Source organism: Pongo abelii, chromosome 2 (genome assembly GCF_028885655.2).
Source record: "Pongo abelii isolate AG06213 chromosome 2, NHGRI_mPonAbe1-v2.0_pri, whole genome shotgun sequence".
NCBI lineage: Eukaryota > Metazoa > Chordata > Mammalia > Primates > Hominidae > Pongo > Pongo abelii.
This window is the reverse complement of record NC_085928.1, coordinates 12055570-12343927: the sequence shown is the minus strand read 5'-3', so window position 1 is coordinate 12343927 and position 288358 is coordinate 12055570. Positions and strand designations below refer to the sequence as shown.

At 47.1% G+C, this 288358-nt stretch overlaps 4 protein-coding genes, 2 long non-coding RNA genes and 2 pseudogenes across 12 annotated transcripts; 6 read left to right on the top strand and 2 right to left on the bottom strand.

Annotated features, from left to right (window-relative positions):
* The first annotated feature begins 22101 nt into the window (after positions 1-22101).
* Positions 22102-75408, top strand: LOC129058280 (myosin light chain kinase, smooth muscle-like). The gene is given in 10 exon segments (XM_063721669.1): positions 22102-22160; positions 22347-22501; positions 22696-22848; positions 62139-62271; positions 63968-64170; positions 64866-65115; positions 71858-71929; positions 72376-73001; positions 73004-73372; positions 74505-75408. Coding segments are annotated over 10 exon segments (2034 nt in total). The 3' UTR covers positions 74519-75408.
* On the top strand, positions 38059-53357 carry LOC129058452 (olfactory receptor 7E24-like). The gene is made up of 3 exons (XM_063721723.1): positions 38059-38130; positions 38706-38855; positions 52464-53357. Exons 2-3 carry the CDS (start codon positions 38840-38842, stop codon positions 52781-52783), a joined length of 336 nt encoding a protein of 111 aa, XP_063577793.1. The 5' UTR covers positions 38059-38130; positions 38706-38839; the 3' UTR covers positions 52784-53357.
* On the top strand, positions 41885-44635 carry LOC100938031 (olfactory receptor 7E24-like; annotated as a pseudogene).
* Positions 75409-126457: 51049 nt separating the features above from the next.
* On the top strand, positions 126458-128391 carry LOC134760981 (uncharacterized; annotated as a pseudogene).
* A 3429-nt stretch (positions 128392-131820) lies between these two features.
* On the bottom strand, positions 131821-137134 carry LOC134760982 (uncharacterized). Its single transcript, XR_010139130.1, has 3 exons — positions 136885-137134; positions 136748-136803; positions 131821-132141 (listed from the first exon to the last, which is right to left on the bottom strand). It is a non-coding gene; the product is annotated as an uncharacterized LOC134760982 (long non-coding RNA).
* On the top strand, positions 137025-151408 carry LOC100935953 (ropporin-1B). Of its 5 annotated transcripts, XM_063721719.1 has the most exons (8): positions 137025-137314; positions 137436-137506; positions 138968-138998; positions 139875-140002; positions 143409-143526; positions 144853-145014; positions 150220-150395; positions 151202-151408. In XM_063721719.1, the coding sequence occupies exons 4-8, from the start codon at positions 139887-139889 to the stop codon at positions 151266-151268; spliced, it is 639 nt and encodes a 212-aa protein (XP_063577789.1). In that variant the 5' UTR covers positions 137025-137314; positions 137436-137506; positions 138968-138998; positions 139875-139886; the 3' UTR covers positions 151269-151408. The 5 variants fall into 5 exon arrangements, with proteins under 5 accessions (XP_063577789.1, XP_024100593.3, XP_063577791.1 ...); XM_063721720.1 differs by lacking the exon at positions 137436-137506 and having other exon boundaries at positions 137112-137314; XM_024244825.3 differs by lacking the exons at positions 137436-137506; positions 138968-138998 and having other exon boundaries at positions 137028-137314.
* Positions 151409-158388: 6980 nt separating this feature from the next.
* Positions 158389-192383, top strand: LOC129058451 (uncharacterized). Its single transcript, XR_010139129.1, has 5 exons — positions 158389-158636; positions 183157-183249; positions 183495-183593; positions 188685-188856; positions 190780-192383. It is a non-coding gene; the product is annotated as an uncharacterized LOC129058451 (long non-coding RNA).
* LOC129047313 (solute carrier family 41 member 3-like) lies at positions 176003-259910 on the bottom strand. Of its 3 annotated transcripts, XM_063721717.1 has the most exons (12): positions 259713-259831; positions 237566-237865; positions 226046-226201; positions 220680-220787; positions 203866-203937; positions 196604-196748; positions 193053-193199; positions 187009-187153; positions 185775-185854; positions 182876-183010; positions 178996-179144; positions 176003-176859 (listed from the first exon to the last, which is right to left on the bottom strand). In XM_063721717.1, the coding sequence occupies exons 2-12, from the start codon at positions 237836-237838 to the stop codon at positions 176650-176652; spliced, it is 1620 nt and encodes a 539-aa protein (XP_063577787.1). In that variant the 5' UTR covers positions 237839-237865; positions 259713-259831; the 3' UTR covers positions 176003-176649. The 3 variants fall into 3 exon arrangements, with proteins under 3 accessions (XP_063577787.1, XP_024100066.3, XP_063577788.1); XM_024244298.3 differs by lacking the exon at positions 226046-226201 and having other exon boundaries at positions 259713-259910; XM_063721718.1 differs by lacking the exons at positions 220680-220787; positions 226046-226201; positions 237566-237865; positions 259713-259831 and adding exons at positions 216355-216680; positions 219091-220058.
* Positions 259911-288358: the final 28448 nt, after the last annotated feature.

Genomic DNA, 288358 nt, shown 5'->3' with positions numbered 1-288358 from the left:
AATCAAAACACAGGTTCCATTCTGCAATAGGAAACAGCACATCAGGAAGCGTTTTCACTGATAGCTTGTTTCTACTTTTTAGGACTGGATGTTTGTTTTTTCTTAATAGGCCTCAATGGGCTCAGAAATGTCACTCTATCAATTCTACAATAAGAGTGTTTGGAATCTGGTGAATAAAAACACAGGTTCCATTCTGTGATACTAAGGAGCACATCAGAAAGTGGTTTCATAAATAGCTTGTTTCTTGTTTTTAGGGCTGGATATTAGTTGTTTCCTAATAGGCCCCAATTGGCTCAGTAATAGCACTTCATAGACTCTGCAAAAAGAGTGTTTGGAACCTGGTGAATTTAAACACAGGTTTCAATCTTAGATGTGGAACAGCACATCACAAAACATATTCACAGAGAGCTTGTTTCTAGTTATTAGGGCTGGATATTCATTTTTCCTAATAGGACTCAATGGACTCAGAAATGTCACTTTGTAGATTCTATAAAAGAGTGTTTGGAACCTGGTGAATCAAAACACAGCTTCCATTCTGTGATATGAGACAGCGCCTCACAAATCATTTTCTCTGCTAGCTTGTTTTTAGTTGTTAGGGCTAGATATTAATTTTTTCTTAATATGCCTCACTGGGCTCAGAAATGTCACTTCATAAATTCTACAAAAAGAGTGTTTGGAACCTGGTGAATCAAAACACAAGTTCCATTCTGTGATATGAAACAGCTGATAAAAGCATTTTCGCTTATAGCTTGTTTATAGCTTTTAGGGCTCAATAATCCTATGTTCCTGGATGGCCTCAATGAGCTTAAGAATGTCACTTCATAGATTTATCAAAAAGAGTGCACAAACCTGGTAAATCAAAACATAAATTCCATTCTTTGATATTAAACAGCACATCACAAAGTGTTTTGACCGGTAGATTGGTTCTAGTTTTCAGGGCTGGTTATTTCATTGTTCCTATAGAACCTCAACATGCTCAGAAATGTCACTTTATAGGTTCTACATAAAGAGTGTTTGGAACTCGATGAATTGAAAAACAGGTTCCATCTGTGATATGAAACAACACATCACAGCTGATTTTCTTGCCAGCTCTGGAATGAAAAACAAGCTAGGTGAGAAAACAATCAGAGCTGGATATTCATTTCTTTTTAATAGGCCTTAAAGAGGTCAGAAATATTACTTTGTAGATACTACAGAAAAAGTGTTTGGAACCTGGTGAATCAAAACACATGTTCCCTTCAGTGATACAAAATAGCACATCACAAAGTGTTTTTACAGATAGCTTTTTTCTAATTTTTAGGGCGGGATATTAATATGTTCTTTTAAGGTCTCAATGTGCTTAGAAATGTCACTTCAGAGATTCTTCAAACAGAGTGCTTCAAATCTGGTGAATCAAAACACAGTTTCCATTCTGTAATATAAAACAGCACATCACAAAAGATTTTCACAGTTAGCTTGTTTCTAGTTTTTAGGACTGGATATTCAATTTTTTCTTTACAGGCCTCAATGGGCTCTGAAATATCACTTAGTATATTCTACAAAAAGTGAGTTTGGAACCTGGTGAATCAAAACACAGGTTCAACTTTGTGATATAAAACAGCACATTGCAAAGCATTTTCACAGATAGTTTGTTTCTACTTTTTAGGGCTGAGTATTCACTTTTTCCTATCTAACCTCAATAAGCTCAGTAATGTTACTTTAGAGATTCTACAAAAAGCATGTTTTGAACCTGATGAGTCCAAACACGGGTTCCATTCTTTGATATAAATAAGCACATCACAAAGCTTTTTCACAGGTAGCTTGTTTCTAGTTCTTAGGGTTGTATATTCATTATTTTATTTTATTTTTTTATTATACTTTAAGTTCTAGGGTACATGTGCACAACGTGCGGGTTTGTTACAGGCCTTAATGAGATGAAAAATGTCACTTTGTAAATTCTACAAAAAGAGTGTTTGGAACTTGGTGAACCAAAACACAGGTTCTATTCTGCAATATGAAACAGCAAATCACAAAGCGTTTACACTGATAGCTTTTTTCTAGTTTTTAGGACTGGATATATATATTTTTTAATAGGCCTCAATGGGTTCAGAATATCACTTTGTATATTCTACAAGAAGAGTGTTTGTAACCAGGTGTAGTGAATCAAAACACAGGTTACATTCTGTAATATTGAAAAGCACATCACAAAGCATTTTCACAGATAGCTTATTTCTACCTTTTCAGGGCTGGATATTCATTTGTTCTTAATAGGCCTCAATTGGTTCAGAAATGTCACTTTGTACATCCTACAAAAAGAGTGTTTGGGACCTGGTGAATCAAAACACAGGTTCTATTCTGTTACAATAGAAAGCACATCACAAAGGATTTTCTTTTCTTTTTCTTTTTTTTTTTTTTTTGAGATGGAATTTCACTCATCACCCAGGCTGGAGTGCAATGGTGCGATCTCGGCTCACTGCAACCTCCACCTCTCTGGTTCAGGCGATTCTTCTGCCTTAGCCTCCCAAGTAACTGGAATTACAAGCACGCACCACCACACCTGGCTAATTTTTAAATATATTTTTTAGTAAAGACAGGTTTCACCAAGTTGGCCAGGGTGGTCTTGAACTCCTGACTTCAGGTGATCCACCTGCCTCAGCCTCCCAAAGTGCTGCAATTACAGGCATGAGCCACTGTGCCCAGCCTTGCAAAGGATTTTCAAAGACAGTTTGTTTCTAGTTTTAGGGTTTTATATATATATATGTTTATTTATTTATTTTTATTTGAGACTGAGTCTTGCTATGTCACCCAGGTTGGAGTACAGTGGCGCAATCTTGGCTCACTGCAACCTCTCACTCCTGGGTTCAAGCAATTCTCTTGCCTCAGCCTCCTGAGGAGCTGGGGTTACAGTTGCCTGCCACCATGCTTGGCTAATTGTATTTTTAATAGAAACAAGGTTTCACCATGATGGTCAGGCTGGTCTGAAACTCCTGACCTCAAGTGATCCGCCCACCTCAGCCTCCCAAAGTGCTGGGATTACAGGCATGAGCCACTGTGCCCGGCCACATATTTTCTTAATAGGCCTCAATGAGATAAGAAATGTCACTTCGTAGATTCTACAGAAAGAGTTTTTGGAATCTGGGGACTCACAACACAGGTTCCATTCTGTGACATGAAACAGCACATAAAAAAGTTTTTTCACTGATACCTTGTTTTTAGTTTTTAAGACTGGATATTTGTTATTTCCTAATAGTCCTCAATGGGCTCAGAAATGTCAGTTCGTAGATTCTACATAAAGAATGTTTGGAACTCAGTGAATTGAAACACAGCTTCCATTCTGTGATATGAAACAACACATCACAAATTGTTTTCCTTGATAACTTATTTTTAGTTTTCAGGGTTGGATATTCATTTCTTTTTAATAGGCCTCAATGGGCCCAGAAATGTCACTTCATAGATTCTACAAAAATTAGCTGGGCATGGTGGCACGCACCTGTGATCCCTGCTACTCAGGGGCTCAATAAGCTCAAAAAGAATCTAAGTTGCTTCTTAGAATCTACAAATTAGTGTTTTGAACGTGTTGAATCAAAACACAGGTTCTATTCTGTGATATAATCAGCACGTCACTAAGTCTTTACACAGATGGCTTCTTTCTAGTTTTTAGGGATGATTATTCATATGCTCCTCTAATGGCTCAATAATATCAGAAATGTCACGTCTTAATCTAAAAAATAATTGTTTTGAACCTCTTGAATCAAAACCTAGGTTCCATTCTGTGACATAAAACAGCACATCACAAATCATTTTCACAGATAGCTTGTTTCTAGTTTTTAGGGCTGGATATTTGCATGTTTTTCTAATTAGTCAATAGGCCAAGAAATGTCACCTCATGAATTCTAAAAAATGTGTACTTGGAGCCTGTCTAATCAAATTATAGGTTCCATACTATGATATGGAACAGCATATCACAAAGTGTTTTCACAGATAGCTTGTTTGTAAATTTTAGGGCTGGATATTCGTATGTTCCCATAAAGGCGCAATAGGTTCAGAAATGTCACTTCTTATATTCTAAAAAAAAATTGTTTGGAACCTGTTTAATCAAAACCAAAGATCAATCTTGTATTATGAAACTGCACATTCCAAAGCACTTTCTCAAATAGCTTGTTTCTAGTTTTTAGGGCTGTATATTTGAATGTTCTTATAAGGGCTCAATAGGCTAAGAAATGTCACTTATTAGACTCTGCAAAAAGAGTGATTGGAACTTGTTTAATGAAAACCCAGGTCCAGTCCCAAAATATAAAACAGCAATCACAAAGCTCTTTCACAAATAACTTCTTTTTACTTGTTAGGGTTGGATACTTGTATGTTCCTCTAAAAGCTCAATGGGCTCTGAAATGTCATTTCTCAGATTCTACAGAACACGTGTTTAGAATCTGTTCCATCAAAACACTGATTCCACTTAGTTATAGAACACAGCACGTCACAAACCATATTCACACACAGCCTGTTTATAATTTTTAAAACTGCCTATTCATATTTCCATACAGGCCTCAAAACCTCTGAAATGTTATTTTCTGGATTCTACAAAACATGTATCTGGATCATTTGTAATGACAACACAAATTCCATTCAGTAATATAAAGTGGCACATCACAAAAGTTTTTCACAGATAGCTTGATTTTAGTTTTGAGAGCTGAATATGCATATGTTCCTATAAGGGCTCAATGTCCTCAGAAATGTCCCTTCTTAGATTCTACAAAACATGTGTTTGGAACTGGTTGAATCAAAACAAGACTCCATTCAGTGATATAAAACAGCACATCACAGTGCTCTTTCAAGGATAGCTTCTTTTTACTTTTTAGGGCTGGATATTCCTATCTTAATATAAGGGCTCAATGGGCTCAGAAATTTCATTTCTTGGATTCTACAGAACGTGTGTTTAGAACCTGTTGAATGATAATGCAGGTTCCACTCAGTGATAGGATACCACACATCACAAAGCATATTCACAAAGAGCTTGTTTGTAGTTTTTAGGCCTGGATATTTGTATTTTCAAAATAGGTCTAAGGACCTCTGAAATGTCATTTTTTTGTTTCTACAAAACATGAGTTTGGATTTTTTGTAATGAAAACACAATATCCATTCAGTGATATAATGCAGCATATTGTAAAGTCTTTTCACAGATTGCTGGTTTTTAGTTTTGAGGGATGAATGTTTGTATGTTCCTATGAAAGTTCATTTGGTTCTGCAATGTCGCTTCTTAGATTGTACTGAGACTGCGTTTTTTTTTTTAGGAGTCTCACTCTGTTGCCCAGGCTGGAGTGCAGTGGCACAATCTTGGCTCACTGCAAACTCCACCTCCCAGGTTCAAGTGATTATTCTGCCTTAGCCTCTGGAGTAGCCGGGACTACAGGCATACCCCATCGTGCCTGGTTAACTTTATTTTTATTTTTAGTAGAGATGGGGTTTCACCATGGTGGCCAGGCTGGTCTCAAACTCCTGACCTCAGGTGATCCACATGCCTTGGCCTCCCAAATTGCTGGGATTACAGGTGTAAGCCATCGTGCCTGGCCGGAACCTGTTGAATCAAAACACAGGTTCCATTCAGTGATATACAACAGCACATCACAAAGCTCTTTAACAGATAGCTTCTTTTACTTTTTAGGGCTGGATATTTGTATGTTCCTTTAAGTGCTCAATGGGCTGAGTATGCCATTTCTTTTCTTTTCTTTTCTTTTTTTTTTTTTTTTTTTGAGATGGAGTTTCACTCTTGTTGCCCAGGCTAGAGTGCAATGGGGCAGTCTTGGCTCACTGCAACCTCTGCCTGCGAGTTCAAGCATTTCTGCCACCTCAGCCTTCCAAGTAGCTGGAATTACAGGCACTCACCACCTCGCCTGGCTAATTTTTTTGTAATTTTAGTAGAGACGGGGTTTACCATGTTGGCCAGGCTGGTCTCGAACTCCTAGCTTAGGTGGTCCGCCTATTTCGGCCTCCCAAAGTGCTGGGATTACTGGTGTGAGCCACCACACCCGGCCAGTAATGTCATTTCTTAGATTCCACAGAACCTGTGTTTAGAACCTGTTCAATCAAAACACAGGTTCCACAAAGTGATAGGGAACAAAACATAACAAACTATATTTGCACAGAGCTTGTTTGTAGTTCTTAGGGCTGGATATTTTTATTTTTTTATATCTGCCTAAAAACTTCTGAAATGTTATTTTTGGATTCTACAAAACATGACTTTGGATCCTTTGTAATGAAAATCACAAAAAGTGTGTTTGGAACCTATTGAATCAAAACACAGTTTCCACTGAGTGATATAAAACAGCACATCCAAAAACTCTTTCACAGATAGCTTCTTTTTACTCTGTAGGGCTTGATATTGGTATGTTCCTGTAAGTGCTGAATGGTCTCAGAAATGTCTCTCTTTCAATTTCACAAAAAGTGTGTTTGGAAACTGTTGAATCAAAACACTGGTTTCACTAAGTGGTAGAAAATGGCACGTCACTAAGCATATTCGCACAGAGCCTGTTTGTAGTACTTAGGGCTGGATATTTGTATTTTCTTGAATAGGCCTAAAAACTTCTAAAATGTCATTTTTTGGATTATACAAAACTTCAGTTTGGATCTTTTGTAATGAAAACACAAGTTTTATTCAGTGATATAAAACAGCAAATTAGGTGGGGCACAGTGGCTCATGCCTGTAATCCCCATACTTTGGGAGACTAAGGCAGGCAGGGAGATCACTTGAAGTCAGGAGTTCCAGACCCGCCTGGCCAACATGGTGAAACCTTGTCTCTACTAAAAATACAAAAATTAGCTAGGTGTGGTGGCATGTACCTGTAATCCCAGCTACTCGGGAGGCTGAGACAGGAGAATTGCTTGAACCTGGGAAACAGAGGTTGCAGTGAGCTGAGATCAAGCCACTGCACTCCAGCCTGGATGACACAGCGAGACTCTGTCTCAAATAAATAAATAAATAAAATAAAAAATAAAAAAAAGTTAAATAACAAAGGACTTCACAGATTGCTTGTTTTTATTTTTGAGGGCTGGATATTTGTATGTTCCTATAAGGGTTCAATGGGCTCACAAATATTCTTTCTTAGATCTACAAGAGGTGTGTTTGGAACATTTTGAATCAAAACAAAGATTCCTTTCAGTGATATAAAACAGCACATCACAAAGCTCTTTTATAGATAGCTGCTTCTTTTTTTTTTTTTTTTTTTTTGAGATGAAGTTTCGCTCTTTTTGCTAAAAAAGTGCTAGGATTACAGGCGTGAGCCACCACACCCAGCCCATATTTTCTTATATAGGCCTAAAAACCTGTGAAAGGTCATTGCTTGGATTCTACAAAACATGAGTTTTGATCCTTTGTAATGAAAACACAAGTTCCATTCCATGATATAAAACAGCATATCACAAAGTTTTTACACAGGTCACTTGATTTTAGTTTTGAAGGCTGGATAAAGGGCTCATTGGGCTCAGAAATGTCCCTTATTCGATTCTACAAAAAGTGTGTTTGGAAACTGTTGAATCAAAACACATGTTCTATTTACTGATATAAAAGAGGACATCACAAAACTTCTTCATAAATATCTTCCTTTTATATTTTAGGGCTGGATATTCATATATTTCTGTAAGGACTCAATGGTCCCAGAAATATCAATTCTTAGATTCTCCACAATGTGTGTTTAGAACATGTTGAATCAAAACCCAGGTTCCAATCAGTGATAGAAAACAGCACATCACAAAGCATATTCACACAGACCTTGCTTGTAGTTCTTTGGGTTGGATTTCATATTTTCTTACATAGGCCTCAAAACCTCTGAAATGTCATTGCTTGGATTCTGCGAAACATGAGTTTGGATCCTTTGTAATGAAAACACAAGTTCCGTTCCATAATATAAAACAGCACATCACAAAAGTTTTTCACAAATTGCCTGTTTTTTTTGTTGGTTTGTTTCTTGTTTTTAATTTTTGGAGGGCAGGATCTTCATATGTTCCTACTGGAGCTCAATAGGCTCAAAGAATGTCACTTCTTAGATTCTATACAGTAAGTATTTAGAATCTGTTGAATCAAAACATAGGTTCCATTCAGTGACATAAAATAGCATGTCACAAAGTTTTTTTTTTACAGATTGCTTGTTTTTCATTTTGAGGGCTGGACATTCTTATGTTCCTATAAGGGCTCAAAAAACTCAGAAGTGTTTCTTCTTAGATTCTACAAAAAGTGTGTTTGAAACCTGTTGAATAAAAACACAAGTTTCATCCAGTGATATAAAACAGCACATCACAAGCTCTTTCACAGATAACTTATTTTTGCTTTTTAGGGCTTGATGTTGGTACATTCCAATAAGGGCTCAATGGGCTCAGAAATGTCTCTTCTTAGATTTTAGAAAAAGTGTGTTTGGAACCTGTTGAATCAAAACACAGGTTCCACTAATGATAGTAAACAGCACATCACAGAGCATGTACTCAAAGAGTAGTTTGTAGTTTTGATTTTTGGATATTCACATTTTCTAATATAATGGAATCCATTTCAGGGGATTCCAAAAATCCTCTGAAATGTCATTTATAGGATTCTAAAAAAAATGAGTCTGGATCCTTTGTAATGGAATCACAAGTTCCATTCATTGATATAAAACAGAACATCACAAGGGGTTTTCACAGATAGCTTGTTTTTAGTTTTTAGGGCTGGACATTCTAATGTTCGTATAAGGGCTCAATGGGCTCAGAATTGTCCCTTCTTAGATTCTACAAATCTGTGTTTGGACCCTGTTCAATCAAAATATAGGTTCTATTCAGTAATATAAAACATCATATCACAAAACTCTTAAACAGATAACTTCTACTTTTTAGGGATGGATATTCATATATTCCCATAAGGGCTCAAAGGGCTCAGAAATGGCATTTCTTAGATTCTACAGAATGTGGGTTTAGAACCTGTTGAATCTAAACACAGGTTCCACTCAGCAGTAAGAAACAGCGCATCACAAAGGATATTCACACAGAACTTGCTTGTAGTTCTTACAGCTTGATATTCATATTTTCCTAATAACCTCTGAAATGTCATTACTTGCATTCTACAAAACAGAAATTTGGATCTTTTGTAATGAAAACACATGTTCCATTCAGTGATATAAAGCAGCACATCACAAAGGCTTTTCACAGATTGCTTGTTTTTGGTTTTGAGGGCTAAATATGTGTATGTTCCAATGAGGGCTCAATGGGCTCAGAAATGTCACTTCTTAGATTCCACAGAATGTGTGTTAAAAAGCTGTTGAATCAAAACAGAGGTTCCAATCAGTGATAGGAAACAGCACATTGCAAAGCATGTCCGCACAGAGCTTGTTTGTAATTTTTAAGGCTGGATATTCGTATTTTCTATACAGGCCTAAAAACCTCTGAAATGTCATTTTCTGGATTCTAGAAAACATGTGTTTGGATCCTTTGTAATGAAAACACAGGCTGCATCCAGTGATATACAACAGCACATCACAAAGTTCTTTCACAGAGAAATTCTTTTTGCTTTTTAGGGCTGGATATTTGTAAGCTTCTACAAGGGCTCAATAGGCTCAAGAATGTCCCTTCTCAGATTCTACAAAAAGTGTTCCTGGAACCTGCTGAATGAAACACATGTTCTATTCAGTGATATAAAACATAACATCACAAAGCTCTTTCACAGATAACTTCTTTTTAATATTTAGTGCTGGATATTTGTATGTTCCTATAAGGGCTCAGAAATGCCATTTCATATATTCTACAGAACGTGTGTTTAGAACGTGTTGAATCAAAATATAGGCTCCACTCAGTGATAGAAAACAGCACATCACAAACCATATTCGCACAGAGCTTGTTTGGAGTACTTAGGACTGCATAAGCATATATTCACATATAGGTCTAAAACGCTCTGAAATGTCATTTCTTGGATTCTACAAAACAAGCCTTTGGATCCTTTGTAACAAAAACACAAGATCCATTTGGTGATATAAAAAAGCACATCACAAGGGTTTTCACAGATGGCTTGTTTTTAGTTTTTAGGGCTGGACATTTGTATATTCCTTTAAGAGCTCAATGGGCTCAGGAATGTCTCTTCGCAGATAACACAAAAACTGTGTTTCAAACGTTCATCAAAACACCCTTTCAATTCAGTGATATAAAACAGCATATCACAAAGCTCTTTCACAGATAGCTTCCTTTTAATTTTTAGAACTTGATATTCTATGTTCTTATAAGTGCTCTATGGGCTCAGAAATGTCACTTCTTAGATTTCAGAAAAAGCATTTTTGGAACCTGTTCAATCAAAACACATGTTCCATTCAGTGATATAAAACACAGCATCACAAAGCTTTTTCAGAGATAGCTTCTTTTTACTTTTTAGGGCTGGATATTTGTATGCCCCTATAATGGTGCAATGAGCTCAGAAATGTCATTTCTTAGATTCTATAGAACGTGTGTTTAGAACCTGTTGAAACAAAACCCTGCTTCCACTCAGTGATAGGAAAGAGCACATCACAAAGCATATACTCACAGAGCTTGTTTATAGTTCTTAGGCCTGGATATTAGTATTTTCTTTTTTTTTTTTGAGGCGGAGTCTTGCTCTGTCACCCAGGCTGGAGTGCAATGTCGCTATCTCGGCTCACTGCAAGCTCCGCCTCCTGGGTTCATGCCATTCTCCTGATCAGCCTCCGAGTAGCTGGGACTACAGGCACCTGCCACCACGCCCAGCTAATTTTTTGTATTTTTAGTAGAGATGGGGTTTTACCATATTAGCCACGATGGTCTCGATCTCCTGACCTTGTGATCCGCCCTCCTCGGCCTCCCAAAGGGCTGGGATTACAGGCGTGAGCCACTGCGCCCGGCCCTAGCCTGGATATTAGTATTTTCTTAAATAGGCCTAGAATTATCTGAAATGTCATTTTTCAGTTTCTACAAAACATGAGTTTGGATTCTTTGTAATGAAAACACAAGTTCCATTCAGTGATATGAAACACCACATCACAAAGTTTTCTTAAAGATTTCCTGTTTTTAATTTTGATGACTAGATATTTGTATGTTCCTATATTGGCTCAATGGGCTCAGAAATGTCCTTTCTTAGATTCTATGAAAAGTGTGTTTGGAACCTTTTGAATCAAAATACAGGTGCTATTTAGTGATATAAAACAGCATATTTCATAGCTGTTTCACAGAAACAGGGAAATAGGGAAAGGATTCCCCATTCAATAAATTGGGAAAGGACCCCCTATTCAATAAAGTTTGCCAGGATAATGGCTTACGATACACAGAAGATTGAAATTGGACCCCTTCCTTACACCATGCACAAAAATCAACTCAAGATGGATTAAAGACCTACATGTAAAACTTAACACTAAAAAAACACTGGTAGATAACCCAGGAAATACCATTTTGGACATAGAAACTTGCAAAGATCTCATCATGAAAATGCCAAAAGCAATTGAAACAAAGGCAAAAATTGACAAATGGGACCTAATTAAACTAAAGAGCTTCTGCACAGCAAAAGAAACTATAATTTTTCAATGGTCTAATACCCAGAATTTACAAGGAACTTAAACAAATGGACAAGAAGAAAACAAAAAAAATACAAATGTTTCTAAATACAAAAATAAAGACAATAAAGACAATTAAACAAAACAATCTATAGACTCAGTGAAGATTTTGAAATGTTTTGTTTATTACATGGTGAGGTTTTTCAGATCTTTTAGCCAAATCACATGCCCTCATGTCTCCTACTCTTTTTGTTTCTGGCATAAAACTTTTTGATTTGAGCCAGAACAGTGAAGATGACAACACACATCAATCTGATGATAATTGGAGGTGAGGGAAGTTCACAGTCCATCATGAAAAACTCTTTTAGATGAGAAGGGAAGACCATATACATAGTTATGTAAAAAAAATCATGAGGACTCATATACGCAAAAGGGTAAGGGGAAGGCTTTACTTTGTACAAATGTAGATAGATTAAGTAACAATACACTAATACTTTGTAAAAGTGTGCTATTTACAAACAATGTTAGTGAACACAGTGTGCTAAGGTTTTATTCTCATATATTGTTATGCACAGCTAAATCCTTCAACTATGTGAATGTTAGGGCTTTTCACAAAAGCCTGCCTAATTCAAAGGAGCCTTTTCAAGTCCATTTACAACGAATTTAAAATCATATTTTCCCTGAACAAGTGCTTACCTGATATGACTCTGTTTTCCTTGCTTGTTTTTTTTTAAATGAAGAAATATCCTATTTTGCAAATTGGACCCCAGGCTGAAAATTGGCACCTGAAATGACTGCATTTGGGCTTTGGGGAAAGTGCCACTCAGATAGGTAACTGAGGACATGAGCGACCAGTGTGAGGGAGGGTGAGATTTGTCAGATGCCAAAATCAGTGGATGAGTGGTGGTGTCTGTCAGACACAAACATGTTGCCAGAATCTTATCACCATCAATCACGTGATTTCACACATTTATGCGGGAACCACGCCTGTTTTTTTTTGAGAGGAAGTCTCATTCTGTCACCCAGGCTGGAGTGCAGTGGCGCAGTCGCGGCTCACTGCAGCCTCTGCCTCCCGGGTTCAAGTGATTCTCCTGCCTCAGCCTCCTGAGTAGCTGAGACTACAGGCATGCACCACTACATCTGGTTAATTTTTGTATTTTTAGTAGAGATGGGGTTTCACCATGTTGGCCAGGATGGTCTCGCTCTCCTGACCTCATGATCCGTCTGCCTTGGCCTCTCAAAGTGCTGGTGAGAGGTGACGGTGTGCTGGCAGCCCTCGCTTGCTCACGGTGCCTCCTCGGCCTCGCTTGCTCACGGCGCCTCCTCGGCCTCGCTGGCGCCCACTCTGGCCACGCTGGAGGAGCCCTTTGGCCCGCCACTGCACTGTGGGCACCCCTTTCTGGGCTGGCCGAGGCCGGAGCCGGCTCCCTCTGCTTGCGGGTAGGTGTGGAGAGAGAGGCGCAGGTGGGAACCGGGGCTGAGCAGTGGCGCTTGGGGGCCAGCGTGAGTTCCAGGTGGGTGTGGGCTCGGTGGGCCCGCACTTGGAGCAGCTGGCCAGCACCCCCGGCCCCAGGCAGTGAGGGGCTTAGCACCTGGGCCAACAGCTGCAGAGGGTGCGCGGGGTCCCGCAGCAGTGCTGGCCCACTGGTTCTGCACTGGAATTCTTGCCGGACTCAGCTGCCTCCCCGCGGCGCAGGGCTTGGGACCTGCAGCCTGCCATGCCCAAGCCTCCCCACCGCCCTGGGCTCCTGCATGGCCCAAGCCTCCCAGATGGGCACCACCCCTTGCTCTGCACGCTGGGTCCCATCACTGCCTGGCTCTCCGACTGCCAGGCTGAGGAGTGCCGGCCCACAGCGCGGGACTGGCGGGCAACTCTGCCTACCACCACAGTGCAGTATCCACTAGGTGAAGCCAGCTGGGCTCCTGAGTCTAGTAGGGACTTGGAAAACCTTTATGTCTAGCTAAGGGATTGTAGAGACGCTAATCAGCACTCTCTGTCTAGCTCAAGGTTTGTGAATGCACCAATCAGCACTCTGTATCTAGCTGATCTGGTGGGGACTTGGAAAACCTTTGTGTCTAGCTAAGGGATTGTAAATACACCAATCAGCACTCTGTGTCTAGCTCAAGGTTTGTAAATACACCAATCAGCACTCTGTGTCTAGCTCAAAGTTTGTGAACACACCAATCAGCACTCTGTATCTAGCTAATCTGGTGGGGACTTAGATAACCTTTATGTCTAGCTAAAGGATTGTAGATACACCAGTCAGCACTCTGTGTCTAGCTCAAGGTTTGTAAATGCACCAATCAGTGCTCTGTGTCTAGCTAATCTAGCAGGGACTTGGAGAACTTTTGTGTCTAGCTCAGGGATTGTAAACACACCAATCAGCACCTTGTCAAAATGTACCAATCAGCTCTCTGTAAAACAGACCAATCAGCTCTCTGTAAAATGCGCCAATCAGCAGGATGTGGGTGGGGTCAGATAAGGGAATAAAAGCAGGCTGCCCCAGCAAGCAGCAGCAACCCCCTGGGGTCCCCTTCCGGAGTGTGGAAGGTTTGTTCTTTCGCTCTTTGCAATAAATCTTGTTGCTGCTTAGTCTTTGGGTCCGCACTGCCTTTATGAGCAGTAACACTCATGGAAAAGGTCTGCAGCTTCACTTCTGAGCCAGTGAGACCAGGAACCCACCGGAAGGAAGAAACTCCCAACACATCCGAACATCAGAAGGAGGAAACTCCGGACATGCCGCTTTTAAGAACTGTAACGCTTACCGCCAGGGTCCGAGGCTTCATTCTTGAAGTCAGTGAGACCAAGAACCCACCAATTCTGGACACACTGGGATTACAGATGTGAGCCTGTGCGCCCAGCCACCATGCCTTTTTTAGAGTGGCCTATTTTATATCTGTACACACTTTTTCGTTTTGACATGAGACGTTCTTGCACCCAAACAGATCCTGAAATAAAGCTTCAGGTTTTCTTAGATGATGTACGTGTTTTCAGATGTAATCAATAACTGATCATTTCTTCTTTTTTTCCTTTCCCTAATTTAAATATGACTTGTCTGCTGGGACTCTGGATACATGGTGAAAAGTTTTTGATTATTTTCACCCCCGGCAATCGGTTTTATTCTCTGTGGTTTAGTTCACAAAACAGAGTCTCTCAGAAGGGCAATGTCTGTAATTTGCCGCTGGGTGACTGTGCCTAGCACAAAACCTAGCATGTGGGAAGCCACATAAATGCCATTTAGACACATAAATAAAAACCGTTTGCGTATGACATTTTATTCTTTCTAAGTATAAAAGGCGAGAAACTCTGGTCAGTAATTTGAAATCGAAACAGTACTTTTTACTTTGAAATCTGCATGATGACCACCAACATGTTAGCATATATCCAATCAGTATTTCATTTTGAGTTTTCCATTAATGTGAGAACTCCATGGGAATTAGCATTTATTAGTAGTTCTAAATCTTCTAAAATATAAGGGGAGTGGAAATTTTAACGAGCCAATGTTGTGGCATTTACTTGGGAATAAACACTCTCTCTTCCCTCTTTGTGTCTCCTGTTTCCTGCCCCCTGCTCAATTCAGCTGCAACATAGTCCTCCTCACTATCTTCCAGACCACCAAAGCTTACACAGTCCCAGAGAAGAGACAGGTGTGGGGAGTCATAACTCACCAAGGCTCCCTTGGACTCTAGGACCACTAAGAAGGTTAGAATTTCAGGAGTAGCCGTGGAAGATGATGAGGGCTTAGAGTCTCAAGAACTACAAATAAATACCTAAAAATAAAATTGTCAGTCCAGACTTGGAGAGGTCTAGTATGTGGCTATGAGAAAGATGAAAAGCAACATAGAGATTGGGTAAAAGAGGAAAGGCCCTCCATCACACCATTTGTTGGCATCATAAAGTATACTGTGTCTCCACCCACCACAATGGAAACCAGGAGGTAACTGATGTCTGTCGTCCCTTCCTAGGAGGCAATGAAAAGTTCAGTGAATTAGTTTATCAGATGAAGACTTTTCGTATTGCCGTAAGTATTGTCATTCTAGTCTGAATAAACACATATGGGCCAATGTAACTTAAGTGCATACAGAATATGAGCTACTCAGAGGACTTTCAGATGCAGAGGTATAGCAGTGGTTCTCAGCCCTGGTTAAGATCACCCGGGAGCTTTTACTAGGCACGAGTGCTGCAGTCACCCTATATATTCCAACATAATTGTTCTGGGATAGAGACCTGGCATTGGTCTCATGAAGATATGTATGTGTATGTATACACAATATACCTGTATATGTATTCATATATATGCAATACATATGTATATATAATTATATATATGTACAGTACATAGGTGTATGTATTCATATTTTTACAAAACATTATTTTCTCATTTCTTTCTATATATAGTTGTAGCTCTTTCTGTCTTACTAGTATATGTATACATAAATACGTGTATAGAAAGACAATGATGACTACTTATTTGGATGATGACTCCAAACCATTTGTGCTTAGATTTTTAATGAGAATTGTTGTTTTAACATTCTACATAACTTTGGTATTTAATAACTTAGCTACTAGATTGCTGAGGTTACAAGGTACAATTTACAAAGACTTTCTTCATCTCAGTTTCCATATGGTAAACAGCAATTTTAAAACTCTCTCAGAAGTATAGCTATTTTGTCTATAATCTAATGGTATGTGTGTTTGCTATGCTCTCCAGATTATTAGCTAAGTACTCTTTATTTGGACTTTTAGCATAAAGTCAGACACAAAAATATGTGAAAAATTTTAAATCCACATGATACCAGTGACTTAATTACTAACTTTAAGTAGATGAAATTGGCAAAAAAATTTACAGCTCATAACAGGAGCATCACAACCCCTTATAAGATGCTTTTTAGCATACCAACAAGTTTATATTCATAATCTCACTTATTTCTAATTAAATCGTTTGAGGTCTGCCTTATTTTGATTTCACTATTGCAGCAACTCAGGCTATGAGAAGCTGTTGGTGACCTGGAGTAACAGGCTGGCAGAGTCAGGACTGGAGTCGAGGGTCTGCTCCAAGCTCAGTACTGGCTCCTTGCATCACCTGCAGCTGCTGTCAGTGTCGGGGTCTCAATTGTGTTTCTTTCTTTTTTTTTGAGACAGAGTCTCGCTCTTTCACCCAGGCTGGAGTGCAGTGGCGCCATCTCGGCTCACTGCAAGCTCCGCCTCCCGGGTTCACGCCCTTCTCCTGCCTCAGCCTCCTGAGTAGCTGGGACTACAGGCGCCTGCCACCACGCCCGGCTAATTTTTTGTATTTTTAGTAGAGACGGGGTTTCACCGTGTTATCCAGAATGGGCTCGATATGCTGACCTCGTGATCCGCCCACCTCAGCCTCCCAAAGTGCTGGGATTACAGGCGTGAGCCACCGCTCCGGGCCTGTCATGTCTCTAACCGTAGAAGCTCAAGCAAGGCTGTGGCCTCTGCCTCCCGCTCTGCTCTAAAGAACTGTTTCTTTCCGTTTGTTGTATGCCATGAACCATGTTGTTGTGAACATAAAAACCAAATGTGGAGGCCCTTTCTCCTCTGCAAGGAAATAGTACACCTGATATTACTTAAACACGCAAGTGATAAGGCTTACCTGACACGCTGAAAAATGACATGTTGGGAATTTTACTACAAGAAACAAAATACATAATTGGCAGAAATGTGGCATTTGGTAAAAAAATGGCTTGAATTCTTTCTATCTGCTACACTGATTTTATTCACCCATCACCAAAATCATAAAGCAAATCCAGCTCTGAGCAGTTGAAATATAGAAACAAGTGTGACAAGAGAGCAGGCCTAAGGAGCTCAGTGACTCAGAGATTAGCCACTGGCATCTCACTGCTGGGACCCTGGGCATCATGGAATGTGGCATGATGACCATCCTGTGGCAGTTTCTAAGCCACCCAAAGAGGTAATGCCGCCTGTCAACATTCAGAGCATTACCTCAAGGAGGCTGCACCATGGCTGAGCCTAAAATAAAACACTGCTGTTTGCGACCCTCTGTTGTTGCTTGCTGGGAGACTTAGAGTAAATTTGCATCCAAAGCCTGGAACAAGCTTGTTTCCTTAATATAATATATACCATATGTTTTCATATCATAATTTTAGTCTTTATCATAAAATAATTTTTAAAAAATATTCTATCTTCAAAGAAAATTGTAAAGGACCTGTGGGGGAACTTAAAATTTGGGACTTTGAATGTTATTAGAACTTAGACAGATGTACCCTTTGAGCAGATTATGCAATGATAACTTATATTTAATTATTTTATGACTGCTTCTATTTGAACAAACATATATCATTTTCTGCTCATGTTTTGAATTTTTAATGCAAAGAACCTGACCTAAAGCATTGTGAGTTTTCTTTTCTTTTTTTTTTGAGACAGAGTTTCACTCTGTTGCCCAGGCTAGAGTGCAGTGGTGTGATCTCAGCTCACTGCAACCTCTGCCTCAACAGTTCAAGCGATTCTCCTGCCTCAGCCTCCTGAGTAGCTGGGATTACAGGTGTGTGCTACCATGCCTGGCTACTTTTTGTATTTTTAGTAGAGATGGGGTTTCACCATGTTGGCCAGGTTGGTCTCGAACTCCTGGCCTCAAGTGATTTGCCTGCCTTGGCCTCCTGAAGTGCTGGAATTACAGGCGTGAGCCACCACACCTGGCCGTGAGTTTTCAATTACTTGCTTAACATCTATAAATGTTGTTGGTTTACAAAATAGATCTCTGATGGGAAATGCATAACCTTATAGGAAAGTAATTTGGGGGCAGTGTTAATTATAGATGCGTTGGATAAGAAGATCTGTTAGGTAGTAAAGCCCTTTAAAAAGGATAAATTGGTTAAAAGTCCCTATCATGGGTTTTTGGGGACTCTTCAGTACTCCTCTATGGATTCACTCTGGTGCCCACTAGCATTTATAATGCCAGTAGCAGGGAATAAAGCTCAGGATATCCACTGTCTTCAAACTCTGTAGAGTCTTCAAGATTGTGTATCTATCTGTGAGTCACAAAGTGTTTGATAAGCTGAGTGTGCAGGACTGATTAGAAGAGGGACTTTTTGTATTGAGGGTGTTCACAGTATCATATTTCTTAGTAGAAATAGAATCTGAGAAGTCACTGAGTTCAGGAAAACATGTATGAATCAATAAAACCATGAGGATAAACAGGCACAATAAGAAGGTAGAAACTGTTAAATGTTTATATTTTTGTAGTCACAGAAATGAAATGAGCCAAAAACATAGAACTTAAACAAATAGAGTTGACATCTCAGTAACGGAAAAAGTGCATTCACCATTTCTGGTTGTACTGAAAATAAGATGCCTGTTTTAATGCTAATGTAATTATAATGAAAATAAAACATGCAAATGAAGGCAAGAGTACTTGGAGTAACTGGAAAGAGGAATCAGTTTGCTCTATTTGGTAGAAAGGCTAGAAAGAGAGTGAGAAGGATTTATCCACAGAAGAAAGATGAGGTTGGCCGGGCGCGGTGGCTCACGCCTGTAATCTCAGCACTTTGGAAGGCCCAGGCAGGCTGATCACAAAGTCAGGGGTTTGAGACCAGCCTGGCCAGCATGGTGGAACCCCATCTCTACTAAAAATACAAAAAATTAGCTGGGTGTGGTGGCGTATGCCTGTAATCCCAGCTAATTTCAGAATCGAAGGGCCAGGCATCCAGGCCAGGGTGGCAGGGCACCCACACACACAGGCGGCCTATGCAACGTGGCCCCTAGGGGGTGTCACCCTCTTCCCTCATCGGTTGCCTTCACCCACACCGGGGCATAGGGAATGGCGGGAGGCTGAGGCAGGAGAATTGCTTGAAGCCGGGAGGTAGAGGTTGTCTTATATCAAATGGTGTAGTATTTGATATAACCTATGCACATCATCCTGTAACTTTAAGTCATCTCTAGATTGCCAATAATACATAATACTATGTAAATGGTAAGTTACAGTTACATTGTATTGTTTAGGAAATAATAACAATAGATCTTTACATGTTTAGCACAGTTACAACCATCCTTTTTTCCCAAATAGTTTCAACCCAAGGTTAGTTGACTCTATGGATACAGAAACCATGGATGTGGAGGGCTAATTGTGTATATACATATACATACACATATACACATCCCACATTGCATGTCTGTATCAAAACATCTCATGTCCCCCATAAATATATATACCTACTGTGTACCCACAAAAATTAAAAATAAAAAATTTTAAAAATAAAAAAAGTAGAGAATTTTTTAAAAAAATGCATTTGAAACAGTTCATTGAGGTCAAGGGCTCTTTTTTTTTTTTTTTTTTTTTTTGAGCTGGAGTCTCACTGTTCTTGCCCAGGCTGGAGTGCAATGGTGCGATCTCGGCTCATTGCAACCTCCGTCTCCCAGGTTCAAGCGATTTTCCTGCCCCAGCGTCCTGAGTAGCTGGGATTACCGGTGCCCAGCTAATTTTTTTGTAATTTTAGTAAAGTAAATTTTGTAATTTTAGTAAAGACGGGGTTTTGTCATGTTCTCCAGGCTGGTCTCGAACTGCTGACCTCAGGTGATCCACCCACCCCGGCCTCCCAAAGTATGGAATTACAGGCATGTGCCACTGTACCAGGCCAAGGGCATTTTTAAAGAGCTATTAAACTCTGCATCTGATTACTTGCTTCTTCCCTCAATACCATTAATAACTTCATAATTCAACATAGCTCTAGATGACCGCCTGCAGCTCATTATAAACCCATTAAAGAAAACCCATTCCATGGCAGAGCTTTCCTTTCAATGAGAACTGGCCCTTTTGTATAAATACTCTATCTTCTGTATACTTTTTGGTAAAGTTTCAGAGGACTCTTTCTGTGAAAAGCTATCTCCACTAAATTTTTCCTAAATGTAATAATTATCGGTGAACATTGAAATAGCCACCACATCTGCTTCAATTGGTGTCATAAATGTGTTTAATATGGTTGCTGCTTTGGCTTCCATTTTCAGGCCTGGCATAAGTTGTTTGAAATCCAGTTGTGCCTCATCTCCTTTTGCCTAGTTCCAACTTTGTCCACCTCTGTGGTTGTTTGCCATATACCCTGTTTGGTGTTCATCCCACTGACCCTAAACCCGACACTCTCCACAACTGCTGACCATGATAAAACCTAATGGTCAATACCAGGGTCGTGGAAATAAGTTTATCTTCACATGTGTTTTCTGTAAACCAGCCAATCTCCAACACCTTGCAGGAAAGCCCAAGGGATAATGCCCATGGACCTTGTTAAAGGATAGTCCTGAAGGTCCTTTCTCTCTTTCCCCACCTGCTGGTGGAGCTCTCTGTTACTTCTAGACTTCCCTCCTTTTGGCTTCTCAGTAAGCAGTGGTGACAGCAGGAACAATCCCTCGGCAAGGGCCACCTGTTGTGCGCGCATGGGGAGACACTTGGGGAGAAGGTGGTGGCTCTCGGGTTGCAGTGAAGAATGTCAGCCACTAGCGTGGTTTAGAGACCTAACAAGCAGAGAAATAAAGTTTCAGTACAGAACGGTTGGATTCATCAAAAAGATGCTGTAAATGATTATTTGGAGCCACACAAGTAGCCAGACAAATCAGAGTGACAGCTCTCCATCCATCGTCAGAGCCATGCACGCCTGTCACTATGCCCCATCCTCTGAATTTCCATATTGCCCTGGTCCATGGACCACAGGTTTACACTCGGGTATCAGGTAAATATCCAGGTCCCCAGTTGACACCAGGATCCAGGTGGACACCCAGGCCCCAGGTGAACATCAGGCCCCAGGTAGATGCTGGACTCCAGTAGACTTCAGGCCCCAAGTAAACACCCATGATTCAGGGGAACACAAGGTCCCAGGTGAACACCAGACTCTGGGTGGATATCAGACCCCAGGTGGAAACCAGGCCCTAGGTGGATACCTAAGCTCCGGGTTACATCAGGCCCCAAGGAACACCAGGCCCTAGGTGGACATCAGGCTGTAGGTGGACACAAGGACCCAGGTGAACTTCAAGTCCCAGAAGAATATCAGGCCCCAGGTGGATGCCTAGGCCCCAGGTGTACATCAGGCCCTAGATGGGCCCCAGGCCCCAGGTAGATACCTAGGCACCTGGTGAACATCAGGCCCCAGGTTGATACCCAGCCCCAGAAGGAAGCCCAGGCCCCAGCTACACATCAGGTTCCACACGGACACCCAGGCCCCAAGTGACTATCAGGACTCAGGTGAACACCAAGCCCCAGGTAGACATCAGGCACCAAGTGGACATTTGGCCCCAGGTGGACATCCCAAGAGGCACCTGAAGCCCCAGGATGATGCCCAGGCCCCGGGTACACACCAGACCCAAGAGAACTCCAGTCCCCATCTGAACATCTGGTCCTAGGTAGATATCGGGCCCCAGGTCAATACTGATTCCTAAGTGGATACCTATACCCAAGTTTGACATCAGGCCCAAGGTGGATACCCTGTCGCCAGGGGCCATCAGGCTCAAGGCAGATGCCAGGACTCTGGTGGACAACAGGCCCCAGGTGGACTGCAGGCCCCAGGTGAACATCAGGCTTCAGGTGAACACACCAGCCCCAGGCTGACACCATGAACTAGGTGGTCAACATTAGACCTCAAGCGGACAACCATGCCCCAGGTATATACCCAGACTCAATTTGACATCAGGCCCAAGGAGGACACTGGACTGTAGGTGAGCATCAAGCCCTCGGTTGACACTCACGCTCCAGGTTGACACCAGGCCCCATGTTCATACCTAGTCTCCAGATGTACATTAGGCCCCAGGTGGACACCAGGCCCAAGGTGTATACCAGTCCTGAGGTGGACATAAGTTCCCAGGTAGACATCAAGCTCCAGATGGACATCTGACACAAGGTGGACATCAGGCCCCAGATGGATACCCAGTCCCCAGGTGGACGTCAGGGCCCAGGGTGATAAAAGGACATCAGACCTGAAGTGGACACCTAGGCCCCAGGTCAATACCCAGGTCCCAAGTGGACACCAGGCACTAGATGGACATCATGCCCAAGGTAGGCATCAGGCCCCAGGTGGATATCAGAGCCTAGCCTGGCTGGAGATGTGCATGACACATCGTTAGCCCTCAATGGATCTGAGCAAGCATGACAAGCCTCAGCGTCATGACAGCAGCAGCCCTGCTGAGGACAGGGCTCTGTCCCTACTGCCAGTGCTGCCTGGCCTGAGCCTTCCTGTGCTTCCTCCACAGGGCAGCCCATCCAGTACGCTCGCTCCACCTGCGAGGCCGGCGTGGCTGAGCTCCACATCCAGGATGCCCTGCCGGAGGACCATGGCACCTACACCTGCCTGGCTGAGAATGCCTTGGGGCAGGTGTCCTGCAGCTCCCGGGTCACTGTCCGTGGTAGGAGCCTCTGGGCACCCGGGTGGAAGCACCTTTCCCGCAGACACTTCTGCTTTGGAGGAAGGGCACATTTGTAGAAAATGGTATCATGAGTGACAATCCAGGGAGCAGAGGTGCACATGGCACTACTCCACACCATTGGCAGCGGCAGGTGCCGTGACAGAGGAGTGGCTGCTGCAACCTCTTAGGGGCAGAGGAGAGGGTCCTTAAAAAGTGCTGCACCTGCAGGTAGGAAGTGAGGGAGATGACCTCCAGGAGTTCACAGCGACAAGGGTCTGCCATCAGAGGTGGCCTTTTCCTCACCCCCTCACTCCACTGGGGCCATGGAAAGATATGGGGGAAAGAGATGAGGGCTCCCTTAGCTCCAGAAGCTCCAGGTCCGGTCAGAAGAAAACCTCACACACTACAAAAAGACTTGGGAGAGCACTCACATATTCCCTGAGCAGTCAGCGGCCTCACCAGCGACCCTTACATGCTGGGGGACCCCTGGGTCACAGGGTGCATATTGAGGCTTCCAGAGGGTCACAGGTTGTCCCCTTTCTGCCCCCCTTCTACTCACGGGCCCTGGCTTGTTTTTACACATTAGCAGCCTGGTCTCCAGTAATCTGATTATCACGGTCATCCATTCATCAGCCAAGCACTTAGTCCCCAGGAACTGCAGGGAGCCACAGACTCAAGACAGATCTGTCTGGGCTGTGGTATCAGCAGGCCTGGTGACAGTTCCCACGGAAGTGCTTCTTGGGTCCAGGGCTTTTAGGTAAGCCTGATCCCACCCTCACCCTGAGCCTATGCCCCCCGCTCCTGTGCATGACTGGGTCCTCTGGTGCTAGCACTGAGTGCAGCGTGACTGGTCTCCCATCAGACAAGCAGGAGAATACATCTCTCCATTCCCCAGGGCTCAGGCCTGTCAGGAACATCTCCGTATGGTTTGAGTAGCCACTGTCTGGGAGGCTGCAGGAGGAAGTTTTGCAGAAAAGGAAAGGGGAAGAAACATTTATGGCTTACTGTGTTAAATATTTTCACCTCACCCGTATTCTCTCACTGAGACCTCAATAGCCTAGGGGACAAGGATGCTGTCCTGATTTCAGACAGAAGGCTCTGGAAGTCTCAGGAAGTGAATGTAACTTGCCTAAGCACGTCACACTAGTCTGCAAAGCTGGACCCTGGAGCCCACAGCCTGTGACTTTCAAGACTGCTCTCATTCCTATGCCCTGGCCTTTTTCAGAGGGCACGTCTCCTGGCCCAAAGGGGAAGACTGGCCACTGTGGGCTGGGCGATGTCAGTCCCTTAGGGATGAAGGAACTGGCACTGATGGAGAATGTGGCCGAGGCTGGCTCTGTGAAGCCCTCTGCCAGGAGTGAGCATGCTCCCTGGGTGCTCTAACTGAAGAGATGCCTCAGCATGGAGTCGTTATTGGGAAACTGGTTCACCCCTTCCTTCCAGGAAACCCACCACACTGGGCTCTGAGCCCAGCTCTGGCCTCTGGGAATTTGCAGCCAGATTCTGGTTTACAAACTTACTCATTTATCCTCATAGCTCTAACTTCGTGACTCACTGGGAGCCAGGTGGGGAGGTCAGGAAATTGTGATAATGAGACTTCAGAGGAAACCTGAACTGCTGAGAACCTTGTCTCTGAGGGTCAGGGGGCAGGACTCACCTTCCACCTGGGGGCTCTTCTTGGAGGCTAGTGTGGCCAACCCCAGAGTCGAGTAAGGGGCAGCAAGAGTCAGAATGCTGCACGTAGAGCCACGTGGCTCAGCCCTCTGTTTTCTGAGACTCCCTCCACAGCCGCAGCCAAGGACTAATCCAATGTCTGTCGTGGCTTGCCTGTGTTTAGATTGGATTAGAGTGACCCAGCTGAGCTAAGAGTCCCTTGGAGATGGGAGTCCCAGGTGAAAGATCAAGAACTCTTTAGGGCCATCCTCCTGACTCCCGGGCCTGTGGGGGCTGGGGCCTGAAGGATCACCACCCATCCACAAAAAAAAAAAAAAGGCACAGAGAGGTCCCAGGCAAAAACTCTGCCAAGGAAGTTTGGATTTGCTCTGAGAAGAGGCCTGCATGAGAGAACCCCCTCCCAGTGTGGGGGATGCACTGGGCTATAAAGACCAGACAGGCTCAGATACCATAAATGGTGAACAAGGCTGAGGATGCAGCCGCACACTCAGGCCTGGCAGCGTTTGGGCTCTTGGCACAGGATTGGAGCAGGGTGAGCCTGGCACAGTGACACCCCCTGGCACGGTGCCCTGAGACACTCAGGAGGCTCGGGGCTGCTCCCTGCACTGTCCTCCGCTGTGGAGTTTTTCTGACTTGATTGGCAGCCCCGTTGGCTCTGGGTCCTCGGGGGACAGCACGGGCTGGGGGAGATGATCACAGTGGAGGTGTTTGTTCCCTACTGCACTGATGGCTGCTTCACCTCTCCCTTAGCTGCCTAGGTCCAGCCCTCTCTTGCCCTTAGTGTGGCACCAGGCCACGGTGGGGAGCACGGATATGGAGCCAGCGGCCTGGGTGTGAGTCCTGCTCTGCCACTTACTAGCCCTGCAACCTGGCGTTAGTTAGCATTCCAGACCTCACCTTCCTCTTGTGTGAAATGGAGATGCTGACAGTCGCGGTACTGTGAGGATTAAGTGAATGAATGCGCAAAGTATCCCCAGAGCGTAGGATAGCACATACCCTCCATAGGTATGTGCTGTGATTATGATTGTCCAGCAGAGCCCACCTTTAAACAAGATACAATCCTTACAAATGCCAAGACTGAGGAGGGGTTTTCCCAAAGGATCCACTTTGCTACAGTATTGTGTGTTTGTTTGGCCATCAGAAAGTCAGAGGAGGGAGGTGTCCAGCCAGATACAAGCCATAGACGCACGCGCCTGCTTCCAAGGGCTCTGGCCACAAGGTGGCGCCATGCAGCAATGAGTGTCCCTCCAGTTGTCTTCTCTAGGGGTGGTTGAGGGGCAGCTCTAGGGGAAGCAAGCTTATTCTGAGAGCTCAGCAGATACTGTGCCAAAGGCCAGATGCAGGGGCTCTTTCTCACCTCTCGCCTTTTGCCGATATTTTGCAATCATCGAGATTGCTGGTGCAGCCCTCAGACACGATTTCTGCAGCCAGCCCTTCATGCTTTCTCTGCCTCCCCTCCTCAGTGACTATCTTCTTCTCCAAATCCTGGAAACTCCCACAAATGTCACTTTCTCTGGGAAGCCTACCCTAATCACCCCAGAATTCGTTCCCTGAACACCGTGTGCTTCTAGTATTACACTTACTTATCAACAAGTCTTTGCTGCGCGCCTGTATTGATCAGTGCCAGGCATTGTTCTGGGGAAACTGCAGTAGACAGGACAGCTGAGGGCCCTGCCTGCAGGGTGCTTACATTCTGATGAGGATGCCGGCAGCAATCAGCACCGGCCTCATTTCAAATGCTGGCACGTGCTGTTAAGAACATGAGCAAGTCACAAAGGAATAATTATAAAGAGAAAAAGCCAGTGAGCGGGGTGTGTGAATCGAGGAGGGTGAGAGGGTGTACCTTTAGTGCTGTGAGGAAGCCTCAGAGGTGTCCATGGCCTGGGGAAAGAGAGCTCCAGGTGGGCAGCACAGCAAGTGCAAGGCCCTGAGTCAGGAGCAAGGTTGGCCCATTCGAGGAGCAGCAAGATGGCAGCCTCTGTGGCTGCAGCAAAGTAGACTGGGCAGTGTGATAGAAAGTGAGTTCAGAAGGCGGGGGCACACCATGCCAGGCCTCTGGAGGAGAGGAGAAAACAATTAACTCCGTGAAAATTCACTTTCATTTTACTCTACTTGCTTAATTATCTTCCTCTCCAGACTGTAAGCTCCCTGCAGGGAGGGACCACGTCGTACTGTGTGTAGAGGCAGGCCTGCCATAGGAGCATGCGTTCCCTGAATGGATGAGAGCACAGAGGTTGCCGAATGTCCCCTGCAGTGCAGGGAGGCATTCCCTAGAATTCCTCTCTTTTCTGGGGGCTCAGTGCCCATTAGGGTGTGCAGGAAATCTTCAAATTACCTTCAAGGGTCCCTCAACACGGCTGGGTGCAGTGGCTCATGCCTGTAATCCCAGCACTTTGGGATGCCAAGGTGGGTGGATCGCTTGAGTCCAGGAGTTCGAGACCACCCTGGGCAACATGGTGACACACTGTCTTGACAAAAAACAAAAATTAGCCGGGTGTGGTGGCCCATGCCTCTAGTCCCAGCTACTCAGGAGGCTGAGGCAGGAGGATTGCTTGAGCCTGCGAGGTCAAGACTGCAGTTGCAGTGAGCTGTGATCCCACCACTGGACTCCAGCCTGGATGACACAGCAAGACCCTGTCTAAAAAAAAAAAAAAGTACCTCAACAAATATTCCTTCTTTCCCCAACACAGGCTAGGGAAAAAAAATTCCCCGATAGTTAACCAAGCAAAGTCTTTCCTCCTGACCCAGGATGAGTCTAAAAGATGATTAATTCAAATTCCTGCAGAGCCCAGGAAGATCTGAAATACAGTATATATTTCACAGTGTTTGGACTGAGTCATTGCTGGGGGCTTCTTTGGGCTAGAATATTTTAAGTTTATTTCCCACTGGAGTATCCCTGTCAAGGCTAAAACTCTTAAGTGTCTAGATTTATTAATAGCCTGCTAGTTGTGCCCATTTTGACATAGTTTCTCAGCCTAATGGTTTGTTTATTTAACTGAAAGCCTGGTGGGCCTGTTAAAGGAATCTAAGGACATAAAATGTGGGTAAGTTAAAAAGATAAAAACATGATCTCTAGAATAGATAATAAAATATAACAAGCGTATTTATTAGAGTATTTGTTTTGAGGCAGAGCTTCTAATGAAGACAACAGGCATCAGTGAAGTCAGCGTTTGCCTGGCAATGAGTAGAGGCACAGTTTGTTTTCAGATTAATACCAGGCACTCTGCGGGGCAGCCTGGAGCCACCTTCTTTGTCTTCCCAGGTTATGCACAGGTACTTTGGACACTATACAATCAGTGCAGTTGACATAAGATATGGACCCCGACTTCCTTAAGCTTAAAAACACTGACAACTTCCTAAATACTTAAACTGGCTACAGAAAAACATATTGAAGAAGAATAAATACCAGTTTTAACTTGCCTTTTTTATATATATTAAGAAGCTTAGTTTATTCAAAACATCTGTCCACAAGCCTTTAAACTCTAAGAAGGTGTACACAAATAGTGTGTACACCTACTGTGATATTAAAATTTATATTTCCAAAGGGTATTGCAAACAACATCACAGAGGGTGTATACCCACTGTGATATTTGAAGTAATATCTCCCTAAGATATGACAAAAAATATCAAAGTGTGGACCCCGTCTGTGACATCAGAAGTAACATCTCTGTGGATATTCCGAATAATATCACAGGGTGTACACAGCCTGTGACATTAGGATAGCATCCCCATAAGATATTCTGAGTAATATCACAGGGTGTACACCCATGTGACATTAAAAGTAACATCTTATTAGGATGTTACGAACGACATCACAGGGTGTACGCCCCCTGTGACTTTTAAAGTAACATCCCCCTAGAATATTATGAATAATATCATCGGTGTACACCCCGAGTGACATTAGGAGTAACATCTTCCTAGGATATTATGAAGAATATCACTGGGTGTACACCCTCTGTCATATTGGGAGTAACATCCTTCTATGATATATGAATAATATCACAAGGTGTACACACACTGTGATATTTGGAGAGATATCTCCCTAGGATATAAGGTATCATGTCACAGAACGTACACGCATGGTGTACACCCACTGTGATATTAGAAGCAATATCTCCCTATGATAGTATGAGAAATACCAAAGGGAGTACACTCTCTGTGATATTAGATGTAATGTTTACCATGGATATTACAAATAATATCACAGGGTGTATACACATGAGGTACATGCACTGTGGTATTATTTGTATTGTCTTAGAGAGATACAACTCTCTAATATAACACAGAGAGCTATAACTCTGTAATATGTCTGAGATATTACAAATAATATCACAGTGAGTGTACACATAGTGTACACAGTGTACACCCACTGTGGATTTACAGTAATATCTCCTTATAAGACTACAAATAGTATCAAAGGGTGTATACCCCCTGTGACCTTAGCAGTAACATCCTTCTGGATATCAGGAATAATATCATAAGGCATACCCACTCTGTGACATTTTGTACACCCTTTGTGACATTAAAAGTCACATCCCCCTAGTATATTATGAATAATATCAAAGGCGGTTGACACACGGTGTACACATCCTGTTAAATTAGGCGTAATCTTTTTCTGTGATTTACGAATAATATCATAGAAGGTGTACACACATGGTGGACACTCCAGGTGACATGAGGAGCAACATCCCCCCAAGATATTAGAAATAATTTTACCAGGGTTGCACACACATGGTGTACTCTCCCTGTGACATTAGCAGCAACATTCCCCTAGAATATTACGAATAACATCAGAGGGGGAGTACACATATAGTGTACGCACCTTGTAAAATTAGGAGTAGCATCTCCCTACGATATTATGAATAATATCACAGAATGTGTACACACATGGCGTATACCCCATGTGATGTTAAGAGTTACGTCTTTCTAATATGTTAGGAATAATACCACAAAGGTGTTTGCACATGGTTAACACCATATGGAATGTCAGGATTAGCATCCCTCGAGAATATTACAAACAACATCACGGGGGCTGTGCACACATGGTGCACATGCCCTGTAGTGTTAGGAGTACATTTCCCTGACACATTACGAGTAATATCACAGAGTGTACAACTTCTGTGACATTTGGAGTAATGTCCCCTAGGAGAGTACGAATAATATCACAGGGTGTACATCCCCCGTGACCTGAGGAGTAACATCTTTCTAGGATATTGTGAATAATATCACAAGACGCACAGCCCCTGCGACACGAGGAGTCACATCCACCTAGGATGTTATGAATGATATCACAGGGGGTGCACCCCGTGTGACAGTAGGAGTAACCTCACCCGAGGATATAAGGAACGAGTACAGAGGATGCACACGTGTTGTGACATTAGCAGTAACATCCATTTAGGATATTACGAATATTATCACAGTGTGAATAACCCCTGTGATATTAGGAGTAACATCCCCCTACAATATTGGGAGCCATGTCATACGGTGTACACCCCCTGTGACATTAGAGGTAACATTTCGTTAGAATATTATGAATAATATTACAAAGTGTACAGCCTCTGCGATATTAGGAGTAACATTTCCATAAAATATTAGGAATAATATCACTGTTTGTACACCACGGGTGACATTAGGAGTAGCGGACCCCAAAACTATTACGAATAACTTCACAGGGTGTACACCCTCTGTGACATTGCGAGTAACACCTTCCTAGGATATTACGAATAAGAGCAAGGGGTGTACACACCCTATGACATGAAGATAACATCCCGTTAGGATATTCGAAATAATATCCCAGGGTGTACACCCCATGTGACATTGCGAGTAACATCTTCCTAGGATATTACGAATAAGATCCCAGAGTTGACACCCCCTGTGATTTTGAAAGTAAAATCCCCCTAGAATAGTACTAATAATAACACCGGGTGTACACCCCTGTGACGCTAGGAGTAACATCCTCCCAGGATATTACAAATAATATCAGAAGGTGTACACACACGGTGACATTAGTAGTAATATCCCGCTAGTATATTGTGAACACTATCACAGGGTATACACACCTGTGACTTTAGGAGTAACATCCCCCTGGAATATTCCGAATAATATCACAGGGTGTACACCTCCTGTGACTTTAGGAGTATCATCCCGCTAAAGTATTACGAATAATGCCCCAGGGGGTTAGCCTGTGTAATATCACAGGGTGTACACCCTCTGTGACATTAGGAGTAACATCTTTCTAGAACATCACGAGTAATATCACAATGTGTACACCCTTTGTGACATTAAAAGTAAAATCCCCCTAAGATATTCCGAATAATATCACAGGGAGTACACCCCGTGTGACATAGGAGGAATAACCCGTGAGGATATAACAAATAATATCAGAGGGTGTACATGTATTGTGATATTAGTAGTAACATCCCGCTGGGATATTATGAATAATAACACAAGGTGTACATGCTGGGTGACATTAATTTATGTCACATTCCCCTAGAATATGACCCATAACATTACAGGGTGTAGAACACCTGTGATTTATGAGTAACATTTCTATAGAATATTACAAGTAGTATCCTTCGGTGTGCACCCCGTGTGACATTAGGAGTAACATTCCATGAAACTGTGATGAATAATTTCAAAAGGTGTACACCCACTGTGGCATTAAAAGTAACATCTCGCTAGGATATTACGAATAATATCACAGGGTATATACAGCCCCTGTGACATGAGGAGTAATGTCTCTTTAGGATATCATGAATAATATATCAAGATGTACACACCCTGTGACATTAGGTGTAACATCCGTCTAGGAGACTACGAATACTATCGTAGCGAACACAACCCCTGTGACAATAGGAGTAACATCCCCGTAGGATATTATGAATAATATCACAAGGTGCACACACATTGTGACTTCAGTGCTAATATCCCTCTCATATACTGTGAATAATATCACAGAGTGTACACCCCTGTGATATTACATTAGGAGTAACATCTCCCTAGAGTATTACGAATAATATCATAGGGGGTACACACTCTTTTGGTTTAGGAATAATATTCCCATAGGATATTACTAATAATATCACAGTGTGTACACTCACTGTGATATTAGGAGTCCCATTTTCGAAGGATATTATGAATAAAATCACAGTAGGTGTTCACACATAATGTGTACACCATGTGTGTACACCCAATGTGATAGTTGAAGTAATATGTCCCTGGGATCTTACGAATAATATCACACGGTGTATACCCTATGTGACATTAAGAACAACATCCCTTTTGGAGATTCTGAATGTTATCACAGGGTGTGATATTAGGAGTGTGATATGAGGAGTAACCTCTCCCTAGGATCACCCGTGATATTAGGAGTAACCTCTTCCTAGGATATTATGAATAACATCACAGGGTGTACACCCCTGTGACTTTAAAAGTAACACCCCCCTAGAATATTACGTATAATATAACAGGGTGTACACCCCCTGTGACATTAGGAGTAACATCTCCCTAGGATATTACAAATAATGTCACTGGGGGCAAACCCTCTGTGATATCAGCAGCAACATCTTTCTAGGATATGACGAATGATATCACAGGGTGTAAACTCACTGTGATATCAGAAGGAATATCTCCCTAGGATATAAGCTATCATACCACAGAGTGTACACACATAGTGTACACCCGATGTGTTATTAGCAGCAATACCTCCCTACAATATTATGACAAATATCACAGGGTGTACCCTCTGGTAGGTTACTAAAAGTAATGTTTACCATGAATATTACAAATAATATCACAGGGTGTACACACATGGGGTACCCCCACTGTGATATTAGGAGTTATACCCCTCGAAGATATTACAAATAATATCCCGGTGGGGGTACCCCATGTGTGTACACCCACTGTGATATTTAAAGTAACATCTCCCTATAAGATTGCAAATAATATCGAAGGGTGTACCCCCCCTTGTGACATTGGGAGAAACATCCTCCTACAATATTGGGAAAAATATCACACGGTGTACACCTCTGTAACGTTAGGAGTAACAACCCCCTGAATATTACTAATAATATCACAAGGTGTACACCCATTGTGACGTTAGTAGTAATATCCTGCTAACATATTTTCAAGAATATCACAAGAGGAACACACCTGTGACATTAAGAGTAACATCTCCCTAGAATAGTAAGAATAATATCATGGGGTGTACACCCCCTGTGACATTAGGAGTATCATCTCGCTGGAATATTACAAATAATGTCACAGGGGGTTATCTGTGTGACAATAGGAGTATAGACCTCTGGGAAATTATGAATACTATCACAGGGTGTACACCCCTGTGACATTAGGAGTAACACCTTTCTAGAATATCATGAATAATATCACTATGTGTACACCTACTGTGTCATTAAAAGGAAAATTGCCCTAGGATATTACGAAATAGAACACAGGGAATACACCCCGTGTGACATTAGAAGTACTATCCCCCGAGGATATAACGAATAATATCAGAGAATGTACCTGCATTGGGACATCAGTAGTAACATCTCTTCAGGATAACACGAATAATATCAAAGGGTGTACACGCATTGTGAAATGAGTAGTGAACTCCCGCTAGGATACTACGAATTTTATGACAGGCTCTACACGCCCTGTGACATTACTAGGAACGTTTTCCGAGAATATTATGAAGAATATTAAAGGGTGTACAGGACCTGTGATTTACCAGTAACATTTCGATAGAATATTGCATGTAGTATCACTGTGTGTACACCCCGTGTGACATTAGGGGTAACATCCCACAAAACTATAACGAATAATTTCACAAGGCGTACATCCTCCTTGACATTAAAAGTAACATTTCCCTAGAATAGGACGATAATATCACAGAGTGTACACCTTCTGTGATACGAGAAGTGACATCTAATAAGGATAATGCAAGTAATTTGACAATGTGTACAAACCCCATGACATAAGGAGTGACATCCCTCTAGGATATTATGAACAATATCAAAGGGAATATACCCCGAGTGACAATAAAACTAACCTCCCCTTAGGAGATTAGGAATAACACCACAAGTTGTACACACATTGTGACATACTTATTAATGTCCCGCTAGGCTATTGGGAATAATATCACAGTGTGTAGAGTCCTGTGACATCAGGATTAACATTCCCCTGCAATATTACGAATAATATCGCAGGGTGAATACCCCTGTGACTTTAGTAGTGGCATTTTGATAGACTATGGAAAACAATGTCCCAGGGTGTTAATCAAGTGTGGCAGAAGAGAAAAGACCCAAGGAGTAATCCCCGCGATGCGGGGAGTAATATCCCCACCCCTCTTCCCCCCTGGATATTACGATCTACGGTGGTCACACAGCGTGTTTACCTTATTGTCGGTAATATCTTCTCCACCTCTGGAAATTACCATCTCTATCAGAGTCGGGGGTACATCCTCTGCACTATTTGCAGTAATAACATCCTCTTCCCCGTGGATATTAAGAACGATATTACAGGAGTGTTTCTACCCCCAGCTGCATTAGGTATAGTATCATCCTCTCCCACGTGGAAATTAGGAACAATATCACTGGGGGCGGGTCCACCCCATGCCGTATTGAAAGTAACATCATCCGCTTCTCTCCTGATTCATGGGAACCATATGACTGGGGTGGTGTACACTTTCTGTGATATTGGGAGTAATATCAACCTCTCCGCTTTTGAATATTAAGAACAATATCACAGAATGGATGTACACCCCCTGCGATATTGGGAGTAATATCAGCCTCTCCTCTCCATGGATATTAGGAATAATATCCCAGGGTGGGTGTCCACCTCCTGCTCTATGGGGAGTCATATCATCCTCTCCCTTCCTGGCTATTAGGGACAATATCACAGGGTGGCTGTACACAGCCTGCGATATTGGGAGTAATATCACCCTCTCCGCGTCCGGATATCAGGAACAATATCACAGAAGTTGCGTAAACTTCCTGCGATACTGGGAGTAATAGCATTCTCTTCTTCCGTGAATATTAGGAGCAATATCACCGGGTGGATGTACACCCACTGCGATATTGAACGTAATGTCATGCTCTCTCCCTCCCTGGACATTAGGAACAATAGCACAGGTGGGTGTACACCCACTGAGGTATTAGGTGTAGTATTAGTATTAATTATTACTCATTTATTATTGACATGAGTCTCAATTACCAATATTAATATTAAGAAATAATTGCTAATAAAATTTTTCAGATTATTAATATTAATATTAATTATTAGGAGCTAATATTACTGTTTTCTAATGATAAGATCAGTATCAGTTATTATATCAGGTGTTATTAATCATTAATATTAATCATTAATATTATCATTAGTATAACTGTTTAATATTAATTATCATTTTTGGTATTGATTTTAAAAATTATATTATCAGTTATTAATATTGATAATTATTAGTGTCAACTAATAATTGAGATTATTAATTGCGATAAGGAACATTGTGACATTCCTCACAATATCGCAGAAAATGTACACCCTGCTGTGATGTTCTTCCTGATAGCCAGGGGTAGTCGGTGACATTACTCCATCCATCACAACCCTTTCACGTGGAACCCCTTAGAGTTTTAGGCCCTTAAAGGGGCCAGGAACTGTCTTCCTTAGGGTAGCTGGGCTCTTAAGACGCTAGGCTGCCGATGCTCCTGGTGGAATAAAAAAGCCTCTCCCTTCTTTAATCCACTGTCTGAAAGATTTTCCTGCTCTATTTCTTGGTTCCCTGACCGGGAATACAAACGCAGGCAGCAGCGGTAAAAGCACTGAATCTTAACCACTAGACCACCAGGGGAACTTAGAACCTTGTGGGAAATAGATTGCCTACCATTAGAAGTGGGTTGGCCATCGGAAGGAAGCCTGGACAGGTCCCTTGTTTCTAAGGTGTGGCACAAGGTAACTGGTAAAGGATACCTAGAGCAGTTCCCGTACATAGACACTTGGTGACAGCTGGTGCTAGACCCCCCGCAGTGGCTAAGCGGGCAGGCAGCGGCAATACTAGTAGCAAAGGGACAGATAGCTAAGGAATGATCCCGCTCCACCTGCCCAGGGAAATCAACTCCTGAAGTTCTGTTCGACCCTACATCAGAAGATCCATTGCAGGAGATGGCACCAGACACCCCAGTGGTGCCCTACCCCTACCAGGGAAAGAGGCTCCCCACTCTTGAGCCCACAGTGCTTGCACCTTCGCGAGACAAGCATATCCCTAGGCCTCCCAGAGTAGACAAGAGAGGAGATGAAGACTCGGGAGAAACCCCTCCCTTGGCAGCTCGTTTACGACCCAAAACAGGGATACAAATGCCCCTGAGAGAGCAGTGGTATCCTAGGATAGATGAGGATGGTCACATGGTGGAGAGGCCTGTTTTTGTGTACCAGCCCTTCACCTCTGCCGACCTTCTCAACTGGAAAAACAACACCCCGTCCTATACCGAAAAGCCACAAGCTCTAATTGATTTGCTCCAAACTGTTATCCAGACCCACAGTGCCACCTGGGCTGATTGCCAGCAGTTGCTCATGTTCCTCTGTAGCAGAGATGAAAGGTGGAGAGTGCTCCAAGCAGCAACTAAGTGGCTAGAGGAACATGCACCAGCTGATTATCAAAACCCCCAAGAGTATGTAAGGACCCAGTTACCAGGAACCGACCCCCAGTGGGACCCACATGAAAGAGAGGATATGCAAAGGCTAAACCGAGACAGGGAAGCTCTCTTGGAAGGATTAAAGAGGGGAGCTCAGAAGGCCACAAACATTAACAAGGTCTCTGAGGTCATTCAGGGAAAAGAAGAAAGTGCAGCACAATTCTACCAGAGACAGTGTGAGGCCTATCGTATGTATACTCCCTTTGATCCCAATAGCCCTGAAAATCAGTGCACAATTAACATGGCTTTAGTCGGTAAAAGCACAGAAGACATGAGAAGAAAACTGCAGAAACAGGCTGGGCTTGCAGGGATGAAGACATCACAATTATTAGAAATAGCTAACCAGGTGTCTGTAAACAGGGATGCAGTAAGCCGTAAGGAAAACTGCAAAGAGAATGAACATCAGGCCTGGCGACATGCCGACCTGTTTGTTAGCTGCAGCAATCAGAGGGGTCCCCCCAAAGAGGCAAGGGAAGGGGAGCCCTGGGAAAGAAACTCAGCTTGACTGTCAGAGTTTGCAGCGTAACCAGTGTGCTTGTTGTAAAGAAATAGGACATTGGAAGAACCAATGCCCTCAGCTCAAAAGAAAACAAGGTGACTCAGAGCAGGAGGCCCCGGACAAGGAGGAAGGGGTCCGGCTCAACCTGGCAGAAGGGTTATTGGACTGAGGGAGACCGGGGGCTCAAGTGTCCCCAAAGAGCCTCTGGTCAGAATGACAGTTGGGGGTAGAGACACTGATTTTCTTGTAGATACCGTGCTGAACACTCGGTAGTAACTGCCCCAGTCGCTCCCTTATCCAAAAAGACTATTGACATAATCGGAGCCATGGGGGTTTCAGCCAAGCAAGCTTTCTGCTGGCCTCAGACTTGTACTGTAGGAGGATGTAAAGTGATTCATCAGTTTTTGTACATCCCTGACTGTCCCTTGCCCTTGTTGGGAAGGGACTTGCTTAGCAAGCTGAGAGCCACTATCTCTTTTACAGAGCATGGCTCTTTGCTGCTAAAGTTCCCCAGAACGGGAGTCATTATGAGCCTTACCGTCCCCCCAGAGGAGGAATGGAGACTTTCCTTAACTGAGCCGGCCCAAGAGATAAGACCAGCTCTGGCTAAGCGGTGGCCAAGAGTACGGGCGGAAGACAACCCTCCAGGGTTGGCAGTCAACCAAGCCCCCTTACTCATACAGGTTAAGCCTGGGGCCCAGCCAGTTAGGCAAAAACAGGACCCGGTCCCCAGAGAAGCTCTTCAAGGTATCCAGGTCCATCTCAAGCACCTAAGAACTTTTCGAATTAGAGTTCCTTGTCAGTCGCCACGGAACACTCCCCTCCTGCCTGTTCCCAAGCCAGGGACCAAGGACTACAGGCCGGTACAGGATTTGCGCTTGCTTAATCAAGCTACAGTGACTTTACATCCAACAGTACCTAACCCGTCCACATTGTTGGGGTTGCTGCCAGCTGAGGACAGCCGGTTCACCTGCTTGGACCTGAAAGACACTTTCTTTCATTTCAGATTAGCCTCTTAGAGCCAGAAGCTGTTTGCCTTTCAGTGGGAAGATCCAGAGTCAGGTGTCACTACTCAATACACTTGGACTGGGCTTCCCTAAGGGTTCAGGAACTCCCCCACCATCTTCGGGGAGGCGTTGGCTCGAGACCTCCAGAAGTTTCCCACCAGAGACCTAGGCTGTGTGTTGCTCCATTAGGTTGATGACTTTTTGCTGGGACACCCCACGACAGTCAGGTGCACCAAGGGAAGGGATGCCCTACACCAGCACCTGGAGGACTGTGGGTATAAGGTGTCCAAGAAAAAAGCTCAGATCTGCGGACAGCAGGTACTGTTACTTGGGATTTATCATCCCGCAGGGGGAATGCAGCCTGGGATCAGAAAGAAAGCAGGTCATTTGCAATCTACTGGAGCCTGAGAGCAGAAGGCAGGTGAGAGAATTCCTGGGAGCTGTGGAGTTTTGTAGACTGTGGATCCCAAACTTTGCAGTGTTAGCCAAGACTTTGTATGAGGTCACAAAGGGGATGGGGACCGGGAACCTTTTGAATAGGGATCCCAACAACAGCAAGCCTTTCATGAGTTAAAGGAAAAGCTTATGTCAGCCCCAGCCCTGGGGCTACCGGATCTGACAAAGCCTTTTACATTGTATGTGTCAGAGAGAGAAAAGATGGCAGTGAGAGTTTTCACCCAAACTGTGGGGCCCTGGCAGAGGCCGGTGGCCTACCTCTCTAAGCAACTAGACGGAGTTTCTAAAGGATGGCCCCCATGTTTGAGGGCCTTGGCAGGAACTGCCCCACTAGTACAAGAAGCAAATAAGCTGACTCCTGGGCAAAACCTGAACATAAAGGCCCCCCATGCTGTGGTGACTTTAATGAATACTAAAGGACATCATTGGCTAACGAATGCTAGACTCAACATGTACCAAAGTTTGCCCTGTGAAAATCCCCATATAACCATGGAAGTTTGTAACACCCTAAACTCCACCACCTTGCTCCCGGTATCACAGAGACCTGTTGAGCATGATTATGTAGAAGTGTTGGACTCAGTTGACTCTAGCAGACCTGACCTCTGGGACCGCCTTGGGCATCAGTAGACTGGGAACTATACGAGGACGGGAGACTCCAGGTAGACTTCACAGAGATGCCAAAGTGTGGAGGTAACAAGTATCTACTAGTTCTTTGGTGTACCTACTCTGGGTGGGTGGAGGCTTATCCAACACAAACTGAGAAAGCTCGTGAAGTAACCCTCATGCTTCTTTGAGATCTGATTCCTAGATTTGGACTGCCCTTACGGATCGGCTCAGGTAACGGGCTCGCATTTGTGGCTGACTTGGTGCAGAAGACTGCAAAGGTATTGGGGATCACACGGAAACTTCATGCCGCCTACCGGCCTCAGAGTTCCGGAAAGGTGGATCGGATGAATCGGACTATCAAAAATAGTATTATTGTCTTCCCCGATGGATATTAAAAACAACACCACAAGCGGTGTCAAACCACCTGCTAAATCTGACAGAATTTTATCCTCTCCCCTCACCCCCCGTGCCCCCGGATATTAGAGACAATAGCACAGGGGTAATGTACACCCACTGCTTTATTGGGAGTAATATCACCCTCTCCCTTCTTGGATATTAGGAACAATATCACACTGTGTGTGTACGCCTGTCGTGAATTCAATGGAATGTCATCCTGTGCCTCCCTGGATATGATGAACAATATCACGGGGGATGTACAACTTCTGAGATATTGGGAGTGATATCATCCTCTCCCCTCTGGAAGTTAGGGACAATAGCACAGGGGTAGTGTACACCCTCTGTGATGTTGGGACTAATATCATCCTCCCTCCCCCTGGATAGTAAAAACTATATCACAAGGAGTGTGTACACACACTTCGATATTGGTATTAATACCATCCTCTCCCTCTTTGGATATTTGGTGCAATATTTCAGGTGGGGTATACACCACCTGCAATATTGGAAGTAATATTATTTTCTCACCCTCTGGATATTAAAAACAATATCACAGGGGTTGTGAACAACCCCGGTGATATTTGGAGTAATATCATCATCTCCCCTAATGAATATTAAGAACAATATCGTAGAGGGGTGGTGTACAATCCCTTTGATATTTGATATCATCCTCTTCCCCCCTGGATATCAGGAACAATATCAGGAAGGGATGTACAGACCCTTTGACATTTGCTGTCGTATGATTGTCTCTCCCTGAGATATTAGGAAACACGTAACTGGGGATGTGAACACCCCTACGACATTGGGAGTAGTATCATCCTCTCCCCCCCTTGCATATGAGGAACAATATCACCGGTGGGGTGTACTGCCTCTGCGATATTGGGAGTACAGTTATCCTCTCTTCCCCTGGATGTTAGGGAGGGTATCAGAGGGGGAGGGTGTACATTCCCCGCGATATTCAACGTAATCTTATCCTCTCCCTCCCAGGGTATTACGATCAATATTACAGGAGGGATGTAAACCCCCTGCGATATTGAGGATCATGTCATCCTCTTTCGCTCTGGATATTAGGAACAATATAACAGGGTTGTGTACACCCCCTGTGATATTGGGAGTAATATCATCGTCTCTCCCTGTGGATGTTAGGAAGAGTATCACAGGGCTGTGTAAACCCCCTGCGGTATTGGGAGTAATATCATCCTCTCTCCCTCTGGACAGTAGGAAGAGTTTCACAGGGGTGTGTCCACCCCCTGCGATATTGGGAGTAATATCATCCTCTCCATCCAGGAAATTACTAACAAGGTCACGGGGGGGTGTACTCCCCCTGGGATATTGGGAGTAATGTCGTCCTCCCCAAACCTGGATGTTAGCAACAAGATCACAGGGGGTGTACACACCCTGCGATATTGGAAGTAGTATGATCCTCTCCCCACCTGGATACTGGGAAAAATATCACAGCGCGGGTAGACATTTCCTACGCTGTTGGGAGTAATATCATTCTTTTCCTTTCTGGATATTAGGAACAATATCACAGGGGTGGTGTACATTTATTTCGATATTAGGAGTAATATCATCCTCTCCTCGTTGGGACAATATCCCATTGGGGAGTCCACCCTCTGCGATATTGGGAGTAATATCATCCTCTATTTCCCTGGATATTGGGCACAATATCACAAAAGGTGTACAACCCCTGCGATATTGGGAGTAATATCACACTCTCCTTCCCTAGATATTAGAAAACAATATCATCAGGGCTGAACACCCCCTGCGATAATGGGAGTAATATTTTCTCTTTCACAGGCCATTAGGAACAATATCACAGGGGGTGTTTACACACCCTGCGATATTGGAGGTAATATCATCCTCTGCCCCCCAGAATATTACCAACAATATCAAACAGGGATGGTGTACACCCCCTGTGATATTGGGAGTAATATCCTTCTCTCCACCTCCGGATATTAAGAACAATATCCCGGTAGGGGGTGGTTCACCCCCAGTGATATTGGAAATAATGTCATCTTCTCCTTCCCTGGATACTAGGAACAATATCACAGGGGGGTGTACACCTTCTGTGATATTGGAAGCAGTATCATCCTCTCTCCCGCTGGATATTAGAAAAAAAAATCACACCTGGTGTACACCCACTGTGATATTAGGAAGAATATTACAGGGTGTACACCCACTCTGACTTTAGGAGAAATAGCTCCCTAAAATGCCACAAATAATATCACAAGGTATACAGTAATATCTCCCTAGGATATTACAAATACTATCACAGGGTGTACACCCGCTGTGATAACAGGAGTAATACATTCCAAGGATATTACCAATAATATCACAAGGCTGTACACCCACTATGACATAAGCAGCGATATCTCCCTAGGATATTACGAATAACATCACAGAATGTACACCCATGGTGTGCACCCACGGTGATATTAGGAGTAATATCAACCCAGGACATAACCAGTAACAGCACAGGGTGTACATACATGATGTACACCCACGGTGATGTTATGAGAACTATCTCCCTAGGATAATACCAATAACATCACAGAGTGTACACACATGGTATACACCCACTGTGGCACGAGGACTAATAACTTTCTAAGATATTATGAATAGCATCACAGAATGTAATCACATGGTGTACAGCCACGGTAACATTAGGTGTAATCTCTCCCTAGGATATTACGAGTAACATCTCAGTGTGTACACACATGGTGTACACCCACTGTGACATGAAGGGTAATATCCCCCTAGATATTACGAATAACATCACAGGGTGTTCACCCATGGTGTACATGCACTGTAATATTAGGAATAATATCTCCCTAGGATATTATGAATAATATCACAGGGTGTACAGAAACTGTGATATTAGAGGTACTATCTCTCTAGGATATTATGAATAGTATCACAGGGTGTACACCCACTGTGATACTGGGAGCAATATCTCTCTAGGATAGTATGAATAATATCACAGAGTGTACACCCACTGTGATATTAGGAGAAATATCTCTCTGGGATATTATGAATTATATCACAGAGTGTACACACATGGTGTACATCCACTTTGCTATTAGGAGTAATATCTTCCTAGGACATTACAAATAACATCACAGAGTGTACACCCACTGTAGTATTAGGAATTGTATCTCCCTAGGTGATTACAAATAATATCACATGGAGTACACCCTCTGTGATATTAGCAGTAATATCTTCCTAGGGTATAATGAATAATTTCACAGTGTGTACACACATGGTGTACACTCACTGTGATGTTAGGACTAATATCTACCTAGTGTATAACAGATAACATCATAGGGTGTACACCCACTTTGATATTAGCTATAATATTTTTCTAAGTTGGTACAAATAATATCACAGGGTGTATAAACATGGTGTACACTCACTGTGATATCAGGAGTCGTACCTCCATAATATATATCATGAATAATAACACAGGGTGTACATCCACTGTATTATTAGGAGTAATATCTCTGTAGGATATTACAATTAATATCACAGGGTGTGTAGTCACTGTGATATTAGGAGCAATATCTTTCTAGGATATTACAAATAATATCACAGGGTGTTCGCCCACTCTGATGTCAGGAGCAATATCTCCCTAGGATATCAAAAATAATATCACAGGGTGTACAATCTCTGCCTTCCAGGTTCTAAGGGATTCTCCTGCTTCAGCCTCCCGAGCAGCTAGGGTTACCCGCCACCACGCCCGGCTAATTAGTTTTATTTTCACTAGAGACCGGGTTTCACCACGTTGGCTAGGCTGGTCTGGAACTCCTGACCTCAGGTGATCCATCAGCCTCGGCCTCCCAAAGTGCTGGGATTACAGGTGTGAGCCATTGCGCTCGGCCAAGACTTATATATTCAACTAATTTGGAAACACAGCTTCCGTATTTGAGTGTGCTTGTACCTTTATGAAGAAATGATGTCAGAAAACCTAAGGATGATAATAAATATGAAAAGTAACTGGCAGGGTAAAAGGTCTTCCCATTAAGAACTATAAGGTTCGATTTCGTTTTTAGATAATGCAGTCCTAGCTCTTGTATCGTCCTTTTAAATATTCCACTTCAAAGAAATTTGTAGCACGGTGTCAGAATAAAATAGAGTGTATTCCACTGCTTCTTAATTTCTTTCAATTAGACTGAGATCTTTTTCTTAAAGAGAGAAGAACATTTTTATTGCATTTTATTTTCTCTGAAAAGAGTAGGCTGTATTTTACTGAGATCACGGATTAGTTATATATTACGTTTTCGTCTTCTAACATTCTTCAGTGGATTTTCTCTAAAGTAGTATGTACAGAAAGATTTGAATAGCAAAAAAGTAAATCATGTAATAATTCTGAGATTTTTGGGTTTGTCACAACTGAGAAATATTGCTGACAGTGTATGGTCCTCAAGTGTGAAAATGTTCCTTGTGAATTGCTTGCATCCAAAACATACACACGGCATTAAGGGCTGGTTTTTATCTTTTATTTTTCCAATCTTCTTTTCTTCTCAAGCTGTCTAAGTCACACAGAGCCACGGAATCTCACAGATGTCTGAGAATTCCTCCTCCTGGGACTCTCAGAGGATCCAGAATTGCAGCCCATCCTCGCTGGGCTGTCGCTGTCCATGCACCTGGTCACAGTGCTGAGGAACCTGCTCATCATCCTGGCTGTCAGCTCTGACTCCCACCTCCACGCCCCCATGTACTTCTTCCTCTCCAACCTGTGCTGGGCTGACATCGGTTTCACCTCGGCCACGGTTCCCAAGATGATTGTGGACATGCAGTCCCATAGCAGAGTCATCTCTTATGCGGGCTGCCTGACACAGATGTCTTTCTTGGTCCTTTTTGCATGTATAGAAGACATGCTCCTGACTGTGATGGCCTATGACTGATTTGTGGCCATCTGTCACCCCCCACACTACCCAGTCATCGTGAATCCTCACCTCTGTGTCTTCTTAGTTTTAGTGTCCTTTTTCCTCAGGCTGTTGGATTCCCAACTGCACAGGTGGATTGTGTTACGATTCACCTTCTTCAAGAATGTGGAAATCTCTAATTTTGTCTGTGACCCATCTCAACTTCTCAACCTTGCCTGTTCTGACAGCGTCATCAATAGCATATTCATATATTTAGATAGTACTATGTTTGGTTTTCTTCCCATTTCAGGGATCCTTTTGTCTTACTATAAAATTGTCCCCTCCATTCTAAGAATTTCATCATCAGATGGGAAGTATAAAGCCTTCTCTACCTGTGGCTCTCACCTGGCAGTTGTTTGCTTACTTTATGGAACAGGCTTTGGCATGTACCTGACTTCAGCTGTGTCACCACTCCCCAGCAATGGTGTGGTGGCGTCAATGATGTACGCTGTGGTCACCCCCATGCTGAACCCTTTCATCTACAGCCTGAGAAACAGGGACATTCAAAGCACCCTGTGGAGGCTGCGCAGCAGAACAGTCTAATCTCATGATCTGTTCCATACTTTTTCTTGTGTGGGTAAGATAGGGCAACCACATTAAATCCCTACATCTGCAAATCCTGCCCCTTAGTCACATTATTTTTGTTGCTTGATGGCTTTTATTCATTTCCACATTTCCCGTGTGAATATTGCTTTCTTCGTTATGCCTTTAACTGGAATGGGTGAGTATTCTGGGATCCTTTGTTTAGCAGAAACCTCATGACTGAATCTTCTATACCTAGGCGGCCTCCTTTAGTTTCTGAGCAATAACCCTGTCATCCAGGTGGAATCACAACCATCATTTATATACACGAAGTCCTCACTTCACTTTGGAATTCCCTGAAGACTGACTTTATGGAAACAATGTACAGCAGGTCCTCCAACACCATTGGTGTGTTCAAAGTTGTCTGGTTATAATGTTGATGAGGAATAAGTGGTTTCACTATCCATAATTTTGCTTAAAGGTGAAGATTCCAAGAGACTTTCAAAGATGTTAAGTGAGGACATACTGTACATCAAATTCATATCCTCTTCCAGAGTTCATGTGGAATTTCTTTATAAACTGCTTCTAGAGAATCTCTTTAGGCAGGTTATGTGTAGAGATCCATGTTATCCGTCCTCAATCTTGGCTTTGAGTCAAATCACCTGGGGAGCTTACAAATGATGAGGCCTGGGTCTCATTACCTGAAATTCTGATTTACTTGCACCTGTGTTGGTATGTGACCCCTTTTTTTTTTTTTTTTTTTAGCACCAGAGGTGGTTCCAATGACAAAGTTTTTAGAGGCATCAAGTTCCAATGAGTAAGAACAGAAGTTAATTGCAATATGATTTCTTCAAATATTATCTTCAAATGCATTGTCCATCAACACCATACAAATTTTTATTATGCTGTTTTTTCTTACCACTTAGCATTTTCTTGTTTTTTTCTTTTTTTTTTGAGACAGAGTTTCACTCTTGTTGCCCAGGCTGCAGTGCAATGGCACGATCTCGGCTCACTGCAACCTCTGCCTCCTGCATTCAAGCGATTCTCCTGTCTCAGCCTTCCAAGTAGCTGCAATTACAGGCATGCGCTACCATGGCCGGCTGATGTTTTTTTTTTTTTTTTTTTTTTGTATTTTTAGTAGAGACACTGTTTCTCCATATTGGTCAGGCTGGTCTTGAACTCCCGACCTCAGGTGATCCACCGGCTTCGGCCTCCCAAAGTGCTGGGATTACAAGCGTGAGCAACCGCGCCCAGCCACCACTTAGCATTTTCATTTTACATTTGTTGAAGTTATAGATTTATACACACACTGATTGTTGCTTTGTCATACACTTGCATATACATAAGATGGGAAATAGAAGAATAAAATGGGCACAGTATCTCTAAAGTTTCACATTCCGAGACATTTTAAAAATATTTGCTTTTTAGAAATTTGTTCAATTAAGAAACTGTGCTATACACACACAATGAAGTATTATTCAGCCTAAAAAGGAATAAAATCCTCTCTACTGCAGACAAAATGGATGAGATTGCAGGTCTGTGTATTAAGTGAAATAAGCCAGGCACAGAATGACAAATCTTACATGTCCTCACTTATATGTAGGAATAAGAAAGACAATCTTGGTCAGGTGTGGTGGCTGAGGCCTGTAACCCCAGCACTTTGGGAGGCCGAGTTGCATGGATCACTTGAGTCCAGGAGTTCAAGACCCACCTGGCCAACATGGTGAAACCCTGTCTCTACTGAAAACACAAAAAATTAGCCGGGCGTGGTGATGCGTGCCTGTAGTCTCAGCTACTCGGAGGGCTGAGGCCCAAGAAGCACTTGAACTTGGGAGGCGGAGGTTGCAGTGAGCCCAGATTGTGCCTGTATACTCCAACCTGGGCAACGGAAAGAGACTCCATCACACACCTACACACAAAAGGAATCTCAGGAAGGTGGAAAGTATAAAGGTGGTTAGCAGACACTAGGAAGAAAAGGGGTGGGATGGGGAATGAAGAGAAATGGATAATTGGGTCCCAAAATACAGTAAGATGGAATAAGTGAGTTCTAGTGTTTGATAGCACAGTATGAAAATTTTAGCTCACAAGAATTTCTTGCATATTTCCAGATGCTTTGGTAAGAAGCTTCCTACCTTTCTCATTATGCTGTTTTTTAAGCTATTCTCTTTCTGCTCTGGAAATCTTGCTGGTTTTTTTGGTTTTGGTTTTTTGTTTTGAGATGGAGTTTTGCTTTTGTTGCCCAGGCTGGAGTGTAATGGTGCCATCTTGGCTCAGCGCAACCTCTGCCTCCTGGGTTCAAGCGATTCTCCTGCCTCCACCTTCCGGGCAGCTGGGATTACAGGCATGCCCCAGCATGCCCAGCTAATGTTGTATTTGTAGTAGAGACGGGGGTTTCTCCCTGTTGGTCTTGAACTCCTGACCTCAGGTGATCCGCCCGCCTCGGCCTCCCAAACTGCTGGGATTACAGGCGTGAGCAACCGCACCCGGCGCATGCTCTATCCTTATCTGTTGTCTGTTGTTTGTTTGTTTTTGAGCCCAGAAATAACTTCTCACCTATATGTTCAAATGATTTTTAACATGAGTGCTAAGAAAGTTCATTGGTGGAAAAGCAGCCTTTTCAAGGAATGGTGTTGGAGAAACTTGATTTCCACATGCAGAAGAATGAAGGTGGACCCTAAGTCACACCAGGTGCAAAACTTAACACAAACTGGATCAAAGACCTAATCCCAAGTGCTAAAAGTATAATATGCCTAAAAGAAAACATTGGCCACACTTCCATGACATCAGATAGGGCAATGCTTTCTGGGATATGACACCAAAAGCATAGGCAACAAAAGAAAATTAGATTCCTTGGATTACATCTAAATGACAGACACTTTTGTGCATCAAAAAACCCTGTGAACTGAGTGAAAAGATAACCCATCGATGAGGAAAAATATTTGCAAATCATATATCTGAAAAGAGGCTGATATCCATCATATATAAAGAACAGCTAGAACTAGACAACAAGAAACCCAAAGCATCCCATTAACAATGGTCAGAAGACTCGAGTAGATGTGTCCCTAAAGAAGATATAGCAATGGCCAATGAGCATCTAAAATGGTGTTCAAAATCACTAATCATAGGGAAGCGCAAATCAAACCAGGAATGTAATACCACACATTAGGATGGATATGGTAAACAAACAAGCATTGGTGAGACTAGAGGGAAGCAGGAATGCTCGAATATGATTGGAGGGAATGTAAAACTGTGAAGGAACAGGGAAAATAGTATGGCGTGTACTGGAACAATTAGAAACAAAATGATCAGATGTTCCCGCAGTTGCACTTGTGGGTACCTAGCAAAAAGAATTAGAAGCCAGGAGTGGAAGAGATATTTGTACACCCATATTCATAGCAGCATTATTCACAACAGCCAAAATGTGGAAGCAACCCAGGGGTTCGTGGACAGATGAATGAAAAAGCACACTGCAGTTCATTCATACAATGGAAGACTATTCAGCCTTAAAAATGCAGGCACTTCTGGCCAGTGCAGTGGCTCACGCCTGTAATCCCAGCATCTTGGAAGACCGAGGTGGGCGGATTACCTGAGGTCAGGAATTCAAGACCAGCCTGGCCATCTTGGTGAAACCCTGTCTCTACTGAAAATGGAAAACATTAGACGAGCGTGGTGGCGTCTGCCTATAGTCCCAGCTGCTCAGGAGGCTGAGGCACAAGAACTGCTTGAACCCAGGAGACAGAGGTTGCAGTGAGCCCAAATTGTGCCACTGCACTCCAGCCTGTGCAACAGAGGGAGACTCCATGTAAACACAAAACAAAACAAAACCAAAAAAAAAAAAACCCCAAAAAACCAGACAGGCACTTCTGACACAGGCTGCAACATGGATGAACCTTGAAGACATTATAGTCAGTGAAATAAATAAATCCCAAAAGGATAGACACGACCAGGCTCAGTGGCTCAACCCCAGCACTTTGGGAGGCTGAGGCAGACGGATCACTTAAGGTCAGGAGTTCGAGATCAGCCTGGCCAATATGGTGAAAGCTCGTCTCTATTAAAAATACAAAAATTAGCTGGGCGTGGTGGCGCATGCCTATAATCCCAGCTACTCAGGAGACTGAGACACAAGAATCGCTTGAACCCACGATGTGGAGGTTGCAGTGAGTCGAGACCACGCCACTGCACTCCAGCCTGGGTGACAGAGAAAGACTCTGTCTCCAAAACAAAACCAAAAAAAAAAAAAAAAAAAGGAAAAAATTAAACACGGTATGATTCCACTTAGATCAAGTGTCTAGAGTAATTAAACTCATGGAGTTGCAAAATAGAATGGTGGCCCCCAGGGGTGGGAGAGAGAGAGGAATGGAGAGTTTGGTCAATGGGTGCAATTTCCATTTTGAAAGATAAAACTGTTCTGGAGATGATGGCGGTGATGGCTGCTAAACAATGTGAATGTACTTAATGTGATTAAACTGTAAACTGAAAAATAGTGGGAATTGTAAGTGTTTACACTGGCCATTCCATATGAAATAATATATATTTATAACTTTTAATATTTATACATGATATATTTTCGCATAATAAAAGATGAAAATTAAAGCAGTTGGATCTTTAAAAAGAAAAGAAAGAAGCGAATAGTACACACAAGCTTTCTCCTGATTAGAGGAAGAGCCCCAAATCTTCTATGGACACTCACTTTTCTTCTTGCATTATTATGAGGAAATCCTTAGAGGTTGGGGAACTTGGGTGACTTTGGCTAATGAGGAGCTCTGTGTCTTGAGCGCCCCAGGCCATAGAATAGTAAATACTCAGTCTGTGCCTCCAGCCCTGCAGTGTGAGGTTCCAGTGCTGTGGGCTCCACACCCGTCACCTGTATCAGGAGGCTCATGTCTCACCCTGTCTTCTTGCCAGCCTTGAGGACGGAATCTGAGCCTCCAATGTGCACCACGCAGGGAGGACAGTGGACCTGTTCTCCGTGGTCATGGCCCAGCAGAGGGGAAGGGCAGTTCAGTGAGTGCTGAGGGATGGTCGGGAGCCTTGTTTTCTTTCCTCATCCTCAGGACAAACAGGAGAGTGCTGTGGGCAGATGGGAGGAGACCAACGTGCAAACTATCAGCTCAGCAGACTGTGGAGTTTCTGTTCTTGGTTGTGGTGGGGGGGTCTCAGAAATCTTATGCAAAATTTTGCTTTCCTCCCCCACTGGTTGTCCTTTTCATAGACATCTCACCCATGATAGCAGGGAATGAGTCCCTCTAAACTATTCCCTCAGAACAACAAAAAGATTATATTATGAAGGTGATGATGAGGATAAAGAGGATGACGACAGACACCATGGCGTCATGAACCCCTACTAAGGGCTTCCCAAAGACCAGGCTCTGAGCTCTGTGGTCTGTGCAGCTTGTTTCATTTCATCTGCGTAGTCTCCCAGTTATTAGTGCACAATTTCATTATTATTTTACAGACTAGAAAAGGAGCAACACATTTTCATATAACTTGTACCAGAATATGAAGTCAAAAAAGGTGAAGTCCCATTTGAACCAGGCAGTCTAAGTCCAGACATATGGCATTTGGCCAGTCCTGTCCCTGTATCCAACCTGCCCTCTCAAATCCTTGTCACTCAGGCCGATGCCCCTGCTCACTGTGCCCTTCCCTTTGGGGGTTCCCTGTAGACCACAGCTAGACCAGTGGGCACCACAATCACTGTGTCAAGTATAGAAAGGGCAGCTGAGATCACATCAAAGATTCCAGAAAGAATTGGCACAGGGTCATCCGGGACGTATCTTTCCCTTGCCTCTGTTCCTGGCTTTCCTTACAGCTCTCGACTTCCTCAAAGGAGTCACAAATTCAGAGCTTGGCTTCCACTCCTATCGAGGAAGCTGGAAACCATTTCAAAAATGCTCCTCAGATGTGCCTGTGGTTAAGACCTCTGAGGTCTGCTTAAAACTTTTTGAAGCTGGGCGCGGTGGCTCACGCCTGTAATCCCAGCATTTTGGGAGGCTGAGGCAGGTGAATCACAAGGTCAGGCATTCGAGACCAGCCTGGCCAACATGGTGAAACCCCGTCTCTACTAAAAATAGAAACAAATTAGCTGGGCATAGTGGCGGGTGCCTGTAATCTCAGCTACTCGGCAGGCTAAGGCAAGAGAATAGCTTGAACCTGGGATGGGGAGGTTGCATTGAGCTGAGATCACTCCACTGCACTGCAGCCTGGGCAACAGAACGAGACTCCGTCTCAAAAAAACAAAAGGAAAAACAGAAAATCCCACAACTTTTTGAGAGTTGGAAGACCATGAAGTGTAGTACCTGGGACTTAGAGTCTGGCCATTAATTTTCAATACCACCCTTTCTACTTGTCTGTATGGCAAGGGATGAGATGTCCATCCTCTGAGACTCAACACTCTCATCTGAGTTGATTTCTAGTTGATCCAATGGAAGTGAGCGATGATTAAACCGATCGTGGGTGCCCGCTTCGTGATCTCTACGTGGTGGATGCATAAAGTAAAGGCAAAGTGCATTTTAGATACATTCGTTAATATTTTAGGCTTAAACTCCATAGAATTCAACGGAAATATCCCCTGACCTGAAGTTCTGGTTTCCCTGCATTCCAGACAGGACATTTTATTTTGTCCTTATCTCAGTAAGTACTGAGTATTGTGAGAGGAACAAGCGAGTCTCTTTTGTTTCTGATTGCCCAGAGGCTGTATCTTGCTTGGCACATAGGAGATAACAAAAGTAAAAATCTATGTTAATTATTGAATTGACACTTCCTTGGTTCACAAAAATTGGCTGTCATCAGTGTGACTTCAGCTTACTTGATTCTTTTTGTTTTTTGTTTTTTGAGATGGAGTTGTGCTCTCGTTGCCCAGGCTGGAGTGCAGTGGTGTGATCTTGGCTCACTGTAGCCTCTGCCTCCCAGGTTCAAGCCATTCTCCTGCCTCAGCCTCCCGAGTAGCTGGGACTACAGGTGTGCGCCACCATACTGGGCGAAGTTTTTGTATTTTTAGTAGAGGCGGGGTTTCACCATGTTGGCCAGGATGGTCTTGATCTCCTGACCTTGTGATCTGCCCTTCTCGGCCTCCCAAAGTGCTGGGATTGCAGGCATGAGCCACTGTGTCTGGCCAAATTTCTGATGAAAACTCTAAGTCCACCTAAGCTAAGGACAGGAGTTATAGCTTCCATGAATTTTAAAACAAGACCCACCGATTTGAGTAAGCAATTATTCTCCTGAAGGAGAAAAGTCAGAAAACATAATGATGAAATCACTAGGACCTAACTGGCATGTGGAACTATTTTCTGTTTATGAACTATCAACTTTAATTTCATTTGCAGATGGCATGGTCTCAGCTGTTAGTGTTTATAAATGTTCTCAATCAAGGGAATTTGTATCAATCTATTCAAATAAAATAAAATATTTGAGTTCTTAATTTCCTTTAATTAGGATAACCTTTCTCTTAAAGTGAAGAGAATGGTTTTATTACGTATTTTTCTTCAGAAAAGATAGGCTGTATTTTCTAGCAATTACCAATTTGTTATATATGATGATCTGGCTCTTGGAACATTCTTGAATCTAGTGTCTCTAAGGCAGGTGTGTACAGCAAGAAGTGAATAACACAGAAATCAATGATGAAAGCATTAGAAGACAATTGAGTTTGTCAGAACTGCAAAATATTGCTGAGCGTGGATAGCTCTGGAATCTGAAAACATTACTTGTGAATTGCTTCTATCCAAAATGCAGACACAATGCTGGGTGTTGGTTTACTTGTTTCCGATTTTTCAACCCTCTTTTCTAGGCAAAAGGTGTCCAAACTCTACAGACCCACAGAATCTAACAGATGTCTCCATATTCCTCCTCCTAGAACTCTCAGAGGATCCAGAACTGCAGCCGGTCCTCGCTGGGCTGTTCCTGTCCATGTGCCTGGTCACGGTGCTGGGCAACCTGCTCATCATCCTGGCCGTCAGCCCTGACTCCCACCTCCACACCTCCATGTACTTCTTCCTCTCCAACCTGTCCTTGCCTGACATCGGTTTCACCTCCACCACGGTCCCCAAGATGATTGTGGACATTCAATCTCACAGCAGAGTCGTCTCCTATGCAGGCTGCCTGACTCAGATGTCTCTCTTTGCCATTTTTGGAGGCATGGAAGAGAGACATGCTCCTGCGTGTGATGGCCTATGACCGGTTTGTAGCCATCTGTCACCCTCTATAACATTCAGCCATCATGAACCTGTCTTTCTGTGGCTTCCTAGTTTTGTTGTCTTTTTTTTTCTCAGTCTTTTAGACACCCAGCTGCACAGCTTGATTGCCTTACAAATGACCTGCTTCAAGGATGTGGAAATTCCTAATTTCTTCTGTGACCCTTCTCAACTCCCCCATCTTGCATGTTGTGACACCTTCACCAATCACATCATCATGTATTTCTCTGCCGCCGTATTTGGTTTTCTTGCCATATCGGGGACCCTTTTCTCTTACTATAAAATTGTTTCCTCCATTCTGAGGGTTTCATCATCAGGTGGGAGGTATAAAGCCTTCTCCACCTGTGGATCTCACCTGTCAGTTGTTTGCTTATTTTATGGACCAGGCTTTGGAGGGTACCTCAGTTCAGATGTGTCATCTTCCCTGAGAAAGGCTGCAGTGGCCTCAGTGATGTACACAGTGGTCACCCCCATGCTGAACCCCTTCATCTACAGCCTGAGAAACAGGGATATTAAAAGTGTCCTGTGGCGGCCGCATGGCAGCACAGTCTAATCTCAATATCTTCTTATCTGTTCCATTCCTTCTGTAGTGTGGGTTAAAAAAGGCAGCAAGGTCAAATAAGAATGATATCACAGGGTGAACACCCGCTGTTATATTAGGAGTAATACCTCCCTAGGATATAAAATATACCATCACAGAGTCTACACATATGGGGTACACCCACTGTGATATTAGAAGCAATATCTCCCTAAAAAATGATGAAAAATATCACAGGGTGTGCACACAGCATGATATTAGGAGTAATATTTACCCTGGATATTACGACTAATATCAAGGGTGTACACACACGAGGTACACACACTGTGATATCAGGAGTTGTATCTCCCTAGGATATTCCGAATAATATCACAGGGTATACACTATGTGCATACATCCACTGTGATATTTGAAGTAATATCTCTCTATGAGATTACAAATAATATCAAAGTGTGTACACCCCTGTGACCCATGAGGAGTAACATCCTTCTAGGGTATTACAGATAACGTCACAAGGCGTACAACTTCCGTGACATTTTGTACACGCTTTGTGACATTAAAAGAAACATCCCCCTAGATATCCTAGGGGGATATGAATAATAACCAAGACAGTGTAGACACATGGTGTACACAGCCTGTGTCATCAGGAGTAACATTCCCTTAGGATATTATGAATAATATCACAGCAGGTGTACACACATGGTGTACACCCCATGTGACATTAGGAAGAGCATGCCCCTAGAATATTAGGAATAGTATCATAGGTGTTGAATTCGCATGATATACACCCCCGGTGACATTAAAAATAACATCCCCCTTGGATATTATGAATAATATGACAGGGAGTACACCCCGTGTGACATTAGGAGTAACATCCCCCGAGGACATAATGAATAACATCAGAGTTTGTGCATGCATTGTGACCTTAGCAGTAACAACTCTTCAGGATATTACAAATAATATCACAGGGTGTACACGCATTGTGACGTTAGTAGTAACATCCCGCTGGAATATGATGAGTCATATCACAGGGTGTACACCCCCTGTGACAATAGTAGTAACATTCCCCTAGAATATTATGAATAATATCACAGGACGAACAGCCCCTGTGATTTACGAGTAACATTTCTATAGACTATCACAAGTCATATCACTGTGTGACTCTGTGTACACCCCGTGTGACATTAGGAGTAACCTCCCACAAAACTATGACGAATAATATCACAGGGTGAACACCCCCTGTGACCTGAGGAATAACGTAGTTTTAGGATATTATGAATGATGTGACAAGGTGTACACACCCTGTGACGTTAGGAGCTATATCCATCTAGGATGTTAGGAATAATATCACAGGGAACACACCCCCTGTGACATTAGGATATTACGAATCATATCACAAGGTGTACACGCATTGTGACTTTAGTACTAATATCCCTCTGGTATACTATGAATAATATCACAGGGTGAACATCCCTGTGACATTAGGAGTAACATCCCCCTAGAATAGGAGGAATAATATCACAGGGGGTACACAGCCTGTGACTTTAGGAGTATCACCGCCCTGGAATATGATGAATACTGTCCCAGGGTATTAACCCCCTGTGACCTGAGGAGTAACATCCCGCTGGAATATTACGAATAATATCACAGTGTGTACACCAACTGTGATATTAGGAGTCGTATTTATTTTTAAGATATTAGGAATAGTATCACAGTAGGTGTACACAGTAGGTGTTAAAATTTATAACCAATATTTTCATTTTATGTAGGTTGAGTACAGAATTGGGTTTGTGTACCACGTGGGTTCTTTGTGTTACAGAAAGACTTCTGATCATATACGTGTACATTTGTGCCCATACCATAGAACTTGAGCCTCATTTTACTAATAGGGCCGTTATAGAGCTTTATAACTCTCCACCTCTACAGCCCATAGTCGGTCATAATTACATGGAGACCCAGATCAAGAATGCCATCCAGAATCGCAGCATTGAGCTCCTAGTGGCAAAATGTGACCCGTGTGATGACAGTGTAACTGAGAGTGTGGCTTCCAGGCCCGCACCGGGAGGGAGCAGTGGGTGGTTTGGATGCCATACCTTTATGTTGAGAGTGTGATTATAACTTCTAAGACAGTGAAAAGGCTGTGGTTTCAGTGATCCTTGCTTCCCAGCTAGCAACCCTATCATTTCTTGTCAGAGATCTTTTTTGGGATATTATACGTCATTGTTCTTTTCATTCTTTTCCTCGCACACTTCTCTTCCCATTTGCTTCTTAAGTTCTGGGAGGAAGGGAGGCCAAAAGAAAACAAGGCTATGGGAGGAAAAATCCTTTTTATGCCACAAAGTATCCATTTTGCTGACTTCAAGAAGGTTCTGTTTGGTTAGGAGACAGCCTTTTGTTTAAGGGGAATTCAGATGCCCCGGGGATTTACAGCTTGCACAAACCCCCTGGAAATGGGAAGGGGCTGCGTGGCGCGTCAGCAGGGAGAATGTAACTCTCCTTTGATGAATCTTCCAGAGTTAACAATCCCGATATTTAGGGAAAGGAGGAGGCTGGTGGTGATCCCTGGACCATGCTGGATTTTCAACTCCAAATAAAGAAAGATGGGGGAACTGTGCTTCCATGTTGCCCCCTCAAGTGGTGATCTGTTGAATTTCCATAGTATAACGGGGTTTGGAGTGAATCAGAATTGCTGTTGGAATGGTATTTTGCATTGTAGTAACTAAGGAATACAGCTCATGTTCAAAGCCTAAGGAAAATATTTGGCAGATCCAAGATTAAGGCAAACATGCATTGAATGCAAATTTGGATCCAGGCGCTTGCGTCTTCAGAAAGTAGCAAGTTGACCAGCAAATGTTAGCAGGTAGAAAAACATACTTATAAGGAGAAATTCAGAATGTAGTTGTTTTTCCTGCTAAAATCACAGAAAGAAAAGGAAGGGCTGTGAAGGGAAGACAGGAGAGTTACTATAGTGCAGAAGGAGATGCCAGGTCCTGGCCAGCCACCAGGACAAAGGCAGCAGTGGGTTCCTAGTGTCAGGTCCTAGAAGAGGTAAAGGCCTCACTCCTGGTGCTGGGTTTGAAGAAGAGGCTTTACTGGTTATTTTATAAGAAGAATTAGTGCAAGAGGTAACAAACTGCTCCCGTTTTGTGGGTGTCTAACTCTTCCTCTAAATAAAAGCTTTCCAAAACGCCATGTTGGGTATCAATTTATATTAGGTTTTTAAAGTAAAACCACTATCAATTTGTTTTTAAGAAGGAATTGTTTGATAGGAAAAGTCTAATTGGCTAGAAAAGCTGGCTTGTTTTATTTAATTCTCACAACAACTCCACTTGACCCTTCCGAATTCACTTTACGGATGAAGAAAGTGATGCTCAGGAGGTGATGTCAGCTGCCACAGTAGCCCAGTCGATCAGCAGCAGCACCAGGCCCCCACCTGCTTCAGCCCATGGGCTTTCTGTGTGGCTGCTCTGGGATCCTGATAGGTCATTCGTTTGATGCTTTTGCTTCACCAGAGCGATCATTTCATGTTTAGTTTCGTGACTAGGAACTGGCTTCAAAAACAACTTCTAATGAGTCAAAAACAGCCAAAATGGCAAGGACGGAAAAACTCCATGGGTCAGTAGAATCATAAAGGGGAGAGTGCGTATTATCTGTCTGTCTCTCATTCTCTTCCCCTTCCTTTGCTTCCCTTTTCCCCCTCTCTCTTCCTCACACTGCCTCTTTTTCTTTCTCTCTCTGTATTCTTCCCTTTCTCCATTCTTGCTCTTTCTTAAGTCCTATTAACAGCTTCGTCTATATGGCATCATTTTTACTTGTCAGCATCTGCTTTGGCTTATTCTTAGTCATTGTGCTTGTCTTTTCCATTGGAGGATGGCCCGATCAATCCTTTTCCATTCTGTCAAAATGGGACAGTGGCAGTTTAATGACTGAGTCCGGGAGTGAATTGGCTAATACCAAGTAACAGAGCAACAGATAAATACACTTCAGATCCTTAATCCTAGGCAAGGAAAACAAGGAGACTCAGCCCTTCCTGCACTCCAGAAAGAAGGGCTCAGTCTCAGCAGAGCAGCAGGAAGCACAGCTGTGGGGAAACCCAGGGTATATTTAGTGTGGCCCCATTTGAGCTGGGCAGGTCCCGGCAAAGCATCCCTTGTCATTTGTGTGCCATGGCCAGTGTGTGTCCTCCCAAGATGAAGAAGGCTCGGGCTCTCTGAGACAAACTTGCCACCGGGGGCCTCTTGCCTCCGACCCTGGTCCTTGAACCAGGATGATGCTAGAAGGAGGCCAAGGACAAGCAGAGAGGAGTGACTCCCGGGGTAATGGGTAGCTCTGGACATGAATATGAATGATGACAGAAAGCTCCTAACAGAATTGAGACCTGCCTCTGCTCCCAGGACAGTCAAGGGAAAGTACTCAGACCAGGACCCCGCCAGCAGCATCCCCCTCCTTGTGGGGCATCACAGCCCCAGGACCTTAGGACAGGCGAGCTTCTTTCTCTGAGTCTCAGCTCCCTCCACTGTAAGACAGACACAATCTGCCCAATACTTCTGAGATGTTGAGGATAACACTGAATGAGCTGTGAACATCTTTTAGAATCCTGGAGTGCTGGGCTTTATAAGGAATCATCGTTATGTGAAAGTTCTGGTTTGGGGGGTTTTTCTCATTGTAGTTATTATCAGGTTGAATTTCCACAACCAAAGGAGTCAGTTGGGTTGGGAAAGTCAGAAAACATTGATTTTTATACTTCTTGTGTGCCATGTATTGTTCTAGCTGTTTTATATGTTATTTTTTAATCATCTAAAACCCTGCAATATTACCACGCATTAAACTGATGATGTAGACATCATACTTTTCAGTATTATGTTGCCATAAGTTTGGAGGAGAGAACACCGAGGCTTGCTTTGGGAAGGTTGCTTCAGATCACACAGCCAGGGCCATGAGTTAAGAATGTCAGTTTCCATCTGTCCCTTCGTATTTTACCTAAGTCCACAGAAGAGTGAGCAGAAACTGATAGAGTCTAGAGGCCAGAGATGAGCCAGAATAATTTGTTTGGCTTTGGAATGAATTGAAATACACACACACACACACACACACACACACACACACACACACACGTGTTGCCTTTTTCACCTGGCTTGTCTCTGTTCTGCTTTAGTTTTTCTCAGTTGTCAAGGATCTAGGATGTGGGTCAGCTGACGGTGTGTTTGTCCTGGAGCGGTCACCATGGGCACCGTTGGAGGAGACGGGTTCCCTTTGAAGAGACGCCTACGTAACATCCCGGCCTTGTCGTCAGAAGGCTCTGGGTCTGCCCACACTGGCCCCATGATGTTAGCCAAGTCACTTCCCCTTAATTAAGTCTCTCCTTGTCTCTGCACCAGTACAGTGGAGTGGTGAGTTGGAACTGGGTCCCACCTTGCCTGTCTGAGAACAGGCTCGTTCTGAACATTCACTCCCAATCATTTCCATCTTCCCTTCATTCTTGCTGTAGGGCTTTGGGGAACAAAACACAGGGCCAGAGGCAATGAGTGACACCAGAACTAAATATTGGCGGTTCCTCCCAAGTTCACTCACTCATCTCCTGGAGGGGGTGCAATGAAAGCTTGTCCTCAATTTACTTTGAGATATATCCCATGATATTTTTAAGCAATGCATTTGTATTCCTAACAGTATTTGCCTCAGGTCCTATAAAAATGAGTGCATAATCCTTGGGTGAGGCCCAGACTCCATTGGTTCTTTGGCTGCTGATAAACCCATCAAGTAATTGAGCCCAAGTGGATAAGTGTGAGTCAGTTCTCATGCCAGCCTCATACAAATGTTCTCATTGATAGTGAATGGTTGTACAAAGTATTTTTACCTATTATCTCTTTAAAACTACCCAAAGTCCTGTGATGATACCACGAATCCCCCCAGAGACCGATGAGGAAGTGGGGCTTCAGACGGAGGCAGAGACTTACCTGAGGCCGGGATCCCCTCCACAGCTGCAGGTGGAACCAGTGAGCTGCCAGGTGGGAGGCAGCTCCCAGGCCACCCTTTCATGCATACTTCTGAGCTCCCAGGGGAGGGAGGGGCAGATAGGCTTTTAGTCCGCAATGGCTGAGACCCACAGGGTGACTTGGCTTTGCCAAACCCCCAGGAAACAGGGGCGGTGGGAAGAACCAAGAGAAGGTGGGGTTGAAGAGGAGACTGCCACAGGTTTAAAGGGGAGTGCGCTGGAATTGGTGACGTTCCCGTAGCATCTAAGAATTTGAGCCCATCTGCATGAAGCTCTGTAAGGCTGGGGACTCGCTGAGATTGCAGAGAGGCAGGAACAGGGAGTGCTGTGGAAAGACAAAAACATTTTGTCCTTGAGCCTTCTCAGTCTGTGCAAGACAGGAAATTCCTCAACTCTCCCGAGGCAGCCAGCTCTCCTGACTGCTGCAGCCTAGTGAGAGAAACGAGATAGATCTATGTATTTCCAGTCCTGTGTCCCCAAGCCCACTCCTGGAGCTTCTGCCAAGGCCCCTGGTAGCCCTCTGTCAAAGGCTGCAATGCTGAGTCAGGAGCACTGGAGAGCAGCAAGGGCCTGAGAGCCCCATCTTCGAAGGGGACCGTTGGGGGTTACCTGCTCTCACACTCAGGCTCCATGCCCTTCAATTGCACCTGCTTTGGGGTTTTCCTCCAGCCTCCTGGACCTTCCCAGCTTCTCCCCATCAAGGTTCCCAGAGGCTGGGCTAGGAGAGTTCTACAGTAGGCCTGCTTTCATTTTCAGTGGCAGTGGATAAAAATTCAGTGGCAACTTTGGAGGCGACACCTGCCCAGATACATTATATACCCTGGAAACCTCCCCATGGTTCCGCTTCCTGAAGAAAGTCTAGTATTTGTGGTCCTGTGTTGATAAAAACCCAAAATGCCGGCTGTCCTTTCCCCAGAAACTTAGGGTTTAAGTTAGAAATATCCTAACCCTCCCCTTCTCAACAGTTGCACCTGCCAAAAACAAAAACAAAAAACGCGAAAACGGCATTACTAAAAGTCAAGCTGCCTGGCTCACAGGACCAAGAAAGAGACAAGACGCTGGGCAGCCATGGCTTGTCCTGCACCAGGATTGTCCCCTGTGAGACGCGGATGGCAGGGCCAGCCACTCTGCAGCCCCCTCCCCTTCAGCTCCTGTGAGGCGGGGATTCCAAGAATGAGGAAATGCTGTTCACCCACCTCCACAAGAAACTGAATGTGAATGAGGGGCCAGGCCTCTCACCCTCCTCCTTGACTTGCCGACGCACTCCCTCTCTCAGAGAAATTGATTTTTTCTCCCAGTTTTTATTAAGGTATTATTGATGTACAATAAACTACATATACTTAAGTTGTCTAATTTGTTAAGTTTTGCCATATGCACACACATGAAACCTTTGCCATGATTTTTTAAAGTGAAATTCTCATTGTCCCCAAATATTTCCTCATGCCACTTTATAATCCAACCCCCCGTCCTCTGCCCCACACCACTACTGACCTGCTTTCTGTCACTGGACTTCGCATTTTCTAGAATTTTATATAAATGGAGTCATCCAATATGTACTCTCTCTTTGTCTGGCTTCTTCCTTTTTTTGTTTGTTTGTTTGTTTTTGCTTTTGAGACAGAGTCTTGCTCTGTCTCCCAGGCTGGAGTGCAGTGGTGTGATCATGGCTCACTGCAGTCTCAACCTCCCAGGCTCAAGTGATCCTCCCACCTCAGCCTCCTGAGTAGCTGGTCCTACAGCTTGGTGTCTTTCATTCAACATAATTATTGTGAGATTCATCCCTGCTGTGGTGCCCTCAGTAGTTCATTCTTTTTTGTTGCTGAGTAATATTCCATTGTGTGGATATATCACAATTTGTTTTACTCATCTGTTAATGGACATTTGGGTCATTTCTAGTTTGCAGCTGTTGTGAATGAAGCTGCTCTGAAAGTTTGCGTACAAGACTTTGTATGGATATGTGCTTGCATTTCTCTTGGGGACATACCCAGGAGTAGCACGACTAGATCCTAAGGGAAGTATATGTTTAACTTTTTAAGAAACTGCCAGACTGTTTTCAGGAGGTTCTGTACCACCTGCCATGTATGAGAGTTGCAGGTTGCTCCACATCCTTGTCAAGACCAATTCCTGGGATGTGATGTCTTTTTATTTTTAGCCATTTTAATGAGTGTAGTGTCTGGCTTTTGTGAGGTGCTTAAAACCTCCTAGGATGGGAATGGAGCACCATATAATTATAGAAAGTGACAAAGAAGCTCTTCAGTTCTGTCTTATGAGAGACACCAAGATGTGCTGTTAAGTTAAAAAGATGCCAACTATTTTGTATAACGTGCTTTCATTTACTTTTTAAGAAGAAAATAAAATGCCTGTTTGCTTCCATATGTTACACACGTAGATCATCTCTGGCAAGATGAACAAGAAACTGAAAACTCGTTGCCTCTGAGGACAGATCACTGGTGGCTGGGGGATGGGGTGGGAGGGAGACTTGCCATACTCTTTGGTACCTTTTGAATTTTGTATGTGAGTGTATCATTTATTTGAAAAACAAAAAAAATGTTTTAAAAACTCACAAACTTATAGGAACTCATTGTTCATTCCTGGCTATCAGGCAAGAACATTTTCATTGCCAAGCAGAGAAATGGGAGGCATCTTGTTCCTAATGATCTCTAGGAACTCTTAACACTCTTTATCTGTTAGCTGCCAGTTTCTGGTGGGAACCTGAGCATCAACATAGTCATGTACCAAGTGGTCATTTAGTCTGTGTTTGTTGAATGAATGCATGAGTGTTCACCCCACGTTCTGTTTTCTACCACACAGAAAAGAAGAGTAGCGGGAAGAGCGAGTACCTTCTGCCTGTGGCTCCCAGCAAGCCCACTGCACCCATCTTCCTGCAGGGCCTCTCTGATCTCAAAGTCATGGATGGAAGCCAGGTCACTATGATGGCCCAAGTGTCAGGTCTGTCTCTGCAGCTGTCTCCTGGGGATTAACATGAAAATGGTCTTGGTTGCAATGAGTATTGCTCTCTGAGGACACGCTCAGATCCTTGATCCACCAGAAAATCAGATGGGACCATCAGGTGATGGACTCAAAGAAATGGAGACTCTTGTCCTCTGTTTTCTGCCTTCTCTGGGTAGGATTTTCTGGTTTCATGATTAAGTGGTCCAGAGGAAGAAGATGGCCATAGAGCTAGAGCAGTGAGAGATTAATTTGAAAATATAGCGTGGCCAGTGTAGCTGGAAGGTTTTGAAGACTGGTACAAAACCAAATTACGTGAGAACTTCCCAAATCTCAGAAGATGTTTTCTCAGTTGCTCTATTCAAATTTTAAGGTGAGATGATAGTGCAGAGGTTCTTCTAAAACAGAGGCAGGGAAACAAGAGCATGTGATTAGTATCCTGGTCTGAGACATCACAGTCCTTGCTAGAGGTGAGTGAGAGAAGCCCAGAGAAGATCCTGGCACATTGCTCATGGCTGAGGAGCCAGAGTTTTCCACTGAGTGCATAACTGGTAATTGGCCACTGATCAGTGCCTCTGACACTCTGAAGGTTGCTTTCCTAGTTTTTTAGTCCCTCTTGAGCTGCATAAGCAAAACAGATGGGCCGTCAGAGATCCTGTGGACTTGCCCTTTTAGGGATGCTTGGATGGACTCCCTGCTCCTGTGTGCTAGAAGCCACCCTTTGATGGTCCTAGGCAGAGGGCTGGGTCCCCTCCCCTGTCCACACTCACCGTGCTGCACACTGAGTCCTTGAGTTGAAAGAGATTGGAGGCGCTCTGCACCTGCCTCCAGGCATTTGATGTCTAACCCATTGCAGACATGCCATGCCCTCTCCTGAACCTCTCCAGGGCCTGGTGTCACAAAGCCTGCCTCAGCAGCCTCCTCCAGGGCCCTTGCTCCTTTGAAGCAGAGCCTAATGGCTCAGCTCTTATATCAGAGGAAAGCCTCACAGATGCCCATGGTTTTATGCTCCAACAAATTCGCAGAAACTACCCAGAAATGTAGACCAGTAAAAACTGAAAATGCTATCCATCAAGAGCCATGTTTGGAAATCCTGCTCAAGCTGGTGCCTATCTTTACCCTGGGATGACATTTTGTGTGACAGAAAAATGAAATGCTACCTGAGGTCTCTCTCTGCGGAAAATTTGCAAGGGAGTTACCATGAAGGTACCATTGTCTAGATGTGGGTGTACCATGTGAAGCAGCGCAGAGCAGAAAACACATTCAGTTTCAACCCAGGAGTCCAGCCACCACTTAGGATTATTAAGCAGCTTGAATTCTAATTTTAAAAACTATTCTTCTTGGGTTTTCTGTTTCATCTCTGAAATCATATTTTCACTTCTCGATTTTCAGTATTTTCCCCAAATCTTATGTTAAATAATTCTGATGAGCATGTATGGGGTGTTTTCTTTGTGCCAGATGCTGTTCTAATCTGCTGTCCTAATGGGCTGCTAAGGGAGGTTTGGTTGACTCATTTCATCCTCCCAACAAACCCACGAGGTAGATCCTGTTCGAATTCCTATTTTACTGATGGGGAAGTGGAAGCATAGAGAGTTGTTGGAGTGTTTCATCCAATATCATTGTATTCAGTGCAGAGTTGCTGCATGGCGGGGGAGGACCTCCCTAACCAGTCCCCCTTCCCCTCCTCCTAGTTCAGGGAATCCACCCCCTGAAGTCATCTGGCTGCACAATGGGAATGAGATCCAAGGGTCAGAGGACTTCCATTTTGAACAGAGAGGCACTCAGCACAGCCTTTGTATCCAGGAAGTGTTCCTGGAGGACACGGGCACATACACCTGCAAGGCCTGGAACAGCGCTGGAGAGGTCCACACCCAGGCCATGCTCATGGTACAAGGTGAGGCTGACCCACTCAGAGCGAGTGGGAAGGAGATGCTGCTGCAGCCTCTCCAAAAGTGATTTGGAGGCAAGGAAACCACATGAGGCTACTTTGTTCCCACTGTGGGCCCTCTCCTCCCTCAGTCCCACCCCAGCCCCAGAGGCCAGCTCCCTGTCCAACATCACAAGGTCTGACTGAGTGGGGCTGCCCTTCCCAGCTTTCTGAAGTCCCTGCCCTCTCTGGGTTACTGGTGCCAAGGTGTATAGAGTACTAAGAGGGAAATCTGTAATACACTTAACAATTTGGCAGTGATAGCTTTTGAGGTGAGTTATGGGCTTAACAGGGTCCTTGCCATTAGATAACATATTTAAGAGGAGAGGCAAGTTAAGCACACATAAAGTGAGTGACAACTCTTAATCACACGCATTGGATACAGATCATTAGCACCTGGCTCGGTGCCCCTGTGCCTTCTGGGCTACCTCCCCTTACGTTGGATATACAGTCATGTTAATATTATCCTCTGAGAATGTATCCGAGATGGATATGCCATGAGAAGGGTGTGCTGCATTTGTGTATCCAATCACAGTGATTTCTGGACAAGCTGTTACTTGGGTGACATGCTATCTTCCCATCCTTCACCTCCATGGAGAATTGAGTGGACACTGCCTGCTGAGGGGCCTCCCTGTTTAGCTCTGCCCTTTGCCAACTTCCAGAGCCTCACGATGGCACCCAGCCCTGGTTCATCAGTAAGCCTCGCTCAGTGACAGCCTCCCTGGGCCAGAGTGTCCTCATCTCCTGCGCCATAGCTGGTGACCCCTTTCCTACCGTGCACTGGCTCCGAGATGGCAAAGCCCTCTGCAAAGACACTGGCCACTTCGAGGTGCTTCAGAATGAGGACGTGTTCACCCTGGTTCTAAAGAAGGTGCAGCCCTGGCACGCCAGCCAGTATGAGATCTTGCTCAAGTGAGTCTGCATGTCCGGCCAGCCTCCCTTAACCCTTCCCTCCAAATTCCTAGCTCCCCTAACCTGGGTCTGGGCAGCCAGAAGAAGCACAAACCCATGTGGGGTTTGGACTTCCAGGTAAAGCAAATGCGGGCTCAGTGCTGCTCACAAGCTTTTGCTTCTTCCACTTCAGTATAGCAAGTGTTCATTAAAACCTTCCCTTTTGAGCTTAGTTCCCCAGAATCCTGTCTTGTTACATCTCTGTTCCCCCATTATATGGTGTATGGTGAGTATGAAGGAAGGAGGAATGGATCAAAGTTGGAAAAGCAGGGGGATAGAGGGAATGCATTTGTTATCTATTGCTGTGTAACAAATTATCCTGAAATTTAGCAGCTTGAAACATTTATCATCTCCCAGCTGGGAATTTGGAAGCAGCTTAACTGGATGATTTTGAAGTTTCAGTCAAGATGTCGGCAGGGGCTGCAGTCTCTGAAGGCCTGACTGACACTGGAGGATCCGCTTCCAAGGCTCACTCCCGTGACTGTGGCAGGAGGCCTCGGCTCCTCACTGGTTGTAGTGGGAGGCCTCGGCTCCTCACTGGTTGTAGGTGGGAGGCCTCGGCTCCTCACTGGTTGTAGGTGGGAGGCCTCGGCTCCTCACTGGTTGTAGTGGGAGGACTCGGCTCCTCACTGGTTGTAGGTGGGAGGCCTCAGCTCCTCACTGGTTGTAGTGGGAGGACTCGGCTCCTCACTGGTTGTAAGTGGGAGGCCTCAGCTCCTCACTGGTTGTAGTGGGAGGACTCAGCTCCTCACTGGTTGTAGTGGGAGGCCTCAGCTCCTCACTGGTTGTAGGTGGGAGGCCTCGGCTCCTCACTGGTTGTAGTGGGAGGCCTCGGCTCCTCACTGGTTGTAGTGGGAGGACTCAGCTCCTCACTGGTTGTAGTGGGAGGCCTCAGCTCCTCACTGGTTGTAGTGGGAGGCCTCGGCTCCTCACTGGTTGTAGTGGGAGGCCTCGGCTCCTCACTGGTTGTAGTGGGAGGACTCGGCTCCTCACTGGTTGTAGTGGGAGGCCTCGGCTCCTCACTGGTTGTAGGTGGGAGGCCTCCGCTCCTCACTGGTTGTAGATGGGAGGCCTCAGCTCCTCACTGGTTGTAGGTGGGAGGCCTCGGCTCCTCACTGGCTGTTGGTGGGAGGACTCAGCTCCTTGCCTTGTGGACCTCTCCGTGGGGCTGCTTGAGTGTCTTTTTAGCATGGCAGCTGGCTTCCCCAGAGCCAGTGATCGAAGAGGGAGCCCAGGTCGGAGCTTGCAGTGTCTTTTAAGACCTACCCTTGGAAGCCACACGCCATCACTTCCGACTTTGTTAGAAGTGAGTCACTAAGTACAGCCCATACTCAAGGAGAGGTAAATTCAGTTCCACCTCTTAGAGAGAAGAATTGGCAGACATTTTAAAACTACCACAGGGAGGTTACCTTTCCCCATCGCTTTTTTCTCTCCTTTTCAAGGTCTTGCTAGGTTACATGGGAAGGTCAGCTCCATGAGGCACACTGCTACATTTCCAGGCCTAGAACAGTGGCCTATAGTCGACATTGGGCAGCTATTTATTAGATGAATGTGATTCAGAAATGCTCTTTTACCTTGGAAATGACCTGTCTCTTAAAATCCTATGCCAGCCCTGGATTGATGGAGACAGAATGCCTTCTGTGGGTCCTGGGGTTGGTGTAAGCATTGAAGAAGAGCATTTGTTTGCACCTAACCTACAAATAGGAGGTTGTGCCACATCCTGAGGATGGTTAGACCTGTCCTGGCCCGGGTGCCTGACCATTCTGCAAGGGGCTTTCTCGCCTGTACTTTATCATCTCCCCATGCTGAGCCCATCATGTTCACAGCTCTGAGCTACAAATAGGCTCTAGAGCTAAATGCCAAGGCTACTGCAAAACCCAATATGTACCCCATCCCCTTAGGTCCTTTGTGACCATGTGCTTTATACCTGTATCAGTTATCTTTTGCTGCATAACAAACCACCCCAATACTTAATAACTATTAAAAATAGCTAGTTTTTTTAAGCAGTTTTATTATTTCTTAGGAGTCTTTGGGTCTCCTAGAAAGTTCTGCTGATTTAGGCAAGGCTAATCTCAGCTGAGCTCAATGACGTGTCTGTTGCGGTCAAGTAATGGGATACTTGTGAGCTGCTGGTCACCCTACTATTATTAGCAGTACACTCAGAACACATCAACTGCCTTTGCATTATGCTTGAACTAGTTATTACCAGGAAGGCCACTCTGCCTCCAAAATGGGGAGAAGGTACACGCTTACCCCCTAGGTCAGTACAAAGAATGGAAACCGATGATGTGTAAAAATACCTGCTGATGATCTCATCAGTATAGAAGGAGTAGCACTTTGAGATAATACTTATATTACTCAAGCCAGACATCTTAGAGGAGAGGAGCTTGTTTGGGGATTTTGATGGAAAAGGAAGGCTGAGTCTTGGCAAATGTGATAAGGCTGAGCTGTTGAGTAGGCCAAGCAAGAAAGGGGGGGTGGGGGCAGAGCCAAGCAAAGAGCTGTGGGAAGTTTGCTAGGCCAGAGAGGTGGCGTGCACCAGGAGGTTGGCAGGCAGATTGTCTGGGGCCAGCTGGGGACAGTCATAAAATTTAGACTGTCCCGGCCGGGCGCGGTGGCTCATGCCTGTAATCCCAGCACTTTGGGAGGCTGAGACGGGTGGATCACGAGGTCAGGAGATCGAGATCGTCCTGGCTAACATGGTGAAACCCAGTCTCTACTAAAAATACAAAAAATTAGCCTGGCGTGGTGACAGGCGCCTGTAGTCCCAGCTACTCGGGAGGCTGAGGCAGGAGAATGGCCTGAACCTGGGAGGCAGAGCTTGCAGTGAGCTGAGATCGCGCCACTGCACTCCAGCCTGGGCAACAGAGCGAGACTCCGTCTCAAAAAAAAAAAAAAAAAAAATTTAGATTGTCCCAGCTGGAAGGGGCTTCAGAAGTTATCTAGCCTCATCATCATTTAATAACGGGGGACACTGAGGTCTCAGGGTCATGGACTACTCGTTGCCACCCAAAGGCAAGTAACAGAGCCCAAGTTCAAGCCCTCATCTTTTGACTTAAATCAGATGCTCTTCCATTCCTTATGGCTCTGCATGGGGAGTTTCTCCCAAGTGCACAGGAAACTGGAAGGACCTGGGAAACCACACTAGAGCCTCCAGCCTGCAGCCTTTGCCTCTTTTTCTTCCCCAAAGTCCAGCCTCTTCATTCCTTTCAGAGGCCACTGCCCTGGCCTTGGCTTTGTCCCCACCTGAGAAGAAGCAAGTAAGTGGAGAGTTTCCTGAGGGTACATGGCAGGCCTGCCAGAGACCTCGCTCCTCCAGTGACCTAGACCTAGAGCAGGGTGCCTTTCGAGGGGAATGACTGGATGGCTGGGAGGGAGCCAGGGGTCTGGTGTACAGGGGCAAAGGGGTGGGCAGATCCTGCCTGTCCCTGCTAGGGTTGTGAGGCAGGTATGAGTGGGGGTGGGTAGTTTCTGCCTCTCTTCCCTTCCTAGCTCTTGTCTACTGTACCAAAAAGGGAAATGACAAAAAGTCAGCTCAAAATTCCAGCTGGAATACTTGAAACACTTGATACTTGCCAGGAAATTAGTTATTTAAACTGATTTTTCCATATAAAACTATCCAAGAGGTAGATGATTCAGGGTGGGACAGGATCCAAGGCTTTGTAACCAAGGAGTGGGACTCTTATTCAGGGCTTAGTAAGCCGAAGCAAAAGGACTCTGTTTGTGAAAGGTTCAGTATATAGGATGATAGCCCCATATGCTCTGCGGCAGCTCCTGGGATGGGGCCTCATCTTCAGCCCCAGTCCTGATTTTGTAACTGGGCATGTGCAGATGTCAAATATGGCCCCAAGACCCTGTTCCAGCAGCTTAGGTGATCTGACATGTGGGTCCCAGGCAGGAGGCCACTATGAACTTTGTAGGCTGCAAATGAACCCATGATTTGTCTTTAAGGCCCAGCAGAGATTTAAGGGTATGGCTGTAGGAATGGTTACCACTAGATCACCCTCACCACTGGATGTTCCACTTAATGGGTCAGCCTTAGTATCCCAAGTCCTCCACCTTCCTCTGACTCCTTAGACTGCTGGGTGCCACAGGGTAAGGCCTGGGGCTGGATTGGGCAGGAGCCCTTGAGAAGCTTATCTGAGTCTGTGCTCCCCACCTTGAGCACAGGTCACGGAAAGTGACAGAAACCCTTACCTGCTTCCCCCATGGGGAGATATGGCTTACTCCAGCTTGGAGCACAGGGCTGGCCACCACCAAAGCCTCTGAGGAGTTCAGCTGGGGTAAAGCAGCCATCTGGGCAGTGTCTGCTCCTGATGTTTGCATCTGGGCTGTGTTCTACTGGTGACAGGAGGACACTCTGCTGAGGAGATGCTGAAAGGGCTGCCAGGCAAACACAGCTCTTGGGCATCTCATCTTCCTGCTCCATGTCAACCCAGGCACCACAAGGCTGTGCTTAAAAGTAGTAAAAGAGTGGCCTGACACTGGCCAGCAGCCTGGCAGAAGCAGGGTGACCTCACATGGTTATTCTACAAGCTCACCCAAAGCCCATAAGCCTTTTTGAGTGTTGAGAACTTGGGGCACGCTGAGGACCTCTTCGTCTTCCCAGGGCCTGGCACCCATAAGGTTTCTAATTGCTGTTTGTTGAGCAAAGGAACACCCTGAACTCAAAATTCTCCAGACTTCAGACTCCCTGCACCTTGAATCTGTGCCCTCTGAAAGCCTGAGCATTGAGGAGGGTGGCTGGGAGGGGACAGGCTATGGGATGCATGGCCAGGGTGGAGAAAGAAGTGAAAGAGCTAAGGCAGTCAGGAAGGTACCTGCACCAGCACAGCCTGGGACAGTATGAGGGCACTGGGGAGAAGGACAAAGGAGGGGAGCCCAGCAGGCGAGGGGAACCCAGCAGGCGAGGGGGGGATGGAGGATAGCAATGATTGGCTTCTCCTTGCTTCAAATGGGTGCCAGCACTCAAGGGTGAGCAGCGCCCCAGAGCCCCTGAGAATCCTGGGCCAGGCCATGGGCTGTCAGTGTCTGTCCACTGGGAGGGAGGCCAGGCAGAGTGAGGTGGAGACCCACACACACCAGCAGAATGCACAAGAATGCATGCTCAGATGCCTGTCCAGGTGGGTGTAACTCATATGTGCACATATTCCCAAACACGGACCTCCAGGTGCAGATGCCTGCCAGCTAGACCAGTATATGTGTGCATCATGTATATGGTTGATATCTACATATGTGCATGGACACACACATGTCCCAGACCAGATTTGTACTGATAAGCACAGTAGGGTGGGGTGCAAAGGTCATAGGGTCACAGATCCCAACCCCTCCCTCCACTAGCAAACTCTGTGAGTTTAGGCAAATTACTTAAACTTGACCTTTAGTATTATTATTTTTTAATAGAGGTGAGGTCTTGCTATGTTGCCCAGGTTGGTGTCAAACTCATGAGCTCAAGCATTCCTCCCACTTCAGCCTCCCAAAGTGCTGGGATTACAGGCGTGAACCACTGCGCCTGGACTACTTTACCTTTATAAGCCTTATTTTTCTTACCTTATAAAAACAGTGCTGACTCTAATCTCACAGAGCTGTTCTAAGACTAAATGAGATGGCTCATGTAAAGAATCTGTCACAGAGCTTGGCACATCTGCTATTGTGTCTGAGTGCTAGTGAGACGGCCACATCCAGGGGTATGAGTGGGAGCACCGTTGTCAGAGACCCTGAGGGTCCCACCCCAGAGTCCCCTTTGCTTATCTTTAAATTGGGAATGGCAGTACTCTATACCTCTCTGGCATGCTGTGGATATCAAGAAAGAACTGCCTGTGGGTGTCATGAAAGCTGGAGGGTGCTGTATGAAATGCAGTTGTTATAACCATCACTTGTCACCTCTGGCTCGCAGACCTGCCTCCACCCCTTCCCCTAGCCTGAGCACAACCTTCTTGGCTGGTCAGAGCTCAGAAATGCCAGCAGGTGGCAGCCTTATGGGGTTGGAGGGACAATCTGCTGCAAATCCACTGCACTGTAGCCAGGCAGGGTACAGCCCCTCCCCTGAGCAGAGAGCCTGAGCCTCTGTGCACCAGCAGGAGACTGACCAGGTTTATGGACACGAAGAATCCAGAGCCCTCCCCACCTGAAGGAAGAAGAGAAAGGGCCACTCATGTAGGAAAATACTTGTTGGGTTTTTAACACAAAAAGTTCTGATCTGAGAGCATTATCAATGAGTGGGGGTTGAGGGTGCTTCCATTCCCGAGCAAGAGAGGGAAACGAACTACTTCTGTGTTAAGGGATCATGGAGTCAGAGTCAAGGTCACTGGGCAGGCCCACCACCAGGGCCTATCTGTCTAGACTGAGCTGCTCCATCACAGTCCCTAGAAGTGTTAGCCTTTCTCCTTCCCCTTTTATTAGCTGATTGATTGATTGATTATATTATATACTTACAGAAAAGTATTCCTACTTCTGGATGCCTGCCTTAGCTGTTGTTCAGAGATTCTTTTTTTCTTCTTCTTTTTAAATAAGAGCTGAGAAAATAAAGGGTGACCACAGAGTGAGAGGGTCCTGCCCTAAATCTAAGGCTGGGGTGAATATCACAGCCAAGCTGGCGACTTCCATCTTCCCCGGTGGCCAGTAGCCTGCGAGCAAATCCACACTGAACAGACCCTTTGTCCAGAGGGCCTCTTGATCTTTATTGATCTTTGGAATTCCTCAGGAACTGGGTTGGCAAATGCAGTTGCCAGATGTCACTGATGCTAGAGAACAGCTCTGCCAAAGCCCTCCTGCAGTGAGTGCCCCCAGGAGCTGCCCCACCAGGCTATGCTCCCATCCACACCTTCCTCCTGGCCCCGGCAGCTCCAGCCCAGCAGCCCTAGTTGTTTGTGTCCTGCAGCTGAGGCTGTCAAAGCCAGAAGGGAGAGCCTGGAAGGGGAATGAGGGAGGGAGAGCAGAGGAAGGAGGGGGTGATTTTTTTTTTTTTTTTTTTTTTTTTTTTTTTTTTTGCACACACTCGTATAAGGCTACTGAAGTCATTACTGATGTAATAAACAAACTAAGCAAGTGAGCACTTCTCACCAATGTTCCCATCTATAAACACAGCCTGGCCAGCCTCCCCCCTCCCCTCCCGCTCCCCTCTACCCTCCCACCCTCAGGGATTTGCTCTCCCCTGACGTTTCTTTCTTACCCAGCCCCTTTTCCTCCTGCTACTTTCCTTTTTCCCTTCACTGGTTGCAGGGGGAGGGAGCCTGCCAGCTGTGAGGACCTCTGTGGTGGAGGAGTTGGTGCTGATGGTGGTGGTAGTGACCGCTGTGGGTCCCTGAGGCCTGGCTGGCCAGCAAGAGGGCAGGGTTGGCCAGAGGAGGAAGACGGCGAGGACGTGCGAGGGGTGCTGAAGAGGCGCGTGGAGACGAGGCAGCACACTGAGGAGGCGATCCGTCAGCAGGAGGTGGAGCAGCTGGACTTCCGAGACCTCCTGGGGAAGAAGGTGAGTACCAAGACCCTATCAGAAGACGACCTGAAGGAGATCCCAGCCGAGCAGATGGATTTCCGTGCCAATCTGCAGCGGCAAGTGAAGCCAAAGACTGTGTCCGAGGAAGAGAGGAAGGTGCACAGCCCCCAGCAGGTCGATTTCCGCTCTGTCCTGGCCAAGAAGGGGACTCCCAAGACCCCCGTGCCTGAGAAGGTGCCACTGCCAAAACCTGCCACCCCGGATTTTCGCTCAGTGCTGGGTGGCAAGAAGAAATTACCAGCAGAGAATGGTAGCAGCAATGCTGAGACCCTGAACGCCAAGGCAGTGGAAAGTTCCAAGCCCCTGAGCAATGCACAGCCTTCAGGGCCCTTGAAACCCAAGGGCCCTTGAAACTCAACGCCAAGCCTGCTGAGACCCTGAAGCCAATGGGCAACACCAAGCCTGCTGAGACCCTGAAGCCAATGGGCAACGCCAAGCCTGATGAGACCCTGAAATCTGCTAGCAAAGAAGAACTCAAGAAAGACGTTAAGAATGATGTGAACTGCAACAGAGGCCATGCAGGGACCACAGATAATGAAAAGAGATCAGAGAGCCAGGGGACAGCCCCAGCCTTCAAGGAGAAGCTGCAAGATGTTCGTGTGGCAGAGGGCAAGAAGCTGCTGCTCCAGTGCCAGGTGTCTTCTGACCCCCCAGCCACCATCACCTGGACGCTGAATGGAAAGACCCTCAAGACCACCAAGTTCATCATCCTCTCCCAGGAAGGTAAATGAGTGTGGGGGTTGGGGAAGAAGGGGCCTCTGTACCAGGGCCACTGCTCGCTCATGGAGCCTTGGTCTCGCTGACCCCTGTTAGCAGCCCATAGCCTGGGTAGGAGGGCCGTGCCCCTGTTTCCTGCTCACTCAAGGATAGGTCCCCGCTCAGGGGCCTTGGGTACATGCACCAAGGCTGGGGCTAAGGGCTAGGATCCTGGTTCTTGTGGCACATGCGCACATCTCAGCACCCATCTGGCAGAGCCCTCTCATGGCACCGCCACCTGTGGCTCCCCAGAGGAGACCTGAGCCTGAGTTAATTCCCAGCTCCAGCGTGGAGAGGGCTGTGTTCACAGGCTTGGAGGTGGGGGACACAGAGGCTGGAGCCAGGGAGGAGCTCTGAGTAAAGAGCTGTTCAGAGCCACGTCTTAGGTTTGGGGAAGGGTGTGCAGTGACCAGATGGCACGGAGCTCTGAGTTGGGGTCAACAATAACTTAAGTCTTGATAGCACTGTGGGTTTGAAGGGATCTGTTGGGAAAGCCAAAATCCCAAAACAGCCCCTACAGCACACACTCACGGGCAGACAGAGCTGCTCGCTTCCTAATTTGGATGAGACTTTTGTGGGCTGGTATTTCATATTCTTGGATGGTGGGGAGAGGAGGGGGGCCCCAAGTCCTTCCATCTGTGTGGACTTTTGGGGTCTGGAGTTTTCAGAGGGGCCAGTTTGTACTTGGAGAAGAGACGGGGGTGACACAGGAGTATTTTCTCTGGACCCTCAATTTGGTTTGAAGTGCTTTTGTAAATCCCAAGTCTGGGTGGGAGCTCCGAGGCCGGCGACCTCCATACCCGATTCTGGCAGCCAGTGGAGGGTTAGGTTGCCAGCGCAGAACAGAGTCCTGCCTGAGCCGATGCTGGTGGCTCCAGCCAGGGCAGGGTACAAAGAAGCTCCTGGGAAGTGACATTTCACCCTTGAGGGGCAGAAGGCAGCCACAGAAGAGGCCGGAGTGGACAGGTCCTGTCAAATCTGAGTCAGCTGAGGTGTCAGAGTGCTCTCCCCATGGGCTGCTCCCCTCCCTGTCCCCTGGCAGCACCCTCCCCACTCCCTCCCTCACCTTCTAACGCTCCTGCCTTCCCCTCACAAGCAGAATGGAGCATTTGAAGATCACAGGATCCCTCTCAGCCCCCAGTAAGGGTCCGTCTTCCCTCTACATCTGGGACAGCACACCTGGAGCAGCTGAGTACGTTGAATCTCAGCGCTGAAAGAGTGAAGGGAACACTGGCTGGCAGAGAGAAAAGCTAATGTGTTGACGCAGTAACTTTTCCATGTGGATGTCCTCAGATTGGCAGGGTCCTGCAGAAGTCGTCTCTTCCATCCCCCACCTCTGCTGGCTCAGCCCCCCTCCCCTGAGGCATGCGGGATTATTGGGCTGGGCTGAGACGTTCAGAGGAGCGGACGCCACAGCCTGTGCTGCCGCCCCTGTGGGGCTCTCCCACTTGGAAAGTCCTTGGTAAAACTGATTGGAAACCCTGACTGGGAGCATTTCCCAGGTTGCCCTACAGTGATCTCTCCAGGCAGGATGCAGGGTGGCATCCACCATCCTCAGGACATGTGCAGCCACACAGGCCTGCACAATGGGAGGTCTGTGGCTGCTTCAGCCTCAGGGAAACTGAGGTTAAGTCGGCTGGGAGCAGCTGCTCTAGGGCTTGCATGGGGTTTAAACCCAGAGCCAGCAACAGGCACTTACAAACAATTCACTCAGCTAAGCGATGTAAGGCAGACCCCAGGCCTGGTCTCAGAAACCCTTCTGAGCCATTAGCCACTGTCTTCTCATGCCCTGAGTGCCTGCAGTATGTTTTCCCTGCTGGTCCCTTAGTGGTAAAGAGCCTAGAGATCCTAGCCACTCCAGCCTCCCTTCCCATGGAAACCGTCCCAGAGGGAACAGTTCAGATCCAGAGCAGCAGCAGAAGAAATGATCCAAGGAAGGCTGCACACGGAGGGGAGAGAGAGACCAGGAGAGGTGGGAAGGGATTCCAGAGAGAGCCCCAAATCAAACGTAAGACATCTTCTAAATATTTTTAAATTGTGTTTAAAGAATAGCTGACATCTGTTGAACACTACGTGCTAGGCATTATCTTAGGCCTCTTACACTTTTCACCCATTTAATCCTCCCAACAACGACTGTACTGTCCACCTAACAGAGAAGTTAAGTACCTCGCCAAATGCAAGGTGCTGGGGGTAACAGAGCCGGGATTTGAACTCAGGTGGCTGAGTTCCTGTGCCTAGACCACTGTGTTATATGACCTCTTAGTTAATTCCTATTATTTTGTCAGGATACTGGTGGCAGCTGAGAATTTGTCTATCAACAGAAAACACTAATGACTATTTACTCCTTGATTTTGTTAACAGTTGTCCAAAGGTTGAAACACTGATGGTGCCCCCAGCCTTGCCAGGTTTCTAGTATTTTCCCTGCAGTGGTGGAAGCAGACCTTACAATGGGCCTGTCTTGCTTCAATACAGGAGAGTGCGTTGTCTCAAAAAATTGGCCCCACCTTCTGTCTCTTCACTCACCAAGACTTCAAGAGCCTGGTGTTTTGTTAAGGAAAAAGCTTATCTTAAGGATTTGTCTATCAGTCACCACTTAAGCAGGTCCCCCTGCAGGGAGTAGGGCATTCTGAGAGGTGGAGGGAGTCTTTTCTCAATAGATCTGGAAAGAGAAGACAGGGTCTCACTCTGTCACCCAGGCAGGAGTTCAGTGGTTTGATCTTGGCTCACTTTCAGGCTAAAGGGATCCTCCCACCTCAGCCTCCCGAGTAGCTGGACTACAGGTGTGTGCCACCACATCCAGCTGATTTTTGTATTTTTAGTAGAGACAAAGTCTCACTATGTTGCCAAGCCTGGTTTTGATCTCCTGGGTTCAAGTAATCTGCCTGCTTTGGCCTCCCAGAGAGCTGGGATTACAGACATGAACCACTGTGCCCGGCCCCTTTACCTCTGTTATGTTATGTTGAGGCAGGACAAATTAGCTTGAATAACATTGGAAATATAACCCATGAGCTTGTCACTAAAGCAGCTATTGTCACTAAAGCAGCTATGTCTCAGCCATCAGACAGTTTCCCTGGGAGACCAATTAGACTGAGAACATATAGGTAAGACAGGCAACTGGGAATGGACAGCTTATTTTTTCTTGATATCTTTCAGACTGAATACACTCTTGCATGGAGGTACATAAACACATTACTCATTAAAGTGTTACCAGGATCTATTTTAAATAACACATGCCCGGGAGCAATGTGTGCTGTTCTCATTTCCCTCCATGACAGTCCCGCTACAGTAGACAGGAGAATGTCATAGAAGGTGAGTCTGGATTTCTGCTAAGCCTTTTACAAATGTCCTCCATGAAATTCTTGTATGTAAGATGGTAAAAAATGAATGGGATGAAGGTATATTTGGGTAGAATTGCTGTAGATAAACTGCACGGACCAAAGTGTTTGTTGGGAGAATACAGTGAGCTTTAGGTGGAATGCAGGTCTCTGGTAATGGCCACAGAGCTCCTCCCTTGATTGTCGTGTGTGACTTTTAAAACAATCGTTTCCTTAGATCAGGAGATCAAAGATATGCTTATACTATGGGCAGATGATGCAAAACTGGTATAGTGGGCTTAATATTATAATAGATGACCAAAATCAAGACATAAAATTATCTGGGCAGATTTGAATACTAGGTCAAAATTAACAAGGGCAAATTTCATGTCTGAGATCTACATTTTAAAATAAACATGTATGTATCACTCACCCAGTCTTTTGTATCTACCCTAGAGGCCAAGCACTTGTACATGTGTACAAGGAGACGCTGTTTATGATGATTTTAAAAAAGAGAAATAATCGAAGAATTGCTAAGAAACTATGGAATATCCACACTGTGAAATATACTATGCAGAAGATTTCCAGGACATGTTGCATGCAGAAAACTTGCAAAATGATATTGAGAGGTGACAGCGTGCTGGCAGTCCTTACAGCCCTCGCTCGCTCTCAGCGCCTCCTCTGCCTGGACTACCATTTTGGTGGCACTTGAGGAGCCCTTCAGCCCACCACTGCACTGTGGGAGCCCCTTTCTGGGCTGGCCAAGGCCGGAGCCCACTCCCTTAGCTTGCAGGGAGGTGTGGAGGGAGAGGTGCAAGTGGGAACCGGGGTTGCGTGCGGCGCTTGCCGGCCAGCTGGAGTTCCGGGTGGGTGTGAGCTTGGCGGGCCCCGCACTTGGAGCAGCCTGCCGACCCTGCCGGCCCCAGGCAATGAGGGACTTAGTACCCGGGCCAGTGGCTGCAGAGGGTGTACTGGGTCCCCCAGCAGTGCCAGCCCACCAGCGCTGCACTCGATTTGTCACCAGGCCTTAGCTGCCTTCCCACGGGGCAGGCCTCGGGACTGCAGCCCGCCATGCCTGAGCCTTCCCCCACCTCCGTGGGTTCCTGTGCAGCCCGAGCCTCCCGACGAGCGCCGCCCCCCGCTCCACTGCGCCCAGTCCCATCGACCACCCAAGGGCTGAAGAGTGCGAGCCCATGGCGGGGGACTGGCAGGCAGCTCCACCTGCAGCCCCTGTGCGGGACCCACTAGGTGAAGCCAGCTGGGCTCCTGAGTCTGGTGAGGACGTGGAGAGTCTTTATATCTAGCTCAGGGATTGTAAACACACCAATCGGCACTCTGTATTTAGCTCAAGGTTTGTGAGTGCACCAATCGACACTCTGTATCTAGCTGCTCTGGTGCGGCCTTGGAGAACTTTTATGTCTAGCTCAGGGATTGTAAACACACCCATCAGCACCCTGTGTCTAGCTCAAGGTTTGTGAGTGCACCAATTGACACTCTGTATCTAGCTGCTCTGGTGGGGCCTTGGAGAACCTTTATGTCTAGCTCAGGGATTGTAAACACACCAATCGGCACTGTGTATCTAGCTCAAGGATTGTAAACACACCAATCAGCACCCTGTGTTTAGCTCAAGGTTTGTGAATGCACCAATCGACACTCTGTATCTAGCTGCTCTGGTGGGGCCTTGGAGAACCTGTGTGTGGAAACTCTGTATCTAACTAATCTGATGGGGATGTAGAGAACTTTTGTATCTAGCTCAGGGATTGTAAACGCTCCAATCAGCGCCCTGTCAAAACAGGCCACTGGGCTCTACCAATCAGCAGGATGTGGGTGGGGCCAGATAAGAGAATAAAAGCAGGCTGCCCGAGCTAGCATTGGCAACCCGCTCGGGTCCCCTTCCACACTGTGGAAGCTTTGTTCTTTCGCTCTTTGCAATAAATCTTGCTATTGCTCAGTCTTTGGGTCCACACTGCTTTAATGAGCTGTAACACTCACCTCGAAGATCTGCAGCTTCACTCCTGAAGCCAACGAGACCACGAGCCCACCGGGAGGAAGGAACAACTCCAGACGCGCTGCCTTAAGAGCTGTAACACTCACCGCGAAGGTCTGCAGCTTCACTCCTGAGCCAGCGAGACCACGAACCCACCAGAAGGAAGACACTCCGAACACATGCGAACATCAGAAGGAACAAAGTCCAGACGCGCCACCTTAAGAGCTGTAACACTCACCGCAAAGGTCTGCAGCTTCACTCCTGAGCCAGTGAGACTACGAACCCACCAGAAGGAAGAAACTCCGAACACATCCGAACATCAGAAGGAATAAACTGCAGACGCGCCACCTTAAGAGCTGTAATACTCACCGCGAGGGTCTGCAGCTTCATTCTTGAAGTCAGTGAGACCAAGAACCCACCAATTCCGGACACAATATGTTAACCTCAAACACACATAAAAAATTTACATATTTCTACTGATATCTGTTTATCTATGTAAATGCACAGAAAGATCTGGAAGGACCCCTAATAACTAATACCAGGATCTACCTCCAAAGAGAAACTGAGTTGGTATGGAGTTCAAAAAGGCTTTGGCTTTACGAGTAACCTCTGAAATTCAGTATGTATTTGTGTTAAACTTGTGCAATTAAGCTTTCTTTTTAAAGTACAGCCTTGCTTTCAGCTTTTAAAAAAAGTTTTACAATGTGGGAAAGGATACAAATATTTGGGCTTTCAGTTACCACAAACCTAAGAGGAGTCAGCATTGTGGAAAGGCTACAGAAAGCTAACTCATACTATACAGAAGGTGTTAGAAGTTTGGTGTTCAGACAGCCTGCAAGTACTAGAGTTCACTAAGCTGATCATGTCTGGAACACTGGGTTCGATCCAATTCTGACAGCAGGAACACTGGCAACAGAATGCAACTAGAGGAAAGAAATGCTATGGGGATTCTGAGAAGCATGACATCAGAATAATAAATATGGAACTACAACGGTTTAACCTGAAGACAAAAAGATTATGGGGAAACAAACAGGTTCCTTCAAATATTTAAGGCTTATGTAGATGAATCAGTAAACTTATGAGTTTTTCCAGAGGTAAACATGACAAATAAATACAAGTGATTTTTTCTTTTAAAAAATAAATAGGTCTGGTGCGGTGGCTCACGCCTGCAATACCAGCACTTTGGGAGTCCAAGGCAGGTGGATCCCTGAGGTCGGGAGTTCGACACCAGCCTGACCAACATGGAGAAACCCCATCTATACTAAAAATACAAAATTAACCTGGCGTGGTGGTGCATGCCTGTAATCCCAGCTACTCGGGAGGCTGAGGCAGGAGAATCGTTTGAACAAGGGAGGCAGAGGTTGCAGTGAGCCGAGATCTCACCATTGTACTCCAGCCTGGGAACAAGAGCTAAACTTCATCAATAAATAAATAAATAAATAAATAAATAAAAAGAAAAAACATTCTAACTAACAAGAATGAATGACAAAATAGCCTGACAGGCCAGATCATGAGCTCCCTGTCATTGGAGGTATTCAACTAAAATATCGTATATAAAAAGATGTTGGGTTTTATTAGAAGAAAAACTATGTAATCTTTAATATCTCCAACAAGTCCATGTTCTATGATTCCATATTTTGACTGCAGAATCAATTTTCAATTAATGTATATTCTCATCAATTCCAAATCCCACAGGTGGTATACTCTACCATCAGGTGGCAGTAGATGCCTTGGGCTCTGGGTCCTAAAAGTTAGGTGTGGTTAAAAAGAAGTTAGCACAGTTTAATACTTTTAAAAATAAAATAATAAAATAAGAGAATAGAGTGCAAGCACTAAGCCAAAAAAGTAATCCCTTTTAAAGACACAGGTATCATTCATAATCTTTCTGATTATTCCATCACAATGATTCTTAATCCATTTGCTTTCCTCTTGTACATTTCTTTTGTACAGGGTCTACGGAGACCCCTTATCTTCTGTGGTCTCCTCTCTCTGGTATCAAGTTTTCTGACTTGTATACAGTTCCTCATCCCCACGTCTGTCCTTGATGCAAAAATCCCCTCTGCTTCCTCTGCAGCTGCAGATCATGTTTGCTACTACAGTCTTTCTTCCTGACCCAAGAAGAGCTATCTGTAGGGTCAGAAAAACACCCCATTCTCTTCTTGCTTCTAGCCTTCCTGCTCTGTATCCACACAAGCTGAAGCCACAAAACAAGCAAGCAACAAACAAAAACAGAATAGGCCCCACCCTGACAGCATGAAAGTATATGATTATCTTTTCCCAGATAGAAGAGAATAATCTTCCACCCAGCTCTTAAAAGAGAAAACTTTCTGTCTCCAGCCACAGCTGTTGGCTTGGTAAAATTTGAATCAACAACCCTCATCCCGGTCCCTAGAAACCTTCAAATGTGAACAACTGCCTTGGTTGAGAGTGAGAGATCACTTCAGAAAACCTAGTACTAAGGAAGTATTTCTGTAAGTGCTTGCGAGTAAATGCAAATAAAACAAGATTTTTTAAACTGAGACTTAAAGCAATTTTACTATGTACCTGAGTCAAGGTTCTACTCATCTTTGTAGTCCCAGGTGAAAGATCTCTTCTTCCAGCAAGCCCTCAGGATGTTAGGACTATGTTTGTTGTCTCTGCTATGTGCTCCCATATCCTCCTCAGTGTCTCCTGTCACAGCCCTGTACCTCCCCAACCACAGCCCTGCACCTGCCCTGTCACCATCCTTATGGCCACTCTACCAGTCTGTTTTCCCATTACATGGCAGGGCCTAGACTGTACCTGATGCTTTTACCACTGAGCCCCTAAACACTGTAGGACCCAGTAAATATCCATGAGGCTATTATAAATAAACATATTATCAATTAACTAATTAATGTGGAACCCAAGTCTAGGCAGCTGTTTCACTGAGGTAAATATCCATTCCACAAACACTTTGTGTCTCTTATGCTAGGTATAGTACAGAATGAGTCAAATCCAGGTCCTGCCCTCAAACAACATACAGTTGAGTAAGGAAGTCAAGACAAGTACACAAATACCTACGGCACAAAATATATAAAGGAGCACCACAAAAAGATGAATATTAGAGAATGGAAAAATGGAGCAAAGGCACAGAGATCACCGAGTAGTTCAAGTCACTGTAGCTAAGCCTATGGGACAGGTAATACCGGGGCCATAGCGTAGAGGTCCTTGAATAATATCTTTGAGTAGTCGGTGTATGCCAGGCTAACTGCTTTACATTCATGATCTCATTTATTCTTTGAAACAATTCCATGTAAAACCCCCTATCAAAAGAAGCAAACGGGTTCACAGAAGTCAAGAAAATTGCCCATGATGTCACAGTCGATAAGTGGCAGAGCTGGGATGCACACCCAGGCCAGCCTTATGACCATGGCAGCAATGCTGCGGTACTTTGGAGCCTGGGATGCCAAGTTAAGGAGTTGCTACTTTCCCCAGTGGGAGCTACTTTGAGCAGGAGCATGCCAAGGTTCAAAGATTGTGCTTGGGAAGACGTATCAGACGGTAATGGGGAGAATAGATTGGGAGTCAGGTTTGAAGCCTATTGCAATAGTCCCAATGTTGTATCATTAAACTTCTGAACTGGAGAGCGGCGGTAGGACTGGCAAGGGGATTCAGAGCTGAGGAATTCCAGAGGAAGAGCAGGGACAATCAAGGATGATCCCAAGCTGTGCACCTGAATGACTGGAAGGATGCGGATTTGGAAGTGGCCCTGCATATGTGCATGCCATGGGAAAGAGTAGGAATGAATGGGTGGGAGTACAGCAGCCTTAAATCCTCAGGAGCTCCAAACCAGGGGGCAGCCTAAATCCTACCCACTCTCTTCCTCTCCCTAAGCATTGCTGCTACCTGCAAAAGCTTCCTGAATTCCCTGAGCCTTCCCACCCATTTGGGGCATCTGAGCTCAGCAACTCACAAAAACAGAGGGATAATAATGTGACATGAGACATCACACAACCATGTCCACCCAGGTCTACTCTCCTCTGGCCAGCCTGACCCAGCACAGACAATGTCTGATCCCAAACCAGCACCAAGAAGTGGAATAGCAGCAGACAGGAGTTAGAGGCCACAGGTAGTGATTCTGACTCCTTCACTGACTCCCTGTAACCTTGGACCAGAAGCTTAACTTCTCTGGATCTCAGTTTCCTAATCTGTAAACCGAGGAGTTTGAACCAGAATAAGAAGTTGCAAACTAGGGGCACACAGGACAAACTCATCTTGTAAATGGACTTTGACCAACACAATGTCTTTTAATTAGCTTCAACATTTAAAAACTGGGCCATTTCACAAAGAAAGTGCGTATTTGCTGCTGTTCTTGAAGGAGGAAGGTCTGGCAACATGGAGCCCACATTCCTACATCGCATCAATCAGCTGGGGCTGAGTGGCTGCTGCAAAACCACCCTCCAGTTTGTCACAGTCCCCACCACCCCTACTGTCCCTGATTGCTGCCACTCATCATCTATACATGGGTCATTGTGATATTTTATGCTAATAGTCTGGCCCCTGTAAGGAACTGAGTTCACAACCTCTAGAAAAAATGATCTAAAATATCATCATTGCAAGACTCAGGAGTTGGGGACATTAAACAGAAGCACAGAGGAGTTGGGAGTGATTTTCCCTCAATGGAAGATGCGGGCTCCTCCGAGGAGCAAGGGCGTGCTACAGCGGATGAAGGTTCATTAACACATGTGTTAGGCCTGCCCACCGCCCCACACCACACCCTCAGTGAGGCACAAGGCCAGATGACATCAGCCTTGGACACAGAGAAACCCCATCATGAAGCAATTTGCTTCCCCAGCCACTCTAATTTAACAATTAGCTTAACAACTCTGATCAGGCACTTGCTGCTGGAGTGGAGAAATGATCCTGATCAGCAGAAGCTTCAGCCTAGAAGCTTCAGGAACTCCCTTCCTATCCCCCTACCCCAGCTGCCCTTGCTTCCCTTGGGTCTGCATCTCCTGCTCACACAGATAGATATTCTAAATATCTCCAAAGAGGTTTCACCTTCTCCTTGAGCTTCCCAATTGGGCTCCTTAGAAACTTTCCAGCAAAATTAGTTTCTCCTGCTGCCACTTCAGCCCATTCTCTTAGTCTGTCCTGCAGAGATTCTGGCCTCATCACAGGAAGCATGTCAGGCCAGTATGCGAGATGGGGTGTGGAAGGAAGCCTGCACATAGGCCACACTGCAGAGACAGGGGTACACTCAGAAGGCTGGCAACCTTGGGCCGTCCTTGGTGCAGATCCTGACTCAGAGCACAAGCCTCAGGAACAGAGTTTGCCCTGACTCAGACAGCATGCTCAGCTCCACATCTGCATTGCCAAAGGGCCTCTTGGTAAGAATGCACAATACTCCCTCTCTACAGCTTGTGCTGCTCCTGCCTCAAGCTGCACCCCAAACCCGAATGCCAAATTTCAGGGAAAGAGAGTGACATTATTAAGGGAAGATGAAAAGGAAAATTTTATAAAGTCATGGCCTATTATTTTTAAATAGTATTAGAAGTCCAGGATAGATGGGGTGAGGCCAGCACCTAAAATAGCAGACCGTCAAGAAAGCAAACATCCCTGCATGACCAGATAGAGATTTCACAGAGAACCTGGAGAAAGAAATGGCTCATAAAAATGGAACAACAACCAGGAAAATAATCAGACCAAAAATAAACCTGAGAGATGCCAATGCCAAGGTAAATCCCAAAGGTTATTTTGTTCCAATGGGGCCAAATCAGTGGAACCAGTTGATGATACTCTTAGTACAAGTGGTGTCCTCAAGAATGAAAATCCCTCCCAATTTGCCCTCCTTGATGGACAGGAGCGAGGTCAGGGTTGAAACTGCAGTGAGGGCATGAGAACCTGACTGACAAATGAAGTGTAAATAAATCACTAGAACCATATGGCACCCACCTGGAAGTCCTAAAGGAATTCAAGGGTGAAATTGTGGCGAGGCTGCCCAAAATGTGTAACCTCTGATTACAAAGTCACTCATGCTCTAGAACTGGCAGAGTGCCCATGTAGCCTCCATTCATATGAAAGGATCCAGGGAGAATTCTAATTTTCATACCAGGAAAGTAGGCAGGACGTAGCTTAAGAATAGGACTGCTGAGCATGCAAGCAAGCATGATCTATGAAAGGAAAAGACAGTAAGGCTCTTATAAAAGCAAAGCTTGTTTGTAATAGTTTTTGAGAGAGTAAATATGAATGTGAACTAATGAAAATCTGTCCATTTACATAAATTTAATTTGCATGAAATTTCCAAGATACTATGGTAAAAAGCTTTTTAAGTTGAATAACAATGCAACAGGAAAAACACTTTTTCAGTGAACTACTTGGAGGCCAGAAACAAAATGAAAAAACACACTGACATGTCTCCAAATTAAAGAAATTTTGAAAGTGCAGTTCATAAGCCATCAGGACACTAGAACTTGTCTTATATAACATCCTTATAATCTGTAGGAGGGAGCTAATGTGAGGTACTCTATGGATCTACACTTTTCCAGGTAGGAGAAAGAAACACTGACCAAGAGAAATGATAGGACAGTCTTTCCAGGTTCTAAGAGTTGATGTAGAAGAGGTGACTGAGTTTCAGTGTGAGGGATCTATCTACTTCATAATAGTTCCTTAGTCTCCTCTCTCCAGATAAGATAAATTCTGGGCTCCATTCTCTGGACCTTGTGCTTGTGGGCTCCAAAACTTACATATGCCTGGAAAACAGGAACAAATCCAGATTTAACTCACAGAAAATGCTTCTGACTAGACTATCAAAGATATTGTCCACTGCATTTGGTTGAACCCTGACCAGTCAGGCCTGCCATGGCCCTGCCCTTCCTTCTTCATGACTGTGCCCATTCAATGCATGGAACTCCAGATTTAGAAATTCAGGGCACACATTCATAGAAAAGTCATTCTGAAGCTATGAACTGAAAATTCTAAAACAAACAATAGAGTATAATTGGATTTATCCATTCCTTCCATTTTTGTTACTGCATCTCTGTCTTGGGCATATAGCAGGGAGCTGACTGTAGAAATAAGCTCAGCACCCCTTGCCTAGCCCCACTGTTCCCTTGTAACCTATCCCATCCATCTAGTCTGCTTCTCCTACTACCTCCAACCTGGTAAGAGGCATTGCAATACTTTCTTTGCTCTATCTCTGCTGCCCAAGTCCATTCATTCCTTCCAAACTACAGGCAACAGAACTCCCCTCAGTCATCCTATAGCATGATGAGACCTTGAAACTTACTACACCATTTTGGGCTTGAGATCAGTGCCTTGATGGAGAAATCAGAGACAAAAGACTTCTATATTGTGTCACCTGCAAAAGCCTATTCCAACAAATTATAGTAGCTATGTGCATAGGTTCGAATCCTGACACTCCTAATTATGAGTTGAGTGAACTCAGAGCTCAATATCTTCATTTGCCAAACAGGTAAAATAGTGTTTATCTACTTAAAAGGGCAGTTCTGGGAATCAATTGTGGTAATGCTTATTTTAAAGAGCTTGATACAGTAGTTAATGCATAATAAGCAATCCATCGATATTAACTAGTATTAACATCTTCCTAAACAGAAGATTTATTCCTTTTTTAATTTTCTCCTCAGTCTAAATGCAGCTTTTAAAAGGCTACTTGAAAAAAGTGGGGGGTGACTGATGGTAGTTCTGTGTTCTACAGCTCCTTGGCTCTTAGTTGTCCCTATAGTATCTTTTTGCACGTATTTTCTTAGGCTTGTCTATATATTGCTTAATAAATTGTGAAGTCCTTCCTAAGTGTCAATGTCATTGCTGTCTGTTCTTGGGTAAAGTTTGCATGGAAAAGGCAGCATGCCTGCAATTTTAAAAGGAGTGGGCCATTTACTGCTTCCAAGAGGCTCCACAGGTGACATTGTTCTTGATTAACCCACAAGGTAAAGGATGTGTACTCTGAAACTAGACTGGATCAGTACTTTGGGAGCAGATCTATCACTGGGTGAAGATTCGTATTAACCAAGCTCACAAGGCTGATGTATAAGCCAGAAACTCCATATCTTGAGTGCCAAAAGTAACAATGAAACGCAACTGCCACAGGACCCTGGAATGCTCAGTTCACTGTAATCAGTGTAGGCTGATGCACTGGAGATGCCAAGCTGTCATCAGAACGTTGCATGATGAACATGTAATCAAGGCTTGGGAAGTCTGCAGAATAAGCCATGGTTAACATCAGCAGGCCATGATAGGATGGACTAGCAAGAATAGTGCTGGTCCTGTTGGAGAACCAAAGGGCCCTGGTGGGCAGCCAGAGTCTGAATGGGCACCACCAGCTTCTGCTTCAACTTGCCTTTCAGAAGTGCCCTGGCTGGCCAGCACCTTCTATACAGTCTTTCTCCAAATTGCACTCAGAGCAATTAATTAGGTTTTATATTACTAAATTACAATCGCATTTCAGCCAATATCCCTGAGATTATTTCCAGGTCACACTGATGGAGTCTTTGGCTTCACGTATTTGCAAAACACCTCCTGGTCCATAGCTACAGATGGTAGATCACATCCATGTGGGATGCATGGATGGACCTAATCGAACCTTCAGAGGCAGCTTCATTTCTATTATTTCCAGGTTCCTGGGGGTATGGGAGAATGGGCTTCACTGTTACCTCCAGGAAACCTTTGTGGGCTAAATTCCCCTGGGCCAGGATCCCCATCTTCTCTTTAATTTCAAGGTTATCTCACAAGTAGAACAGGAATTCATTTGCAGTAACCACATCATCAATGGCATTGATTGACTTGTCAGGTGAAACTGCAGATATCTGCTTTATTAACAGGAAAAGACCACTTTCAAGTGTTGGTTGGAAAGAGGGAGACAGACAGACAGAGGAACAGAGACACAGAGAGCAGATACAGGGAGCAGATCAGAACAGAACAAGTCCAGGAATAAGAATGCACTGAGCTGCTGCCTTTACAAGGACTTGCAGAAGGAAGTGTAATATGTTCCAGGATTGTATTTGAAAAATTGATATCCACTACTTAAAAAGGAATAGCTCCTCTCCCACTACATTTATCCTGGCCAATATCCTCTTTTTCTTCCCTGGTGTCAACAGCCTATGGAAAAACATCCAGTTTTAGTCGTTAGAAGAAAGAAACTTGAAACCTGGCATAGAAATACATCTTATTCCTCAAGTCTCAGACTCTTTAGCCTAGAAGAGATCTTCAAGAGGTCTTTTAGGAATCTCTCTGACTCAAGACCTGATGTGCCTAAGGGAAATTCTAACAGAGGAGACACTTTGCCATTTGGGAAATTCTCACCTTCCTACGTAGTTGCGACATGGACATCTTCTGCTCTCTTTCTCTGGGTTTAATTGAGGGGCAAGGCAATGTCGATGAAGAGAGCTATGGTTCAGATGTATCCCCTCCAAAATTCAGATGCTGAAACTTGATGGCCAATGTGATGGTATTAAGAGGTGGGGTCTTTAAGTAGTGACTAAATTATGAGGGCTTCTCCCCTCATTATGAATGAGATTAAGGCCCTCATAAAAGAGGACGCAGCGTTTGAGGCACCATCTTGGAAGCAAAGACTGAATCCTTACAACAAACCTGCCAGCTCCTTTATCTTGGACTTCCCAGCCTCCAGAACTATGAGCAATAAATTTCTGTTCTTTATAAATTACCAAGTACCAGGTATTTTGCTACAGCAGCACAGATAGACTAAGACAGATGTCTTCAGCTCTCCTCTTTTGGGTTGAGTTGCAAGGCAATGTTGATGAAAAGAACCCAAGCTTTGGAGCCAGACAGCCTTAGGTGAGATCTTCGTTTTGAACATTTCTGGCAAATCACTTAACCTCTCTGGGTATGTTTTCACAACTATAAATGGGAGTAACTACTTCCTTTCAGAGTTGTTGGGAGAAATAGAGATTGCATTTGGAAAGTGCTTAGTCAATGAATTTCCAGCAAACTTATACCTGCAAGGGATGGGATGACACCATTACAGAAGTCACCCACCAGGTAACACCTGACTGGGCTCAGATCACCAAGCATCCCAGCACACCTATGCAGCCATGTACACCATGCCCCCCATGTCATCTAATCAGGCACAAGGCTGCCTCCCTCCCCTTCCTGATCACCTTCCACATAGAAATGCTAAGTTTTAAACTTGATGTTTAAACATGAGTAGAAACCTTTCAATGACAGACATCAGCACACACACACACAAAAGATAGTGGAAGGGAGCAAGACAAGGCAGAAACTATCCCTAATTAAGGCAATTTCAATCATACAAATATTATATATGTGAAAGGGACTTTAACAGTCATTCAGTGAAATCCTCTCTTTTTATAGGTGGCAAAACTGAGACCTAGAAAGGAGAAGGGACAGGCCCACAACAATGACAGAGGCGTCCTAAAACCAAGGCCTCCTGACTGGGCTGAGGATCCACTGAAATTGACACACAAGGCAAATGCCAGAGGAAGGGAAGGCCAAGCTTACATTTACATAGCCGCTACTTTATAAACAATACTGGGATAGGCACTGAGACTTAGGAAACAAGTTCCCAGCTTTCCTCCAGGAGCTTAACGTCTGTCTAGCTGGGTAGCAAACACCTACCATGTGAAACAGCAATAATGAAAGGGGGTTTGTGATGACAAGTCGTGGAATGTGTTCAGAGAGATCAGAGATGGAAACAGGGTGATGTCATAGAAGATCTCTTCCCCACAGGTAGTGGGTCATGCTGCAGCCTCATAAAGACAATGGCTAGGATGCAAAGAACATTCAAGCAAAGGTTCCAGTAGGAACAAAGTCTTGGGATCTAGACTCAGTATGGTATGTTCTCAGTAAAGAGAGAATGCCAGCAGGTTCTGCAAGGACCTGGTAAGTATGTATGTGGATGCTTCCTGGACCTCTCATTAAGGATCATTGAGCTTGGTACTCAGAGCAGAGACTTTCAAGACCGCAAGTTTTTCAGCCATCACCACTTCACAGTCTCTGCCTTCACTCCACACATGCTATCTTTAGCAGTTGTCTTTGTCCATAAGTGTTAGAGAGCAAGTCTCCAGAATATAGGGATCAAATCCAGCTAACTGTACTAACTGTAATCCTATCTTCATCTCATTTTTCCTACCTTAATTTTTCCTCTGCCTCTATTTCATCACCTCCTTATTTTTCTTCATTTTATCTTGTTGTGGTACATTTTTTTAAGCTGTTGTAAATCCCTTTCAAAGCAAGATGGTATCTAAATACATGCCTGCTAGTCAAGCCCATTTGCACAGCAGCCTGACAAGAGAGGCTCTCCAGCCTCTCCTCCAGAAATATCTTGGCCGCCCCACTCACTGACTCACCAAATTCATCCTTCCAGGCCTAGGTCAAATGTTCTACAAACCATTCCCTAACTACCCCAGGCAAAGCTCACCTCCCTTTCCTCTGAGCTTCAGCTGCATGTGGTATCTACTCCTTTATAGCACTTAGCCTAGTCCACTCTGAAATCCACTCTAAACACTGCTAAAAAATTAATTTTGCTAAAGCAAAGCAGTCCTACCGTATAATTCCCTCACTCAAAAATACTCAATGGTTCCCCATTGCACAATGAAGGACTCTCTCACTTTACTACAGTTTACATTGTTTGATTTTCTATTTTTGCCCTATACACCTAAAAATCCAACCTGCCTGTTTTTCTCAAGCATGCCCTGTTCCCTGCTACAAGTAAAAGGGAGCAGCAGATTTCATGTAATTCTCTCTAGCACTAACCCTGGGCTGTGCACGACATAGAGGGACACGTGTCGACTCAGCTCTGGGAGATCCCCAGTCTCTCAGCCATCTTAACCATGTTCCCTCAGTATTACCTCCTACTACTACTGCTAGGTTTCCATGAATTCCTTCTTCCTACAGGGTGATCCAATAGAAAGAATGTGGACTATGGAAATAGACAAATAGACTAATTGGTTCAAGTCTTAGCTCTGCCACTTAATAGCTGTGTGACTTTAGGCAAGTTCCTAGCCTCTCTGGGTCTGTTTATCTTAAAAATAGGGCCCACAAAGGTGATTTTAAAGATTAATGAGATATTTGTGAAAATGCTCAACTTTATACCAAATGTGTGGAGGGTATTCAATAAATACTAGGTATGATTACTAATGATTATTGTCCTTGCTGTTATTCATGCTTCTACATCCAGACAGACCAAAGCAGGAGATCAGACACCCACTTTACATCCTCAGTCTTCAGTCTCAATGCAGGCACTGCCAGGGCCTGGAGGCTCTTTTCACATCACAAATCACATTGCTACCTCATTCATCCAGTGGAAGATGTCACATTGTTCCTTCCTGAGACCATCACTCAGTGCGGGCTCCTCTTTACCCCTCCTCAACTCTTCCAAGCTCCATGATATTTTTTTTCTTTTAGTAAAAATGATATGTCCCCAGTGCTTCTGTCAATCAGCATTATTCAACTGCTGGGGAAAGGGTGTAAATCAATAAATATTTAAAATCTACCAGGCTTCTCTATTATCTCCAGACATGGCAGGGCAGAGGCCTTGATGATGAAGGCAGATGGGGAAGGGGGTTTTGCACTAGCTGCCTCTTATTTGTGTCTCTGGCCTAAGCACAGATATTGAGTATGTCAGGTGGAAACAGAGGTGCTGCTAGGTGAACTCTAAAGATTAAATCTCACTCTATAACACACTCAGCAAAAAGAAGCCTCCCAGGAACTTGAAATATAGATGGATGTGGGACTGTCATCGGTGTCACTGGGCCAACCAGCCTTTTTGGTTTTAGTTCTAATTTCACAAGGCAGTCTGGATGCTCACATGCTGCAGCCTCACTGGATGTCACAGAGGCTGCTACCCGTGGAAAGGCAGGTTACACCAAGTGGAGGCTGACAAGGGCCCAGACAAGTATACTGAGTTCCACAGATGGAGGTGGGTGGTTTCCTCCCAGAAAGAAGACCATATCCCTAGCCCCAACTTCTAGAATTGGGATCTAGATCCTAGAACTGGGATTTGATTAAGTTATCCAAACTTTGTCATCCTGCCCCCTCAATGATGAGATTTTCAGACTAGCCACTCAGGGAAAGGAGGCACTGCCTATGGAGTAGAAGCTATTTGTTCCTCTGTGTATATCTAGCTGGGCCCCATAGGAATCAGACCCATGGTTTGACCTCCTTAAGGCCACTGCCAACCAGCTGAGCTATGGCGTAGGGCCTCAGGAAACATGTGCAGTACATCAGGAGGCAGGTGGGTAGTTACGAGACTACGTCAGGAGTCTCTCAAACTGTGTCTTCACATCCTAGTCAGGCCTCACCAGTCCTCTGCCCAATTCATGCACCCAGAACCCAGAGAAGTTCATCAGGATAACTGGTGAGTGGCTCCCCTGGCCAGCACAGCTGCCCCAGTGCCTCTCTGAAAAAGTGAGTGTGTGTTAGGAACAGGTACCTCCTGCCTGCTGTGCCCTCCTGCTCACTTCTCGATTCTGGTTTCCATAAACACATCATCAGCAAGAAAGGCTGACATGGCAGAGAGATACAGAGGACATAGACTTTGATATGTCACCCAGAAGTCAGGGATGTGATCCTTCTCCCCATTTCTACCCTATCCTAAGTGCACAGACCTATCCCATATCTTTCCTCTTGTTGTTTTTTTGTTTTTTGGGTATTTTGTGTTGTTTTGCTGTATGCTTCAAATTGATTTAATAAACCATGTGATCTGAGCATCCTAATTTGGCTGTGAGCTTCCAGTTCCATGACCTCTGGTTTGGGTGCCAACTATGTGTAGAGCATACTTAAAGGCCACCATTGCATCAGAGTAATTCCCCTTCACAACAGGGGTGGGTGGGGTGGGGTGGGGTAGGAAAGAACAGTCAAGTTCAGGGATGTAGGAAGAGAGGATAAGTGCTAATATCATATCTGAAGGCAGAGTAGGATTAGGGCCTCAGAAAATATCATTTTACTGAGAGCCTGGATACGAGCATCCCCTTTTTGGCTCTGCCATGAAGAAGTTGTGGACTAATCACTTTGCCTCCTGGGAACTGTTTTTTTTATCTAAAGGAATGAGGTAGATAGACTAAATTATCTCTAATGTCTCTTCTGGAGCCTTCTGGATCTGCCATTTGGGGATTTAAAGTCTGCTTCAGTCTGCACTGCAGCTAACACTGCATCCTTAGAAAGTGGAGTTTGTGTAAAGATACAGGAGCTTACGTAGCTAGAATATGGAGATCACCTAGCTCACATATTAGTACTGGGAAGCTAACTGAAAGCGGGGTTGGAGAAAATTGTGTCTCCTAAAAGCCTCATATTCTCCTAGTCAACCAGAGGCTCCTGTTTGCCCTTCCATCACTCTCCACCTGTTCCAGGCACATCCTCTGTCCCTCTCCAGCTGGCTGAGTGCACAAGGCTGACCTAGATGGATCATATGAAGGCTCCCTTGCCCTCTGGCGTTCTACTAAGCTCAGCCTTTGAAAAGTCACGGAAGGAAATCAGAAGAAGCAAGGAGGGTGAAGCTGCGGTGCTCCCTATTCCAGACACTGTCATGGCTGCCCATGAGCTCGCTATGTCCCTTAACCCAGGTCATAGCTCCTTTTGAGGTTGCTCTTTCACACACATTCTGGTAACCATCCACTTCCCTTACTCGTTCAAGTCTAAATCCCTCCCCATACCTTTGTAAAGAGTCCCTTCATTAGGCTGGCACGGTGGCTCATGCCTATAATCCCAGCATTTTGGGAGGCCGAGGCAGGTGGATCACGAGGTCAGGCGTTCAAGACCAGCCTGGCCAACATAGTAAAACCCCATCTCTACTAAAAATACAAAAAATTAGCTGGGTATGGTTGTGGGCGCCTATAATTCCAGCTACTCAGGAGGCTGAGGCAGGAGAATCACTTGAACCTGGGAGGTACAGGTTGCAGTGAGCCGAGATCGCATCACTGCACTCCAGCCCGGGCGACAGTGCGAGACTCTGTCTAAAAAAAAAAAAAAAAAAAAAAAGAGTCCTTTCATTAAACCTTCCTCAGGTTACCCAACACAGCTGGGCCATCTGTTTCTTGCTAAAGCCCTGACTGGTACATCTAATGAACCCATTTTCCCCCTAGTGTCATCTTTGAACAATTGATTCATTCTGAAAATCTCTATACTATGCAACTCAACACATTCAGGACTCTCTCTAGTGCAGCGGAATTTCCACACAGAAGCTGAGTTTTCTTTTCTCCACACCCCTCTTCATCCCTACCTGCAAAATTTCCTGTGCAACATAGAAAGAAAAAAAATCATAATGGCTAGAACTCTCATTTCTGAGCATAGATGAGCAACACAACACAATGTTCATGTCATTGTCTAATATGCTCTCCTACCTAGCCTGATGACTCAATATCTCTTCTGGGAGATGACCCGCTGCCCCTCTCCCTGACAAAACTTAGGCCACCCTCCCAGGGAAAAGAGTGTCATTAGGGATCCTGGATCCCCATCAAGCCCAGCTCTACTCCTGCTCCCACCAAACTCACCAAAACTGGAAGGTGAGCTGATTGGATGTCTCTGACTGGCTTCCAGAAAAGTTATGTTCTCTCTCAGCCCCAGTCTAAGCTTGAAATCTCAACTTCTTGAGATGGTTTCTTTTTATTAATAATAATAAACAGTTGTTGAGAATTTATGGACTAGATACTGATCTAAGCATTCTGTGTTATACAATTCCATCTTCACACAACCCTGTGCAGTAGGAACCTTTATTATCTCATCTCATTTTAAAGAGGAGAAAATGGCACACAGGTTAAAACCACATGCCAGGATTTGGGCCCATGCAGTCTGGCTTCAGAGCCTGTACTCTTTTTTTTTTTTTTTTTTTTAACTAAGCAATGTTTTAGTCATGTGGAAAAGTACAAAGAATACTATAACTAGTCACTATAACCTAGATTTAACAATTATTAGCTTATTGCCATATTTGCTTCATCATTTTTGCTGAATTATTTTGAAGTGAATTACAGACATCCTGACAATTCACCCATAAATACTACAATATGAATCTCTTAAATATGAGGGCACTCAGCTACAATACCATTACCACACCTAACAAAATTAATAATAATTCTGAATATCATCTAATAACCAACCTATATTCAAATTTCCCTAACTTCATCCCAAAATATGTAATCCTTCTGAATTCACACATCCTCCTTGCACAGGGCCAGGCTCATCTTGCTGAAATTGTTGCAGTGTTGGCTCATATGCTGCTGCTGAAGCCACATCAGCACCCAGCCCTATCATCATGATGCTATATGCTCCTTGCTATGCTTTTCCTTCTTAGTCTTTAAAAATAAGAAACCTTCTCTCTTACTCCAGAACTCCTTCCACTCAATTCTGGTATAAATCTAGTACAAAGCAGTCTTTCCTGAGTGAAAAAGACCCACCTTCCCAATGTAGCTCCTGCCCCACTGTAGCCAAGACCATGTGAGGGACACAAGTAAACAACACATACAGGATACAACACTGGATATGTATGATAGACACAGAGCGCTGATTGGTGCGTTTTTACAGAGTGCTGATTGGTGTGTTTGCAAATCTTTAGCTAGACACAGAGCACTGATTGGTGCATTTATAATCCTTTAGCTAGACAGAAAAGTTCTCCAAGTCACCACCCGACCCAGAAGCCCAGCCGGTTTCACCTCTCAATAAGGTCTGTTGAGCACTGTTCGCTGTTGCCTCATCCAGACAGATGGAGAAGTGGTGGCCTGACCTAATAGTTAAAACACGCCTAATAGGGAAACCAGATGCTGGTCTAAAGTTGATGACCTGAAACCCATCAGACAGCATCTCCTGGATCTGTTTGTCTCTAGTAACCTATTTGGTTCCACCTCTCTCTTGGGGCCAAGGCAGATCCACTAACTGGGTAACCCTAGCAAAAAATAAAATGAATTTTAAAAGTTTATAGTGAACACTTCCTGGCTCCCTGTACTCATCACTTTCTTCACTGACACAAATAGTCTAATTTTTTTTCACCCATTAAAAAAAAAAGTACCTGTTTCCAACTTTGGATACACCTATCAGACCTGTCTCCAACCTTGAGTACATCTATCAGACCTCTGTAGTGACTCTGACATCACAAGTTCACTGCCCTGAGATCTAATTCATCTGGCCCTAGTATCTTGAACTGGCTTAAGATGCCCCTTTGCCTATGCCTTTTCTGACAATGAAAATACTTCTCATTTGTCTTTTCAAAATCTTCTTTCCCCTTAATCCTTTGCCTAACCCCTGGTCTGCTCCCCTACCCCCGCACACACATATGTGATGGCAGAGCTGCTATTAATGAATTGCCACCATTGCGCACCTAAAGAACCAGTGGCCTGGCAAGGCATTAGCTCACCCCAGTTCAGAAGAAACATTACATGTTTAGAGGAAGGGTCATATCAAAATCTCAAGATACAGACAAGAATGGGGGAACACCTTATGTAATGACACAAACTTTTTTTGAGAGGAAATTTGGCAATTTCTATTAAAATGTTAAGTGTTCATGGCTATATTAATATCAAAGAAGATTTCAGAGCAAAGAATATTACCAGGGATAAAGAGGGACATTTCAATTCATCCAGTAGATGTAACAGTCCTAATAAGACAGCTTCAAAGTACATGAAGCAAAGCTGATAGGATTGCAAGGAGAAATATAAAAATTTATAATTATAGTCAGATAATTTAATATCTATAAAATGCAGTAATTAATAGAATAAGGAGACAGGTCATCAGTAAAGATATGGAAGACTTGAACAGTGCTATCAACCAACCTAACCTAACTGACATTTATAGAATATTCCACTTCATAACAGCAGATACACATTTTTTCAAATGCACAGATAGCATTTATCAAGGTAAACCATATGCTAAGCCATAAAACAAATCTCAATAAGTTTAAAAGGATTAAAATCATGCAAAGTGGTATATAAATTATACCTCAGTTGGTTTTTTTTAAAGTCATACAGAGTATGTTCTCTGACCACAATAGAATTAAACTAGAAATCAAAAACAAAAAGAATCCAGAAAAAACTCCCAAATATTTGGGAAGTAAATAACATACTTCTAAATAACACCTGAGCTATTAAGAATTCAAAGCAGGGGCTGGGCACTGTGGCTCACACCTTTAATTCTAACACTTTGGGAGGCTGAGGCCGGTGGATCACTCACTTGAGGCCAGAAGTTCGAGACCAGACTGACCAACATGGCAAAATCCATCTCTACTAAAAATACAAAAATTAGCTGGACATGGTAGCGCACGCCTGTAATCCCAGCTACTCTGGTGGCTGAGGCACAAGAATCGCTTGAACCCAGGAAGCAGAGATTGCAGTGAGCCAAGATTGTGCCACTGCACTCCAGCCTGGGTGACACAAGTGAGACTTTGTCCCCTGCCAGTCCCCCCGAAAAAAAGAATTCAAAGGGGGATATTAGAAAGAATCTCAAAGTAAATAAAAATGAAAACACATTATATAAAAATCTGTGGGATGCAGCTAAGGCAGTCTAAATCTGTGGGATGCAGCTAAAGCAGAAAGATATATAGGTGCTAAATACCTATTTTGAAAATAAAGATCTCCCATCAATAAGCTCCTATTCTACTGTAAGAGCAAGTGAAATCAAAGTGGAAGAACAGAAATAAAAAAGATCAGAGCAGAAGCAATAAAATAGCAGGAAAACAAAACAAAACAAAATCAATGAAACTAAAGTGGGTTATTTGAGAAGATCGATAAAATCAAAAAACCTCCACCCAGACAGATCAGAAAATAAGAGAAAAATCTCAAATTACTATTAGCAGGAATGAGAGAGGTGGCATCACTACAGATTCTATAAATGTAAAAATAATAATGAGAATATTATAAACAACTTTATGCCAGCAAATTTGACAACTTTCACAAGATGATCACATTCTTGAAAGACACAGACTACTAAAGTTCACTCAAGGAGAAATCACTAACTTAAATAGCTATTTATTTACTAAAGAAATTAAATTTGTAGCTTAAAAGCTTCCCCCACACACACCCCCCCACACAAAACAATTCAAGATTCATATGGCTTTTTTTTGTAAATCTGTGAAATATTTAAGGAAGAAATAATATCAGTCCCATAAAAACTCTTCCAGAGGCCAGGCCCGGTGGCTCACGCCTGTAATCCCAGCATTTTGGGAGGCCAAGGTGGGCAGATCATGAGGTCAGGAGATCGAGACCATCCTGGCTAACATGGTGAAACCCTGTCTCTACTAAAAAAAAAAAAAAAAAAAAAATTAGCCGGGCATGGTGGCAGGCGCCTATAGTCCCAGCTACTCGGGAGGCTGAGGCAGGAGAATGGCGTGAACCCGGGAGGCGGAGCTTGCAGCGAGCCAAGTTCTTGCCACTGCACTCCAGCCTGGGCCACAGAGCAAGACTCCATCTCAAAAACAAACAAACAAACAAACAAACAACAACAAAAAGCTCTTCCAGAAAAGTAAAGAGGAGGGAATATTTCCCAACAACTTCTATGAGGCCAGCATTATTCTGATGCCAAAACTAAACAAAGGCCATGTAAGAAAAAAAAAAAAAACTGTAGACTACTATTCCTTAGGAATATAATGTAAAATTCTTAATTAAATTTTAGTAAATAAAATCCACAATATATAAAAAGGATAATACATCATGACCAAGTGGGTTTATCCCACATATACAAGGTTGGTTTAACATTTGGAAAACTATTCAATGTAACTTACCATATGTTATGGGTTGAATTGTATTCCCAAAAATGTATGTTAAAGTCCTAACCCCTGGTAGCTGTGAAAGTGGCCTTATTTGGAAATAAGGTGTTTGTAGATATAATCAAGTTTGGATGAGGTCACTAGGATGGACCCTAATCCAATATGACTGATGTCCTGATAAAAAGAAAAAAATTGCATATGAAGACAGAGACACATAGGGAAAAATGCCATGTAATGGCAGAGGCAGAGATTGGAGTGATGCAGCAGCAAAGAATACCAAGAATTGACAGCCACCACCAGAAGCTAGGAAGAGGCAAAGAAAGATTCTGCCCAGAGTCTCAGAGGGAGCATGGCCATGCTAACACTTGATTGCAGACTTCTTCTCTCCAGAACTGCGACAGAATAAATTTCTATTATTTTAAGCTACCTACTTTGCACTACTTTGTTACAGCAGCCCTAGGAAACTAATATACCATATTTAAAAAGCAATACTAGTCCGAGCACGGTGGCTTACGCCTGTAATCCTAGCACTTTGGGAGACCGAGGTGGGCAGATCACTTGATCCCAGAATATTGAGACCAGCCTGAGCAACATGGCATAACCCATTTCTACAAAAAATACAAAAAGTAGCTGGCATGGTGGCATGAGAGTCAGATCCTGTCTCAAAAAATAAAATTAAATTAAAATTTAAAAAAGCAATAGCATATGATCATCTAAGTAGATGCAGGAAAATAATTTGACAAAATCCAATATGCATTTCTGACCAAAACTCTCAGCAAACTACGAATAGAAGGGGCTCTCTTAACTTAATAAAGGACATCTACCAAAAATCTATAGTTTACAGCAAGCTTTTTCCCTAAGATCAGAAGAAGGCAACATGTCTACTCTTACCCCTATTCAATGTACTGGATGTACAGTGCAATAAGAAAAGGAAATTAAAGGCCTCCAAATTGGAGAGGAAGAGGTAAAACTGTCTGTATTAAAGATGATATGATTGCTACTTAGAAAATTCCATGAAATATATTTTTTAAAACTACTAGATCTAATAATGAGTTTAGCAAGATTTCAGGGTACAAGATCAATATAAAAATTAAATTGTATTTCTATAACCTAGTGATGAAGATTTAGAACTTGAAATTTTAAAACATCACTATATTAGCACGGAAATATGAAATTTGAAGGCTTAGTCTAATTTTTAAAATATGTAAGACCCATACACTCAAAGATAAAATACATTGCTGAAGGAAATTAAAGGAGATCTAAGCAAATGGAGAGAAATACTGTGTCATGGCATTTTGTGATGACTCAAAATCCTTAGGACATTAATTTTTCTCAAATAGATCTGTAGATTCAATGAAATCCCAATAGGCTTTTTTTTTTTGTAGAAATTTACAAGTTGATTTGATGAACAGAACCTAGAAAAGCCAAAACAACTGAAAAGAAGGAGTTGGAGGACTTACACCACCCAATTTCAAGACATTTATGAGGCTATAGTAATCCAGACAATGTGGTATTGGTGTAAAGATAGACAAATAGATTGATGAAATAAAATGGGGTCCAGAAACAGACCCATACATATATCATCAATTGCTATTGTTGATTTTCAAGAATAAAAAAAAACAAAGGGAATTCAGTATAAAAATGATAGTCTTTACAAATGGTGCTCGAATAATTGAAAATCTGTATTAGTTTTCTATGACTGCTATAAAAAATTACCACAAAGTTCGTAGCTTAAAACCACACAATTTTATTACCTTAGAGTTCTAGAAGTCAGAAGTCTGAAATGAGTCCCACTGGGCTAAATATGTTAGCAGGGATGTGTCATTTCTGGAGGATCTAGGGGAGAATCCATTTCTTTACTTTTTCTAGCTTTTAGAGGCCACCTGCATTTTTTAGGTGTCTCCCTTCCTCCATCTCCAAACCAACAAAGATGGGCCAAGTCTGTCTCACACTGCCGTCCCTCTGTGTCCAGAATATATAAAGAACTCTCAGACCTTCATAAGAAAACAAACAACCTAACTTTTAAAAACTGGGCAAAAGATTTGACTAGACACTCACTTTAGCAGCTATACAGACACCAATAAGCATTTGAGATAATGCTCAACACTATTAGTCATGAGGAAAATACAAACTAAAAGCTCAATGAGATGCCATGATTTATTGGAATGCCTAAAACTAAACAGCTCAAACATATCAAGTGTTGGTGAGGATGAGGAGAGGATGCAAAATGGAACTCTCTTACACTTCGAACATAAAATGGTGCAATTATTTCAAAAAACAGTTTGGCAGTTTCTTAACTAGGTAAACATACACTTACCATGTGACACAGTCATTCCACTCTTGGTATTTGCCCAAGAAGAATAAAAGCATATATCCATGTAAAGATTTGCACACAAATGTTCATAGCAACTTCATTTATAATAGCCAAGACCAGGAAGTGATCCAAAAATCCATCAACAAGCGATCAGATAAACAAATTTTGATATATCTATACAACGGAATACTACGCAGGACTTGGATGAATCTCAGAATAATTATGGAGAGTGAAAGAGGTCAGACAACAAAGAGTATATTCTAGGTGATTCCATTTTTATAAAATTCTAGGAAATGCAAAGTAACCTATACTGACAGAAAGCAGATCAGTGATTGTCTGGAGATGACCAGAGTCAGGGACTGAGAGCTGAGGGGAGAGGGGGGGACCATAAATGCAAACAGCATAACTTTTGGAGGTGATGGATATGTTCTTGACTGCAGTGATGGTTTTATGGCTGTATGCTTATGTCAAAACTGATCAAACTGCACACTTTAAATACATGCAATTTGTCAAATGTCAATTACACCACAATAAAACTCTTCAAAAAGCAATTTTTTAAGTAAATGGGATAAAGCTATATGTGCTAACAAGGAAATACCAGTTATCTTGAGGGGACTTTTATAGTCTATAAAATATTTAAATTTTCATAATGTGGATTCTTTACAATGATGTGAGAGAGAGAGACAGGGAGAAAATCATCACCTGGAGAAACTTTTTCCCATGATGCATAAGAATGCCAGAGTGGAGGAAGGAAGAGCTATGTTCAGGTCTATGTATTTAGAAACAGCTCCCAAGGCATCTTGACACACACCCCCTTTGCTCCGCCCGTACTCAGAGATTTAAAGGAAGGAAGGGACAGGATGGGACAAGATGGAAGAAGTGTTTTCGGAAGGTAGATGAGCCTAGGAGACTGGAAGAAGGAGTTTGGAGTCCGTAGAATAGTGTAGAAGTACTTCAACGAAGCTGTGGCTGTGACTGAAAGCTGTGGAAGGCAATGAGAAAGGAAACATAATAGCATGTGTTGATGCCTTATATATGGAAAGAAGCAGGTGTGGGCAGGAAAGAGTGAGCCGGGGTGAGCAGAAGTCCAAGAACCACTAGGTAACCGAGAGAGAACAACAGCATAACAGGAAAAATCGGCTTCTAAAGGAGAAATTTTTCCTCTAGAGAGAGAGGAGAAAACAATCTGGGGAAAGATGAGGAAAGTGATTAAAATATTACTTAATCGAACCCCTCATTTCAACAACAAGAAGATTGAAAAGTAGAGAGTAAAGTGACTTGCCCGAAGACCCACAGCAGACCCCAGAATTCATGAGTCCTAGGCCGGTTCCCATGGTGTTTCCCTATCACACACATTTCCTCACCTATGTTAGGAGTCTGAAGTGATGATGGGCATCCAGGTGGTAATGTCCAATCAGCAATTAGTAATGTCCAATTACTATGGTGATGTCCAGTTGGCAGAGCAGCTGAGAGAGGGCTTGGCAGCTGGGAATATTGATTAAGGAGCTAGGAGCTGGTTGAAGCACCAAGAACGAATGAGATAAAAGATTTTCTATCCACTTCCATTAACTTTCCTCTTTGGATGAATTATCTATCTATATGTCCTGCTTTCTACTCAAATCAAACGTGCCTTAGAACCAGCACCTCTCCCCACTTTTTTGAGTTCTCTTTATTCTAATTTCACAGACTAGAATCTGAGAGACTTGTGGGGTTCCTCCCCTTCCTCCACTTCCTGCATCCATGCTATCATTAACCCTGTGTTTTCCTTTGAAAGAACATCCCTTGCCCTCTTTTCCCTCTAATGCCATCCTAGCCCAGCCTTCAGCTCTATGGTCTTGAATTTCTACAGCAGCTTGCCAACTGGCCAGGCAAAGTGGGGAAGTGAAGCCAATGATTGAAAGAAACAATAGGCCAGAGACACAAGTCACAGGAATATGTCGGCCATGTAGACTAGGGGAGAGGGTGTCAGGAAGGAGACAGGGGTCAAACATGTCAGATGCCACAGGAAAGTGAGGGGCAGAAAGGATTAAGACATGGAGACAGAATTTGGGTAAGTGGCAGGTTTTAAGCGAGCTTCAGTAGAGAAAGATGAGCCTAGGACTGGTTTACAGGAGACAGTGTGTGGTGAGGGAGCAAAGCAGAGGGTAGAACTGTACCACAGGCAGGACAGGGGCCAGTGTGTGGTGAGGGAATGGAAACAGCAAAGAGGAATCATCTCTTCATGAAGTGTGGGCAGTGAAAAAGGAAAGAAGACAATAGCTAGACAGGATGGTCAAGTTTCCAAATGTTTATTTTTTTCTGTTGTTTTCAAAATGGAGCAGCTGTGCATAGCTAAAAAGCTGAGGGAAAGACACAGCAGAGAGAAAAAGAAAGGAATAGAGAATTCTGAAGCCAGAAGAATATCAGCATCACTCAGATTGTGGAAGGGTGGGTGTCTTCCCTGTTGAAGTAAGCAGCTGGCACCCTGAAGGGTGGGCTGCATAGAGGAAGCTGGTGGAAGATATTTGGGTCTCAAATCTTGATTCCCAGCCCTCAGTCCATACTGCACAGGAAATTTCTAACAGAAAGCTGTTTCCTTTGTCACACTATTTTCTATTTAGAGTGAGGACAGGAAATAATCTGCTCTCTTCTTTTAACAATTCCAAGGGAATGCCAAAACATCCCCTGGTCTTGGCCTTGCTTGATATACAGTTGTGACAGCCCCAAAGTTCTTCCTGACCTCTATAATCTTTCCTGCTGCAGTGGAAGCCCACTCACTCTCATCCTGTCTTTGGGGGAAGCATGTGGTGACCAAAAACCTGCCTGAATGAGGAAATCTCCAGGAGGTAAAATCATGTTAATTTCCTACAGATCCTCAGGAAGTTGCCCTTACAGACGCCACACTCATGTTCCCTGTCAGCCTTCACCTATTCGGAAGAGATGGGAGAACTCAACAAACCAAAGAACACTCAAATATGCCTCAGTTTCCACTGGCATTTTAAAACAAAGACCCCCTTAGTCATCTCAGAGATGCAGATCCCAGGAAGCCAGAGGAATGATGTAGTTAATAAACTAAAACATATCTTAAGCTACCCACAAAGAGTTAGGTGTACTTAAGAAGTGGCCAGACACGCAATCCAGTCATCCCAGGAAACACTCTGTCACCAAGTGGCCCCAAGGAGGAGTGAGGTTTCCTTTCTGATGTCATCCCACGAGACTAGGAGGATCTGCCAGGCATCCTGGAGGATATGTCATGCAGCAAGTGACAAGAAAGGACCAAGATGTGGAAAAGAAAGTGAGAAACAGGGAAGTTATGATGAAAAAGGAATAAAGACAAATGTGGAGGAAAGATGGTGATATGAAGACAAAAAGAAAAAACACAGACAACGAGCGTGCTCAAGGGAGAGAATCTCTTTCTGCTGTTCACTTAGAGCAGGGGACTTGTAAATAAAGTTTTATCAGAACATAACTCTGCCCACTCATTTACTTAGTGTTTATGGCTACTTTTGTATTACAAGGGCAGAGTAGTTGCAACAAAGACCATTTGGCCTACAAAGTAAAAAATATTTACTATCTGGCACTTTAAAAAAATGTTTGCTGACCCCTGACTTAGAGTAATAACAATCTTATAACTTCCCCTAATACTGATAGGCTCTCTGTGGTTCTTCAACTACTCTTCAGAATAGTTGTTATCTTCAGAAACTATTGCCCTGAAAGAAACCAAAACTGGAGCCAAGCAATGGGAAAATTAATCAGAGCTGTAGCTTAGAGAGTAACCAAAGTAAAATCATTCCAAGATACAAAAGAAATTTCCAAGCTAAAGAACAAGTCTGACTCACAAAAAGACTGCTATAAAGACTTGGAACCAACCTAAATGCCCATCAATGATAGACTGGATAAATAAAATGTGGCACATATATACCATGGAATACTATGCAGCCATAAAAAAAGATTAGTTCATGTCCTTTGCTGGGACATGGAAGAAGCTGGAAACCATCATTCTCAGCAAAGTAACACAGGAATAGAAAACCAAACACCACATATTCTCACTCATAAGTGAGAGTTGAACAATGAGAACACATGGACACAGGGAGGGGAACATCACACACCAGGGCCTGTCAGGGGTTGGTGGGGCTAGGGGAGGGATAGCATTAGATGACCGGTTGATGAGTGCAACAAGCCACCATGGCATGTGTATACCTATGTAACAAACCTGCACGTTCTGCACGTGTATCCCAGAACTTAAAGTATAATAAAAAAAAAAAAAAAGAAAACTACTATATTGACAATAAAATAAGGCCTCAATGTCTATCCAGAAAAAAATACTGCTATAGATGGAAAATACACATGGGGGAGGAGGGAGTGTGTTTGTGTATAAAATACGATTTTAGATTCATAAATACTAATCAGAAATATATAGACAAATATATATGTATATTTCTGATTAGTATTATGTTTCTGTATATATTTTTTTCTCCTGATTATTAGTTAACCAAACTAAAATCACAATTGTTTCATGCTGAAAGGTTGATATTGTATAGTACCCAAGGGAAATAAAAGAGTTGGTCAGTATAATATATAAACAATAATGTAAAATTGAAATATAGAGAAGAGGTAAATTTGAGAGAAAGAAAAAGCTGTGTTTCTGTCATGTTCTGATACTGACATGAAGGTACAGGTTTGAAAGTGGCATTTTTAATACAACTATCCAAAGTTCTTTCCCCCCCCCGCCCCCTGTAGAAACAGGGTCTCCCTATGTTGCCTAGGCTGATCTCAAACCCCTGGGCTCAAGCGATCCTCCTGCCTCAACCTCCCAAAGTGCTGGGATACAGGCATGAGCTACCACACCCAGCCTATCCAAGGTTCTTGATAACATGTGACTGATGAGGGAAGCAGATGGGAGTAAAGGATGAACACCATCCCATGAAGCACGAAACAGGCTGATCTGGAGCTTTTGCAGAGAAATTAAAGAGACAGGTTAAAGCCACGTATCTCTAGCATTTGGCACATATTTTCCCACTATTTTCTCCACATGAATTCTCTCCACACCTATAAAGCCATCCCATCCCATCTCATCTTGTCCTGCCCCCTCCTCAACATATACACACATGCACACGTACACACACACAAACACACACACACCACACACCTGCTTCATTCCAGGCACAAGATTCTGCTCTTCATTCTCTCATTTATCCAGCAATCCCTTTCCTGTCCTCATCTCTAGGCTTCTGCTCAAAGGCACAGACCCTGCTGGGTACCTACCCCAAATCCATTATGCCCCACCTTGCTTCTAACAGAACTACAATAATATTCAGGAGGGCAATATGTCCAGCTACGATGCTCAACTGCCCAGACTCCTTTGCAGCTGGGGTGGCCATTAACCTGTTTCTTATCATGAGATACAACTGAATAAAAAGTCTGCTAGCGATTTGGGGAAAATTTTTGCCCTCCTTATACAGGCTCCACCTTCTCCCCATCCTTCCTTCCTTTCTTTCTTCCTTCACTTTCTTTCCTACCTTTTTCTCTTTCTCCTTTTTCCTGCCTTATGCACAACATGAGGCTTGAGGTGGAGCAATCATCTTGGGAACACAGATCAACAAAGCCACAAGCTAAGGATGGTGGAACAGAAAGAGAAAAGAAACCTGGGGCATTGATGGCTCCTTGAAGTTCTGCATTAGCCTTGGGCTTCTTGTATGTACATCTCTGTTTAGCTAAGTCCCTGTACTCAGGTTTATGTAGCGAGTGGCCTAATACAACTAATTCCCAGGCCCTTACTCTCCCTTCTACCTGGAAAGAAATTCTCCCAACCCCATAGCCAACTTTTGAAGTCCTGTACTTCCTTCAAAGCCCACCTTAAATCCTATCTCCTTCAAGTGGACATTCCACAATGCCTCAAAATCAATCTCCCTCTCTCCTGTAGTCATATAGGGCACAATTAAAATCATTAAAATAGTATACCCATCTGCTTCATATCATAAATATTCATGTCTGTTTATTCATACATCCTCTCCCTAGACTGAGAGCTGCTAAGGGCAAGGATCTTTTTTCACTCATTTTGAATGCCCTGCAGCACCCAGCACAGTGCCCAGAGCAGTCAGTTAGTAAAGGATTGTTGAATTTCTTTGATTGCACAAATGCTCCTTCCTTCCCAAGTGTATGCTATGGATCATATTAAAACAGCTAGCTTCTATGTAGATGGGATGGGAAAGTAAATAATTAGGAAAATAAACTTTAGAAATCCTAGTCATGTTTGACCATGTTTTGACAGTTCGAAACTGTGTGGCCCCGTTGCTGACTAATTGCCCAGATATACACACTAAGGTCAAAAGAAGGGACAGAAATAAGAAGGTATAGAAAGTCCAAAACTAGTCTATATATCATCAAACTAGTATGCTGGTTTCATCAAACTCAACTTCAAACCGGTATCTATTAGAGGCTGATTTGTATCCAAAGTAGTTAATATAATTTATTGCACTGTAATTCCAGTTACACTTCTACTACTTATTTAATGCATTTCTTTTGGTTGATGAAAATTTATTGGCCACCTATTATGTGCCAAGTCCAGGTGACAAGCCATCCCTGGTTATATGTGACTGAGCAATTTCCTGAGACATAGGAATTTTCAGTGCGGAAGCTAGGCGAGCTCCAGGCAAACCAGGATGGTTGGACATCCAAGAAGCTCCGAGCTTGATGCTTGATATAAAGCAGTAAAAAAGATAGATGTTGTCCCTGCCCATGTGGAGCTCTACAATATAGTTGGTTTTTCTTTGGGGTTCCTAGCAATTAAAAGTAAGTTTATATCCTGTAACTGTATTTTCAAATCATACATGTTAGAGTTTATTTAACAGCAATCAAGGCCATCTAACACTTCAGGTGCTAACACCATAAATCTCAATAGTACAATTGGCTGTGAGTGTGGAGGGAAGAAGAAGGACTTTGGAACAGGAGGGTAAGCCGAAGTTCAGTTCATTAATGTGGTCATTGTTCTACCGGCTGTGAATTCCAACCAACTTTAATCACAGCCAGAGCCAGTTGTCTGTTGTTTTTGGATCAGCAGGCACGCTCCATCTTCAGGTTCTCAGCCCTCTTTGTGATACCAATTTTGACCTGTTGGTGGGACTGTGCCTTCTTTGGAAAGGACCAGGAAATGTCAACTTTTCCTAGGGGAATGTGGAGGTAATCTGATGGTGGCATCTGCTGATATGGCCACCGCAGCTGGCTGGAGCTGACTTTTTCTTCATCATTTTCTTCCGTATTCATTCTTCCTATAGCTGGGTGCTGGGCCCTCCCATTTTTGGCATATGGATGACCTATTTCCCCTTTTAGAATGCCAGTCCTCCCAGATAGATAATACATACTTCTGAGCTTAACAATCTGAAGATCCTATCCTTCCATAGAAGCCATCTACTCAACAAAGACTGAAGGTCCTGGTTCCTCATGGAATACTTCTCACTCTGTGGCAGACTTTTCTCTCTAATCTCCAGCCTTCACCTCTGCTAGGCTTTCATAACAACTACCATTGATTTTCTACTATTGGCTGGGCATTTTTATATCCATTATTTTATTTAAACTAGACAACAACTCAAAGTAGATATTGTTATCCCCACTACCAGATGAATAAACTGTGGGGCAAAGAAGCTAGGGAACTTTCCGTGGGTCACACATTATAAATGGACAGAGTAGAAATTGAATCTCACTCTATCAGACTCTTTTCTGAGAGTTGACTTGATGACCTGGAAGGGAACGGATCTTGTATGCTTGAAAAGAGCTTGTCTATCTTGGATGCTTGAAAATAAGTGTGAGGAAGATTTCAAAGGAGAAGCAATTTTGTGTCTGTTGACTTCTAAATTTTGCTTAGTGAGGGGGTGGGTGTGCCAGGGAACACTGCAAATCAGGGAGAAAGGCCTGACAAAAACCCTAGTTTACTGCCTTGCGCTAGATCATATGTTAGTTCATACCTATATGTGAGTTTGTGCTTTGAAGCAATAAGAAATTAATTTTAAAATGGTCTTAGGAGGTTTTTAAAGGGCAAATTTTCAACAAATAAAACTAAAATGCTTAATTTCATTTCCTTGGAATTTTTATGGCAAAGATGCTTTCAGTGATCTGGAGCCACCCTTTAAAAAGATACAGACCAATGAAGTTGGAGGGTCTTATCTTTTATATTGAGGCAGCCTCAACATTAAGGCGCACCACTGAAGGTCTCAGAGCCTGACTTCATCACTACCCACCATTAGCACGTGGTCAGGATAGTCCAGGGATCCCAGAATGAGCATTTACAAATGAGGAAAACGATGCCTACAGCAATATATCACCAATGTCTTGCAAACAGCCTCGTTTATAATAGGTGCTCAATAATTTTATTGAATAAGGGAATAAAGGAACAAATAAATGAAACAAGTGATTTTCCAGAAGGTCACACAAACAGGGACAAAAATCCAATGTTCTAAACCTTCACTTCATTTCTTAATCTAGTTGTATCATCCTCTGGGTGAGCCTAGCCCACTTTAAAATGGATATTCAGATGTCAGAATGAATAGACCAGTGTGCCTGACTTAAGTAATATCAAAATTTTAGAGATGTGGAAAAGACGGAGTTGATGAAGCTCGTGGTATCCAGAGACCACGACCATTCCGGGTGGTTAGTTTCGTTTCTAATGCACATCTGCTCCACCTCACCAATTGCTTTGTGCAATGTGCGGTTCTCATTACAAAGTCAACAATTCTTTATCATCTGTGTGGTCAGTCACCCTTTCATTGTCCCTCCCTTGTAATTGTTTAATCTGGCCTCCCCTGCCACATTTCTTGGCTGCCTACTCTCCCTGCTCCTGTCAGTCAGGTTGTACTCAGGGAATGCAAATGCACAGAAAAAGTCCAGAGTCAATTAGAACTAATTAGGTGTTTTATCGGCTGCTTTGGATTATCTGTGCCCTCTATAGGCACACAGCATAGGCTGGTTGAACAACCATCCCTGGATTGGGGAGCATTCTAAGATTCACACACAACTTCCTATTGTCTGTGCTAATGGAGGTAAAGGCTGGCATGAATGTACAACAGAGACATTTAAAAACCAAGGTATAGTTTATGCCCATTTTCATTGTACATTTTAGTGAGTGTTTACAACTTTATATACCTGTGCGACCATCACCACAATCAAGGCATAGCATACTCTCAACATCACAGAAAGTTTTCTTGTGCCATCTCAGCCAATCTGCCCCTACCTTGGCCCCAAGCAACCACCAGTCTGCTTTCTGTCACTATAGATTAGATTTGTCTTTTCTAGGGTTTTAGTTTCTCCAATTTCCTTCCCAGTGATGTCTGGTTTAGGCTGATATTAAAATGTGTTCATGTTCCCTACATCCACACTGATTTGACAGGGTGGGCAGAGCTGGGATGTGGAAGAAACGTGAGAGGCAAGACATGGAGGCTGATGAGCATAATTATTGGCAATGAGAAGAATGTTGGCTCTCCCCAGTATTTGTAGAATATGACAAAGCGGTGTGCCCATGTTGTGCCCTGAACCTATTTTCAAGGTTGTTCAATACAGAGTCTCCTAAATTTAACTGCCTAGGAATTGTATTGCCTTGAATGGACATTTGGAAACTCCAGACTCTAGCCAGCCTCTCTCAGCCACGGAGTCATTGCTCCCCCTGGTGTAAACACAGAGACTAGTCACCCTGTGTCAGGCATTCCCACCCACCACAGCCCTCCCTGGACCACAAGGAGCCAAGGGCAGGCAAGAAAACTTCAGGCTCCCTCTGGCTGTTGTTAGGTTCCTGGGTCACAGGCTGAGTCTGTGAACACGGAGAAACACTAAGAGATCAACTGCTTGAGAGAGGACAGGAACAGAGAGAAGGGAAACCCCAGAGACAGAACTAAACATGCAAGATAGAGAGGTGAGGGGGCAGAGGCACAGCCCGAAAAACAAAGCAAGAAGCGATAGACGGATGGGTTTTTTCTCCATTTATGAGACACCCTAAAAATTTACTCCTCTGCCCAAAATAGATTCAGATTCAGGATATTAGAATCCTTGATAAGTCAATTTTAACATGGGAATGCCGATAAATCTTTTAAACAACTTATACACCTCCAGGTGCTACTGGACCTGCTTAATCTCTTTAAACCTCCAGTAACTCCATCCATGGTGTTCAAAGTCTCATAAATCTGCACTAGCTTAAAATAGGGAAATATAAATCACGTTCAGAAGCTTAGGGGTAAGGACAGGAGATGGGCATCCCAATGCCATTTAAAACCACAGCACAGGCTTTTCATCAAAATTTTCCAAGAAAAGTTAAAATGAAAAACATTCAGGTTTCTGGGTTGTGGTTTCATAAGTTCTCAATTTGTTCTTTTTCCTTTTTTTCAGGGGGGTGGGCTGGAGTCCAAAGGAGCATTGACTAGCTAGTCAGTAGGAAAGAAAAAAATTGCAAAGACCCGTCTCACTTAGTCCTTTTACACAAAATAAAACCAAAAAGAAAAAATAATAACTAAATACTACCAGAAGTCATTAGAAAACAGCAATGTTTCTGGTAAAGCACCAACAAAAATGATGTCTGGTTTTTGTTAAATTGTTAATTTATGCCAAAAAATAAAAGTTATAGATACTATACTAATAATAATAGCTACTTTTACTTTCTCATTCCTACCACATGCCCAGCAGCTACCACTGAGCTGAGGACACACACAACCACCTCCTCCTCATCCCCCTGCTGCAAAGGCTGTCAGACTTTTTCTGGCTCCACATTCGTAATATTTCTCATTACAAGCAGTGATTCTCAACAGCTGTTTGAGAAGGTATTGGAGAAGCCACACTCTCCTAGAAAATCCAGGGGGTACATGAGAGATCCAGCAGGGGAAGGCTTTTCTGTGTGAAGAGCTTTGGGTACATTATCTAATTTTATCCTCACAGCGGCCCCGTGAGAAATATTATTATTATTTCTATTTTACAGATGAGGAAGCTAAGGTTCAGACTGTTTAAGTAATTTACCCCGAGTAGCATGGCTGGTAAATGATGGAGCAAAAATTCCAACCCCAAGTCTGCTTTAGAAGACCTGATCTTATCCAAGATGCCATCTACCTTCTGTGGGGCAATAGACCCAGATCACAGAGCATTTGGAAGAATCTCACATATCACACTCTTAAGAATTGATATGTTTTCTGCTTCCTCTTTTCTAGCCTGTCCCAGTGACCTTTCAAACCCCAAAGTCTTGGAAAAATCCACTGTGCTAACTGAGTCTTTACTGAAACTTCAGTCCTGTAGAGAAAATAAGAGTCTCCAGCTTGTGTCGCTTGCTTCAAGTTCCAGTTGGCCTGCAGGGATGTACCACCAAGTGATCCTGGGGAAACATTGGAACTTTCGTTTCCTTACCTACTAAATAGGGATCTGTAAGACCTATCTTTGGGGTTGCTGTGAGGGTTAACATGTGGGAAGACCATCTGGAGCCTGCAAAGCCCAGGCAATTGCCGGGTCATGTGATGAGTATGGTACCCAAGTATGGTGCCTGAGGTATAATAAACAGGAAAAGCCTCCCTAAGGTCTGTCTTCACAGAGCAGATATTACAGAGCACTTTATCCCCAAATAGTTCAGAAGGCATCTCCTAAGAATAAGGACATTATCCTGTGTTTATATAATGTATATATCCGCAATACTTTTATTACACCTAAGAAAAGTAATAATAATTCCAGAATATCAGATATCCCCAGTTGTTTCAAGAATGTCTTTTATAGCTGTTTTCATTGTGCCAAAATACACATAACATAAAATGTACCATTTTAACCATTTTTAAATGTACTCTTCAGTGGCATTAAGTCCACTCACATTGTTGTGTAATCATCACCACCATCTACCTCCAGAACTTTTTTATCTACCCCGCTGAAACTGCATCCAGTAAAATACTAACCCCTCAGCCCTTGGCAACAACCATTCTACTTTCTGTCTCTATACATTTGACAACTCTGGTACTTCATGTAAATAGAATCACAACATATTTGTGCTTTTGTGACTGACTTATTTCACTTAGCACAATGTCTTCTAGGTTTATCCATGTTGTGGCATGTGTTAGAATTTCCTCCCTTTTTAAAGCTGAATGATATCCCACTATGTGTGTATGCCACATTTTGTTTATCCATTCATACATTGATGAACACTTTTATTGCTTCTACTTTTTGGCTATTGTAAATAATGCTGCTATGAACGGGGGGTACAAATATCTGTTTGAGTCCTTGATTTTACTTCTTTTGGATGTATATGCAGAAGTGGGGTTGCTGGATCATATAGTAATTCTGTGGTTAATTTTTTGAGGAATAGCCATCCCATTTTTCACAGCAGCCATACCTTTTTACACACCCACCAGCAATGCACAAGGGTTCCAATTTCTCCACATCCTTACCAATACTTGTTATTTTTTGTTGCCTTTATTTTTATCTTATTTCATTTTAGGGATGGGGTCTTGCTGTGTTGCACATGTTGGAGTGCAGTGGCTATTCACACTTAGCGCACTGCAGCCTCTAACTCCTGGTCTCAAGAAATTCTCCCACCTCAGCCTCTTGAGTAGCTGGGACTACAGCATCATTGTGCCTGGCACTTTCTTTTTTTTTTTTTTTAATAATAGCCAACTTAATGTGTTTTATCTCATTGTGGTTTTAATTTGCATTTCCCTCATAATTAGTCTTTTCGTGTGTTTATTGACCAGTTGCACATCTTCTTTGGAGAAATGTCTATTCAAGTCCTTTCCATATTTTTCAATCTGTTAATTATTTTGTAGTTGTTGAGTTGTAAGGATTCTTCGCATATTATGAATCTCAATTTGCAAATATTTTCTCCCCTTCAGTGGTTTGCCTTTTCTCTGTGTCGATTGTGTCCTTTGATGCACAGAAGTATTTAATCTATATGTAGTACAATTTATCTATTTTTTCTCTTTGTGCTTTTGGTGGCAACCAGAAAATTTGAAATTACATGTAGCTGTAGCTGACATTATATTGCTATTGGACACTTCTGGCCTAGAAGCTTGATTAGATTTAGGTTAATCCATTTTGGCAAGAATAATTCATAGTTTGGACACAGTGGCTCACGCCTATAATCCCAGCACTTTCAGGCAGAACTCCCACAGGAGTTTGAGACTGGCCTGTGCAACATGGTGAAACAACATCTTTACAAAAAATATATATAAAATTAGCCAGGTATGGAGGCACACATCTGTAGTCCCAGCTACTAGGGAGGCTGAGGTGGGAGGATCACTTGAGACTGGGAGGTCAAAGCTGCAGTGAGCTTTGCATCGCTGCCCTCTAAACTGGGTGACAGAGCAAAACCCTATCTCAAAAAAAAAAAAAAAAACTTCATAGTTGATGTTGTGTACTTCATAATATATTAGCAAGAGGTATATAATATCTAGTTGTCTTACTGTCACTGATGCTAAATTTGATCATGTGGTTAACTGCCAGATATCTGGATTATAAATTACATTTTCTCTTTTGCAATTTCTAAATAATTTGTGAGATGATACTTTGGCACCAGAATACCATTTCAGATACTATCAAACCTCGACACTGGTTAGCCCTCTTAGAGAAACGTACAGAGCAAAATTAAGGAAAAGAATCAATGAGTCAGATCTTAAATGCATGACCCCCCCGGAAGGCAGTTCAGATAACTCCCTGCCTTTGTACCCTGGCTTTTTGGTGGCTGCAACAGCCAGAGAACATGTCTTGCCTACCCCTTCTGCCTGTCTTTGTACTTAGTGGCTGTTATGTAATCTGTAGCACTCTCCTGGGCCAGTCATTTCTATTGTGATTATAACTACAGCTTACCCAAGCCTCATTTTCTGTCTTGCTACTAGCAATAACCCAGGCTTGTGCTATAGCCTCTGCTTCCACATTTCTGAGAGATCCCAAAGGGAGTCTCTCATGCACGAAAGAACCTGTCTCTTTTTTTCACCTCTTTTTTTTTTCTTTTTCTTTTTTTCTCCTCTTTTTCACCTCTTTTTCTTTCTGTGACATTTATATCTGTGCTAATTAATATTAATATTAATATCTGTGCTACATTAATATTTGTGTTCTTGGAGCAACCAGAGGGGCGAACTCTTATGGTGCCAAAGTGGCCCTAGGCTTCCCAGAGTGTTTTCTGGCTAAAACCATGCTGAGTCTACATGAAGTGGGGAAAAGTGTCTTCTTTTTCCCCCTTAGGACACTTTCCCTCCAGGTGCCAATGCAGCACCTTTGTGCTCTTCTGTTTCACAACATCGGTTATGAAATCACATCCTTCAGTTTCTGCTTGACTTGCTAGAATTTGGCTCATCATAAATATCCAGGACAGACACCTTGTTGCCTCCTGACCCCCCTGTTCTCCCCAGGCATTTCAGCAAGAACACCTTCCCTCTTCTTTTAGCCAAATCAGCTCCTGGCACCCCACCTACTTTTCTTCAGAGGGATATAAATCCAATTTAGGCTCCCAAAAGGATAACTAGTCTTATTCTCTATTACAGTACCTAAGTAGGCGAGAACACTCTCCTACTGGAATTTTCTTCAGTATGTTTATGTGATTGCAAGCCCAAACGGCTGATGATGTAATCAAAGGACTCCAGTTAGGTCCTAAGGTTTGTTCCCATTACAAGCAAAAAGAGATACTAGTAACCCTTCCAGAATAGCTCCATGAACCCAAGGATCCAAGAGATCAAATGAGGAAGTTAAGAATAAGCACAAGTGATGTAAAAATCTAAAACTATTTCTAGAGGAAAACATAGAAGAAAAGCTTTGCAATTTTGAGGTAGGCAAAGATTTCTTACTATGCAAAAAGCATGGACAATGAATCAAAAAGTTGATAAATTGGACTTCATTAAAATGTTAAAATGTTGTTCTTTGCAAGACACTACTTTAAAAGATGAAAAGTTAGCCAGGCACAGTGGCTCATGCTTGTAATGTCAGCACTTTGGGAGGCCGAGGCAGGAGGATTTCTTGATCCCAGGAGTTTGAGAGCAGCCTCGGCAGCATGGCAAGACCCTGTCTCTACAGAAAAACAACAACAACAACAACAACAGCAACAAAAAAAATCCCTGGAGTGGTGGTGCACACCTGCATTCCCAGCTACTTGGGAGGCTGAGGTGGAAGGGTAGGAGAAAATATTTGTAATACACATATCTGGCAAAGGATATATATCCGGATAGAAAGAATTCTTACAATTCAATAACAAGAATCAATACAGTTTTTAAATGGGCAAAATATTTGAAGAGACACTTCACCAAAGAAGATATATGAATGGCAAATAAGCACATTAAAAATACTCAACATGATTAGTTGGTGTTGAGCATTAGTCATCATGCAAATAAACCACAATGAAATACAAACACACAGTCACTAAAATGGCAAGAAATTTAAAAGACTGACCCTACCAACCCTTGACAAGAATGTGGAAACAACTGGAATTCTCCTATAATGCTGTTCAGAATGTAAAATGGTACAACCACTTTGAAAAAGAGTATGGCAGTCTTTCTTTCTTTCTTTCTTTCTTTCTTTCTTTCTTCTTTCTTTCTTTCTTTCTTTCCTTCCTTCTTTCCTTCTTTCCTTCTTTCTTTCTTCTTTCTTTCTTTCTTTTTGACAGACTTTTTGCTCTTGTCACCCAGGCTGGAGTGCAGTGATGCGATCTCGGCTCACTGCAACCTCCACCTCCCGGGTTCAAGCAATTCTCCTGCCTCAACCTCCCAAGTAGCTGGGATTACAGGCGCACACCACCACACTGAGCTAATTTTTATATTTTTAGTAGAAATGGGGTTTCACCATGTTGGCCAGGGTGGTCTTGAACTCCTGACCTCAGGTGATCCACCTGTCTCAGCCTCCCAAAGTGCTGGGATTACAAGCATGAGCCACCGCACCCAGCCAGCAGTTTCTTAAAATATTAAACATACACCTGTCATATGACCCAGCCATTGGACTCCTAAGTATCCAAGGAAATTAAAACATATGTCCACACCAAAGCTTATACATGAATGTCCATAGAAGCTTTAATAATAATAGCCCAAAACAAGTGTCCCTCAACAAGAGAAACAAAATGCCATATATTCATACAATGGAATACTATTCAGCAGTAAAAACAAATAAATTATTGATATGTCAATAAAATGAATAAATCTCAAAATAATTATGCTGAGTGGAAAAAAGCCAGACACAAAAGAGTACATATTAAACAATTCTATTTATATAAAATTCTGGAAAATGTGAACTTCCCTGAAGTGACAGAAAGCAAATCAGTAGTTCTATGATGCTAAGAGCAGGAGGCAGGATGGACTGCAAACATATACAAGGGAACTTTTTGGAATGATGGAAATGTTTCATGTCTTAATAATGGTGCTTTCTCAGGGGCATGTGTCTGTCAAAAGTCATTAAATCACACAAATTTGTAAAGTGGCAAAGAGGAAGTTAAAGCAGAGAATGAGTTGGAAGCTGAGTCAAGAGAGTCCCTCACGTGTCCAGGGAAGGTTAGCAAAAAGCTCAGGCTGGAAATAGACTAGACTGAGTTCCAGATAGCTGTAGTCAGAAGAAGGGTGATCTTACTGGTGATAAAGACCACTCAATGGTGAGCCACACACACAGCCTTCTTGCCTGGAGGGCTTTCCTCTTCCCAGCCACATCTGTCCTGCTGGTAAGACGCTCTTCCTCCAAGAATTATTTTTTAACGTTTCCCTGCTCATTCTGCATTTACAGCATGGTTTCCACTAAGTCATCTATATAGCACTTCCTTTCACAGCTAGTTGTTGCCCATTGCATATCACTTTTCAAGTCAGATACTACCAAGCATTGGCAAAAAGGTGGGGAAAGAGAGCCCTCACCCACTGCAGATGCAGCCGTTCTGAAGGACAACTGTCCACCAAGCCCACTCCTGGGTATACACCTGGGGAAATTCTTCCCAGGGAACACAAGATGTTCCTAACAAGCTTCACCATCACTCTGCTGGAGGCAACCTAGGTGTCCATCTCTAAGGAATGTACAGGTAAAATATAGTTTGTGTATACAATAGGATAATGAATTATATTTTCATTTAGAAACCTGGATTGATCTCAAAAATGGAGTTAAGAATAAAAAAGCAAAAAACAGAATGGGGTTTATAGCACAATTCCATTTATGTATCAAATACACAAATAAAGCAGCCTTGTGTATTTTTGTAAGGACACTCATATATCTAAATAAACACCTGCTGGATGGATTGGAAGAACTATATTAAATGTATTAGAGTGGATGCCTGTGTGAGGAGGGCAGTGGGATTAGGAATGATAGATGAAGGGAAAAAAACAATAAACCTTAAAAAAATGTTTTCACAAAAAGGTTGGTTATTCTATGAATAAATGATAATATTCCACGAACTGAGAAGCAGGATTACCTCAAACATGTGCATGTGAATTCCAAAAGACATAAAAAAGAAAAAAATAGACATAATTCTAGCATTTTGTCTGTTTTTCATATTCAAACAAAGGAACTGTTTCCTGTTTTGCAGGTTTTCTATTGTTGCCATAACAAATTACTATACACTTAATAGCTTAAAACAACATAAATTTATTGTCCTACAGTTCTGTAGGTAAGAAGTCTACCACATGTCTTATTGGGCAAAAATCAAAGTGTTGGTAGCACTGCGTTCTTTTCTGAGGGCTCTAGGAGACTTTCCTTGCCTGTTCCAGCTTCTAGAAATCACCCACATTTCTCAACTCATGGCCCTCCTCCTCTGTCTTCAAAGCCAGCAGGGGCAGCGCTAGTCCGTCTCACATCTCCTTCTCTGACTCTGATCTTCTTTTCTGCCTCCCTCTTTCACTTTTCAGGACACTTGTGATTATATGGGGCCCACCTGGATCACCCAGAACACTCTATCTTAAAATCAGCTGCTTAGCCACCTTAATTTTATCTGCAACCTCCACTCCCCTTTGCCGTGTAAGGTAACATATTCACAGGTTCTAGGGATTAGGACATGGACATTTGCAGTCTGTTATTCTGCCCACCACACCTAAGCATATGTCAAATACTGAAAAACACAAAACCACATATTCTTTCTCATTGTGAATGAGTTATTCAGCCAAATGACAAAAGATATGTTGATGCTACTATGTGCTAGATCCCCATGGTAAGAGCTGAAGTTACAGTAGCGGTCAGGAGTTGGGGGTTTGGTGATCCCCCCCTTGCAACAAAAATTCCCATTCCGGCATATTTCAGCTAAAGGATAAATGAGAAGTATTCTGATTAAGCTATCTCATTAAAATGTAAATGACTGGCCTCTAGAATAGATACTTATGTTCTTTTTAAAAGGAGCACCCTAACCCAGGGCCTCTTAAACTTTAATGGGCATATAAATCTTGTCAAACGGAGTTTTGATCCAGTAGGATTGGCATGAGGCCTGAGTCTGCTTTTTCACAAACTTCCAGATGATGCTAATCCTACCGTCCAGGGCTGCACTTCTGTTTGAGTTAGGGAGCAAGAACTTAACTCAAACAGAGTTCCAATTGTAAGCCATAGTCACTCTGACCTTGCCATCAATCAATCTTTATGATGGGTTTACCTCCTTCTAAGAGGTGACGGTAGTCAATCAGCTTTGCAAAACACCACACTTTGTCACTGTGACAAAATACCCCCAGCAGAGAGGATACTTCGTCTACTAGGAATGCCCTCGGTTTCCCAGAAGGATGGTTTCTGACCAAGACCCACATTTATCCCCAGATATGGGTGTGCTGTATACAATCCTTGATAGGATAGTGAGTCTCCTGTTTCCCCGGCCAGGACTCTAACCTCCAAGACTGATGCCCACCAGACAGTGTGACCCAGTGGCCCAGTGTCTGAATTCATATCTATTGTCAGAAGTGTATTTGATTGGGCAAAATCAGGACTATATTGGGACAGATTACCTGAGCTATTTGAGGCATACCTTACTAGATCAAGTCATAAAGGCTGACAAGATTCAACATTATCTCCCTACTAGTGTTTTGCATACTAGTTCCATCAGGGCTGAGAAATAGATGAGCAGAAGACGGAGCAGAAGCAATAGAATCTCCATAGGTAAGTTGGGTTCTCTTTATAGCGACCTCAAAGGGATTCTGGCCAAAGAAACTATCTTAATAAAGCTCAAGGACAAATGGGAGGACACATTATTGCATCAAGGTGAATTGATAATGTACTTTGTAAGGTAAAAGAATGCAAGTTCCTATATATACCACGTGGCTGTTCCTGATTAATGAGTTTGGGCAGTACCACTTCATACTACACTTTTGAACATTGATGTGCTTGGGTGTTCTCTGAGCTGTGACTTCCCCAAATCCTTATTTGGGCTGCAAAACTTTGATCACTTTGGGGCAACAAAGCAGAACCATACCTGCAGTTCCACACCTTCTACTTACAAAATAACTAGGTGCATCTCATCTCCTCGGCTGTTGTAACATTTCCCCTGAGGATTCCTTGAGGAACCTCCATTTTATGGCATCTATAGGCCTTCTTCCCAAATTATTCTGTGTGGGTAGCTGCTAAAAACCCTCTTGTATGAACAAACACTGTGGGAGCTCCCCCACTCAAGCAGCACAGATCCAAAGTTGGCACCCCTGCAATAGAGCAATGGTGGGAGGCATGGATCTCTGCCAGGTGGAGAGGAGACATATTCTGACTATAGCAAGACTTAAAGCTGTCAATTCATCCAGCATCTCAGCTGAATGACCTCCATGGCAGCTGTTTCCTATTGTAGAACAAATTAAGTTAGGGGGTCACTATTCTCTCTCACCCTAAGTATTCATTCAAGTATTAAAGTGTAGAACTTTACATCAGGCAGCAGCTTTTAAGACATAGAGTCTAATACCCATCATTTTGCGGATTTGAAAAAAAATGAAGACTAGCTATGAAGGCCCAGGAAGCCAGCTTACTCTCCCACCCTTCTGTTTACATCGCACTCCCACCTCTATACTTTTTACCACTTTCATACTTTTTATTTCCTCCTTCCCTTTCACTTAGCTTGGAATGATGGCTGCTGAATTTCTTGCCTCCACCAAAACTGGATGGATGGTTTTTCTCCCTCTGCTGAAGGGAAGAAAGCTGTGAAAGCCTACAGATAAAGGAAGTAAATAGACCAAGATTAAACAGGCAGTTCATGGTAGAGATGATATCCAAACCCAGCTCACAGAGGCCAGTCAGGTGACTTGTTTGAGGTCACATATCTAGTTGATGGCAATGCTGGGACCAGAACCCACCTCCAACTTCAAGACTTTTTCCCACTAAGCCTTCCTCAACCACAGCTAGAACACCCTTCCCCATACCTGATGAAATGACACCTCATTATGGATTCAAAAATACCTTTGAAGATATTCGCCTTGAAAGGTGAAGGTCAAGTTTCACCTTGAAAGGTGAAGGTCAAGGTCTGCTTTGGGGAAAAGGATAAATGGAGCTACCTGGGAATGCTACTGATCATGCCTGGGTCTTTTATCTCACAGTCATATTAGCCTTCCCACCTAATTCCATTTTTAGGGTTTAAGCTTTTTTTTATTTTTATTTTTTATTTTATTTATTATTATTATTTTTGAGACGGAGTCTCGCTCTGTTGCCCAGGCTGGAGTGCAGTGGCGCCATCTCGGCTCACTGCAATCTCCGCCTCCCGGGTTCATGCCATTCTCCTGCCTCAGCCTCCTGAGTAGCTGGGACTACAGGTGCCTGCCACCACGCCCGGCTACTTTTTTTTTGCATTTTTAGTAGAGACGGGGTTTTACTGTGTTATCCAGAATGGTCTCGATCTCCTGACCTTGTGATCCACCCGCCTCGGCCTCCCAAAGTGCTGGGATTACAGGCATGAGCCACTGCGCCCAGCCGGGTTTAAGTTTTTAATTCTTTTCCAACCCAATCCCTGTCTGGCCATGTGTTATTACTATCTTGCTATTTCAAGTTTCTCTCCAGCTGGGTAAATCTTCATTCTGTGTCCTAACCCTGGGCTTTTCTCTTTGGTTTCCTCTCATCTGCCCAGGAGGCCAGCTTACCCTCCCACCCCTCTATTCACATCTCACTCAACTCTTCCCACTTCTATACTTTTCATCACTTTCATACTTTCTACTTCCTCCCTCCCTTCCACTGCTCTTGGAATGATGGCTTCTGAATTTTTTGCCTTCACCAAAACTGGATGACTTTTCTCCCTCTGCTGAAGGAGGGCGGGGGGCTGGGGGAAGCTGTGAAAGCCCCAAAATGCCATCTTTCATTTCATTTTCTATTTCTAGCACATATTCTATTTATAATTCTGCCTCCCTCATAGCAGATTGACACAGCACTCTGCTTAGTTCCCAGAATAAATGCAATTCAAGAATGAGAGGCAAGTCCCGGCTCCCAGGATTCTTCTGCAGTTAGGCATTTGTTAGGGTTTTTTCCTGCTAGCATTTGAGGAGTGTCTCTGCTGGTAGCCCTGCTTCTCTGAACCCATCTTCCACTGTCCTGAAAATGCCTTCCATACAGGATTTTCTTCATGGCAGATGTCCTTTCCTGATCATGTCTGGACTAAGCTTATATCAAAGGCAGCTTTTATTCCCCACACATACATTGACTGTGCCATAAAAGATATTTAAATATTTGTTGGATAAACAAATGAATACTGGCATATTAAATGATAAGTCACAACCTGAGTTTGTGGGAAGCCAATTTGGAATTATAGTTAATCCACAAAGTAAAAATACATGTAACAATTTACATTTTCAAATTAAAAACCAATTTTATATGACATTCAATATCTCTGATGTCCCCATCACCAAATCATTATAAAACCTGAAGGAAGGAGCAACATTTGCAGAGTAACTTCCACTTTAGGAATTGTGCTTTGCTTAAATAATTTTATTTATTCTACAACTTGTGAAATAGGTATTATCCCCACACAAAACTGAGACTCATGCAAGTTGAGTAGCTTAGCCTAGGTAACAGAAGAAGTAAGTGGCAAAAAATGAATTAGACCCAAGTTTATCTGACTTCGAATCTCACTTTAAAAACCAAAAGAGGATGTGGGATCTTTGAACATAGCATCTGATGTAGCACATGCTGATGACTTCTGGTGCAGACTGTGTTCCCCTTGACTATTTATTTCCTGCTTAGCACATAGTAGATGCTCAAACAAATAGTTGTTGAATTAAATTATTGAATATACCATTTAGACTCAAAGTTCCTTAATCTGGTAGTATTCTAATATTCAGGGTTTGATATAGACACTTTAGAAGAAACCCAGCATCAAGCTTTGGAAGGTTATCCTGTGGGGATGCACAGGCCAATGTTCTCTGCCTTGTCTTCATCAGGGAAAACAGATATGGGAAGATGACTTGAGTAGGCAAGATGTAGGTAAGAGCTAAGGGAAACATGGTAAAACACTGGATCAAGCCGCTGAGGAAGACAAAATATTTTGTATGCAGATGCCCATCACTCTTGGATAAGCCAGGCTTGAGTGGCTGCAGAGGCACCAGGAGCTGCTCTTCTGCATTTGTGGCAACAGTAAGAGTCTCCTAGCAGAAACTGACCTTGTTCTATAGCATCCTCTCCATGGTAATGTGGAGTTGTTAGTTCCCTTTATTGCTCTCTGATGCATAGCTTTAATTGTATCTTTGCTTTTATGTAGAGAATAGATTCATATTCCCCAGAGGATGGCTGGGAAAACCCACTGCCAGCCTCAGATACAAATAAGAGTCTGCAGAAGCTGCTGCTTCACGGGTGGGCACAGGGAAGAGGAGATGAAAGAGGACAACAACCTCCAAAGGTCTTGAGGTTCAGGCATGGAGGCATCATGGTTCCTTTTGCCCTCTTCTAAGGAGTGAAAACAGGAGGAATTTTATTCAAAGGAAAATGAGAAAATTGCCTTCTGGGGGATGTTGTGTGGTGCTGGAAAGCAACCATCCCCCCAGAAAGCTGTTCCTCACCCATACAGGAGCTCCCATGGCTGAGGGACAGCTAATACCACTGTTGACATAATTATCTATTACCTTCCTCAATTTTTTATGCATGTTTCTCGGTAATTGAGATCATACTGAATAAACATTTTGCAATCTGCCTTTTCCAGTTAACATTGTAGCTTGTAAGTATTTGAGGGGAGGATATTATAAAATCCAGCCATTTTACAGTTGAGGGAGACATCAGGCAGAAATAGCAGCAATGACAGGCACCCCTGGGCTGGCTCCCGGGAGGTCAAATAGTCCTATCCCACCCATGGTATGGTGCACCCATTTATGCAGCCTCATGAAGCAGTTGGCAGTGGTTGGCTCCGGGAGGTAGGATCAAGGGAGTTGTTGTTTTTTAAAAATCTCTCAACTTCTTATATTTTTCAAAATTTCATAATAAACCAGTGTCACTTTTATAGTCAGAAAAAAAATATTTTAAAGATGTCTCCTTCCTGCTGCCAAGAAAGCAGCAAGGCATTAGAATCTGAATCAAGGCAGAAGAGCAAGTTACCCAGGCTCATCTCACCATGCTTGAGGCTCCCCATCTATGGATTGTGCACAGTCACCCTGGACCTCCCAGAGTAGAGACTGTAACACTATCTGTCACATATGGAGAAGGTGATGTCACTCTAGGACAAGGTGAAGAGATGAGCAGCCCATATCTGGGAGGTGGCCAAGCTTTGTGGTCCACAGCTGCCCACCCCTCCAAAGCCCTCCAAAGCCCTCCAAAGCCTCTCAGAGGAAGAACAGGAATTTGCCTTATTTATGATTATAACCTCCCAACTCAGCCATCATTCAGAACAGATTGGCACCTTGGTATCTTTAGGCCCTGAAAAAGGAGTTAAGATACATTCTTTCCCCATTGCTCGCGAACAGGGCCAACTCATTCATTAGGCACAGGAGACACAGTAGCTAGGGACCAAAATACTGTTAGGGGTACACAAAATGTTTTAACATATTATATTCATGTATTTGCCATTATTCCAAAACAGTCATAAAATATGGTTTTTCATTTTCTTAATGGAGGAAAAGGTCCAAGAAGGCAGAAGTGCCTACTGCCCACAAAAATCACAACGTGGCCCTGGTCACTTAGCCTATATTTCAGCTTCATATTTTCCAAGCCTTTCCATGAAATTATCAAGGTGGATTATGAACCAAAATGTCTACTATTCCTCTCTAATCATCTCGTTCATCATTCTGGTAAGGAGGAAACAGACTTTGGGTGTAGATTTTTGGCATGAAAATAACCAGAGTCCTGAGGTTAAACGGAGACCCTCACAGCAGAATTAGGCAGATGGAGACATATTTGGCAGACAGCAGAAGAAAGAACTTTAAAAAAAATTATTATTATACTTTAGGTTCTAGGGTACATGTGCAGAATGTGCAGGTTTATCACATAGGTATACATGTGCCATGGTGATTTGCTGCACCCATCGACCTGTCGTCTACATTAGGTATTTCTCCTAATGCTATCCCTCCCCTAGCTCCCCACCCCTCAACAGGCCCCGGTGTGTGATGTTCCCCTCCCTGTGTCCATTCTCATTGTTCATCTCCCACTTATGATTGGTTTTCTGTTCTTGTGACAGTTTGCTGAGAATGATGGTTTCCAGCTTCATCCACGTCCCTGCAAAGGACATGAACTCATCCTTTTTTATGGCTGCATAGTATTACATGAAGTATATGTGCCACATTTTCTTTACCAGTCTATCATTGATGGGCATTTGGGTTGGTTCTAAGTCTTTGCTATTGTGAACAGTGCTGCAGTAAACATACATGTGCATGTGTCTTTATAGTAGAATGATTTATAATCCTTTGGGTATATACCCAGTAATGGGATTGCTGGGTCAAATGGCATTTCTAGTTCTAGGTCCTTGAGGAATCGCCATCCTGTCTTCCACAATGATTGAACTAATTTACACTCCCACCAACAGTGTAAAAGCATTCCTATTTCTCCACATCCTCTCCAGCATCTGTTGTTTCCTGACTTTTTAATGATCACCATTCTAACTAGTGTGAGATGGTATCTCATTGTGGTTTTTATTTGCATTTCTCTAATGACCAGTGATGACGAGCTTTTTTTCATGTTTGTTGGCTGCATAAATGTCTTCTTTTGAAAGTGTCTGTTCATATCCTCCCACTTTTTGATGGGGTTGTTTTTTTCTTCTAAATTTGTTTAAGTTCTTTGTAGATTCTGGATATTAGCCCTTTGTCAGATGGACAGATTGCAAAAATAGAAAAAGCTTTTAAATTGCTCCCACAAAAACCGTTACAATACTGATGGATAAGATGCAATAACTCTATGAAATGATAGGGCATTGGCCCCTTTTCCTAGCAAAAATTGTCCCTCATTCCTTAGGATAATATTTCTGTGAAATGTGAACATCCCTTTCATAACCCTGGTCCTTTTAAAATTAGAATCATGAGCCAGGCGCCCAGAAGCCCAGCAGCCCGCCTCCCGCTAGGCCAGAACACTGCGCCAGCGCGCATGGGGCGCGCCCCCGCGGCGGGGCGGGAGGCGGCCGGGGGCCGCTGAACGCCGGGCCCGCCCCCGCTGATACGCCCAGCCGCGATCCCAGGTTGCGCAGGTCCGGGGTGAGCCGTGCCCCGCACCCCGCGTGCCCGGCCGGCGTGGGGGCCGCCGCCTGCCTCCGCCCAGGGCCCAAGCCCCGCCGCGCCGCGTAGCCGAGGGAGCCCGGCTGCCGCGAGCCAGGCGCCGAGCGTCAAGGTCACCGGCCCGACAGGGCGCACGCACTGCCACGGAGGCCAAGGTTCCCCCCCCGCCCCCCCGAGCCTGCGCATGGAGGCCACCCGCCACGCCCGCGCTCACAGCCCCATCAGGCAACGAGTCCCAGCCCAGCCCAGGCAAGGAGAACGCGGGCCTCCGCGGCGCGCCCCCGAGGCGCTGCCCCCGCGCCCCGCGCCGCGCGCCCCCCACCCACCCAGCGCCGCGACGGCCGGAAGTTGAACTCGCAGAAGGAGGAGGTCATGGACGGCTTCGCCATAGCCAGCTTCAGCACCCTGGAGGCCCTGAGAAGGATATGGCCCTGGAGTCACAGGAGCGGAAGGAGAAATGGGAACGTCGCCTCATCAAGAACCCCGGAAGTCGGAAATCTGCCTCCCTGCGGAGCCGGGTGAGACCAGGCGGCCCCTGGAGGCAGGCAGACCCGGGCAGGACCTCGAGCCCGCCTGCCATGGGGCGAGGAAGGTCCCGCTGCAGCCCTCCAAGCAGGTGTGCTCCCCAGAAGGGGGACCGCTCCCAGCCAGCCACTGGGACCAGAAGGGCCCGGCCCAGCGCCAGCAACAGCTCCAGCCCAGCCAGCCCGGCCAGCCCCAGGGGTCCCTCCCAGCCCTACTCCTAGCAGCCCTGCCAGCCCTCCCAGCGGCCACTCCTGGGTCAGCGCAGCTGGCCCCGGGGTCACTTCTGGGCCTGAAACAGCCTTGCCAGCCCCGGCGGTCACTTCTGGGCCCCAGTCGGCCCTGCCGGCCCCAGCGGCTCCTTCCAGGCCCAGATCAGCTCTGCCAGCCCCAACAGTCACTCCTGGCTCAGCCCTGCCGGCTGCATTGGGCACTCCCAGGTCCCTCCTGACCCCACGGTCCCTTCTGGACCCCTGCCTCTACTGCTGGCGCCTGCGGTTCCTCCTGGCCCCAAGGCACCGCTGCAGGCGCCTGCAGTCCCTCCTGACCCTGTGGCGCCGCTGCCGGCCCCTGTGGCCGTGGGCCAGCCCGTGTCACTGTGGCCAGCCTGGTAGGGCCTCCTCAGGACAGCGCAGCCGGCCCCTGTAGTCACTGCTATCCCGGTGCCAGGGGTACCAGCCCCCATGGCCACTCTACACCCTCTGACCACGCCGACGGCCTGCCAGTTTCCTCCCAGGACAATGCTGCTGCCCCCGGTGGGCCTTCCTAGCTCCACATCAGTACGGCCAGCCCCGAAGGTCCCTGCTGAGCCAGCCCAGCCGCCCCTGGCGGTCGCTGCTGCGCATCAGGTAGCCCCAGTGGTTAGTGGAAGCCCCAGAGCTGCAGGGCCCACTCACGCCTTCACTCCTGGGCCCGGGACAGTCAAGGCAGCAGAAGCGGCCGCTCATGGGCCTGGAGCAGCCCTGCCCACCCAAGCAGCGGCTCATGGGCCTGGAGCAGCCCTGCCAGCCCCTGCGGCCACTCATGGGCCCCAACAAACCCTGCAAACCCCAGCCGTTGCTCCCCATTCCCGATCGCCCTTCGCTCCTGGGGTACCCAGGCCCACCCTGCCGGCCTCTTCTGGGGCCCCTGTGCCAGCCACTGCAGTCCCTGTTGGATCTGGTGCCGGCCCCTTCAGCCCCGGCTCTCACTCCTGGTCCTGGGCCATCCCTGCTGGCCCCTGAGGTCACGGCGAACCCGATCCTGTGCCCCTGGGGTGGCCCGTCAGGCCCCATCTGTGAGCCCTGGAGCGTGTTGCCTGCGGGCCTCTTCCCGGATGCGTTTTCCAGGCCACCCCAGTATGAGCTGCACCTTGGCAGGGCCTCGAGGGCCAAGGCCGCCTCATCCTTCGGGCCAGAGATGCTTTGCCGGACTAGCTCGAGGCCTTTTCCAGACAGAGCCGGGCTGTTTGCCGTTGGAAATTGAGGCTCAGCCTGAGGCGGGAGTCCCTGCAGTGCAGTGATCAGGCAGAGGCCCGCCACGCCAGGAGGAGAGATGAACCCGGCATCTTCCTGCCACCCCACCATGCCCCCTCCCACTCGTGTCACAGTGCCCCCACCTGCGTATGCTGCCTGTGGTGTGCATGCCCTGGGAAGGGAACACAGCCCCTGAGGGCCGGGAGCTTGCTGGGTGCCCCTCAGCGTCTTTCTGTGCCTCTAAATTGCCAGTACTGTCCTTGCATCTCTGAGTCTCCGTGCACGATTGTCCCAGCTGTGCCACCTTTGTAGAGTGCGTGAGCATGGTGTGTGCACCCTGTGAGTGCGTGCTTGCGTGCGAGAGTGGGTGTGAGAGTGAGTGGTGTGCTGGGCATGAAGGATCTGTGGGGGTGGTTGCTGCAGGCCTTGCTCTTCACAGGCCCCACCCCTTTGGCCAAGATGCAATTCCTGCCCTCAGGCAGAATCGCCCAGTGGTGAATGGTGAAGGTGTGGGTTTCAGTCCAGCCCCTCCCTCTGGCAGTCAGGTGGTACTGGTGTCCACCTCCAGGGCCCCCAAGCTACAGGGGGAACACAGGCCCATCTGGTGGGTCAGGAGCTGCAGGGGGCCCGGAGGCTCCCACATTACTCTCAGGACTCTGCCTCCACCACCCCCGTGGGCACACACTGAAGGGTTGCCCGCAGGGTCTCCAGGCGAGGGGGAGCCTGCAGGATGGGCAGCGCCTTCTCCTGGCTTCCCCACAGTCCCCTGCAGCATCCTGTCTGGCTGTTGACCTACATGCAGTCGGGCAGACCTCATACTACAAAGCTGTCCCTGGGCCCATCCCCGCTCCTTCCACGCCCCCCATCTGTGGTCAGGGGTTGCCACCCCCTCAGGCCCTGGTCTGGAGGGAGCCCCACTCAAGTCTTCTGGAGTCCGAGGCATGCCACTGGCCCAAAAGGGAGGGGGTGTTTTGTGGGGGTGCTCTGACTTTCTCCAGACCTCAGGGGAACTGGGTGGGCTGCAGCCAGAGGCCCTCCAGAGAGCAGCTTTGGCCACCTGAACCCCTGCGTCGTGACTAGAGGTCCTGACCGTGCAGGCCTGATCTCACCCAGCTGGGCCACCGCACGTGTCAGGAAGTGGGTGTCCCTGGCTTCCAGGCCAGGCAGCTGCTGACCTGCAGCCCCCAGCACTTGCTCATGAGGACCCCACTCCCTCAGGCCCTCCTGGGTCCTGGCCAGGCTCTGGTGCAGCATCTGCTCTGGGCCCTGGGCCCCTTCACTCTCTGCTCACCCAGGCCCCTTCCTCTGGTGCTCACATGGGGCCTCCATCCCAGAAGCACAGGGGTTATTTTTGTGATTAAAGAAAATAAAAAGTGCCATGGCACTATTTTTTATAACAAAAAAATTAGAGTTATAAATAAATAAGTACAATTTGCAAACCATTTGATTACATCCCTGTACTTTACCAAGATTCCCTAAGGAGGTACTTACACCACTTATTACATCATTAAATATTTAAATAAAAACTCATTGAAGTGAATCGTGGGACAGAAAGGCATTTATGAAGCACATGTTTGATGCAGCAGCAGGCTTTAGACATAGGGAGCACATAGAATATTTGCTCCCTGCAGATGAGGCATAGCGTAATGCAGCAAGGTCTTTGAAGGGAGGGAATACAGGTTTCAAGGAAGGAAGCCAGTAGAGAAATCCCCAGTTTTACTTAGAGTCCCTCATGCAGCATAATATTATAATTTTCATTGGTAAACATTGATTGAGCACAACACTATGTGAAGGGAGTGGAAATGTTGTATTAAATAGCCCTGACCCACAGGAGTTTGCAACATGGTTAGAAACCATGAAAATACTGGATGTAAGTGGATCACAGCAATATCAAGGCACACATGCTGAATGACAGAGGAGTGGTCCCAACTGTAAGTTTTGTATGAGAGCCAAGAGAAGGGAAAATCCTCAAGTGACTGAGCATCATTGAGGATCCAGCAGGAAGCAGATGGCATACTCCAGAGAGTTTAACTAAGGAAATATTTACTGAAGAATGGGCAGAGTTGAGTGAATCAATCACAGTGGTGAACTTAGGGACTAGCAATTGTGGGAAGCTGTTACCACCCCTAGACCTGAAAGGGCAAGGGAGGAAATGATGTTATTGGAGCCAATGAGAACTGGTTCCATGGAAAATGGGGTGCTTTACAGTAGCTGAGGCTATGGAGGCAAGGCAAGAAGCTCAGTTTGGGAGGTGGGAAATAAATACCCAATGTCTGATCACCTGCTGATACCTCCAATAGGCCAAATCCAGCTACTAGAGAGCAAGGAAACCCAGGAGATACAATTCTGGTGCAGACACCAGGTTAGAGAGGACTACAGAGTGGACCTAGCGGGACAAATGGAGGCTAGCCCAGCACACAGGCTGGAGGGCTCGCTATCCAGCAAGGCTTTAAGAGAAAGGGAAGATATATTGGCATAGAAAAGGAAGGGGGAGATCATCTTAAGCAGAAGTAGACATGTGCATATAGGAAATGGGAAATAATTTTTTTCCAGTGAGGAGGCCATATGCGCACAGTGCATTTTCTTAACATTCAGGAAACTTAGAGGAATTGACATAGGTCAGAGTTTCTTTATCCCAGCACAACTGACATTTGGGGTAGGATAATTTTTGTTTGGGGGACTGTCCTCTCCTTTGTAGGATGTTTAGCAGCAGCCCTGGCCCCTACCCTCTATATGCTAACAGCAGCCCACTCCCAGTTGTGATAAGCAAAAATGTCATCACATATTGCCAAATGTACCCTACAAATGCAAAACTACCTCCAAGTTGAGAACCACTGGGAGAGGAAACGGAGGAGACCATGATCAGAAAACCATTGAAACACAGGGTCAAATGTAAGATGCTAAGGGCCTAGATCAATGTGGAGCAGTGAGACCGGCAAGAAATGGACAAAGGCATGGTGCCTATAGGTGAGAAGCATATGGGCTGTGTGAGGAGAGGCAGAGGGGAGTGGCTAAGGGTGATTCTTAGGTTTGTAGTGGGATAAGAGGGAGGAGGATGTCTCCACTGACAGCACTATGAATGTCGAGGCTGGCCTTGGGGAAGATGATGTGCCCTTTGTGAACTTGTTTGAATGAGGTCCAGGACATTTGGACAAGGGATTGAGTTGAGCAGGGAGGTTGAGATTTTAGGTGTAGATTTGAGTCAGCCACACAGAGAACTAGCTGGCAAACTTGTATCCATAGGAGGACAGTAGTTCTCATGAAGGGAATATAGAAAACTAAGTACTGAAGTTACTGAAGTTTTTTGTTGTTTTTGTTGTTGTTGTTGTTTTTGGTGATGGTGGGCAGCAAGGAGTGTTGTGGAATTTAGAAGATGAATAATGTGGGATAGAAATAGAAGGCTCTGGGGGCGGGAAAACCAGGCAGTTTTCTGAGGGGTGAGAGTGGGCTGAAGTTCAGCTCCTACCCTACTTGTCAGGCCATATGCCCAAGGGGCTATGTCTGCCCCCTTCTAATGTATGCAAAGGTGCCATAGAGGCTAGGGCAGTCCTGAGGAGAATCAGGGCAGCCACAGAAGACACAGGTGTCAAGAAGGGAGGAACCTTGTCCACACAATTCACCCCAACTCCCAGTGGTAAAATTCTCCTTTTTTCCCCTCAATCACTCAAGTCCTTAAAGAAGTAGACTTTGATTAGGTAGACATTTTCATTTATGTGGAATTTTGTGGTTTGTTTCTCATAACTGAATGGTTATAGGTGTTGCTCTTCTCCGTTCTGGAAAAAGACTACACACAGAGATAGCAGGAAGAGGAGGGGATCCAGAACCACAATGAGTAGCTGTGCTTGTCGTCTCAATGATTCCAACTCTGAAGAGAGATGACAAACCTTCTCATCATTTTCTCTCACAAAGGGGCATATTGTGGTAGGCAGGATTCTAAGATGGCCTCCAACATTTCCACCGACTGGGGCACATGCCCTGTATAATCTCATCATCACTGTAAGTGTGGGTGAGACCTGTGAATATGAGGAGATATCATTCCTGTAATTAATATTATGTGGCAAAAGAGAACTTTCAGATATAATTAAGGTCCCTAATCAGTTGACTTTGAGTTAGTCAAAAGGGTGGATCTGACCTAATCATCATCAGGTGAGCCTTAAAAAACAGACAAAAGAAACAACAACAGATGCCTCTGCTGGCCTGGAAGAAAGCAAACATCAATAAACTGCTATTCTGGGGCCATGGAACTGTGACGTGAAAGTGGCTTCTAGGAGCTGAGAGCAATCCCTGGCCAAAATCCAGCAAGAAAACAGGGACTTCAGTCCTATATCCCCAAGGAACTGAATTTTGTCAACAACCAATAAATGTGGAAGGGGACCCTAAGGCTCATATGAGAGCACAGCCCTAGCCAACACTTGGATTTTAGCTGGGCAAGACCCTCAGCAGACTTAGCAGAGGACCCAGCTAATCTACCCAGACTCCTGCCCTGTGGAAACCGAGATCATAAATCTGTTGTTTTAAGCTGCTAAGTATGTGGTAATTTGCAATGCAGCAAAAGAAAACAAATGTATATGTGAAAGGAGTTTATATACACAGGGTAGATTGGCTCCACAGGGAGTCTAACAATCACACCCACAGCTAAATCACAGAATTGTGCTGAACCTGAGCCAAGGTCCCGAGTATGGTGTACCCATCATCACTACTCAGCCCCATCCTCACCATGATCCAAGCAGCAGGTGGGACAGGGTCACTCTCATTTCCTCCTATGAAATGGCACACTTAAGATCTGGGGAAAGTGAGCCACAATATAAGCCACACAGGATAGGGAGAACTGATTTTCGGAGCTCATAGCTAGTATGAGACAGTTGATATTTATTATAAGGCTGAGATGGTAGAGAAGACCGTCAGGATTCCCACTCTCTGGTGCCAGACCTATGGTTACTTGGCCAAATAGAACTTTAGTCCCTAAGATACTGAACATGCAAAGCTGAATGGACACTGAAGTATCATTTTTTCAGAAGGGCCGCTTAGAAGAAGGAAGGAAGGGGAAGCAAGGTGGAAGGAGAGAAAAAAAGGAGAATTTAATTCAGTAAACAAATATTTATGGTGCCCATTATGTGCACAGTTCTGTTCTAGGCTCCCGAAATACAGCAGTGACTAAAACAAACAGAATCCCATGCACTCCAGTGAAAAAACATAGAGAAATCAATAAAACAAAAATGTAAAAATAGTGTGTAATGATTGTAAAGCAAGGGAGGAGTTGGAAGGGATATTGGTGTTCAACTTAAAAGAGTCAGATAAGACTCCCTTAAAAGGTCACATCTGGATACAAAACCAAAGGTGCTAAGGAATGAACCCTGTGGATACCTGAGGAAATCATGTTCCAGGCAGACGAAATGCAAGTGCCTAAGTCTTGAGGCAGGAGAGGGTCTGGCCTTTCTGAGGGATAATAAGATGGCCAGCATGACTGGAGGGAAGTGAGGAAGGAGAAAAGAGAAAATGATGGGTTCAGAGAGTTTAAGGGCCTGTGGGTTACTTGACTTTTACTTGCACAAGGTGGGAGCCACTGAGGGTTCTAAACAGAGGAATGACATGATCAGCCTTAGGTTTTCAGTAATTTGATTGGGCACCTGTGATGAGAGCAGACCATCGGAAGGGAAGGGCAGAAACAGGGAGATGGGTTAGGAAGCCACTGTAGTGGTCCAGGTAAGAGATGAGGTTTGCTTGGACCAAGGTGATGGAAGTGGAGAGAAGTGCTCCAATTCTGAATGACTTTTGGAGATACAGCCAATAGCATTTGCTCTGATTGGATTTAAGGTGTGAGAGAAAAAGCAGCCAAGGATAATGCCAAGGTTTTTAGCCTGAGAAACTAGAATTTACAGTTGCTATATTCTGCTATGAGGAAGCTTGGAGGAGCTGGTTTGGAGAGGAATCTTGGAGTATAGTTGGGGTGTATTAAGTCTGAGAAGCCTATTAGACATCCAGTGGTGCAGAGTAAACAGTTGGATGTTCTACTGTGGTGTTTAGGGAAGGATTAGGGCTGAAGACATAAATGTAATATCCAAAACATGAAACTGGGTGAGATAAAAAAGAGAGTGCATGTAGATAGAGAAGTCCAAGTGTAAATCCTGGGGCACTCCAAGATTAAAGTGTCAGGGAGAGGAGGAAGAACAAGCAAAAGAACAGCCAATGAGGAAGGAGAAAAACCAAGAGTGTGATGTCCCGGAATCCAAGGAAAGAAAGTGTTTCAATCATGTGAAAGTGACCAGCAGGGTCAAATGCTGCTGATAGGTTGAGCCGAGGCTGAGAGATGATGTTGGATTTAACAGCATGTCACCGGGGAACTTGACACAAGTCATTTCAGTGGAGTGATGGGGATGAAAGCCTGGTTCAAGTAGATTAAAAAGAGATTTGGAAGAGAGAAATTAGTGGTGGCAGGTATGGGCAACTCTTTAAAGAACTTGGCAATAAAGGGAAGCGGAGAAATGGGTGAAAGCTGAAGAGGAAAATGATGGGAGAAATTAGAGCATGTTTGTATATTGATGGGAATTATCTAGTAGAACAAGGGAAATGATGAGAAAGGATATTCATTTGTACAAGAAAATAGCAGAAAACAATGTAACCTACTTGATAAAAGATTTTATGTAATAAAAGTTTTTATTGTAATGTTTAAGACAGATTTTTTTACTGAAACATAATAAACACCCATGAACCCACCATCCACCCCAAGAGCTAGACCACTACCAGTAACATCTATGTGCTCCTCCCTCTCTACTCTTACCTCTGTTTTAGAAGAAAGCAACTTTCCTGAATTGTGTTATTATCATTTCCCTGTAAAATTATATTCTCTTGACTGTATCCTGTTATTTATTGTATCCTGTTATTTATTGACTGATAGATCAAGGATAATCTAACCTATGCCTCTCAACCTGGCCTCCTACAGACAGACATCAAACCACCTCAGTCAGACAGTGCTATGAAATTCCTCCCTTGTGTTTAACCTGCTACTCTAAAATTCTATTTTATTTCATCTTCCATCTCCAGCTGTTAGTGCTTTGTCTGAAAAACCTCTTCTGCACAAAGATCATTATTATTCATTCCTATCAGTATTATTTACTCAGCATGAAAGCAGGAAGAGATTGGCACACCTTCATCTCATGTGCATACAACAGAACAGACCCCAGTGGCCAGAGCATTCTTGTTATCCTGGAAGATGCACCTCCAGCCTCTCCCTCTCATCCTAAGGCATACTCTGTTGGTCAGGTGCCTGTACCAACACCTGGTAGCCCCTCCACAGAGGCCTCAGAAAGGTAGGTGATAGCTAGTGACTAGGTTTCTTTCATCCCCAGATCTTGCCCTGTGGGGAGTGGCCATCCCCAGACCATCCAGGATTCTCCAGGTGTGCAAGGACCTGCAGGATTTTGACAAATGCCAGCAGAGTGGCCTCTTTACAAATGGATGACGACAGGCTGTGAAAAGCTTTCTGCATGCATATGCCAAAAATCTAGTTCCCCCACCTGTTCACTGATACTTAAAATTGCTTTAAGGAGAGAGAAAAGCTTTCATCTCACAACCAGAGAAAGCTCTGAAGACCCTGGGTGAACTAATCTATTTAGACTAATATACACTGTAGTATAAATGGACTGAAGGATTACATGATGCAATGGGCAGTTTTCAAAAGGGTGTAAAGTGACACGGGGTGTAGCAGAGAAAGATGGAGCTTTTCTTGCCTCCTTGGGTGCTTAAAAAGAACAGTCTTGAGGCCAGGTGCAGTGGCTCACACCTGTAATCCCAGTGCTTTGGGTGACCAAGGGGGGTGGATCACTTGAGCCCAGGGGTTCAAGACCAGCCTGGGCAACATGGCAAAACCCCGTTTATAAAAATATAAAAATTAGCCTGGTATGGTGGCACACACCTGTAGTCTCAGCTACTTGGGAGGCTGAGGTGGGAGGATTGCTTAGACCTAGGAGATTAAGGCTGCAGTGAGTCATGATTACCCCATTGCACTCCAGCCTGGGCAACAGAGTGAGACTCTGTCTCAAAACAAAGCAAAGCAAAGCAAAACAAAACAAAAACAACAGTCTTGAAATCAGAAGACCTGGAGTCAAGTTGGGCCCTGGGCCCTACTGCCAGCTGTTCGATCACAGGCAAAATTACTCGAAGCCTTGAGCCTGTTTTCTGAAATGAAGGTAATATCTACCTTCAGAGTTTACTGTGAAACTTTGATGTCATCATGTTTGTAAAAGTGCCCTGGCACAGTGACCACATTCTAGCCGGTAAATATTTTCTGTCTTTCCCTGTTGTCCCCAGGCATCTCAGGCTCTGTTCCTATCCACTCCATCCCCCTTTCTTAGCATTATAAGGTCAAGAGTGAGGGATCTGGGACCACACAACCCAGGTTCAAATCCTGACTCTGTCACTTGCTGACTGTCATCTTGGACAAGTTTAACCTCTCTGCTCAGTTCCCTCATCTATAAAAACGGGGATAACAACAGTACTTGCCTCATGGGGTGACAGTAAGGATGAAATGAGTTCATGTGTGTAATGCACTTAGAACAATTCCTGGCACCAAAAAACGCATTGTAAGAAGTGTTGTTACTATGATTCCCGAGGACTTCTCACCTGTCCACTTTCCACAAGCCCAAAGATCAAGTTAAGCTCCACTTCCGCTCTCTCACCTACAAAAGCGCACGGTCAATGGCTACACATTCCGCCCCACCCCCAGCGCCCCCAGCCCGGGTTTCCTAACGCCCCCAGACCTATCCTTAACCCTCCAGGCCGTCTGGTCCTTCCACCACCAGCAAAGCCCAAAACAGCTTTCAGCTTCCCCCAGCAGCGCCCTAGCAGGACCCTGGGAACCCGCCGCTTCAGGAGAGGCGGGGCGGCTCTGTGACGTCGGGCCTGGCGCTACCCCGGGTGACCTGGCAGCTGAACCCGCGCAGGGTTTGCCAGGCGAACGCGGAGCGCTAACGTCTAACGCTAACGGCGGTCGTGCCCCGCCGCTGCTGTCACCCCTGGCCGCTGCTGTCCCCGCCTCTCCCCCCGGCCCCCGCCAGCCACCTACGTTCTACTGCTCTCCTTCTTGAGAAGAAGGGTGGGAAGCACTGGATCTCTCCCCACACCTCTCGCCTGAGGCCAGGCGCCAGGTGTCGCCTGAAGCCAGACAGCCGGTTTGGGAGCGAGCCTGAGGTAGCCACCCCGAGGGGAAGTGGAGGGAGGGCAGGGCTCTGAGCGCCCCGAGGGCTGCGCTGGTCTGAGGGAGGAGCCCTGCCGGACGCCCCCTGGATTCTGAGCCTCTCCTTGTTCACAGGGCAAGGGGAAGGCAAGGAGATCTTCAAGAGAATGTGACTGTGGGGGATTAAGGCTTTCTGGCCAATTTGTGTGCGTATTTTGTACCCAGAATACTATTATACGGTTTCTTACCCGGAGGACAGTGGTTGTGAGACTCAAGAGTCTGGAATTAGAGCCCTCCACGGAGGAGCCACACCTCTGCTTTTTCATCAGCAACAGGGATATAAAAATACCTTTGGGGAATTGTCATGTGGACCAATGGGCATACCTAGCACTTCATAGACTCCTATCACGCATTATTTTATACCTAGCACTTCATAGACTCCTATCATGCATTATGTTATACCTAGCACTTCATAGACTCCTATCACGCATTATTTTATACCTAGCACTTCATAGACTCCTGTCACACATTATTTTATACCTAGCACTTCGTAGGCTCCTATCACGCATTATTTTATACCTAGCACTTCATAGACTGCTATCACGCGTTCATTTTTACTAGTATCTATTGAACACTAAGTTCCAGGCACTGGGCTAGGCATTGGGATGGTATGGTGAGCAAAAACTGACCAGTCCTGCCGTGGAGTTTGCTGGGGGAGGCACATGTTACTCAAAGAATCATACCAACGATAGGTAAGTGATGCTCTGAAAGGGTATGTACAATGGAACTGACAGGGTAATCAGGGAAGGCTGAGCAGACCTCCAAAGGAAGAATTAACTTGTTAAGAGGAGGAGAATGCATTCCAAACAAGAGTAACCACATCCCAAACTCACCACCTCCAATTCCAAACCCAAACAGGGATGTGCAGTTGTCTGTGCTTGGTTCCAAGCTGCTCATAGAAACCCTCTGAGATTCTGGCCTGGAGCCTTTCATTCATGTAATGGAGACTTTCATTTATGAAACGGAAGCCCTGTTTAGCCCATACCGATAAAACCAAGTGAGAGATTCCAGAAACAAGACTATATAGTCTATTTTAAGACCTACATTCTTCAGCACTTGGCAGGTATATGTTGGGCTGCCATTTCACATTGGGAGGCATGTTTTGTTTGCTTTTTTGTGTTTTTAAAAAAATTCCTTTTTTCCTCTGTACAGATTTAGTGATTATATTACTGTTAAAACTTTTCTAATACTTTGCAAAGTCTAAAATTAATCATTATTTTATCATCCTTTTCCTCCAAATAAAAGAATATAAATAAAGTAAAAGGTCATGAAGTCCCACCAACCTAAGACCACTTTAGTTTCTTGTCTTGGGATTTCCGAGCCATGCTGGTGTTGGTATAAATTGAAAACTTAGAACTAGTCTGTGGCTACAAACTCCTGGGGGACTGTTTCTCTCCTGACTAGAAGCAGCAATGGAGACAGGTTTCTTTGTTGCTTACCCCTGCCTGTAGGCGGATATTTTCAGCCACACCTTTTCAGGCTGAGGGTGTAGTCCCTGGGCGGGTCTCAAGTTTAGGTCAGAAGGGGAGTCCTTTAGTCCAGACATTTGCCTTTTGTGAGCCCAATCCTTGGTCTCTACCCACCCTGCCTGGCCATTTATCTCAAAGCTTCAAGTTCCTGCCATCTACATTTGCCCAGGTGAGCCCTAGTTTCTTCATTTGCCCAGCACTGCGGGTTCCGCTTTACTCACCTGATTTGCCACTGGAAGATTTCTCTCACTTCACTGCAAGCCCAGCAAGGCAATGTGAAAGGCTTATACTGAGATTTGTCTTGCCTCTAGGTGTTTTGAAGAGGGACAGCGTTTTAGCATATCTAGTCTGTCCCTTTCTCTACTAAAAGCAGACAAAAATCTTTTGATCTGTTGTTTATTTGTGGATGGAATTGTATACACTTTATGGATTTTCATGTTTTGTTTCAATTTGTCCTGGAACTTTTTGAGAGAAAATGTACAAGTTTTCCGCCTGACAATTAGAGTTGAAAAAACATGCAGCTATAAAGAGAGATGCTCATGAAATGGCTGTTTAATGACTATTTTTATATGGAAATAACCTAATGTTAATTCATAGAGGGTTCAGAGTAAATTTTGCTACAATTCTTACCTAGCTAATAACAGCTGGATGACATGCAAAGATGTTCATGATATACTTTTGAGTAAATAAGCTGTTTTGTATAATCTTATTTTTTAATTTTACAAACATATATTTATACTGAAAAATTCTGGAAGGAGACATCCAATATTTTGGGGTGATATCATTAGGGAATTTTTTGTTGACTTCCCCTTTTTAAATAAACAAGGACTGTGTAATTTTTATGTAAAGGATATAACTATTTACAACAAAAAGTAGGGGTTATAACGGCTTTCTAACCTTGCCGTTGTGTAACAATAGAATGCATTTGTCTTGCGGAGTCCCCAAAATTGAGTGTCAAACAGAGGCTGGGTGACCTCCTGTCCAGGATTGCTCTCATCTTTAGAGTCCAAGTTTTCATCTTATGTATTTTTTCTCCTGAGAATAGGTCAACCGATCAATGGCTCAGACAGATAAGCCAACATGCGTCCCGCCGGAGCTGCCGAAAATGCTGAAGGAGTTTGCCAAAGCCGCCATTCGGGCGCAGCCGCAGGACCTCATCCAGTGGGGGGCCGAGTATGTGCTCCTTTCTCGCCTTCATCTCTTGGAGGACGGGCGGGGAGAGAGGGTCCTGGAAAACCGCGAAGGTTGTCATGGCTGCAGACAGGGGGTCGGGACTAACTGGCATCGTCTTTGTTTTAGCTCTTGCATTGCTTTGATGCTTTAGAATCTACATATAAATACTAATCTAGCTGGGCAAGGATGGGATGCCTCCCCTAAGCGAGCCAGATTGAGCAGTAGGACGCTAGGTCAATAGGCCGTGTCCTGGGGCAAGCAGCAAGTTAGATGACCGTGTCACACCAGCTTATGCACACCCACCTCCTCCCTGCACTCCTTTTCCCACTCTCGGTGGAAAGAAGGGCTGGGAATCTCCGAAGCTTAATCTGCCTTTCTTCGTTCTCCTGTCTCACCACTAGATGGCAGAAGTGCAGCCGGGGGAGGGAAGCGACAGCCCTGGGTGGCTGGGGTGGGACCAGTCCAGCTAGTTCACCCCTTTAAGGAGACACTTCCTCTCCTGCTGTTAAAACTCTTACTCGGACCCAACCAAAGAGGCTTTGTATCTTTGAGGAAATTATTGTTATTTTCTTTGGTGTTTCTCTGAACCGATTTGCTCTGCCAACATAAAGATGTCCACACAGTACACACTGCATTCTGGGGAAAGGCCAAGCAGAGTGATGGGGTCCTCAGGCATGGCTGAAAACAGTGTGCCTCAAACACGGGTGCCTTCTTTCAGGAGAGACCTCCAGAGGCTGCTCAGTAGATGGAGCTTACACAACAATCGCTGCGGGCCTGCATTGAAGTAGCTTTGCACAGAAAACCTCTCAGCTATGAAATTGCTCCTTGGACAAACTTGCCTGCTTGAAACTGGGGAACCAGGACTTGAGACAGGAGTTGGAAGATAACTAGACCTCACGGACCATTTTCAGGCATTTTTACTGTTTGATGATTCCCTGCTTAGGAGGGTTTCAGTGGGAAAGTGAGAGTGAGAGAGGCCATTGAGAGAAAGCCAGTGAGTTGGGGAAGGGAAGATGTCCTCAGCCTGAGGCTGTGAGTGGGTGTTCTGCGCAGATGGTGGGAAGAGTGTGGACACCTTTGAGAAGACATAAAATGTCATCTAAGAGGGGACTTTCGGAGTCTCTGAGCCAGTGTTGTGCTCCTGGACTAGATTAGGATGCAGCTTTTACAATTGGAAGGAAAATAGGCCAGTGGTGCTCATAAAAAGAAACATAAATCGGGGTTGCTTTGCCTAGTAATGAGCTCTGTTTAGTTTTCCATTCTAAATTTTATATATTGCCTCTAAGATTGAACTTTAGCTTCATAAGACTAATTTATTTTGGCATAGTCAGATAGACAGACTTTATCTTATACGTTAGTTTCAAACCCATTTGATTGTTCTTGTGCTGCTGTTTTATAGTAAGCAAAATGACATTGCTTAGTATTGTCCCTGACATTTATGGAAGAAGGAATTCCACTATTGTAGCCTGCTTGCTCTTGTATTGTAACACGTGCTATAATTTTTTTAGACATCCATGAAAACTTAGTTTGTAGTTTAACCACAATGAAAAAGGAGGGCATGACCTAAGAGCCCCCTCCATTCTATCCAGACATGAAAAGCACCTCTCAGATGGTTGTATGTGACTTATTAAAACCTGTAGCATTTTAGAGAATAAAACTCTACAAAGTATTTCAAAGAAAAATATGTATTTAATCCAGTGCAAGTAAGAATTTCCCTACATATGTGTTGTCAACGAAGAAACCTCTTACCAGGTATTGGCAGGACATACGCTTATTTGTCCTCTGGTAGGCATGTGTTACAACTCAAATTTGCAATATATGTGTATAACCATGGACCTGATCACTTGCAAATGAAGCTCAATAACCCAAAGAACGAAATCCATGATTACAGCTTTGCTTCCGTGTTGTCTAACCAATTCCACAAGAAGTCCAGAGATGTTGGTGCTGAGTGTTACTCTACCTGGGCAGCACTTCTGTGGAATGAGGTGCTGTGTGTCTCTGTCCGTCCCATTTATACCACCCAAGTCTGATTATAAAGCCTGAGGCCACACCCTGCTCCTATTGTCATATTGCACCCATGCCCCACCCACCCCAACACTGATCTGTGTGCAGAAATTTCTCATGCACATTGTTAAAGGTGGCCTTAATGTATTTCTTCTGCCCTTCCTGCTGATGACCTCCAAGGGGTGACTGGCAGTTACTCCTTTAGTCCATGTAGCTTTCACTCTGCCTTGCTATGTGGCTCACAGACAGGCAATCATTAGCCCATCATTGTATGGCTTGACCCTAAAGTGGGCTTTTACAAAATTCCCTCTATATTATTTTCATACTACCTGGATTTGGAGGAAGTAATGGAGGGAAAAAAGCAGGGAGGGACAGAAATTTGTGGTTCATGGATCGTCAATAACCAGGCTTTTGATGGAGACAGACCCTGCCATGCTGCATTGGTGACCCACATGTCAGCGGCTCATGTCCGTTCCCTGCTGTAGGCAGCCTCTTTTCATCTTATGCCAATCCTGAAACAGAACTCAGTACTTGTTCCACAATGCCCCAAAACAAAGTCCACTCCACAAAACATTGAGGAGCAGGCAGATTTCACTGAAAATTTTGAGGGAAGATGGAGAAACAGTTTTATTTCACAGGCACCATATAGCTTAAGATTGTCTCAAACCTTCTTTGGCTTCTCTTCTCTCCTGAGCCTCGCAGGCTGCCCTGCCAAGCCTCTCTCCCTTCCCTCTTGAAGCCCCAAGCCTCACTACCTGCGGCCAGAAACCCTTCCTGATTCACCCCAGGACACTTAACATCTCCTCCCCTTCCCTCCTTTTTTGTTTCTTCAGAGATGGGGGTCTCACTGTGTTACCCAGTCTGGAGTGTAGTGGCACAATTGTAGTTCACTGCAGCCTCAAACTCCTGGGCTCAAGTGGTCCTCCAGCCTCAGCCTCTGGAGTCACCAGATTACAGGCCCTAGCCACCATTCCTGTGCTGCCTTCCCCTTTCTTACGTACATTACTTTTTAGTTCTCTTCCAACTTCTCTTCCCAAGATTATATATACATATGTAATATATATCTGTGTGTATAAAACATTCAGAGATGACTGAAAAAGAAACCTGAACCCAATATGCTCCATGGAATTGCATACCCAAACTTGTCTTGGTTCTTCCTCATCCTTAGAGAAGAACAAAGCTTTGTATTCTCTAAGCATTCTCTATGCCCTAAGTGGAGAGTAACACATTCAGGCTTTTCCCATATGTAAGTGAACTAAACACAATGACACATAGAAGCCACTTAAGAAAGGTTCCTTTCTCTACCTCCTTCCCTCAGAAGAAGGGGGAAGGATTGCTAGAACAGTCAGAGGCCACTGGTGTATACGATGCTCCTCCTGCTCTCTGACTTTTTTTCTTGTAGTTATTTTGAGGCCCTGTCCCGTGGAGAGATGCCTCTGGTGAGAGAGCAGTCTGAGCGAGTCCCTTTGTGTAACTGGGCAGAGCTAACACCTGAGCTGTTAAAGATCCTGCATTCTCAGGTAGGGGCCCTGCTGCAGCATCGACGGGGATGTAGGGACAGTGTTGAGGCTGGGTGGGTACAGACAAAAGCCCTCTGTTCTCCTGCCAGTCAGCTGACCACTTAGCACCACCCTAAAATACACTAAACCGTGGACTGAAAGTAAATCTTCCCTTGGGGAAATGGGAATAATTTTGAAATTGACTGTAGGCTGAGTCATTGGTGGAGTCATCCCAGATTTCCTTGAAGCTGGCAGAATGTACAGGGGCTCAATGCAATGCTCATCTCGTCTCTCCAGAAAAGTGCAGGTCCTCAGTCACTCGACAGTGTCTCCCTTACTGATCAAGACCATAATATGATGCCAATCACAGTTTGGGGAAGGTCATATTTTAGCTCCCCAGTTATCCCAGGTCCAGACATAGCTTTTACCTTTTAGGGAGAGGCTGTGAGCCTCTTCACAGCCACATCATCCTAGGAGCTGCCTGGTGAATGAATGCATGAGGAGGGTCCAGCTTGAGAAAGTTTGTGGTTTGGCCAATTCCCAGGAAATATGGTTGAGCACCACCATACCCTGCTTTATGATCCAGGACAGAGAGGTTTGGGGTGATTTAGGACTGGCTTGGCTAACTACCTTGGTCCCAGAGGCTTAGCATTTCACTAGAATCAGACGGTCAGGAAAGGTGTTGGAGCACTTCATCAGGGGCATCTGTGCTCTTGTTGCATTGGTGGCCAACAACCAGTCACCTTCCCTCCTTTTATCCACCAAGTACCTTGTGCAGTGAACAAGACAGAGCTCTAAAGTACCTGGGATCAAGCAACATTAGGCAGCCAGACCAAATCCCCGTGGGTCAGCCACATATCCCATATCATTCCTGGGAAAGCATGAGGGATGCACTTGAGGTCTAGAGCTAAGAACTCAGTGCAATCTGGAAGAAAGAGACCTATGTCTTGTTCTAATTTTACCACTAATTAGTGGTCTCAGGTAAGCCCTCTACCCCTTGGTTTTGTTTTCAGGCTGTTCTATCTGTCATATAAGGAATAAAACAATTTAGGAATACAATAGCAGATGAAAGCATCACCAGAAATTAAAATGTAATATAAATGTATATCTTTTGCATAATTCTGACACCTAAAGTTTAACAATTAATAAATTATATTTCAGCATGCTCTTCACTAGGATTTGCAAAGATAACTGCCACACAGAGCCATCTTTACCTTCCTAACACCCCCTCCCGCCCCTTGCCATGTGCTGGGAGATGTGGACCTAGCCTGGGGGCAGGGTGTTTCTCTGGGCTTTGTCTCAACTTCTCCCACATCCTCTGTGTTGTGTCTGTCCCCTGCCCTGCAGGTTGCTGGCAGACTGATCATCCATGCAGAGGAGCTGGCCCAGATGTGGAAAGTGGTGAATCTCCCAACAGATCTGTTTAATAGTGTGATGAATGTGGGTCGCTTCACGGAGGAGATCGAGTGGCTGAAGTTTTTAGCCCTTGCTTGCAGCGCTCTGGGAGTTGTAAGTTACCTTGACTCTTTTTTGTTCCTGAAGGGGAAATCTCTCTCTGGGCCTGGAAGGGCAGTGCATCTATACACGCGGGCAACTCTCCAGGGCTGATGATAAACATGCCTCTTCTCATCTTGTCCTTCTCCTCTCTAAAGCAAGGTCATTTCTGTGCTCATCAGGCAGTAGCAGGGGTTGGGAGGAAGAGAGAGGGAAACACTGTGGTCAGGCTCTGGGGAGAGTTGACTACAGTGTAGCTCTTGGATTATTTATGAATATTGCCCTCAGATTTATTTTCACTCTGCTCCCTCCATTCATATTCCCAGAGACAACCAAGAGCCGACTGTAGAAAAAGACTTCTAGACACCTAGAATATATATCAATAGACACTTTTTAAAAGGGGTACAATCTTATAGAATACTACTATGTAATAAACAGAATTGGATGCAAAACTCAGACATAAGAAAGCAAAAGAAAAGAGAGATGAGGCTATTTCTGAATTTAGTCACGACATCTCCATGGATGCAGGATGTTCATAGAGATTTATGCCTTTTCCAAATTTGACTTGTTTGATATTGGAAAAACAATTTTATGGTTTTGAAGCCAAAGATGCTGAAATCAGTTTATATGTATAGATATCTAAAGCTTGGGTATCTTATATGTGGACTTACATTGTTAAACATTGTTAAAATAACTTAAAATGAATCAAAAACATGGTTTTTAAAAAGAATCCCTGAGATACATACAAGTTTGAAAATTATTGAGAAAATAATTGCCTCTGCCAAAACCAAATGGTATGAAAAGGTAGTCTGAATCATTCAGCATATCTAAACATAATCTTGTTCTTCTCAAATATGCTTGGAATGCATATTTGACAGGTTTGTTTCTGAGAAAATTTAGCAGAAATATTGTAGTCCAACTTTTCCTATAGGTTCCCCTACAATGTTTATCATTGCTTTAAAGAGAAGTAAACAAGAGGACATTTGTGGCTTTTTTTCTTCATTGTCCTTTATAGCATTTATTACTGAATAAATCACTATCCTCTGAGGAGGAAAAGAAAGTAAGCAGCAGAGGCCTATGAGTTGTCAATCAGGACTGGGGAAAATCACAAACGGGAAGATAAAAAAATAACATATTTTATTAAATTTTTATAGGCTTACAGATTTTTTTCACACCACATTTGGAGATGTTTTGGGGGAAAATGTACCTTTAAAATTTTATCTGTAGTTAATTCTGATCTTCTTTGTCTACCCCACCCACAAAGGGTCAAATAAGAAAATAAATAAATTCAATCCAATCCTGAAATTTTAGTCTGAGGCAGTAACTGAAAGAGCCTAAAGGTACATTTTCCAGTATCTCAGGTTTTTCCTCACCATGCTGTCTTCTCCAAGATGGCAGTTGAATGTAGATGGAAAGAGGGGACTCTAGGACCACAGAGCAGTCATTTCTCACATCCCTCAGTCTTCTCTGGCATCTCTGGTCTCCATGGCAATCCCTGTCTGTCTGGTCGCTAGCTGCTTGCAGCTTAAGTTTTTGGTTTCGTCTCTCCCAGATTGGTGAAAGGCTGATGATGCCTCCCCAACTGGCTCATTTCCGTTCTCAATGGTGTCGAGGGCCTCTTTGAGTCTGCCAGGGTGTGCTATCTGCTCCCTGGCTCTGGTGGCCTACTTCACAGCCCCTCACCAGTGTGTGAGGTGTCTGAGCCCTTCCCTTATCCCCATACCTCAGAGTAACAAAGAGTGACTTTGGAAAGTCAAATTCCAACCGTCCCTCTGCTTAGCCCACCGTGTAGATGCTAAGTTTCTTCTGATGTACCTGCCTCCCAAACTAGAGAGGGGAAATCATGAGGTGAATTGGATCTTTCCACTTCCCTTCTAAAACAAGGAGGTGGGATTCAATGTTCCATGAGATTCATCTACCTCTGACATCCTGTGATTCTATCCCCACTTCTCTGCTTCCTCTGAGACTTCTCTGCTTCCTCTGAGGCTTCTCTGCTTCCTCTGAGACACCCTCAGGCCTACCTCTGAATAACAGTGAGCTCCTCCAATTCTAAGATGCCTTGACACATCTGACTTTGCTCCTCATCATCCCCATGTCAAAGAACCCCTAGAGGTAAAGTCAGCCTGGAGGTTAAGTCTGTAAATAAGGGGTGCCCTATGAATCCAGTAATCAATACCCTTATATTCATTTCTATCATGCTGGACTGTTTCTGGGATCTTAAATGTGGGGTTGGTCAGTGGTGCGTTGTGAATGTTTGTGCTCTCCCAAAATTCATATATTGAAATCTCAACTTCCAAGATGATGGCCTTAAAAGTAGGGACTCTGGGAGTTGATTAGGTCATGAGGGTGGAGCCCTCATGAATGGGATTAGTGCCCTTATAAAAGCTGCCCCCTCCACCAAGTGAGGACACATAGAAGGCATCATTCATGAGGAACAGGCCCTCACCAGAGAGCAAATCTGCTGGCACCTTGGTCTTGGACTTCCCAGACTCCAAAACTGTGAGCAATAAATTTCTGTTGTTTATAAATTACCCATTCTAAGGTATTTTTTTTACAGCTGAGACTAAGTCAGGGGTCACATCTGGTGGAGACCTTGCATCCTAGTTAATTCATATTAATTCTGGGCTTAGAGGCAAGCCCAGAATTTCTCTTTCCTTTGCGAATTCAACGGCAAGACAGGATCTCTGTGTCACCTAGAAAAGCCAGTTTGTTCCTTGTAGAAGAGTCTAGTAACAGGAGTTTTTACTCTGGTAGGTAATAGGTACATTTACTCCATCTTGAGCTCTCTGGGTCTAATACACATTATTCACAATGCGATGGCATGCAGACCTGTATTCCTCCTCCCTTCAGCATTCCTTCCTCTGGACTGGCCTATGCCACCTCCTGTTCCACTGAATTGATTATTAAAAAAGGAAGAGATCATGTATGTAGAAAATAATGTTCACTGGAAAGAATGACTTTTTTTAGCAAATTATTCACATTTCAAGGCTTTCACCTCTGACTTTGAAAATGAAGCTCGCAAGATGTTTAAAGACTACCTCTGTGAAGTGGATCCCCAAAAAAATATTGTGCAAGAGAATGAAGATCTGTTTACTTTAGATTTATGTCAGTTTACCAAATAGCTCTAGTACAAAGAGTTATTTATCCACTCATCCATTTATCAAATCTTTAAAAATATTTAAAAATCTTACGAGGCAATAGAATTTGAAGGTTTATTGTTTGAATAAACAATAAAAGATGATGTTTAGAGTTGAAAGCCCCTATGTTAGTTTGTTAGGGCTGCCATGACTTGGTGGCTTGAACAACAGAAATTTGTTGTCTCTCAGTTCTGGAGGACAGAAGTGCTGGGAACAAGCTGTCAGCAGGATTGCTTTCTTCTGAGATGTTTCTCCTTGGCTTAAAAATGGCCAGCTTCTCGAACTGTGTCCCTCTGTGCCTACATGTCTGGTGGCTCTCTCTATGTCCTAACTTCTCTTCTTATAAAGACACCCTACTGACTTCATTTTAACTTATCTTTTTAAAGGTCATATGTTCAAATACAATTGCATTCTCCAGTTCTGGGGTTAAGACTTCGACATATGAATTTTAGGGGGAACAATTCAGCCCATACCAGCACCCCATGGGAGAGGGCAACAGAACAAAGCATTAGTGGTGCAGAGGGTTGTTCTTGTTTGCTTGTTTGTTTTTTTACAGAAACGGGTGAGCTGTGGGTGGAAATTATAAAGTTCAGAGTGTGCTTGCAAATCTACCCCAAAGCATTCTCCCACTGACCTCATCTCACATGCATGACTTACCATCCTCCCAGACAGCCTCATATATACTAGTTAGCCCCATGCCTGCCCTCCCACCTGCTCTGAATTAAGTGAAAGTGAGTAGAAGATGCAGTGTTTCACAACGATTTCCATGAGAGGACCCCCAGGGGCAGAGGAGAGGAAAGGAAGGTGGCCTGCCTCAAACTCAATTTTTTTTGACATCGTGTGGTTTATTGAAGATTCTGTTTCATAAAATAACAATGCTTATTAAATGTAAAGAAACAAATTTTAAATATTAACTCAATTAAAATTAATAATTATTACAAATTATGTTTAAATTACTTGCCATCAAGTAAAACTATCACTCAAGGACGAGTTTATTCACATCCTCAGTACCTCCTGACATAGACTTACGCTCCTGGGTAACACACACCACAGTTAGAGAAGTCCCATCTAGGCAATCATTCTGTTCTGGGAGAGGATGAGAGGAGAACAGCAAACATCAACTGCTAAGGCAGGACAAGTCTCCTCTACTAATCATGTGGGAAGACACAGCAGCTGCTTTTTCACTCACCCTAAGTCACCACTCAGGACTGATCTTTCACTGATCCCTGGAAGAGTGTGTCAGGATGATCTGTACATCATCAGTTTCAGTAAACCACCAAGATCTGTATGTTGACCTTCATTTCACAACTCTTTTGCTTGTAACATTTATTCAAAGGGTGGGTTTATTTAAAGACGTGAGATGAGTTCTGAGCATGCTCCTTTAATGTTCAAGTTTCATTGTAAGGAGGATTTGCTTCTGTAGTAACCCTTCTGTTAAAATTCCTGGCACTCATTGTCAACCGATATTTCCCCAGCAATATAAGGGTTAGTATTATGTAATATGAAATAAAGCACTAGGTGATTCTATTTAGATGGACCCAGATGCTTTAGATGAAAGTTTATCTTGATGTTCAAGACCATTTTTCCAGTGTCTTCCTGGGACTCCATTTTCCTGGGGAAATTATCCTTCTCTTACCTTCTTCTCCTCTACTGTGTCTTGCTGGAGTATATAGTATCTTGCTGGAGTACATAGGCTAGACCATTTATCTCAGCTCTTTAGAGATAAGATTGGAGGGTAATAAGAAATAATTCTAATGATATAGAATGCAAATCAACTTCCCTCCTTTAGTGAGGTTATTCGGACTAAAGTAACAAATATCTTAAAGTATTTAGGAATTTATAAATTTAATTCCTTGAGTAGTCTTCCAACAAAGAAAGAAAAATAAAGATACCCAATACTTAATATTTTTTAGAATGAATTAGTGACATTTGAATGTAAAAATTTCAAGCTTTCTAGAATCTTAAATTGTTCCCACTTCATTTTGTAAGAGCAATATTTTTGTTTTCTTTCTTGTATTTAAATGGATCTCAGGAATATTTCCTGGAAGAGTAACTTTCTCCTCATTTTATGTAACTTTTATAGACTATTACCAAAACTCTCAAGATAGTGTGTGAGGTCTTATCATGTGACCATAATGGTGGGTTGCCCCGGATCCCGTTCAGCACCTTCCAGTTTCTCTACACGTATATTGCCGAAGTGGATGGGGAGATCTGTGCATCACACGTCAGCAGGATGCTAAACTACATTGAACAGGAAGTGTAAGTTAACTTTTACCAATTGGAGGTGAAAGAATACCAGGAAAACAAATCTATGGGGCCAAGACAGAGTGAGATTATTGTATTATACTGCTCTGGGAACAGAAAAGTGAGGACATGAAATATGGATCTGAGACAAAAGGGGAAAGGGAAGGAGAAGAGGAAGGAAAAGAATGATACAGGACAATAATTCTTTGAGTGCTACTGAGGCTAGCAGTAGTGGCAGCAGCATCTGAGAACATGTTAGAAATGCAGAATCTCAGGCTACACCCTAGACCTATGGAATCATAAACTGTAGGGGTGGAGCCCAGGAATCTGTGTATTTATAAGCTCCTCCAGTAACTCTGACTCATGCTTAGCTATGACCGTGAAACAGAAGTGGAAGAGGAGGATGAGAGGAGGAGCAGCGAGTCAAGAGTTAAGAGGAAAAGAGGGCCGGTCATGGCGGCTCACACCTGTAATCCTAGGGTGGGTGAATGGCTTGAGCTCAGGGGTTCAAGACCAGCCTGGGCAATATGGTGAAACCCCATCTTTACTAAAAATACAAAAATTAGCTGGGCGTGGTGGTATGTGTCTGTATCAGTTAATTGGGAGAATGGCTTGAGCCCAGGAGGCGGAGGTTGCAGTGAGCCGAGACTGCATCACTTACTCCAGCCTGGATGATGGAGCCAGACCCTGTCTCAGAAAAACAAAGTTAAGAGAAAAACGAGCAACAGCAGAATTAATTTGAAATGAGAGTTGTTTGTATAATGTCTTTCTTAAGATTAACTGTCAATTAACTAACTGCAGATATACCTTTATCCAAACAGAATTGGTCCTGATGGTTTAATCACGGTGAATGACTTTACCCAAAACCCCATGGTTTGGCTGGAGTAACAGCACAATTTTGGCAATTTTAAAGGAAGATACAGAGATGATTGTACTTCAGAATGACTGAAACCCATATACCACCCAAAATCAAGTTTCTTGTACAACTGGTACACACTAATAAACAAACAAACATGTGAGATCAGAAATGTGCGGAATTAAGATGTGAAGTTGTTGGAACAAAACACCTTAATTACCAGGAGATTAGTATTCTTCCCACGTGGACACTGAGTAAAAGTGGGTGACAAAGCACGGATAGAAAATGCATTTCCAATCAAAGCCAGACTGTCAGATTTTAAAAAGCAGTATGTTAACCAGACACAGTGTTGTTGTTCTGTGATTGTTAGGCATAATTTAGATGAGTGTCTTTTATATGGTCAATTGAAGTTTTTACCAGTTTATTTCTCCATTTGTTGGTACTGTGCTAGTCATTCATTCATCCTCTCATCAATATTTATTGAGGTTAGCTATGTGCCAGGAATAGGGTTGCCAGAAAAAATACAGGACACCCAGTTAAATTTGAATTTCAGACAAACAGCAAATGTTTTGTTTTGTTTTTTGCTAAACATGGCAACATTCCAGGAACTATGCTGGCTTCTGAGCAGATACAAATAATATCTGAATTCTGCCTTCAAGGAGCTCACAGTCTAACATAAGAAAATACATGAACATACATTACTTTCATGCAAATGGCCTTGAGAAGAACTAACAGGATTCCAGTAAGTGTCAATTCAACGGATTTTTCTGAAACCATATACAGATGTCATGGAACCCACTAGAGAAAATCCCCTATATGAGCCTAAGACCTTCTGACAAGGTCTTAAAGATTTTCCTTTCTCGAAGGAAACAGATGAGATTAACAGGCTGTGATTATGGTTCTTAATGTCAGGTGTGCCAAGGTCGCTGGGTCAGTCCCTTGTATTTGTAATACTATCCCCTCTTAAAAGTTGCTTTTGCTCACAAATTGTGTTGTTACATGCATATGTGTCTCTACATCAATTGAGGAGAAATTTGTCTATTAGTGTCTAAAGGTAAGAGGAGATTGTGATTGGATGTTACCATGGTCCTTGATTTCTGACTCGAGTGAAACAATAAAAGGGACTGAAACAAATTCTTCCCCCACAGCACTGGGCTGCACCTGCAGGGGATGGGCAACAACTAATCCTACCTGCTGTCTGCCTTCCTAGCCAAAGTGGCCCCGCATTTCTTTATTTTTTAAATTATACTTTAAGTTCTAGGGTACATGTGCACAACGTGCAGGTTTGTTACATATGTGTACATGTGAGTGGCCCCTCATTTCTCTCTGCTCTGGAACCTAAGGCTGTTTGAGAAGTCTGAAGCACTACAGGTGAAACCTGACACTGTAATTAATCAGGATTAGAGAATGAGTGAAATCCTTTAACCTGCCTCAGATTCTTGGTGTCTCTCAGTTTCTCTTCCACTGTGTCCAAAGAACTGAAATATGGTCTTGTCTGCAAATAGGGAATAAAGGGGGACAGAAGAGACAGCTCCAATTTGAAAGACCTTAAAATAACAAATTAGGTTCATAAATGTAACAAAAGCAGGAGTCCTTTGTACATTTAGGAAAACAGGTTGAAATCAGAAACTTAGTCTTGGTAGCCTTGAACATAATCCCTCAAGAGTGAGGCTAATGAAATTCCAATGACCCAAGTGTATACTAGACACAGACATGAAGTTATTGGTGCTGTAGCTATCTGACTAAGCACAACTGGCAATACCACTGTTCACTGCCAACTGCTCATCTTTTGAGCCACCACTTGGTGTGCACCATCTTCCTCCTCTCCCGCCCTGGCTCACTGGGGCAATGCCTGCTCTAAGCTATTGATATTGCTGTGCCACAGCTGCTCACTAGGGACACAGTATCTACAGCACATCTGCCAAATCAACCTGCTTCTGCAGCCACCCCAAGGATGGAAAACAGCTTTGTGCTTTGCCCTGTACCTGGGCTATGCTGTATTAATAATATTATAAATACTGTATTAATGATAATACCCAACATTTATTAAGCACTTACCAGGTGTAAGCCACTGTGTACACTGCTTTATACATTCTCAAATTTTTCCTTACAATATGACCTTATGAAGTCAGTGTCATTATCTCTAAGAAACAATCTTAGATAAATTAAGTTGTTCAATGTCACTGGTGAGAAAGAATTTGAATCCAGACCTGTCTGACTCCAAACCTATGATGCCTTGTATATATCCTCAGTGCCTGTCTAGGTATGGGATTCCTCCCACCCCCGGCCTGAAATAATCCCTGAGACAGAGATTTACATGCAAATAGTTTATTTAGGAGGTGATCCCAGGAACAGGGAATAGGGATAGGAAAAGTAAGATATTATAGTGATGGGAAGAAAGTTAATAAATGGTGTGTTATCCAGCCAGTTACCCCTGTACCCCAATACTGCTGGGGAACTCTGGGAGACAGCATAGAACACATCTCAGAGTTATCCCAATCGAAGGGTGAGGAAGCTCTTCATCCATCACTGGATAATCCCCACCTGTCATCGACTGAGGGCTTCTTCCAGGGGAATTAATGTTCTGCCTTTCCAGCTTGCCTCAGCTTGCTCCTTTTGCTCCAGAAAAAAAGGCTCTCGGCCAGGAAGACATAGATGTTCACAATAAGAAGCCACCTGCATCTGCTACACTGCCTTACAGATATTTTAATAAAACAAAATTTTAACATTTTAATCACTATTAATGTTTCTCTCTTTGGGTCACGCAGAAGTCTTCAGGGTCTGCAGGGCAATAAGTGACTGTCATTGTGCTGTATTTAAAATTCACAACTGACCCACAAGCATGACACATTGTCCCCAACCATTTCTTCCTTGTGATGGGATCCATTCCAAAGGGGGTCCCTTGATTCTTGCTGCCAACAGATCCTTGTCAGACCCATCTCACTCGCTTTCCTATCATAATCAGCAGTATCTATAGAGTCCTAACATGACCCCAGTTAAGCTGTCAAACGAAGGCCCTTGTAACATATGGTTTGTATTTCTTCTTTAAAAAAATTTTCAGGAAGCAATAAAATCAGGATTTTATAAAGCAAAAACTGGGCTCTTTCTTTCCTAAATTAAGCTATTTTGATTAAAGCGAAGACTGCAGATACATAAGCTTCAGTGGGAAATGCAAAGATTATGGCTCAATTCCATTTTCTCTATGCTCCATGCCCTTCCTCTCCTTGATGCTATTCCATCAGGGACCTACCATCCCTAGTTAACCAACTACTTCCAGGATCACCAGGGCCCTGCAACAGAAGGAGCTGGACAACCCAATGTGGAAGGCTGGTTTTGAATTAGGTTAGAATAGGAATCTTAACCTGAAATCCTTGGAGAGGCTCCTGAGTGCCTCTGATAACATTATATATGTAACTATGTCTCCAAAATGTGCTCATTAGCATTTTTCTGAAGAATTATAAGGCTTTGAGCAATTTCTCAAAGTTGTATATTATCTCAAAAGGCCAAGAACCTTTGGGTTCAAAATAGCCCCAGAGAGCACTAAATGGCTTGAGGAAAGGCAACAACACAGTCTCTCAGATCTTTCCAAGCAGAACTGAGCTCACGCTCCCAACATGTGACTTTTTATCCATAGCCTCTTTTTGAATCTTAGATCCTGGCCATAAATCTGTGTTTTTAGTTTAGATCCTCATACACTTTCAACTTTGGTCATTTCCTATAAACTGGAACATGGTCAAACCTGAACAGAGACTTCCACACTTCAGAGGTGAGCCAATTGGCAAAGTCACTGGTCCAATGTGCTGAATTATGAAAGACTGGATAGACAAGCAGAGTTGTGTATCCATGATACTAGAGGGACTAAACCTCCGGACCAAGCTCAAAGGGCTAGTCCTGGATAATCCTGAGCCTCGGACATTCAAGTAGCTGTCAGCCCCAATGCACCAAAGCAGTCCAAACAATGGTTGATTCATTGGTTTATTCAACAAACAATTAAGAAATTCCTACAAGTGCAAGGGATTGTGCTAGGCACTGGGGATACTCCTTTGAACAAGGTGAGATCCCTGCTTTCATAGAGATTAAATTCTACTTAGGAAGACAGACATTACATAACTAAACACAAGTTTATAATTGTGAGAAACGATGCTACTACATAGCAGCATGGAGCACACAGCTAGTTTGCAGGGGCAGGATAGAGAGGCTTTCTTGAGGAAGTAATTTGAGAGCAAGTTCAGAAGCCACAGGCAACTCAGAAAGGTGTATTTGCAGCCCACCCGTCTTTGCCAAGCTCCAGACTCAACTATCCAGTAGCTAACTTGACATCTTTTCTTGGATGATGCCAAAGTACTCCCTAATTTAACAAATCCAAAAATGACTTTCCTGGTTTTCATTTTTTTCATAATAAAATGTTGGAGAGAAATGAGTTCATAAGCTTCCTTCCTAAATGTGGATCTCTCCCACCATGTGCCAAGATACAAAACCCAGAAAACAGGGTCAACAAATACCTCCCCCGGCCTTACTTTCCAATTCTATCGCCAAGTCCTCTCCATTTTACCTCCTATGCATCTCTCAAATATGTCCTCTTCACTTTCCCTCACCATCACCTCCCTTAGGTCCCCTCATCCCCTCCCAGCTACCAATATATTTCATCTGGACTTTCTATCAATCTGGTCCTCACAGGGAACAGAAGACAATCTAGAGTTTTGAAGATAATTAAAAGTTTTACAGAATGGACAAGGAAAACAACAAGGGGGTTGAGGCACCCAGGGACTAGCAAACCATTATCACCCCTAAGACTGAAGAGACAAAGGGAAGGACATGTTTTATTAGAGTGTGAGAGGACTGGAGCTCCAGGTGCTCCCCTGATGATGCAGAGGGCCAGTGCACCAGCCAAATGGTGCTGAGATAGCAGGAATATCCCATTCTCTCCCTCTTCTATTGACTAAACAGAACCTGAAGCTGGAGGGCATGTCTGACTGATGTCAGTCCAAGGGGAGGACAGAAAATCGATGCAGGAGGAGAGAACTTGCTCACACCCATACTTGCCTTTCCCTCAAGAACCCTCTATGCTAGTGATCAGCAAACTTCTTCTGTAAAGGCCCAGACAGTAAATATCTTAGGCTTGGCTGGCTAGCCGGTCTCTATCACAAATACTCAACTTTGGCAGTTGTAGCACAGATAATGTGTAAACACATTAGTGTGACTGTGTTCCAATAAAACTTTATAACACTGAGATGATTTTCAGGTAACTTTTCACATCACATAATATTATTCCTTTGACTTAAAAAAAACTACTTGAAAATGTGAAAACTGTTCTCAGGCTGTATCCAAGAATGGCAGACAGAATTTAGCCAGGGACTGTAGATTTTAGATTCCTACTCTACACTACAGCCATGGATCTTTGTAAAACCCCAGTCAGTTCACCGTGCCCCCTGCTTGAACTTTTACATATTCCCAATGGCCTTAGGATAATAAGCCAAATCATGTAGCCTATGAGGACTGTATAGTCTGGCCCTACATACATTTCCATCCCCACTGTCTATACTTCAGCAGCAAGAGCCTCTCTGGGTTTCTCTTTCTCAACATCATGCTGTCTCCACATCTTTAGAATACTCTGCTCTCCACTCTCTACTTCATTTGCAGATCTCAGCTCACTGTAACATTATTTATAATAGCAAATAACAAAACGAAAAGTGGGGTGGGGGCATAACATTCCCAACACTAGGGAAATGAATCATGGAACACCAGGCAGCCATTTTATAACTGTAGATTAATGAGAAACAATGTTGATTAGATATTAAAACACTCATGTTACAGTAATACCTATTATTTCATATTGTTATAATACATTTATACATATATACGTAGGTGGAAAAAATCTTGAAGGGAATGCACCAAGCTGTTCAGAGTGATAACTCACGGGCAATGGGGTTATAGGTGGTCTTTTCCTTTTTGCTTATCTATATTTTCTAAAATAAACATGTATTAAGAAAAGTCAACATGAATTTTAAAAAATAAACTTAACTAAAAAAAAAACCCTTAATTTCAGGTGAATATTTTAGAAAGTTATGAAGTTATGTGAGGGCTGGGGAAGGAAAGGAGAGGTTTTCACAGTTTGATCTAATTCAAAACTAAATCTGTGAAATACTCAAGTTTCCTAAAATTACTCAGGATAAGTGTGTGATATATTGGTGGACATATTTTAGTTCCTGGGCTTTGACATTAATTGTAACAGACTTTTAAAGGGTAGCTCTTTTCTCCATTAAAAAAAAATGAGGCTGGGCATGGTGGCTCACGCCTGTAATCCCAGCACTTTGGGAGGCCAAAGTCGGCAGATCACCTGAGGTCAGGAGTTCGAGACCAGCCTGGCCAACATGGTAAAACCCTGTCTCTACTAAAAATACAAAAATTAGCCGTGTGTGGTGGAGCGCATCTGTAATCCCAGCTCCTCAGGAGGCTGAGGCAGGAGAATCGCTGGAACCCGGGAGGCGAAGGTTGCAGTGAGCTGAGATGGCACCACTGCACTCCAGCCTGGGCGACAGTTGAAATGGAATCAACTGAGTTCTCTCTCTTCAACTTGATTTAAATCATCAACCCAAAACCCAATGCCTAAACCCCAAAACCAATGACTAAAATCCTCATTAAAATGAGTGCACATGCCAATACTAAGAATGTTGTGTCATTCTTCATCAAAAGTAATTACCTCAACACAAGAGGAGACATGTACGCATGGAAGTAAACCCAAAATCCCAACTAACGAGCATCGTTCTGAGATCAGTGGCCACAGGGAATAATTCTGAAACTGGCATCACACCTATGCAAGATAACAACCCGGAGGTCTTATTTTTATAGAATATCAAGAACAAAATCATCCAAACTAAAAATAAAGAGCGAAAATCCAAAAGTTGCGCGCAATTCCTTCTGAAACCTATCCGCCTCCTACTCCTGTCCCTTCCTCTGGCGCTGGCGGGTCCTCGTCCCGAACCCCCACCGCAAGTCCTGGAACCGCCTCTTAACTCTTTTCTCGGCGGCTCCGCCCCGGCCCCGCCCCAGCCATGCCTCGGCCCTGCCCCGTTCGCCGTCTACTGGCTTCTCCCACCACCTGCCAGAGGGTGACGAGGCGGGAAGCCGGGAAGCCGGGAAGCCGGGAAGCCGGGAGGGATCTACCGTGCACGTCCAAGGCGCTGGGCCTAGAGCAGGAGAAAGGGCGTGGAGGTGCGTCGGAGACCATGAAGCGCGGCCTCCTGCGTGATCCTTTCCGGAAGCGGAAGCTGCGGGGGCGGGCCAAGAAGGTCCGGGAGCCCACGGCGGTTAATTGTTTGTACCGTGAGGCTTCACTTACGTCGGTCTGGGCTTCTCTGAGGCTGCGAGAGATGGTCACGCCCGGATCTCGACCGGGCCAGGTGAGGGCTGAGGACCTGAGGAGTCCACTGGGGGATGGAGAGGGACAGGGGGATTTTCGGGCCAGAAACTTGTAAAACTCTGCTCGAAAAAAGAGACCGTGCGTCGACATTTAAGTGCTGGGACAGAGGTGCAGGGAACACCTAATCTTCTCTTCGTAACACAGCCGCTTGGTCTCTTTGTGTTTCTGTTTAAATCGTCGTAGCCCTCTAGAGCGCCGGCTTTCGGGTCAGGCCCGGGTTCAAGTCCCAGCCTTCGCCGCTGGGTCGAGTGACAAGGCTCCCCTAGCTTCAGTTACTTGCACATTGAGATTCCACTACTTACTTCTCGGAACTTACTATTCCTAAGCTGCAAAATAGGCAGAAACAAGCATAAAATTCTGTCTCAAAGAATTGGGAAGGTTAAATGAGAGGACCCGGTAAAAACATCGATCACACAATTGGCGTAGACATGCAACAGAATTTAGTTCCCTTAAAAATACGTAGTTTGCCACCGTCTTAATGATAACAGCAGCTAACATTTAGATAGGACTTATGTGGCAGGTACTACTCTAAGTGCTTTTATGTATTACATAGAATAACCCATTTCATAGTCACAATATCCTTATGAGGTAGGTACCATTATCCGTCTTTTACACGAGGAAATTGAGGGCTGGAGGGTTCAAATAACTTCCTAACGGTTACACAGCTGTGGAATCAAGATTCAGACTCACAAAGCTGATGCCAGAGTCCATTCTTCTTTTAAACATTTTACCTAGTAGATGTATGACTTTGAACAAACCACTTTTCTGAAATTTAGGTTCCCACCTCACAGAAATAATAATAGCAAAATTAAAAGTTTAATGATAATAACCCCATAGAAGTAAGTGTAAAATAAAGCAAACTGATTATCCTGTATTGTGATCAGGACACTCCTTTTGGAGAGCAGCTTTGCAGTTTGTATCAAGAGTTATTAAATTGCCAATTACCTTTCACCAAATAATTTTCCTTTTAATCCTAAATATGAGAAGGCTATTTACAAGAGGTAGAAAGGCTTATTCCAGGTTTTTTAAATTATGAAAAATATGAAACAAACCAAGACCATATTATATTATTTCCACTGAAATATTATACAACCATTAAACATTTTTGAGTATTAATATGAAAAAGATTTAAAAGTAGAAAACACAAGATTCAAAATTGCAAATATCTAGTTAATATGACTAAGTAAAAAATGCATATGAAAGAAGATTGGAAGCCCCAATAGCAAAGAACACATCTAGTACCTAGATCTTGGTTTCCAAGTACCACTGTCCACTAAGGAGTCATGGCTTCTTGGAGAAATGACCAGCTCCAGGGCTGAGCAGGGGTAATATAAGAAGAGCATGGATACATCAAACTAAAAAGCCTCTGCACAGCACAGGAAATGATTAATGGAGTGAAAAGGCAATCTACAGAATGGGAGAAATCCAAGCCATGTATCTGATAAATAATTAATATCCAAAATACATATAAGGAATTTCTGTAATTCAAAAGCAGAACAACACATGACCTGGTTAAAAAATGAAAAAAGGATTTGAATAGACATTTTTCCAAAGAAGACGTACAGATGACCAACAGGTATATAAAAAGATGCTCAACATCACTAATTATCAAGGAAATGCAAATTAAAACCACAATGAGCTGTCACCTAACACCTGTTAGGATGACTTATTAAAAAAACAAAAACAAGTATTGGCAAGGATTTGGAAGAATTGGAACCCTTGCACACTGTCAGTGGGAATGTAAAATGGTATAGCCGCTATGGAAAACAATATGGAGATTCCTCACCAAATTAAAAATAGAACTATATCACCCAGCAATTCTACTTCTGGGAATTTATCCAAAAGAATTGACATCAGGATATAGAAGAGATATTTGCACTCTTGTGTTCATTGCAGCACTATTCACAATAGCCAAGATGTAGGAACAACGTAAATGTCTATCTACAGATGAATAGATAAAATATGGTATATACATACAACGGACTATTATTCAACCTTTAAAAAGAAGGAAATAGCTGTCATATGCAATAACAGAGATGAACCTTGAAGAGATCATGCTAAGTGAAATAAGCTAGTCACAGAAGGACAAATACTGCATGATTTTACTTATATAAAGTATCAAATAGTTAAAACTCATAGAAACAGAATAGAATGGTGGTTGCTAGGGGCTGTTAGAAGAGAGAGACGGCGTTGCTATTCAGCAAATATAAAGTTACATTTATGTGAGATGAAGAAATTCTTGAGATCTGCTGTACAATATCATGTCTATAGTTAATACTACATTTTGTTGAGAAGGTAGATCTCATTTTAAATACCCTTGTGGCAATTATTAAAAAAAAAAAAAAGATGAACTGGGAGCACCTTGTTGTAGAAAGTAAGGAACGGCTCAAAAAGTGATGGGGACATGTTAAAATGATACAGGAGTCAACTTCAAGGGGCTCCCAGTGACCAAATTTGAGACAATTTGAGCATCAAAATAAAGTGATAATAACGGATCATAACCCACTGAAGAAAATAGGAATCAGTGAGTCCCCACTAACAAGGAAGAAGGAAAAAGTGCTTCCCTAAAGTTGAATGCCAACTAATAAATGTAGAAGGAATTACATAGTTAGAAAATCACCATTTGTCAAACAATTGATTCAGCCAAGAATCATCAATGGATGCTAAAACTATGGGGTGAAAGTTTGATGATTGGGATATCTATATAGTCTGAAAGTATCTCTTCACAAAATGCTTAACAATTACAAAGATAAAAGTAGAAACTACAATAAAAAACCTGGCAGACACCATCTTCGGTAATAAAGTTTACATCATCAATAATGGGACAAACTGACATGTGTCTATTTATTGTATTGAGAAGAACATACCTCTTTTGTGGATTCCTGCCAAAAATGCATGACCTGTGTCTAATCATAGGTAAACATCAGACAAATCTAAATGTCCAGAGGGACATTGTACAAAATAACTGGCTTAGTCTCTTTAAATATGTCAAGGTTATAACAGACAATGAATGACAGCCTGAGGAATTGTTATAGATTAAAGGAGACTAAAGAGCTATGACAATTTAATGCAACATGTGATCCTGGATTTGGTGTGAACCAGAGGGATTTTTTTTTTTTTTTGTGAAGGACAGTATTGGGATAATTGGCAACATGCAAATAAGGTCTAAACGTTAGATCATAATTCTGTATCAGTGTTAATTTCCTGGTTTTGATAATTATACTGTGGTTATATTAGAGAATGGCCTTGTTTTTAGGAACTATTTAGGAGTAAAGGAGTAGTATATCTGCAACTTAACTCTAATGGTTCAGGCAAAAAGTAATGCTGTGTATATATGTTGAGAGAACATGGAAAATGGAAAATGTCAAGGGTCATGGAATCTGAGTGAAGCATATATAGGACTTCTTTGTTCTATTATTTCATAGTAGAAACTACAAAAAAAAGGGAAAGGAATTGTTCCAATATGATAGCTACCATCTCAAGGTGCTTTTATCATGGGTAATTTTCTTTACCAGATTTTCTATAATATAGCCTTGTGTATATTTTTTTGAGAAACGCCATATATAATCTTATAGTTATGCCAGACATGTACCTTAGACAGTGTACTTAAAAAATTTTTTTTTCAGCCGGTTGTGGTGGCTCACGCCTGTAATCCCAGCAACTTTGGAAGGTTGAGGCAGGCGGATCACTTGAGGTCGGGAGTTCAAAACCAGCCTGGCCAACATGGAGAAATCCTGACTCTACTAAAAAATACAAAATTAGCCAGGCATGGTGGCGCATGCCTGTAATCCCAGCTACTCGGGAGGCTGAGGTAGGAGAATTGCTTGAACCCAGGAGGTGGAGGTTGCGGTGAGCTGAGATTGCACCATTGCACTCTAGCCTGGGCAAAATAAAGAGCGAAACGCTGTCTCAAAAAAAAAATTCTTTTTTTTGAAAGAATAATTGTGGTAGTTGTTTTTGGACTCGATCCAGGGTGTAGTATTATAGTGTCATGGCTTGGATTTTTTATTATAATTCCAGCCAGGACATTGACATAGATATACCAAAGGGAAAGACCCTGAGAATGTGACACAGAGACCAGTGGAGTGATGTTACACAAGGTCTTATTTCCTACATTGTTGGTTCTCACTGCTGGCTTCATGACCCTCCATCATAATCCAAGTTATCTCAAGAAGTATAACTCTTATCAACCCAATTTTTTAAAAATGTATTCTCAGTGACATTCTTAGAAGGATGGAGCACATATTCAAGCATGTAATAGAATATATAACTTCAGAAAGTTTGGTAGTTACTGCTCAAAGCTATCTTGAGATGAAATATGTAAATATGTCAAGAGAAATTATAAATGAAACTGCCAACAGTGACTACATCTGGAGGATGGAACTAGGGGGAATCAGGGACTTTAACTCATGTTTATTTAAAATTATTTTGAATAGAGATTATATTTATCTGATATAAAGTTATTAAGATATAAAATAGTATACCATGGAAAGTGTCCTTTCTTGCTCTGTCTCCCAGATACTCAGTTTCTCTCCCCAGAGGCAACCGTGATTAACTGTTTCTGGCATAACTCCCAAGATATTGGATGCAGTTAAAAACAAATGCCTATTTTTTCCTGTTTTTCTACACAAAAGGTAATGCATTATGTCACTTTTAAAATAAAAAAAAAATTAAGAGAACAACAGTGCCATGTAAGTCTGAAAAGAAAGATTAAGACAATGAGATGTAGATAAAGAGAAAGGTAGAGTTTTTATTTGCTGGTCTAATCAGGCATTCTAAAGAATGTACATAAAAGGAACCAGAGTTAAGAATTCTGTTCTGTATCTTGAATTAACTTGTATGTTTCAAAGAATTTGGGACTATAGAACATGTTTAGGGGATTAATATAGTCTGAACTTAGTGTAGTAGTTACTTCTGGTATAAAATATCTCAATTTCTTTTTCACCTTAAGTAGACTTAAGGAACAAATATATGTGTTGTTTGCTTGACACTTTACATAAAATAAATTTAATATATTAATTAAATTATAATTGTGGATTTTTAGGATATGTCACATTACTTAAAACAGTGAATAATATGGTGCATACATACAATGGAATATTATTTGGCCTCAAAAAGGAAGAAACATTTTGACATACGCTACAGTATAGATGAAGCTTGAAGACATTACGCTAAGTGAAATAAGCCAGTCACAAAAGGACAAATATTGTATTATTCCAGTTATATAAAGTTTCTAGAGTAGTCAAATTCATAGAAACTAGGATGGTAGTTGTTAGGGTCAGGGAGAAGAGGGGATGGAAAGGTATTGTTTGATTGGTACAGAGTTTCAGTTTGAGAAGATGAATAAAAGAAAAAAATGACATCAGATTGCTGGCAAGATGGCTGAATAGGAACAGCTCCAGTCTGCAGCTCCCAGCGAGATGAATGCAGAAGGTGGATGATGTTTGCATTTCCAACTGAGGTACCTGGTTCATCTCATTGGGACTGGTTGGACAGTGGGTGCAGCCCATGGAGGGCAAGCCGAAGCAGGGTGGGGTGTTGCTTCACCCTGGAAGTGCCAGGGGTCGGGGAATTTTCTCCCCTACCCAAGAGAAGCTGTAAGGGACTGAACCTGAGGAACTGTGCACTCTGGCCCAGATACTGCACTTTTCCTAACGGTCTTCACAACCTGCAGACCAGGAGATTCCCTCCAGTGCCTACCCCACCGGGGCTCTGGGTTTTAAGCACAAAACTGGGTGGCCATTTAGGCAGACACCGAAATAGCTGCACGAGGTTTTTTTTTTTCTTTTTCCATACCCCAGTGGTGCCTGGAATGCCAGTGAGACAGTGACACAAAACCATTCACTCCCCTGGAAAGGGGGCTGAAGCCAGGGAGCCAAGTGGTCTGGCTCTGTGGTCCCATCCCCATGGAGCCCAGCAAACTAAGATCCACTGGCTTGAAGTTCTCGCTGCCAGCATAGCAGCAGTCAGAGATCAACCTGGGACACTCGAACTTGGTGCGGGGAGGGGCATCCACCATTGCTGAGGCTTGAGTAGGCGGTTTTACCCTCACAGTGTAAACAAAGCCACTGGGAAGTTCGAACTGGGCAGAGCCCACTGCAGCTGAGCAAGGCTGCTGTGGCCAGACTGCCAGATTTGCCCTCTCTGGGCAGGGCATCTCTGAAAAAAAGGCAGCAGCCCCAGTCAGGGACTTTTAGATAAAACTCCCATCTCCCTGGGCCAGAGCACCTGGGGAAAGGAGTGCCTGTAGGCGCAATTTCAGCAGACTTAAATGTTTCTGCCAGATGGCTGTGAAGAGAGCAGTGGATCTCCCAACACAGCGTTCGAGCTCTGCTAAGGGTCATACTGCCTCCTCAAGTGGGTCCCTGACCCCCACGTATCCTGACTGGGAGACACCTCCCAGTAGGGGCTGACAAACACCTCATACAGAAAAGCTCTGGCTGGCATCTGGCAGGTGCCTCCCTGGACGAAGCTTCCAGAGGAAAGAACAGGCAACAATCTTTGCTGTTCTGCAGCCTCTGCTGGTGATACCCAGGCAAACGGTCTGGAGTGGACCTCCAGCAAACTCCAGCAGACCTGTAGCAGAGGGGCCTGACTGTTAAAAGGAAAACTAACAAACAGAAAGGAAGAGCACGTCCACTCAGAGACCCCATCCAAAGGTCACCAACATCAAAGATCGAAGATAGATAAATCCACAAAGATGGGGAGAAATCAGTGCAAAAAGGCTGAAAATACCAAAAACCAGAATGCCTCTTCTCCTCCAAAGGATCACAACTTCTCACCAGCAAGGGAACAAAACTGGATGGAGAGTGAGTTTGACAAACTGACAGAAGTAGGCTTCAGAAGGTGGGTAACAACAAACTCCTGCGAGCTAAAGGACCATGTTCTAACCCAGTGCAAAGGAAGCTAAGAACCTTGAAAAAAGGTTAGACAAATTGCTAACTAGAATAACCAGTTTAGAGAAGAACATAAGCGACCTGATGGAGCTGAAAAACACAGCACAAGAACTTCCTGAAGCATACACAAGTGTCAATAGCCGAATCAATCAAGCAGAAGAAAGGATATCAGAGATTGAAGATCAACTTAATGAAATAAAGTGAGAAGACAAGATTAGAGAAAAAAGAATAAAAAGGCAAAACAAAGCCTCCAAGAAATATGGGACTATGTGAAAAGACCAAATCTATGTTTGATTGATCTACCTGAAAGTGATGGGGAGAATGGAACCAAGCTGGAAAACACTCTTCAGGATATTACAGGAGAACTTCCCCAACCTAGCAAGACAGGCCAACATTCAATTTCAGGAAATACAGAGAACACCACAAAGATACTCTTTGAGAAGAGCAACCCAAGACACATAATTGTCAGATTCACCAAGGTTGAAATGAAGGAAAAAATATTAAGGGCAGCTAGAGAGAAAGGTCAGGTTACCCACAAAGGGAAGCCCATCAGACCAACAGCGGATCTCTCTGCAGGAACCCTACAAGCCAGAAGACAGTGGGGGCCAGTGTTCAACATTCTTAAAGAATTTTCAACCCAGAATTTCATATCCAGCCAAACTAAGCTTCATAAATGTAGAAGAAATAAAATTGTTTACAGACAAGCAAATGCTGAGAGATTTTGTCACCACCAGGCCTGCCCTACAAGAGCTCCTGAAGGGAGCACTAAATATGGTAAGGTACAACAGATAACAGCCACTGTAAAAACATACCAAATTGTAAAGACCATCAACACTATGAAGAAACTGCATCAACTAATGGACAAAATAACCACCTAGCATCATAATGACAGGATCAGATTCGCACATAACAATAGTAACCTTAAATGTAAATGGACTAAATGCCCCAGTTAAGAGACACAGACTGGCAAATTGGATAAACAGTCAAGACCCATCGGTGTGTTGTATCAGGAGACCCATCTCACATGCAAAGACACACATAGGCTCAAAATAAAGGGATGGAGGAATCTTTACCAAGCAAATGGAAAGCAAAAAAACAAAAAAAACCCAAAAAACCAAAAAGCACGGGTTGCAATCATAGTCTCTGATAAAACAGACTTTAAACCAGCAAAGATCAAAAAAGACAAAGAAGGGCTAACTATCCTAAATAAATATGTACCCAGTACAGGAGCACAAGATTCATAAAGCAAGTTCTTAGAGACCTACAAAGAGACTTAGACTCCCACACAATAATAGTGGGAGACTTTAACACCCCACTGTCAATATTAGATCAATGAGACAGAAAATTAACAAGGATATTCAGGACTTGAACTCAGCTCTGGAAGAAGCATACCTAATAGACATCTACAGAACTCTCCATCCCAAGTCAGCAGAATATACATTCTTCTCAGCACCACATCACACTAATTCTAAAATTGACCACATAATTGGAAGTAAAACACTCCTCAGCAAATGCAAAAGAATGGAAATCATAACAGTCTCTCAGACCACAGTGCAATCAAATTAGAACTCAGGATTAAGAAACTCACTCAAAACCACACAACTGCATGGAAACTGAACAACCTGCTCCTGAATGACTACTAGGAAATAATGAAATTAAGGCAGAAATAAATAAGTTCTTTGAAACCACTGAGAACAAAGTCACAACATACCAGAATCTCTGAGACACAGCTAAGGCAGTGTTTAAAGGGAAATTTATAGCACTAAATGCCCACAAGAGAAAGCAGGAAAGATCTAAAATTGACACCCTAACATCACAATTAAAAGAGCTAGAGGAACAAGAGCAAACAAATTCAAAAGCTAGCAGAAGACAAGAAATAACTAAGATCAGAGCAGAATTGAAGGAGATAGAGACACAAAAAACCCTTTAAAAAATGAATCCAGGAGGTGGTTTTTTTGAAAAGATCAACAAAATAGACTGGTAGGGAAGAATCAAATAGACACAATAAAAAATGATAAAGGAGATATCACCACTGATCCCACAGAAATACAAACTACCATCAGAGAATATTATAAACACCTCTATGCAAATAAACTAGAAAGTCTAGAGGAAATGGATACATTCCTGGACACATACACCCTCCCAAGACTAAACCAGGAAGAAGTTGAATCCCTGAATAGACCAATAACAAGTTTTTATTTTATTATTTAATAGCCTGCCAACCAAAAAAAGCCCAGGATCAGACAGATTCACAGCTGATTTCTACCACAGGCACAAAGAGGAGCTGGCACCATTTCTTCTGAAACTATTTCAAACAATAGAAAAAGAGGGACTCCTCCCTAACTCATTTTATAAGGCCAGCATCATCCTGATACCAAAACCTGGCAGAGACACAACAAAAAAAAAATTTCAGGCCAATATCCCTGATGAATATCAATGCGAAAATCCTCAATAAAATACTGGCAAACTGAATCCAGCAGCACATCAAAAAACTTAGCCACTACTATCAAGTTGGCTTCATCTTTGGGATGCAAGCGTGGTTCAACATATGCAAATCAATAAATGTAATCCATCACATAAAAGAACCAATGACAAAAACCACATGATTATCTCAATAGATGCAGAAAAGACCTTTGATAAAATTCAACACCCCTTCATGCTAAAAACTCTTAATAAACTAGGTATTGATGGGGAATGTATCTCAAAATAATGAGAGTTATTGATGACAAACCCACAGCCAATATCATACTGAATGGGCAAAAACTGGAAGCATTCCCTTTGAAAACCGGCACAAGACAAGGATGCCCTCTCTCACCACTCCTATTCAACATAGTATTGGAAGTTCTGGCCAGGGCAATCAAGGAAGAGAAAGAAATAAAGTGTATTCAAATAGAAAGAGAGGACGTCAAGTTTTCTGTTTGCAGATGACATGATTGTATATTTAGAAAACCCCATAGTCTCAGCCCCAAATCTCCTTAAGCTGATAAGCAACTTCAGCAGTCTCAGGATACAAAATCAGTGTGCAAAAATCAAAAGCATTCCTATACACCAATAACAGACAAATAGAGAGCCAAATCATGAGTGAACTCCCATTCACATCTGCTACAAAGAGAATAAAATACCTAGGAATACAACTTACAAGGGCTGTGAAGGACTTCTTCAAGGAGAACTACAAACCACTGCTCAAGGAAATAAGAGAGGACACAAATGGAAGAACATTCCATGCTCATGGATAGGCAGAATCAATATTGTGAAAATGGCCATACTGCCCAAAGTAATTTATAGAGTCAACGCTCTCCTCATCAAGCAACCATTGACTTTCTTCACAGAATTAGAAAAAACGTCTTTAAATTTCATATGGAAACAAAAGAGCCCGTATAGCCAAGACAATCCTAAGCAAAAAGAACAAAGCTGGAGGCATCATGCTACCTGACTTCAAACTATACCATAAGGCTACAGTAACCAAAACAGCATGGTACTGGTACTAAAACAGATACATAGACCAATGGAACAGAACAGAGACCTCAGAAATAATGCCACACATCTACAACCATCTGATCTTTCACAACCCTGACAAAAGCAATGGGGAAAGGATACCCTATTTAATAAATGGTGTCAGGAAAACTGGCCAGCCATATGCAGAAAACTGAAACTGGACCCTTTCCTTACATCTTATACAAAAATTAACTCAAGATGGATTAAAGACTTAAACCTAAGACCTAAAACCATAAAAACCCTAGAAGAAAACCTAGGCAATACCATTCAGGACATATGCATGGGCAAAGACTTCATGTCTAAAACACCAAAAGCAATGGCAACAAAAGCCAGAATAGACAAATGGGATCTAATTAAACTAAAGAGCTTCTGCACAGCAAAAGAAACTATCATCAAAGTGAACAGGCAGCCTACAGAATGGGAGAAAATTTTTGCAATCTGTCCATCTGACAAAGGGCTAATATCCAGAATCTACAAAGAACTTAAATTTACAAGAAAAAAAACAACCCCATCAAAAAGTGGGCAAAGGATATGAACAGACATTTTTCAAAAGAAGACATTTATTTGGCCAACAAACATATGAAAAAAAGGTCATCATCACTGGTCATTAGAGTAATGCAAACGAAAACCACAGTGAGATACCATCTCATGCCAGTTAGAATGGCAATCATTAAAAAGTCAGGAAACAACAGATGCTGGAGAGGATGTGGAGAAACAGGAATGCTTTTACACTGTTGGTGGGAGTGTAAATTAGTTCAACCATTGTGGAAGACAGTGTGGCAATTCCTCAAGGATCTAGAACCAGAAATACCATTTGACCCAGCAATACCATTACTGGGTATATATCCAAAGGATTATAAATCATTCTACTATAAAGACACATGCACACATAATGTTTATTGCAGCACTGTTCACAATAGCAAAGACTTGGAACCAAGCCAGATGCCTATCAGAGATAGACTGGATAAAGAAAATGTGGCACATATACACCATGGAATACTGTGCAGCCATAAAAAAGGATGAGTTCATGTCCTTTGTGGGGACATGGATGAAGCTGGAAACCATCATTCTCAGCAAACACAAGAACAAAACCAAACACCACATGTTCTCACTCATAAGTGAGAGTTGAACAATGAGAACACATGGACAGAGGGAGGGGAATATCACACACCGGTGCCTGTCAGGGGTGGGGAGTTAGGGGAGGGATAGCATTAGGAGAAATACCTAATGTAGATGACAAGTTGATGAGTGCAGCAAACCACTATCACACGTGTATACCTATGTAACAAACCTGCACGTTCTGCACATGTATCCCAGAACTGAAAGTATAATAATAAAAAAGAAATTTCAACCCAGAATTTCATAGTCAGCCAAACTAAGCTTCATAAGCAAATGAGAAATAAGATCCTTTTCAGACAAGCAAATCCTGAGAGAATTTGTTACCACCAGACCTACCTTACAAGAGCTCCTGAAGGAAGCAGTAAATATGGAAAGGAATAACCATTACCAGCCACTACAAAACCACAGTGAAGTACATAGACCAATGACACTACAGAGCAACCACATAAACAAGTCTGCAAAATAAGCAGCTAACATCATGATGACAGGATCTGTCAACTGATCTTTCACAACGTTGACAAGAACAAGCAATGGGGAAAGGACTCTATTTAATAAGTGGTGCTGGTACAACTGGCTAGTCATATGCAGAAGATTGAAACTGGACCCTTTTCTTACACTATATAAAAAAATCAATTGGAGATGGGGGTTGAAGGCTTAACTGTAGAACCTAAAACGATAAAACACTGGAAGATAACCTAGGACATACCATTCTGGGCATATGACCTGGCAAAGATTTTATGACAAAGATGCCAAAAGCAACTGCAACAAAAACAGCAGTTGACAAATGCGACCTAATTAAACTAAAGAGCTTCTGCACAGCAAAACAAACTATCAACAGAGTAAACAGAGAACCTTCAGAATGGAAGAAAATATTTGCAAAGTATACATTCCACAAAGGTCTAATATCTGGAATCTATAAGGAATTTAAATAAACAAATTGGCAAATGACATGAACAGATACTTGTCAGAATATATACACGTGGTCAACAAGCATATGAAAAAATGTACATTACTAATCATTAGAGAAATACGTATCAGAACCACAGTGAGATACCATCTCCCACTAGTCACAATGGCTATATATATTTTTTAAGACAGGATCTTGCTCTGTCACCCAGGCTGGAGTGCAGTGGCACACTCATGGCTCACTGCAGCCTCTACCTCCTGGGCTCAAGTGATTCTCCCACCTTAGCCTCCCTAGTAGCTGGGACTATGGGCATGCACCACCACCCCTTTGCAGGGATATGGATGAAGCTGGAAACCATCATTCTCAGCAAACTATCACAAGGACAGAAAACCAAACACCGCACGTTCTCACTCATAGGTGGGAATTGAACAATGAGAACACTTGGACACAGGGCGGGGAACATCACACACGGGGGCCTGTCATGGGGTGGGGGGCAGGGGGAGGGATAGTATTACGAGAAATATCTAATGTAAATGACGAGTTAATGGGTGCAGCAAACAAACATGGCACATGTATACCTAAGTAACAAACCTGCATGTTGTGCACATGTACCCTAGAACTTAAAGTATAATAATAAAAAAATTAAACTCATTCAGCACCTTACAACTTTCACGCTTTGCACACTCACTGTGTCATTCAGCAAATCCTGTCGAACTTACTAGGTGCTATTGAACCTCCACTCATGTACACTTACTGTGTAATCCAGCAATCACTTTTTGCATATTTGTTCTCTCATCTAACTTCTGTGACACCAAATTTTGTGTACTTGACAATCACTCTTTGTACACTCATTCTCCACCATCTAGATGACATTCCTTTCACATTTACTTGAACTTGGCCTTGATTATTTCAATTTTGATTTTTATATGACATTGGTGTTGATCTTCCCTTTGATGCTGACTTTAAATTTTACCTTGACCTTGACTTGATCTCAACTCAAACAAAATCCTGTTTCCCACCTTATGTCTAGGCCATGTCTAGCACAAATTTGGAACTTGATCTGTAACTTGACACTAATCTTGACCTTGAGCTTTGCTGTAGTTCTAACACTCATCCTGTTTTTGGACAATAACCAGATCATATACAGCACTAATTGCAAAGTTGAATATAATCTTGACTTTGACTTTGGCACTGATTTTGATCTTTTATTGACCAGTTAAGACTTTCTTCCTATCCTTTTATTATTACCATCTACCAGATGTAGCCTTATGTGCACACTTGAAGTTGACCGGTACCTTAAATTTCTCCTTGATTTTGATGAAAACCCTTAGACCACTTCACATGCAGAGCAAGTGTAGCTCTGATTTGAACTTGAGCTTGATTTAGACCTTGGCCTTTGACCTTAACCTTTATATTGCTCCTGACTGAAATTCCAGCTTGAAATTTCCTAGAACTTATCTTAACCTTTAACTTGACTTAGACCTTGAAACTGTGCTTGAATTTTACTTCAATTTTAACCTTGACACTAATTCGGATCTACTTCTCATTTCTATTTAACATCCCTGTCACGTTAAGGCCCATATTCTCATGACTTTGAACTTGAACTCTGGCTGCGGCTCAGAAGATACAAAAGGGATGAGTAATGTAAAAATCTGGACCAGTATTCTAATTCTGGGCAATTATCCTGCAAATCGTGCCAGATCATCATCTGGGTAAATGGAGTGCCCATAACCCAGAAGTTTCCTTTTTGGGGAAAGTAAGACAAAAGGAGCTAACTAGAGTCACACCCCATGCACCCAAATCTTAGCCACCTATATATACAACTATAGCCACCAGTTATCTGGGTGTGTTAGCAGCCTCAGGATTTTTGAGCTGTCCCTACCCCCTTGTTTCATTTTGATCCATGTCTTCTAATAACCTGGTTTGTCTCTTCTTACCTTCAGGCCATCAAAGTCCAAATGGTCATTCAAAGGGAGCCTCGGACAGTGGCTCCGTTTAACTGGGGACCCTAGATAGGCCTCTGAGAGAATCTCTGACTGCAACTTTTCCCAAAACAATGCCTTTGTCAACATTAAGCAGTTAAGAACAGTCATTGTCCCTATCCTAATGGCAGATGTATCTCTTCAGAGGGGGGAGTTGATGGCAGAGGCGGCCCATCTGGAGCAGCGGATGTGAATATGCCAGCTGCAGTGGGGGAGACACGGCTGGGTTTGCACACTCCATGGGGCCGGCAGGTGCCAGGAACAGGCGAGGGCCCCGTGCCCTATTTAATTAGTGGGGCAGGAGCCCTGCGCTCCTGGGCACAGCTGCAGCCACCCAGCCGTGGCTCTGGACCCAGGCATCCCTGTGCTCTCAGGGCCCCAGAAGCCCTCCTGCCCCTGCAGGCTCCCTGGCCTCTCCCTACTCCTGGCACCCACTATAATTTCAGAGCAAAGTGGAAGCCAAGCCCAGATGCTGTCATGACCCGGCCGAATTTGTGTGCACTCAGGACGGCACTGACATGCCAGCCCCACCACTGCCTCACCCCTCTCTGGACTTTGGGTGCCAACTTTGGGTCCCCTCCTTTGGGAGGGAGGCTGGGAGGTGGTTAGGGGCAGCTTGGCACAGGCCTGCAGGTGCCCTTTGACACAAACAGCCTGGGCACCATGGACAGCATGTCGGTAGCAGGAGGCAGACAGGTTCCTGGGCAGAAAGGGGTGGGGTCTTGTTGAAACCCCCACTTCGATCCAGGAATGGCCTGAAGCCTGGGGACTGAGCTGCCAGTTCAGGGTGGAGTTGGCAGCCCGGAGTGAGAACTTAATGGTGCTTTTTCCAGGCCACTCATGGACCTCTCATGGACACTCATGGACCAATCAGCATGCACTTCCTCCCTTATGTGCCCATTAAAAACCCTGGACTCAGGCAGACTCACGCTTGTTGGGACGACCTGCCTGTGGAAAACAGCTACCCACTCCGGGTCTCCTGAGAGCTGTTTTGTCACTTGGTGAAGCTCCCCTCTGTCTTGCTCACCCTCCAGTTGTCTGCATACCTCATTCCTCCTGGAGGCAGGACAAGAACTTGGGACACGCTGAATGGCAAGACTCAAACAGCTGTAATACAAACAGGGCTGAAACATGCCCCCCACTTGCCATGTTGCAGGCGATGAGAAGGAGAGAAGAGCTGTAGCCATTCTGGGAGCCCAGACCTTGGAGCTCCCCAGGCCAGAGCTGTGATGCCCTCTTTGGGGCTCTGTGGTTCCTGGTGTCTCCAAGCTTCTGGGCACCACCATGTTCCCCTTGTCCAGATGTAGGTGACCGCAGTGGAAGCTGCTTGTGGTACATCTGATTCAGTTGCAGCCTTGCATGGAGCCGGCGCCTGTGCCAGTGCCTGGAGCTGCCTGCCCTGCCACAGCAGCTGGAGTGCCTGGCTGTGTGCAGTGGTTGGACCTCATGCTCACTCGCTCCCATACCCCTCATTACTCCATGCCTGGCTCACCCTTGGCAGGTGTGGGATCCCAGGCTGGTAGCGTGAGCTGAGCGCAGCCTGCCAGGCTGAGTGGACAGAACAAGCCCAGCGGGCCTGAGCAAAACTCAGGCAAAGGCACCACTGGCCACAGAGGTTTCTGGCTGGAAAAGCAACACCTCAAGGATCTTGTAACACTGTGTTGGTCAAACCTCTTTAGCACACACATCGCTTGGGTCTGAGCCCAAATGTCTGTTCAAATCAGTCCACCACTCACTAGCCATAGGGCCTTGGTAACGTTAAGAAGCCTCACAATGCTTCAGTCATCTACAAATGGGAGTGGTATGTACTGCATCACTTATTGTGAGGTTATCAGAGTTTACAGGTCAAATGCTTAGAATACAGCCAGACACACAGAAGGTGCTCGATAGATCTTAGCTCTCATTACATGCTTCAATAGCATCACATGCTTGTCTTTTGCAGGACTTATCAGAGCTGGACTTTCAATACTTGTGTGATGTTGACTATCTCTCCTAGTAGGGACTTGAACCAGGGATGATGAGTGCTTTGCCCACAAGTGTGTCCCCAGTATCTAGCCTGGAGCTTGGCATACAGTTGTGCTGAATATTCTCCAGTTGCCTCTCCAGATCTATCCCCAGCCTCCCCTGGCTCTGTGCCCCAGGAGGCTGAAACCTCTGTGGATCGTCAAGTGGCTCCCCAGTCATTGAACTTCTGGTTGGGTTGGCCAATGGGAGACACTTGCAGGAGATAATAGGGTGGACAGAGAATGAGATTGGGATATTTATTTCCCTGGCTTTCTCTGCCAGGCCACAAGCTGATGTAGCTGTGTCTCTTTATTAGAGATCCCCATGCATCTCAGGAAACCGCAATCCCAACTATTCTCCAGGACAGGTGAATGTCTGGTAGTGCCTGGCCCCAGGATGCTTCACCCCTTCTTCTAGTCCCCATGCACCTATAAACTGTGCCTTCCTTAAAGTCTGCTGAATTACTCCAGTTAATGTACCATGTCCTTCCTTCTAGAACATTGATACAAGAGGTTCTATATCAACATTTGTTGAATACATGAATAGATGTCTGTTTTACCACATGAAGATAATAATCCTCAGGTCCAAGCACGGCTACAGTTGTCCTCATGAGTTAATAAGAGACAGGAAATGATCATACATTTTTTAAAGATGATGTTCTCGAGTAGTAGTTCTCAAACGTGGGTGTGCATGAGAAACCTGGAGGGCTTGTGGAACCCATATAGCGGGCTCTACTCCCAAGAAATGCTGATTTGGCTGGTCAGGCCAGGGGGTGAGGGATAATAATTTGCACTTCTAACAAGTTTTCTGGTGACATTGATGTTTCTAGGCTGAAGACCACTTTGAGAAACACTGCACTAGAGAAATGCCAGATGCTTTTGTTGTTTATATACCCCAAGCCTCAGGGTTGCATTAACTATCTTTAAAGACATAAAGGATCAAGTACAATGTAATCTGTTTTATTTTACACTTCTCTGATTATTGAAATCTAAACAGAGGTTTTTGCTAACAAACAAAAAGGAAAATAAGACAGCAAGGACACGATTAAATGTTGAGTGCAGATGAAGGGTTGTACAAGGCCCCATCCTGGGGAGGCTGTACACCTTCTTGGCACAGCAGCAGTGTGGCCCACGGAGCTTGAACCTGGTGAAGACAGCAAGTAAGCCACAGCTCAAGAGTCCTGAGTCTTGGGAACAGAAAAGAGCTCCTTCCTGCTCCACCCCAATCTGGGTTGCATGGGCATGGAAAAGAGCAAACACCCTGCAAAGCTTACTGGACATGCCTCTTCTTTAGCTTCTCAGGCCAGAACACCCTCCTCTCCACAAACGTGTGCACACTCACATGCTCATTAAGCATGTGCACACATCATATTCACACACTCAAGCCATGCTCTTGATTTCAGGGTTCTATTGCGGGCTCAGGTATCAACCCCAGAGCCGAGGTGTGTGAGAGCTACCTTAGCAGACTCAAAAGGCTACTGCAAAGGCAGGGGTCAACCATCCCAAGGACCTGGCAAGGGAGAAACTGAATTCTGTACCCCACTGATGTGAGAGGAAATTCTAATGAGCAAATGGGACCAGCGGGCCCCAGTTAGGGAGGTCCAGATGCCAGTTCTGAGATGCCACCCAGCTCTGCTTTGCTCTTCAGTAGCCAGTCAGTGAAAAAGCAGAGTGCCAGGAGGCCAGTACCGAGCAGGTCCCCCAGCCCTGTAAGGTAGGGGATGCAGTGGTTGTCAGGATCCAGGGCCTGGTGCCAAGTCAGCCGAACCAACACTTCTGCCAGGTACAGCAGGATTGTCACCTGTCAGAAGGGCAAAGAGACACAAAAGAAGACCAAGTCAGAAAGTCAAGTACAGGCAGGAAGCACTAGCTGAGGCTTAAGGAGAGACACCAAGGTGGACATGTCAACCCCAGCCAGCCTCCTTCATCCAGCTTCTCTTGGGGTCTGAAGCCCAGCTCTGAGCTCAAGCAGTGGCTAGAGAGTTGACCCTCATCTGTACTTACCTAGCCTCCCTCTGGTGGGCCCTGCTTCTGGCACCCTGAAGGGCCAGTCAGACCCACTGCCACTCACCAGCTGGGGCTCTCTCTGCTGCGATAGGCTCCACTCATGGGACTTTGCCGAGATGTCCATTTGGGTTTGCCTGAGCCCTTCTCCCCTGGGGGTTAGGACAGTCAGCCCTTCCTGAAGGTGCCATGGGGTAGTCTACACAAGCCTGCTCAGGTCTCATGGCTCCTCAGTCCCTTGTCCAGGCTAACCCCAGCTCCTTCCTTCTCCCCAACCAGAGTCATGAGCTGCTGCTGCTCAGGACAACTTCTGGGATTTCCCTAATCCTACCCTTTAAGGTCAGGAACATACCACAATTACAAATGCCATAAACTCGGGGAGATGAGAAAGTGCCAGTACCAGCACCACACCCATAGAATTGCCCTCCAGTGCCCACAGTGCTCCCTGCAAAGGCCCCAGACCCACTGGGGACCATCAGCCCGCTGCAGTCTAGGCAGACAGTGTGCTGAATACCTGCCCAACATCTCCTTCACCATGCTCACTGCTGTCCAGCCCTGATCAATGTCTACGCATGCCTTGCAGCAGCAGCCCCTGCAGGGGCCTGGCCCTGCCCACCCACTGCTGGGGAGGCAGTGGATAGCTGGACCACTCCTCAGCCTGTTCCATGGGAACATGCTTCATCCTCAGGGCTGCTCCTCTTATCCTGTGATGATGAATGTGCTGCATGCAGTGTGTGGCATGTTGTGTGCCGTGTCTAGCATGCAGTATATAATGTGAGGGGTGATGTGCAAGATGAAATGTGTAGTATGCAGTGTAGTAAGTAGCGTAAGCTGTATAGCGTGTAGCATGCAGCACACACTCTGTAGCATGCGTGTGGCATGCACTGTGACATGCAGTGTGTAGTGTGTGTGACATGCAGTGTGTAGTGTGTGTGGCGTGCACTGTGTGGTGTGGAGTGTGTGGTGTGAAGTGTGTGGGATGCGCTGTGTGGTGTGGAGTGTGTGGGATGTGCTGTGTGGTGTGAAGTGTGCAGTGTGTGATGTGTAGTGTCTGGGATGTGCTGTGTGGTGTGGAGTGTGTGGTGTGAAGTGTGTGGGATACGCTGTGTGGTGTGGAGTGTGTGGGATGCGCTGTGTGGTGTGGAGTGTGTGGTGTGGAGTGTGTGGGATGCGCCGTGTGGTGTGGAGTGTGTGGTGTGGAGTGTGTGGGATGCGCCGTGTGGTGTGGTGTGTGGTGTGGAATGTGTGGTGTGGAGTGTGGGATGCACTGTGTGGTGTGGATTGTGTGGTGTGGAGTGTGTGGTGTGGAGTGTGTGGGATGCACTGTGGTGTGGAGTGTGTGGTGTGGAGTGTGTGGGATGCGCTGTGTGGTGTGGAGTGTGTGGTGTGGAGTGTGTGGGATGCGCTGTGTGGTGTGGAGTGTGGAGTGTGTGAGATGCGCTGTGTGGTGTGGAGTGTGTGGAATGTGCTGTGTGGTGTGGAGTGTGTGGTGTGGATTGTGTGGTGTGGGGTGTGTTGGATGCACTGTGTGGTGTGGAGTGTGTGGGATATGCTGTGTGGTATGGAGTGTGTGGTGTGGAGTGTGTGGTGTGAAGTGTGTGGGTTGCACTGTGTTGTGGAGTGTGTGTGAAGTGTGTGGTGTGAAGTGTGTGGTGTGGTGTGTGGGGTACAGTGTGTGGTGTGGAGTTTGTGGTGTGGTGTGGAGTGTGTGGGATGCGCTGTGTGGTGTGGAGTGTGTAGCATGCAGCATGTGGTGTGCAGTGTGGAATGGCCTCTGTATTTGACAAGTTGACTCAACTCCTGGAAGATAAGGACTGTGCCCCACATGTCCAGCCACCCCCACCCGCCTCCCTCAGCCTCTCACTCAGACAAGAGATCAAGCCTGCTGGCTGACTACACAGCTGCGCACCTCTGCTGCTGCAGCCAGGCTTACCTGGATCAGGCCTGCCAGCAGGTAGAGCACCACAAAGGTCTGGCTGCTTATGACTGACTGACCCTCCACCAGGTAGATGATGTAGAAGAAAATCAGATGGCCTGGGACCACCAGCAAGAGCAGGACTCGAGCTGACATGGAATTGATTTCTGAAAGAAACAGAACCAAGAAGGTCATGTGACCTGAAGCGAAGCCACTTTGGCATGTGACAGTCCTCAGTGAGGCATCCACACTCACTCATCCATTTATTCCCAAGTGTTCACTGGACACCTACTCTGTGGCAAGCAGGTTCTGGCAGATGGGGATACAGTCTTCCCCCTTCCCTCGTGGAGCTGATATTTTAGAGAAGAGAAACAAGAATCAAGTAAGCAGAAATAAAAAGAAGCAAGAAAGTCTATTTCAAACTGTGACAAGTACTTTAAAGAAAATAAGGGTAAAAAGAAGGGCAAAAAGCAGGAAGTGTGTATCAGTGGGGATGAGCTCCTGCAGATGACATTTCAGCTGGGATTTGAATTTGGGGGACAGGAGTTTGAGCAGAGAAAAGAGAACATACAAGGGGCTTAAGGAGGAAAAGAGCTTTGGGTACGGTGCTTCACTCAATGCAGCGCTGGTGATCTGGGGAGGGCAGTTGGCTCAAAAGGGGACCTCTGGCAGCCCCTTCTTCACAGCAGCCTCTGTGGCCCTGTCAGCACACCTGCAATGTGCCAGTGAGCCCCGGGTTTCCTTTAGATTCCCATGCTCTGAGTTTGAGACTTTACAATAAGTGTGATTGACCCTGGCCCTACCACAAACACTTTTTAAAATTCTAACATGAATATGATTGATTTCTCAAATGGAAATAGAGTTCTAATGAAAAGTAGGTCTCCATTTGACTCTGCATTAATATATGTATTTCACTAAAATAATAAAGAAAAGGAGAAAAAAGGTCACATGTAGTTCAAAGCTAGTGCAGAGGAGCAACAACATGTATTCATGATGAGAAATCAGACATGGAATAAAAGTATTATTTTAAAAAATGTCAAAAAGAAGCAGCAAAATGATTGGAAGAAGCTACTATTAGAAGTTGGTGTGAGAACTCAAGAAAATCTATAGGAAAACCATGTAAACAATAAGAATTCAATAAAATGTTTAGGTGTACAACACAGAAAATAACAGCTTTTCTATATACAAATAACAAGTTAGAAAATATAACAGGGAGTTTGACTTCTGAACAAATGGGGAAGACACACTTCGTCCTATTTCTCCCATTAAGTACAACTGAAAGTCCTAAACATTGTATATAAAACAAACATAAGCAGATTCTGAAAGGCTGGCTGGGGACCTTGGGCTGCAATGAACAACATGGTCGTGAGTCCCCTGAATTGTCCTTTTTGTCTTTCTTTCTTTGCCTCACATATCCAAGACTGAGTCCTGGCCTCAGCCATCAAGAAATGCAGATACAAATAGACAAAAAACCCTCCATAGGCTGGGCGCTGTGGCTCACGCCTGTAATCCCAACACTTTGGGAGGCCAAGGCAGGCAATCAGTTGAGGTCAGGAGTTCGAGACCAGCCTGGCCAACGTGGTGAAACCCTGTCTCTACTAAAAATACAAAATTAGTTGGGTATGGTGGCGCACACCTGTAATCTCAGCTACTTGGGAGGCTGAGGCAGGGGAATCGCTTGAACCAGGGAGGTGGAGGTTGCAGTGTGCCCAGATTGTGCCACTGCACTCCAGCCTGGGCAATAGAGTGAGACCCTGTCTCAAAAAAAGAGACTCCATAGAAGTCTGATCTTTTTCGCCAAAGGCCAGGAAAGGGGAAGCCTGGCAAAACAGACAACTTTCAGACAATAACTACTCTATTCCAACAAACACCACAGGAAAAACTGCAGCCCTGACCTCATCAGGAAGGCCTTGTGGGACCACCATCATCTCCTGTGGCTGCCAGGGTGAGATTCAGAACTTTCATCTCTACCCAGTGCTAATGGGGCCCCCACCTTGTCAGTGAAGCCATGTGGGGAGCAACAACAAGGCATCTCTCCCCGTCCCAGCCAGGGTGGTCTCAGAGGAGGCCTAGTGAGGAACCTAGATTGCACTGTGCCCAGCAATAACAAGGTGCTCCTCTTTTCCCAGGATAGCAATAGAGGCTGAATGGTGAACCCAGTCTTCCATCCCCACCTGGGCAGCAGTCCATCCCTTCTCCCCAGTGGTGCAGTGTCAAAGAAGGCCAGCTAAGCAGAGATTCAAACATGATCCAAAGTCTTGTCACATAATACCCAAAATGTCTGGATTCAAATGAAAATCACTCATCTTACCAAAAGCAAGAAACATCTCAACCCGGATGAGAAAAGACAACCAACAGACGGCAGAGTGAGATGACACAGACGTCAGCATCACCTGAAAGCCGTTCTAATGAAGCCACTACAACAATCCTTCATCATGCAATCACAAACACACCTGAAACAAACAAAAAAATAGAAAGTATAAGCAAAGAAATAGAAAGTCTCAGAAAAGAAAAAGAAGATAGAAAGAAAGAAGAACCAAATGGAAATGTTAAAACTAAACACATACAATACCCCCAAAAGTCCCAGACAACTCAGTGAATAGGCTCAATAACAGAATGGAGAGGGCAGGGGAAAAAAAGATCAGTCAACTTGGAGAAAAAAGTGATAGAAATGAGCCAATCTAAACAAGGAGAGTAATAGACTTTGCAAAAACCAAACAGAGTCTCAGGGACTTGTGGGGCTGTAACAGAGGATCTAACATTCATGTCATTAGAATATCAAAAAGAAGGAGAGTGCAGCTGAAAAAGTGATGGCTTAAATTTTCCGATTTGACGAAAGATGTAAATCCATGTGTTCAAGGAGCCTAACAAACCCCAAACAGGATAAACCCCAAGAAGTCCATACCAATACATATCATAATTCAACTCCTAGAAACTAAAGACAAGGTCTTGAAATATGCAAGAGAGAAATGGCACCATACCTATACAGCAAAATACATTGAAATGGCAGATTTCTCATCATAAGTTATGGAATCAGATGGAAGCGGCACATTTTTCAAGTGTTTGAAAACAATTATCAACACCGAATTTTATAACCAGTGAAAATATCCTTCAGAAATGTGCCAGCAGCCAACCCAAAAGACGGCTAAAGGTAGTTCTTAAAACAGAAAGGAAATCCAAAACAATGGAACAGGAAAAAAGATCTAATTTTTCAAAGCCAACAAAAAGATACAACATCTCCAAAAGCTTCCAGTGGTTCTGAGTAGAATCCAGGCTCCTTCCTCAACTCCAGGGCTCTGTCTGATCACCTCCTTCCGGCCTCTCTGGCCTCAGCCTCCTTCATCCCCTCCTGTCCATTCAGCTCAGGCCACATTGGCCTTTCAGTTCTTCAGACTTGCCACACTCCTCCCTGCCTCTGGGCCTTTGCTAGACTGCACCCACTGCCCTGAAAGCCCCTTCTTCTCTGGCCCTCCTCCTCCCAACAACACCCACTTGTCCTCAGGGAGGAGCTTCCTTATCCCAAGTGTATTTCCTCTAATTCTTTTTCATTGCACTCTGCACTTTCGCTGTTCGGTACCCACCATAATTTTTAATCACGAACTCACTTGTGTTTATCTGCCCTTCTATACTGTGTACTCCAAGGGCAAGAAATCAGCTCTCCCTGTTTCACCACTAACCTAACACCTAGTGCCCAGTAGACATTCAATAAATAATTGAATGAAGGAATGAAGGAAAGGCAGGGCCAGGGAGTCTCATTTCTGGGGCCCTGAAGGTGATGTGTGCCGAGATTAGCCCTGGCTTCAGGCATCCATTGCTACAAACACCAGATTCCAATGACACCGATGTTTTCTTGTTTAAAGAAATGGCTATCATGGCCTCTGAAAGACATGACACCCACCTGACGTGCAGAAAGTAGAACATGGGTTGGGCCAGAATTTCTTCATCTGGAGGGGCAGGACACCAGGTGCACTCCACATGTGCAGGTAGGTTGAGATTCGGCTGGTCTGAATGGCCACCAGATTGCCACCAACACCTACGAGGAGAAAAGGAATCTGTTTTCCCTTTCTTTACACCAGTCTCTAAGTTGTATCCCTTATTTTAAGTTCCCTTCCTCCAGGAAGCCTTCTTTGGTTAATTCAGTATTTCATTATCTTTTCCTTTCCTCCCACTTGACCACAGATCTTGTTTGGCAGCAAGTCAGGGTGGCCCAGAGCTTGTGAGTGAGGTATCCAGGGAGTAACTGCATCACCTTGACCGCTGGCATCTCTTAAGGTGTGGGGAGTGCGGCTGTAAAGTAGGTTCTCAATAAATATTTGTTGGCTGGAGCGAGGATGGGAGGGAGGGGATCCAGGGACAAAGTGAGGATGAGGGGAGAGTGGATAGAAAGGTCTGAGAACAGTGTGATAAGGCAGTCTGGATAAGTCAGACCTCAAGGCCACAGGCATTGACAGGAACCAGACTACAGCCTGGAATATCTGAGAAAATGAAAGTGATTTTTTTTTTTTTTTTCACTCAAGGTGGGAAGGAGAGAAGAGGAATGAAAACAGTGGATAAGAATGAGAGGGGGCCGGGCACGGTGGCTCATGCCTGTAATCCTAGCACTTTTGGAGGCTGAGGTGGGTGGATCATTTGAGGTCTGGAGTTCGAGACCAGCCTGACCAACATGGTGAAACTCTGTCTCTACTAAAAATACAAAAAAAATTAGCTGGGCGTGGTGGTGCACACCTGTAATCCCAGCTACTCAGGAGGCTGAGGCAGGAGAATCACTTGAACCCAGGAGTCAGAGATTGCATTGAACCAAGATCGCACCACTGCACTCCAGCCTGGGTGACAGAGCGAGACTCTGTCTCAAATAAAAAAAAAAAAAAAAAAAAGAAAGGGAAGGCGAGGGGAGGACAGAGATGATCACAGGCAGGTGGCAAAGCAAGCATGCGGCAGGAGACATGCCTGGGACACCTCTCATGGCTGTGTAGTCTGACAGCTTTGAAGAAAAGACGTTGTCTGCTGCATGATTTCAATTTGTGGTGCTAGGTGAGCCCCTCTCTCGGAGCTCAGTTGTCAGTGCAAACTCCCACATTCATAGATGCTTTGGGTGTGTGCCCAGAGCAAGTGGCTTTAGGGGAAACAGGATGAGCGGGGTCATGTGTAGATTGACAGGGCACAGAACACAGAACCCTAGAGGCAGAGTCATGAGGCCCAGAAAACCATGAGCACATGCGGTCTCCGGGAACGCCAGGGCTTCCTGCTGAGGCTCCGGGATCCCACGGGGTATGAAAAAGGTTTCAAGCTCTGCCAGGGCCAGATGGCCCAGCTGACAAAGGCCATGCTGAGCGCTCCTTCTGTGGGGGCAGATGTGGGGGCGGGCTGATGGAACGTGGGGATTCCCCCATCCTACTTGCTCAGTGCCATGGAGAACTCTCCCTAGCTGGGCCAGGTGTGCACCAGTGACCTCTGGGGCAGAGGCCAACCACATAGGCTGTTCTAGAGGATGCAAACAATTGTCTTCAGGCAGAGGACTGCTGCGATCTATTCTGCTTGGCCCATACATAATTTTAAAAAGAAAAAGGAAAAAAAAATCTCAAATTAATTGTTACTGTTTACAAATTAGGCCCTTAATACAGATTCCCAGCTTCTCTTCCCAAGTCAGCTCTGGCAAATCTGGATCTACACTCTCCCGAGGTAACTATTGGCTGGAGCTGGACAGGCACCACGCTGTTCATATGAGAAATGCATTCTGCAGCTTGCCCCTGCCATTTCTCACTGTCTAGCTGCCTGGCCTGCATAATTCATGCAGATTGTTTGAGTGGCCACTGAAGGCATCTGAGTTGGTGACTCATCCCAAAAAAACACTCCAACGTAATAAGCCCTTTGTTGCTGTTCTCATGCACAATGTGAAGGCACTTTGGCACTGCTGGGGTGAGGACACGCTGGGTGGCCCACTGACATGCAAGGAATAAGGACATGGTCCCCTAAGGGAGCAAGGGAGGAGGGACACTGTGGACACGCAGGGGCTGCCTAGGAGCCTCTGAAGGCTGTTTCTTCAGTCCCTGCAGGCCAGGGCCTGGGGGCTAAACTGGACAAAACATGTTTTGTTCTTCTCCTAACTGATCACTTCCATTTACGGAAACTTATCAAGACACCAGACACCAAGCTAAGCTTTGGTTAAAAGAGGGGTCATCCACACAAACCCCACAGGGTGTAGGCCTAGGTGAATATGTGCAGACAGCCAGGTGTCAGACAACAGGGAAGGGAGATCAAGGCAGCTGGGAAGCACAGTCCTGGATCTGTCTCAGGCACTGCTGCAGTGCCCAGAGTGTAGACCCGGTGTTTGTTACAGTCTTCATTTTTAAGAAGAAGAAATCCAGATTTTTAAGTGTAAATATCTGAGTTCTGATGTCAGCAATGAATCCAAAAAAGGAAAAAGAAAAGCCACAAGAGCCAGCGCCCTGGTTCTGAAGGCCATGCTCAATTGGCAGGTGCCATTGAGGCCGGAGTTTGACTCAGTGCCTGCAAAGCCTGGAATTCGGTCCTGTCAGGAGAGCTCATGTCCCAGGGCTGCCTGTGAGGAGCCGGGTCTGAGCTGCTGCGAACAGTGTGTGGGGCTTCCTCCCCAGGATTCTTCCATCTGAGAAGACCTGCCCCGGCATCCCTGTAAGGCAGCAGTCTGTCCACCGCTCAGCTGCCCAACTGCCTGTGCGGGGCTGGTGCTGCCCCTCTGAGGTCTGCTGTTCCGGTCCAACCCAATCCTGTGGGCCAACCCAAACCAGGGACCACATGGGAACCCTTCAAATACGTACCACATATGACGGGGGTAAATATCGCCATGCCTTTGTACTGCTGTTTAGAAATGGTTTTGCTCAAGATGAGTCCTCCAAAACTGGGGAAATAGCAGACAGCAGTCAAGTTATCAGAGTTTACACTTACAATGGCCCTGTAACTCTCCACACAAATCACCCTCTCAGCCCGGCTTCCCATCCTTGGCTGTCACTCTCCTCTCCCCTACACAAAATATCTGCTGCGGCCAAACTGGTCTCGCCAGCATCCTTTGCACCCTGCTCATGCTTTTCCATCTCCACTTTGAGCCTCAACCATTGCAGAAGGCCATCCGAGAACACCCACTTATTGCAAAACAAACAAATGCCTTTTCAAAGGCACACAGCTGGCTGGGCTGTCCCAAGACTCCGGCACCACGACTGAGATGCTCTTTAGCAGAAAACAGAACCTGCAGGAGGATCACCTCATGCCCACCCCATGTTCTCAGAAAATGTTGCAGCCAGACCTTGCTCCCACTGGCCACTGTAGTTTAGCAAAAGCTTTCCCACCCCTTGGAACTTCTTAGAGCCCTGGAGAAGCTAGGTCAATCTGTATAAGGAGCCCAGGAGCCTCCTGGAAGTAAGGATACCTACTCTATCGCCTCTTCTCCCCAAGACTCAAAGTTAGAAAAACCCATCAGAATGGACTGGGGTGGCCCCCATCAAGGTCAACTCTCAGGAAATGAGCCTTGAGAGGGAGCTGGAGAGTGGTGGACCTGGGCTCAGCTGAAGGTTCTAAGGCTCTAGAGGGATGCTAACCCCACAGCTGTCTAGGTCCCACCAGTAGCCATGCGTGGCCAGTGACCAGGAGGACGAGTGAGTCAGCAGATGTGGCCTTGAGGCCGAGGTGGGGGACCTGCCACCTAAGCAGGGATCTGGGCCAGCAAAGCTCTGGCGGCAATGGTCTGAAAGCTGCTGTCTCCCTTGGGGCTCCAGTGCACTCCAGTGCCGGCCCCAGCTTTGGCTCTTCCTGGGTCCCTGGTGCTCTGGCAAATGTAAACAGGGCAGCCTCTCTTAGAACCAACAAGGCCCAGGGTTCTCAGTGAAAGGGAGAGAAGAAAGGAAAAAGGTACGATTCAATCAGCAATGAGAGTTACTGAAAGAGCCCACAGCTACATTTCACTCCATTCCTGTCTCCCAAGGCAGTGAGTGTCACCCTGGTTCTAGGGGCCTTCATGGCTGAGGAGGAAGAGGGGCTGTGGCCCTGGCTCCTGCTCACCTGCTGATGACCATGGCCAGGATGATTGGGAACCAGCCAAACTTCAGGATCTTCACGATGGGTGGGCTCTGCTTGGCAATGAGGACCCACACTGGGGTCAGAGCTGCAAAGCTGAGGCAGACCAGCGGCATCAGATACCGACTATCTGAAAGGAGAACAGGGACACACGCGGCTCACGTGGCCAAGGCCAGCACACACAGGCTGGGCCTGGGTTTCACAAATGAAAGGTGGGTGAGGACGCTCCTGTCCTCATCAATTGAGGGAGAACTGCCTTGCCATACTTTTCAAAGAACTTTCACCATCCCAAGAAGTAACTGGAAAAGCTCCTCTCTGTCCTCCATTCCTGCCACATTCAACTCCACTTCTCTGGCAAACTTGCTATTTTCCCCACATAAAGTACCCTGTTCTGCCTCCTCCCACCCTGATGCTACTGTCATAAATAAATAGAAGTACAATGTATGGAACGCACCATGAGCTAGCACTATGCTCAGTACTTCATGTGCACAATCTCATCTCACCTTCTCGACAGCCCCTGCTCAGACAGGCAGCAGGAGGAAGCAGACATGCAAAAAAGGGTGGCTGCCTAGACAGCAAGCAGCCCCATCAGGGCTATGGCCTGGGTCCATAGAACGCCACAGCCGGCTACGGGATGCCACCCGTGGTCCTGGCTGAGGCCAGTCCCAGGCAACCACAGGGTCACCAGCCGGGTAGCTACTCGCGTCCCCATCTCATCTTCTCCACTGGCGAGAGGCCAGTGAAGACTGGCTAGGTGCTGGATCTGTCACAGCTGCGGGGGCCCAGGACAAGCCTGACACACTCGGGCATCTTGTGCATTCATTCCTCCCTTTCTGTGTTGTGCTCCATGTGCTCCCCCACAAGTGACAGAACAAGACACTGGCTTTCTCTAGAGTGGTCGTCTCACCCTCAGCCCCACCCTCTGGAGGGCAGGCTCACCTGCCAAGGGGGCCCAACACTCAGGGGTACCCAGGCATGGGTCTGTGTCCCATGTACTCCCTCTCTGGGGGTGTTATCAGGAACATCCGCTCCTTCCTTCTCTGCACTAAAGGGTCATGACCCATTCCTCTGCCTCAGGTGCCCCAGACTGGCTACAGACAAGGTACTTTATGGTAGGAGGGCATGGCCTCTGCAGGAGATATAAGCCAGGCCCAGCCAGCTCTAACCAGGTCTCCCACCCTCTGGGAAACAGCGGCCTGCAGAAGCATCACCTTATACCACGCTTTTGAATTCAGTCAGAGTTTTCAGTTAGCTACTCACAAGCACCCCCAGGGCCTGCCTCATGCTTTCGCCAGCACACCTCCCCAGTGTGCAATGCCAATTCCCAACTATACCCAGCAGGTATTACAGTCAGCTGCTCACACCTCAGCAGGTCAAGATTTACCTAATACAGGCCAGTCCCAGTGACTCCTGAGTGCAACAGAGAGAAGGTCACAGTCTCACTGGAGAGACAGATGCCCCAACAATGATTTTGTGTCTAAATCATAAGTCATGTGGAAATGAGCACACGGTACAGCCTGGGGCAGAGGGAAAGGTTCATGTGATGTCTGAACTCTCACTTATTTTGCAAATCCAACTCAAATAACCCATATACAAATCTTCTTGTTTTAAGTTCAGTTTAGCTTAAAAGTAAAGTTAGGTCATCTTATTCTTTCTTACAGATCTCCCTTGCCACTTAAGTAAACTTGGCAAATCTCTGTGGTGATTAAACATCACTGCTGGCAGGCAACACCAGGATGGCAAGGAGACAGTCCCAAAGCTGGGACAGAAAGGGCCCCGTGCCCATACCCTCTAAATCACAGCTGTTTATTTGTCTGCTTCAGTTGCCAACAGGTAAAGATGGGATGCTTTCTCAAATCCCTAGTCCTACATTCCCATGGGGAGTGATAAACTGCAGCTTTGCTGAGGCTCTTCCCTTTGTCTGGGCACTTCTTCAACAACTGTCACTGCTTGCCCACTGCCCACCAATCCTGTGAGGATACCTCAGTGTGGCCAACCAGCTTCAGGCCCCACTCAACCTCCTAGTACACCTTTGCCCTAAAGGTAGAAGTTAACAACCCATATAAATGCAGGCTTCAGTTGCTCATTCTTCCTAACATGGTTTGGAGAGCTTGAGGCACTTTCCTGAGCACTCCTTGAACTTGTGGAATAACCTCAGGCTTTCCCTCTGTAAAAGGATTTTTGACTGTAATACAGCAGGGTCCTTCCTGTGGGAATAATGGCTGATCTGAAGGTCACAGTGTCTTAGTCAGTTTTGTTGCTTATAACAGAACACTCGAAACTGGGTAATTCCTAAAGAAAATGAATTTGTTCTTACGGTTATAATGGCTGAGAAGTCCAAGGTTGAGAGGCTGCCTCTGGTGAGGGCCTTCTTGCTGGTGGGGACTCTGCAGAGTCCGAGGTGGCACCACATGGCGAGGGAACTGAGCATGTAGCTCAGGTCTCTCTTCCTCTTTTTTAAAGCCACCAGTCCCACTCCCATGGTAACTCATTAATCCATTAACCCATTAATCTATTAATCCATGAATGGATTAATCTATTCATGAGGGCAGAGCCCTTATGACCCAATCACCTCTTAAAGGCCCCACTTTTCAATACTGCCACATTGGGGATCAACACATGAAATTTAGGGAACTCATTGGAACCACAGCATTCCACCCATGGTACCCCGTCATTCTCACATGCAAAATACATTCATTCCATCCCCATAGCCCCAGAGTCTTAACTTATGCCAGCATTAATTCAAAAGCCCAAAGTCCAGAGTCTCACATGTGAGCCTATTAAATCAAAACAAGCTACCTGCTTCTAAGATACAATGGTGGTATGAGTATAAGGCAGACATTCCCATCCAAAAGGAAGAAATGGACAAAAAGAAAAGACCAATAGGCCAAAACCTGAGAGAGCAGACACTGGGGCTTATGACTCCAGAGCTTTCTCCTCTGACTCCATGCCAGGCATCCTCTACACGCTGGTGTGGGGGTTGAGGTTCCCAGGCCTCTGAGATTCCCCTACCTCCAACCACGGCTGTGCTGTGTTCAGTCCACCCAGCTCTCCCAGGCTGAAGTCGCACACTAACAGCTCTGTAGTCCTGGGATCTTGATGGGAGTCCTGCTTCCATGGCTCCACCAGGCATTGTCCTGGTGGAACCATGTGGAGCAGCTCGAATCCCACATTTCTGCTTGGCACTGCTCTAGTAGGGGAACTCTGCAGTGGCTTCAGCCCTGAAACAAGTCTTTGTCTGGGCCCCCAGGCTTTGGACAAAATATTTCCAAAACTTGGTAGTGGCTACTAAGCTTCCAAGGCCCTTGCTCTCTGCAAGTCTGGACAATTAGCACCACATGGACCTAGGTTTATGACTTGTACCTTCTGGAGCGGCAGCATGAGCTGCACCCGAGCTGTGTGAGCCATGACTGGGATGGCCAAGGAGCGCTGCACTGGGATACAGGGAACACAGTCCCTAGGTGGCCCTGGGCAGCAAGCTCATGCCCTGGGCTTGTCCCCTGAAACTATTCCGTCTTTCTAGGCTTCTGGGCCTGTGATGGGAGGGGGGCCTCAAAAAATCTCTGAAATGCTTTTGGGCCTTTTCCCCCTTGTCTTGACAATTAGCTCCCAGCTCCCTTTCAGCCATGCTAATCTCCTTAGAAACCGGTGGCTCAGTCACACCCTTGGATTCCTCTCCTGGAAACTCTTTCATTCTCTACCATATGGCCAGGCTAAAAATTTTCCAAATTTTCTCACCGTTTCCATTTTCTCTAGGAGTTCACCAGGTAAACCAAAAATAAAATTCGAAGCTCCATCCCAACCATCTGAATGGACTTCCTCTTCAGCCAGGGCACTCTTAAAATGTAACCTGAAAGACTGGTTCAGGCCATGACGGGGAGTGGGGGTCAGACATGCCTCATTATCCCTCTCCAGCATTAACATCAACGCAGACTTTAAGTCTGATAAGAAGCATTTTATAATCTCTTCTCTCTGAAGCCTGCTACCTGAAGGCTTCCTCTGCAAATAACAACTGTCTCCACAATCCTTTTTCTTAACACAGACATTCCTTTCTGTTGATCCCAGGTCTTTAGATAAACTCAACCAATTGTCAAAATCAGGTGTGTTGTTTGCTTCTTTGTTTAGTTTTTTTGTTTGTTTGTTTGGTTTTTCTTTGAGACAGTCTTGCTCTGTTGCCCAGGCTGGAATGTAGTGGCGCTATCTCGGCTCACTGCAAGCTCCGCCTCCCGGGTTCACGCCATTCTCCTGCCTCAGCCTCCCCGAGTAGCTGGGACTACAGGCGCCCGCCACCATGCCTGGCTAATTTTTTGTATTTTTAGTAGAGACAGGGTTTCACCGTGTTAGCCAGGATGGTCTCGATCTCCTGACCTCATGATCCGCCCGCCTCGGCCTCCCAAAGTGCTGGGATTACAGGTGTGAGCCACCGCGCCTGGCCTATTTAGAGTTTTTATACCCCCTATCTTTTCCTGGGCTTTCTGTGTCCTCCTTTTGTTCTTCCCCTGGGCTGGCCTTTATCTATCGCATGTGCAGTGGCCCTGCCAGCACTTGGGAGAGCTGCATGTGCAGTGTGTTTATTGAAGTGGTGCACATGCTCAGTAGGGGCAGTTCTCACTGGTCCAGCGCTCCAGAGGAAGGTCACATACCAGTTAAATTTCACCATCTTGCCCTTTCACTGCACATGCTTGAAACCCTGTCAGGGACTATGGCTTGCTAATTCCAGGTGTCTTCTGTCTGTTCTAAGACTCCTGTCATTCCAGGCACCAGTCATGGCCACTTATTATCTTAGAGGGACGGTTTTATGCCTGCCTGTCCGTTACTTAATGAGAACCAGTCAGCTCTGGGGTTCCTCCCTTGTCCTGCTCATTATTTCAGGGGGACAGATTTCTAATTGCCTGACCATGGCTTGACAACTGCCCAACATTCTTGGGGGCCCTCTCTCCTGCCCTGCTCATGTCTAACCCCCTATTCTATGACTAAGTTTAGAGTTCACCTGAGCCCAAAACTTAAGAACAGCTCAGTGGGAGCATAGATTCAAGTGCCCTGAATATACACTTCAATTAGTAGCAGTTACAAGTGGGATTTTAAAGATAAAGGAAGAGACTGTTCCTAAGTTGTTTACAAAGAATTTACATTAAAATAATATAAGCTATGGATTGGCTATATTATTGTTCATTGTATCACAAATTCCAGGTACATGAAGATAATGGGGGAGGCAGTTAGGAACAAAATGCCTTTAAACAATTGCCCAGGCATGGATGTGGGGGGCGTGACTGAAGCAAACAACACCCTTGATTTTTCAAGTCGCCCACATGGCTCTCCTTCAAGTGTACTCTCTCTAATAAACTCTTGCTTTGCTTAAAATAAATTCTCCCTCCTGCTTTAAACCTTGCCTGTGTCTCTCATTTGAAATCTTTCCTTCCAGAAGACAAAGAACTGAAATTGCTGCAAAGTTGCCATTCTGGAGTTTCTCCAGATAGCTGGACTCACCGCTGGTAACAATATTATCTGGATATTGTTATTTAAGGTTGACATCAGTAACACCCTACTTCTCAGTATCAATTTTTTGCTTTAGTCTATTTGCTTATAATGGAATACCAGAAATTGGATAATTCATAAGGAAATTTCTTATGGTTGCGGAGGCTGAAGAACCCAAGGTTGAGGGGCAGTGTCTGGTGAGGGCCTTCTTGCTGGCGGGGACTCTGTGGTCCGGAGGTGGTGCAGGGCACCACATGGTGAGGGAACCCAGCGTGCAGCTCAGGTCTCACCTCCTCTTCTTATAAAGCCACCAGTCCCACTCCCATGATAACTCATTAATCCATCAATCCATTAATTCAATCACCTTTTAAAGGCCCCACCTTTCATTACTGCCAAGTTAGGGGTTAAGTTTCCAACACATGAAATGTGGGGGACACATTCAAACAACAGCACATGGGCTGGATGCAAAAGTACCCACTCAGCCTCAGTGGTGACCTGCTCCAGGGCCCCCTCTCCGTGGAGCCTTTGTGTCTATAGAAGAAGGCACTCCTTACCTTTGTGTCTGTAGAAGAAGCTGCTAACCAAAGCCAGAATGGACAATGTGATGAGGTCTCCCAGGCTGGCTGCAATGGGTGTGGCAATGTTGTCTGGGTTGACCCCGAGCTTTCGAGCACCAATCACTATACAGACCATCAGCACCCCTGCAGAGAGAGAGAGGAGAAAGAGCAGACTCAAATCCCAGGGAGCCAGATGGCTCTGAGCAGGCACAGCAGCACAGGGATGGGCGGCACTGAGTCGGGACTGGCAGGTGGCAGGGAGGCTGCTCATTAACTTGCCTCCCTCCATAAAGGCCTTGATGTGAAGCCAGGCTGCCCTGACTTTCAGAGCTTCCCACTACACTGGAGGCCTGAGAAGGCTGGGAGAGTTGGACTCTACTTTGTGACCTGTGCGCATGATGCTAAGGAGTGACCCGTGGCTCCCGAGCTCCCAAATCACCAGGAACCACAGAGACAGGCAGCCCAGAGCCCCATGCTGCATGAGGGCTGCTCCAAAGATGCTCAAAGCAACGGAACCCCCCGGGGTGAGCTCATGGCCTCCTGTGTTTACCGGCATCCTCTGAGAAGCAGACATCTAGATGGAAACAGCTAGGTAAGAGATTCATTAGGGACTAGGCCTGTGAGGGAAGATGGGGAGGGCGGGAGGGAGCTGGGAGCACTGGAGGACATTGACACAGTCAGGGCACAGGGGAGGGGGGAAGCGAAGGTGGGGTACATCTGAGACTGCACTGCATTTCTAGGTGCGCTCAGCCAGGCTGTCAGATGCACACTCGGAGGGCCCCGTGTCTCCCAGGAACAGTCCTGCACTGGGAGCTTAGCGGTGCTGTCCATGGTGCACTGGGAAGCACGTGCAGTGGTGGTGGATTTCTGGGGGCAGCACTGAAGAGGTGAGGCTCACGTTTCTGTGGCTATCATGCTTCTGAAGTCCTCCTTCCTGTTCAGACTGTTCAGACTGTGCTCTGAAGGGGACTATCACACATGATCTCCTAGTCCCCATCCACAGCCTAGGACTTGACTCAACAGACTCTCACTTGGTTCTCTAAGAAGATACTCTGTGTTGTGGCTATTGGCATTTTAACACTTTACCCAGGATCTTGTAACTCTAAAAATAATTACAATCACCACCTGATGCCATCCTCAAGCTGCCACTACAAGCTGGTTTGTGCCTTGCCTGATCTTGTGAACAAGTCACAGCCCTGTGTCTCCTTTTGAATGCCAGCTGCAAGTGAATCCGAGTTCACATGCTGAGTCAGTGAGCTGGGGACAATCTTGCAAGGACCATTTAAAGGAACACCAATGGTTTGGGGGCACCTATTGAAAACCACTACCCTGAGGCTTCTGTGATAGCCTCTTCAACATTGCCTGGTGAGGTAACCGCAATGCTTCTGAACAGCCATGGACAATACAGATTTTGCTTGTGTTGCTAAGCTTCATCTGATCTCTGGGCCTCAGTTTTCCCTTCTGTAAAATGGGGAGCTGGGAATGGTGTTCTCTCTACAAGACCCTGCAAAGACAGGGCTGGCCTTCAGGACTGTCAGACTGCGTTGTTTTCAGGAGACTTTATGCTGAGGGTCTCCTGGACTGTTCTTCTCTGGAAAGTCTGGCACATTCATCCCGCCCCATCTGTGGACCAGGCTGGGTCATGGCATCCACCATCCGTCCATGCCTGCGCAGGCTGTGACTAGGAGCCAGCCTCAGCCAACACCCTGAGCAGGGACACGTGGTTTGTAAACCTGCAGCCTGCTTTGGCACAGTCCTCTTCTGGCCTACACCCTCCATGCACTGGCACAGGAATGGGGCTGATCAGCTGCCTGGTAGGAATGAGAATAGCCCACATGGGTAACCCACAGCGAGCTGAGCCCAGAGGATACTGACTGAGCAAGTAGGTGGGGGAATGGATGTATAAACACAGGTTCAATTATTAAGTTATCAACTTTTCCTTCTTTCACTGCACCAAAGCAAGGCCCGTGGTCTGGAAGATTCACAAAGACACGTGACCCAGGAGAGAGCTGGAGGAGAGTCCATTCATTCAGCGAACATCTGCAAGCTGGTTATAAGCCTGGCCCTGGTTTAAGTGATGACAATAACCAAAAGGCTGTTCCCATCAGTGGAAATGCCTGTCGGGTGTGGGGAGAGACAGTACACACGTGTGTGAACACACATTTGAGGTGAGGTGAGTAAAACAGGACACTAACGTAAAGCACGGCCGGAACGGTCACTTTAGTGTTGGTCAGAGGAGGCCTCAGGACAAAAGCGACATGTGGCACTCACTCTAGTGTCCTGTATATTCATAAGCTTATTGTCTGCCCCTGAGCTAGAATATAAAATCAAAACACATTTTGTTGACAGTATATCCCCAGCACTACACCGTGCCAGGCACACAGCAGACACCCAGCAACAACTGAATCAACAATGGACAACGATGCAACGTGGCTAACGTGCGGCGACTGCTTTCCCTGCACATATGCGAGCCCCAAGGAAGGGGTATGTCTGCCCGCATTTCTGTCTCACATGTGTTGCAGATACACGTTAAGCACCAGCTGTGTTTGGCAGGAGACAGGAGCAGCAGACAGCAGGTGGGAACTACTGGGTCCCCACTCTTGAGGAGCTGACATTTTAGCAAGGAGGTGAGGCAGAAAGATGATGCAACAAGACAATCTGAGCTACACAAGCAGAGCCAGGGCCCATGGGAAGGGGAGAGAGGAGGTGGGTGCATGTGGGAGGGTGGTGCTGTGCACTCAACACTGCTGTCCCCCTAACCCACATGTTGAAATCCTCACCTACAAGGTGAGGAGGTGGCGCCTTTGGGAGGTGAGGTCATGAGGATAAGGGCCCCACGAATGAGATGAGGGCCCTTATGAAAGAGGCCCCAAAGAGCTCCCACCTCTCTCCACTGCATGAGGACAGCGAGAAGGGCCGACTGCAGCCTCAAAGGGAGCAGCTGTGAGCCCAGCCCCACAGACGCCCAACCTCGGGCTCCAGCCTGCAGCCCCACGAGGAGTAAATGTCTGCTGCTGCCAAGCTGCCAACTGGGGGCTCCGTCACAGCAGCCACAGTCTCCTCAGACATGTTAGAAAGGCCTCTCTGAAGACATGAAATGGAAGCTCAAATCTGTGCCTTGCCCTCAGGACACCTGCAGCCTCCAGAGCCCATCACAGGCCTGTGTGTAAGGTCATGCTCAATAAGTGTTTAAAACCAACAGGCTGACTGCACAGATGAACAAGCCTGCTCTGTGCAGGTGTCAGGCCTCAGCACGGGAGTGTGACCAGCTGAAGAGACCTGCAGAGCAGGGACAGGTCTTTACACAGCAGAGAGCAGAGGCGAGTGGTGGCAGGAGCGGCACACACCCCTGCCTGGGTGAGGGCACAAGATGGGCCATGAAGACCCAGCTGGCTCGTCCCACCCTGCCAGTGAGAACCCTGAGCCCACAATCAGTCCCATTAGCGGTGGGACTCACACCCCCAGAAACTAAAAACACAATGAGCTCTGAGGTGGGACCTCAGAGGAGCAGGGGGCGGGTGGGGGCTCACAGCTGGGGCATGGCTCACCCAGGGCAAAGGCTGCAAGGAAGGCAGTGAGGACACTGCTGGCACACAGCAACTCCACCTTGGTGACATCCACTTCCTCTTGAGACACCACGCCCAACAGCAGCGCAGCCACAGCAGCCAAGAGCCCCACGACAGTGGCCTGCACCTGTTGGACAGAAATCAGAAGCATGAAGGGGGGCCCCGGGGCCACAGCCACACTCCCTGCCCTTCACACCTCACTCACCGCAAGGAGCCAGGTGCCACATGCTACTGCCTCCTTTCCCTTACCCTAAAATCTCACAGGCCCTCACCCCAGGAAAAACTAACACCACACCCCACACCTGCCTTGAACTCGACTCCCCTGAAACCACGCTGGCCACCTCTGCTCCCTTGCTGGGCACTGCCTTCAAGAGCAGAATCTATTTCTCCATCTTCTGCTCAGGGTTTGGTCAAGGGCCACCTGGTATCTTGCTGGCAACTCTACTCTCACCGGTCTGAGAAGAAGTCCTCTGCAACTCCTGGCAGTGCAGACAACACACCTCACTTGCCATGTGGTGTACCCCACGACACAGAGCAGTCACACGGGAGGACTTCACATACTTTTGGTCTCTCCCTTGGCACCCTGCTCATACCCTCCCCTTCCAGGCTCTGTTCCCATCTCTGTCCTGCCAAACACACACCACAGCCTGCACCAGGAGCTGCCCTGATCTGGACATCAACACTGGCATCTCTAATCCAAAATGCTGACCTGGAAATGTTATTAAAGAAGGACACAGAAACAAAGAGCTCCACCATGTACAGGGAAAAGAGTGATATGGTTTGGCTCTGTAGCCCCACCAAGTCACATGTTGAATTGTAATCCCCAGTGTTGGAGATGGGGCCTGGTGGGAGGTGATTGGATCACCGAGGCAGTTTCTCATGGTTTAACATCACCGCCACCCGCCCCCCACCCTGCCCCTTGGTGAAGTCATCGGTGATCATGAGTTCTCATGAGTTCTGGTTATTTAAAAGTGGGTGGCACCTTGCTCCTCTCTCTTACTCCTTCTTTGGCTGTGTGAAGTGCTACTCCCCTTTGCATTGCCCCCATGCTTGTAAGTTTCCTGGGGCTTTTCCACAAGCTAAGCAGATGCCAGCATCATGCTTCCATGCTGTACAGCCTGTGGAACCGTAAGCCAATTAAACCTCTTTTGTTTATAAATTACCCAGTCTCAGATATTTCTTTATAGCACTGTGAGAACAGACTAACACAGAAAAGTGGTACTGAAGAGTGGGGCACTGTTATAAAGATACCTGAAAATGTAGAAGCGACCTTGGAGTTAGGTAACGAGCAGAGGGTGGAAGAATTTGGAGGGCTCAGAAGAAGACAGGAAGATAAGGGAATGTTTGGAACTTCCTCGAGACTTGTTAATTGTTTGTGACCAAAATTCTGGTAATGATTTGGACAGTGAAGGCCAGGCTGACGAGGTCTCAGATGGAGATGAGGATCTTTTCGGAAACTGGAGCAAAGGTTCCTTTTGTTACACTTTAGCAAAGAACTTGGCTGCATTATACCCCTGCCCTAGGGATCTGTGTAACTTTGAACTTGAGAATGATGATTTAGGGTATCTGGTGAAAGAAATTTTTAAGCAGCAAAACATTCAAGATGTGAACTGGCTGTTTCTAATAACCTATGCTCATATGCATGAGCAAAGAAATGATGTAAAACTGGAACTTATATTTAAAAGGGAAGCAGAGAGTAAAAGTTTGGAAAATTTGCAGCCTGGCCATGTGGTAGAAAAGGCAAACCCACTTTCAGGGGAGAAATTCAAGCAGGCTGCAGAAATTTACATAAATAAAAAGGAGCCAAGTGCTAACAGCCAAGACAATGGGAAAAGGCCTAGAAGACATCTCAGAGACCTTATTGGCAGCCCCTCCCCTCACAGGCCCAGAGGCCTAGGAGGACAGAATGGTTTCATGGGCCAGGTCCAGGGCCCCTGCTGCCCTGCACAGCTTCAGGACACTCCGTCCCATGTCCCAGTCGCTCAAGCTCCAGTCATGGCTCAAAGGGGCCCAGATACAGCTCAGGCTAATGTTTCAGAGGATGCAACCCATAAGCCTTGGTTGCATCCACATGTGTTATGCCTGCGGTTGCACAGAGTGCAAAGTTGAGGCTTCGGAGCCTCCACCTAGATTTCAGAGGATGTATGGAAAAGCCTGGCTATCCAGGCAGAAGCCTGCTGCAGGGGCGGAGCCCTCATGGAGACCCTCTACTAGGCAGTGTTGGGGGAAATGTGGGGTTGGAGCCCCCCACACAGTTCCCACTGGGGCACTGCCTAGTGAAGCTAGGAGAAGAGGATCACCATCCTTCAGACCCCAGAGTGGTAGCTCCACCAGCATCTTGCCACCGTCAGCCTGGAAAAGCTGCAGGCACTGAATACCAGCCCATGAGAGCAGCAGACAGGGCGGAACCCTGCAAAGCCACATAGGCAGAGCTGCCCAAGGCCTTGGGAGCCCACCCCTTACACCAATGTGCCCTAGATGTGAGACATGGAGTTAAAGGAGATTATTTGGGAGCTTTAAAATTTAATGACTGCCCCACTAAGTTTCAAATCTGCATGAGGCCTGTAACCCCTTTCTTTGGCTGATTTCTCCCCTTTGAAATGGGAGTATTTACCCAATACCTGTATCCCCCATTGTATCTTGAAAGTAACTAATTTGTCTTTGATATTATAGGCTCATAGTTAGAAGGCACTTGCCTTGTCTCAGATGAGACTTTGGACTTTTGAGTTAATGCTGGAACGAGTTAAGACTTTGGGTGACTGTTAGGAAGCCATGATTGTATTTTGCAATGTGAGAAAGGCATGAGATTTGGGGGGCCAGGGGTGAAATTATATAGTTTGTATTTGTTTCCCCACCAAATCTCATGTCATATTATAATCCCCAATGTTGGAGGTGGAGCCGGGTGGGAGGTGACTGGATCACGGGGGTGGTTTCTCATGGTGACCCCTTGGTGCTGTCATCTACAATGAGTGAGTTCTGCTGAGATCTGGTCCTTTAAAAGTATGTGGCACTCCCCCCCACCACTCTCTTGCTCATTCTCTGGCCACATGAAGTGCTGGCTTCCCTTCTGTCTCCCACCATAATTGTAAGTTTCCTGAGGACTCCTCAGAAGCCAAGCAGATCCCAGTATCATGTTTCCTGTACAGCCTGTGGAACCATAAGCCAATTAAACTTCTTTCCTTTATAAATTACCCAGTCTCAGATATTTCTTTATAGCAATGCAAAATGAACTAATACAAAGAGCTAGTTTTTTAAAGCTAAAAACTGCTCCCCAAGTTAATCTATGTAATTCCAGTCAAAGTCCCAACAAGATCTTTCATGGCACTTGACAACTCATTTTAAATTTCACAAAAATGAGTAATTGTGCAAGAATAGCTAAGACAGCTTTGAGAAAAGTCAAAGAGGGAGTTGTGGCATATTCATGATCAAAGTGTATTTTAAAGCTGAAGGAATGAAAGCAGTGTGATCCTGACAGAAACAAATAGATCAGCAGGACAGAACACAGTCCAATAAAAGAACCATGAATATATGAAAATTTAATACATAAGAATGTAATCATGAATATATAGCAGGATAAAGGTGGCATTGCAAATCAGGATGGAATGGGTAAATATTAAACAGGGTAAGAAAAACTGGATATCTAGGTTTGGGAAAAATATGGGTCCCTACTTCACACCATTCACACACATACCCTTGAACATAAAAACTATTTCATAAAATAAAATAAATATAGTACATATGTAATATATATTATACAGAATATATAATTATAATATGTATAATATATATTATATGTTATTATATTTTAGGAAAATTCTAAATAAAATCTCAATATATGTATATTATAAACCTTTTATGCTTAAACAATATATATTAAGTTATATATAAAACTTTATAACTTATATTATATATGATATATAATATATAATTATATATAATACATATATACATGACTCCATTTATACACTGGACTTCATTATTCTAGATACTAACTAGAAAAATGCACAAGGGTTATGGATAGGCAACTCACAGAAAAGAAAATACAAACGGATAACAGACGTGCATAAAGATCAACTTCTCTAGTAGTTAGGAAAATTCTAAATAAAATCTCCATTTGAAGGTATCTTATTCATTAACAGCTGATGCTGTTCTTCCTCTTTTAAAAGGTAAGTGTTGTCTTATTTTCTACTGGGGTCTCCTGTTCTGAGCACAGAGCCTGGCACTCTGCAGGTACTTATACAGGCTCAATGGACAGATGGATGAATGACAGATGTGTGGGTGAATAGGTAGGTGGGTGAATGGGTAGGTGGATGGACAAATAAACAGATGGACAAACGGATGAGTAGACAGGTAGGTCGGTGGGTGAGTGAGTGGCTGGGTTGATGGATGGATGGATGCACAATATATACTTTGTTTATTCATCAGATTAGGTAAGATTAAAATTTAAAAGGTTGATAATATAAAATACATATTGACAAGTATGTGAGAAAATGGTTCTCTTATACATTGAAGGGGGTAAATGTTGGCACAGGAATTTAGGGGGAAACTTTGGCTACGATTTATCTATATACCTTCTGATTCAGCATTTTCTCAAAAGAAACATTTGTGTATGTGTACAAAGCATTCACAGCTGATATTTACTGAGTGCTATCTGCCATGCTCAAAGTAATTTTTATTCAATAAGTCATTATTAAGACAAAAGTACAAGTCAGAATTATGTGTGTAAAACTTTTTATGTTTAAACAATACAGAAAACCATATATATCTGTGGGCACACACATACATATGGTGAATTCAAAAAGTAGTTTAGAAGAACATTTTCAATGCTAATGAGGTTATAGAGAAACTGATTCAAATATTGCTCAAATATTAATGGTAGGGCTAATTATTTAATACTAAGAAATAAAATAGTTTTTAGTCATTTTGGAGGGAAATCTAGAGCTTTGAACTGTTCATACCCTTTGAACTTGTGGGAAGTTATCTTAAGAATTTCATGCACAAAGATACTTTTATTGCAGTATAATCTTTCAAGTAAGTCAAAGGCTAGGAAGACCTCAAGGCCCCGCTCAGTGGCAGGGTTCAGGGAAGTGGGCAGGGCTGGTGCTGAGTGGACTCCCAGGGGACCGGCTCTTAGTGGCTGCCCTTTGGTCACTGCTGCCTCCCCACATTTACATGACAGAATATGTTGAAGTTCTTAAAAAGTCCAATGAATAAAACTTATTGCACTGCTGATGATTCAGAGTTAATTAAGCTTTTTTAAAAATGGAGGAGACAAAATTACATTCATGCTAGGATTGGGACTATACACCAAGCCAGTGCCTGTCCCTGAGCAGGGCTTCATAAACATATGTTGAGAATAGATTATGTGGAAATGCACATCCATATGGACAAAGATTTTATGAAAAACAGCAACGTACAACCAGTGTGACTTGTAGTCGAGGCATTTATTACCTGCCCCTTGCTAGACCTTGTGTTAGAGGCATCCCCAGCATCTCATTCAACTCTGCAGTTCCTCAGCCACAGGACATGGTGCTAGCCGGTAAGACTCAGCTTAGCTGTGGGCAGCAGACATGTAAACACACAACTACAATCAGGGCAGCTGCAGCAGCATGCATAAGGCACCAAAGACGTAAAAGGCAGAAAGAGATACACCTGGTGTTAGGTAGGAACTTACACCTGAGTGGAGCCTTTAAAGAGCTTCACTGGCAGCTGAACTAGAGAAAGGACCTTCCCAGGAGAGATGGCTAAAGATGCATGGCAGGGAGGTGTGAAGGGGTGGGGGGCTGGGCAGGAAGCTGGTAAGACAGCGCGGCCAGGCCCACAGTTGGACGAGGGGAGCCAGTGAAGGAGAGGAGGCATAACTGACTTTGGGTTTTAGAAAGGCCACCCAGGTGGCCAGGAGGAGCTGGAGGATTCCTGGCCTGGGAGTGGCTAGAGCAGTGTGGAGGTCTGCCATCATCCAGGCAGGGGAGGAGGAAGAGAAGCAGAATTCATGCACAACTCGGAGGCAGAAGCCTCAAAGGGACTGCATGCTGAGAAGCAGCTGGGGCGACTTGGTTTCTGGTGTGGTTACTGGGAAGGACCATCCACAAGGCACAGCTGACAGGACAGGGTGATGTCCAGGTGCCAGCCAGATGCCACACTCCAACATGGTGAAAACTTCACAACAACCCTGCACAGGTAAGGTGAAGTGACTTGCTGAGGCCCCTCAGTGGGCTGATTCCCAAAGTGAGCTTTCAACCATCACACTAGACTGAGTTGGGGACTTTAGCAGAGGTGAGTATGGGCAGAGAAGATAATGAGGCCAGACTTGGCTGTTTTGGGGCTGCCTCTGGGACAGGCAAATGGAGATGCCCCGTACAGTTAGATGTACTGGTTCTGGAACCCAGGTGAGGGATAAAGTAGGTATCATTCTAATGTGATGGACGGGGGAGTCAGCCCTGCTCAAGGCTATCCAGTGGATAGACAATGGGCTGATCTGATCTCAGGGTCCATATTCTCAGTGCTGTCACAGACCACCCCCACCCAGAGAGGCCCAGAAGGTTCTAGGATAAAGCTACCTCCTGTCTATGTCCAGGCCCAGCCTCTCCTCTTGCCTCTGAGCCAATCTCTTCCTCATCTCCCCCTGCCTTGGGCCTCCTAACTTAGTGACACTCTGTGGCAAGATCCCAGGATAAGAGCTTAGTGGAACTGGGACCTGGGAGAAGGAGAAGGATGTGTGAGTGAGAGGAGCATGAAGCAGCTAAGGGGTTAAGATGTCTCTTGCAGGCTGAGAAGGAGCAGGCAGAGAGGCAGGAGCAGAGCCAAGGGAGGATTTCCAGGCAGGAAGGATCTACAGATGCCCAGAAAAAGTAAGATCACATGTAAGAGGCAATTACAGGTTGCCTCAGTTAGGGGAACACCTGTGGCCTGGGAAGCACAATTAGAGGCAAGAGAAGCCTGTTGGCACTGTGCAGTCCATGAGACAGAGAAGGAGCAGGTACAGGTGAGTCTTTCAAGAAGTGGGGCTTGGAAACGAGGGAGTGGGGAAGCTGGAGGGACGACCCTGGGTCTGCTTCAGGTGGGCTGAGCCTCCAGAAGCTGCATGAATGTGGTCTATTGGATGTGGGAGGGACAGGTAGCTATCTGTTCTCAAAGTTCAGGCCAGAGTGCAGGGACAAGAGCTCGCTTAGCCTTCATCCTTCCCACCTGGGCAAGCCTGGCTGCAGATTCAGAAGGGAGGGTCGGACAAGGTGAAGACTCACCTGGATGAGGGCCAGGTTGCTGCTGATGACTCTGTGCTGCTCCTGGGGGTCATCGATTTGTCCAATGTTGGCCTAGAATGAAGAGAAAAGGACAAAGGTAGGACTGGCTAGGCCCAAAGCCAACTCAACCCTTCCTGGGAAAGGCAGTCTCTCAGGGGAGAAATCAACAAATACCATTTCATCAGCATCAGAAAAAATTCCTCTGCTCAGCTTTCCAAACAGTGACCTGGCCTTCTTATATGGGGAGTGGGGAGAAACGTTAGGGCACAGACCCCTTCGAGAACTGGATGGGGGTCATGGATCAGTCCTCCATGACCATGCTAGTATATGACTGCACACACCTGCACACACACAGCGGTACACACAGGCACAAATAGCCACACACAATGCATAGAGGTACACATGCATGCACACACATAGGCATTCATGTTACCAGCAATTTGAAGGCCATTTCTAGCTCTCAAACTCATGTGCAGACCTCAGTCAAGGCCTCCTACTGTGAAGCCCAGTCTTTGGCCAGGTCTCCCTGCCACCTACAACACCCTCCTCTACCCTGAAGCTAGCCTTATCTCCAATGACCACCAATCTGCTCAATGTCACCTTGGCAAAATCATCCCATTTAAGGAACACATATAAGTCTCTCTTCTCTTAGGATAAAAAACTGAGATCATAAATACGACTTTCTCCTTTAAAAATGGTTTTTGGCTCCTAACAGCATAACACTTACCAACAAAATTCAAGACATAAATCAGAAAAGTTTTCAAAGCAAATATATTTTCCTAGATTCCTTAAACTCAGTTCATTAAGTTCCTGAACTCCACGGAGAAAAATATAAAAATGCGCCTACTGCTAACACACTTGATAATTCATTTTCTTTTCACAGAGAAGGGGAGCCTTTTTGTCTTCAGCACGACTGACGTCTGGGATGCGGCACCTGACTGTGGTTAGGCCTCAGTCCACTCTTATTGAGTAGATATGACACCCACCGCAGGTGTCCCTGTTTGAACAGTAAGGGAAGGAGGCAGGGTAGAGACGCAGTGGAGCCCAGGGCGTGCTGAGCACGAGTGGCCAATGACTCACCCCTCTTCTGCTCTGCAGCTGCACTGTGAGTTCACTGAGACCTAAGTGTGCCTGTCTGCTGCTTCAACTCATGTTTTCTATTAATCAACCAGCTCCAACCTGGGTGCTGATCTTACCAGATAAGGAAGGGAGTTGTGCTGGCCCATATGATTTCTGAGTATGAGTCAGAAAAGACACTCCTTTCTCAAAATATTTTTTATCATCTATAAAACAGTTAAAATAAAAGTACACATCTATAACCTGTACAGCCCACATGGCAGCCTGGCCCTTGCTGTGCATGTGAGCCTGAGTCCATCACTGGCATCCAGGAGCACATCACTGAGCGAAGGCTGCACAAAGCAGGAAGTGAGACCAAGAGGTAAAGCGGTGAGGGCAGGAGGCTGAGGAGCTCAGACATCCACAGAGGTGGGAGAGAGAGACATGGGAGGGGAAGAAGTATGGCAAGAGGTAGGGTGTAAAGGGATTAAGATTTCAGAGTGTCCAGAGTATTTCTGGGCCAGGGTGGCTAAAGTGGACTGAAAGTGGCACTCACCAGAGCTGAGCTGTCCAAAAACCTGGAGGCTTGGGTTGTGGATGAGTCATCCCTGTGGATGCTGAAACCTTCCAGGATGGTGGTGGGATTTAGTATAGGAAAGACCACTGAACACTATGTTTCCCAGGACTGACCAAGCTGGTGATGAGGAGGGAAGGAGGCGAGATGGGACAGACATGAAGCAGCATGCCAGCCAGGCCAACAGGAGCCACGGGAGCTGTGGGTTTGGGTGGAGGAACACAGACCACTGCCTAAGAGAAACAATCCTGACGCTTGTCTAAAACAGCAGAGGACCTCCTCCAAGACTATTGCCATGAGGGAGAAAGAGCGAAATCAACGCTGAACACTACAGGGATTAACTGAGGGTGAAAAGCCAATGCGCAGGGCAAGGGAGCCAATGGAAATTACTAAGTGAATTCAGCTGGGTATCAAGGATGGCGGGAGCACCATGATCAGATACCAAGAGTGGAGAGGAGGAGCCTGGCTGGATATCAGGGTAGGGGATTTCCAGTAAACCGGCTTAGCAGGGCTCTTCTCCAGAACAGAGCCAGAAGGCAAGTGGAGAAGACAGCTCAGAGGAGCCTAACTTGGGTTTGGTCAAGGAAGGAGTGTTTGTCACCACCCACGAGGGGGCTCTCGGGGGAGCAGGTCTCCATCAGGTAGGGATATTTTTCTGCCCTGGAATGGAGGTCCTAGAGATATCAGGGGAAATAGCTGCAGGCATGGGGCCAGTCTGAATAGGGATGAAGAGTTCAAAGAGAAAACCAGTGGGAGGCAGGAGCATCTACAGAGAGCAACTCAGATTTTCCTCAACAGAAGGGTTTCACTGAGGCCCTTCCTCAATGTGCACTTAAGATTTCATTGATTTTTTTAAAAAACTTCTTTGAATCTGACAATTCCAGGCTTCTACGAAAAATCTCACAGGATCCTGTCTCCGTTCTAGATTTTCTAAGTCTTTCCTTACTGTCTACGTAAAACAGCCTGCTTTCACTGACTTGGGACGCCAGTGCCAGGTATTCTCCATGCACACCTCGGGCCTGCTCTCCCCTCCACCAGCTCTGGGCCTGTGAGGCTGCCCTGTGAGGATGGCATCAGCAAGCTCAACACACCCCCCTTGCCCTTTCACTTCTGGTTGGTTCTGGCCAATGGGGAGCCATTGGGAGGACACTGGAGGCCCAACAGTGAGTGAGTTTGGGGTGTATGACCCCTGCACCCTTCCTATGGAGCAGGGGCTGTAATCTTCCACCCAAACCCACAGCTCCGGTGGGTCAGCCTTCACCTACAGCTACACGCACAGCCCCAACCCCACCCGCCAGGATCTGGAAACCGCCTTTCTTCCCTCTGCCCCTTGAGAACTGGAGTGATACTTACTCCCTGTGGGTGTGAGTCCTGGGTTGCTTCGCTGCCTCTTCTTGGTTTCCTTAATTAATCCTTCCTGAAACTCCGCTCACTGCCCAGCTGTATGTCACCTCTCTCCTGCCAGGATCCTGACCTATCCAATGACTCGTCCCTTCAGAAGGACATTTAGCTCACTCACATAATTTGTCATTACTTTCTGTATTTTTTTCTAATAACAAAATACACTTACTGGATTAAGATGGAAGATGGAACATCTGTTTTGCTATCCTTCTCCTTTCCAGATTGGGGTAAGACAATCCTTTAACATTTTATTTGGGAATAATTTTAGACTTCAGAAAAGTTTCAAAGTCAACAGAGAGAGCTCCTACATACCCTGCACCCAACCTCTCCTGATAATACTTATATAACCTGAGACAGTCACGCATATGGTTTGGACGTGTGTCTCCTCCAAATCTCATGTGGAAGTGTGATCCCCAGTATTGGAGGTGGGATCTGATGGGAGGTGTCTGGGTCATGGGGGCAGATCTCTCATGAATGGCTTGGTGCCCTTCTCGTAGTAATGAGTGAGTTCTCACTCTGAGTTCACGTGACAGCTAACTGTTTAAGAGTCTAGCACCTCCTTCCTTTCTCCTGCTCCCTCTCTTGCCATGTGATGCCTGCTCCCCTTAGCCTCCACCATAAATGGAAGCTTCCTGAGGCCTCCCCAGAAGCAGATGCCACCACTATGATTCTTGTACAGCCTGTAGAGTTTGGAGGGCTCAGAAGAAGACAGGAAGATGAGGGAAAGTTTGGAACTTCTTACAGACTTGTTAAATGGTTTTGGCCAAAATGCTGATAGAGATATAGACAGAGAAGGCCAGGCTGATGAGGTCTCAGGTGGAAATGAGAAAGTTATTGGGAACTAGGGAAAAGATCACCCTTGTTACACCTTAGCATGGAACTTGGCTGCACTGTGCCCAGGCTCTAGGGATTTGTGGAAGGTTGAACTTAGGAGTGCTGTCTTGGGGTATCAGGCAGGAGAAATTTCTACGGAGCAAATTTCTCAAGATGTGGTGTGGCTGCTTCTAACAACCTACAAACAGATGTGGGGGCAAATGAATGACTAAAAGTTGAAACTTATATTTAAAAGAAAAGCAGAGCATACATTTTTGAAAAATTTGCAGCCTGGCCCTGTGGTAGAGAAGGAATCAAAGGGGCCTAAAGAGCAACCACTTGCTAGAGAGAAAAGGGAACCAGTGCTGATAGTAAACACAATGGGAAAAAAGCCTTGAAGGCATTTCAGATTTTTGAGGCAGTCCCTCCCACCACAGGTCCAGTGGCTTAGGAGGAAAGAATGGTTTTGGGGCCAGGGCACTGCTTCCCTACACAGCCTTGGGACACTGCTCCCAACATCCCTGGCTGTTTGAGCTCCAGCCATGGCTCAAAGAACATCAAATACAGCTTTGGCTGCTGCTTCAGAGGATGCAAGCCTTACATCTTGGTGGCTCCCAGTGGTGTAAAGTCTGTCAGCGCATAGAATGCAAGAGTGAAGGAGGTTTGGCTGCTTCCACCTAGACTTCACAGGATGTATGTGAAAGCCTGGGTGCCCAGATAGAAGCCTGCCACTGGGGCAGAGCCCCCACAGAGAAAGCCTACTAGGGCAGTATCAAGGGGAAATGTGGGGTTAGAGGCCACACAAGGCCCCCACTGGGCCAATGCCTAGTGGAGCTTAGGAAGGAGGCCACCACCCTCCATACCCTAGAATAGTAGAGCCACCAGCCAGCTTGTACCATGTGCCTGGAAAAGCTGCAGGCACTCAACTCCTTCTATGAGAGCAGCCACAGGGGCTGCACCCTGGAAAACCATAGGGGTAGAGAAGTCCAGAGGCCTTGAGAGCCCACCTCTCACACCAGTGTGCCCTGAACACAGGACATGGAGTCAAGGGAGATCATTATGGAGCTTTAAAATGTAATGCCTGTCTGCTGAGCTTCAGACTTGCTTGGGGCCTGTTGCTCCTTTCTTTCAGCTGATTTCTGCCTTTTGGAATAAGAATGTTTACCTAATGCTTATACTACCATTGCATCTTGGGAGTAAATCACCCATAAGTGGAAGAAGTGTGCATTGGGTTTCAGATGAGACATTGGACTTTTGATTGAGTTGGTGCTGGAATGAGTTGAGACTTTTGGGGACTACTGGAAAGGGATGATTGTATTTTGTAATGGGAGAAGAACAAGATATTTGTAGGCCAGGGAAAGAACGATCTGGTTTGGATATTTATCCCTTCCAAATCTCATGTTGAAATGTGATCTCCAGTGTTGGAGGTGGGGCCTGGTGGGAGGTGTTTGGGTCATGGGGGTGGATCCTTCATGAATGGCTGGGTGCCCTCCTCATGGTAATGAGTGAGTTCTTGCTCTGAGTTCACATGAGAGCTGATTAAGAGTCTAGCACCTCCTCCCTCCCTCTCGCTTCGTCTCTCACCATGTGACACATTGGCTCCCCTTCAGCTTCCACCATAATTGGAAGCTTCCTAAAGCCCTCACCAGAAGCAGATGCTGGCACCATGCTTCCTGTTCAGCCTGCAGCACTATAAGCCAAATAAACCTCTTTTCTTTATAAATTGCCCAGTCTCAAGTATTCCTTTAGAGCAACACAAATGGGCTAACACAGTCACCAAGCTAAAAATTGAACACTGGTACAACACTAATAACTAAACTATAGAATGTATTCATATGTCCCCAGTTTTCTCACTAATGTCCTTTTTTATGTTTCAGGAAATAAATCAGGATTGCCATTGCATTTAGCCACAGCTCCTGAGTCTCACTGTAGAAGAATACAAGTCAGCTATTTTATGGGATGTCCCTCAATTTGGGTTTCTCTGAGGCTTCCTTATGGTTAAACTGAGATTGTGCATTTTGAGGTAGAAGACCAGTGAGGTGACGTGCCTCCACTGTGCACCCTGTCACGGGGTGATAGCAGCGAGACTTGTCACCAATGCTGCTGACCCAGGTCACTGCTGAGGTGCCATCTGCCAGGTTTCTCCACTGCAAACACTATTTTTTTGCTTCCTATACTCTCAGTTAGAAATGAGTCGTTAGGTCTTACCCACACTCAAGGGGAAGGAGTTAAGCTTTAGCTCCTCTAAGGCAGTATATCCAAGATTTGAGGACATACGTTAAAACAACCAGACAATCCACACATATTTAAAGGAGATACTTTGAGGCTATGCAAAGATCCTACTTCTCTTTTAAAGTCCCACACTCTAATAATGTATTAAGGGATCTTATCTGTGGATATGTGTACATACACAGCTTGGCATATATACATACATACATTTCCTAGTTCAGTGCACTGAGAGGAACTAGAAGTGGTGGCATCCCAGGAGCAACAAGCACACCCACTGCCCAGATCTTGTTTTCTAAATTCAGTTCTTCAATAAAAGGAGCCAGCTTCCTTAGGAAAATGCCTCATTGTAGGGCCAGGGCAAGGAAAATACAAGGTGTGTACCTGGAGTATTTGACAATGCCAAAAAGTAAGGGAGTGCCCAAGAGCGGGTGGGGCATGTCAGGAAGCAGGAGCCATCTGAGCCAGAACCATTTCAGCAACAGAATAAATATGAGCGCTGGCTTTTAACCTCAAGAATACAGTAACTATCCATGCATCTACACATGCCATAAATATCTATCTACATACATATTACAATGAATGTGAGTTCATGCTTATTTCCAACTCTAATCCGGCATCACAGGATTCATTCTAGCATTGAGGAGATCGTTTTTAAAATGTACAAGAGTGCTGGAAAACAAGAAGAGGTATCTATACTGTAACAGAAATGAAAAGGAATCCCTGAACAATGGAAAGTGATAAACTGGGTTGACAAGAGAATTCATAACTGAAAACGACAGAGGAAAGGCCTGTTGCAAAAGGCAGAGGTAGTCCTGGGGATAATGGGAGCAGAAGGGAGCCTGGAACAGCTGAAAGGGCATTTGCTGCAGAGACTTCTGCAGGAGCTTCAAGGAGGGTTGACCTTTCCCCTGCCTGCTTGGTTTGTGCCAAGAATGAGACGTGGCCACCTGGCCTGGCTCCAAGCAGATGCAGCGAGAGTGTTGGGGTCAGAGAGGCAGGGCAGTGCCCCAAGTGGCCATGACAAGAGGGACACAGAGCCCCCATACCCATGAAAAGAGTTACTGGCACACAGTTTAGGCAACACATTCTGACTGCCCTCTCTCCAATCCTTAGATTGGAGCCTCCTCTAAGGGCAGTATTCACAGATTTACAAGGTAAGTGTAAATCTAAAATAAAATGATGCACAAGCACCTATTCACTAAAGGCAAGCCACAAGGCTCTGAGTTTGAAACTCATCAAAGTCAACCAATGGAAGTACAAAGTCTAGGGAAACAGAATCAAAGTACGAAACTGAATAAGTATCTAGGATAAGTTAATTAAATGAGATGTCAGAGAATGGTCCTTCTTTTTATAAATGGTCCTATCTTTTTATAAATAAAAAGATAAATTTTGAGATTCTAGAAAGTACATACTTAATCTCTGAATTTAAAATAAAAAACAAAAACAAAATCTTTTCATTAGATGATTTCAATAGCACAGTGGTTGAAGAGAGAGTGATGAAGAGTGAATCAGTGAAAAATTAAATGGAGCAGAAGTATTCTAGCAGAAATGTAGGGAGTATGAAAAGAGAGTTAAGAAACTCAAAAGGCAGACTCAGAAACTACAATATGTACCCAAATAGGAGTTATGGGGGGGGTGGTGGGGGCGGGGGAATGAATAGGAATGAATATAAAAATACAAAAAATAACAAAGTTTTCTATAGAGCTGAAGACAGATGTCTTTAGATGGAAAAACTCCAAGATATATGCAAGATAATGAGAAAAAGTCTATGCCAGAAACATCATGTTGAAATTCCATCACACAGATGATAAAAGAAAAAAATCTCCAAAAAGTCCAGATAGATAAACAAATTACCTAAAAGAAATGAGACTCAAAAGGGCACAGGCTTCCATCAGCAACACTGAGCACAAGAAGATACTGAAAGTATAACTTCAGTACTGCAGGAACATAATTGCAAACATTGCATTCCCTACCAGCCAGGCTGGCATTCAATGGTAAGGAAAAAGTAAAGCATTTTCCTACTCCAAATTCCAAAGTTTACTTCCAACAAATCTTACCTAAAACAATTACTAGAGGATGTACTCAATCGAAACAAAAATAAATTTAAAAGGAAGCTGAGAAAGAGTGGCACCAGCGAGATGGTGAATAGGCACCTCCAGGCCCTTGTTTCCCCACAGACACATCCAATAAGCAACACAGACTGACCAAAATAGCTTTGAGGCAGCTCAGAAACCAGTTAAGATCTGCAGCGACCAAGAGAAAATCCAACCAAGAAAAAGCCACCCTCAAGCCAGTAGGAAATTCCATGGTGTTTCTGCTTGCCCTTGTACCACCTCCTTCTCCACACAGCATGGTGCAGTTGGGAGGAACCACCTAATCCTAGAAAGAAAGAAGGAAAGAAAGGAATAGAACCTGCTGGCTATCCTCTGGCTTGCCTGGGGGCTGCCCAAGTAACTGGTTTCTGTCTGTCTCTCGAGAGCAAATGGAAATGGTGACACTAGGATGAAGGCCACAGAGGTGTCCAACATGTTAGAGTCATGGAGGAAATGTAGGCCCATGGGTACCTGGGGGAAAGAGATTAAGGACAGAGGAATACAATAGAATGTCAAGGCCCTGAGAAGAAGCAGAGTTGACACTCTGAGGGAAATTAAGACATTTAAAAGCAGCCATGTATATGGGGGAATTGGAGAGAAAAAGCACATCCACAGGCCCTGGGAGATGCATGCCAGAAAACCCCTGAAAAGACCTTAAGCCTTCATGCCAGACTAATTGGTGAAGATTTTTCCCTGCAGAGAGCCAGTCTGCAAAGATTGGGAGAGATGGCTGTTTTGCAAATACCTAATTTTTAATAAAAGATGAAAAAGGATACCAAAAAAAAGTGAAACACAGTCTAGCCATAGGAACAAAAAAATTGACTCAACAGCAAACTCAGAAGAATGAGCAAATCTGAAAATAAGTCATTTGAAATTTCAAGTCTGAAGAACAAAAATAAAGAAGATTTAAGAAAAGTTAATAAAACTAAGGGAATTATTGAACACTCAATTGTAATACATACAATTTGGAATTCCAGAAACGAAAGAGAGAGATAAGTGGGCAGAGAGCTTATTTGAAGAAACAATGGCTAAAAACTTTCCAAATTAAAAAAAAAAGATATGAATATAGAAATGTAAGGTATATGAATTCCAGTATTGATCAAAAAGATCAATACTGAGACACATTATAAACAAACTATTTGAAAGTCAAAAACAAAAAGAGAATCTTCAAAGCCAACAGAGGAAAGACACTCATAACATACAAAAGATTCTCAATAAAATCATCAGTGGATTTCTCAGCAGAAATTTGCAGTCCAGAGGTAATAATATTAATATATTTAAAGTGCTGGATAAAAACACCTGTCAACTGAGAATTCTATATCTGGCAAAACTATTTTACACAAATGAGGGAAAAATTAAGACATTCCTAAATAAAAGCTAAGGGAGTTCATTACTAGATCTGCCCTACAAGAAATGGTAAAGAGAGTCATTCAAGTTGAAATGAAAGAATGCCAGACAGGAACTTGAAGCCAAATGAAAATATAATGTTCTCCAATAAAGGTAAATGCACGAAAAAGTATTAAAAAATTGTATTATTTTAAAACTGGTTTGTAAAAAATGTTATAAGCATTTAAAACACAAAAGCACAAAAATATAAATTTATTTTAATAGGTACACAATATAAAAAGATATACATTATGACATCAATAACAAAGTTCAGAGGCAGAACTATAAACAGTAGAGTTTTATATGCAATTGAAATTAAGCTGCTATCAGTTTAAGGTAAATCGTAATAACTTTAGGGTGTTGTATGTAATCCTCATGGTAACTACAAAGAAAACATTTATAAAATATAAACAAAAAGGAATTAAGAAGGCAATCAAAACATATCACTGCCAGAAAAAAAAAAAAAAAAAAAAAAACCCAGAGGAAGGCAATAGGGAAGAAATAAGAGACAAAAAGGCTATTAAGACACAGAAAACAAATAAAATTGCAACAGTAAGTCCTTTCCTATCAGTAATTACTTTCAATGTAAATGGGTTAAATCTCCCAATCAAAATACAAAGACTGGCAGAATGGATTAAGAACAAAACAAAACAAAAAACAGGACTTAACTATATGTTGTCTATAAGAAATTCACTTTAGATTTAAGGACACACAAAGGTTTATTGTGAAAAGATGGTAAAAGATATTCCATGCAAATAGTAGCAAAAGAGGGCAGGGGTGGCTATGCTAATATAAGACAAAATGGACTTTAAGTCAAAAACCATTACAAGATACAAAGAAAGACATTATACAATGATACAAGGATGAAATCATCCCAAAGATAGAACAATTACAAATGGTGAAACATGTTTTACCAAACATCAAAATTCCCAAAATACATGATGCAAACACTGACAGAACTGAAGAAAGAAACAGACAGGTGTTCAATAATAGTTGGAGACTTCAATACCACACCATCAATGATGAATACAACAACCAGACAGAAGATCAGTAAGGAAATAGATGGCTAGAATAACACTAGGAACCGACTGGACCTAAAAGACATATACAAAACACTCCACCATGGAAGAATACACATTTTTCTCAATGAAATGTGAACATGAAACATTCTCCAAGACAGATCGTATGTTAGGCCATGAAACCAGTCTTAATATATTTAAGAAGATTAAAATCATACAGAGTATATTTTCCAATCACAAGGGAGTAAAACTAGAAATCAATAGACAAGTGAAGAATCTCCAAAAACGTGGAAATCAAGAAACACACACTTGAACAACAAGTGGGTCAAAAAAAAAAAAAATTCCAAAGTAAATTAGAAAATATCTCAAGACAAATGAAAATGAAAATATAACACATCATAATTTATAGGATGTGGTGAAAGCAGTTTTAAAGGGAAATTTATAGCTGTAAACAATTCCATTAAAAAAAAAAGACCTCAAATAAACCACCTAAACTTATACCTTAAGAAACTAAGAAAAGAGCAAACTAACCCCAAAGTTCACAGAAAGAAGGAAATAATAAAGATTATAGCAGGGATAAATAAAATAGAGAACAGAAAAATAACAGAGAAAAATCAATGAAACTAATAATTGATTGGTTCCTCAAAAAAAAAAAATCAACAATTCAAAAGCCTTTAGGTAAATTGACTAAGAAAAAAAGAAGTCTCAAAAAACTATAATTAAAAATGAAAATGGGACATAACTACTGATTCTACAGAAATAAAAAGGAATACAAGAGAGGAAATTGTATCCAAACACACTAGGCAGCCTAACTGAAATGGATATATTCCTAGAGAAAACAATTTACCAGGACTGAATCATGGGGAAATACAAAATCTGAATATACTAAAAACTAAGAAAACGAAATCAGTAATTAAAATCTCCCAACCAAGAAAACCCAGGACCAGAAGGCTTCACTAGTGAATTCTACCAAACATTTAAAGAAAAATTAACACCAATCCTCCATAAACTGTCCCAAAAAATTGAAGAGGGAGAAATACTTCCAACTTCGTCCTATGAAAGTGTTACCCTAATACCAAAGCCAGACAAAGACACTAGAAGAAAAAACTACAGACCAATATCTGCTGAATATTGATGCAAAAATCTTCAAAAAATACTAATAAACTGAATACAACAGTATATTAAAAGGATTATGCATCATGACCAAGTGGGTTTGTTCCTGGAATACAAGATAGTTCCACATACAAAAATCAATCAATCCATGTTAACAGAATCAATGGGGGAAAAAAACCACATGATGAAAAAGCATCTGACAAAATTCAACACCTTTCTGTGATTAAAAAAAAAATCACACCCAACAAACTAGAAATAAAAGGAAACTACCTCAACATAATAAAGGTTATATGTTATATGTGAAAATCCCATAGTAAACATCACTCTTAATGGTGGCAGACAAACTTTTGCTCTAAGATGAGGAACAGGACAAGGATGCCTGCTTTCACTACTTCTATTTAACACACTACTAAAAGTTCTGGCCAGAGAAATTAGGCAAGAAATAAAAAAAGTAAAAGATGTACAAATTGGAAAAGAAGAAGTAAAATTACCTCTGTTTGCAGATAATGTAATCTTATATGCTGAAAACTCTAAAGATTACACACACACACACAAATTTTTATAATAAATGAATTCAACAAAGATGAAGGATACAAAATCAACAAACAAAAATCAGTTGTGTTTCTATACAATAACAATGAATAATTCAAAAAAGAACTAAGAAACAATACCATTTATAATAGCATCAGAAGGAATAAAATACTTATGAATTAACTTAACCAAGAAGGCAAAAGACTAGTACACTAAAAACCACAAAGTGTTTCTGAAGAAATTCAAGAAGACACAAATAAATGAAAAGACATACCATGTCCGTGGACTGGAAGACTTAATATTGTTAAGATATCAATACTAGGCTGGGCATGGTGGCTCATGCCTGTAATCCCAGCACTTTGGGAGTTCGAGGCAGGTGGATCACTTGAGGTCAGGAGTTCAAGACCAGCCTGGCCAACACAGTGAAACCGCTTCTCTATTAAATATACAAAAATTAGTCAGGCATGGTGGCAGGTGCCTGTAATCCCAGCTACTTGGGAGGCTGAGGCAGGAGAATTGTTTGAATCCGGGAGGTAGAGGTTGCAGTGAGCTGAGATGGCGCGACTGCACTCCAGCCTGGGTGATGGAGCGAAACTCCGTCTCAAAAAAAAAAGAAAAGAAAGATGTCAACACTAGCTGAAGAATCTACAAATTTAATACAATCTCATCAAAACCTAAACATTAAAATATTTAAGCAAAAAAACTAAATGCTGGCCAGCACAGTGGCCTGTAGTCCCACACCTGTAGTCCCAGCACTTTGGGAGGCCAAAATAGCTTGAGCTCAGGAGTTTGAGACCAACCTGGGCAACATGGCGAAACCCTGTCTCTACAAAAAATACAAAAATTAGCTAGGTGCAGTGGTTCATGCCTATGGTCCCAGCTACTCAGGAGGCTGAGGTGGAAAGATCACTTGAGCCTGTGAGGCAGAGGTTGCAGTAAGCCATGTTCATGCCACTGCACTCCAGCCTGGGTGACCCTGCCTCAAAACAAACAAACAAACAAACAAACAAGAACTAAATGCTGTATTTTGATGAAATAGAAAAATACATTCATAAATTCCTATGGAATTTAAGGGACCCTGAATAGCCAAAACAATCTCAAGAAAGAACAAGGTTGGAGGTCTCATACTTCATGACTTCGAAACTTATTACAAAGCTACAGTAATCTAAATGGTGTGGTACAAAGACAGGCATGGAGATCAATGGAATAAAATATCCTGGAAATAAACCCTTAAATATATGGTCAAATGACAAGGGTGCCATGGACTTTCAATGGGAAAAGAACAGTCTTCAAAAAAATGGAGCTGGGAAAACCAAATATCCACATGCAAAAGAAGGAAGTTGGATGCTTATGTTACACCATGTACAAAAATAAACTCGAAATGAATCAAAGACCTAAACGAGAATTCAAACTACAAAAGTCTCAAAAGAAAACATAGGCAAAAAGTTTCAAGGCATTAGATTTGGCAATTATTTCTTGGATATGACACCAAAAGCACAGGTGACAAAAGCAAAAATAGATGAACTACATGAAAATTAAAAACTTCTTTGCATTAAAGGACATAAGGCAAAAAGGTATCCTACAGAATTGAAGAAAATATTTGCAAAGCATATACTCATAAGAGATTAATATTCAGAATATATAAGGAACTACAACTCAACAACAGAACCAAAAAAACTAATTAAAAAATGGGCAAAGGACTTGAACAGACAGTTTTCCAAAGAAGACATACAAATGGCCAATAAGCACATGAAAAGATACTCAACCATCACTAGTTATTAGAAAAATTTGTATTAATTTTATAAGCTAAAAGAAAGAGAACTGATAACTTTACAACATTAACTTTTGCCATTCAGGAACTTCATCTCTCTCCAAATTTTTTTCTCTTTACAAAGCTTTGTAGTTTATTTGTATAGGTTTTGCCCATTTTGTTTTGAGGATTATTCTGAAACTATTTAAAAACTGGTTAATAGTTTGAAGGGAATCTCTTTTTAAATTATACCTTATAAACGACTATTTCCAGTGTGTACGGGAGTGTATAGAGACATGCTTACGTATGTTAATGTACACATTTTATTTCATTTAGATGTTTTGAAACTGGCCCACTTCACTGTTTGTTTTACAGTTTTCTAAGTGATTTGCTTAGATTTTCCAAGAAGGCAAGCATATCACTAATAAAATAAGTTTTTCTCTTCCTTTCCAATATTTAAGACTCTTACTTTCTTTTCCTAGTTTATTATGCTAGCCAGAATACACAGAACAACATAAATAAAATATTCTTCTGTTTCAAGTTGCACTAAGAGTATCTTTGTAAGTCACATATGGGAGTTGAAGGCAAAACTAATAGATGGAGATTGAAGGTAGATCAGAGGGGGCCGGTATGGAGTAGGGGAGTGGGCTGCAACAGCAATAAGAACTTTCCAGGGAGATGGAGATGTTCTGTGTCTCAACTAGGGTCACAGCTACACAGGTGTATGTATTCGTCAAAAGTCATTCACCTGCACACTTAAACCCTCTGTTTTTATTGTTACCAACTTATACCTTAAGACTGATTTAAAAAAAAACAAAAAAAGAAAAAAAAAGAAAGTAAAACCTTTGAAGGTTCTACTGCGATGATACTGTGTCTGCTCTCCTTTTACAGACTGTTGTAATGAATTACATTAATATGGCCAGGCGCAGTGGCTCACGCCTATAATCCCAGCACTTTGGGAGGCCAAGGTGGGTGGATCATGAGGTCAGAACTTCAAGAATTACATTAATAGTTCTTTCTTTCCTCTCATGTTTTACATATTTTAAGAGAATTAAAACACTAAGATACGATCATTGTAGAGAAGTGTTTAAAATGTAGTTACGGGCTGGGCACGGTGGCTCATGCCTATAATCCCAGCACTTTGGGAGGCTGAGGCAGGCAGATCACTTGAGGTCAGGAGCTCAAGACCGGCCTGACCAATATGGTGAAACCCTGCCTCTGCTAAAAATACAAAAACTGGCCGGGTGTGATGGCACGCACCTATAATCCCAGCTACTTGGGAGGCTGAGGCATGAGAATCACTTGAGTCCAGGAGGCAGGGGTTGCAGTGAGCCGAGATCATGCCACTGGACTCTGGCCTGGGTAACACAGCAAAACTGTCTCAAAAAAAAAAAACAATGCAGTTAAGCACTATGAAACAAACACCTGAAATGCCTCCATGGCAGAGATTACTATCAACATTTTTTTCCCTCCCAAACACTGACCAAAACAATTGTGCACACACATATGCATGTGTATACATGGGTTGTGTGTGCATGTGTGTAGCTGTATCATGTTACCAGCTGCTCAGACATTTCCACATCCCACAAGGCTCCACATGATCTGGCCCCATGTGTTAGTTTCCTCTCGCTGCTGTAACAAACTTAGTGGCTTAAAACAAAAGAAACCTATCCTCTAAGAGTTCTAGAGGACAGGAGTCTGAAATGAGTCTTAAGGGGTCAAAATCAAAACCTCACTCCCTCTGGAAGCTCTAGGGGAGAATCTGTCTCCTTCTCTTTCCCAGCACACAGAGCTCCATCTCTTGGCTCACGGCCCTTCCTCTGTCGTCAAAGCCAGGAGCACAGCATCTTTCCTCTCTTATGCTGCTTCCACTACATGGCCTTTTTTCCTGTCTGAAACGTCCCTCTGTTCCTCTCTATAAGGACCCCTGTGGTTACACTGGGTCTATCTGGATAATCCAGGACAATCTCCCATCCCAAGGGGCTTCTCTTAGTCACCTCTGCAAGGGCCTCTTCTCTATAAGTTAACATCCACGGGTTCCAAGACTAGGACCTGGTTATCTTTGGGGCCATTGTTCGGCCACTTGCACCTCACCTATCTCTTCAGCCTCATGTTCGGCAGCCCCCTGCTCCCACCCCACCTGCCCTCTACTCTATAGCTATGTTGCTGTCCTCTCAGTTCCTTGAACACACCACGACCTCTTCTTGCCACAGTCTTTGTCACCCACAGGATATCACATGGGCATCAGAGAAAGGGAGAAACCATTCTGTGTAGTAGAAGGGAAAAAGCTGCAGTCTCCTGGGATAGCTGGGAAGGTGTGAGAAGAGCTGGCAAAGCTAGGAACTGTGTTGGTTCAAGAGCCCAGAGAAGACACCTCCAGTGATCAAGCATTCAGGGAGCCATTCTGGGGAGCAGAAGCCACTGAGAAAGGTTATTAACCTGGGTGACAAACCCTTCCTGTCTCCTCCATGGAACCCTCCATCAGGTCTGCATTGCTTGTCGTGGCTTCTGTGTGAATGTGTGATGGGGCTAAGCTCAGGGTCCAGGTGGATGTGGGTGGCAGGGCGGTGTGCAGACTCGGGGCACATGGCACCCACTGACATTTAGGTCAAAGGAGGAACAGGGGCAAACAGGGTTGTGCACATCCCTCAGTCGTCCAGTTTGGTAGTGGAAAGCCAAGGTGTTGGGCTGGCAGAGGGACAAGGGACAGCATCATGAGGTAACAAAACCCAGAAATATCCACTGTTTTGGAGAATCCAACCCACCGCCCACGAGCCAGGGGAGACCAGGTGGTAGGGACGAGCCTGCCCCACTTTGTGGCCGCCTCGAATGTCCAGGTGTCCACTTACAGCTGTGGAGAGTCTGGATGCCAGCGTCATCTCCAGGTTCCCCTTCAGGCCCACCAGGGGTGGCACCAACGTCAAAAGGTCTTTCACCTCCACAAACACAGGCCAGTGCTGGTAGGGAAACAGTAAGGAGATAAGCCAAACACACACGTTAGCAAATCTCTGGAAATTTCTTGAGAGAACCTTCAGCAAGTCACTTTTCACTCCCTATAAAATGAACAAATAGGACTAAGTAGTTTCTTAAATGGCTTTAAACTAAACAGAAATAAATGAAAGCTGTGAAAACCTTTTAGTGCTGTTCACTAAATCGGCATCAGTGGCCGTAAGCACACTGGGGGCTGGGCCAGGCTGGAGGCCAGCGGGTGGCAGCCATGCTGCATGTGCTCTGCACCATGGGTTCTGTAGAGGCATGCACAGGTCCCGGATGAGAAAGTTGGGGAATTTCTCATGAATGGGGAGGCTTAGAAACACCTGCAAGACGGCTGGGCTGAGGAAGGGCCCTGCCTCTACCAGGGATCAAGGATCTTCACACAGGCCATGCAGGCCCTGCCTCCCTCTGCCCCCAGGTCCAGGGACTGTGTGCACGCTGCCACTGAGCACCCTGTGGGGCTCAGGGTTTTTAAAAACAGATAGAATATGCCTCTATCCCATTAAAAGTAGAAAAATCAATAACTTTAAAGACAGATGAAAGGGATTCATGCTTCAAGGAAAATGGAAGAGAAAACATTTATTGGTAGAGGTGAAAACAATTCTTAACTGTTTAACGTGCAATTAGATGTTCCCCTAAATCAGTTTTAATGCCCCATCTGATCCTACTGATTTATTTTGCCTGTGTGGCTGCTGCAGAGATCTTTGACGCCTAACACTAGAAGCTTCTCCTGGTTTTGGAATTCTAGACCTGGAAACAAATCCCTGCTTTGTCATCAAGGAGAAAGGCAGCCTGGGATCTAGGCCCTGTCCATCCCCTACAAGGCAAGAGCTGTGTAAAGATGTGCAAATCCACCCAGCCTCTAGGGACTTGGACAGTCATCCACAAGCTGCCCAGCAACGGGCCTGACCAGGCGTGAAGGTGAAGAGATCAGGCCAGAGGCCCTTTAAGACTCCTTTCTGCTCTCAGACCAAGGAAGATGAGCACTGTTTAGTTTCTTCCTGTTCCTTATCTACCAGGCTGTGGAATTCAGAATCCAGTTCCAGCTCTGATGGAGTTCTGAGTTTGCCCTCTCTTAAAACTTGAGAAGAAAACAATGCCACCAGGGAGGGTGTCCTCCCACACCTCACAGTCTCCTGGTGGCATCTGGCCACAGTTCTGTGCAGCTGTCCTCTCAGCCTGCACACCCCTCCACATAGGGTGGGCCTCCGTCCTCAGCAGGGGAACCAAGGCCATCATGTACTCCCCAGCTGGCCTTCGGGCACCACCACCCACACCCTCCCTAACCTCCTGTGGAGCCCAGCGTGCTCATGGGCACTCTCTCTGCCTATACCCAAGACCCGGCACCCACCAACTCCAAAGTCACAGCAAACCCCTCCTTTCAGCCTGCCCCACCCAGCAGCCTTCCTCCTGCTCTCTGAGCACTACTACCTCTGAACAAGTGCCTGTTCTCACCCATCACCCTCAGTGCTGCAACTCTATGGCTCTCACTGTCTCCCTAAAGGAAGTGGTGGCCTCCTGATGGGTAAGCCCCATCTGCTGCTCTCCCTGCAGGGTGGCACTGTCCCCCGCTCCACGGATAAAGCACCTGCTGACAGGCACAGCTCTGTACCCTCTCCCCTGGCCTCTGGGCCTCCACCCCCCAGTCCTGTGCCAACCTCATTATCCACCCCGTCTCAGCCCCTATTCTTCCTCCTGACCATGTTAATACCAACCTTCCTTCCTGCTTTCTCTTCAGTTCTTCTTTCTCCCCACACCCTCTCCCTTCCGCAGCTCGAGTACCCTTCCACTGCACACACAGCACTATCTTCTAGCAGCCACCCCACCTGCTCCATGCTCCCGGGGCTTTCAGCAGGAAGCCTAGGCGGGAGACGCGGGGGGAAGCTGAATCCTGATGCATGGTAGTCCCATCCTCCTTGCCAGCTGTTGCTATGACTGGTCAGTGAGGTCTGAGAAGTCCGGCCTGGTCACATCGGGTACCACACAACCGTGACGGGACCAAAGTCTACGGACACTGGCTGAACTGTGTCCCCCAAAACTCGTATGGTGAAGTCCTCATGCCTAGTACCAAAACATGACTGTATTTGGAGATACTGTCTTTCATGAGATAATTAAGTTGAAATGCGGTCATGAGGGTGGGTCCTAGCCCAGTGTGAGTGGCATCCTCATTAGAGGAGGAAATTAGACATGTACAGAGGGAAGACCGTGTGGAGACACAGGGCCATCTGCAAAGCTCAAAAACCAACCTTGCCGATACCTTCATCTCAGACTTCCAGCCTCCGGAAGTGTGGAAAAAAATCAGTTTCTATTGTTTAAGCTACCTCCTCTGTGGTATTTTGTTATGGCAGTCCTAGCAAACTAATACAAATGTAAAGTGAAAAAATACTGGGTGACACTGTTAATCCAGTAATTAACCAATTCTGGCACTGTCCCATCTCTAGACTTCTTTACAGAAATAATAAGTGTCTTTGTTTTTAAAGTCCCTTTGATTTAGGTTTCCTGTTACCTGCAGCCAATAGCAAATACACTGACTGATACCCTGGGCTTGTGCGGGTGCCTCCCAATGTCTATGGCTCAGAAGTCTCTGTGAGCATCAGATCTGCCCATCCAACTCTGGCTGAACCCTGGACACCCCACAAGTACCTCAAACCCCAAATCTCCAAACTTCTCCTTGCCACCCGTGTCCTTCCTGCTCTGCCAGCCAGGACTCAACGCCTTCTTTTCACCAATCTGACACTCAAGTCTTCACAACTTTTAAATTCTGCCACCGCCCTCTCCAGCAACACTGTAAAGATGCCTATATCGGTCACTAGGGAGGCTGAAATCATCAGAAATAATGATTCTTGCACTTGAGGGGCTCTGAACTCTGCCCACAGTCCCCCAGCTCTCCCCTGCTCCTCCGGTCTCACCCTCGGGGTCATCTTTGACACCACTGCCTGGGGTGAGTTTTGTGGCACAAATATGACCCCATCACTCGGCCACCTGTAACCCTTCACTGCCAACTCCTCTCCTGAGTATACCTAACACATAAGTCCTATGAGCCCCAAAGACACACAAGCATATGTCAAGAACAGTCAACGCAAACCCACAGCACTGGAGTCAGAGGTGGGGCTGAGACGGCTGAGCACAGAGGACTCTGCTGGGGCTCTGCTGGGGATGCCCCAGGTAGGGATGCAAACGCCCCTGTACCTTGAGGTGGTCCATGGAGCTGCACACAGGAGTTATGTGCTCTCCTACATGTCTATGCTACCCTTCAATAAAACCAGCAAGACACTCATTTTAACATAAAGCAAACACCTGCTACACTCAGTGCACAGCACACCCTCTGGGCAGAATAGACAGAGCCCCTCACTCCTGCCCAGTATCACTGTCCCCATGACAGCAGCCACCCCTGTCTCTCACTTTCCACAAATGCACACTATCATTCGCCCATATCTTTGCACACAAATCCCTCTGCTTGGAATGTTCACGTCTTTTCAGGGCATCCTGGAAATTGCTACATTACCTTTAAAGTCCAAATCAAATTGTCCTGCTCCTCTGCAGATCCCCTGACCCCTAGGAAGAATGACTGCTCCCTCTTCCTTCACAGGCAAACACCTGCTTGTGGCCCCCACTCCCTGCCCAGCCCTCCGGAACGCCTGACAGTTTCTCTCCCCAGCATCGGCAGGGTGGTCTCAGGGAAGGAGCGATAAGCTCTCAGCACAGCTCTAGGATGAGGCTATTGGGGGAACAAGTGGGTATTCAGGTTGCAAGCCCACAGAAGCACAGGCTTTCTAATGGGGGGCTGGCCAGGATGCAAAAGGCCACTCCAGCCCCAAAAGGGGATGAGTGTCCCATCAACTGAGACAAGCAAGCAGAAGCCACCTAGGAGGCATCATGAGCTCACATTAGGAGGCTGGGTGGCCTGGTGGGTACAGACTGCCCCTCTCCAACTTGGACCCAGGGGCACAGAAAGACTCTGAGTGGCCATTAGGAAGGAGGTGCTGTGTACACTCGGGAACATGAAATGCTATTTGGGGTGTCCTTCTGGGTTGAAATTTTAAATTTATATTTACAGATTAAAAAGCAAAACTGCGGGCCAGGTACGGTGGCTCACGCCTGTAATCCCAGCACTTTGGGAGGCTGAGGTGGGTGGATCACGAGGTCAGGAGTTCAAGACCAGCCTGGCCAACGTGGTGAAACCCCGTCTCTACTAAAAATACAAAAAAATTAGCTGGGCGTGGTGGTGGGCGCCTGTAATCCCAACTACTTGGGAGTTGAGGCAGGAGAATCATTTGAACCCAGGAGGCGGAGGTTGCAGTGAGCCGAGATCACGCCACTGCATTCCAGCCTGGGCGACAGGGCAAGACTCCGTCTCAAAAAAACAAAAAGCAAAACTGCATAGTATAAACCATATATGTATATGTTTATATGTACATAGAAAATTGTCTTGAAAGGTCCACAGCAGCGGTGATAGAGATGAGGGGACAGCCTTCCTCCATTGCTTGGGTGTATTTTCCAATTTTTCCAAACTGCCTCTACGAAATGTTTCAGTTGACAGATAGCACAAACCTCTCAATGATTCCAATACGCTGCCCGAACCATGCTAGGGGAGAAACAGACTGTGACAAGCGAATCTCCCTCAGCACATGCCTCCACCGCAGGGAGACCGCCATGGCCCTCCCACCTGCACCCCCGGGCTCCAAACCTTGTCCTTTTTTACCAGGGGCGACACCAGCATGCTGCGAGCTGGGCACACCGCAGCTCTGCCCACAGCGGCCATGCCCCCACCCGACAGGGACCACAGCACACAGACTCAGTCATCTGGTCCTCACAGTTCTGTGAGGTGGGGGATTTCATTATCCCCATTTTACAGATGGGGAAATCGAGGCAGAACAGTGTGACTAAAAATCCCCTCCACTGGTGAGTGGCAGACTCTGCCTCCTGAGCCCACATGCACTGGGAGGAAGGCGGTTTGAGCTCCTTGGGCTGAGGAGGCACACGCAGGCTAAGGTTCTGACAAACCTCCATCATTCTGCGAATCTCTAATGCCGAGGTCTCAGCGTTGGAGGTCCCTCCTGCCAGCCTCACTGACACCCGGGACGCTCAAGCAGCAAGGGCAGGTTGAGGGCTGCCCTCCCACTGTGGAGGCCCCTCATGTCTCCAGCCTGCCCTATCTGTGGTGCCAGGAGACCCAGTCTGTGTATCTCCCACCCCAATCCCCCAAACACCCAGTACGCACTTGAACGGTGTTCATCACCAGGCCGGCCGTCATCATGCACAAGCCGGACAGCAGAATGGGCATCACGACCTGGCACATGATGGTGAAGAAAGACTCAGGCAAGACCCCATGTGGGGACCGGGTGAGCTCACAGCTGAAGCCTCGCAGCTTCTTGCCCTGAAAGCAAAACTCCAGATTCAGCTGGGTGACCACCATGGCCAGGCAATGCACCACGATCCCAGGAGCACGAAGTCGGAGCCTGGAGTGCTCCAGTCCTCTCCTCCTGGCCCACACCAGGACGCTCTTCCCAAGAAGTCCACACAAACAGAAGCTTCCCAGTCACCAGGTGCCCTGCGCCTGCAGAGAGTTCCCCAACAGCCCCTTGGCTGAGGGCCAGCACAAATGAGTGAGGAACAAAGGCCAGTGTGACTCAGGGCCTCATTACAGAGGCTCTGCCAGGCCCTGCTGTCCCTCCCTGAAGGTCAGGCTCTCCTCAGACAGTGGCTGTGTGTCTGCCAGGACCTCCCTCTGCCGACCTGCCATGGAGGCTCACGGTCCCTCTGCACTGGCCTTGACAGCAATCAGCAGCCCAGCAGGCCGGTCCATACTGGCTTGGGCTGGACAGAGCTGGAGCCCACGTGGTGCCTGGCCTTGGTGAGTGCCCACACCAAGGTCTGCTGCCACCTTGCCCTGTACAAGTGTCCTGGGCTGTTCCCCTCCTGGCAGAGGAGGGCCTGGGGAGATATCAGCACAGAGGGACTGCCTCCTCGGGCCAGCTCTACAGACCTCGAGTTTTATTCCTCAAGGTCAAGCAGTCTATGGGTCCCTAAGCAGGAAGCCACGCCCTGGGTCATCTCAAGTTGTGTCCAGCCAGGGGGTTCATGGCCACAGGAAGCTGTGTTCACAGAAGAAAACGCAGGCCTGTTCTCCCTCCATGGCCTGGAAGTCTCATAAACATGCTTCCAAAGTGGCCTCACTTTCTTCAGCTACAAAGGTCAGACTGGCCCTGCTGACCCCTCCTCACCCAGAGAAGAAGGGGCTGGGAAGCCACTTCTGACTCCTGGGGTTCTGTTGTTGGGTGTGTCCTCTGCGCATTCCACAGGCACCAGGAACAGAATGTTCAGGTCTGAGGGCAGGCAGGGGCAGGCAGAAGCACGAAGCTGGGGGTCAGACTCACACCAGCTGAATCCAGCACTGCGGTCGGGTCTAGGCCTCACTTCCACTCCCATACCTAAACTGTCACCCTAGTGGGCACGTTATCTGGTTCTCCCGTTGGACAGCCTATCCTAGGCTCAAGTACAGACCCCGGCCTGGAGTCCACTGCCCTCCCCAGTGTGGATCCTACCGGCCTCCCCAAGGCTGTCCCTGCCACCGAACTCCAGACGAATTTCTCCAGCACCTGTTCCCCTCATGCCCCCAATATTTCTTGCACTGCGTCTTCATGCACACCCTTCATTTACTCATTCATTCAACAGATATTTTTAAACCCCTCATAGGAGCAATGCATAACGGGTCCTAAACTCCAGCACAATTCCCACTGAGAGCTAGAGTTTCTGTCCCCCTCTTCCCTCTGTCCCCACAGCTTAACCGAGAGAACAAAGTGGAAGAGATGCCCTGTGGCAGTCAGTTTCTGGGCATGGATCTTAAGAAACTGACAACTTCTATGTCCTATCTCTTGGGCTGCTCATGTTCCCAGCTACTCTGCTGTGAGGAAGACCACATGGTCACATGTAGAGGCCGTATGCCAGGGTCCTGCCCACAGCCCAGCCTTGCACATGAGTGGGCCGTCTTGGGCTGGCCCAACAGCCACCACGCAGAGCAGGCAGTTTTTCTCACCGGGCTCTGCTCAACCTGTAGATTCGGCATCAAACAATAATTGGCTTTAAACAAACTGCTAAGCTTTGGTGTCCTTTGTTATGTAGCCATAGTTAACCGCATTTGGGGAATCTCTTCCCCATCCGTGATCTCGCTATTTCAGATGTAGCAACTCCCAAACCCCGCACAGCCCAGACCTCTTCTCTGAGCTTTCAGATCATATACCTAGGCTCTGGTAGGGATGAGCATGTGTCTCACTCCTCCAGTCTCTCAGGACTGCCACTTCCAAGCCTGCCTCTCCCAAGCGGCCTGCCTTAAGGAAAGGTTCTGCCAGAAATGCAAGCCTCACTCTGAGCCCCTACCATCTCAGTCCCACATCCACTCTGCCTGTCCCCACACCTCTCCCACAGCTGTCCCCCACTCCCGCCCACAGACGCTGCCTTCGCCATGGCCCTTTGTCCCTCTAATCTGTCTCCTCACAAAACCAGTGTGTGCTCTTCACAGGCACAACCCACAGGTGCACTGTGAGGATGGCCCTTGCTCGCACATCCTCCATGGCGGTCAACACACTGCCTGAGAAAGGAGCATCCGGACCCCTTGCAATCTGGAAAGACACATCCACGTGAACCTCCTTCTTTCAAGTACATGGTCATATGCTGCAGCTGCAGAGGGAGCTTCTCACAACCCTCACAGGGGCCATGCCCATGCTCCTCCCCTCTGCTGCAGGCCAACACATCACCCAGGCCAAACGTCTGCCAGGCCTCGTGGCCAGCTGAGGCACCTCCTCTCAGCCAGAGCCTAACAGCTCTTTCCCCAGAATTCCCAACTTACTCTCTGAAACTCCCTGAAGACGGGTCCCACTTTTGCGTAACAGAAGCATGAAATGCAGGTGTATCTGCTCTCCCTCTCTGGCACGCACCCATCCTGAGAACACAGCCCTTCTCACTGCTGCAATTTTGGGGATTTCTCCATGGCTCCATTCCACAGATCAGTACTTAGGGCCTAGTAATTGCCAGCCTCTGCCCTAAATGCCAGGGTACACTGTGAGCAGAATGAACACAGGTTATCAGATAGTCAAAAAAAAAAAAAGAAATAAATAAATGATGATCTGTGACAAGTGCTCTGAAGCAAACCCAGGGCATAACGAGGGCACAGAGCAGACTTGGCCACACGCAAACAGTCACTGCAAATGAATGAAGGAATGCCCGTAACACTCAGTCACTGCAAATGGATGAAGGAATGCCCATTTGTTCCCTTGTGCAGCACTCTGTATTTCTCAGAGCTCTCTCACATTCTGTCATTTTCACAACAGCACTGGGATGTTCACAGGAACTATAGCGTTCTGTTTTGCAGATGAAGAAAATGAACAGTTTCCCAAGATCACACAGCAAGTTAGTGTCAAAGGCAGGCCAAGACCCTCAGCTTCTGGGCTGCTACTCCTGCCTGCCAACCCCATTGCTGCCCGTCATCCATGGTTAGGATCAGTTTGTTCAAACAGGAGATTGGACCGGCAGGAGGCAGAGAGAAACGGCCTGATTCTGAGAGAAGTGTTGCAGAAAGTTACTGGTTTAAAGGCATCACCTGTAAAGACAGAGTCCTCTGTCTTTAAGGCTGGCCTAGTTTCCCTGGCTGCTCAAGGCCTGTTGTGGGATGCACATTCCCAAGGCATACAGCTGAGCAGCCCCCAGACAGGTGATCGCTTCCTTCAGGTGTCAGCACCTCTTACAGTGTCATCATAGTTTTGGACGTGGTCAAACATCATTGCACAATGTATAATCATACACAGTGAATCCTGGAACCACCCTCATCAGCACAGGAGATGCAGAAATAAACAACCATTTGCATACTCTCATATAGAAAGAGGTGTCTGATCAAGTAAGTTACAAATCATTACAAAAATGTTTCTCAAATCTGTTTAAAAACTGAGTGAGAGACCGGGTGCAGTGGCTCACGCCTGTAATCCCAGCACTTTGGGAGGCCGAGGCGGGCAGATCACCTGAGGTTGGGAGTTCGAGACCAGCCTGACCAATATGGAGAAACCCCATCTCTACTAATAATACAAAAATTAACTGGGCGTGGTGGCGCATGCCTGTAATCCCAGCTACTCGGGAGGCTGAGGCACCAGAATCACTTGAACCTGGGAGGTGGAGGTTGCAGTGAGCTGAGATCATGCCATTGCACTCCAACCTGGAAAACAAGAGCGAAACTCTATCTCAAAAAAAAAGTGAGAAGGATACACACACACACACACACACACACACACACACACGTGCACACAGTGAAACATTCAGAAGGATATATACCAAAATGTTAACAGTAGTTGCCTTTGGGTGGTGGGTTCATAAGTAATCTTTATTTTATAATTTTCTGTCTATTCTGACAATTGTGATTGTTTGCTTTTATAAATAAAAAAACTATCAAAAGCAAATAAAGTAATTATATAAGAAAAATGACTTTCCTGTGAAAACCTGAGAACAAAACATGTCAACACAGCTCACTGGGTTATAATCCAGAAAATCAAAAGTGTGGTTTCAAAAATAGCTCAGTAGCACAGCAGAAAAATCTCAAAGAGCTTGAACTAGATTCCAGCTGCACGGAGCAGCAGGTGGAAGCCGGGTCCGGCGGTTTCTGTGTGACCTTCTCTGGGCCTCCAGCCCACCCCACAGCCCACAGCATGAGCAAGTGGCACAAGATCAGTGGTGCTCACCAATCAGGGGCACCAGGACCACCTGAGGAGCTTCTGCAACAGGCCGCCCAGGCCCCACAAAGACCACAGGATCAGAACGCTGAGGACCACTGATCTCTGCCCACTGCCTCGTTCTTACTGGGGTGTGTTTTAGGGGAGGGTCCACAGAGCGTGGGCAGGGGCTCTGGAGTACATTTCTGACACTGCAGTGGGAACTGCTTGTTTACCAGGAGCAGTTTCCAACGCAGCATCCAATTCATTTCTCAGGGTCACCTTGACCCTTGGCAGGTTCTGGGTCAGATGGTCATTCTTACAGGCATGAATTCTTCCCTCATCTTGTTCAGGTCTCACAGATCAGGCCAATTAAATTTTAAATAACTGTTAAGGTTCTTCTTTATTTTCTGCTTCTGATCTCAACTGGCAGAACCCACCCACAGGTGAAGATGAAAGACTTGTCCACCCCCTGCCAGGCTGGCCTGCTACCACACTGTCTCCAAGCAGCCTCTCTTGCCTCCCCTGCAACACCTCCTCCTGGGGAAGGGGGATCTTCTTGGCCTCCCTCCGCAGGGCCGCTCCCACCACTTGCTGGAGCACACGGCCCTCACTGCTATCAACGTTGACCCCAGAACCTGCTGTGTGAGCGGCATGAGGGCAGGGGTGTCTGCCTGGCACAGGTACACAGTATATGCTGCCTGAATGAGTGAATGAATGAATGAATGAATGAACTGCTGTGGCCCTCACCTGTCCAGGCCTGGGTGCCAAGGGTTCACCATACCCTTAACCCAAGGGTGAGACCCCCTCCCTCACTGATGAGGTGAAGAGGAGGTGACCATAACAACTGGCTCACAAACAGACAGATGGGCCCACCGTGACTGAGGACACCTGGCCAGCTCTCCCTGTCTGTTCTTCGCTTGCTAACAAGCCCACACAGCCAGTTGGGATGCAACTGCCAATTGCTGGCTTGAACATCTGCTGTCTCTCTTGGGCTCTGTCATCTCCTCCCACCCTAAAGAGTTGTTTTTGCCCCCATGACAAGAACCACTGTTAACTGACTACAGGCTGGTGTGAGTCTGGTGGGTGCTCCCTGGCACTCCTGCCACCTGGTCTGACTTACAAATTGGCTTGACAAGATGAGACTCCACAGACCCTCCCCTGCTCACCATTAAAACAGTTAATACTACCCAATGCAAATTACAATAGGACCTTCAAGGAGGGAAACTTATTATGTGAGACTTAAAAAGGGTATGTCAATCCCCCTGCTTCTCCTTTACACAGGCCAATATGGCTCATTCCTAAACCTGGAGAGAACAAAAGGGTACCTCCTGGTGGATTACCACCACCTTAATGGCATGACCCTGTCCATTCAGACCCCCACATCCAATACCGAATATTATTGAAATCACTGACTCCATCCAAATCAACTGGTACTTTGCTGCTACAGACTTGGCTAATACATTCTGTTCAGTGCCTATTTCACCAGCCTCTCAGACACAGTTGGCCTTCACCTCTAAAGGGACACTAGATATCTTTTCCAGGCTCCCCACGGGGACCTCCGCAGCTCTGCCATCACAGAGTCATGCGGCCAAGGTCTCCCCTGCATCTGCCTTTCTCAGGAGCACAGTTACATTACACTGATGATGCCCTCCTCCACAGAGCCTCTTTTAACACACTCATTAAGGGCATACAAGTAACTCACAAAGGCACTCACAATGAGAGAGGGGGCCATCACCCCACATGTGGTGCGAGGCCTGGCACCTTGGTTAAATGCCTGAAAATTATTTGGTAAACTGAGAGCCATCTCCAACACTGCAACAAAAGAACTATTAACCTTCTCAGCATCCACAACATTAATACAAGTCTCCAATATCTTTTAGTTCTTTTTGGGTTTTGGAAGCAACATATTTCTCATCTACAAATTTTACTTATGCCCATTTATGCTGTCATCTGCAAAGCAAGCCAACTCAAACAGGCCACTCCAACAAAAGGTTCTAGGATCTGCCCAAGTTAAAATCAGCAGTCACTCTTATTAGTGTCCCCACGAACGCCTTCATGGAAGAGAGGGGCATTAGCAACCTCCCCTCAAGCCCTGGAGTCTATAGGCTGATGGCCTTAAGTTGTCTAGGGGCCGCAGATCCAGGGAAATGCTCTCCTCCACCCTGCACTGTGCACCATCAGAGGAGTAGCTGCTGGACACATGCTGGGCTCTCCTGGAAGCATAGGTTCTCACAGACACTGTGCCTGTGACCCTCCATTCCCACTGCCCATTATGCCTTCACATGTGGCACCCCCAAGCTCAGTACAGCTACTGAGGTCTCCTTAAAAATAGAATGGAGCCAAACCTGGGCTCTCTGGCATATGCCACCTGCAGGATGGGTGGTCTCCCCTGTCCTCAGTCCTTTGCCAGATGCCATGGTGCCAGAGGAGTCACCCCTCCCTGGGCCCCTTGGCTACCCAAGGCCCCTTGAGATGGGCTGGCCATTCACGGTGGCAGCTATAGGCTTCATGGAGGGTGCTGCCATGTAATATGCAAGGGAGCTCAGGGGAAGGCTGCTGCTTCCCATCTTAACCAGGAAGTCCCTGATAAAGAGCAAACCTCCAAGGGTCAGCGCAGCGGCCAAGCATCAGGCAATCAACAGCACAGGCGCCCTGGCCTGCTGGTGGCTCCCTCTGCACCTGGGCACAGGCTCTTGGCCCAGGGCCTCAAAGATGCCCCATTTGGGGGTAGAGAGCTCTGGGAATTTCCTGCCTCATTGACACACAAAACATAAAACAGGGTAACAAATGCCTACACATATACTACAGCCACACACAAGGCCTCAGCCAGTCACTCCTGATCCTCTCTAAGGTTCAGACATGGCCGACGGTGGCCAAGGCCCTCATCTCCTTCTTGAAATATAGAGCACCAGCTCTGCAGGAAGCACCCAGTGGAGCCTCTACTTCCTGGGTGGGCCACAGGCAGCCAGGGTTAGCAGGAGGCACATGGGCCCCTCACTTCAACTCTGATGAAGTGACAGGTGGCAAAGTGACCTCCATTGGGTGTCACCACTGTCATAGGCACTGATTAAGCCAGACCCAACCCCCCCCGGGGACACATACTCCCCATACCCAGGCCACCAAATCCCTCTGTTGCCCTTCCTGGACAAGGGCACCACATGGTACTCTCCCTCCTGGCCAAGGGTCTACGCTGCTGCCTGGAGAGGCTCTTCTATTCCCTGGAAGTCTCAGTCACCACCAAGACTTAAGCTGGCATTGAGGCATCAAGGGGTCAATGGTGGGGTAAGGCCTAAAACTATGAAGTGCTGCCTCAACACCTGGAGAAAGCAAGATAATATGATCAGTGCGTTCCCCTCCTGACTCTGCTCCTGTGGATGAGGCTCCCAGCCCAAGACCCTCCTTATCTCAGGGCAGGAACTGTCCCTCCACATCCCCGAGGAGCACGCTTCAGTTTCTGCCACCCTGTGGAATTACGCATATAGTCAGGAATGGAGGGCAGGTTTCCCACTCTCTTGTTACGACAAATCTTGCCCCCCACACCCCCTGCTGGCTCACTCTGCTCCCCAGTGGCCCTGCAAGGTGTGCAGCATCCTCCTGCCTGGGTGATTGGTATGAGGACTCACAAACTGCCGTGGTCCTCACCTGTCCAGAGCCAGGTGTTGAGTGTCCACCATCCCCATAACCCTAGGGCAGGACACCCCGCCCTCACCAGCAGAGTAAAGAGGAGGCAATTAAAACAGGCTGCTCTCACCTCCTCCCGCATCCCCAGTCTTCTCTCTCTGCCCACATGGAATGCCCCTCCAGCCAGCCCTCTTGCCCTCCTGGCCTTTCTAGACTGCTCGGTGTCTCTGTAAGGCCATAGCTTGCCTGGAGACCCCCGTTCTTCCTGGCACATGCACACAATGCTCATCCCAGTCCACCCACAGAGCCCAGGACTGGATCAGTTTCTGGAGACTGCTGCCATTCCTGCCTGCTCCACGCATTCCAGTGAGGAGTCCTGGTGGAATTTCAGAAAGATTAATTTGGAGGAGCTTGGCCTCATCAGGTAAACCCTTTAAAGGGAGCAGGCGCTTCCTGAAGTCAGAGAGGGATTTCACTCAAGGGAGGTTTCTCCACTGCTGCCTTTGAAGATGGAAGGGCCACATGGCAAGACATAGGAGTGGCCTCGAGAAGTGAAGTGCAGCCCCTGCTGACAGCCAGCAAGGAAATGGAACTGCAGTCCTTCAGCCTCAGGGAGGAACACAGCACCAGGAGGTGAGTTCTGAAGACAGGACTATGCTTAGAAGTGGATGTTCCCCCAGAGCCTCATGAAGAGAATGCATCCTGGCCAGCATGTGGATTTCAGCTGTTGAGACCCCGAGCAGAGATCCCAGCCATACCATGCCTGCCCTCTGCCTTACAGAACTATGAGCTAATCAATGGGTGCTATTTTAAGCTGTTAAATTTGTGGTAATGTGGAACACAGCGATATAAAACTGATACAAAAACCACATGTTGCCAAATCTTCTGAGTTTTAAAGAGGAGCTGAATATAAGCACTGTAATGAAAAGCTTCCAGTTTTGAAATGTTTGCACTGAACTGAACACTAACCAGCCAACAAACCGATGCAGACCAGCACGACAGCTGTGTACACCCACTTTGAACCTCTCATATATGCAATGAAAAGAAAGCAGACTTGTAGCAGAGAGTTTTTCTTCTTCATGGGAACACATCCCTAGTCTCTAATATGTGCTGCCCTGTGCACGCACACGGGCAGATGGGCACCTGTATAAAAAGCAGCCTCCGTTTCTAAGGAAGGCATAGGCTCAGAGCCTTAGAAGAAAGATGACTGAGACTGCATTTTAAAAAATGAATGCATAGCAAAAAGCCACCAAAAGCAAAGTCAAAAGATAAACGGAAAAAAAATAGGAAACATTTATAATCCACGTCACAATGAAATGATCAATTTCCTTAATATACACAAAGCCCCTAGGTATCAATAAGAAAACAGAAAAACACCCCAAAGAAAAATGAACAAAGAATATAAATAGAAATATCAAGATCCTCAACCTCTCTCACTCATAATAAGAAGCACAGATCACACCATAATGCCACAGCAGGCAGCAGCCCTGGAGGAAGGCCCCCGACCCCGCCTCCTGGTACTGATACTTTTAGCTAATTGCTTCCCCTGAAATGTGGCTGAACCTGGTGACCTGATTCTCACCAACAGAAGCAAGGCCATGCCGCTTCTATGACTAGGTTACAGAGGACAGTGATATCTGTCTTGCCAGCAGACTATTTTTCCGTCTTTGACTGTACCCTGATGAGGCAGGCACCATGATGGAGATGTCCACATGGAGAGGACCTGAGGGGGCCTCTGGGCAACAGCAGTGAGGAACTGAGGCTCGCAGTCCAGTATCTGCCAGGAATGTCACCCTCTAAGTGAGCTGGGCTGGTGCCACAGCCTTAGGAGAGACCATGAAGCAGAAAAGCCAGCTAAACTTCACTTGGATTCTTTACCCACACTAACCACGAGATAATACATGCTATTATATGAACCATGTGTGTATTATTGGGATACACACATGCTTAATATAATGCATGAGTTTTGGGATAACTTGTTAGGCATCAAGAGAAATTAAATTAATACAATGAAATGCAATTTCCAGATGGCAGATTACTAAAGATCAAAAAGGTTGAAAAAACCTGCGTTGATGAGTGTTGGGAACAAGCATTTCCCTGTGGTACTGGAGGAAGTACAACATCCTACAACTATGTGGGAGTTCAGTCAGGGTAGTGGGAAAAATTATAAAGATAGTTATAGGAAATAGTCACAAACCTTCTCGGTAGGCCGGGGTGTTGCATAGCTTCAGTAAAAGATTTAGCTGAAGGCAGCCTAATCCTCTTTACCTTGAGTTGATAGCAGAAGAACAAATAACAAGGGAACGTGGGGGAGTTTATCTAAATAGCTTGTTTACTCATGTGGTCCTAAGACAAACCTTTGATCACCTGTAGGACTGCTCTCTCTGGTGGGGGGCAACCAAATTAATTACCCACAGGTGTGTTGACTCAAAGCCTTTGTCATTTAATCTGTACTAAATAAATATGAAATTTGCCAGCTTATGGGGCGACACTGCAGACTCAGAGCAGAGCCCCTTAGCTGGATTGACAGGCAAAATATCTGTGTCAATGTACATGTCTCACCTGTCGCTGGGTCAGGGTCTGTGGGTCGGACCCCTGCACCACTAAGCAGATGATTGGGTGATCTCCATCAGAGCCACAAACGCACATGCTCTTTACCCAGCAATTCTACAAGCAACAAGTTATCCTACCAATTTATTCAGAAATGTATACAATGATTTATGTCAAGATGATTCACTGCAGCATTTGTTTTTTAAGTGGTTATAGGCTAAATTATGTCCCTGCAAAAATTCGTATGTTGAAGTCCTAACACCCAGTACCTCAGAATGAGACTACACTTAGAGACACTGCCTTTAAGAGGTAATTAAATTAAAATGAGGTCATTAGGGTGGGCCCTAATCCAATCTGATGGGTGTCCTCTTAGGAAGAGGGATTATGACAGAGACATGCAGAGGAAAGATCACGCGAAGACACGGAGAAAAGGCAGCCATCTGCAAGCCAAGGAGAGGCCACAGGAGAAACCAACGCTGCCAACACCTTGATCTTGGACTTCCAGCCTCTAGAACTGTGTGAAAATAAATGTGTGTTGTTGAAGCTCCCCCAGTGTGTGGGACTTTGTTATGGCAGCAGTAGTTGACTGACACAGTTGTTAAACTTCAAAGTACATCAGAACGGAAATGATTAAGTAAGTTTTGGTCTACATCAATCATATGGGCTAATAAATTGTCTACTGAAGATTAACTTGGGTTAAATTTAGTCTCTGTCACCAGAGACTAAAAGAATCTTGCCCAACATACAGAAAAAAAAAATAGCTTTTTGAGAGGACTGCCCGACAACCTTTAAGCTCAACCTTACAAGCAGGTGCCTACTCTATAGGTGACGTTCGGCAGTGCCCCCCTCCCTGTCCTCATTTAGTTCCCTCTTACCTGGAAATAGTCCAGAAGCATGCTGGCCCAGGACAGTCCCAGGCCCGCAAACATGAAGGGCACGGTCACCTGAAGGCCTATGGACCAGGCGGTCTCCCTGCTAGGCTCAGTCTCCAGTGGCTTGGGGGTCACGCTTTGGCTCTCAGGGGCCCTGAGAGCTCCATCTTCTGAGGCTACAGGGAGTCCTCCTGTGCTGAGGGGGTGAGGAAGCCCCAGCTCCCCTGGCTTGCCACAGCTGTCCAGCCTCCGCTGCCGGGTCTCTGTCCCATCCATCTGGGCACAGCTGGGTGCCTGGCAGCCCTACAGTGGGAGACACAAAGTTGTAGGCCAAGTTCCTGATTCCCATGGCACTAACACCCAAGGAGCCTCAGGCATCTGTCCAGCCCCAGGCTGGCATGGTCCCATCCAACCCACAGCCCTTACTCAGCACCTGCTCCACCAGCCTCCTGCACCCCAATTTACAATAGTTTGTTGTTTAATATGCACATGTGTGAGCACAAAACATACAAAAGAGCACAAACATATATAGGCTGAAGTCAGCAAAAAAGGGCCTCTGAAAATTCTCTCTCCTATAAAAGCAATTTTTAAAAAACAGCAAAAACTGTCGAAATCATCTTTTTCAGAACTCTTACTGATACCAAAGGCTCAAGGCATCCAGGAGTACCTACTCAAGAAAAATTGCTGACTCTCAGCAAGAAAGATCACTTTGTAACATTCAAGATGCTGGTGACATTCTAACTTGCCTGGTCCCACTACCCTTTCCAGCTCTGCCCTAGCCTTGAAAATTGACAGCCTACAACTGCAGTGAGAGCCAGCAGCCTGAAGGGCATGACAAGGCTAGAGTTCTTTTAAGTCCCCATGCCCAAAGAATTATTTTTTCATCCATCTGGAGATCCCTGGAAGACCCCACTTGGAGGGCTGTCTATATTTAACCCCACTTGGAGTTCAGCTGGTGCAAAACCTTTTGCCCTGGGAGAAGTTAGTAGAAAACAATTATAGGCACAGTGGCTACCAGCTGGGGTGAACAACAGACTAATGAAAACACTTAAAAGGAAAAGCTGAGGAAGGGGATGTCAACAGGGGTTTCGAAAAATTCCCGCACACTCTGGGAATCTATTAGGTTGGTGCGAAAGTAATTGCAGTTTTTGCTATTACTTTTGACAGCAAAAACTGCAATTACTTTCGCACCAACCTAATAGGCCACCAATGGATAGTGCCACACCCATGGCTAGAAACACACTCAGGAAATTCCTAGGAAGGCTCCAAGTTTGTACCTCCTGGACACTTTGCACAAGCAGCAGGTAAAGGCTGGGGAAGCTCTGGTGAGCACCAGACTGGATGTACCCAGTGTGCACACAGAGCCCCTGGGTAAAGACTGGGAGGCACACTCATTCCTGGCTTGGAGTTCCAGGCACGGAGTTCAAGGAAATCTGTAACTGGTCATCAGTTGGCACTGGGCAGAGATTTCCATGGCCACATACAACAGAGAATGGAGGATGTTTACTGGATTGGTCCAGAAAAATCACTATGCAAACAACAACAAGCAGCAACAGCAAATCCTGGGAAGGGGGGAATCTCATTTCCACACCTGTCACGTTATATGCTGTTAAAGGTCTAGTTTTCAACAACAAAAATGAGACATGCCAAGAAATAAGTATGGCCCATTAAAAAAAAATTAACAGAAACTGTCCCTGAAGGAGGCTAAAACTTTGAATTGGCTGTTTTAAATATGTTCCAAGAACTTAAGAAACCATACCGGAAGAAGCAAAGGAAAGCTTCAGAATGATGTCTACTTGAATACAGAGTATCAATATACAGATAAAAATTATTTTTAAAAATAACCAAATAGAAATCCACGAGTTCTAAAGTACAAGAGCTGGAATGTAAAATTCCCTAGAAGAGCAAATGGCTGATCTGAGCAGGGAGAATATAAAGAATTGCTGAACTAAAAGATAAATCAAGAGAGATTATTCAGTATGAAGAACGGAAATGAAAAAGAATAAAAAAAGAAACAGGACCTCCGAGAACTATGGAAGAATATCAAGCATAACAATATAAATGTTGAAAAGGGGGAAGGCAGAAAGAATATTTGAAAAATAACGGGCAAAAACTTTCCTGATGTCATAAAACATTAATTTCCACATCCATAGAGCTCCACAAATTCCAAGTAGAGTAAACTCCGAGAGAGCACACCAAGACCTGCCAAGAATCTTAGAAGCAGGAAGAGAACAGCAACTCATGATGTACAAGAGATCCTTCAGAGCAGGGGTCCCCAACCCCTGTTGGGAACTGGGCCACACAGCAGAAGGTGAGCGGCTCCCGGCAAGCATCACTGCCTGATCAGGATCCCCCTCCTGTCAGATCAGCGGCAGCATCAGATCCTCATAGGAACTCAAACTGTATTGTGAACTGCGCACACAGGGGATCTAGGTTGTGTGCTCCTTATGAGAATCTAATGCCTGATGAAGAGGTGGAACAGTATCATCCCCAAACCAGTGCCTCCCCTCCGCCCCAGTCCATCGAAAAATTGTCTTCAACAAAACTAGTCTCTGGTGGCAAAAAGGTTGGGGACCACTGCTCTATAAGATTAACAGCTCATTTTTCATCAGAAATAGAAGCCAGAGGGCAACAAGATGGCATCAAAGTGCTCAAAGAACAAAAGCTGTCACCTAAGAATTCTTAACTAGCAAAATTATCTTTTCAAAGTAAAGGAGAAATTAAGAGATTTTCAGATAGACACAGAGCATTCGTCCCCAGCACACCTGCCCTAAAGGAAAGTCTTTCAGGCCGAATTAGGATCCTAGACACTAGCTTGAATCCACACAGAAGAAGGAAGAGCATCGGCAAAGGTAACCACCTAGACAGATTTTTTTTTTTTAAGTATAAACACATTTTTGTTAGTAACTCTTTTTACTCTTATCCAATTTAAAGACAACCACATAAATCAAGTTGGAATTAAGTTGTTATTGATCCAAACAAGATTATTATAAACCCAGGTGCTGATTATAATCCTCAGGGCAACCGCTAAGAAAAAAATGTAAAAGAAATAACAAGTGGGGGAGGAGCCAAGATGGCCGAATAGGAACAGCTCCGGTCTACAGCTCCTAGCGTGAGCTAGGCAGAAGACGGGTGATTTCTGCATTTCCATCTGAGGTACCGGGTTCATCTCACTAGGGAGTGCCAGACAGTGGGCACAGGTCAGTGGGTGCGCGCACCGTGCGCGAGCCGAAGAAGGGCGAGGCATTGCCTCACTCGGGAAGCGCAAGGGGTCAGGGAGTTCCCTTTCCTAGTCAAAGAAAGGGGTGACAGACGGCATCTGGAAAATCGGGTCACTCCCACCCGAATACTGCGCTTTTCCGACGGGCTTAAAAAACGGCGCACCAGGAGATTATATCCGGCACCTGGCTCAGAGGGTCCTACACCCACGGAGTCTCGCTGATTGCTAGCACAGCAGTCTGAGATCAAACTGAAAGGTGGCAGCAAGGCTGGGGGAGGGGCACCCGCCATTGCCCAGGCTCACTTAGGTAAACAAAGCAGCCGGGAAGCTAGAACTGGGTGGAGCCCACCACAGCTCAAGGAGGCCTGCCTGCCTCTGTAGGCTCCACCTCTGGGGGCAGGGCACAGACAAACAAAAAGACAGCAGTAACCTCTGCAGACTTAAATGTCCCTGTCTGACAGCTTTGAAGAGAGCAGTGGTTCTCCCAGCACGCAGCTGGAGATCTGAGAATGCGCAGACTGCCTCCTCAAGTGGGTCCCTGACCCCTGACCCCGAGCAGCCTAACTGGGAGGCACCCCCCAGCAGGGGCAGACTGACACCTCACATGGCCGGGTACTCCAACAGACCTGCAGCTGAGGGTCCTGTCTGTTAGAAGGAAAACTAACAAACAGAAAGGACATCCACACCAAAAACCTATCTGTACATCACCATCATCAAAGACCAAAAGTAGATAAAACCACAAAGATGGGGAAAAAACAGAGCAGAAAAACTGGAAACTCTAAAAAGCAGAGCGCCTTTCCTCCTCCAAAGGAACGCAGTTCCTCACCAGCAACGGAACAAAGCTGGAAGGAGAATGACTTTGACGAGCTGAGAGAAGAAGGCTTCAGACGATCAAATTACTCCGAGCTACGGGAGGATATTCAAACCAAAGGCAAAGAAGTTGAAAACTTTGAAAAAAATTTAGAAGAATGTATAACTAGAATAACCAATACAGAGAAGTGCTTAAAGGAGCTGATGGAGCTGAAAACCAAGGCTCGAGAACTATGTGAAGAATGCAGAAGCCTCAGGAGCCGATGCGATTAACTAGAAGAAAGGGTATCAGTGATGGAAGATGAAATGAATGAAATGAAGTGAGAAGGGAAGTTTAGAGAAAAAAGAATAAAAAGAAATGAGCAAAGCCTCCAAGAAATATGGGACTATGTGAAAAGACCAAATCTACATCTGATTGGTGTACCTGAAAGTGACGGGGAGAATGGAACCAAGTTGGAAAACACTCTGCAGGATATTATCAAGGAGAACTTCCCCAATCTAGCAAGGCAGGCCAACATTCAGATTCAGGAAATACAGAAAACACCACAAAGATACTCCGCGAGAAGAGCAACTCCAAGACACATAATTGTCAGATTCACCAAAGTTGAAATGAAGGAAAAAATGTTAAGGGCAGCCAGAGAGAAAGGTCGGGTTACCCTCAAAGGGAAGCCCATCTGACTAACAGCGGATCTCTCGGCAGAAACTCTACAAGCCAGAAGAGAGTGGGGGCCAATATTCAACATTCTTAAAGAAAAGAATTTTCAACCCAGAATTTCATATCCAGCCAAACTAAGCTTCATAAGTGAAGGAGAAATAAAATCCTTTACAGACAAGCAAATGCTGAGAGATTTTGTCACCACCAGGCCTGCCCTAAGAGCTCCTGAAGGAAGCGCTAAACATGGAAAGGAACAACCGGTACCAGCCGCTGCAAAATCATGCCAAAATGTAAAGACCATTGAGACTAGGAAGAGACTGCATCAACTAACGAGCAAAATAACCAGCTAACATCATAATGACAGGATCAAATTCACACATAACAATATTAACTTTAAATGTAAATGGACTAAATGCTCCAATTAAAAGACACAGACTGGCAAACTGGATAAAGACTCAAGACCCATCAGTGTGCTGTATTCAGGAAACCCATCTCACATGCAGAGACACACATAGGCTCAAAATAAAAGGATGGAGGAAGATCTACCAAGCAAATGGAAAACAAAAAAAGGCAGGGGTTGCAATCCTAGTCTCTGATAAAACAGACTTTAAACCAACAAAGATCAAAAGAGACAAAGAAGGCCATTACATAATGGTAAAGGGATCAATTCAACAAGAAGAGCTAACTATCCTAAATATATATGCACCCAATACAGGAGCACCCAGATTCATAAAGCAAGTCCTGAGTGACCTACAAAGAGACAGACTCCCACACATTAATAATGGGAGACTTTAACACCCCACTGTCAATATTAGACAGATCAACGAGACAGAAAGTCAACAAGGATACCCAGGAATTGAACTCAGCTCTGCACCAAGCAGACCTAATAGACATCTACAGAACTCTCCACCCCAAATCAACAGAATATACATTTTTTTCAGCACCACACCACACCTATTCCAAAATTGACCACATACTTGGAAGTAAAGCTCTCCTCAGCAAATGTAAAAGAACAGAAATTGTAACAAACTATCTCTCAGATCACAGTGCAATCAAGCTAGAACTCAGGATTAAGAATCTCACTCAAAACCGCTCAACTACATGGAAACTGAACAACCTGCTCCTGAATGACTACTGGGTACATAACGAAATGAAGGCAGAAATAAAGATGTTCTTTGAAACCAACGAGAACCAAGACACAACATACCAGAATCTCTGGGATGCATTCGAAGCAGTGTGTAGAGGGAAATTTATAGCACTAAATGCCCACAAGAGAAAGCAGGAAAGATCCAAAATTGACACCCTAACATCACAATTAAAAGAACTAGAAAAGCAAGAGCAAACACATTCAAAAGCTAGCAGAAGGCAAGAAATAACTAAAATCAGAGCAGAACTGAAGGAAATAGAGACACAAAAAACCCTTCAAAAAATTAATGAATCCAGGAGCTGGTTTTTTGAAAGGATCAACAAAATTGATAGACCACTAGCAAGACTAATAAAGAAAAAAAGAGAGAAGAATCAAATAGATGCAATAAAAAATGATAAAGGGGATATCACCACTGATCCCACAGAAATACAAACTACCATCAGAGAATACTACAAACACCTCTATGCAAATAAACTAGAAAATCTAGAAGAAATGGATGAATTCCTCAACACATACACTCTCCCAAGACTAAACCAGGAAGAAGTTGAATCTCTGAATAGACCAATAACAGGAGCTGAAATTGTGGCAATAATCAATAGCTTACCAACCAAAAAGAGTCCAGAACCAGATGGATTCACAGCCGAATTCTACCAGAGGTACAAGGAGGAACTGGTACCATTGCTTCTGAAACTGTTCCAATCAATAGAAAAACAGGGAATCCTCCCTAACTCATTTTATGAGGCCAGCATCATCCTGATACCAAAGCCGGGCAGAGACACAACAAAAAAAGAGAATTTTAGACCAATATCCTTGATGAACATTGATGCAAAAAGCCTCAATAAAATGCTGGCAAACCAAATCCAGCAGCACATCAAAAAGCTTATCCACCATGATCAAGTGGGCTTCATCCCTGGGATGCAAGGCTGGTTCAATATACACAAATCAATAAATGTAATCCAGCATATAAACAGAACCAAAGACAAAAACCACATGATTATCTCAATAGACGCAGAAAAGGCCTTTGACAAAATTCAACAACCTTCATGCTAAAAACTCTCAATAAATTAGGTATTGATGGGACGTATCTCAAAATAATAAGAGCTATCTATGACAAACCCACAGCCAATATCATACTGAATGGGCAAAAACTGGAAGCATTCCCTTGGAAAACTGGCACAAGACAGGGATGCCCTCTCTCATCACTCCTATTCAACATAGTGTTGGAAGTTCTGGCCAGGGCAATTAGGCAGGAGAAGGAAATAATGGGTATTCAATTAGGAAAAGAGGAAGTCAAATTGTCCCTGTTTGCAGATGACATGATTGTATATCTAGAAAACCCCATTGTCTCAGCCCAAAATCTCCTTAAGCTGATAAGCAATGTCAGCAAAGTCTCAGGATACAAAATCAATGTACAAAAATCACAAGCATTCTTATACACCAACAACAGACAAACAGAGAGCCAAATCATGAGTGAACTCCCATTCACAATTGCTTCAAAGAGAATAAAATACCTAGGAATCCAACTTACAAGGGACATGAAGGACCTCTTCAAGGAGAACTACAAACCACTGCTCAATGAAATAAAAGAGGATACAAACATTCCATGCTCATGGGTAGGAAGCATCAATATCGTGAACATGGCCATACTGCGCAAGGTAATTTACAGATTCAATGCCATCCCCATCAAGCTACCAATGACTTTCTTCACAGAATTGGAAAAAACTACTTTAAAGTTCATATGGAACCAAAAAAGAGCCCGCATCGCCAAGTCAATCCTAAGCCAAAAGAACAAAGATGGAGGCATCACACTACCTGACTCCAAACTATACTACAAGGCTACAGTAACCAAAACAGCACGGTACTGGTACCAAAACAGAGATATAGATCAATGGAACAGAACAGAGCCCTCAGAAATAACGCCGCATATCTACAACTATCTGATCTTTGACAAACCTGAGAAAAACAAGCAATGGAGAAAGGATTCCCTACTTAATAAATGGTGCTGGGAAAACTGGCTAGCCATATGTAGAAAGCTGAAACTGGATCCCTTCCTTACACCTTATACAAAAATCAATTCAAGATGGATTAAAGACTTAAACGTTAGACCTAAAACCATAAAAACCCTAGAAGAAAATCTAGGCATTACCATTCAGGACATAGGCATGGGCAAGGACTTCATGTCTAAAACACCAAAAGCAATGGCAACAAAAGCCAAAATTGACAAATGGGATCTAATTAAACTAAAGAGCTTCTGCACAGTGAAAGAAACTACCATCAGAGTGAACAGGCAACCTACAAAATGGGAGAAAATTTTTGCAACCTACTCATCTGACAAAGGGCTAATATCCAGAATCTACAATGAACTCAAACAAATTTACAAGAAAAAAACAAACAGCCCCATCAAAAAGTGGGCAAAGGACATGAACAGACACTTCTCAAAAGAAGACATTTATGCAGCCAAAAAACACATGAAAAAATGCTCACCATCACTGGCCATCAGAGAAATGCAAATCAAAACCACAATGAGATACCATCTCACACCAGTTAGAATGGCAATCATTAAAAAGTCAGGAAACAACAGGTGCTGGAGAGGATGTGGAGAAATAGGAACACTTTTACACTGTTGGTGGGACCGTAAACTAGTTCAACCATTGTGGAAGTCAGTGTGGCGATTCCTCAGGGATCTAGAACTAGAAATACCATTTGACCCAGCCATCCCATTACTGGGTATATACCCAAAGGACTATAAATCATGCTGCTATAAAGACACATGCACACGTATGTTTATTGCGGCATTATTCACAATAGCAAAGACTTGGAACCAACCCAAATGTCAACAATGACAGACTGGATTAAGAAAATGTGGCACATATACACCATGGAATACTATGCAGCCATAAAAAATGATGAGTTCATGTCCTTTGTAGGGACATGGATGAAATTGGAAATCATCATTCTCAGTCAACTATCGCAAGAACAAAAAACCAAACACCGCATATTCTCACTCATAGGTGGGAATTGAACAATGAGAAAACATGGACACAGGAAGGGGAACATCACACTCTGGGGACTGTTGTGGGGTGGGGGGAGTGGGGAGGGATAGCATTGGGAGATATACCTAATGCTAGATGACGAGTTAGTGGGTGCAGCGCACCAGCATGGCACATGTATACACATGTAACTAACCTGCACATTGTGCACATGTACCCTAAAACCTAAAGTATAATAATAATAAATAAATAAATAAATAAATAAAAAAGAAATAACAAGTGAATAAAAGTGATACACTAGGAAAGATCTACTTAGTACAAAACAATGCAGTAACGGGGAAACGGAAAAAAGACATTAGACAGATGGAAAACAAATAGCAAAATGGCAGACATAAATCCCATCTTATCAATTATTACATTAAGTATAAATGGATAGGTTGGAAGTAAAAGGATTTAAATAAATATACCATTTAAACAGTAACCAAAAGATAACTGGAGTGGCTTTAATACTATTAATAGTATCAGGCAAAACAGACGTAAAGACAAGAGTTCTTACTACAGACAAAGAAGCATATTTGATAATGATAAAAGGGTCAATCTATCAAGAAGCTTTAACAATTACAAACATACATATGCCTAACAACAAAGCCGCCAAATACATAAAAGTGGCAGAATTGAAGGAAGAAAAAGACAATTCAATAATAATAATTGGACATACCTCACTTCCAATAATTGGTAAAACAATTTGACAGAATATCAACAAAAGAAAGAAGACTTCAATAACATTATAAACCAATTAGATCAAACACATCTATACAAAACACTCCGTGCAACAATAGCAAAATACTCAATCTTATCAAGTGCACACGGAATATTTTGCAGGCTTGATCTATCTTAGGAAAAATAACTTCAATAATTTAAGACTGAAATCATACAAAATATGTTTTCCAACCACAACAAAATAAAATTAGAAATCAATAACAGAAGGACATTTGGGAAATTTATAAATATGCGGAAATTAAACAACTTTTTCTTTTTTTTTTTTGAGATAGGGTCTTATTCTGGCACCCAGGCTGGAGTGCAATGGCATGATCACAGCTCACTGAAGCTTAGACCTCTGGGGTTCATGTAATCCTCCCATCTCAGCCCCCCAAGTAGCTGGGACTACAGGTGTGTGCCACCATGCTCAGCTAAAATATTTTTTAAAATTTTGTAGAGATGGGATATTGCTGTGTTGCTCAGGCTGGTCTCAAATTCCTGAGCTCAAGTGATCCGCTCACCTCGGCCTCCCAAAGTGCTAGGATTACAGGCATGAGCCACCACGCCCAGCTCATACTCTTAAATAACTAATGGGTCAAAGACAAAAATCACAAGATAAATTAGAAATTTCTTTGAGACGAATGAAAATGAAAATACAACATGCCAAAAAATCATGGCATGTGTTAATGCAGTGCTTAGAGGGAAGTTTATAGCTATACGTATCAATTTCTTTAAAAAGAAATGAACAAATTAATAAGTCAATCTTCCACCTTAAGATAAAGAGGAGCAAACTAAACCCAAAAAAGTAGAATTAATATAGATTAGACTGGTAATAACTGAAAGAGAATTGTAAAAAAAAAACATAAACACAAACAAAAGGCCAGCAAAACCAAAAGTTGGCTCCTTGAAGAGATCAACAAAACTGACAATCCTTTACGTAGACTGATGAAGAAAAAAAGACAGAAGACTCGAATAGTTAAATTAGGAATGAAAGAGGAAACATTATAACCAAAACTAAACATAACTATAAGAGAATATATGATTAATTGTAAGCCAACAAATTGGAAAAGCCACCAGTCAGAATGGCTATTATTAAAAAGTCAAAAAATAACAGATGCTGGTGAGGTTGTGGACAAGAGGGAATGCTTATACACTGCTTGTAGGAATTAGTAAATTAGTAAATTTACTAATTAGTAAATTAGTTCAGCCATTGTGGAAAGCAGTGGAGGTGATTTCTCAAATAATTTAAAACAGAAGTACCATTCAACCCAGCAATCCCATTATTGGGTATATACCCAAAGAAATATATATCATTCTACCATAAAGACACATGCACAGGTATGTTCATCGCAGCACTATTCACAATAGCAAAGACATAAAATCAGCCTAATGCCTGTCAACAGAAGACTGAATAAAGAATATGTAGTACATATGCCCATGGAATACTATGCAGCCATGAAAAAACAAGATCATGTCATCTGCAACAACATGGATGGAACTGTAGGCCATAATCCTAAACAACCTAATGCAGAAACAGAAACCCAATACCACGTTTCACTTATAAATGAGAGCCAAATGTTGGGTACACATGCATATAAAGAAGAGAACAACAGACACCGGGCCTACTTGAGAACGGAGGGTGAGAGAAGAGGATCAAAAAACTACCTATCTGGCCAGATACAGTGGCTCATGCCTGTAATCCCAGCACTTTGGGAGGCCGAGGCAAGCAGATTGCTTGAGCTAAGGAGTTTAAGACCAGCTTAGGCAAGATGGTGAAACCCTCTATAAAAAATACAAAAATTAGCCAGTCATGGTGGAGTGTAACTGTAGTCCCAGCTACTCAGGAGGCTGAGGCAGGAGGCGCTTGAGCATGGGAGGCGGAGGTTGCAGTGAGCTGAGATTGCACCACTGCACTCCAGCCTGGGTGGCAGAGCAAGACCCTGTCTCAAAAAAAAAAAAAAAAAAAAATCCAAAAAACTACTTATTGGGTACTATGTTTATTACCTGGGTGACAAAATAATCTGTACCCAAACCCCCATGATACCTAATTTATAACAAACCTACACATGTACCGCTGAACCTAAACATTAAAAAATAAATAAAGCTAAAAAAATTAGAAAACCTAGATGAAATGTACAAATTTCTAGAAACACACAAACTAGTAATACTGACTCATGAAGAAATAAAAAATATTAATAGATCTACAATTAAAAAGATTGAATTAGTAATCAAAAAACTTCCCACAAAGAAAAGCTTAAGACCGGATGGCTTCACTAGAGAAGTCTACAAAGCATTTAAAAAAAAATAACACCAATCCTTCATAAACTCTCAACAACAAATTGGAGAAGGGAACACTTCCCAACTGCTTGTATGAGACCAGTATAAAGACGACCCAAGAAAGCTACAGACCAATGTGTGTTATGAATACAGGCACAAAATCCTCAGCAAAATACTAATAAATTCAAGCCACTAGTACATACAAAGACTTTTACAACATAACCAAGTGGGATTTATTTCAGGAATGCAAAGTTAGTTCAATATATGAAAATCAATGTAATACACCAAATTAATAGAATAATGGGGAGAAAACATAGCTCAACAGACACAGAAAAAGCATTTGGCAACATCCAACACTCTTTCATGATAAAAACACTTTAAAAAGTTACCTTTGGGTTTCTCACAGATGCTCTTAGTCAGGATGAGGACATTCCCTTCTATTTCTAGACATTAAGACAAGAATTCTTACCACAGACAAAGAAGGATATTTGATAATGATAAGAGGAATAGAGGGGAATGTCCTTATCCTGATTAAGGGCATCTGTGAGAAACCCAAAGCTAACATACTTAGCGAGAGTCTGAAAGTTTTCCCACTAAGATTAGGAAGAAGACAAGAATCCCTGTTTTTGCCAATTCTATTAAACACTGTACCTGAGGTTCTAGCCAGCACAGTTCAGCAAGGAAAAGAAATGAGACGTATCCAGCTTGAAAAGGAAGAAGTAAAATTATCCCTGTTTACAGATGACATAATCTTATACGTAAAAAATCATAAGGGATCCACATACACACAAACTATTACAGCCAGTAAGCAAGTTCAGCAAGGTGTAGGACTGGAGGACGCAGGTCAATACACGAAAGTCAGTTTTTTTGTTTTGTTGTTGTTTGGGTTTTTGGGTTGTTTGGTTGTTTTTGCTTTTGTTGTTTTGAGACAGGCTCTCACTTTGTCACTCAGGCGGGAGTGCAGTGGCACGATCATAGCTCACTGCACCCTCAACCTCCTAGGCTCAAGTAATCCTCCCACCTCAGCCTCCTGAGTAGCTGGGACTACAGGCATATTCCACCATGCTCGACTAATATTTTATTTTTTGTAGACAGGGTCTTGCTATGTTGCCCAGGCTGGTCTCAAACTCCTGAGCTCAAGTGATCCTCCCACCTCAGCCTCCTGAGCAGCTGAGACTACAGGTATATGCTATCATGCTTGGCTATTTTTTTTATTTTTTGTAGAAATGAGGTCTTGCTATGTTGCCCAGGCTGGTCTCAAATTCCTGGGCTCAACTGATCCTCCTGCCTCAGCCTCCCAAAGTGCTGGGATTACAGCTGTGAGCCACTGTACCCGGCCAGTTTTATACACTAATAATGAATTTTTTTTTATATACTAATAATGAATTTTTTATACACTAATAATGCATTATACACTAATAATGAATAATCTAAAAGTAAATAAATAAAACAATTGCATTTGCAACAGAAATGCAAGAAATGAAGAAAACTTCAGAACAAATTTAAAAAAAGAAGCCCAAAACTTGTACCCTGAAAACCATAAAACATTGATCTCCAGGTTTAATACAATCCCTACTCAAATTCCAGTGGTCTTTTTTTTCTTTCTCCCTCCTTCCCTCCCTCCCTTCTTTCTTTCTTTCTTTCTTTCTGGAGAAAATGACAAGCTGATTCTAAAATGCAAATGGAAATGCAAGGGAACAGAAAATCCTGAACAATCCTGAAAAGAAAGAATGAAGTTGGAGAACACAGACTTCCTAATTTCAAAACTTATTGTAAAACTTGGTATTGGCAAAGAATAGAAATATAGATTAATAGAACAGAACTGAGAGTCTATACATAAATTCATGCATCTATGGCCAATGGATTTCTGACAAAGGTGTAAAAACCACTGGATGGGGAAAGAGTAGTCTCTTCAATAAATGCTGCTGGGACAACTGAATATTCACATGCAAAAGAATGAATTTGAACCCCTACCTCAAACCACATATAAAAACTAACTCAAAATGGCTTAAAGAGTTAAACATAAGAGCTAAAACTACCTAAAACACTTAGAATGAAATACAGGTGTAAATCCCAGGGACTTTGGATTAGGCAACAGTTTCTTAGAGTGATATCTGAAGTACAAGCAACCAAAGAAAAAATTGACAAATTGGATTTCATCAAAATTTGAAAGTTGTGTTTCAAAGAACACTCTCAAGAAAGTAAAGACGATCCACAAAATGTGCAAGTATTTGCCAATCATTATATCTAATGAGGGTTTAGTATCCCAAATACATAAAGAATACTTACAATTCAACAATAAAAAGACAATTTAAATGACAAAGGAATTGAACAGACATTTCTCCAAAGATGTACAATGGCCAATAAGCACATGAAACGATGGTTTCACTTAACATTAAAAGATGCTCAGCTTCATTGTTAGAAAAATGCAAATCAAAACCACAGTAAGATACCACCTAACATAATGTTGTCAAGGTTCATCCATGTTGTTACATGAATCAGTACTTCATTCCTTTTTACAGCTGGGTAATATTCCATTATATGCACTTATCATATTTTGCTTACCCACTAATGAGTGACAGACATTTGGGTTATTTCCACTTTGGGGCTATTATAAATAATACTCCTATGACTATTCATGTGCAAGTCTTTGTGTGAATATGAGTTTTCTGTTCTACTGAACTGTACATTTAAAAGGGGTGAATTTTATGGTATGAACTGTATATCACAATAATAAAATTATGAATCATTTATGAGATAATATTAAAGCAATCACCCTTATACTCCCACTAAGTTCAAGAAGCAAAGCATGACCAGCCTCTCCACTCTGAGCCCCTCTCTGATAACAACTCATCCCTCCCTACCAGAGGTGACATTAGCCTCACTCGGGACGACCATTTCTCCATCTGTTTTATTTTTTCTTTAGTTTTACAATGTGTGCAGCCCTAAGTGTTACAGCTGAGTTTGGCCTACTTTGCGATTTAGATCAACAAAGTAACACTCCACGGATTCTTTTCATGTCCAGTTTCTTTCAGTTGACATTAGATTTCTGAGATTCAGCCATGCTGCTGAATCTACTTTATTGCTGTAGAAAACTGAACTGTATGACTGCCCCACAGTCTCTTCATCTATTCTACAATCAATAAACCACCTCAGCCTCCTTTCCTTTCCAAAATGAAAATAACTGGATTATTTTTCTAACGACAAAAGTGACATGTGTTAATAAAAAATATAATTTAGACAATACAAAATAATATAACGAGGCTGGGCACGGTGGCTCACGCCTGTAATACCAGCACTTTGGGAGGCAGAGGCAGGTGGATCACTTGAGGCTAGGAGTTTGAGACCAGCTTGGCCAACATGGTAAGACCTCATCTCTATCAAAAAATACAAAAAATTAGCCAGGTGTGGTGATGCACACCTGTAGTCCCAGTTACTCGGGAGGCTGAGGCAGGAGAATCACCTGAACCCGGGAGGCGGAAGCTGCAGTGAGCCGAGATCGCACCACTGCACTCCAGCCTAGGGGACAGAGTGAGGCTCTGTCTCAAAAATAAATAAATAAACAAACAAATAAATAAAATAATGCTGTTTAAAAATCACTGACAATTTCACTATTCCAAAATAATCAGTGCAAGTCTACTGTATATCCTTCCAATGTTTACCCACACAGACACAGGCCCACACACTCACTGTGGTTTTTTTTAATCCATGTTCTAGATCTTGGATTTTATTTGATAGAATGTATACATCTCTGGCCCGTGTTCAGTAAGATGTCTACATGCCTGTTTGTCATCCTTGCTTGTCAGTCACAGTTTCAGGCAAGGAATGAGGTGGTAGGCTTATGCCACCCAACTGCTGGTAAAACATTTTCCCAGGGAATTTATGGATTCAGGAGGAGCTGATGGAAGAACTGAACAGGGATGTGTGCCCCACGCTATGCCTTGCAGCAGGGAGAAGGGGAGAGTCACGGCGCCTCCTGCCTCCTCCATGCTTCCTTTTCAGGGGCCTGAATGGAGCAGGTGATGAGTTAGCAAACGAGCCGCCGGCCTGGGCGACCGCGACGTGCAGTGGCGACAGGGCACAGGGAGGCATCTCCAGTCGGTGGCACCCTCGGCAGTAGGAACGGTGCCCCTCATCCAGCCCAGAGAACCTGGGCCCAGGCAGCACCGGTGTGGCTCCAAGAGGCAATAAACAGAGATGGGAAGTGCTTACTCCCACCTGCCTCCCACCTCCCTGAAGGACCTGCATGGGCCCAATGCCAGGGGCAGAAAATGCCTCCCTCTCACCACACCAGGCCCCTCCAACTCTCCGCTCCACTCCCACAGGCAGGAATGGCCACTCTCCTGGCTGGGCAAGGCCACTGCTGCATCCCTTAGGTCCTAACAGCAGAACCCATTCCACCTTCCTCATGACCTTCTCGTCTTCAACCTTCCAGCCTGACCCCTCCGGCCAGACCAGCCATTTTCTTTAAATTCCTATCACATCCTCTGTAGTAATGCCGGTAAAACTGAGCCAGGCTCACACTGGAAGCCTGGAGATCATGGAGAGACAGCTAGTGGAGAAGAAAGGAGAGGAGGAGGACTTGGACCCTGCCCACACTGGGAGGAACCCGTACCACACAGAGCTGAGCTATCGGCTGGCTCTCCAGGCCCCACTCTGCTTCTCTGGGTGGCAGCCCCAGAACTATGAAGAGGAAGGATGCTTGGCAGAACAGGGTGGGGATCACGGGGTCCCTGCAGTGCCAGATCCCTAATCTTTTCAAAAAATAACAGACACAGCTACCAATGACCTGTGCAGTATGCCTTTACGTCTAATCCTCACAGGACCGTGGGAAGGCTAGACTATCCACCACTTTACACAGAAGAGGAAACAGAGGATTAAAAGAGCACCAGAAAGGCCAGTGTCTCCCCTAGGCCTGGGACCCTACCGGGGTCCTCTCAAGGGGTCGCACCTACAAGGAACCCCTCTCTCCCGCCTCCTCAGTTTCTCCCCTCTACCTCTGTGGGATCATCTGATGAGAACAGAAACTTGCTCTAGGATCTGCCTCTATAAATCCAGCCTTGACCTCAAGCTAGCTCTCACTTCATTCCCCTCCTCCTCTTCATGGCAAAATTATACAAAGAATCATGTCCACAGTGTGTTCTCACCTCCCCTCCTCTTCTCCTGATGCAAACTGTTTTTGCCAAGACCAGTGGTCACCTAAGCAATGCTACAGGCACCCAGATGCCCAAGGCTTACAGACAGGAACAAAGAGAGGCGGTTAACTTTTCCCAGCTCCCTCTGCCAGAAAGGCAGGGCTTGGATGTCCTGAGCAACCAGGGAAGTGGACAGTCAGAAAAAAATTTGAACCTAAATCAGGGATTTAAACTCCTTAAGGTAAGGGAAACACACAAACACACACACATACACACACACACACACACACACACCCTCTCAGGGATTTAAATTCCTTAAGGGTAAGGGACACACATACACACACAAAATTGAAAGCAAAAACCAAAGGGGAAAAATGATTAATTTAGCTACATCAAAGTTTAAATATTCTGTAGGACAAATCTTCTAAATAAAATTTAAAAGCAAGCAAGAGTCTAGGAGAAAATAGTTGGACCCAATACAAGAGACAAAGGATAAGTGTGCAAAAGAATGAAGAACTCCTACAGAGAAAACCATGGAGAAACTGACACAGGATGGGAACAAGAGCTCAGCTGGAGAAACACAAAGGCAGCCTAGACAGCCACCTGAGAAAAGGTTAGGGAAATAAAAATGAAAGCCGATGGAAAGATACATTAGGTTTGAGGAACAGAAGAATTTCAATGAAAATGACAATTTTACCCAAAGCAATTTACAGATTCAATGCAATCACTACCAAAATACCAATGTCATTCTTCACAGAAATAGAAAAAACAATTCTAAAATTTATATGTAACTACAATAGACCCCAAATAGCCAAAGCAATCCTGAGCAAAAAGAATAAAGCTTGAGGCATCATAGTGACTTCAAAATATACTACAAAGCTATAGTAACCAAATCAGCATGGTACTGGCAGACACATAAGCCAATGGACAGAAGAGAGAACCTATATATAAATCCACACACTTACAGCCAACTCATTTTTGACAAATGCACAAGGAACCTACTCTGGGGAAAGGACAGTCTCTTCAATAGATGGACTGGGAAAACAGGATATCCATATGCAGAAGAATGAAACTAGACCCCTATTTCTCACTATATTAAAAAAATCACATCAAAATGGATTAAAGGCTTATATGATTTAAAACCATGAAACTACTAGTAGAAAATATTGGGGAAATTTTGCAGGACATTGGTCTGGGCAAAGACTTTGTGTAAGACCTCAAAAACACAGGCAACCAAAGCAAAAATAGACAAGTGGGATTACATCAAGCTAAAAAGTTTCTGCACAGCAAAGGAAACAACAAAGTAAAAAAATAATCCACAGAATGGGAGAAAATATCTGAAACCGCTCATCTCACAAGGGATTAATAACCAGAATATATAGTACCAGGAATTCAAACAATTCAATATCAAAAAAAAATCCAATTAAAATATGGCCAAAAGATCTGAATAGACATTTCTCAAAAGAAGACATAAATGGCTCACATATATGCAAAAAGTACTCAACATCACTAATCATGAGAGAAATGCAAGTCAAAGCCACAATGAGATATCATCCCACCCCATTTTAAATGGCTTTTATAAAAAAGACAGGCTAATAATGGACACTGGTAAGGATGTGGAGAAAGCATTCCTCGTACACTGTTAGTGGGAATGTAAACTTGTTTAGCCACTATGGAGAATAGTATGGAAGTTCCTTTAAAAATTAAAAGCAAGCCAGATGCAGTGGCTCACGCCTGTAATCCCAGCACTTTGGGAGGCCAAGGTGGGAGAATCACTTGAGGCCAGGAGTTTAAGACCAGCCTGGCCAACATGCCAAAACCCCATCTCTACTAAAATACAAAAAATAGCTGGGTGTGGTGACACACACCTGTAGTTTCAGCTACTTGGGAGGCTGAGGCATGAGAATCACTTGAACCCAGGAGGTGGAGGTTGTAGTGAGCTGAGATTGTGCCACTGCACTCTAGCCTGGGCAACAGAGCGAGACTCCATCTCTGAAGAAAAAAAAAAAAAAAGAAAAACTAAAAACAGAACTACCATATGACCCGGCAATATCACTAATGGGTACGTATCCAAAATAAAGGAAACCAGGATATTGAAGAGATATCTGTACCCCATGTTTCTTGCAGCACTATTCACAATAGCTAAGATACGGATCAACCTAAGTTTCCATATCAGATGAAAGGATAAAGAAGATGTGGTACATATACACAATGGAGTACTATTCGGCCATAAAGAAGAATGAGATCCTGTCATTTACAACAATATAGATGGAACTGGAGGTCATTACATTCAGTGAAATAAGCCGTGGACAGAAAGACAAACATCACATGGCCTCACTCATATGTGGGAGCTGAAGGAGGGGATCTCAAGGAGGTAGAAAGTTCAATGGTTACTGAAGCCTGTGGCGTGACAGGAAGAAGGGGGGATGGTTAATGGCTAGAAATACACAGTTTGATGGAAGAAATAAGAAATAGTGTTTGATGAATCAATACAGTGACTATAGTTTACAATAATCTATTTTATATTTCGAATAGCTAGAATTCAAATGTTTCTAGAATAAAAGACCAATCTCTAAAATGATGGATGTCTATATTGCACTGATTTGATCTTTACAAGTTACATGAACGTGTTAAATTATCACAGGCAACTCAAAAATATGTACATCTATTATGTGTCAATAAAATTTTTTTAATATAAATAAATGAACCTGGTGTGAGGCACCTCACCTCGCCACCACTAGGGAAAGGGGTGGGGATAAGGGCCTGGAACACAGCCACAGGGCTCTGGGTCTGCCTCTGCCAGAGGCAACTGGGCAGTGACCACTCCAGGCCACACATCCTCACTCAGCCACAGTCTTGGTGAGTCACTCACACGCGTGCCTGAGGAGGTTAACCCAAGAGTGCACAGCCACTGTGCTTGGTGACAGCAAACACCAGAGCAGCAGGTGCTGGCGCAGCCCTGATCCGTGATTCGCGCTGGGAACACGCATGCAGCTGTACCTAGAGAGCCCCAGCCCTGGGTCCACCCTCACTGCGCCTGCACATGGTGCCAGAGGAAGGCCTAGCCAGGGTGACCCGGGAGCAGGGCCCAGCTGGCGTCAGCACCACAGTCATTCCCACCTGCTCTGTGCCCCTTGCAGGGTGGGGGATCTCACAGCTATGGACGCGGCCAAAGGCCCCTCAGTTCCACCTGAATGTTGGAGTGTTTGCAAGGAGAACATGCTCCAATGTCCCTGTGTCACTGACACCTCGTGCAGATGAACAACCAAGCACAGGCTGGAGGAGGATCCTGTGGGAAAGTGGGCTGTGGGCCAGGAAACCTCTAATCCCAGAGCCCCAGGGAGGAGCCAAGATGCCAGAAGATGCCAGTGAAGGCATCGCCTCCAAGGTCCCCACAGAGGACACTGGGCAATGTCTGCACATGGTTTTGGTTGTCCCGACAGAGGGGGTGATACAGGACAGCACAACAAAGAACTGCCCCACCCCAAATGTTAGTAGTGTGGAGGCCGAGAAACCCTGCTATGGGGCAGTGGTCAGAGACCCTTGTGCCTTGAAAGGGGCTGAGCTGGGCAGGGCAGGGCAGGGTGGGTCGTTGGCCCACCTGGGGCCACAGGTCAGAGCCACGCCTGAGTCTGTAAGGCTGCCCACCCTCCCAGCTGCCAGCATGGGGTTGGGGGTGTCTGCCCCCATCAGACTGAGGAGGAAACGGACACTCTGTCACCCAGAAGCATCCCTGTGTCACCCTGTGAGGCTGGCCTTGGACCCAGGACTCTGGGCGCCCGGTCAGCACCCCAGTGTGAACACATCCTGCCCTGGGGCCTGGTCCCAGCAGCTCACACAGATCAGGGCTTGCCCAAAGGCAGGCAGGCAGGGCCACTGCTGACCACGTACCTGACTGGTCGCGATTCTGGAACTAATGGTTTCTGCCTGGCAGGGAGGCCGCCAGGACCTCTGGGCTTCACCCCTCCCCCTCCTTCACAGGGGACCTCGCCTCAGTGGGAATGTTCTGGAGCCGGAACCCAAGGTTGGAATCCCAGCTCCTCCCCTTTCTAGGTCTGTGACCTTGGAAAAATTAAACTTTCTGTACCTCTGTTGCCTAATCTGTGAAATGGGGTAATACTACCTACTGTGTAGGGCTGTGAAGATTAAATGGAGTCAATGCATTATCATCACAGGGCACCTGGCCCATCCTCAACCCCAGTTCAGACTCCTCAAAGCCCTACGGTTTCAGATCAATGGTCAGAATCACCAGGAGGACCTGCTAAAGACAAGTATGAGAACCCACCCCCAAGGTTTAGGATTTAGAAGGTCAGGGTGGGACTGGGGAACCCGCATTTCTAGCAGATCTCAGGAAACGCAGTGCTGCTGGTCCTGGGACCACAGTTTGAAAACCACTGGTGTAAAAGCCTTCTAAAAAAAAGTGGGATTTGATCACTAAAGTCATATGGAAAAAACCGGAAGAGGAAAAAATAAATAAATAATGGGATTTTAAAGAGACCTATCCCACCGGCTCTCCTGGATGAAGAGAGTGTGGGACTCTGAGAGAGACTCCCGGCTGGGCACCCCCAGGAGGTTTTCCTCACCAGAGGTTTGCACCGAGCCCACCCAGGACAGTGGGCTGAGCCTGTGGCAGAGGCTGGCAGGAGGTCTGGTTGAGGCAGCGAGGGGTCCTTGCCCGCGGGCGCTGCGGGCAGCTGCAGGAGTCACGCGTGTGACATCCAACCAGGAGCCGTGCCCTGAGCAGGCCAGGAATGAGGAGACAGGGCCGCTGAATGCACACCGCAGCGGTGTGGGGCGGCCTCAGACAACTCAGGGTAGGACCAGCCCGCTCCCCCGCGACCCCCAGCGCCTGGGTCCTCTCCCGGCCTCCCCGAGGCGTGACCTACCCCAGGCATGGCCACACCCCGCCCCAGGCCGCCCCTCCGACCCATCGGGTTTACCTCATCTCCCGCGCGCCTTTCCCCCACCGAGTCCCCCAAATCCCGGCCCCCACCTGGCTCCCCTTCCCGCCGAGCCCCCAGGGCCCGGCGCCCGGCTCACCCGCCTCCCGCACACCCCCTCCCGGGCGCCCTCTGCCGCGCGCCTCCCCGACCCCTCTTGGGCCCCAGCTGACCCCACCTTCCGCCCCAACCCCGCCCGGAACAGGGCCGCGCTTACCGGGTCCCCTCCCAGGCGGCGGCTGGAAAGAGGCAGGCGGCGGACGCAGGGGCGGGCCTGCGGCTCAGGCAGGAAGCGGGAAGGCCGGGCCTCCCTGGCCCCGCCCCGGCCGGGCGGCCGGACCTCGGACGACTTGGCGCTCGGAGACAGCAGCAGACGCCCAAGCGCCGGCAGCGCAGAGCCCCGCCGGGGGCCCGGGGGGCTGGGAGCCGGGCATCGCGGGGACGGAAGTGGGGGACCGAGGCTCGCGAGTCCGGGCCCTCCTCGCAGCTGGGGCCCCACTGGCCGCCCCCGCGGGAGCGCTACGGGAGAGGCGCCCGTTCGGCTGCGGGTTTTATTATGGAGCTGCCAAGCTAGAAAGGTACAGAGAACGGGAACCCACCGACAGCCAACTTCCCTTGGGACCCGCCTTTTGCTTTAAAAACAACAACAAGAAGTCTGTGCTTCACCCCACACATGCCTTTCGTTTTCCCTTTTTTCCCAGAGTAATTTTAAAGCATCCCAGTAGATACATTCTCCTTTAAATACTCCAGTATGTTTAATCAGTAAGGCCTATTTTTTAAACATTCTCATAGTATTATGGTCACACCTAACGAAATTGGCAATTCCCAGTCCGGGCCTGAGGGAGGCCTGATGGTTCACAAGACTTGGTAAAATATATCATTATATTTTAAACCAAAAAATAAACGATAAGGCACCCCCCCACCCCCACCCCACTGCGTCCCCAACCACCAAATCATCAGAATGGACTTCTTCCTCAGCCAGGGCTTTTAGAATTTAACCTGAAAAACTGGTTCAGGCCATAAGGGGAAGTGGAGGCCGAACATGCCTCATTATCCCTCTCCTGCATTAACATCAACACAGACTTTAAGTCTGATAAGAAACATTTTACAGCCTCTTCTCTCTGAAGCCTGCTACCCTATCCGGATGCTTCATCTGCGTGATAAAACACATTGGTCTCCACAACCTCTTAACCCAGACATTCCTTTCTTTAATCCCAGGTCTTTGGACAAATTCAACCAATTTTCAACCAGAAAATGTTTAAGTTGACCTATAGCCTAGAACCACCCTCCCCCTCTTTGAGTTTTTCTGCTTTTCTGGATCAAACAAATTTATTTCTTAAATGAACTTAAGTTGAAGTCTCATGCCTCCTCAAAATGTATTAAACCAAGCTGCACCCCTACCTCCTTGGGCACATGTTCTCAAGACCTCCTGAAAGCTGTGTCACTGGCTGTGGTCACTCATATTTGGCTCACAATAAATCTCTTCAAATATTTTACAGAGTTTGACTCTTTTCATCGACAATAATTTGGCACCCAACGTGGGGCATCAGAGAAGACTCAGGACCCCAAAGGAGTTGCCTGAACTCGGAGCTAAGATACCAGTGGGGCCCATTGAAGCCTCCCAGACTTCTAGCTTCTCCCCCGATGGAACTGGTAAGTCCTCCTGAGCCCCAGATTGCCCTTTGGTTGACAGTCCTTCGTTTAGTGTGAGCTGGTTTTTCTCCTAGGAAGTTGTTAAGGATTCTAATTCTAGTTCAGAGACATATTCTAAAGGGTTTTCTTTATTGCTTCTTTTCCCAAAATTAATCTTGATTCAGCTTGTCTGCGCATTTGTGTGAGGAATTGAACTGTTGTTTTCATAGGTAAATGAGAGACTGAGTTTTCTCAACTCTGAAGAGAAAGGCATTTGCTCCTCTCAGCCAAAAGGTGCTCCTGGGTGACTGGGGGCCTTGTGGGAGTGTCTGGGGGGTTGACATCCTGTGACATGCAGCAGCCCTATGGGGAAATCCCCAACAAAAATTAATTTTAAAAATGGCTTGTCCAGGAATGCATATAAGGACTGATCACCCATCATTTTGAGCCCTCTCAAAGGTAATAGACCTCTGGAGAGAGAAACTGAGACATGTAACAGGGTGGAAACGACTCAGTGGTGACACATGGTGGGGTCCTGCCCACAAGCAGCACACATTGATCCACCACACAAAAACCCTAGGCCACAGCTCAGTTCCTACTTTTAAGAAAAAAAAGTGGGAAACAAATGATCTAAGAATGAGGAGAAAACAAGGAGAATGACCTCATTTTGGGCACTCTGTTGGTTTTATGGTGCCTCTACTTGCCAGAGCTTATGTAAAATGGAAATATAATGATCCTTGTGCACATTTACATTAAGGAAAAGAGCCCTAAGGTCGACCTGTACACCATAGACTTCCTAAGTTCTCTTCTCTATATTTTCTGCCTGCTTTAAATCTGCTTTTACTTTTGTACTGAAATTAAAAACCACGTTTGGATCTAACCTATTTTTCTTTTTCTTTGTTTTCTTTTTTTTTTTTTTGCAAGCTGGGGAATTTGTATTTATCTCATGGCTAAAGTTCTGAAGTAAAAGCTATAGGATCTGTGTGTGTGTGTGCGTGTGTGTGTGTGTATTTAAAAGGATTTTATAATAGACTTCTATAATTTTGTTTAATTGGCAAGTTAAATCCATTTTAATTTCCCTCTAGCACACCAGACTGTCTCTTGGTACTTTGAGATGTAAATTTTGCTATCTGATTTTTCACCTAAGAGTTGTTTCCTCTAATATGCAAATGTAGGACTATTTAGCTGACAACTGCCTAGGGTGATGAAACAGGCTATCATGAATTTAAAAGTCTAAGGGAAAAAGAGGTCTTACAAATACATAAGATGTACTTCTGTTGCCATGCCTAATACGCTATGCATTTATGTGTTGTGTACACAAAGTGTCACTACTAAAAATATGTAAAAGAGCTCTAATTAGCTTAAGTAAAAATAAAAGCCCTTAAATACTTGATCAAAAAATACTAATCAAATGCTTTTCAAGTTCACATGACAAGTAAAATATTTAATAAATAAGCTGTCTTTAAAATCATTGGTAAAAAAAATTAAAATGTTCTAAGAATTGTTAGTATTTTTGTTTGCATTTATTGATCAAGTAGCTTCATGCTTATTCCTTCAGAATACTATAAGATTAGCCATAGGGTTATAAAACTATAAAACCCAGCCCAAGACAGAATGATCTTTGCTTGTATACTTTTTGATAAATAAGACATGGAATATGGTTGGTTTAATGAAAACAGCTAAATCATGAGTTATTGGAAAAAAATACTCTTATATTTAATCATAAGTTCGTTATTGAAGTAAACACCTGAAATTCACAGCTATAAAAATGGTTAACAGGGAAATAACTTCAATAATGACTGTCACAGTTTTTGTTAATAATCTAGGTAAACAAATAAATTAATCAGGTAAAGGTAATGGAATAAGTGTCTGTAAATAAACGTCATATAATTTAGGACCTCAGGTTATTAATAAATATTAAGTATCTGGGTAATTTCCAATTTAAAAATTATAGGAAAACTTTTTTTAAATGGTAAATATCTTTTTCTAATTCAAAGCTTATTTAAAGGTTATGTATAAAGCAAGGTAAAAGGAACTAGGAAATAAGAGATGTAGAGAAAGATAAGACATAAAGAGGTAATTTTTGGTAAAGAAGGTAAAAAGGAAAGTGATACTATATAAGAAAGAATCTTGTGTAGTGAATTTTTGTTCTAAAATAAAATGACTAGGTTGTTCAAGAAAGAGAGATATTTAGGACAGAATAGAAAATTTAAGCATGTTGTGAATGGTCTATGTAAGTTGTAATAAGGTTAGTAAAAGGAATTTGTTTTAAAAAAAAGATTGTATAATGCAGTTGGCTATGATTAAGAAGAAATTATAGTAGTCTTTCTAGAGATGGGTCTTTGATATTTAAAAAATACACTAATACAAAACTAATTGGCTAAAACAATATTTTATTACAAATATTGACTTATTTTTAATGTAATAAGTTTTAAATTTGTAAACTCTATAATATGTCTCTGACATTCTGCAGATTGATATCTCACAAGTTCAGCTCTTTCTCTTTTGAAATGGCCTTGGATAATAGATCTCTCCTTCACCTTTTGTTGGTTCCTGTAACTTAATAATAGTTACAGGATAATTAACAAAATTATCTGAAGGGAGATAATGTTTTTTTGAAAACAGGCCAATAAAATTAGATCTTGTAGACCTTTTAATTCTGCATGCCTGTTATATCTTTATCTTTATATGTGTCATGTGGAAGTGATATTTCACTACCAAACTACATGAAAGAGCTCTAACCTAGTAACTTTAAAAATGTAAGTGCTTATCAGATTGGTAGATGCTAGCTCAGATGACCTTTAATTCACATGATCTTGGTAATCTTTGGTAAAATTAATTTGGCAAATTTAATCTCAAAACTCTCTAGTAATTTAAAATCTTAAAGTCATGTTAAAACCTCAGTTTTTATCACTGGAAATTTTGAATTACTAAAAGTTAAAATAGGAGCATAAAATATGTTTTTGGTGAAGTTTATAAAACACAAGGATGTTGATTTTGCTAAAAAAGGAAAGTAGGTTTTTCTTCTCTAGTTAAAAAACTACTTAAGAGTTGCTTTAGAATGAGGAAAAAAATATATACAGATAAAACTAAATAGAACAAATTAAGCCAGAGCAACAAAAGTTAACTCAGACCTGTGGCTATCAAAAAGATAGTCAATGTGGGGGAAAGGCAAAACTATTCAAAACCAGAGGGTATAATATAAAGAAATTGTTTCATTTTGTAGATTTGTATCATTGGCTTCTTAAAGAAATGTATAGTGGATTGTAAAAATAACCACTTTAAGGACAAAATCCTTAATTTTAAATGCTACAGAAATTAAGAGCTTGTTTGGGTTGATGCAGCACCCCACAGCTCACTATTGAACAATCACTAATGAGTATATATGATCCAAATGCAGAAGAGGTCATTCCTGAGAGAACAGTTAGTCTAGTGGACCAGATAAATGCCACCATAATGTCTGTTTGCCCTGAGAAGGGGACTGCCCAGCTCTCCATATAAAATACCAAGTGAAACAAGCACCTCAGATGAAGCAGTTAATATGCTTCATGTGCAAGCCATATAACTGGATTTAGGATAACTGGTATATCCTTCCACCAAATATGCCTATTGCCCAAGTCATGGTAAATTTGGGGGTTGAGGGGGTCTCTTTTACATGGATGCCCCTCCCACAGAATCATAACGACTGCTTGAGAAGCCTTATCAAATTTGCTATCCCTCACTGCCGGCCTGGCATGCAGCGGGGGTCCTGAGGGCCGGGGGGCTGGCCCGCTCACTGCCGGCCTGGCATGCCAGCGGGGGTCCTAAAGGACAGTGGGGCTGCCCGGCTCACTGCCGGCCTGGACAGCAGCGGGGGTCCTCAGGGCAAGGGGAGCTGCCCCGCTCACTGCCGGCCTGGACTGCAGCGGGGGTCCTGAGGGCCAGGGTGGCTGCCCCGCTCACTGCCAGATTGGCCTGCAGCAGGAGTCCTGAGGACCACTGGGGCTGCCCCGCTCACTGCCGGCCTGGCCAGCAGCGGGGGTCCTGAGAGCCGGGGGACTGCCCAGTGCACTGCCGGCCTGGCATGCCAGCGGGGGTCCTAAAGGACAGTGGGGCTGCCCCGCTCACTGCCGGCCTGGACTGCAGCGGGTGTTCCTGAGGGCCGGGGGGCTGCCCCGCTCACTGCCGGCCTGGCCTGCCAGCGGGGGTCCTGAGGGCCGGGGGGCTGCCCCGATAACTGCCGGATTGGCCTGCAGCGGGGGTCCTGAGGGCCAGGGGGGCTGCCACGCTCACTGCCGGCCTAGCCTGCCAGCGGGGGCCCTGAGGGCCATTGGGGCTGCCCCGCTCACTGCCGGCCTGGCCCGCCACCGGGGGTCCTGAGGGCCAGGGGGGCTGCCCCGCTCACTGCCGGACTGGCCTGCAGCGGGGGTCCTGAGGGCCAGGGGGGCTGCCCCGCTCACTGCCGGCGTGGCCTGCTGGAGGGTGTCCTGTGGGACAGCGGGGCTGCCCCGCTCACTGCCGGCCTGGCCTGAAGCGGGGGTCCTGAGGGCCAGGGGGGCTGCCCCGCTCACTGCCAGATTGGCCTGCAGCAGGGGTCCTGAGGACCAGTGGGGCTGCCACCCTCACTGCCGGCCTGGCCAGCAGCGGGGGTCCTGAGGACCGGGGGGCTGGCCCGCTCACTGCCGGCCTGGCATGCCAGCGGGGGTCCTAAAGGACAGTGGGGCAGCCCGGCTCACTGCCGGCCCGGACAGCAGCGGGGGTCCTCAGGGCAAGGGGAGCTGCCCCACTCACTGCCGGCCTGGACTGCGGCGGGGATCCTGAGGGCCGGGGGGCTGCCCCGCTCACTGCCGGCCTGGCCTGCCAGCGGGGGTCCTGAGGGCCAGGGGGGCTGCCCCGCTCACTGCCGGCCTGGCATGCAGCGGGGGTCCTGAGGGCCAGGGGGGCTGCCCCGCTCACTGCCGAATTGGCCTGCAGCGGGGGTCCTGAGGGCCAGGGGGGCTGCCAGGCTCACTGCCGGCCTGGTCTGCCAGCGGGTGCCCTGAGGGCCATTGGGGCTGCCCTGCTCACTGCCGGCCTGGCCTGCCACCGGGGGTCCTGAGGGCCAGGGGGGCTGCCCTGCTCACTGCCGGACTGGCCTGCAGCGGGGGTCCTGAGGGCCAGGGGGGCTGCCCCGCTCTTTGCCAGCGTGGCCTGCTGGAGTGTGTCCTGTGGGACAGCGGGGCTGCCCCGCTCACTGCCGGCCTGGCCTGCCAGCGGGTCCTGAGGGCCAGGGGGCTGCCCCGCTCACTGCCAGCCTAGCCTGCAGAGGGGTTCCTGAGGGCCAGGGGGGCTGCCCCGCTCACTGCCGGCCTGGCCTGCCAGTGGGGGCCCTGAGGGCCAGGGGGGCTGCCCTGCTCACTGCCGGACTGGCCTGCAGCGTGGGTCCTGAGGGTCAAGGGGGCTGCCTCGCTCACTGCCGGCCTGGACAGCAGCGGGGGTCCTGAGGGCCGGGGGGCTGCCCCGCTCACTGCCGTCCTGGCCTGCCAGAGGGGGTCCTGAGGGCCAGGGTGGCTGCCCCGCTCTCTGCCGGCGTGGCCTGCTGGAGGGTGTCCTGTGGGACAGCGGGGCTGCCCCGCTCACTGCCGGCCTGGCCTGAAGCGGGGGTCTTGAGGGCCAGGGGTCTGCCCCGCTCACTGCCAGATTGGCCTGCAGCAGCGGTCCGGAGGACCAGTGGGGCTGCCCCCCTCACTGCCGGCCTGGCCAGCAGCGGGGGTCCTGAGGGCCGGGGGGCTGGCCCGCTCACTGCCGGCCTGGCATGCCAGCGGGGGTCCTAAAAGACAGTGGGGCTGCTCGGCTCACTGCCGGCCTGGAGAGCAGCGGGGGTCCTCAGGGCAAGGGGAGCTGCCCCGCTCACTGTCGGCCTGGACGGCAGCGGGGGTCCTGAGGGCCGGGGGGCTGCCCGGCTCACTGCCGTCCTGGCCTGCCAGAGGGGGTCCTGAGGGCCAGGGGGGCTACCCCGCTCACTGCCGGCGTGGCCTGCTGGAGGGTGTCCTGTGGGACAGCGGGGCTGCCCCGCTCACTGCCGGCCTGGCCTGAAGCGGGGGTCCTGAGGGCCAGGGGGGCTGCCCCGCTCACTGCCAGATTGGCCTGCAGCAGGGGTCCTGAGGAACAGTGGGGCTGCCCCCCTCACTGCCGGCCTGGCCAGAAGCGGGTGTCCTGAGGGCAGGGGGGCTGGCCCGCTCACTGCCGGCCTGGCCTGCCAGCGGGGGTCCTGAGGGCCAGGGGGGCTGCCCCGCTCACTGCCGGCCTGGCATGCAGCGGGGGTCCTGTGGGCCGGGGGGCTGCCCCGCTCACTGCCGGATTGGCCTGCAGCGGGGGTCCTGAGGGCCAGGTGGGCTGCCACGCTCACTGCCGGCCTGGCGTGCCAGCGGGGGCCCTGAGGGCCATTAGGGTTGCCCTGCTCACTGCCGGACTGGCCTGCAGCGGGGGTCCTGAGGGCCAAGGGGGCTGCCCCGCTCACTGCCGGCATGAGGGTGTCCTCTGGGACAGCGGGGCTGCCCCGCTCACTGCCGGCCTGGCCTGCAGCGGGTGTCCTGAGGGCCAGGGTGGCTGCCCCGCTCACTGCCAGATTGGCCTGCAGCAGGAGTCCTGAGGACCAGTGGGGCTGCCCCGCTCACTGCCGGCCTGGCCAGCAGCGGGGGTCCTTACAGCCGGGGGACTGCCCCGTGCACGGCCGGCCTGGCATGCCAGCGGGGGTCCTAAAGGACAGTGGGGCTGCCCCGCTCACTGCCGGCCTGGACTGCAGCGGGGGTCCTGAGGGCCGGGGGGCTGCCCCGCTCACTGCCGGCCTGGCCTGCCAGCGGAGATCCTGAGGACCAGGGGGGCTGCCCCGTTCACTGCCGGCGTGGCCTGCTGGAGGGTGTCCTGTGGGACAGCGGGGCTGCCCCGCTCACTGCCGGCCTGGCCTGAAGCGGGGGTCCTGAGGACCAGTGGGGCTGCCCCCCTCACTGCCGGCCTGGCCTGCAGCGGGGGTCCTGAGGGCAGGGGGGCTGGCCCGCTCACTTCCGGCCTGGCATGCCAGCAGGGGTCCTAAAAGACAGTGGGGCTGCTCGGCTCACTGCCGGCCTGGAGAGCAGCGGGGGTCCTCAGGGCAAGGGGAGCTGCCCCGCTCACTGCCGGCCTGGACTGCAGCGGGGGTCCTGAGGGCCGGGGGGCTGCCCCGCTCACTGCCGTCCTGGCCTGCCAGAGGGGGTCCTGAGGGCCAGGGGCGCTACCCCGCTCACTGCCGGCGTGGCCTGCTGGAGGGTGTCCTGTGGGACAGCGGGGCTGCCCCGCTCACTGCCGGCCTGGCCTGAAGCGGGGGTCCTGAGGACCAGTTGGGCTGCCACCCTCACGGCCGGCCTGGCCAGCAGCGGGGGTCCTGAGGGCAGGGGGGCTGGCCCGCTCACTGCCGGCATGGCATGCCAGCGGGGGTCCTAAAGGACAGTGGGGCTGCCCGGCTCACTGCCGGCCTGGACAGCAGCGGGGGTCCTGAGGGCCAGGGGGCTGCCCCGATAACTGCCGGATTGGCCTGCAGCGGGGGTCCTGAGGGCCAGGGGGGCTGCCACGCTCACTGCCGGCCTAGCCTGCCAGCGGGGGCCCTGAGGGCCATTGGGGCTGCCCCACTCACTGCCGGCCTGGCCTGCCACCGGGGGTCCTGAGGGCCAGGGGGGCTGCCCCGCTCACTGCCGGACTGGCCTGCAGCGGGGGTCCTGAGGGCCAGGGGGGCTGCCCCGCTCACTGCCGGCCTGGCCTCAAGCGGGGGTCCTGAGGGCCAGGGGGGCTGCCCCGCTCACTGCCAGATTGGCCTGCAGCAGGGGTCCTGAGGACCAGTGGGGCTGCCACCCTCACTGCCGGCCTGGCCAGCAGCGGGGGTCCTGAGGGCCGGGGGGCTGCCCCGCTCACTGCCGGCCTGGCATGCCAGCGGGGGTCCTAAAGGACAGTGGGGCGGCCCCGCTCACTGCCGGCCTGGACTGCAGCGGGGACCTAAGGGCCAGGGGTCTGCCCCGCTCACTGCCGACCTGGCCTGCAGCATGGGTCCTGAGGGCCACAGGGGCTGCCCCGCTCACTGCCGGCCTGGCCTCCCTGCGGGGGTCCTGAAGGACAGCGGGGCTGCCCCGCTCACTGCCGGCCTGGACTTCCAGCGGGGGTCCTGAGGACCAGTGGGCCTGCCTCGCTCACTGCCTGCCTGGCCAGCAGCGGAGTTCCTGAGGGTCGGGGGGCTGCCCCGCTCACTGCCGGCCTGGCATGCCTGTGGGGGTCCTGAGGGAGAGCGGGGCCTCCACGCTCACTGCCGGCCTGGCCTGCCAGCAGGGGTCCTGAGGACCAGTGGGGCTGCCCCGCTCACTGCCAGATTGGCCTGCAGCAGGGGTCCTGAGGAACAGTGGGGCTGCCCCCCTCACTGCCGGCCTGGCCAGCAGCGGGGGTCCTGAGGGCCGGGGGGCTGGCCCGCTCACTGCCGGCCTGGACTGCAGCGGGGGTCCTGAGGGCCGGGGTGCTGCCCCGCTCACTGCCGGCCTGGCCTGCCAGCGGGGATCCTGAGGACCAGGGGGGCTGCCCCGTTCACTGCCGGCGTGGCCTGCTGGAGGGTGTCCTGTGGGACAGCGGGGCTGCCCCGCTCACTGCCGGCCTGGCCTGAAGCGGGGGTCCTGAGGACCAGTGGGGCTGCCCCCCTCACTGCCGGCCTGGCCAGCAGCGGGGGTCCTGAGGGCAGGGGGGCTGGCCCGCTCACTGCCGGCCTGGACGGCAGCGGGGGTCCTGAGGGCCGGGGGGCTGCCCCGCTCACTGCCGGCCTGGCCTGCCAGCGGGGGTCCTGAGGGCCAGGGGGGCTGCCCCGATAACTGCCGGATTGGCCTGCAGCGGGGGTCCTGAGGGCCAGGGGGGCTGCCACGCTCACTGCCGGCCTAGCCTGCCAGCGGGGGCCCTGAGGGCCATTGGGGCTGCCCCACTGACTGCCGGCCTGGCCTGCCACCGGGGGTCCTGAGGGCCAGGGGGGCTGCCCCGCTCACTGCCGGACTGGCCTGCAGCGGGGGTCCTGAGGGCCAAGGGGCTGCCCCGCTCACTGCCAGATTGGCCTGCAGCAGGGGTCCTGAGGAACAGTGGGGCTGCCCCCCTCACTGCCGGCCTGGCCAGCAGCGGGTGTCCTGAGGGCAGGGGGCCTGGCCCGCTCACTGCCGGCCTGGCATGCCAGCGGGGGTCCTAAAGGACAGTGGGGCTGCCCGGCTCACTGCCGGCCCGGACAGCAGCGGGGGTCCTCAGGGCAAGGGGAGTTGCCCCGCTCACTGTCGGCCTGGACTGCAGCGGGGGTCCTGAGGGCCGGGGGGCTGCCCCGCTCAGTGCCGGCCTGGCCTGCCAGCGGGGGTCCTGAGGGCCAGGGGTGCTGCCAAGCTCACTGCCGGCCTGGCATGCAGCGGGGGTCCTGTGGGCCAGGGGGGCTGCCCCGCTCACTGCCGGATTGGCCTGTAGCGGGGGTCCTGAGGGCCAGGTGGGCTGCCACGCTCACTGCCGGCCTGGCGTGCCATCGGGGGCCCTGAGGGCCATCAGGGCTGCCCTGCTCACTGCCGGACTGGCCTGCAGCGGGGGTCCTGAGGGCCAAGGGGGCTGCCCCTCTCACTGCCGGCATGAGGGTGTCCTCTGGGACAGCGGGGCTGCCCCGCTCACTGCCGGCCTGGCCTGCAGCGGGTGTCCTGAGGGCCAGGGTGGCTGCCCCGCTCACTGCCAGATTGGCCTGCAGCAGGAGTCCTGAGGACCAGTGGGGCTGCCCCTCTCACTGCCGGCCTGGCCAGCAGCGGGGGTCCTGACAGCCAGGGGACTGCCCCGTGCACTGCCGGCCTGGCATGCCAGCGGGGGTCCTAAAGGACAGTGGGGCTGCCCCGCTCACTGCCGGCCTGGACTGCAGCGGGGGTCCTGAGGGCCGGGGGGCTGCCCCGCTCACTGCCGGCCTGGCCTGCCAGCGGGGATCCTGAGGACCAGGGGGGCGGCCCCGTTCACTGCCGGCGTGGCCTGCTGGAGGGTGTCCTGTGGGACAGCGGGGCTGCCCCGCTCACTGCCGGCCTGGCCTGAAGCGGGGGTCCTGAGGACCAGTGGGGCTGCCCCCCTCACTGCCGGCCTGGCCAGCAGCGGGGGTCCTGAGGGCAGGGGGGCTGGCCCGCTCACTGCCGGCCTGGCATGCCAGCGGGGGTCCTAAAAGACAGTGGGGCTGCTCGGCTCACTGCCGGCCTGGAGAGCAGCGGGGTTCCTCAGGGCAAGGGGAGCTGCCCCGCTCACTGCCGGCCTGGACTGCAGCGGGGGTCCTGAGGGCCGGGGGGCTGCCCCGCTCACTGCCAGCCTGGTCTGCCAGCGGGGGTCCTGAGGGCCGGGGGACTGCCCCACGCACTGCCGGCCTGGCATGCCAGCGGGGGTCCTAAAGGACACTGGGGCTGCCCCGCTCACTGCCGGCCTGGACTGCAGCGGGGGTCCTGAGGGCCGGGGGGCTGCCACGCTCACTGCCGGCCTGGCCTGCCAGCGGGGGTCCTGAGGACCAGGGGGGCTGCCCCGCTCACTGCCGGCGTGGCCTGCTAGAGGGTGTCCTGTGGGACAGCGGGGCTGCCCCGCTCACTGCCGGTCTGGCCTGAAGCGGGGGTCCTGAGGACCAGTGGGGCTGCCCCCCTCACTGCCGGCCTGGCCAGCAGCGGGGGTCCTGAGGGCCGGGGGGCTGGCCCGCTCACTGCCGGCCTGTCGTGCCAGCGGGGGTCCTAAAGGACAGTGGGGCTGCCCGGCTCACTGCCGGCCTGGACAGCAGCAGGGGTCCTCAGGGCAAGGGGAGCTGCCCCGCTCACTGCCGGCCTGGACTGCAGCGGGGTTCCTGAGGGCCGGGGGGCTGCCCCGCTCACTGCCGGCCTGGCCTGCCAGCGGGGGTCCTGAGGGCCAGGGTGGCTGCCCCGCTGTCTGCCGGCGTGGCCTGCTGGAGGTTGGCCTGTGGGACAGCGGGGCTGCCCCTCTCACTGCCGGCCTAGCCTGCCAGCGGGGGCCCTGAGGGCCATTGGGGCTGCCCCGCTCACTGCCGGCCTGGCCTGCCACCGGGGGTCCTGAAGGCCAGGGGGGCTGCCCCGCTCACTGCTGGACTGGCCTGCAGCGGGGGTCCTGAGGGCCAGGGGGGCTGCCCCGCTCACTGCCGGCCTGGCCTGAAGCGGGGGTCCTGAGGGCCAGGGGGGCTGCCCCGCTCACTGCCAGATTGGTCTGCAGCAGGGGTCCTGAGGACCAGTGGGGCTGCCAACCTCACTGCCGGCCTGGCCAGCAGCGGGGGTCCTGAGGGCCGGGGGGCTGCCCTGCTCACTGCCGGCCTGGCATGCCAGCGGGGGTCCTAAAGGACAGTGGGGCGGCCCCGCTCACTGCCGGCATGGACTGCAGCGGGGACCTAAGAACCAGGGGTCTGCCCCGCTCACTGCCGACCTGGCCTGCAGCATGGGTCCTGAGGGCCACAGGGGCTGCCCCGCTCACTGCCGGCCTGGCCTCCCTGCAGGGGTCCTGAGGGACAGCGGGGCTGCCCCGCTCACTGCCGGCCTGGACTTCCAGCGGGGGTCCTGAGGACCAGTGGGGCTGCCTCGCTCACTGCCTGCCTGGCCAGCAGCGGGGTTCCTGAGGGTCGGGGGGCTGCCCCGCTCACTGCCGGCCTGGCATGCCAGTGGGGGTCCTGAGGGAGAGCGGGGCCTCCACGCTCACTGCCGGCCTGGCCTGCCAGCAGGGTTCCTGAGGGCCAGGGGGGATGCCCGGCTCACTGCCGGTCTGGCCGGCAGCAGGGGTCCTGAGGACCAGGGGGCTGCCCCACTCACTGCCGGCGTGGCCTGCCAGCGGGGGTACTGAGGGACAGTGGGGCTGCCCCGCTCACTGCCAACCTGGCCTGCAGCGAGGGTCCTGAGGGCCAGGGGGGCAGTCCTGCTAACTGCTGGCCTGGCCTGCCAGATGGGGTCCTGAGGGCCAGGGGGAATGCCCGGCTCACTGCCGGCCTGGCCTGCAGCGGCGGTCCTGAGGGCCGGGGGGCTGCCCCGCTCACTGCCGGCATGGCCTGCCAGAGGGGGTCCTGAGGGCCACAGGGGCTGCCCCGCTCACTGCCGGCCTGGCCTGCAGCGGGGGTCCTGAGGGCCACGGGGGCTACCCCGCTCATTGCCGGCCTGGCCTGCAGCGGGGTTCCTGAGGGCCAGGGGGGCTTCCCCGCTCACTGCCGGCCTGGACTGCCAGCGGGGGTCCTGAGGGCCAAGGGGGCTGCCCCGCTCACTGACAGCCTGGCCTGCAGTGGGGGTCCAGAGGGCCGGGGGGCTGCCCCGCTCACTGCCGGCCTGGCCAGCAGCGGGGTTCCTGAGGGCCAGGGGTGCTGACCTGCTCAGTGCCGTACTGGCCTGCAGCGGGGGTCCTGAGGACCAGGGGGGCTGCCCCGCTCACTGCCGGCGTGGCCTGCTGGAGGGTGTCCTGTGGGACAGCAGGGCTACCCGCTCACTGCCGGCCTGGCCTGAAGCGGGGGTCCTGAGGGCCAGGGGGGCTGCCCCGCTCACTGCCGGCCTGGCATGCAGCGGGGGTCCTGAGGGCCGGGGGGCTGGCCCGCTCACTGCCGGCCTGGCATGCCAGCGGGGGTCCTAAAGGACAGTGGGGCTGCCCGGCTCACTGCCGGCCTGGACAGCAGAGGCGGTCCTCAGGGCAAGGGGAGCTGCCCCGCTCACTGCCGGCCTGGACTGCAGCGGGGGTCCTGAGGGCCAGTGTGGCTGCCCCGCTCACTGCCAGATTGGCCTGCAGCAGGAGTCCTGAGGACCAGTGGGGCTGCCCCGCTCACTGCCGGCCTGGCCAGCAGCGGGGGTCCTGAGAGCCGGGGGACTGCCCAGTGCACTGCCGGCCTGGCATGCCAGCGGGGGTCCTAAAGGACAGTGGGGCTGCCCAGCTCACTGCCGGCCTGGACTGCAGCGGGTGTTCCTGAGGGCCGGGGGGCTGCCCCGCTCACTGCCGGCCTGGCCTGCCAGCGGGGGTCCTGAGGGCCAGGGGGGCTGCCCCGCTCACTGCCGGATTGGCCTGCAGCGGGGATCCTGAGGGCCAGGGGGGCTGCCACGCTCACTGCCGGCCTAGCCTGCCAGCGGGGGCCCTGAGGGCCATTGGGGCTGCCCCGCTCACTGCCGGCCTGGCCTGCCACCGGGGGTCCTGAGGGCCAGGGGGGCTGCCCCGCTCACTGCCGGACTGGCCTGCAGCGGGGGTCCTGTGGGCCAGGGGGGCTGCCCCGCTCACTGCCGGCGTGGCCTGCTGGAGGGTGTCCTGTGGGACAGCGGGGCTGCCCCGCTCACTGCCGGACTGGCCTGCAGCGGGGGTCCTGAGGGCCAGGGGGGCTGCCCCGCTCCCTGCCAGATTGGACTGCAGCAGGGGTCCTGAGGACCAGTGGGGCTGCCACCCTGACTGCCGGCCTGGCCAGCAGCGGGGGTCCTGAGGACCGGGGGGCTGGCCCGCTCACTGCCGGCCTGGCATGCCAGCGGGGGTCCTAAAGGACAGTGGGGCAGCCCGGCTCACTGCCGGCCCGGACAGCAGCGGGGGTCCTCAGGGCAAGGGGAGCTGCCCCGCTCACTGCCGGCCTGGACTGCAGCGGGGATCCTGAGGGCCGGGGGGCTGCCCCGCTCACTGCCGGCCTGGCCTTCCAGCGGGGGTCCTGAGGGCCAGGGGGGCTGCCCCGCTCACTGCCGGCCTGGCATGCAGCGGGGGTCCTGAGGGCCAGGGGGGCTGCCCCGCTCACTGCCGAATTGGCCTGCAGCGGGGGTCCTGAGGGCCAGGGGGGCTGCCAGGCTCACTGCCGGCCTGGTCTGCCAGCGGGTGCCCTGAGGGCCATTGGGGCTGCCCCGCTCACTGCCGGCCTGGCCTGCCACCGGGGGTCCTGAGGGCCAGGGGGGCTGCCCTGCTCACTGCCGGACTGGCCTGCAGCAGGAGTCCTGAGGACCAGTGGGGCTGCCCCGCTCACAGCCGGCCTGGCCAGCAGCGGGGGTCCTTACAGCCGGGGGACTGCCCCGTGCACGGCCGGCCTGGCATGCCAGCGGGGGTCCTAAAGGACAGTGGGGCTGCCCCGCTCACTGCCGGCCTGGACTGCAGCGGGGGTCCTGAGGGCCGGGGGGCTGCCCCGCTCACTGCCGGCCTGGCCTGCCAGCGGGGATCCTGAGGACCAGGGGGGCTGCCCCGTTCACTGCCGGCGTGGCCTGCTGGAGGGTGTCCTGTGGGACAGCGGGGCTGCCCCGCTCACTGCCGGCCTGGCCTGAAGCGGGGGTCCTGAGGACCAGTGGGGCTGCCCCCCTCACTGCCGGCCTGGCCTGCAGCGGGGGTCCTGAGGGCAGGGGGGCTGGCCCGCTCACTTCCGGCCTGGCATGCCAGCGGGGGTCCTAAAAGACAGTGGGGCTGCTCGGCTCACTGCCGGCCTGGAGAGCAGCGGGGGTCCTCAGGGCAAGGGGAGCTGCCCCGCTCACTGCCGGCCTGGACTGCAGCGGGCGTCCTGAGGGCCGGGGGGCTGCCCCGCTCACTGCCGTCCTGGCCTGCCAGAGGGGGTCCTGAGGGCCAGGGGCGCTACCCCGCTCACTGCCGGCGTGGCGTGCTGGAGGGTGTCCTGTGGGACAGCGGGGCTGCCCCGCTCACTGCCGGCCTGGCCTGAAGCGGGGGTCCTGAGGACCAGTGGGGCTGCCCCCCTCACGGCCGGCCTGGCCAGCAGCGGGGGTCCTGAGGGCAGGGGGGCTGGCCCGCTCACTGCCGGCATGGCATGCCAGCGGGGGTCCTAAAGGACAGTGGGGCTGCCCGGCTCACTGCCGGCCTGGACAGCAGCGGGGGTCCTGAGGGCCAGGGGGGCTGCCCCGATAACTGCCGGATTGGCCTGCAGCGGGGGTCCTGAGGGCCAGGGGGGCTGCCACGCTCACTGCCGGCCTAGCCTGCCAGCGGGGGCCCTGAGGGCCATTGGGGCTGCCCCACTCACTGCCGGCCTGGCCTGCCACCGGGGGTCCTGAGGGCCAGGGGGGCTGCCCCGCTCACTGCCGGACTGGCCTGCAGCGGGGGTCCTGAGGGCCAGGGGGGCTGCCCCGCTCACTGCCGGCCTGGCCTCAAGCGGGGGTCCTGAGGGCCAAGGGGGCTGCCCCGCTCACTGCCAGATTGGCCTGCAGCAGGGGTCCTGAGGACCAGTGGGGCTGCCACCCTCACTGCCGGCCTGGCCAGCAGCGGGGGTCCTGAGGGCCGGGGGGCTGCCCCGCTCACTGCCGGCCTGGCATGCCAGCGGGGGTCCTAAAGGACAGTGGGGCGGCCCCGCTCACTGCCGGCCTGGACTGCAGCGGGGACCTAAGGGCCAGGGGTCTGCCCCGCTCACTGCCGACCTGGCCTGCAGCATGGGTCCTGAGGGCCACAGGGGCTGCCCCGCTCACTGCCGGCCTGGCCTCCCTGCGGGGGTCCTGAAGGACAGCGGGGCTGCCCCGCTCACTGCCGGCCTGGACTTCCAGCGGGGGTCCTGAGGACCAGTGGGGCTGCCTCGCTCACTGCCTGCCTGGCCAGGAGCGGAATTCCTGAGGGTCGGGGGGCTGCCCCGCTCACTGCCGGCCTGGCATGCCTGTGGGGGTCCTGAGGGAGAGCGGGGCCTCCACGCTCACTGCCGGCCTGGCCTGCCAGCAGGGGTCCTGAGGGCCAGTGGGGCTGCCCCGCTCACTGCCAGATTGGCCTGCAGCAGGGGTCCTGAGGAACAGTGGGGCTGCCCCCCTCACTGCCGGCCTGGCCAGCAGCGGGGGTCCTGAGGGCCGGGGGGCTGGCCCGCTCACTGCCGGCCTGGCATGCCAGCGGGGGTCCTAAAGGACAGTGGGGCTGCCCCGCTCACTGCCGGCCTGGACTGCAGCGGGGGTCCTGAGGGCCGGGGTGCTGCCCCGCTCACTGCCGACCTGGCCTGCCAGCGGGGATCCTGAGGACCAGGGGGGCTGCCCCGTTCACTGCCGGCGTGGCCTGCTGGAGGGTGTCCTGTGGGACAGCGGGGCTGCCCCGCTCACTGCCGGCCTGGCCTGAAGCGGGGGTCCTGAGGACCAGTGGGGCTGCCCCCCTAACTGCCGGCCTGGCCAGCAGCGGGGGTCCTGAGGGCAGGGGGGCTGGCCCGCTCACTGCCGGCCTGGACGGCAGCGGGGGTCCTGAGGGCCGGGGGGCTGCCCCGCTCACTGCCGGCCTGGCCTGCCAGCGGGGGTCCTGAGGGCCAGGGGGGCTGCCCCGATAACTGCCGGATTGGCCTGCAGCGGGGGTCCTGAGGGCCAGGGGGGCTGCCACGCTCACTGCCGGCCTAGCCTGCCAGCGGGGGCCCTGAGGGCCATTGGGGCTGCCCCACTCACTGCCGGCCTGACCTGCCACCGGGGGTCCTGAGCGCCAGGGGGGCTGCCCCGCTCACTGCCGGACTGGCCTGCAGCGGGGGTCCTGAGGGCCAGGGGGCTGCCCCGCTCACTGCCGGCCTGGTGTCAAGCGGGGGTCCTGAGGGCCAGGGGGGCTGCCCCGCTCACTGCCAGATTGGCCTGCAGCAGGGGTCCTGAGGACCAGTGGGGCTGCCACCCTCACTGCCGGCCTGGCCAGCAGCGGGGGTCCTGAGGGCCGGGGGGCTGCCCTGCTCACTGCCGGCCTGGCATGCCAGCGGGGGTCCTAAAGGACAGTGGGGCGGCCCCGCTCACTGCCGGCCTGGACTGCAGCGGGGACCTAAGGGCCAGGGGTCTGCCCCGCTCACTGCCGACCTGGCCTGCAGCATGGGTCCTGAGGGCCACAGGGGCTGCCCCGCTCACTGCCGGCCTGGCCTCCCTGCGGGGGTCCTGAAGGACAGCGGGGCTGCCCCGCTCACTGCCGGCCTGGACTTACAGCGGGGGTCCTGAGGACCAGTGGGGCTGCCTCGCTCACTGCCTGCCTGGCCAGCAGCGGGGTTCCTGAGGGTCGGGGGGCTGCCCCGCTCACTGCCGGCCTGGCATGCCAGTGGGGGTCCTGAGGGAGAGCGGGGCCTCCACGCTCACTGCCGGCCTGGCCTGCCAGCAGGGGTCCTGAGGGCCAGTGGGGCTTCCCCGCTCACTGCCAGATTGGCCTGCAGCAGGGGTCCTGAGGAACAGTGGGGCTGCCCCCCTCACTGCCGGCCTGGCCAGCAGCGGGTGTCCTGAGGGCCGGGGGGCTGGCCCGCTCACTGCCGGCCTGGCATGCCAGCGGGGGTCCTAAAAGACAGTGGGGCTGCTCGGCTCACTGCCGGCCTGGAGAGCAGCGGGGGTCCTCAGGGCAAGGGGAGCTGCCCCGCTCACTGCCGGCCTGGACTGCAGCGGGGGTCCTGAGGGACGGGGGGCTGCCCCGCTCACTGCCGTCCTGGCCTGCCAGAGGGGGTCCTGAGGGCCAGGGGGGCTACCCCGCTCACTGCCGGCGTGGCCTGCTGGAGGGTGTCCTGTGGGACAGCGGGGCTGCCCCGCTCACTGCCGGCCTGGCCTGAAGCGGGGTTCCTGAGGGCCAGGGGGGCTGCCCCGCTCACTGCCAGATTGGCCTGCAGCAGGGGTCCTGAGGAACAGTGGGGCTGCCCCCCTCACTGCCGGCCTGGCCAGCAGCGGGTGTCCTGAGGGCAGGGGGCCTGGCCCGCTCACTGCCGGCCTGGCATGCCAGCGGGGGTCCTAAAGGACAGTGGGGCTGCCCGGCTCACTGCCGGCCCGGACAGCAGCGGGGGTCCTCAGGGCAAGGGGAGTTGCCCCGCTCACTGTCGGCCTGGACTGCAGCGGGGGTCCTGAGGGCCGGGGGGCTGCCCCGCTCAGTGCCGGCCTGGCCTGCCAGCGGGGGTCCTGAGGGCCAGGGGTGCTCCCAAGCTCACTGCCGGCCTGGCATGCAGCGGGGGTCCTGTGGGCCAGGGGGGCTGCCCCGCTCACTGCCGGATTGGCCTGCAGCGGGGGTCCTGAGGGCCAGGTGGGCTGCCACGCTCACTGCCGGCCTGGCGTGCCATCGGGGGCCCTGAGGGCCATTAGGGCTGCCCTGCTCACTGCCGGACTGGCCTGCAGCGGGGGTCCTGAGGGCCAAGGGGGCTGCCCCTCTCACTGCCGGCATGAGGGTGTCCTCTGGGACAGCGGGGCTGCCCCGCTCACTGCCGGCCTGGCCTGCAGCGGGTGTCCTGAGGGCCAGGGTGGCTGCCCCGCTCACTGCCAGATTGGCCTGCAGCAGGAGTCCTGAGGACCAGTGGGGCTGCCCCTCTCACTGCCGGCCTGGCCAGCAGCGGGGGTCCTGACAGCCAGGGGACTGCCCCGTGCACTGCCGGCCTGGCATGCCAGCGGGGGTCCTAAAGGACAGTGGGGCTGCCCCGCTCACTGCCGGCCTGGACTGCAGCGGGGGTCCTGAGGGCCGGGGGGCTGCCCCGCTCACTGCCGGCCTGGCCTGCCAGCGGGGATCCTGAGGACCAGGGGGGCGGCCCCGTTCACTGCCGGCGTGGCCTGCTGGAGGGTGTCCTGTGGGACAGCGGGGCTGCCCCGCTCACTGCCGGCCTGGCCTGAAGCGGGGGTCCTGAGGACCAGTGGGGCTGCCCCCCTCACTGCCGGCCTGGCCAGCAGCGGGGGTCCTGAGGGCAGGGGGGCTGGCCCGCTCACTGCCGGCCTGGCATGCCAGCGGGGGTCCTAAAAGACAGTGGGGCTGCTCGGCTCACTGCCGGCCTGGAGAGCAGCGGGGTTCCTCAGGGCAAGGGGAGCTGCCCCGCTCACTGCCGGCCTGGACTGCAGCGGGGGTCCTGAGGGCCGGGGGGCTGCCCCGCTCACTGCCAGCCTGGCCTGCCAGCGGGGGTCCTGAGGGCCGGGGGACTGCCCCACGCACTGCCGGCCTGGCATGCCAGCGGGGGTCCTAAAGGACACTGGGGCTGCCCCGCTCACTGCCGGCCTGGACTGCAGCGGGGGTCCTGAGGGCCGGGGGGCTGCCACGCTCACTGCCGGCCTGGCCTGCCAGCGGGGGTCCTGAGGACCAGGGGGGCTGCCCCGCTCACTGCCGGCGTGGCCTGCTAGAGGGTGTCCTGTGGGACAGCGGGGCTGCCCCGCTCACTGCCGGTCTGGCCTGAAGCGGGGGTCCTGAGGACCAGTGGGGCTGCCCCCCTCACTGCCGGCCTGGCCAGCAGCGGGGGTCCTGAGGGCCGGGGGGCTGGCCCGCTCACTGCCGGCCTGTCGTGCCAGCGGGGGTCCTAAAGGACAGTGGGGCTGCCCGGCTCACTGCCGGCCTGGACAGCAGCAGGGGTCCTCAGGGCAAGGGGAGCTGCCCCGCTCACTGCCGGCCTGGACTGCAGCGGGGTTCCTGAGGGCCGGGGGGCTGCCCCGCTCACTGCCGGCCTGGCCTGCCAGCGGGGGTCCTGAGGGCCAGGGTGGCTGCCCCGCTCTCTGCCGGCGTGGCCTGCTGGAGGGTGTCCTGTGGGACAGCGGGGCTGCCCCTCTCACTGCCGGCCTAGCCTGCCAGCGGGGGCCCTGAGGGCCATTGGGGCTGCCCCGCTCACTGCCGGCCTGGCCTGCCACCGGGGGTCCTGAAGGCCAGGGGGGCTGCCCCGCTCACTGCTGGACTGGCCTGCAGCGGGGGTCCTGAGGGCCAGGGGGGCTGCCCCGCTCACTGCCGGCCTGGCCTGAAGCGGGGGTCCTGAGGGCCAGGGGGGCTGCCCCGCTCACTGCCGGATTGGCCTGCAGCGGGGGTCCTGAGGGCCAGGTGGGCTGCCACGCTCACTGCCGACCTGGCGTGCCATCGGGGGCCCTGAGGGCCATTAGGGCTGCCCTGCTCACTGCCGGACTGGCCTGCAGCGGGGGTCCTGAGGGCCAAGGGGGCTGCCCCTCTCACTGCCGGCATGAGGGTGTCCTCTGGGACAGCGGGGCTGCCCCGCTCACTGCCGGCCTGGCCTGCAGCGGGTGTCCTGAGGGCCAGGGTGGCTGCCCCGCTCACTGCCAGATTGGCCTGCAGCAGGAGTCCTGAGGACCAGTGGGGCTGCCCCTCTCACTGCCGGCCTGGCCAGCAGCGGGGGTCCTGACAGCCAGGGGACTGCCCCGTGCACTGCCGGCCTGGCATGCCAGCGGGGGTCCTAAAGGACAGTGGGGCTGCCCCGCTCACTGCCGGCCTGGACTGCAGCGGGGGTCCTGAGGGCCGGGGGGCTGCCCCGCTCACTGCCGGCCTGGCCTGCCAGCGGGGATCCTGAGGACCAGGGGGGCGGCCCCGTTCACTGCCGGCGTGGCCTGCTGGAGGGTGTCCTGTGGGACAGCGGGGCTGCCCCGCTCACTGCCGGCCTGGCCTGAAGCGGGGGTCCTGAGGACCAGTGGGGCTGCCCCCCTCACTGCCGGCCTGGCCAGCAGCGGGGGTCCTGAGGGCAGGGGGGCTGGCCCGCTCACTGCCGGCCTGGCATGCCAGCGGGGGTCCTAAAAGACAGTGGGGCTGCTCGGCTCACTGCCGGCCTGGAGAGCAGCGGGGTTCCTCAGGGCAAGGGGAGCTGCCCCGCTCACTGCCGGCCTGGACTGCAGCGGGGGTCCTGAGGGCCGGGGGGCTGCCCCGCTCACTGCCAGCCTGGCCTGCCAGCGGGGGTCCTGAGGGCCGGGGGACTGCCCCACGCACTGCCGGCCTGGCATGCCAGCGGGGGTCCTAAAGGACACTGGGGCTGCCCCGCTCACTGCCGGCCTGGACTGCAGCGGGGGTCCTGAGGGCCGGGGGGCTGCCACGCTCACTGCCGGCCTGGCCTGCCAGCGGGGGTCCTGAGGACCAGGGGGGCTGCCCCGCTCACTGCCGGCGTGGCCTGCTAGAGGGTGTCCTGTGGGACAGCGGGGCTGCCCCGCTCACTGCCGGTCTGGCCTGAAGCGGGGGTCCTGAGGACCAGTGGGGCTGCCCCCCTCACTGCCGGCCTGGCCAGCAGCGGGGGTCCTGAGGGCCGGGGGGCTGGCCCGCTCACTGCCGGCCTGTCGTGCCAGCGGGGGTCCTAAAGGACAGTGGGGCTGCCCGGCTCACTGCCGGCCTGGACAGCAGCAGGGGTCCTCAGGGCAAGGGGAGCTGCCCCGCTCACTGCCGGCCTGGACTGCAGCGGGGTTCCTGAGGGCCGGGGGGCCGCCCCGCTCACTGCCGGCCTGGCCTGCCAGCGGGGGTCCTGAGGGCCAGGGTGGCTGCCCCGCTCTCTGCCGGCGTGGCCTGCTGGAGGGTGTCCTGTGGGACAGCGGGGCTGCCCCTCTCACTGCCGGCCTAGCCTGCCAGCGGGGGCCCTGAGGGCCATTGGGGCTGCCCCGCTCACTGCCGGCCTGGCCTGCCACCGGGGGTCCTGAAGGCCAGGGGGGCTGCCCCGCTCACTGCTGGACTGGCCTGCAGCGGGGGTCCTGAGGGCCAGGGGGGCTGCCCCGCTCACTGCCGGCCTGGCCTGAAGCGGGGGTCCTGAGGGCCAGGGGGGCTGCCCCGCTCACTGCCAGATTGGTCTGCAGCAGGGGTCCTGAAGGCCAGTGTGGCTGCCAACCTCACTGCCGGCCTGGCCAGCAGCGGGGGTCCTGAGGGCCGGGGGGCTGCCCTGCTCACTGCCGGCCTGGCATGCCAGCGGGGGTCCTAAAGGACAGTGGGGCGGCCCCGCTCACTGCCGGCATGGACTGCAGCGGGGACCTAAGAACCAGGGGTCTGCCCCGCTCACTGCCGACCTGGCCTGCAGCATGGGTCCTGAGGGCCACAGGGGCTGCCCCGCTCACTGCCGGCCTGGCCTCCCTGCAGGGGTCCTGAGGGACAGCGGGGCTGCCCCGCTCACTGCCGGCCTGGACTTCCAGCGGGGGTCCTGAGGACCAGTGGGGCTGCCTCGCTCACTGCCTGCCTGGCCAGCAGCGGGGTTCCTGAGGGTCGGGGGGCTGCCCCGCTCACTGCCGGCCTGGCATGCCAGTGGGGGTCCTGAGGGAGAGCGGGGCCTCCACGCTCACTGCCGGCCTGGCCTGCCAGCAGGGTTCCTGAGGGCCAGGGGGGATGCCCGGCTCACTGCCGGTCTGGCCGGCAGCAGGGGTCCTGAGGACCAGGGGGCTGCCCCACTCACTGCCGGCGTGGCCTGCCAGCGGGGGTACTGAGGGACAGTGGGGCTGCCCCGCTCACTGCCAACCTGGCCTGCAGCGAGGCTCTTGAGGGCCAGGGGGGCAGCCCTGCTAACTGCTGGCCTGGCCTGCCAGATGGGGTCCTGAGGGCCAGGGGGAATGCCCGGCTCACTGCCGGCCTGGCCTGCAGCGGCGGTCCTGAGGGCCGGGGGGCTGCCCCGCTCACTGCCGGCATGGCCTGCCAGAGGGGGTCCTGAGGGCCACAGGGGCTGCCCCGCTCACTGCCGGCCTGGCCTGCAGCGGGGGTCCTGAGGGCCACGGGGGCTACCCCGCTCATTGCCGGCCTGGCCTGCAGCGGGGTTCCTGAGGGCCAGGGGGGCTTTCCCGCTCACTGCCGGCCTGGACTGCCAGCGGGGGTCCTGAGGGCCAAGGGGGCTGCCCCGCTCACTGACAGCCTGGCCTGCAGTGGGGGTCCAGAGGGCCGGGGGGCTGCCCCGCTCACTGCCGGCCTGGCCAGCAGCGGGGTTCCTGAGGGCCAGGGGTGCTGACCTGCTCACTGCCGTACTGGCCTGCAGCGGGGGTCCTGAGGACCAGGGGGGCTGCCCCGCTCACTGCCGGCGTGGCCTGCTGGAGGGTGTCCTGTGGGACAGCGGGGCTACCCGCTCAATGCCGGCCTGGCCTGAAGCGGGGGTCCTGAGGGCCAGGGGGGCTGCCCCGCTCACTGCCGGCCTGGCATGCAGCGGGGGTCCTGAGGGCCGGGGGGCTGGCCCGCTCACTGCCGGCCTGGCATGCCAGCGGGGGTCCTAAAGGACAGTGGGGCTGCCCGGCTCACTGCCGGCCTGGACAGCAGCGGGGGTCCTCAGGGCAAGGGGAGCTGCCCCGCTCACTGCCGGCCTAGACTGCAGCGGGGGTCCTGAGGGCCAGTGTGGCTGCCCCGCTCACTGCCAGATTGGCCTGCAGCAGGAGTCCTGAGGACCAGTGGGGCTGCCCCGCTCACTGCCGGCCTGGCCAGCAGCGGGGGTCCTGAGAGCCGGGGGACTGCCCAGTGCACTGCCGGCCTGGCATGCCAGCGGGGGTCCTAAAGGACAGTGGGGCTGCCCAGCTCACTGCCGGCCTGGACTGCAGCGGGTGTTCCTGAGGGCCGGGGGGCTGCCCCGCTCACTGCCGGCCTGGCCTGCCAGCGGGGGTCCTGAGGGCCAGGGGGGCTGCCCCGCTCACTGCCGGATTGGCCTGCAGCGGGGGTCCTGAGGGCCAGGGGGGCTGCCACGCTCACTGCCGGCCTAGCCTGCCAGCGGGGGCCCTGAGGGCCATTGGGGCTGCCCCGCTCACTGCCGGCCTGGCCTGCCACCGGGGGTCCTGAGGGCCAGGGGGGCTGCCCCGCTCACTGCCGGACTGGCCTGCAGCGGGGGTCCTGAGGGCCAGGGGGGCTGCCCCGCTCACTGCCGGCGTGGCCTGCTGGAGGGTGTCCTGTGGGACAGCGGGGCTGCCCCGCTCACTGCCGGACTGGCCTGCAGCGGGGGTCCTGAGGGCCAGGGGGGCTGCCCCGCTCCCTGCCAGATTGGACTGCAGCAGGGGTCCTGAGGACCAGTGGGGCTGCCACCCTGACTGCCGGCCTGGCCAGCAGCGGGGGTCCTGTGGACCGGGGGGCTGGCCCGCTCACTGCCGGCCTGGCATGCCAGCGGGGGTCCTAAAGGACAGTGGGGCAGCCCGGCTCACTGCCGGCCCGGACAGCAGCGGGGGTCCTCAGGGCAAGGGGAGCTGCCCCGCTCACTGCCGGCCTGGACTGCAGCGGGGATCCTGAGGGCCGGGGGGCTGCCCCGCTCACTGCCGGCCTGGCCTTCCAGCGGGGGTCCTGAGGGCCAGGGGGGCTGCCCCGCTCACTGCCGGCCTGGCATGCAGCGGGGGTCCTGAGGGCCAGGGGGGCTGCCCCGCTCACTGCCGAATTGGCCTGCAGCGGGGGTCCTGAGGGCCAGGGGGGCTGCCAGGCTCACTGCCGGCCTGGTCTGCCAGCGGGTGCCCTGAGGGCCATTGGGGCTGCCCCGCTCACTGCCGGCCTGGCCTGCCACCGGGGGTCCTGAGGGCCAGGGGGGCTGCCCTGCTCACTGCCGGACTGGCCTGCAGCGGGGGTCCTGAGGGCCAGGGGGGCTGCCCCGCTCTTTGCCAGCGTGGCCTGCTGGAGTGTGTCCTGTGGGACAGCGGGGCTGCCCCGCTCACTGCCGGCCTGGCCTGCCAGCGGGTCCTGAGGGCCAGGGGGCTGCCCCGCTCACTGCCAGCCTAGCCTGCAGAGGGGTTCCTGAGGGCCAGGGGGGCTGCCCCGCTCACTGCCGTCCTGGCCTGCCAGTGGGGGCCCTGAGGGCCAGGGGGGCTGCCCTGCTCACTGCCGGACTGGCCTGCAGCGTGGGTCCTGAGGGTCAAGGGGGCTGCCTCGCTCACTGCCGGCATGAGGGTGTCCTCTGGGACAGCGGGGCTGCCCCGCTCACTGCTGGCCTGGCCTGCAGCGGGTGTCCTGAGGGCCGGGGTGGCTGCCCCGCTCACTGCCATATTGGCCTGCAGCAGGAGTCCTGAGGACGAGTGGGGCTGCCCCGCTCATTGCCGGCCTGGCCAGCAGCGGGGGTCCTGAGGGCCGGGGGACTGCCCCGCGCACTGCCGGCCTGTCATGCCAGCGGGGGTCCTAAAGGACAGTGCGGCTGCCCCGCTCACTGCCGGCCTGGACTGCAGCGGGGGTCCTGAGGGCCAGGGGGGCTGCCACGCTCACTGCCGGCCTAGCCTGCCAGCGGGGGCCCTGAGGGCCATTGGGGCTGCCCCGCTCACTGCCGGCCTGGCCTGCCACCGGGGGTCCTGAGGGCCAGGGGGGCTGCCCCGCTCACTGCCGGACTGGCCTGCAGCGGGGGTCCTGAGGGCCAGGGGGGCTGCCCCGCTCACTGCCGGCGTGGCCTGCTGGAGGGTGTCCTGTGGGACAGCGGGGCTGCCCCGCTCACTGCCGGACTGGCCTGCAGCGGGGGTCCTGAGGGCCAGGGGGGCTGCCCCGCTCCCTGCCAGATTGGACTGCAGCAGGGGTCCTGAGGACCAGTGGGGCTGCCACCCTGACTGCCGGCCTGGCCAGCAGCGGGGGTCCTGAGGACCGGGGGGCTGGCCCGCTCACTGCCGGCCTGGCATGCCAGCGGGGGTCCTAAAGGACAGTGGGGCAGCCCGGCTCACTGCCGGCCCGGACAGCAGCGGGGGTCCTCAGGGCAAGGGGAGCTGCCCCGCTCACTGCCGGCCTGGACTGCAGCGGGGATCCTGAGGGCCGGGGGGCTGCCCCGCTCACTGCCGGCCTGGCCTTCCAGCGGGGGTCCTGAGGGCCAGGGGGGCTGCCCCGCTCACTGCCGGCCTGGCATGCAGCGGGGGTCCTGAGGGCCAGGGGGGCTGCCCCGCTCACTGCCGAATTGGCCTGCAGCGGGGGTCCTGAGGGCCAGGGGGGCTGCCAGGCTCACTGCCGGCCTGGTCTGCCAGCGGGTGCCCTGAGGGCCATTGGGGCTGCCCCGCTCACTGCCGGCCTGGCCTGCCACCGGGGGTCCTGAGGGCCAGGGGGGCTGCCCTGCTCACTGCCGGACTGGCCTGCAGCGGGGGTCCTGAGGGCCAGGGGGGCTGCCCCGCTCTTTGCCAGCGTGGCCTGCTGGAGTGTGTCCTGTGGGACAGCGGGGCTGCCCCGCTCACTGCCGGCCTGGCCTGCCAGCGGGTCCTGAGGGCCAGGGGGCTGCCCCGCTCACTGCCAGCCTAGCCTGCAGAGGGGTTCCTGAGGGCCAGGGGGGCTGCCCCGCTCACTGCCGGCCTGGCCTGCCAGTGGGGGCCCTGAGGGCCAGGGGGGCTGCCCTGCTCACTGCCGGACTGGCCTGCAGCGTGGGTCCTGAGGGTCAAGGGGGCTGCCTCGCTCACTGCCGGCATGAGGGTGTCCTCTGGGACAGCGGGGCTGCCCCGCTCACTGCTGGCCTGGCCTGCAGCGGGTGTCCTGAGGGCCGGGGTGGCTGCCCCGCTCACTGCCATATTGGCCTGCAGCAGGAGTCCTGAGGACGAGTGGGGCTGCCCCGCTCATTGCCGGCCTGGCCAGCAGCGGGGGTCCTGAGGGCCGGGGGACTGCCCCGCGCACTGCCGGCCTGTCATGCCAGCGGGGGTCCTAAAGGACAGTGCGGCTGCCCCGCTCACTGCCGGCCTGGACTGCAGCGGGGGTCCTGAGGGCCGGGGGGCTGCCCCGCTCACTGCCAGCCTGGCCTGCCAGCGGGGGTCCTGAGGGCCGGGGGACTGCCCCGCGCAATGCCGGCCTGGCATGCCAGCGGGGGTCCTAAAGGACACTGGGGCTGCCCCGCTCACTGCCGGCCTGGACTGCAGCGGGGGTCCTGAGGGCCGGTGGACTGCCCAGTGCACTGCCGGCCTGGCATGCCAGCGGGGGTCCTAAAGGACAGTGGGGCTGCCCCGCTCACTGCCGGCCTGGACTGCAGCGGGTGTTCCTGAGGGCCGGGGGGCTGCCCCGCTCACTGCCGGCCTGGCCTGCCAGCGGGGGTCCTGAGGGCCAGGGGGGCTGCCCCGATAACTGCCGGATTGGCCTGCAGCGGGGGTCCTGAGGGCCAGGGGGGCTGCCACGCTCACTGCCGGCCTAGCCTGCCAGCGGGGGCCCTGGGGGCCATTGGGGCTGCCCCGCACACTGCCGGCCTGGCCTGCCACCGGGGGTCCTGAGGGCCAGGGGGGCTGCCCCGCTCACTGCCGGACTGGCCTGCAGCGGGGGTCCTGAGGACCGGGGGGCTGGCCCGCTCACTGCCGGCCTGGCATGCCAGCGGGGGTCCTAAAGGACAGTGGGGCAGCCCGGCTCACTGCCGGCCTGGACAGCAGCGGGGGTCCTCAGGGCAAGGGGAGCTGCCCCGCTCACTGCCGGCCTGGACTGCGGCGGGGATCCTGAGGGCCGGGGGGCTGCCCCGCTCACTGCCGGCCTGGCCTGCCAGCGGGGGACCTGAGGGCCAGGGGTGCTGCCCCGCTCACTGCCGGCCTGGCATGCAGCGGGGGTCCTGAGGGCCAGGGGGGCTGCCCCGCTCACTGCCGAATTGGCCTGCAGCGGGGGTCCTGAGGGCCAGGGGGGCTGCCAGGCTCACTGCCGGCCTGGCCTGCCAGCGGGTGCCCTGAGGGCCATTGGGGCTGCCCCGATCACTGCCGGCCTGGCCTGCCACCGGGGGTCCTGAGGGCCAGGGGGGCTGCCCTGCTCACTGCCGGACTG

Bases quoted from the DNA above. Each gene is read 5' to 3' on its own strand.
- LOC100935953 (XM_063721719.1), top strand. From the start codon at position 139,887: ATGGCTCAGACAGATAAGCCAACATGCGTCCCGCCGGAGCTGCCGAAA. The intron at 143,527-144,852 runs GTAGGGGCCCTG...CCTGCCCTGCAG, and splicing joins TAAAGATCCTGCATTCTCAG to GTTGCTGGCAGACTGATCAT. The intron at 150,396-151,201 runs GTAAGTTAACTT...TTATCCAAACAG, and splicing joins AACTACATTGAACAGGAAGT to AATTGGTCCTGATGGTTTAA.
- LOC129047313 (XM_063721717.1), bottom strand. From the start codon at position 237,838: ATGGATGGGACAGAGACCCGGCAGCGGAGGCTGGACAGCTGTGGCAAG. The intron at 193,200-196,603 runs GTGAGCCATGCC...CTCTCTCTGCAG, and splicing joins CCTTGCAGCCTTTGCCCTGG to GGGTGCTGATGGTCTGTATA. The intron at 176,860-178,995 runs GTAAGCCTGGCT...CCCTTCTGACAG, and splicing joins TGCTGGCAGGCCTGATCCAG to GTGACAATCCTGCTGTACCT.